Below are 288,358 nucleotides of genomic sequence, written 5' to 3' on the forward strand. Positions count from 1 at the left end.
TTTCACACACATAACAATTCAACAGCTTGTGCCCAATGCCTGTTTTGTCCTCTATTTTAGGAAGAGAGAAACCCCAGCTGGCTGGCTGTCACTGGGGCTAAATGACAAGCTCAGGGGACACACGTTGTCGCATCCGACCGGAGTCTGGCAGGGTTATCCAGACAGACACTTTTATCGCATATCTGTTTAATTAACTCCCCACGATTCTTAGAAATAAAAAAAAATAGACCAAGATAGAGAAAAAGAGTCTATCTCTGGGATTGCGCCTGTTGGACAAATTGAAAAAGAATCCCCATGCATACAGAAGCAGAGAAAGCAGCATTTGGGTGTACGCTGAATACGGAAAGCAAAATTGGCAGATAATACTTATTGACAATGAGAGCCTTGCGCACTAAGAGAAAATATGCATTATATTGATTTCCTGCCTTTCTACTGTGTGATAAGGAAAATTAACTTTTCGGTTTTTGCTTTTATTTTAATAGGATTCACAGTTGCCACAATTCTCTTCTCTGTAACAGATGTAAAGTCCCATTATCTGACCTGTGTTTCTTTTCTTCAGTTCCTATAGTCTTTGCTCAGTGAGCGAATCAAGCTGATTAAAGAACTGTCCTGTTCTCTCAGCCTAAGCCTGCTTTATGTCTCAGCCTCGCGTTATCACATTGTGAGCACAGCCTTCAGTTCTGTCCGCCTCACTGATAACGCGTGCATCCAACACGGACGACAACACAAGGCAGCGTGTGGCGCCTCAGTCAAAAATCCAAAGAGACATGCCAACAACAAAGACAGAAAGGAACAGGAGAGGAATCAAACATCTCACCCAACAGAAGCCAACGCCAAAGACGAGCGCTTCCCAAAGGGAAATCAAACTACAGAGCACAAGCTGGCCTGCTCATTTACATCAGAGCCGTGCTGGTGCATGAATGAACCGGAGATTCCTTTAATTTTCATGAGTTAAGGGCCTCCTTATGTAAGAATGTGCGTTTTTTTTACAAAGCATAATGTCGAAGAGTGTATGCCTCCATTCTCTTCTCTCCTTCAATTATGATCACCGCAGCATAGCCTAGAGTAGTGGATAATCTAATGGAACAGTACACATTTCCTTTCATTTATCTGGCGAAAACAATTCTAATTTCTTTGTGTGACTGGTGTAGTGGTGCTGCTGCCATAGTATGGCTGCTGTATTCCATCGGAGGATGAAGTGTATCCCTTCCTATATGAAAAACAGTTTGGGATCATTAGGGACAAAAAGTACTATATCAATTCAATTGATTATTCTGACAAATTACAATCTACAGGTATGTGTTAAGTGTGACTAGGCTCAGGTTTGACAGCTTGTATGATTGATCACAATCATATGAAGGGTGATACTGTTACCTAGGGAGTGTTGGGATGGTACAGTATTCTATTATAGGGTCTATTCTGGGGCATATTTTCCGTTAAACTTAAAAGTATGTCGTTCATTACCATGTTCCTTCTTTTATTTAATAAACCAGATGTACCCTTACATCCATCTGACAATATGTGATTTACAAGTGCATTATTTAAAAGGAAGACTAGTGGCACTTAACATATAAAATATAGTTAACATATCCTCATCCTTTTAACTCTTCAGTCTGCTAAGGTCAGCAACAACAGATGCAAGAACCAGTGGACTACGCCTTCAGCACGTGCTTCAGTCAGGGACAGCTTCAAAGCCTAGTCCCTGTAGAGCCTGCTCAGTAACACTGCTGCTGTTCACACACACAGGACCGTGACAGTTAACACACTCGTGCTCAAGGTGGAAAGAGCTCTCGAGAACTGAACAGGAGGGATTCCCACTACAGCATATAATAAATTTTTTTTGAAGAGTGGCTAGCTGACAAATACAAATGCTATAATAAGTATAAAGTACAGTACCTTCATCACTTAATTTTTAAGTGACTATTAACAGGCAGGAAATCTGTGTTCTACTGTAGATCAATAAATACAACCAAACATTGGTCAGTGAGAACTTTCAGTGATCTCCATTAATTCACAGATTTCCCAAAACACAAACCTGCAGTGGAAACTGCTTTGAACTTCTAAATGGTATTATCATCCAGAAATCCACTTTCCTTTAACTTATCTTTTCCCCACATCATTCCACAGCTTTAAAAAAAGTAAGAAATCTTATAGACATGTTGGAAGATATGGGGAAAACATCCACGATTCGGTGGTTTGAAAAAGAACTGTTGATGTTGTTTTCTGTAGTCTAAGAATGAGAAATGGCTCAGGTCTCAGCTAATCCCACCGACATATAGTCTGAGCTTTGAGCTTGATTGGTGTGTTTCTTCTGCTTTCCAAAGTACAGGGAAAACAAGAGGGAATAAATCACATCTCCCAGCCGTGTTATCGCCAAAAACAGAGAGCCCACATAGTGTTTTTTTGTCTTAATAAAAACATACAGATTAAAACCATTCTACGGCAGCACTACCATTTTCATCTAGGGATGGCAGGCGATAACCTTCAGCAATTGGTAAAAGGTGTTGTTAAATTCATAGGGAGCTCATACCTTTAATACACAGGTACTGCACCAGGTGTTTAAGAGAAGCCTGAAAGAGCTGTGCAAAGTCATGCTGCCGTGCTGATGAGCCTGTTGCTCCGTTCGAATTGCACGCCACCAACTTGCTTTTGTTTTCATTTAAATGGGAGAATCACATTTCAGCCACAGGCATGCTTTTGTGGAATCAGATTCTTCCTTATCTTACGGAACAGACAGGCACACTTGATCTGCAGTCAGAAGAGCAGTTCTGTTTGTCACCCCATGCGTGATGCGGAGGACACATTAGCGACATCATTACTGGATGTACAGTGATTTTGGATTCCTGCTCTGAGACAGCCTTCCTCCCCTCTGAGTGGCAGGGTTAAAAGATCATTTTAATTAAAAACCACATGTTTCTCTATTACAAGATTTTATCCTACATAAGCACTAAACTACATTCAAAATGCACTAAAGCAACTAAAACAGGCTTTAGATGTGAATGACTTTTGAAACATTTAGCCAATTCTCAACAATTTGCAACATTTTACTATAACATCGAAATTATCTTAAACACCTGGACACACATTATGACCTGACAGGTGCCTATGAATTGCCATTAACTGCTTTAGTTTTACCCCAGTACAAATTTACATATTATTTTGTGGTCCATTTCTTTCCTTGTCCTGATAGAGGAGGTAACTTTCTGAAGGGATAAGGTTCGTGTTTATTTTGTCTTTCAATTTTCCCCACATTTCATCATTCAGAACAATCTGGCACAGGTAATTCACCATGTTTTCAATGTTCACATTTATTTTGTGATCAGTTTTTCCTGCAAAAAAAGCCCCCTTAAGGTCAGTGGATCACTGAAAGTGTGTCATTTCAGAATTTCCCAGGATTATTTAAAAGGTTATGAATATATTCAATGTGCAGTCCTTTACCATACCATACTAAAAACACAATTCACGGTTTTTCAATGGATTCAGCAAGACCGAAAATGCTTGGGTCTTCCAGGCAGAGGGACCAGGGAATTCGCTATCTTCTTCTTGAACAGACTGGCTGATGAGCTCTCTGTCACATCCCACCTATTAGTTGATATCCCACTGGCCATTTATTGTACTCCTCCTTTGGAAACCTTAATTTTCTCTCTGCAGCTCTTTGAAGCGCAAGTTTTAAATTAAAGATCGGCAGATACAAACCTCCTCTCGCAGCAATAAGCCCGTTTTCATTATCCTTTCCCAGCACTCTCACTTTAGGGATCGCGGTGGCGTAGCTTGGGGTCCACAGGGAGGGAGCCAGGGAAGAAAGAGGCCGGAATGATGGGATGGGGGTTTGTGGAGAGCAGGAGGCGGACTGGAGGAGCCGCACGAAGCAGGAGCAGAGACGGCAGGGAGTGACAGAGTTGCTGGGGAATGAGAAAGCGGCATGGGAGGAAAAATAAGGAAGAGTAGAAAGTAGAAAGTTGTTGTTTTTTTCTGGTTCCTGTCTTTGTTTCATTTAAATGTCCCTCAATCACACAAAGGTTGCCGGTGTCAAAAGAAGTGAGGTAGCACCACACAATGATGGAGCCCCCTCGACAGGGAGATAGATGACCTTTTCCTTTAGAAGCAACACATCAGACCACGTTATGCTGTGAAAGGGCTTACTGTATCTGCCTTGTCTGTACACATTGTGGCACAGTGTACATACCTAACCTTGGACTATATACGTGATTGATAGCCTATTCTACTGTATCACATAAAACCGTCTGACTTGCTCTTTAAAGCAGATTAAGTATTTGGAAAAAATCTTCCCTCCCCCCCCCCCAAATATCCTGTGGAGGACCATCTCTGCATGTCTGCGAGACCGTAAATGTAGTAAAGTGGCAACACTGCCTATGAAAAACTTTCCAGTAAGATGAATAAATATATTAATTTGACTGGATAGTTTGTGATTTGAGGCCAAAGAAGTTATTCATATTGACTTTCATTTTTAATGGGGGAAGACCTGACTTTTTGAATATGTAAAGACTATGCTAATGAAAAAAGAGACCTGTAGTTTACCCATCGAGAGATAGATAAATTAGAAAGATGGTTAGATAGACAGATATATAGATAGATAATCTCTGTTCCTGTCATCAGAGGCAAATGAAGTTCAGATGGAGGCTGCTAAAAGCCCGAGATCTCTGTGCAACTCAAGTCACTGATAAGAGGTTTATTAACAGCTTCGCAAAACCAAGCATCAGTGCTGATAAGCTGTAGTCTGGCTTCATGTTGAATGGATAATAACCTGTGTCACTGAAGCTTAGAATCTCTGCCAGACACTATGAGAAGAAGAAATTGGAATCAAAACTCATTTTTCTTTTAATCGAAACATTTACAGAACTGAAAAAAAAACTCTTTCTCCCCTTCATGAGGACATGAGGCACTTAGTAATAATTAAGTCTGAGGGTTCAGTGCACATGAAAGGAAAGGTTAGAAAAAATAAATTCACAGGTGTCATATTAGTGCATATTTTTATTTTTTGTTATTTTTACTCAAGGACTTTGGTAACACATGTGGGCGGATTTAATGCTAAGATTACTGGTATAAGAATGTTTAACTCCTTCACTTCATTGGTACAATTGTTTTCTTGTATGTGTTTTATTTCATTCCTAACTGTGGAATGAATAATGTTTTAACATTATCACAAAGCGTTACAAGATCATAAGAGCAATATTACGAAACTGCAGTTTTAGTGCTCAAAACAAGTCTTTGAGGATCCCTTTTTGATTCAGAGACTGTTATTTTCAAACACAGATCTCATTCGTTTTAAACACTTCCGATAGTCTTGAATTCTGACAGTGTTCGGTTTCTACAGCTTGCTTCACAGCGCTGTTAACTCCCACCGCTGTGCTGTGACTTTCTGGAAAATTTTAAGATTAGGTCTAAAACGGGATGAAAACTTAAATTTGTAAGACAAGACAGTGGGAAACCTGAGGTAGAGTTTAAATGTACAGTCAGTAAGCTTCAGGCAGAAGGCAACAAATAAAGGAGTATTGTCTAACAAAGAAAAAAGACCTGAGATTAAACAGGCTGTGAGTTCTTTAAGTCGGGTACACAAGCAAAAAAAATTAAACAGACTACTTGTGGCCCATCCAGCTGTGGGTTTGAGAACTGAAGTCATTTAAGCCCATGCCTTTGCTCAGTGTCAAAGTTTTATCCAGAGCCTTTATGTCAGTAGACTGGGGTTTTGTTCAGAACAAAGCTATTCCAAAAGCAAAGGCAAGTAGCACAGCAAGTGTGGCACAGGAGGCTGTACGTTCACAGTCTCACATCTTATTGTGCCATGCTGCGTTGTTAGCTAAAAGAGAAAGGCTCCAATCCATCTAAGCAGATGCTACCAGCTTCCTGTATGGCAGCAGTCTACGTTTCCATGCGGCAAGCAACAGCAAGGGAGATGCAGTCCATGACAGCAGATTCAATTTAGAAATTTTGAATTGGCAATATACAGATAAAGAATTGGCCCTGGTGAGAGAGTGAGTGTTTCTGTCCGTGTCTGTCCTGTGATGGACTTCTGTCCTGTCTGTGTCTGCCCTGTGATGGACTGCCATCCTGTCCAGGGTGTATCCTACCCTGTGCCCTTTGCTTGCCGAGATAGGCTTCGCCCCCCCCACCATGAACTTGTATCAGATAATACGGTTAGAAAACGGATGGGGGGAGTATTTCTCATACCAGTTTTTGAATAATTAGCTTAATAAATGCAAGCCACTGATACTACCATTGTGCTCGTCCAGGTGAATTGACAGTCTCCTCATCAAGCCTTGCATTTCAGTCCAGACAGAGCAGCTATCATTGATTACACACAGATAACACATAGTTCCCTGCCAATCCACAGAGAAAATCCAAGGATGATTCAAGCTATCCAGCCCTGGTTGTATTCAAGCTATCCAACAAACTCTACTGACACCGGAGAGACACGAACGTGTATTGTCTGTCAAAAGATGGCCCAACCTTCGCTCTAAAAAAGCACCTTTAACTGGTTGAGTCACTTGAGGAGCATGTTTCTTGTGGTCTTTACCGAAGATATGGCAATTTAATCCATAATCCATTGTTGTATTTAGCTGCCTACTTGATGTGGCACCGTTACTTGAATTTGAAAAAATTCAATCCTTTGTGATCTTAAAAATATTAATCATATATTTGTGAACATTTGTGAACAGTGTGAGCAGAACTGGTTTAATAGTGATGTGAGATGAAAGGTTCTTGATAATTTGCACTTTTTACATCTAAGAATTTACACTTCTTTTTACATCTACCAGTTGTACTAGGTTCAACTGCAGTGTACACATAAATAACAGGAAAAAAAGCTTTAGTTTATTATGTTGTGCAAGAGGTATAAATTATTTAAAAATCATTTCAAGACACTGGTAACAAGACGTTTACTCTTGTGGTTGTATTTCTTTCTAAACACTTAAAGTAGAACTTGCATCTAAAACATTTCATTTATCTACAGCATATCAAATTGACTACCACTTTTCAGAAAGAAAAATATCTGAAAACTTGCTTCGAGGTGACCTTGTGATTTCTTGAGTTCGCTGTTGTTTTTTTGTTTCGTTTTATAGGACTTTCAGCTCCAGGGAACTGTTTTTGTGTTTAGGAAAAAAAAATTAAATCAACTAAAGGCTGTCAGATCTGTTGTGCTCTCTTTAGAAAAAAGGCAGAGGCAAAGGACAGGATTAGATTAATCATCTGGTTTATTTCTTGCTGTCTGCCTATCAGGAAAACATCCTTTTATTAGTAATCAGTACTGAAGGACATCATTTCCAATACCTTAACAGCAGTGAAACTTTTTTGTTTTAGACATGGAAAGTAATGAACAGTCTCTGCAAGGATACAAGACAAGGGATGTTATGTAGAAACTATTTAATGCTTTTGTTTTATCACATCCAAGTACTGTTTAATATTTGGTACATTCTTCATCAGTTTCCTTCACATTTTTCACTCTTGTCTGCAAGTTTTTACATTTACTTTAATTTTCATGCTCTTTCCAGTGATTACATCAGTGCTGATTTCTAAAATAAGGATAAGCTAAACAAAAGCAGCCTGTGACCAGTAAGAGGTTGACTGTGTGCTTCTTAACAACAATACGGTTTTGGTCATCATGTTGGATACAGAAGAATGTCAAGCAAGGAGAATGTGATACTGTAGGTGAGAGTCTGGAAAAAGCTACTCAAGCAGAAGTGTTATCATTGCTTCTTTCAAGAACGAATGAGCTCGATTAAATTCCCAGGATGAAAGAGATACTAATGCCTATAGATGACTAATTATGTTTCTATAAAGGGACCTTTGTATAGAAACCCATTTGTCTTCTATAGGGATGTTTCCCAGTCCTGGTCATGGGGTATCAGTGTTTTTCCTGATTACTGTGTGTGTCATTTCAAATAAATATTGTAAACAGAATTCGGTTTTTGACGTGGGTTAAACTGCTGCTCTCCTACAGCTTTCTAAACAACTATTAATGTTTATCCATTCAAGATACTGAGTAAGTGAAGAGCAGACTGTCAGCATCTGGCACAGTTTTCATGCTCATTTCTTACCTTGCCCTACTGCTTAAGAATTGAAAACAGTGTTAAGAATCCAAGCAAACAGTTCCATGTAAGAGCCAGATAAGCCACGCCAACCAAAGTCAGCTGGAATGAAAACCTGAAGACACGGGAGGAACTTCAGGACAACAATTTGGAAACAGGCGTTTCTTCCACAAGGCAAGACAAGATGGAAGCCGTTGTCTCTTCAGGCTCCTGACCTCCTGTTTTCTCTGTGGCGAATGAAATTGCTGTGAACGGCTGTGCTGTAGGAAAGTGAATTAAGGAGGACTGTGGCAGTGACTGTGTCCTATTAGTAACGCATTAGTCCCAAAATCAGAACATGACAGCCAGAAGGAAGAACAATTATACCATGGCATATAATCCCCTGCTGTACAAAAAAAATCACTTTTTTCTAACAAGCAAGTTCTGCACTTCAGAACGTCCTCGTTTTACTTCTCTCTCACGAGTTAAAGGGCAAGAACATCCAGCTCCTCTGTACGTCTGCCCTTGAGACACCGACACGCACAGCGCATGAACAGAAAAGAATCCAACCAGAACTCCGGATCACCGCAGCATTCATACAAAACCAACACACTGCAGCAGTATTTCCACCACAAGGTGAACAAAACACATCAGAACCTTAAACAGTTGCTGTAATGGGATTCCTCATGAAATTCCTGGTAAAGATAGGATATCCAACATCAGTCCATACAGTATTTCACTGACAATGCTGATCCAATTTTTAAGAGTGCAGCAGGAGTAATTGGTGCTATCTGGGAAATAAGGCCATTCAGGAAGAAAGGAAAAGAAATAAATGGAATCGGCACTGCATCATTAGTTAGGTATTATTAAATCAGATGAGACAATATATTTTTCTGAACATTCACCAAACACAAGGGGCACAATGCTGGCTTTGTGATGAGTTCAGCTTTAGCTACATATAAGTGGAAAAATATCAGCATTCTTGCGGTTTAGCTAACCAAAAATATCCTTTTAACTGTAACAATTCAAACAGTGCTTGTTTTTCTCCCGACAAACGAATTGCTTCAGTTGAGAATGGATGTTTGCAAGCATGATGCCTTTCTTAAATACAATAGATGATACACAGGTACCTGCATGCAGATGCTAGACTATACAGTACATTCTCATTCTTTATATTCATACCCATGAAAAACGCATAAAATTACCCCTTGTGTGTTAGCTTTAAAAAATTGAATGACTTTGAAGGAACAACATCATTTCAATCCTTTTTCATTCAAAAGACACCAAGTATGAGATGTCTTTTTAAAGGGATTTCTCTTCTTTTGGTCAGAGTGCTGAGCGAATGGACATGATTGAACCGTCTTCAACCTCACTACTTGGAGCACATGGTCCATCAGTGGTCAGAGGTTCAGATGTTGGCTATGACACCAGCAATGTGGGCAATGGTATTAGTGTACTGTGAATAAAAAGAGACCCCATAACACCATCTGAGGGGTCATCTGAATTTTCACTTTTGTATACAGTATGTCCATGTGCACCACTCCATGGAAATCACTCAGCGACGATATGTATTTAACTAGGAAAGAACCAAGCAGCAAAAAAATCCAGCAATGGTAACACAAATATGAAATAATTACTAACAGCAGGCATACTGTAGCAGTCCGAAAAAATAATATCCGGATTAATTAGACCAGCTTAAGCACACTTTTACTGTATGACTAACCCATGCAAAAAACCCATGCCAAAAGTAACCCATGCACGGCATCGACCGGGCGCATCTCTGACTCTGCTCATTTAAGCTTAAATGATTTCGCAGTTCGTTGGCTTTTGGAGCAGTGCACAAAAGGCAGAGCTCCTCCCCGCTCCATATCACAGCAACTCACATGTAGAAGAAAGCGCCCTGTGAGGCACAGTAAGATGTTCCAGTTTTGGCAAGCCGCTCTTGCAAAACAAGCAGAGAAACAAAAGAGATCGAGTGAGAAGCAAAAGGGAGGGGAGAGCTGTGAGTGTTTGTGGGTGCAGTTGCGAGTGAGGATGGATAACACAAGGCAGAGAACTAATTCCATCACCAGCAGGTGTAACATTGTATTCTGTTTGAAAGGTTCTTGTTATCAGAATCCAAATTCTGGGGGAGAGAAACCTGGCCTTTTGTGCACCTAGATCTCAGCACAAATTATTTAGTCTTTGTTTTTTGGATGTGCGTTTGCATGTTTTTCCAACAGCTCTACCAGGTCTAGCAGGTTTTAGTGCCTCACTAAAAAGCACAGAAATTAAAAACGAAGTAGTCGATGTACTTATTACCAGAGCTGCCGGTCTTGGGTAAAACTGGGCTCTCGATGCGTAACGTGTTGTGTTTTTCCATTAAAAAGAAAAAACAAACGAAGAACGATGTGCTGTTACAAGCCAGGAAAGATGTCCATTAGGTTGTTTGCACACAAAAATGCTGAAATAAAACTAAATGATTTGCTATACTCGGTAGCTATACCCTTCCACTTAAACATAATTTTCTGTATTTTTAGACTCCATTACCATGAAATGTCTATTAATTGTAAACTGTTGAACATCAGTGCAGTGTGCAGTAATGCAAATGTTTTTACTTTTCTCAATCCTTTCTATTGCTTCACATTCTACTGCCAGAGAAAGTACTTTGCTTTTGTAACACCAAAGGCATTTGTAACACACTTTGTCAAAAATGAAAATGACAAGTAAACCACAAGGATAGGGACTTTGAAGAAAAGCACCTTCATTGACCTATTACTGCGCAGAACACAGTTTAAAATGCATGAAAGGTCACAAATCCAGTGTTCATATAGGGAGGGACAGCATACAGTAATTGCACATTCTTTTTCTCCAGATGCTGGAAAAGATTTTCAGCAGTACAGGGAGATTAACTAAGCAGACAATAATCAGAACTACTGTATGATATTCTAAATAATCATAATTAGCAGATGCTCAACAAACATCCCATACTCAGTTGGTAATGAGTAAATTGATTAAGTGAAGATGCAACGACTGCTAATTGCATTTAAAGGGAGGTATGCCGTAGTAAAATACACATCAAAAACACATTATACAATGCAATGTATATTCAAATAATACAAATAATATAAAAGATAACAAATAATGTATGTAATTGTCGTACCCAGAATTTCGATTTGAAGAACATTTAAATCAAACCTAGCATTCCATAGCAAACATTTCTAGACTGTTTAGGATCAAGTTTAAAGAGACTTCGTTGTAGCCTAATTCCAGTGACAGCTCTTAATTGTATCCTTATTTAGGACATCAATTACTGAACTGTATTCCTGGGCTGCTTTGTCCTTGTGTCCCACACATGTCTAAAGAGCACTGCCTCCTCCCACCCCACCCCGATAGTCATCTTGAGGAGAATTTCCTCTCCCCAGAACAGCCGTACTGAGAGTCATCCTTCACAGTCACGCTCCCTGGGATCCAGATGTTCGGTTTAATGACAGGCCATGAGCATTGTCTTCCTCCTAGGTCTGAAAACTCAGTCATGAAAACGGTGTTTATAGCAGCGTTTTGCTCTTACAAGTTCTATCCTTCTAATGGGACTGATGATATAAAGTCTTTGCAATGATACAGATACGGAACTTTAGACATTTTCATCCACGATTGCCTAAAAATAAAAGCCTCATCAAATATATAGTGAATATAGTTTCATTTTGCATGCAAGCTACTTAAAAAGCTCCTCTCCTATGTTCCCCTAGAACGGAGGAACACCAGTTGGCTCTTTGATTGATGGACCTTCTCTCTGCACCAGATGAATGCTTCACTGGTTTAAGTTAATTTATAAAAGTTTAATTGGGACAGCACCTTCCCATCAGCATAATTTATTGCAGTTCTCTGAGTCATCTTACAACTTGAGATGTAGCAGTTTTATCAAATTGAACCTTCCAAGAGCAACTACCGTTTCGGATGCAGACCACTTCAGTTTGCCACTAATGACTGGAACAATTTGCACAGTAACTTGAACTATCCACCTTTGTGTCTGAAGGTGTCTTCAGTGGTACAGTAAAGTCATTTCAGACTGCTATATGCAGCCGTCACCATCCTGTCATACTTCAGCGAGTGGTTCTGTCTTTCATTGACTTGTTTACTGTGCTACAGTGGTACAGTATGGGCCTCTGGGTAAGGGTGTCACTGTAAATGAGCCTTCTGTGTGGGCTTTGTATTTCCTCCCCAAGCTCTCGTGGGTGCTGGGAGGTTAATTGGCTTCTGGGAAAATTGGCACTGGTGTGAGTGTGCAAGCTTGTGTCTGTGTGTGTGCCCTGTGATGGATTGTCTTGCACATGTTGCTTGCTGGGATAGGGTCTGGCTCCCTTCAAGATGCCGAATTGGAAGAAGTGGTGAGAAAACAGATGGATGGACATGTACACGCTAGGAAATGACAGAGTATAGCCAGGCCAATGTCTTCTGATTCACTAGAATTTGCTCCCCAGTTTTTGCAGTATCACGATGGAAGATTATACATACACACTGAAGGACAGGCAGACTGGAAAAACTAATGAAGGACCAGGATCCTTACATTTTTGTCAGCTATTAAAGGAGAGCAAAATGCTTCATGATGTTTTTCTTGCCAAGTCCATGTGCCCTTGGCATTTGAGATGGGTTGAGTGCTGAATGGGTTCTGCAGACTTCCCTGAAGCCACTAGATTTCATTCTAACCTATGTGCAGTGCTACTGCTCTTTAATTAAAGGAAATGTTAAGAAATAATTCTTAAACTTAAATTCTTTAAAAGCCAGGTTAATATTGAGAGGGGGGAAATGTATACTTCCAAACTGTTAGATACATAATACTGCATATCTACACCAGACTCATATACTGTGCCTTCACTGATATGATGTATATAGACACTGTTATAGTTCATACCGTTATAACAGACACACAGACAGATAAACCTATATACGGATAGACAGGCAGATAAAAAAATAGGGAGCTGGAATTAGATTGCTGCCATCCTGCTCCTTCCAAGAATAAGAAAAAAAAACAGGTTTAGTCAAAAGCAGATGAAAATGTAAATTAACATTATTTAAATTCAGAACAATTTGTCAAGCGTTCTGTCACAGCTAAAGTGACAAATAACTTTTACCCCCCAAAAAACAACTAGAGCTGTAATATTTTGGCACACAGTTCTATACCCAAGGCTCTCTGTTGTGTCATAGCATTAACTATGGAAGGATGAGAGCATTCCTTCTAAATTGCAAATGGGAGTCTGAAGAAAATGGATCAACATCTTTGGCATTGACAAACTAAAAAAAGTGAAACACAAAAAACAGGGGTTAGGATTGAGGATTTGAAACTACTGGTCAATGGGCGAAATGTGCCATTCAAAGGCCTAGCAGAGTGCTGTTAATCCGCAGATCCTTTGTTTGATTAGAAGACGTTGGGGAACTCGTGTTATCCTCCACGAGTCATCACGACGATGTTAGAATTCTTTTCAACATGATAACAAATCCCCACAGTTCCATCTGATTGATCTCTGGTGTGATCAAATCGCATAAGACCCCTCACGTGCCCCTTGGATTCTGATGGCCTCTATAACAGTTCAAGTATCTTTCAGCACCAGAGTTCATCTCTGTTAAGGATGGGCTTTTTACACATTTTACAGTGCTCTTCCACTTTAAAGACGTGCAGAAACAGTAATGGATCTGCAACAGAACTCCAAGCCCTGAATGGAGCAGGAACAAACACACTAGAAATGTGACGTTATAAAACGAGCAGTGTAAAGAGGAACACCTGTGCATTGCTGAAAGTCTGTTCAAGCTGCGAATCCTGCATGTGAGGGGAACATTAAAAAGGTTGGTGTTCTAGAGAAGGACAACTGTATTATCGCCAGTATTAAAGTCATCATTACTAGAAGTGCTAATAGCTTTGACATGAGTATTTATTGTGTCAGTGTTATTACTGTGTGTTCTGTGACTCCGGACTGTCTAAACCAACTGTTGGGACAACTCAGTCCATTCCGATAAAGCACCGTACTTAGTTTAGCAATCTTTAAAACAGGACACGCACTGGTAGTCCGCGCCTCCATAAACCTGAGTTTTTCCTCGAGGAAAGAGTGACGTCGAAGCTTCGGCGGTTTACGTGTTGAGTTGCAAGTCAGCACTGACGCATGCACATGCTCAGATGCAGAGTGACACAATCACATGCTATCCAACACCAACGCACAGATCTCACATCTTCCCCAAGCCAGTAACAGCAGCAGCAGCAGCTTCCTTCTGTGGTTCCAAGTACAATTCAGCACATGACTCCAGTTTATTTGTTATTCCATTATAAAGTGGGACGTCATTGTCAAGCAAGTTGGGAAGTTGCTGGCACTGTATTACCGCAGTGAGTGAGCTCTGGGTATTGTTGGGTAAAATTAGTCTGCTATTTTCGCAAATGCTGAAGCTCTGGGAATAAGACTGCTTGTCAAAAAACAGCTCACTTGTGCACATAAATAAACAGATTATATCAGTGTTTAACAGAAATGCAGAGACGGGTGTTATAAAGTATTCTGTCTCGATCACCTTAAATCATCACTATCAGAACAAGTGTAAGTTTAATTAAATATTTATCATCGCAGGTGCTCTTGGTCTTTTCAGTCCCTAGGAGGAATTTATAGGTATTGCTGATTTCCAAACCTGCGTACCTCACATTTGAGACTCGCAGTTCACCAATTCAGATCAATGCCCTGCAAATGTATTCAGACACTTCCCCTGGTGTCCCTTTTTATGAATTTACAAAATGATGCATCTACTGTACATTGTTTTTAAATAACTATTTTATTCAAAACCTGTAAGCTCAATCTGAAGACTGCTAAGGGTAAGTTAAGTTAGAGTAAATGTCAGAGAACACTAAACAGAAAGGGCTGAAATATGTTGATTGTTTAAGGTCTCAGACCCATGAACTCAATATTAGGTGAAGCAGCTTTGGCAGCAATTACAGCCACAAGTCTTTTTGACTTACCAATTTTGCATACTGACATGGGGTGTTACTTGTCCATTCTTCTCCACAGATTTGCTGAAGCTCTCTCCGGTTGATTGGGGGTTGCTTATGGACAGACAGGACTGGAGGGAGTCAGGGACAGATGTATTTATTCTTAGAAATGTGAACCACTAACATTCCACATACAGAGGCCAATTAACTAATTGTGTGGGTCATTAAAGTAATTTTCTTCTTCAACTTTGATTTGCCAGAAAAAGAGCTTAAAAATACTTCTGCAATCATGTTTTTTTCATTTGTTTTTATACTAATGACAGTATGTTTTTTACTTTTTTCATTTCTGCTTTGTGTGGAGGAAGTGGTGTAAATAACATATATTAGAGGCTACTTCAATCTGTTTTGCAATTTATACTTTATGTCATGACTGCAAGTTTTAAAGCAGTGGTTTCCAGTCCTGGTCTTGGTGATGACTCACCTGTTGGCTTTTGTTCCAGTGGAGCCCTCAGTTTTACAATCAAATCCTTCATTGACTTAACAAGAGTAAGATTAATTTGAACTGTTTGCTTCCAGCTCTTAAGCATGTTTGGGCCTTAAATATTGTATTTATAAGTGAAATAAAATTCCAAACGTGACTGGAAACAAAATGCAAACGTAGCAACTTCTTAAATCAAGTGAGGCTTCAATTTTCTAATTGGTGGGCTGGAATGAAAACTAGCAGCTGTGTGGGGCACCAGCACCAGGATCAGGATTCAGTGCTTCACAGTCATGGAAACTTGCAAGGAACGTACAAACCCCTTCCACAGCTTGCAGTTAGGGAAATGTTTTTCTTTTTTTACATTTCCATTGCTTTATAAAGCTCAATATTGGTCATTTATTCTGTTTCTTAAGAGTATTTATTGTCAAACTAAGAACAGTATTGTATGGTTAGGATGATTAATTAAAATTAATTAACCCAATTAAATTAATATAGTAGTTATTTAGAAGCCCTGAATGGAGCAGGAACAAACACACTAGAAATGTGACGTTATAAAACGAGCAATGTAAAGAGGAACACCTGTGCACTGCTGAAAGTCTGTTCAAGCTGCGAATACTGCATGTGAGGGGAACATTAAAAAGGTTGGTGTTCTAGAGAAGGACAACTGTATTATCGCCAGCATTAAAGTCATCATTACTAGAAGTGCTAATAGCTTTGACATGAGTATTTATTGTGTCAGTGTTATTACTGTGTGTTCTGTGACTCCGGACTGTCTAAACCAACTGTTGGGACAACTCAGTCCATTCCGATAAAGCACCGTACTTAGTTTAGCAATCTTTAAAACAGGACACGCACTGGTAGTCCGCACCTCCATAAACCTGAGTTTTTCCTCGAGGAAAGAGTGACGTCGAAGCTTCGGCGGTTTACGTGTTGAGTTGCAAGTCAGCACTGACGCATGCACATGCTCAGATGCAGAGTGACACAATCACATGCTATCCAACACCAACGCACAGATCTCACATCTTCCCCAAGCCAGTAACAGCAGCAGCAGCAGCTTCCTTCTGTGGTTCCAAGTACAATTCAGCACATGACTCCAGTTTATTTGTTATTCCATTATAAAGTGGGACGTCATTGTCAAGCAAGTTGGGAAGTTGCTGGCACTGTATTACCGCAGTGAGTGAGCTCTGGGTATTGTTGGGTAAAATTAGTCTGCTATTTTCGCAAATGCTGAAGCTCTGGGAATAAGACTGCTTGTCAAAAAACAGCTCGCATGTGCACATAAATAAACAGATTATATCAGTGTTTAACAGAAAAGCAGAGACGGGTGTTATAAAGTATTCTGTCTCGATCACCTTAAATCATCACTATCAGAACAAGTGTAAGTTTAATTAAATATTTATCATCGCAGGTGCTCTTGGTCTTTTCAGTCCCTAGGAGGAATTTATAGGTATTGCTGATTTCCAAACCTGCGTACCTCACATTTGAGACTCGCAGTTCACCAATTCATATCAATGCCCTGCAAATGTATTCAGACACTTCCCCTGGTGTCCCTTTTTATGAATTTACAAAATGATGCATCTACTGTACATTGTTTTTAAATAACTATTTTATTCAAAACCTGTAAGCTCAATCTGAAGACTGCTAAGGGTAAGTTAAGTTAGAGTAAATGTCAGAGAACACTAAACAGAAAGGGCTGAAATATGTTGATTGTTTAAGGTCTCAGACCCATGAACTCAATATTAGGTGAAGCAGCTTTGGCAGCAATTACAGCCACAAGTCTTTTTGACTTACCAATTTTGCATACTGACATGGGGTGTTACTTGTCCATTCTTCTCCACAGATTTGCTGAAGCTCTCTCCGGTTGATTGGGGGTTGCTTATGGACAGACAGGACTGGAGGGAGTCAGGGACAGATGTATTTATTCTTAGAAATGTGAACCACTAACATTCCACATACAGAGGCCAATTAACTAATTGTGTGGGTCATTAAAGTAATTTTCTTCTTCAACTTTGATTTGCCAGAAAAAGAGCTTAAAAATACTTCTGCAATCATGTTTTTTTCATTTGTTTTTATACTAATGACAGTATGTTTTTTACTTTTTTCATTTCTGCTTTGTGTGGAGGAAGTGGTGTAAATAACATATATTAGAGGCTACTTCAATCTGTTTTGCAATTTATACTTTATGTCATGACTGCAAGTTTTAAAGCAGTGGTTTCCAGTCCTGGTCTTGGTGATGACTCACCTGTTGGCTTTTGTTCCAGTGGAGCCCTCAGTTTTACAATCAAATCCTTCATTGACTTAACAAGAGTAAGATTAATTTGAACTGTTTGCTTCCAGCTCTTAAGCATGTTGGGGCCTTAAATATTGTATTTATAAGTGAAATAAAATTCCAAACGTGACTGGAAACAAAATGCAAACGTAGCAACTTCTTAAATCAAGTGAGGCTTCAATTTTCTAATTGGTGGGCTGGAATGAAAACTAGCAGCTGTGTGGGGCACCAGCACCAGGATCAGGATTCAGTGCTTCACAGTCATGGAAACTTGCAAGGAACGTACAAACCCCTTCCACAGCTTGCAGTTAGGGAAATGTTTTTCTTTTTTTACATTTCCATTACTTTATAAAGCTCAATATTGGTCATTTATTCTGTATCTTAAGAGTATTTATTGTCAAACTAAGAACAGTATTGCATGGTTAGGATGATTAATTAAAATTAATTAACCCAATTAAATTAATATAGTAGTTATTTAGAAAATATACTACATAAAAATGTAATCTGTTGAAAATAAGCCGAGCATAACTACATTTGTCATGCTTCAAACACTGCCAATGTGTTTTCCCAGAATGATGGTAAAAATAAAGAGAATATTCAATGATGATAAAATAAGCAAGACCACAAGGAAAACAGCTACAAAGTAATACTCTTTCCATTGTGAATGAAAATATGCTCCTCGCTGTACCTAAATTCTTCTATATCACGCTTTTGTATGGTGAGGGGTGGATGTATGTTGTTGTTCATTTATTGTCCCCAGCTTTTTGACAACATCGCCTGACAATGTGCAATAATCACAAGTGCTGTATTTTTGAATACTCACAGCTAATAATGGTAAAAACATCACATACTCAGGAAGCAATGAACTGTCATTTACTGTCATTGCTGCTAATTGCATTTCAAAGTGAGGAATTGTGTTGTAAAATAATACAAAAATCACAAAACAATACAACTAAATAATGCTATGCAATGGTTTTCATACTATTTTGATCATTTGTCTGAAGTACATTTGTATATCTGTCAATCTTTGTTTTATTGGTGTTAATAATTCCTATCAGGGACCAATAAAGGAAAAACTACAAAACCTGCTGGAATGTGACGCCTTCGTTAATAATATACTATACATCTGTCAAGGCAATTAATTCCATTATTGATTTAACATAATTCTACTTAAAAAACTGTTTTAGTCCTTCTTGAAACCCCTGAAATTCCTCAAAAGCAAATTAGGGTTCAGACCAACAAATTCAGTACTTCTTGAACACCTGAGAGATTCAGAGTCATTGAGCCTTTAGACTGAGCACTGTTAATGTTGCTCATTCATGGAGTGAATCTCCCCTTAAAGGTGGAAAAAGAAAATGAACACAGAACCTTTCGAAGAGCATTGCAAGGTTTCAATACCCTTTGGAGAATCGTATGACCAAGGCTGTAACGGATGCGTGAGGTGGTTTAAAGCTTTGTTCAAGCATTAACATTCTTTTGATCTCTAACTGTGGTAATTAACAAATAAAGACATGAATGAATGGTGTTAGTTTTTTTAAACACATGCTGTATGTGATCTATAAAGTGCAAAGAAAGAGTAGAACTTACTTTTTAACTATCTCAATTTCTGTGCGATTGGCTCTTCCGCTTGTCTGAGGTTTTAAAACAACCATGCCAATTGCTTTGGTCTTCTTAATTATTAAAAAAACGCTACTGCTGTTTCCTGGGCCTGGGTATCCAAATCTTTGCTGGGTACAGTGATGAGGCTGGCACTTTGGCAGAGGAATTTCATTTTGCGTGTTCACATGCTTTCCAGATTCCTTTTGACTTGCAGCACAATGTGATCATCTTGTGTAAGGAAGACATGAGCCCCCCGGAGAGCACAGATGGGTGTAGATTCAGCACACTTAACACAAACTGCCCTTGAAGAGATGTTTAATTGCAAATGTGCACTTTTGGATTTGCAAGAATCCACATTGCATGGACGACAGCCTCAGAATATGAATGCTGTACACACACTGAAGAGCTCCTTAATTGTGAGGATAATAGGTTTTCTTTCAGGTCAGGTGTAGCAAAGGCAGGAGCTGTGATTTCTGCATTCGTTCCTGACCTACTGTACGTGGGGCGTGCATCGCGCCCATAAGGACTGAAGCAGCTGAGCCTGCCATTACAAAGGTGAGAGACTGGACTAGCGAGCAAATGAGCTCACTGTGGCATTGAGGCATGAGGGCAATGCCTGTTTTAGACCACTGCGAGATGATGCCCGTCCTGCCAAACGCCTCCAGATGGCAGGGAAGTCTTCCTGTAATCCTCGGAGCTCCACAAGTCTTGTTTAAACACTTAACTGCCTGGCTTTGAACCAGCAAAGCCCATGAGCGAACACAAACAATTTGAGAGCATTAATTCGTTGGAGTGTGTTGGGGCAAGTTAATCTCCCCTTTACAATAAAAATGAAGGTTGTGTTTAATATCATTCTCCTCGTTACATCTGTCTTTCGTCAATGATAAGATCTTTTCTTTCTCCCAATAACGTAATTAATTTAAAATGATATTCCAATTCTGAGCAATCTGCACATTATTTTAAAATGGAGGCACATTCCTGTACAAGTCAATCTTCTATTCTCAGCACAGTAATGGCCTGTCTGATTGCTTTTAATTCCCTCCTTTAAATAATTTAGCAGGGGAAGTGATTTAAACCAGTGCTTTGAAAATTACCTTGCTCCGTTACCAGGAGATCAGGACTGAAATTCTAACAGAAATGAAATTTTAAATACTGGAATTAACCCTGAGGGCCAGACCAGGGTCATCCTACTATTTTCATCTCAGCCATTTCTGTCATTCTGTCATTGCTGAGTGATAGAATCTCCCTTCCTCAACTATCCATGTATATTCCTCTAGATATATGAAAAAAAAAATACTTTCCTGGGTTGATGATCTAGATCATTAAACAATTCTTACCTGCTTACTATAAACAAGGCGACAAGTTGATCTCAGAGTTGTTTTTTTTTTAAAAACAAGCCAATAATTTGTCCAAGCACTCCAGAAAGGGATCAGAGGTGATGAGAAATTTGCAAGGCTAAAACACGTCATGTTCTTAGACAGCGTGATGATAGCTGGGCGGTGCTGTGGAGGCTGACTAACTACTTGGCCTTTAACTGAGGAGAAGAATAATATCCCTAAACAAATCTGGGGTCAAATCATTCACTGTCCTTTTCCATAATTTCTTTCAGGCTCTCCTTTTTTTTATGTTTTCATGCTTTGCTGTAACCGTCATTTATCACATTTTGCCCTTTCTTGTGGTGAACAGTTTTTTGGGGGGACTAATTTCAAAGTTTCAAAACTTCACAGACCAAAAACAGAAAATTTTATTCCCATCTTGCTTATTTGACCACTAGTGATCCATAATTTGATGGTTCTATTGTATGGAACGCTGCCAGAAAAATGTGCTTTAATAATCATCATCGACTTATTGAGTAGCTTGTTTCTGACATCTGCTATCCTTTTGTAAAGATACATTTCAGTCCCAAACATGAGTTTTCTTTTTGTCCACCTCTGTCCATTGGTCTTTGCTTTCTAATCTGCCACGTGTTTCTGAAAGGGTTGAGTTCTCCAGACCTTTTTGGGACTTTTAAAGCTTGTATCACCTCTCCTTGCTGTCGCTTCTGTCCAAGGCAATAATATATCTCTGTGTGACGAGACTGCCGCGGTGTATCTGTCTTGAAGAATTTGTGTAGGTGGGGTAAAAGATATGATGGCAGCTGACAGGCCACAGCCACTATCTCAGATTGTGACATTCCTTTTGTTTAAATTCGTTTTTTTCCCCGATATAATTGCATAAGAGATTTTTAGAGCTTGTAATATTACAATACAACTGGCATCTTGCCCTCAGGACTGTTCTTGTTTTTTTTTCAGTCGTAAATCCATAACACGTCAGATATGCAGATATATCTCAATAACAAAGCAATCAGAAAATGGGATGCTATATTTCTCTACCTTTTTTTTCCTACTTAAATGCTTCTAGCAAAATTACAAATGGGAGCTCAGAGGAAGTGGTGCAAGCATTTTCCCTTTTCCTTCTAAAAGAAAGAAATAAATATTGAAGTCATGAAACACGAAATGAACATCTGAGGAATTTAATTCAATAGCTCTTAGGAAACAGGTATTTTTGCAATCCTGGGTTTGAAATATTATCAGATACTGCCCTGGATTTTGTTTTTAATTACACTAATTGAATTCTTTAAACCAAATGTTAGAATGTATCCTAATGGCATAAGCACCGATGTCCTATTACACATAAATACAAAGTCAATAGGGGCATAAAATACAAAATTGTACTATCTACATCTCACAGACTTTGATATTACGGTGTACTGTCATTCCTGCTGACATGTATACATGTTACAGAAAAACAAATTAAAAGTTAATCAAATGTCTATTCTACCTTAATTTAGGAAACACAAAGTAAAAGCCAAAGCCTGAACAACACTATGCTACTCAGTTCATCCTTGCAGTGAGAATAAAGCAATTAGCTTGGCTGCTTGCTTTGATTTGATACATTATATTGTCGTCCCATTCTGAGAATGTACACATTAATTTACTACGTGCTAATAAACTGAAGGGTGGCGTGGAGGTGCAGTCAGTGGAGGTGTCTATCAGCGCCTGGGGCCCTGGCTTCAGTTCTGCTCCTTGGATGCTATGTGTGGAGTTTGCATGTTCTCCCTGCCCCCATGTGGGTGTCCTCCGGGTGCTCCAGTTTCCTCCCACAGTCCACAGACATGCTGGCGGGTTAACTGACTTCTGGGAGGGGCTCCAGCCCCCCACCACTCTGTATTGGATAAAACGATTAGAAAACGGATACTAAATTAAACTGCAGAAAATGGCCTCAATTGAGAACAGATAAAAGTAACACATCATAACATAATAATAAACGACAAACAAAATTAAACGTACAGGACTCTTTTGCTCATAATGAATTTGTTGACTTGCAGGTGGCCTTTCACCTCTGCTGTCCAGGAATCTGGCAGAGCTCTGGTCATGCATCACAGTGGGGAGGAGAGCAGAGTGATGAGGCCAGTTCAGAGACGGGGGTTATTAAGAGGCCATGATGGGTAAAGGCCAGGGGGAAATTTGGCCAGGATGCCGATGTAATACCTCTACTCTTTTCAAGCAATACTTTGAGATTTTTAATGACAACAAAGAGTCAGGACCTTGGTTTTATGTCTGAAGAATGGGGCCTTTTTACAGTATAGTGTCCCCGTCACCAAACTGGGACATTAGGACCCACCGAGCACAGGGTGAGCGCCCACTGCTGGCCCCAATGACACCTCTTCCAGCAGCAACCTTTGCTCTCCCAGGAGTCTCCCATTCAGGTACTGACCAGGCTCACACTGCTGAGCTTCGGAGGAGGAAAGAAGTCTGTTAGAAAGTTTTAAAAAATTGTTTTTTGATAACTAATTATTCTGGCATTACTGTATGCACTATAATAAAACAACATTGATTTTGTACTTTGTCGGTTTTACCTAGATCTGCTAACGTGTGAGCTACTGAAGTATTTACATAAGTAAATATTTAACAAAACTCTCCAGTGTCTTCTTTAATACCTTTTTATCTTTAACAAAGAGAGGATTGATTAAAGGCACAGCATGCAAGTGTAGATACTTTCATTGACAACTCAACCTATTGATATAACACCTTTAGGTCGAAACAGCTTTACATTTCAATTGGAAGCTGGTTTAGATTATTACTCAAATCAATACCTTGTCTGTTAAGCTCTGCCCTTTAAAAAATCACACCTATCACATTGAAGTGAACAGAAAACTGTAATGTGACAATTGTTATAATTTAATTGATTAGGTAAGAGGGAACTGTGTTTTGGATTGAGTCTTCTATTTCTTCACCTACTGTAGTTCCACTCTAAAAAGTGTGCAGGTTGGCTCCTATCTGGTCTGAGGGCTTTGATCACTGAGACTCCTGTCATGTTGTAGTGTCCACTCCACGGTCTCAGATCTAGCTTAGGTATGGGTAATTAGAATCTGGAGATTGGCAGTAATTTTCTGTAATATTTTCACTGACATCAGGTCATTAAGGACACATTTTACGAACTGCACTGAAAAACGTGGAATTATACTTAATGTACAATTTCTGCCGATGTCAACCCCCACATGGTCCGTGAAATCCTGACGTTTTGCAGTCATTGTGTACATAACACATTGCTGAGTAGCTGGATAAAAGATGGCATCATGCCACTGAGGGGAAAACAGAAAATAAAACACTATTTGTTCAATTGAAGTCACCACAAACAGCTATTAGATAGGGTGACGGGGTCTTGCAAAACAGATCTGTTTTAAGTAGACTTGTAATTTTATTCCATTTCATTTCTAAAACCTTGCAGATTTTTTTCCTCGTTATTTCTTGCATTGTCAGTGTAGTACTCCGTAAATTAAACAATGGCTAAATGCTGGAGTCTGCAGATTGCCGTGACTGATCTCGTTTAAGCTACAGTATGAAGGCACAAACATGGATTGTCTCATCAGGATGACCTTCAGACTGAAGTCCTTCTTATCCCACTTTGACTTCAATCATTGAAATATATGGATTTCAGGAACTTCTTAACATCATAAATTCTAATAAGATTAATGCACTGTCTTTTCCACCCCAATATGAAAACACCACCAATATAGCCAGTAACATAACGAGCAAACAAATGCTAACTGAAAGGCAAGATGAATTTCATAAAGAAAACTATCACTTTAATTATGTATTTTCCCCACAATAGAGGAAATGTCTCATTTCATCGGGCAGCTTTCAGGTCATTTCAGGGCTACTCAGTCTTGTTAGATGTCTGAGCTCAAAAATAGTCACTCCAGGTTTTCATTATTAGTGGTCAAGCATCATCATGTCCCTTTGATAGCACTGCTCATCGCACTTATATTGGGATGGATTTTTTATTTTCTTTTAATCCTTTGCAAGTCAGCAAAGATCAAGAATGCATAACTAAGAAATACCCTAGCTTGTGCAAGCTTGTGCATGAAATATGCTTGGATATGCTTTATTCTAGCTTGAGGATGAAAAAGGTTGTCACAGACAGCCCATTCTTCAGCTGTTGTCATTTGAGTAGACTCACCAAAAGATTTTCCTCACTGATATGAGTGAAAAGCCTGAAAGTTTTTAAGTATTGATCAGTTTGATATATACTGTAAGTTGTCATCATTATGTTGCTATGGCGATACCTCAGTGTTTTTTTTCCAAGTCTGGGTCTCTGTAACCTACAGTGTGTAAGTACCACTGAATAAGGAAGGTACCGCTGAATTGAGCTGGCACTGGGCTGGCTTGTCACAGCATTTTACACTGATTTTCTCTTTGTAAATCAAAACACTCAAACCTAACCAACAAAGCTGCAAGCCATCTTTGACATGATATGGGTTTAAAGGAGTATTTTTTTGCATAAAGCAATGAGTGGCAGGTTCAGACAAGATGGCAGACTAATAGTAGGCAGATGACTGTTGGGATGACGTTAAACAGTAGGGAGGGAAGACTTTCAGTGACAATCTACCTCTGCTGTCATGAGAGAAAGCAGAGCCTCTGTTACTATATGTGCTGTAACAGAGGAAGAGGGGAGAAAGGAGCTACTGAATGACCCATCGGTACTTCGCGAGTTGTTTGGGTGGGAATCTTTTTGGTTAAGAGAGGTTTCATTTATACACAAGAGTTTGGCCAATAATCAGCTTAGCTGCCTATTTGTCTTCAGAGAGATTTAAAGAAAAACATTTAATTAATTGTTGTAGAATTCAGTTATAGTTCCTTTATGTCAAGAAAGGAGGCAGTACACCTGCTGTATGACTCTAGCAAGGACAAGTTCTTATTTGACTGACTGAAAGAGCATATGACATTCTCAAACAGCTGCAGTTGTTTACAAATATCAGCCCTTTTCTATGCTGTGTTTAAATATGTTGTGTACGTGTCCAAAACATGACATTTATGATAGCAGAAGATGTTGAAGTGAACTTTTCCTGTTCTGATCCTGAGCTGATCTCTAAGACAGCAAGGTGTCCGTCTGCTCACTGTCTGGAAGACTCTCTGTTAGCAAATAAACGTATTTCAACACTATTCTCAACTATGCATTGACGTCTCGCATAACTATAAGCTCAAAGAAGAACTAGGGTTTTACAGTATTTGTTTTGCTTTGGTGTTTAATCAAACTCTGTTAATAAGGGGTGATGTTTTGTTTTACCCAATGGTGAATGTGTGTCTGTTTCCCCTAAGGCTAGCCTATTGGAATGGGATTTGAGCTTCTGGGTGCTCTGTCATGTTTGGGTTGTATGGGGTGTAGCCTCTCTGCAACCTGTGAGGGCCCTCTTAGATAAGGATATGAGAAAAAATAAGGAGATGCTAGATGCGACCTCTGAAGGTACTGTATGTGGCAGGAGTCAACTTCAGAACCTGAATAAAAATGCCCTGCAACAGGAAGTCAGCTGGAAACAGCAGTGCTGCAACCAACCCATGACTTTACCTGAGGTTTCAAAATTCCCTCCAAATGATAAGACAGGAAGGAAGAAGAAAAGGCCACACCCAAGTTCGCTGAAGGTAGGCAGCAGAGGAAGAGAAATAAGATGCAGTGCTCTGATATGGTAAAACTAGAGGTGGAAGGTCCTAAAGATATTCCCAGGCCATTGTTCGGGCAACCACCCAGACGGACAGCAAGCAAAAAGACCAAGATGAACAAATTACTTCAAGGGTGTTACTGTAAGTGGGAAAAACACTGTTCTGCAGACTGACATGCAACAGAAGATAAGCCTGGAAACCAGGATGGCTGATCATGAGAGACTGATGAGCCAACTGCAAAGCAGCCAGGCTGAGAGCAAATGCAAAAGCACCTAAATGTAGTAAGTGAAGAGATGAGGAAGTCGCTGAGCAACCAAGCCAGCCTCCAGGCCAGGTGAAAGACAGGAGGGCACAGGCTCTAGTGCGGCTGAGGAGAGACAGCCACAGTCCATGTGGGAGGCCAGTCCAAAGAAACAACTGGGGAGATTGGTTGGGAAGGGACAAGCATTGTTGAAACAACCACAGCATCTTTCATTTTTCAACACACAAGCCCCACCGCATATTCAGCAGATCTAGTACTGGAACAGTGTGATGCAGCTCTCACTGACAGCACTGTAAGGTCATTATATGGTTGCCATGTATGTTCCGAATATTTACATCAGTCCTTTCCATATGTTTACAACACTTTACCTCAAAGCAAAAGGGTCTGTCCTCTTAAGTTAAGCCCTAATCCATGGTGATATATGGATGTGGGCCAGTTGTTTGATCTGAAGCTTGATATTTGTTCTCTTGTTTACTTATCTAGGTTTGTGACCATGAATATGCTTTTCTGCTCTCAAATTGTGTGATGGAAATTTAGAACATTCACAACTGTAGCCAGGGATGTTTTGCCATTTATGGAGACTAAACTCACAGGAATTGTTGTGCTATAAACAAGGTCAGTGCATTTGTGCACTCTTGGCTATCTAATTAAGTGGAACTATTTGCAATTCTAACTCATGAACTTGTTTACTGGAATTAAATGCCTGTTTATAGCTGGAAGCTATATAGAACTTATACTGTAACTATGGAAATAATTATAATTAGAAAACATTCTGCAGTATATTTGCCTACCATAATTTGAGTGGAACTTTCAAGAATCTGTATCATATTAAGAAATAATGAACATGTAAAAGCTTATTAATAACAATTAAACAAAAGACCATGGAGTAAATAACAATCACATACTTTATGGTATGTGATTGTTCACATATGGAGGCTGTATAGTGGGGAAATTTTAAAGTAATTTTTAAGTTAACTTCTCACACAAAAGATTCTCTGAAGTTCAGTAAAAGAACTAACAAATATCTAAAGAAAAAAAGACAACATTTGCATGTTGTTATGAGTGATTTTTCATATCAAATACATAACGTGCTCTTCCTGTGTTTAACAAATCCCCAAAACAAAACAGAAAAACAGGAGACACAGGATAAAAGACAACGTGTGCTTATCAGCAAATGGCTGGATTGGGATAGGCAAGTGATACATCTAGTTTAATAAAACTTTCTTTTCAAGGCTCTCTGCAGTCCCAACTGCAGCAGAAGCCTGTAACCAATAACATAACCATGAAGTAAGAGCTTGGAAACGGTCCTCGGTGTGTTCCCAGAGCACCGATGCTGCCACAGCTATGAGTCGACAGTTCCCTGCTCCACTTATCAGTCGGGCACTTGAGCCCTGTACCTCTTACCAACAAACTAACGCGGGTTTTATCTCTGCTTATTTCTTCTTCACTGTAAATGCATCATCATACTTTTTCTTCATCTTCATCAAACCTGGTAGGACTTGCAAATTGTTTGAAAATATTTTTCCATCTGTTCATCTGTTTCTTGTCTCCTTACTTTCTCCTAAGCTAGGAGTCTAATGTGTGAAGATCTGCATTTTGGAAACAAGTTATTATCAGTACTGTATATAATTATTATTCTCTAAATTCAGAATAGCCTGTTATTTCGGTGTGATTTTTGAAAGGGAGCTGTCATGTACTACACCTGAAGGACAATGCACACTTCTCTCTGAAGGCATCTTCTGTTTTAGAATAAGAAGTCCCACTGCATATTCAGCAGATTTAGTACCAAAATGGAGGAATGATGCAGCTCTCACTGACAGCACTATAAGCCCAACACCCTCCAGCACTCACCACAGGGCGGCGCTATAGTTCAGCTAGCTAGAGGTACCGGCCATTTAAGCACAACTGACCTTGGTGACACTTGGCTAGATTCTACACAGCCATCTGGGGAGCCACGGTCAATTGAACACATTATCCAGACAACAAGCGCTCTTTTTCAGTTTTTAGGAAAACCTGCACAGCTAGAGCACACATTCTCAATTTATTTTCGGATATATAAGGCGGAAGCTTTGAGCTGTAGAACTGTAGACATGGTCAAGCCTTAGCTGATGAAATTAATCTGTGCCATTCTTATCCATGAAAAGTTCGATTTCAAATGGATAAACTTATTACCATGTGTGTTTCATGACATAATAACACATGATTCTTTGTAATGTAGAAGTTGTAATGATTTAATGATTAATGTAGAAGTTAGATTACAATTACTATTTTTGTTGCAGGAACGAGAGTCCTCAGAACACTTCTTGTGGTAATACTTATAACACATACTGTAAGTTAACACATATATGCATTTCTGTTTCCATGAAAGAGAAGACAATCAATGAAAGTATAGGAGTATTGCTCAAATGGCCTGGACTCTACATTATGTACAAAAAAACTGTATGCAGCAGAAAGTTTCAAGAAAGACTCTTTGAAAGTTCACTGATGTTACCAGTTGCTAGGCTAGAAAGTGGATTGATTGCTCATATTAGCAATTTTTGCTTGCCTTGCTGTTTTTAAAGATCTCCAGCTCTCTAACTCTTCTCACTAAATGCCAGGAAGAGCTTTTGTAGATGTGACTTTTAGTTGAATTGTGCTGAATTGTGCTCTAAGTCTCCCTTTGACGTTCAATGCTCTACATGTGTAGTGAAGTAATTTTGAAGAAAACTAGGCATAAAAGATTTCAATAAGAGAGCCCTGGGGTCATGTATACAGTTCTCTGACTTATGTAGAGTTGGGTTAAAATAAAGAGTCCTGCACACAATAACATCAGTATAGTCCAGGTTCCAAACACTCATTGTCTTCAGAAAACAATGGGAATGATGGTCTATTACACTTAATTTCATTGCCACCCAGGCACTTGCTGTATTTGGGGAGACTCGTGCATGATCTATTCCTGGTTTCATGGATACCTACAGTATGCATTATTTTGAAACAGGTTACAGGAATGACAAGAGCTCCACTGCCTTCCATAACTATTAAACTGCCTAAAAGTAAAAAGAAAATGCATAAAAGGAAGGAATGAGAGGGAAAAGAATCGATTCTTTTTAGTTAAATTTACACTTGAAAACTGTGTATTATAATTGCGATAATTAGTTTAATTCATGCCAGCACTATCTTTTTATGTATTTTTAGTTTGCTATTTTCCAGTGCCCCATAAAAAAGAATGAATGCACTGACCTTTTCTCCTGCATGCGTAATATAAAAGCTCTTATTAACCACACAGTGCAAGATTGTGAAGGTGAATGTAAGCACTTATACAATTTTCAGCACACATACCCACAAAAAAGTAAAAATAACTTTTCTGGTGCTCCCAGCGAAAGATACAAAATAAACCTATTATGATATCAATGGAGGAGTGCTGAGAGAAAATAGATGCCGTAAATTGAGCTTATCACAATTGCGCTTATCAGTCAATCAAAGCTTTATTTCAAACTTTGAGGAAAACAGTCTTCAAAAACTAAATCAGCCATACAGGACATGAATGGTGAATTCATATAAAACAAAATCAAATAATAATAATAATCAGGTAAAGAAGTATAGTTAAGAGTAAAAGGCACAGGCAAGAATTTTAAGATTTTATCAGCGTCTTAAACATTAACAGTATGCTGTACTCATACAAATCTGCACTTACACAGAAACCTATAAATATATCTATATAACTACTAATAAACCTAGAGGCACAAGATCCGTATTGTATTAACAGTATAGAAATACATCTGGAGCATTAAATGATTTGGTATATTTGGGTCAATTCATATTGTCAAATGAAAATTTTAAAAGTGCACAATTCTTTATGTTTTGATCGATGGCCACAGTGCAGAAGGGGTTTGATGGACGACCAGAATCAAAGACAGTGAAAGAAACGAAGGCACTGGGGTGAAAGAAGAGTCTGTGACATCCTGACGGGTGCAGGCTGGGAGAGACTTGTGAAGAGTGGATGATGGCTGAGCTGCAGAAGGACTGGAGGGTCTTCTCAGAGACGAAAGCAGTAAAGGAGAAGGCCTTCTGCAAGACAAGTGACAAGACTGCCAGCAGCTGGATGGGGAAAACAAAGAGCGGAGTTTCATGAGAGGCTTTTCCATAGATGGGTAAAAACTGACGCTAACATCGATGGCACTCTGGCGACATTTAATATCTGTATTAATGAAAGAAGCAGCGATTGCTGGCGGCAGGGATAGCACAAAGTGCAATGTTCTTCTCTATTATATATACAATATGTCAACCCTTCGGCCACGGTATTAACAGGTGGGAGCTGTTCCTCCTGTTCTGCTGCAGAGCATCTAGAATCAGGGATGTCCACTTTCACCTCTATGGTTTGCCTTGTCTTTGGAACCACTGTCTCAAGGTGTCCAACAATCTGCCACTTCTACTCCTCTTTCTGTTGACAATAGTCAACATTACTATACCACACGGCACGTGAAGCTGATGACATACTGTCGCAGGTTGAGACTATTTCTCAGGCCTCAATTCATCTGCTAGCTCTTGTTGTGTTGATTTCAGTGCTCTATTAGGGAATAAAACGACCTTGCTCCACAGTAGCCTTGCCGCTTTTCAATTTGAGAAAACACATTTAACTCTGCCACTAGTCAAACACTTCGGACTCTTTGGCACATGCAATTCCAATGAACTCATTTTGACCTGAACATGTGGACACATTCTCCTAGGTCTCTTCAGAGTAAAAATGGACTTCCTGTCTTGAATACTTTAATTTCTATGATTCTTATTTCTGCTTCTCTAGGGAATTACAATATAATACATACTCACATTTATAAATTTAATCGGAAAGAGAGGTGACAATAAATTAAGTTCTCCACTCTTTCAGCACAGGAGATCTGCTGGAGGCCTAATTCTGCCAAACTTTAAATTGCGTTTCTCCTCCTTTGCTCCAGTGCGGACTATCTGTCAGGTTTAATTCTGATGTTCCTGCATCTTGGCGTCCACTTGATGTGTGTCTGGTCTTGCCATTTGGTTTCAAGATTTAATTTGTGTAAGCGTTCCCCTTAGACACTGTAAATTGCATTTTGGACCTCTAATTAAGTAATAAATTACAACTTAGCGCTTAGCTCCAAAGACATGGCTGCCTGTTCTCCTATTTTCCCTAATCATAAACTCCTTACAGTTAAGTTCCCTTTCTCTATCCCACTTTGGATTCACAGTCTAGCAGATATTTGTAAAGAGAATGAGTTTTGTTCATTCTGGGACTCGTAATAGAAGTATGGGTTCCAGCTCCTCTGCAGCCCACTGCTTAATCTGCTGGATGTCAAGAGCAAAACAAGGAAATTGGCATCCTCTAATTCTTCTAATTCCATGTGTCTGCTCCCTCCAATACTTTAGCATCTGACATTATTTGGAACAGGGACTTCAGTGTTTACACACAACTGAAAATTTCCAGAATAGTATATGGACAACATAACTGAAATGTTCAATTGCTTTTTTTTTGTCAGTTGTTTTGTGAAAACATAAAAAAATGGTCCTGAGAAAACATACAGTACTTCCTACCTGTAGGCTTACAGTAACACACAACCTCTCAACACAGTCTGGTAGTCTAAAACTCACTCCACAGTCCTTCTCATCTGAGCATTAGTGTACAGGGCAAAGGCTAATAGACCCACCAGAATTCTCCTGGAAGCTGACTGATTGGATACGACACATAATTGCTAATGAGAAAAGCTTTGTTGTCTTGGAAACAAATAAGCACAGGTCCTAATGAGAAGACCATTCTACAGGAGCCATTAGAGAAACATGTACTTAGTAAGAGCATGCCTCTGTAGACTATTCATCTTCTTTGTCATGTGTCACTTACATATACTCTGGGCTATTGACTGCCCTCTTCTATAAAAGTATAAAAACACAAAATGCCCGGAGGTTCAAATCCTGAAAAAGGTTTATTTTTTTCCATGGGATTCATGGACATTAATCATGGGAAATCAATGCAGCTGACAAGTAGAGAGTTGAAGCCTTTGCTGGATACGACACTTCAAACAACGAGGTTGAAAAAGTAATTTCTTTCCTCTTCTTACAATAGCATGAATTTGTCAATTTCTAGGTCCTGCGATGGTGGAGTCAATTTTCTCCCACGGAACCACGGTTTGTCGACCACGCACTTTATCCATCTCGACTAGCGCAACTCACTTTGCATGATTATGGCCCAGGAAAAAGGAAAAAAGGAAAAATAATAATGTACAACGCAAATTAAAGAGGTTCTCTCTGACAATAATCAATCAAAAACAATTTAAAAAGCAGGATGTAGACTCTCAAATCCATTTTAATTTATTTAAACCAGTTCACACACTGGTGGCTCAAGTAATTTTCTGAAAACATACCAAGGGAAAACGACATCCTGTTAAGATGTAATGAAGCAACCAAGTAGTGAATTTGTCAATTAGATTACAAATTTATTATATATCATAACCAAGAATAAAAACGTAAAGCAGCATAGGGTCATATCTTCCCAATACAAGTCCACACTTGTTCACACAGAGACATCAGAGCCTGGAAAGGATTACTAGGGAAGCTCCAGGCTGCTGTGACCTTTACCAGGAATAAGCAACTTTCTGATAATAGGCAGGTGGATGGATGGATTACTAGGGATCGCAGGGAACGCAGTGTGGCAGAGACCCAGGGAACGTTCAGATCTAGACCTGATGCTGTGCTAGAATCACTTAATGGGGAGAACAGTGATGAGCACTGATGGGCTGATAGCCTGGACTCGCTGTGGTCGGCTTTTCCTATGATCTTAGCTGCGATCTAAAAATACAAAACAATAAACCCAGCTATTAACTAGAATATTGTCCGCAGCCTTTTCACTTAAAAAACTATGTTACTGCTGTAAAAGTAAAAATATGTGACGAAATTATAAATACAGTATGTACAGACTGATTTTACACCAGATTGATTTTTTTTTCCTGTTTCTTTTTTTCTATTTGAAAGGATCATTATTCTGTCTATAGTTTAAGGATATTGCAGGAATGAGAACTGGATCTTGAAGAACTCTAAGGGCTACTTAAGATTATTTTTATTACCTTCTGAAATGGGAAAATTTGACTTTCCTATCACTAAAAATAAAAGTGTAAAAGAATGACAAATACACATCTATGGATTTATTTTCACTTAGAGACTCTGAAATTCCCTGAAACACCCTTGTTTATTTTAAGCTCCTGTGCTATAAATTCTAGGCATGCATCTCTTAAAAACCTTAGCTGCACTGGGGGTCCCAGACTTTCTTTAGTGATCCCAAAAGCTGTCTGTCTTCATCCGCATTACAAATCTACTTGTAAATAATAAATCTACGTGCTTACTGCAGTTACATGCATGCTGTCAAAATGCAAAGAACACCAGACATTTAAAAAGCAAAAAACGTTGTTAATTTTACAGTCTCTTGTTTCTACAAGCAGACACAGATGTACTGTACATTGTACATGAAAAGAACAGATATTAAACATCTTCCATTCTGGGTGATCTGCACTTCCATGTATATTTGGCTGTGTCAGAAAGGCTCAATGATTAACCCAGACATCATGGAGGCCACGTTTCAAAACCATGCTGAGTTTTGGACAGCCTGCACAAGATGGAGAGTTCACACACATGGCTGGGGTTCTTAAAGCTGCCTTCACAAGTTGGTTACATCAGCATCATGTGGATGACGCTAAAGCAAACAATCGCGGACATGGCTTATATCCAGGTACATCACCGGCTAGTAATGCTACAATATAGGCTGACAGCTCTGATTTGTTAGGTCAGGATAAGTCAAGAGTCGTATCACATTCTTCTTATAGATATCAGCACTGTACGTGTACATCTTTCCATTCCTAAATGGATTGTGATGGTTGCTACGTGATATTTACAGTATACTTATAAGGACTATTAGTGAGGTCAATCTGAAGGTTTAATTTTTTTTCACCAGTGAGTTATCATTGTTGATCTTCTTTTAAAATGCGACAGCTTTTCTTAAATGTTTATTTAACATTCTCAGCAACTGGAAAAGTAAAAGCAGATTTTGGCAAGCTGTTCAACATGTACATGTAGCAACCCCACAGGCCCTATATATACAGTAAATAAACTTAATTAAAGCTGATTTTTTTTTACAACACACTCAGAGTACAAAATTAATATTCCCTGGAGGCAATCCATCATTCAAGTTTTCTAACACTGGAAATGGGTTTTTATTATTTTATTCTTCATAGAATATATCATCATTGATACTGTACAGCAGAAAAAGCTGAATGCATACAGCCTTTCATATCTAACCTGTTGAATTGCCAAGGTTAAACTAGATTACTCTAACCTGATGAACCAGAATGGGAAAACAATGGAAACTGAAGAAAAAGCCACTCACGATATTTACAGCAGGCCTACTTCAGTTCAGAATACCTACATCTCCTTAATAAGTATATGAACACAGTATACAAATACGTTTTTCTCACAAAAAAAGAAACGGCATGAAATACTGGATCAGATGGTGGACAAGAACAAAAGATAGAAGATTATTTTTCTGTTGCAGCAGTCAGCAGCATCAAAGCTTTGACGCTGCTGAAAGAATTATGTTTCTTTCCAAGGCACTTTCTTGTTCTCCTGCTTTGATTCTGTTTCGTGTTACAACAACACAAGGTGTTCAAAAGAATGATATCCTTTCGGTTCTTTGTTTGATACACATCACAGAAATCTATTCAACTTCTTTCAATCAACTTGTATCCTAGCAACTTGGGTTGCATGGCTAATCTGCGAAAGATGTGTAATGTAACCCACCGAATTAGGAGGACCAAAAATAAAGTCCATGCCATTTCAAATATAATTTTTTCAATGAAAGGATAAAAAAAGGTACAGTAAACATAACGTCACTGTGGTTTCACTGTACTCTTTCCAATCAAACAGCTTTGGGGTGCTTCGACAGCTCCTCCGCCCGCGCTGGGTTGTGGTGCACGCTGAATCCAAACTCTTCATCTCAACGGCTGCAAAACTCGCAAGAGCAAGCCAGAACCGGGCAGGCAGAGCCACTCGAGCCCTTGCTTTCTCTGCAACTGGACACAGAAATGCACCGAATCCCCTTTGTGGTGCCATCACGCATAGCCTGAAAGGATCATTGGTCTGTCGACATTGCAGGAATGAGAACGGCCTGAGATGCATAAGGATTGCACTGCCCAGGGACCACTGTCCCATTTCTGGCAATAAAGCACAGTTCTTTAATCAGCACGGCAAACCAGCAATCGCCCCCTTAACCCTTCAATCTGTAAGATGAGCTGTGTTATATTACTGCTGACGCTTCTGCCAGGCCTGATTTTTATTTGGACTCCAGCAGCAGCCGAAATCCAGCTGTCCTGCTTGGTCTTCTAGGGTCAGGCCCAACGGAGGATTGTAGTGGACCTTCTGTTTCTCTGCATTAGCTCCCCCGGCCTTATATGGATAACACTGATAGTGTAACTGTGCTGGAGGAGGTCTGTTTCCCCGCTCGGCCAAGTACTGTACATTGCATTTTCTGAGACTCGTGGTTCATTTGCACCTGCAAAAAGTGTGAAACAGGGTAGAATTTCAAATTGTAAGTTTATGTAAACTCCATTAACATGAAAAAAACAGAAACCGCTAGGAAATCAGATCCTATTCTGTCTGCTTTACTATGGACGATTAACTTCTTTAGCTTCTTACTAATGTGTTAATGGAGTTTTCCCTGCCCTAGTCTTCGCTGTCACTGCCGGAATCCATGATTTTTCTGTGTCTCCTTAAGAAATTAACGGCTCTCTACCTGGGAGAAGTGTTGCATTTATCCCAAAAAGTCCTAAATTATCAATGTATCCCTCTTCCACAGCCTTAAGCTCTTGAAGACTTAAAGAGACGCATAGAGATCCTACTGGACCCGACTCTCAGGACCAGAATTGCAACTCCCTGTTCATTCTTGTAAGAGCTGACGATTCTGAAGTTTCTGTTCTTTCTTTGCAAGGTACATTAAATTACAGGAGCAGGGCATTAAATCAATGACCACTTCAGCCAGGCTCAATAACGAAGTCATTACTGTTAATCCTTTAAATCATTCAGAGACACCCTGGTATGGCCTAAGCACGGGCCAGGAACGCAGGAAGACAGGCAAGTCAAGGATGAACGGGAGGGCCGGGATTTGCTTTGGGTTTTAAGGTGAAATTTCTCTGGCTAGACTCTTTAAGGAACAGGATCACGAAAGCCTTAGTTTTTTTTTTTTGTGTGTAAAAACAATGGGTGAGGGAGTGAACCTGCTTTAGAAGGAGATTCGTTTGATCTGTCTTCCTCTCATCAGGTGTGATTCAGATGTAGCCATAAAATAATGCTACCAATGGGAGACATCAGGTTGCTGAAAGGAACTATGAAGATCAGTCTCAAGAACACTGTGCACAAGCTTCTGTTCCTCACATCTGCCCATCTGCCTGCCTGTGGGACCCGAGAAGAAAACATTGATAGTTATATCACTGTCAGCTCCTGAGGAACAGGTTTCTGGTGCCTTTCTGTTTGGAGGTTTAAAGGAATTTTTTATAGCTCTAAGGTACTGAGTTGGATACCGCATTGATTCTATACAGCAGTGCCAATTTATTGATTCTGCTAAGAAACTAGCCCTTTTTATTACTGTTCTTTTTAACCAAAAAGTCATGATGAACATTTTCTCTATTTTATGAGCTGACCTCATTTCCACAGGAGAGCAAAGAGCTTCTGCTTGGTGAACCATCAACATCTGGCATAAAGTTTCAGGATTACTCCATTACTGAATCACTGGCCATCTATGGTATGATAAACTGTGTTCTCTAAGATAGAAGTATATATAAGAAGAGGAAAATGGCAAATCAAAGCTTCAGAACCCCCGATAATTTTATTTTTATTATCATCATCAAATTATTGTCAAAACAGGAGTGAATTCCTTTTAACTTTGTCAATGTTTGTAAGACATACACAGTGCTATATATCTATTATGCTAGTCCTGGTCTCCACAATCAATTTTATCTGGCTATCAATTACTGTATGTTTCAGTTGATTTGTCGTTTAATGACCTATCGTAATGAAATCATTATCAGAAACCGACTTTTAACCTGAAATAAATGTCTGAGTCGGATGAGTTCTGCCAACAAGCAAACGTAACAGGAGACATGGCATATATTTCAGAATGGATAAATCTGAATTTCAGAAAACCAGATGGACGAAAAAGTTCAGACGCAAAAGATAGGGGTTTAAAAAGACTTTGTAGAAGTTTTCTACAAAGGCACAATTTGTTTTTTATCAAGATGTGATAGAAAGGTTTAGAAAGCATGAACAATTTTAACTGTCACATCACAGCTTCTAGCAGCATAATGAACATGCAGAACATGTGTGTGATGTAAAGTTTTGCCAAGATAAACGGTGCTTTTCAGCTCTCCATATGCATGAATATTCATGGGGATTCTGTTTCACTGGATGTAGAAGATGCCATAAATAACAGAGCACGACAAAGAGGAACACATTCTCTTCAACGGCAATATGAAAACCTTCATAAGCCTTCATAAGTGAAGCTTTACCATTTCTTACCATTCATGAAGGAAAAGGGGGACAGAAAAACCATTGTTAAAAACATTGAAAACATTTTCACACAAGCGCCCCCGAGAGTTTTCAAAAGCTGGTACCTATATATCTGTACTGTGCAAATTCCCCCTATTCAATTCCCTTAAGGGTGGTTTACACCTGTAAATATACTGAAGTAATTTAAAACATAGAACATAATAATTCGTTGGTTGGCTTCCCTTGGACTTTAATTATTAGTGCCAGGGGGCCAGTGCATGTTTTTATACTTTAGCTGAACAAAATAACAAAATAAATCTTTAGCATCTTTCATTGGGCAGAATTGGGAATTCAGTTGTTTTTCCACGGTATATCAAGATATCTGGCTGATCTCAGATGTATCAGTTATTCTCTGAAGTGTCCTTTAAGATTTGTGTCTGGGTTTTTTTTGCTGTTAAGATATACATTTCGGATCCTGGCTCTAAATGTAATTGAATTGGGGCTCTGGGCTTCTCACAAGGCCTCTTGTCTTGGTGTATATCCAGGTTATTGTGCTTTTCAAGAACCGGTAGCCACAAGAGGGAGATGTTTTCCTGTGCACTTTAACAAGAGGAAAATGTTCTGCTGCATTCCCAAGTATCCGCACGAGGTATCTGCATTGTGGAAAATAAATGTGTTATGTATCCTGTAGTAAATATTTACATCATAGGTTTCCCATCATTGTCAGCAATGACCAAAATATTTAAAGTATCAGGCAAGAGATGAGAAATTCTCCCTACCACTTTTTACAGTTGTGCATTGTAAAAGATATGTTAGATAACCATTGCAGTCATTATGTCTGAACATATTTACTTCATTTTTGAAGCAGTATTCTATCAGTTGTTTATTTACATCCGTCTCTCCACCTAGGTCGGTCTCTGTTTCACTTTTCCTATCTATATATGAAGAGACTGATGAATCTGTGTTTGTCTATGCGTCTCTAGCAATCTGCCTGTATGTGTGGGATGATTCATCTGATTCCAGATATCCACTTATCTTCATAACCGTAACTGTTCCAAAATCAGGAGCCAGGAGAGACAGAGCTTCGGAAAGAAGCTCATCAACACTCTCTGCACAGTTGTCATTCAGGCTGCATCTCTTCAGCACCATAAAGAGCTTCGGCTGTCTGAGTGGGGAAAGTAAACCAGGTTGTCCTCATTATGTGGATTACTGTAATTTAGAGTTGGCAGGAAATGCTATCGTTGTCTTACATCCAACTATTATAAACAGGGGTGTTGACGATTTACCCATTTCATATTTCTTGAAAAGGGGGATTGGAATTGTTATGCCTCATTTGTTGTAGTTTAAATTGATATTTCGCTAGATGTTCGGATATGATTCTGTCACAGCTTTCCCAATTTAACAAAGAACTGGCGTTCTTCAGCTGCATATATAGCAATTAAATGCAAAAGCCATCAAAAAAGTTTAGAACGCCTGGGTTTTGTTTGCAAACTTTTTAAATTTCTTTTTCTTTAGCTGTAGTACTTGAAGGGAGAGGCGGGGTTTGTTTCTAATGTGGCAGAGTGCCAGTAAAACGTAATATTGCACTAAACTGCTAATCTCTGGTGTCTGCTCACTTGCATTGCTCAATATAGTAAATCAGTGCTGCTTGAAATTGCTACAAGATTTAAGAGAGATCCATCACTTCATTCTACATCGTTTGCAGTTACCAGAGATGAAGCACCCAAAATGAAGATTTAACAACCAGCTGTTTTAAAGGAGGTTATTTTTCATAAATACGAGAATGCATTTGAGCCATCAGGTCCCTTTTATTTGGCAGACTCTAAAATGGGTTAAATAAGCAGTTTTGATTCCCAGGCTGTGATTTACTATGCCCAAATGGTCATCAAGGAATGAACATCAGGCCAGAGAAACACATTACTCTGCTAATGGTTCGACAGGTCTTGCCCATGATTACATAATTAACAGAGTCAAAAAGGCTAATGTACTGCCAAGCTCCTATCCCTTTGTTACATGCCAAAAGGTGAAAAATATTAAATAAACAGGCTTTCGTGAACATATCATATATGTAGGCCTCCTTCAAGGAATATACGCAAACATGTTTCCCAGGAATGTAATCCTAAATGCTCTTTCACATTGCCCTTTTCTGACAAATTCAATGTTAAAGTTCTTGGAGCAGGAATAAAAAACAGATCAAAAAGTGCTCTGCAGGTAATATACTGTTAAAACAGGAAGAAAAAAGGCTCGCACTGCAAAAAAGAGCTTTTTTGTGATGCATTTCAGGCCTATTTATTTTTTTTTATACAAGATGTCACTGCAGCTGCCTTACAAGGTAATTATACCGCAGTCTAAACGCTGTTTACATCACTTCACTGCAGCCTCGGACTGCATGAGGATGTGACACAGCCGCATTAATTTCCTTCGACTTCAAAACTCGCTCTCCGGCTGAAAGGCCCTGGGCTTTTGCCATTTAACCTGAGAAATTCCTCCATCCCCAGGCGCGAGCGCAATGCAGGGACACTGAACTGGGATTTATTTTCCCTCACTAAAAAGTACCACTGATGCCAGTGTTGAAAGAAGTTTATAAATACGTCAGCTGGGCCATTAACTCATTAAGTCCACCAACAGCAAGGAAAGCTGAGGCTTGTGGGTGCTGCTCCTACAGTATAAGACATTACAAATGAGACTTTGTACTCAATTAACCTGTAAATTACATAATAATGCCAGCAACTAAAATATAATTCAATAAAATGCACTGTAGATGGTAAAGCTGGCAGCTCCACCAGCTACTATTCAAATCTACTTGGCAAAAAAGAAGAGGAATACTCATGATAATTACACTGTGCACAGAACATGAATAGTTGACCTTTTCAAATTTTGTTTTCCTTATTTAATCCCTGCACATTAGTAATCATGTCTGGTAGCACAACCCCTTCCTAAACGTCAACAGTCAAAGGTAAGATAAGGCTATTTGACAACTTACCCAAATTGATGACAAGAAACAGCTAGCCCTCAGTCTTTCATTCTCACATGTCCCTTGAAGTACAGGCACAACAGGACCCATGCATTTCTTCCAAGAACCAGCTGTCTGTGTAACAGGCCTCTAAAAATGAGTATTTCAGAGTGAAAACATGCCCATTTATATGAAACATGCATGCAATGCAAACGTATCATCAAATTGCAAAATATATTCCAGCCTGGATAAAAATATATGTCCTTTTACATGATGTGCCTTTAGGAAGATTACCTTGTCATCCATACAGTTTACAAAGAGATGAATCGCTAAGGCTTGACACAGTTTTCTGCACCTCATTGGACAATACAAAGCCGCATGTGGGAAAAAGTTTGAAATGAAGCCTAATCATTAGTAATGGTACAGTATACGCATCACAGAAATTGGCTAGCTTAGAACCCTGCCATCATTTCATTGAGCCACTGCAGGACAGTAGGACTCGATGTAACTCCTATAGTTTTCAACCCTACTGTGTCATTGCTACCCACTAGGGCCTCAATTCTGTGCATTTTATACTTCCTCTCTACTGCTGGTCTTTCAGACTCCTTTCTGCTGGAGTGATGTATAAATAATCCTATACTCTTCAGTTCTTTCCAAAGATTGTTTCCAAAAAAGATGTCATTGAACAGAAATATTGACTCAGGACATTACTGGTTGATATTTTTGTATTATTGCTCTGTGGAAAAACATTCTGCCTTTAATGTTTTTCTCTTATTACTTCCTTAAGGGACAGAATCTGTCTTTTGTTTCTCCAGTAATCTAACTGCAACGCATATCATCTCAGGTCCATTTATAAATTTTATAACCGAATTTACCAGGAGGTGTATTGACTCTCAACCCATTTGTCTCCTTTTCTTGCAGAAGACGAGTTTGGAAAAAAGTACTCACTGTAAAAGGTCAGCCTTTCTTACTAAGAAACATTCTTTTGCATTATTTAAAGTGTCTTATAGGTCAGACTTTATGTATATGATGCCTACAGCTATAAATCCAAAATATACTGTATTTTTCCTACAGTGACAGTATACTAAAAGTGTGGTATACTACATGGCGAGCAGAATACATTTAAACCAGCAAGCCTTTTCACGGGACAGTTTAAAATAAACAGGAAAACAGGTTGCATAACTCAATATATTTCACAAAAAACTCTATTTCACCAATTTAAGCATGAGCACTGAGACCTGCACCAAGAGAAATCCAATTTACTGTAATGTCAAAACCTCCCCAGTTGAAAGCCGTTGTGAATTCACCTACTTTCAAATTGTATCTTATGCTGAAAAAAAACTTAAACCACGCACTTTGCATGAGATAACAACAGCACTGTCAATTCAGAAAAATCCTTCTTTGAATTGTAGATGGGTCTTTGTACATGTACTGCATCTCATGCACCCTCAATTAAATTTAAATCTTTTGGCACACAGCAGTAGGGAAATGAGTTTGATTAACTCAAACTTTTTTAAAACACCTCGTGTAGAGCATGGCTTTCTCTAAGTGTCTTTCTCTAAGTATGTCTTCTCCATTCCAGACATCAGGAATGGTCCTTTGCCTCACAAGTAGACAATTACTAATTTGTCCCAAAAGACCCATAATCGTTTTCTAATGGAGTGACTTCAGTGGAAAAGCTGTAATAATTAAAGCAAAATGGGTTAGCCAGAAGCCTCACAACTTCTGAGAGGATTTTAAAGCTGCCCCCACTTTGCTAATTCACAGCAGTCTCAATGCACTCCTTGATTTAAACCTTTTCAGGCCATAGAACCTTCTTAATTTCACTCCATTAAACTATCCACATAAACAACACAGTTTACTGTGGAAGAATAGCCTGAGGTTTTGTGAGATGCACAGTGAAAAGCAAGGTCAGAATCCACAGACCTGAACTAATTATGAATGATTTTTAATAGCAACTCTAAAATAGGTCCTTTTTGTAAAGAATTGATTAAACTTGATAACCTGTTTCCTGACACTTTTAGGATTTAAACACTGATAAAGTTATAGTCCTGAAGAAGAGTTCAATAAAGATTAAGTCAAATTTAATATCAAGAGTTGAACCTTTCTCCACATTTCATCTTAGGTAGTTATTCTTGTTTAACAGACACTTATTTCTGTTTAAAAGGTTGTACTAATTTAAAAAAGTAAAACATATTATTAGTAAACAATTGTCAGTTTTTTAGGCAATTTTAAAACAAAGACTATACATAACCTCTCTGAACACATTTAATAACACAGTAATAAAGTATCTCAGCACTAAATGTGTAGCACATTAATGGCTAATAATAATTACACATTTTCTCCTATACAGAGGTCTTTTTAAACAGTATTTACAGCACCAAAAGGCTTCCAAATAGTACTGGAGTTGTGCATCCTACCCTAAGACCGCTGTCTTATAATGTTAATGATATCTCCACCAATTGGGAAACAATAAAGTTGAATTCCCAGGCTGTGGCTAAAAATTATTCACCTATCTCCCCACGTCCCCCATTGCGGAGTCATTATCTCCCATGACGAATATTATCACATATGCAGAGCACTTTTGGGAAAGTTATCTAATGAGACTGCCACATCACTCACCTTCTCCCTCGCTCTGTGGAATAATGGGGTGTCTTGCCAGCATTTTCTATTTCACTACTTACTTCCTTATCAACCATAAGTGATCTTCCAGCTTCAGCATTGCCTTTCTTTGACTCAGCAGACCCATCCAACAGGACTTTCTTCTCCAAAGGTTTGCTGTCCTTGATAAGAGCCTTGGTAAGGATCAACACACTAGAGAAGCTGGAGGACTACATCCCAGCACTTAGCGATCAGCTGCAGTCTTGAGGAGACTCTAATCTTCGACAGCACTGTGCTTCACTTACAGACCAAGGAGTGCTCTGCAGGGTATACAAGCTGCCCGTGGGGACAGGTGATTCACACTGATTGGATCTGCATTACTGAGGAGAGATTTGGGTCCCTTCCTCCATGATGCCCTCTGACACCTGCTTGGCCAGTGCTAGAGTTCCTCTTGCTGGTCTTCCTTACACTACAAGAGCAGTTTGCTGTGATTGGGGTACCCCATATGGGGGTACAGGGGCTCCTGCAGGCTTGCTTTCTAATGATGGCCATCTGGAGGAACATGACTTTTGGGTAAATTGTTCCACTCTGCTAAGCTCTGACACTCAAAGGATCCATCACCCAAATGCAAAGTTGAGAAGCTAACCTGGCAAACTTCACAAGTATCTTGCCTGCGTATCAGCTGCACACTCTGATGAAAGCAGCAAGCCCTCTGCTAGAGACCCAGTACTCTGAATTGCAGCTCAACCCACCATTTCTCCATTTTTCTAAGATGAGCAGGCATGTCTTAGGCTGGGGCTTCAACTGTGCCCAAACCTCTAACACCGACCGATCCTAACTGCTCGATGTGCCAGTCACCCCGTTCACTCACTTGGTCTGACGGGGAGGATCTCTTGCAGCAACCTCTGAAGGTCAATGAGACCTGTCAGCAGGGCCCAGAGCTTACCCCTGAATAGAAACCTGCCACCTTATGTCCCTCCATTTCACTCATCCATCCATTTTCTAATGGCTTTATTCAGCACAGGGTCACAGAGGAGCAGCAGAGGAGGTCCCAGCAAGCAATGGGCACCAGGCAGGATACGCCCAGGATGGAACGCCAGTGCAGCCCAGGGAACCCACTCACACCAGGGCCGATTTTCCCAGAAGCCCATTAACCACCAGCATGTCTTTGGACAGTGGGAGGAAAACAGAACACCCAGAGTAAATACACACGAACACAGGGAGAACATACACACACCATGCAGACACCACCGAAGTAACTGAACCCCCGCGCTGCAACGATCAAATTGTGCCACCACGCCGCCCTCATTTAATATTTACAGTATTATCATTTGGTTGGGTAAGCTTCCCAAATATTTCAGTCAGACCTGTGTAGAATTAACTTAGTAAAGATATCAGAAATACAAACTTCAGTACTTCAGTAATCTCTGCCTTGGCACAGCTCCCAAGAGATGAATAAAAAATGATTTCCAGCAATTAAACTAGCAATAGACAATATTTTTCATCTTCGTGTTTTAAGTATGGCATGATAAAATAAAGCTTTACCTCTTCTGTTATATATTCATAGCTCTCCTGTAAATTGCTAATGAGGGTATTTGACCTGAATTCTAGTGTTGATCAAAAGCAGTTTGTTCATTTTTCTTAAATAAATTGTGGTTTAATATACATACATAATGAAGATGATTTTTGTTTCTTTCGTGTATCACTGACAAGTTTTAGGTTCATCCTTTTTGATCTTTGCCTTCGTGTTCTTCTCTGAACTGAAATTTACTAATCAAAGTCTTGGTTCTGTTACTCAAGTCAAACCTATCAAAGATGTTCAGATGATCAAATTTCCAGTCTTACCTGAGGAAAAGAAAATATTTGAAAAACATCTGCATGGTGTTCAGCACACCATCCTGTTTAATCAGACAGGACTGTGCTGTAATTAATTTATAATATTAATACAATAGAGATTACAGCTTGAATACAGAGATTAAACAGAGATTAAACTAGAATTAGATTAAACTGTAGAAAATAATGTGTAATTTCCTGCTAGTTCAATATACCTTGTAGCTCTTTAATCACATTCATATGTAATATGGATATTCTTCTTCATAAGAGTACTGATTTTGGGAGAAAGGGCAGACAAAAGATTAAAGACTAAAGATCAGATCAAGTTCAACAAATCAGTTCAAAGGTCAAGAGAAATCACGGTGACCTTCGCAAGCATTATTCAACACATACAGTGGCCTGACACTCATTCACTCCTCCTTTAGCCCACTCAACCCACAGACCACAAATGTGCCTTGATGAGCACAAGAGTCCAACATGTTCAGCTAGTGACATGGAGACCAGAGCTGACCCCTCAGAACTCCACCCTGGGTGCAGTGCCAGTCCATGGGTACACAGACACATGTCTCCGAAGCACAAAAGGATAATTCAGAGACACCAGATAATCTAGATAACGTGTCTTTGGGAGGTGAGACGAATTTGGAGCAGTCAACCCTGGCCAACAACCCAGGACTGATGACTTGTGAGACAACGATAACCACGACACTTCTGGTCCCCACTTATGCTCTCAAAGATTTGATATAATTTATGTATAAATGCTCTCAGTGGGGAGGAGAACACAGTAATGAAGGCAGTTCATAGATGGTGATTGTTAGGAAGCCATGATTGGTAAAGGCAAGGAGTAACTTTGGCCAGGACACTGGGGTAACACCCCTTCATCCAACAAGAACTGAATGGAATACCTTACTCTTTAATAGCATCTTATAATTTGAAGTCACAACGTGACTTTATGAAGACAATATGTGTTTATAGCGTTATTTCTCGGCTAATTAGCAGTATTTATATTTCTTTCTCGAAACTTTCTGTATGTATTGCTCCGTATTTAAGCACTTAATAAACATTAAGATGTAGACATAATAAAGTATTATAAAGTACTGATAAAAGCACACGGTACTTTCACTATTTTCGTTACATTCTGTACCATGAGAACTCACCAACGCAAACAACCTGTCCAAGCGCAAACGGGAAACGTGCGCCATGGCCACAGCCACGTGAGAAATCCCCGGGGTCGATTTCACACCACTCTTTTGTGGTGAAAGCTCTTTTAAATTACTTTAGAAAACACTCAAATCTTTTGACAAAGAAACCCCTAAATCGAAAATAAAACCTAATTCTACATTTACGTTTTCCCAATAAGTCATTACGCACAAGGCAAGCTGGAAAGGCAGACGCTTATTGTAGGACGGTACTTTGCATTGCGTTTAAAGGGTCTTTAACCATACTGTAGATTTAAAGCTCGTTGTGTGACCAAACCTTGTCTTCACTGCAGTAGGCCTACAGCTTTAAAAGTCCAAAGTTTCCTCGTTGGACGTTAGAGCCCTCCTACTCGCTTTGCATTGCGAGTCCAGGCGCCTCCCTCGGTAAGCGTCATCCAATTCAGATCTGCTCTCCGCGGCTGTCAGTTATACGGTAGCATTTTGGGTCCAGACGCCGCTGCAGAAAGGCAGTTTCTTCCAGTTTGGGAATTTCGGTAACGGCACAGAAATCGTGGTGTTGCTGCTGGAGGAAGAGACGCCAAGTACGCATCGCTCCCCTGCCGAAGCGAACGGAGGCAACTTTCCGTGCAGCCGCCAGCTCTGCGTAAAAAAACCAACATTCCAAGATTCTCCACCAGCGCGGGAGGAGGCGAGCTCCGGATCTGTGGAAGTTCAGGCAGCTGAGTGGCTACAGTTTGTCAAGAACAAAGTAAAAAAAAAACCAACAAAACCAACTCCATTAAATAATTACAAAAGCAGCTGGAGAAATCGCTTGGTCTTTTCATTTTGTTTTGGGGGAAAAATAAATAAAAGGGGGAGACGTACTCTGTTTTAGGAACTTCCAGATTCGAAGCATCAAATCTCCCCCTCCTCACCCCCTCTTCTTTCTCCCAAAAACGAAGGAGAAAGAGAGGCACCGAACTGCATCACCCTACGGAGCATTCGGATACAGGCTTAAAGCGGAATTTTTATCTTTGGGAAATCATGGATTGTTAAAACCTGTGTTGCGTTTATTTTATTTTTTTGTATCGTATTGCAATATTGTTTTTTTCCCGATTTGTTCTTATCTGGGGATTCCGTCTCCGAGCTGCACAGAAAGTACTATACCCAGTGTGTGCGTTTATAGGTTGGTGAACGGCAAGAGCTCTGCGCTGTAGCTCTCGGACTGGAAGGACGCACGCACGCCTTAAGGTCTCTCCTGTAACGAAGTGCAGATCGCGGGATCGTTTTGTCTAAGGGTCGTGGAATAACGTGACAAATTAGATCGTGACCCCGACAGACGCCCCATCCCCTCCCTCCCCCGTCTTGGCGCATTCCCAGTTTAAATCCCTCATATTTTTTGATGCTTGTGTTTAACTCCCGGTTAGCAGACTGGAATTTTGCCTGCATCTCCATCGCCAAGTTGCATGCTTACCTGAGCCCAGATAGCTCGAATATACTTCAGCATATTTAAAGGCTACAAAAGAACAACCCAGATATTTGGGAAACGGTGACATGATCATGATGACGCCGACGAGCTTTTGGATATTCCTAGTGGCTGTTAACGTACCAGGTAAGAAAATTTCAAGTCACTTTCGCTCATATTGCTAAATATTAGTGTAAAAAAAGGCTGGTGACTCACTGCTGCGTTATTTTGGATACATTTCAGCTCAGTCGTTACATTTTACATTTTAATCAAGTACAATCATCCACGCACACCAAAATCTCTCCTACATAACCGAGTTTAAACATTGTTGCGCACATGTTTGTAAAACTTGGGGTTTGAGCTGAAACTTAGTTGCAACACAGTGTTTTCAACGAAATAGAGAATCGGGCTACTGTAAGGTTTATCTTCTATAATGGCGTTTTGTCAATGCTGGATGTCCAGCCAAATATGTTTGCAAACTAGTTCGAATGATCTAATGTAGAATATGTGAGGTTACAGTAAACGCAGGCAGATGGCGATAGAAATGATGAAAAAGCGATATCATGTAGCCCATTGTGTTGGTGGGGGGTGGCAGAAATACACTTACAATACTTGATTTCCCACAGGTGAGGCAAATGCAAAGTTAATTTCAAATACACGTACTGTACACGGGTAGTTACAGAAAACTAACCAAAGCTCTCGCACAGCTGCTAACTGCGTCCAGAGCAGTTTTTTTTAGTAAATTTTCAGGCATTCTTGCAAGTACGGGGTTAGTTAATTCCTAAAAACGCCAACGGGACTTAAAGTCCTCTGTCGATGTGTGGACGTCACAGTTCAACAGGACTGTACTGCATTCAAGAGAATATACCAACCTTTCCACCTTGTTGCCTCAGAGACAATATCACAGCTACACGAATAAATGTGTCAATAACTTTCTTGTTGACCAACAATATTATAAAATATCAATTGACATTGTGAGACGGTGATGCATTTTTTACGTCTGAGGGGCGGTCACAAGCATGAACATCTGTCCCCGGAGAAGTGCTTTGAGGGCTGACCACCGGCATTTAATGAAGTCCACGTTACGTTGTTAAAAGCTCTAGACGAAGCTTCTAAATTACTTTTGAAAGCGACACTTACGAATAAACATAAACCTTTCAAATCCTCGTCTAAGTGCGTGTCGTTTTACGTTGCTACATAAATTAACTTGACTTTAGAAAGGGAGACTAAGTGCATTCAAGAAGAATTACATTTAAGTTTAATAGAAAAGCTTCTCTTTAATGCATTCTATAGCCTGTACAGCAGAATTGAAATTCATGCTCAGCGACTGATGTATTTCGCTAGGAGGTAATGAAATATTTAAAGAAGTTCATGTTTTGCAGGGAATGAAAAATATTTTTTTGTGTGTGAAAATGATGTTCTGAGGGTGCAACTAGTGTATACCAACACCTCGAATCTGGAACATGGGCAGTAAATCCACATTTAGTGTCTCCTGGTCTAAAATATTTGCGTTTCCAGATCATGCATTTTGTTAAAGCAATATCTTACCCTCCGTAGCTACCTTAGTAAGTTAAGTTACCTTATTTTCTTCTTTATGTGTACAAAAAAAGTGAATCGGATCCGCGTCGAACCGACACTGGTTTACGCAAGGAGGTATTTTACCAAGGGTGTGAATTTACAGACCAACCGTGTTTACGACATATTGTGAATGCGAATCGTTTCCCAGGGCTTGTGCGGTTCCCAAGCATCCAGACTGGAAGAAATGATCAAACATTAGCTGGTCGGTTAAATTAGTTTTATTAGTTGTCGATGCACATTTCCGAGATATTAAAAGAGCGAATCATTGTTTCGCAAAGCCATACAATTCAAGCGATGCCCAGAGTTGCTGATTAAACCAGAGATTCGCTACATGTCCCAGTTTTTTATTATTATTATTGTTGTTGTTAAAGCCCGTTATCTGCTGTAACGGTAAGCATCGAACTTTGCTTTGCAGGAATAAGCGGTGTTCACGCGGTGCAATGCGTACGCTTCAGTTGCGAAGTCCGTTCAGTCGCTTTCAATCCAAACGTGATTCGTGAACCTATGCACTTTTTCTTCCACACTGCTTGAATTTTGGAGGAAGGAGCTCTGTATGAGCGCAGAAAAGTTAATTTAGCTAAAAATAAAGCAAATGATTCAGTGCCAGTCGACACTGTGCAGGAGATATGCATTTCAGTGCCGGTGAGGAGCAAGTGCAATATGAAAGTCCCAGTGCTGGGGTTAATCCAAGTCTGTTTTTAAGAGGAACAAATTATGCAGGAGAACACAAGCACAGCTCGCTGCCAGTTCAGACAGGATTGGCAGTGGTACAATCTCGATTATAGGTTGAATAAGCTGCTGTTTGAATAAGAAGAACGTTACAAGTGTGTGAAAAATTAAAAGGACATTCCACTGGTGTGAGAATGGGTGACATTCGCATAAATTATATTGGTATAAATCTGAGGTTTGCTGTCAAAAATATTGACGATCTGTTCTTTGTATCTGGTGATGCAACATACAGTAGAATGGATTTCATATTCCTCTGTCCTGAGTCTGATCTCTATTGTCTGTTTCTGTCACATTCAATCAAAACACAATCTTCTGGCATTTTAAATGGAAAAAGTAATTATGAATGTCCTTAGTTGTCCATTCTTTGTGCTAGCCTCTGACAACAGCTTGTCAGAAATGATGGGAGCATTTAAAAACTGTAATGTCGTACCACAGAGATATTTGTCCTCCTATTTTTTGTTTCCAACATATTTTGTGGCTTAAGCAAGATTTATCTTCTATACATTTTTGGTAATTTCAAGAATCAATCAGAGTAACAGTGTGATGTTCCTATTACGCAACCTGTTCACATATATGTATTTCCAATATTGTAATGGCTACAAATGAAAAAGTAATTAATTATGTCCTTTTATCAGTTTTATTTTTCAGATCTTAAAATAAATTACTAGAATTATCTCCTTTCATTTCCAGTCTTTATGTTCTGAACTATGTTAACTATGCAAACCTTATTGGAACTGTTCTTGTTTAATTCAAAATGATCTTGAGGGCAGCATATTTTTGTGCAATGTTGACAGATTGAGTGTATAATGTAAACCGAGTTAAAAAATCTAACACAGATGTTTCCAGAGTGTATATTTACCATCAGGGTTTAAAAGCAGTATTTCATTTCCGACACTTGAAAGAGCTGTTGATGAAACTGCAGAGATCGAAATGGAGTATGTACTGTAACACGGTCTTTGTGCCTGAAAAGATAGCTGTTTTGCTGCAGGGTTTTAATAAGGCTTGTCTCCTATGTGGGCATCATTCTGTTTAATCCAGTCCCCTAGGTACAGAGAAAACACGTGCTTTTCTGCAAATCGCTTTTTCGCAATGGTATTACCTTGTGTGAAACAAGAGACAGAACATGGAAATTGATTCTTGGCATAAAAAATCCTGTAATTTCTTAAGCGATGCACTGCATCACTTTAAACCAATTTCGACAGCGTTCTAACAATTTTAACTGCTTCCTGACTTTTTTTTCCATTTTTTCATGATCTGCCGAGGCAGTGCCCGGGTATCATATCTTATAATCTAAAGTTGTTTTGTAATGCATGAAGTCAACATCTTCAGTCTGATGCAACAAGGGAAGACCAGTGACCTTCACTCCTGCCATTCTCCTCTTCAGCTCATTCCGGGTGTAACGGCTGGCTGGTCTCATTATCTTTAATGAAGGGAGGGGGGTGCTGTCTGATGGTCAGCTAAGTGAAGTGTTAATTGTGTCACTCTAATGGATTTATTTAAGATATCTTAAATATGCTCACATGTTGGTATTCAGTATTAATGAAAATTATTAAAAAGGGAGCTTAAGTAGGTTACATTAATGCAATAATTGCTTATGTTTACTTTCTTCCAGACACTTTCTGTGTCCATGAATGCACATCCTACTTCTTTTCCAAGCGAAAGGCTAGGTTTGGAAACATCTGGTTTCGGGGGGTGGTGCATCACGCATTTGAGTATTAAAAGGAGAATAAATGGGCAATGTAACCCCAGGAGCCACGATGTGCAAAGCAATGCATTGGTGCACTTTCAGCTTGAGCTTTGATGGACAGATTTATAATTTTCCAAATTATTTTCTAAAGATGTTCAGCTTTGCAGATCCTGTAATGCTTCCGAGCAGGAGATCAGAGTTTGCTATTTTATTAATGCCATGGAAATCCACTCATACATGTTCCTGTGCTCTCCCTTGTCCACCACGTTCCAGGAAAGGGGAGGATTTTACTTTCTTCAGGGATACATCTCCTTTAAACCCCCAGTTATTTGCTAGAAATAGTCAACTTTGTGTAATTCTGATCTATTTTCTTCTCTGAAAGCAAGAGATAAATATAATAAACCATGAAGCCCAGAGCACTTTAACGTGACAGGATACTGGCAAATCTCTTGAGTGCCAGGTTTGAAGTTTTCTTCCCAGAATAAAGTTGGGTTGGAGTTTATAGACATCCCTCCACCTGAGATCTGAGCATCTTGTTTTGTGTCCAGTAAACGTGTTCCCAATTCCGAGAGAAATATTACAGCTGTGTTCTGGTGAGGTATGGGTTCACTGGAGGACCTGGATGGTACGATATCATCAGTGAATCAGTGCATCAGTGGGCAATGAATTTGAAGGAGCAGCTTTGTCTCCCTCCCTTAGAAATAAAAAAAATCCTTAAGAGACGAGCAGTCAAGTGTCTTAACTTTAATAGAACCTTAACTCCCGTCACAAATTGAATCCCCTCTATGTCCAGGGACATTGTATTTTGGAATTGCATGAGAAGTTTTATCTTATTAGGTTAAGAAGATGCAGTTGGAAATACCTTTTCTGTCATTACAATATCCTTAAGTAGTTTTTATCATCTTATAGATTCCTGCCGAGAGCAATACAGTCTATTATCTCTCATTGGTTCGGCCGCATCTGCGTAGATGAACTTCCGCTGTGCAAGCATGTAATTGCCGTGCATGCGCACTAAGTCAACGTGAGCACGTGCCACCGTGTGATCGAGTTTCACTGCGTTCTTGGGTCTTTGCAGTTTCTCACAACAGGCTGATGGTGCATTGTTCAGGCTGTGTGAGTCGGGCAACCATTCATAGTGCAGTAGTCAGTTCATGGCGATTGTACATGATACAGAGAGTGAGCTGGACAGAGTGGGCAGCAGGAAGAACATCTGGGGCTGAACAAGCATCAGGAGTCATTGAGCTACAGTGGCTTTCAGGAGTGAGGAGGCCTCAGGGAGGTTCGTAACTCCAATGGCTGGGTAGAAGGTGCGAGAGCAGCCCAATTAATCAATAAGTTAAGCTAATGCATAAATGTCCTAAAAAATCCATTAGCCAAGCATCCCTTTTGCTCTTTTTTTTTGGAAAGAAGTGATTAGCCTTAATGTTTGCAGCTGCATATACAGTATGCATTGTTTGAAATGATTTATGTGGGGCACTACTTTTCCCTCCATTTGTGAGGTAGCAATTCTTTTTTTCTTTCACCCACACATTTCCAGATGACATGTTAATGTCAGAACGACCATGCTTTCTAAAAGCAGGCAAGATGTAGAAACTGAAAAGTCAACTCAGGGTATTCCAAATGCTTTGCATTTCATAGTCTCATTGGTTGCATTGGTGTAGTGCTATTTTCAAATAGGAAATTATGCTGAAAGCTTTTAGCTATTAGCAACTTGTTGTGTTATCTCAGTTCCTCTGCTGCACACAGCCTGTAATGTTTCTTTGTGGTGCTGATAAACTGAATCTGTAAATTAAAATATTTCCCTCAGAAAACAATTGCAAAACTAGGAAGCAATACAACATGTAAGTTGTGTTTCTGTAATGTTTTTGAATCCATACCACTGAGGGGAACACATTTTGGTGAAGGAGAAAAAAGAATTCGATCGCAGTCTGCCTCTGTACATCCAATAGTAGTCCTGAAACACATCCTGAAGAATGTTAGCCCTATTTTAATCATTATTAACTTGGTGGCTGTCTGCCCAAGAACCTGTTCCATTATGCAAAATGATCCCACTGACATCTAACTGATAAGAGAGGTTCAGCTACGAGACAGGTGATGAATGATGCATGAAACATTTAACAACAGATGTCCAGACCAGGCAAAGAAAGAAAAAAAGGATAAAGAAGAAAAGTGGTTTCTTAATATGTTGGAGACCTTGAAAATATTTAGTGTTTTTGTTATCCTATGGACTGTCTGATTTCCTCATGATCATTCATTAGAGCTGAGGAATTTTGTTCATGAAGCAAAACCATTCTGTTTCTTATGTCTGTCAGATGTGAAGGTCTCAAACTCTGGACAGTGAAAAAGCAGTATTGGGCGCTCCTACTCTTTAGGAATCAGAGTGACACAGTCTCCAAAGGCCTGTTCGTGGTACATGTAATTAAGACCAACATTCACTTATAAAGGGCAAATATTTTCGGGTTTTGATTGGCATGGAGTGTCAAGGTCTTGTCAGATGAACTGGCCCTTCAAGAGCCATAGATCAACACAAAGGCTTACGCATCAGGTGACTCAATTTAGTCATGCAGGCTGCCCACAGCACGTGAGATGGAAAGGGTTAGAGTAAGAATACTGCACGTCTTAAGGATTGTGAAAAAGAACTGTCTCCTAATGCAAACTAGGATTAAAGTTAATTGGCATAACTTTTATGAGCACGAATTCGTCTGATCAGATTTGTACAAATGACCCCAATGAAAAATTAAACGTGTGTCATTATATCTTTAATTAAAGCTCCAGAGAAAGATCAGTAGTTTCCCAAGGCTTACTATTTGCAGCTTAACTCTTTCTTTTCCTACTTGAAGGGCCAATTTGTTATTTTGTGGTTATTTGGTTATTTTTTCCTGTTCAATAGTAGCCGTGTTCTTAAATAGTAAACTAATTTCCTCGCTGATATTTTATATGCAGATAAAAGGTGAAAGAAGAAGAAGCGAAAGAGGAGAACATGCAGGGAGACACGGAGCTCTGAGAAATTGCCACAGAAATCAGGGACACAGAGAAACAGAAGTTAAAAACTGACGAGTATGAGAGGAGATCACTTGCCCAGCTGATTATCCAAGTAGCAATTGCAGTTCACACAGTCCCTAAAGATCTCTATAGTTCGTTCAGATACGTCTGAAACTTGGTCTGTGAAGTTTCACGAACTTCAGATCTCACGATCTGGAAGCCTCCCCCTGCTTGTTCAAAAAAGTACATACTGTAACATTTAACTTCTCAGCTCTTTACCATTCCACAGTTAAACTACGGTAAAATCTGATTCTTCTGGTTTCTGGATCCTGGAAACCCGTCGTGTTCCTGAATGGTTGACCTCACGAGAACCCTGGTTATTAGGCTTAGCCTGTGTGATCTGAGCGCTTTGGACTGGTGTGCTTCTTCGATCAAGTAAAACCTCCTCTCATCACCCTTTTCAATCATCCACTTGGTCATCCCCATGGCCAGAATCATACTAGTTCATGTTTTTCTTCCTAAAGTTGGCTAGTTATACCGCTGAACAGAATCCTACTGTTTCTGTCAGTCTAAAATGTCTCGGAGTGTAAAGAGTCTAAATGTCTCCAACTGAGCTGTAGCAGATCTAATAGAATTGAACAGTAGGGATGTTCTTTTTTTGGTTAAATTTAAAAATGCTATTTATTCGTTTTTGAAAAGTGTCATGAAAATTGTAAATTGGCACACTGTGCTTGACCATTAACCATTAGCTACATGATTTTGAAGGGCAATAAATTTATCCACCCCATTTGTTTCTTCATTTTCCTGTGTGGGTTGGTTCATGCATTTACTGTATTTGTGTGTGATTTTGTGATCAGATGGGCAAAAACAATTTCTTGATGCTTCTTGTCGCATTGTCAGATTTGTTTACAGCCCATTATTTTTTTTTCTTACACCAGGCAATAAAGGCACACAGAGAAATCATTTATTTTGAGTGTTCATTCATTATTGTATAATTATCCGTGAATTACTTAGCATTGAACTTAATGAGGCTAGGTACATGCAATGAACATTTTGAAACACATGTAATTACCCCAGTGAGTGTGTCTATAGTTGGTTTCCTTTAGAAAGCTGTTCGGTTTCCACAGAAGATGCCTTTTTATTGGGAGGTGGAGGAAGGAAAGTACGTTCTTGCAGGCGAAGATGAAAGAAGCCCTGTGTCGTCAGGGCTGACAATATCCTTATGATCATCAGTGCTAAATGGAAGCGGACAGAATTTCTTTTTGTGACTGTGCTTCTTCCCGTATCTATGTTGTAAAGGTAAAGACAGAAGGGAACGGTGACCAGTGTTTTAGCCTGGGGTTAAAGGGTGGACTTGCAAGGGTCTTTTCATCTCTTGATCTCTGATATTAATCAATTAGACAGCACTTTAGCCAGCAGAGAGCCTCTTGTCTAAACATTTCAGATAGCAAATGTCTTCAGGCAGTCATGAGAGAGATTAACCACAGTAAAGACACCCGGATGACTACCAGGTTGAGTTGGACGACACCAGTTGTTTAAATACAGCATTTCATTGTTAATTAGGCTTTATCAACAGTACATTAAATGAAGATCACATCGGAAAAAAAATGTTTAGCTTGTCCTTCCGGTTTGGAAATACCCCCCAAATCATCTACCTAAATGCACTCTAGGTCGCAGGCCCTCATATTTACTAATGACAAAAGGTGCTGGTGTTGATAGGTAACAAAGCAGAGCAGAAATGTAAATATTTATTCAACAAAACAGATAGTCAGAGTGGTGGTCCTGTTTTGGTGGCGAAGTTAGTTTCTCCTTGTCGTTCATCTACTGGTCGGGGAAGAATAGATGGTTTTGATAGTGTTAGATGAAAGTGCGGTGCTGTCAGGATCTTTGTAAAGGAGTTAGCACGAGGAAGGCTTTTGAACAGGGCAGCTATTTCCAGGATCTGTTATTAGATGCCCTGAGTAAATCCACCCATCCCGCCATTATCAGTAAGCAGCTTATCCTGGCGAGGGTCATGCAAGTCAGAACTATCCTGGAAACACCGGGCGCAACGAGGGACTAAAAGCACCTCACCGCACCTCACATCACACTAGTCCTTTTACGGGGAGAAATAACCAGTCCCATCAAGCCAGCACACGTCTCTGAGGCGAGCACCCATGCAAACGCAGGGAGACCGTGCAAGCTCCACACCGACAGGCGTCCAAGTCCTGAATCGAACCCAGAGCCCTGCAGCTGTGAGGCAGCAGTGCTAATCCCCACACTGCCTCGCAGCTCCCTGGAGTAAATTACTCATGTAAATATAAATCATACCTGACCAGATAAAAAAAACCCAGAGACGCAGAGAGATTTATCATCCCTGAGACCCGCACTCACATATTTCACTGAAATCTGCACAAACTGTGGTAGTTTATCTTTATTTCTCCAAGCAGTTGTGGCATTTTTTTTATTATAGCAATTCATAACATCCAAAGAGCCGGAGTTTCCGATGTTATTATAGTTTATAAGAGAGAAGAAACTGTGTTATTACATTTATGTCAGAAAATGGTAACTTTTATTAAGATCAGTTGTCTCTGAACCTATAGTGTATTTTAATGTAGTGATAAAAGAGTTAAAAACATGTAAAAAAAAAAACTTTCAAGCTTTTAAAAGCTTTAAGCTCCATTTTGTGAGAGAAGTGCAGTAGAGACACATTCCTGTCAAACGGTGCAGAATGCCAGGGAAATAAGGAAGGGGACTTGAGTCTCGTGCTTGCGGAAAGCCTGAGTTGGTAAGTGTCCCTTATGGACTGAAGCACATTTGCTGCAGTGCTGAGAAATTAGCATTTAAATGAGAAGTTTATTTACATGATATAACCATCCATTGTCCGTTTCTTCTGACTCAGGGGGTGGAAGCGGTTTGTCCCCCATGGACTGCTATTGACTGACTCATCTGTGCCCAAGGGTTTTGCCTCAGTGTGTGGCCCAGACACCTCCCCACCCTGCGCCCTTCGCTGGCGAGAACAATGGAGGCTTTCTGTTTGTTTTGCAGTGTTTTATGCAGCCGATTCCTCCAAAAGTACAGGAGAGAAGGTTAGTTCAAAGGCTGGTGCTGTGACATACACCAGTTTGCCACTGTTCACCTTTTATATGATTTATAATAATAATAATAATAATTGCTTACACTTATATAGCGCTTTTTCTGGACACTCCACTCAAAGAGCTTTACAGCTAATGGGGACTCCCCTCCACCACCACCAATGTGCAGCATCCACCTGGATGATGCGACGGCAGCCATAGTGCGCCAGAACGCTCACCACACATCAGCTATCAGTGGGGAGGAGAGCAGAGTAATGAAGCCAATTCACAGAGGGGGATTGTTAGGAGGCCATGATTGATAACAGCCGATGGGGAAATTTGGCCAGGATGCCGGGGTTACACCCCTACTCTTTTCGAGAAACACCCTGGGATTTTTAATGACCACAGAGAGTCAGGACCTCGGTTTTACGTCTCATCCGAAGGACGGCGCCTGTTTACAGTATAGTGTCCCCGTCACTACACTGGGGCATTAGGACCCACATGAGCCGCAGGGTGAGCGCCCCCTGCTGTCCCCACTAACGCCTCTTCCAGCAGCAACCTTAGTTTATGGCCTTAAGGTTTCACATGAACAGAACCCACACTTTCTATAGTTCCCAGAATCCTATAAGCTCGCTGTGAATCTCACTGGGTCCCCGTTGCAAATAAACAGATGAACAACAACATGTCACAAGCTCCATGTCACTTGTGTTAAATTGCTGTTTGTTTGTCAAACGAAGAGCAACAGCAGTTATGAACTTGATGAAAACCTTCCATCGCATCTCGTCTTGCAACTTGGTTTATGTCGCCTTCCGGAGAAAGCTGTTTACCACAGAAGAGTGGCTAGTTTATGCTAGTTTTCTGTTTCTAACATGATAGACTTTACCCTGCCAGATGCTGCCAGTGTGCTTTAACGCTTCCTGGTTGCTGTTGCCCATTTATCTGCTGTAGCGGGGGATTAATTTTCAAAAGAGAGCCACCGAAGGTGGGAGGTAACTCCTGTCAACTCGGCAAGCCTGTTTTCAGCGCCGGCGTTCAGGTAAAGCTAGTGGGAAAGAGTTTTCTCTTCGACTTGCTTTTCTCTTGATCTCGGGGGTATGCAGATGTTTTTACTGGAGGTTCATCGCCACGGTGCTGTTTACCAGCTACAGCACAGGCTTATTACCATCTGCTTGCTAATTGTTCTGTCTCCTTAATTAAAATTCATTAGGTTAATGTGAAAATTTAAAACTTAATAAATCAGCTTAGAAATCACCTGTTTCTTCTTCTTCTCCTCCCTTTGTAGACAGGTGGTAGCTGACAGGGTCATTGTCCAATTTGAGGAGACACAAGTTTTTTTTTTTTTCCCTCTGAGGCCCAATAAAACCAAACGCTTTAACTGGCCTGTGACACAGCCCTTCTTTCCATATTTTGGGGGCGAGAGAGAGGGAAGTTTGCAAAAGCGGAGTGAAACAAGGCAACCCTCCTCCGCGTGATCTGCATCTGATGAGGCAGGCGAGGCAGGCACTGGGGAGGCCAGCTATAAATACAAATGGTGGTTGTGAGAGGCGGCCCCGGAGCTCGCGGGAGCCGATGAGGGGCCGCAGGTGGCAGAGACGGTGAGCCAGGTGCTTCAGCGGAGCCGGGCCCCTGATCGATGACAGCTGGAGCGGCGGGGCCCGGCTTGCCATTCTGGAAATGAACGGCACAGAGAGGTATTAACGGGATATAATCAGCCCAAGTGCCGACTATCGAACTCTGCCCACTCCGAAGGCGGACTGGAATACCTAATATACTCCCAGCCAACAGGCTGCTCCGGAGAGCTGGATGTTCCTGCTTGCGACCCCACCCCTCCCATGCATTCTCCTTAAAATAAAGCCTGCCTGTACGTGCACGGTATAGATGGAATTAATCTACGATTGTTAAGGATGAGCAGTGTCTTTTTACCAGCCTTAGTGTTTTATCACTGTTTAAGAACAATACCACTGGTCTCCTTTGTAATTAAAAGGAGATTTTTTTTTTTAGTTTGCCCTAGAATTGTCAAGGGCCCTTCTGTTTTTCCAACCTCACCTTGTTAGCAGTATTTTTCGCTGGCAGTGGGCTGAGGCCCGGTGGCTTGTCTTGGTTCACAGCGTGCAAGGAGGAGTTAACTCCCCATTGTGTTTTACTTTGGTATTTATAATCTTGGAATTGTATACCCTTCCAGATGCTCGCTCACTCCTTTGTTCGGTCTGGGGGAGGTATTGCCTGCGCCAGCCCTGATATTAGTTTCTCTGGCAGGTTAAGGAGATTTTCCTGCCTGAACTAGTGCTTTACTCTAAATCCACATCTTAGTGGGATTAAACATTTGGGAAATTAACACCCCACATGATGGATGAGCATCACCGGTGAAAATGTAATTATTTCAAATGGGACTTTGTCTAACACAGAAATGTAATTGAAAAGGTATCTGGTTCAGTGCCACCACAGTGATTTGGCAGCAAAAAAACTCTTACCCAATTTTTTCTCTTCTTTAAAACCCATCTTGCTTTTGACTGGACTTTATAGTATATTTATATATTTATATAAATATATTTATAGTATATTTATATGATTTTATAGTAGCTCTCAGGTTTTTGAAACGGAGGCATTAAGCAGAGGTTCTCCTTGAATGAAAGGCGCTTTGCAGGTAGTTCTTGCCCTTGAAGACACTGACCTGGCATTGGGGAAATCACAGGCTGTAATGGACCATGGCAAATATTGCAATCCAAGGGGAGCACAAAGACATTGACAGTGCCATGAAGTTATTTTCAGCTGCTCAAGACTCCAGATTTGTTTTCTTTCACTTTATTATTACAGTAGATGTGGCAACACCAACAGAAAGCCCACAGAAACTTTCACATGCTGTCAGTGTTGCGTTTGTCCAGCTTGGCACCCCAATGTGTTTTTCTCTGTCCAAGGACAGCAGTCTGAGGCTAATAAAGATGACGTGTGCATGTCCACAAGGGCCAATTGGTTTTTCGGATTTGAAGGACAGAAGAAGTACATTCATGTTGTGGGGAAATATGTGCAGAAATCAGAATGTTGATGGAATGTGAAGAACTAAATTTGACACTTTTTTTGTGATCATCGTGCATGCATTCGGTTTTTGGAAAGCATATACTCTTGGCCACTTACTGTATGTGCAGTAAGAAACATTTTTTTAAAAAATAATTAACTGTCCCAGCATTTTAGTTAAATGGAATATAAAACATAAAATTGAAAAAAAAATATGCCTTTATGGTACAGCAATCATCCTTCCTAATGCTGATTTAGGTGAAGAATCATGCTGTGATACAATCAGAACTTAATTGTGTTCAGATTCTGAATCAGAGGTTGAACTCAAAAACCTCTTTTGTTGTGTTTTCGGATGTGTGTGCATCCTATTAAACTTCTTATCTATTATGCTGCATTTCCAAAGTTTATTGTTACAGTTGCTGTCTAATGTCAGCCCTCATCAAATATAACTGTTTGCTGTGGCCTTAAAACCCAGTTTTTCAGAGAATATCTACTGTTGTGTCAAACAGAGCGAAACTATTGGAAGACTGGATGGCAAATGGCTCATTAAGGATATTGATTATCTTACTTTATGCAGAGAATTGATCTTGGATTCTTTTTTAAGGCTTTTAACCACATCAAGAGGCCAAAGCTTTCTGACAAAAAAACAGTGAATTTTAATAAGTTGAATTTGTTTCTCGTTGTCCTTGAAAATTTTCCACTGTAGTAGTATTAGAGCATTTCTCATCCGACATTTAAATGTTGTTGTGGCTGAAGGAAAGTCTCTCTGTAAGCAGTTCAGTTGCTGGGCAGACAGATCACTTCTCTTAATAAATTGTGTGATGTCTGGTTCGCCTCACCAGTTCAAGTCTGGGATTACAAATGGAGGGTTTGTTATAAGAAAAATAACTTGATTCCATTAAAAATAACCTAGAAAACACATGATGAACTGTATGTACAGTATTTAATTGCTTTATTTGGAGGTAAACCTTTGTTAGGATGTTGAATTGGTGGGTCTTTAGAATTAAACATCCTGATGGACTAGGGGACCGTTGGTGTATAATTGCTCACAGAGAGGAGGAGGAGAGAGATGGCTTGGATCACATTCATGCCTGGTTGCATCCAAAGCCCTTTATTCACATCATATCCGACTGCTTCACTGTAATCTTCAAGGGGGGAAGCAAGTGAGAAGCATTGGTTCTTCGGCCAGATAAATCTGGGGGGGGGACGTGTTTCCTAGTTAGCTGCTCTTGGATCCAGGGATCTCATCCTGCTGTTTCTTGATGGAGGCCCAAGTGTAAGCCTCAGGCACAGGGCTGGGCAGCTTGTTCCAGACTGCCACAGCCCACTGGGAAAAGAGGTTCCTCCTGTTCTTGGTTTTAAATGCACTGCCACGCAGTATCCTCTAGTTTGAGTTTCTCTACGCAGGGTTGACTCTCTCAGGGCCTTCTCAGTGGGTTTTGGATACCTGAATCACATCGCGTAATCTTCAAGACTGAAAAGGTTCAGTTCTTCCTGCCTGTTCATGCTTTCCTGTAAGCCCCAGGATGCATCAGGTTGCTCTTCTCTGGGATGATTCCAGGGCACCAGGACATCTTCTGTAACATGGTGATCAAAATTGTACACAATACTCTAAATGAAGACTGACCTGTGCATTGTACCTTTCTAGCATGAGTTAATCTGAATTCTATGCTTTTAAATATATAGCCTTATTGCACCCTCCAGATGTAAGCAAAGTGTCAAAATGAACACAGGTTTTTTTTCCATGAGTAAGAGACTTAAAAAGTAAAGAATGGAGCAATTGACACTGTATGAAGTCCACCATGCTAGAATCTGGTCAATTCCATGCCAGAGTTCGCTTGTAAGAGGTCAAGAGGTGGAAGTGGTCATTAATGTGTACTGTACGGTATGTTTAAATAAAGGAATACCAATACACTTTGATGTAAATTACTATACTTGTTACTCTCTGAAAACAAATGCAATTTATTGCAGAACTGCGGCGTGTTTGAGCTCTAGAGACATGCCTGCACCTTAATCTCTCCACATTTTGTTTTTGAATTTATTTCGTGGTTGCTGTTTCGGCAGATGAGTCTGACAAGTTAATCTGTCAGAAAAGGCAGAGAAAATGCTTTTAAGTGGCTTCCCAGCCTCCCCATCTATCACAGAGATTCCAGTGGAGCAGTGACAGGTCAGGGTGATAGTGGAGCAGCTCTGCAGGATGTCCTGCTTGTATTTTGCTAAAGTGATCAAAGTGCGGGCAGACCTCTGACCTTCCTCATGTCCCTAAAAGGTAGAGTTAAACTGTTAACCATTTACAAGCCTCCAGTCCTTTGCCTGACCATCTTCTTTCTCATGATGTATCCTTTTAAAGTAGCTTTATGTATGAAAATTTGTGTGGTATTGCCGATTATCATTTTTCCAGAACTGTAAGGAAAAGTGTAAAGTTGCAAAGCAGTGTGAAAGGCTAGAGACTAGACTTCCTTCCTCTAGACTTCCTCGGACTAGAGAAGGCAAATTAAATGAGGAACTGATGGAATGAGGAGACATCTTGCTCTTGACTGCATCTGTTTCCTGATGCTGTGAGTGCTGTACCCTCGTGCTTCATTCTGGGAGAATTAACAGGATGTTGCGCTTGTCTTGAAAGGGTCCAGGACAAGAGGGGGAAGAAAAGTGTCATGGTTTGGCTGAAGTGACCAGGTGGAGGCAGGGAGAGATCTGCCAAGTGAATCAGGGGCGTTGGGAAGTGTGCCGCTGACCTCAGGAGTGTGAAGGAAGTGAGGCGCACCACTGCTGCATGTGGATTCCACTCTAATCCATTAAGCATGTGTCCGGGAATGTGCCTCCAAGCCTTTAGGGAGCACTTTATCGAATTTGGTTGACTTTGAATTTTGGAAAAAAAAAACCAACTGAGCATAGAAAGGTTTAGAAAGGCTAAAACAACAGTTTTTTTTTTTGAGGGGGGGGATCAAGAATTCTTCATCTTTGAACGTAAAACTACAATTTTCAAAGAGTGACAAAATGTTCTCAGTTTGTCTCTTGTGTTCTTGAACCAAGAAAGCGATTACGTGGCTGTTAAAGCTGATGGCTCCAGAGCGAATGCAAATGACCCCTTGATCCTTCTCTCCGTTCGTAAGGGAATGTTTATTCCCTGCCGGATGATAGATGGGACTGAATTCTCAGACTGGGAATGTTGCCTGTTTAGCGAGCTGGGGTTGTACATTGCTTTTGAGTGTCTGTAAAAGACAAATCTCGCTGAATTAGAGTAAGAATTATGCGGCCTTGTCCTGTTTAGATCTCCTTCGTTCTGAACCCATACCAGTGACTACAAAGAGAAGTTTTATAAAAATACAAGTTTATTTAGAGTACTTTTCAAGAACCCAAAGCATAGATTAGTATGTTCTCCTATGAGGAAAAAAAACACAAATAAACCCTATTGCTGATTTATTAATTTTGTTTTGACATTGTGTACTATGTTGACATTGCAGCAACGAGAGCACATTTGTGTACTCTATGAAATACGCAAGAACAGTTTTATATGTTGTTTTCAATAAAATTGTGAAAAGTTCACAATTTTCAGTTTTCAATTCTTTTCAATATGGAGTTAAAAAAAACTGTTAAGCTGAAGTGTTATACTTAGTAAGAAATGGTTTTCTGGCAGCACATCACGTTATTGTTGTGAACTCTGATCCTCAATAACAGGTTGTCCAGCACACATTTACTTTTTTTTCAGAATTGCCAGTTGTTCTTTCAGAGTAGAGTTTACCCCCTGCCTCCTTACTGTACCTTGTCACTGGCCCAGCCAGCCCACTCTCCCAGGGAGGAAAACGACCCTGTGGAGCTCTGCGCCACAGATGAATGGGCAGACAGTGGTAGCCAGAACTAAAAAAATATAACAAAAATAAGTCTGGCCCCCCAGCCACTTTCATCTCTAATCTCTTGCCCACCCCAACCGATGGGATTCTAATGGCAAAGGATTTCACTGAGTGGGAAAAACTTCGGATGACAGGGAGACACAGGTAAGGGGCCATGTAGACGTGGCCTTGAGACCCCAGGGTGCCGAGTTCCTTGCGGGGTCCCACGCTGCTTGCGTCCCCTCTCTCACCCAACATGGAGTCCTGCTGTCACGGCGACTCTTTCCTCCCCCAGCCTCACTCTCCTCTCCTGCCTTTTTCCTTCACTTTAGTAGCTCATCTCCCACAGCTTGATGTTCAAAAGAAAAGCATTGTCGCTCTTCGACGGCAGCGGGAACAAAGCCTCTTCCCACTGCTTCTTGTACTTTACTTCTTTGAACTTTGTTTTCTGAAACTCGGATTGCGGTTCTCAGGTACAGCACTTTGTGTGCATTCTTGACTTAAATCACGTAGTGTACATTATAAAAGCAGCAAAGAGAATTCGAATCCCTGTGTGTGTGCCTTATTCCAATTTGGATTACTGTTTTTAATTTTTTTATTTTGCAATTACAGTGTTAACCACCACCCTCCTTGTGCTTTAAGGAAACAATCTAATACATTCTCCTGTCTTTTTTTGTAATTCCCAAAGCTCCTTTGCTTTATAGAGAAACCTTGTGTAATTTTAAATGTCAATCATAAGACACAACTCCAAAACAATGTTTAAAGGATCCATAAGCCAAAGTAATGTAATGGGAATTATAGTAAATATAAGTATAGACTATACTGACAAGTGTGCAGGGAGACCTGCATTCATAAACAGAATGAAATATGGGGTTTAACCTTCATATGTTTTCATGAATGTATACCAAAACTAAAACTTGTCTTCTCTGTGTGGCTGAATGTCGTCCAGGTTCACAGCTGGGGTGGTTAGTCACTGGCGGATTGTAAAAAGGGATAATTCCTCAGCTTTGAGTTAAGCCCTCTTTGCCTCTGCAATAAAGCAGTTCTGATCACTCCTGTGTGTCCCCTCCTTGAACAAGCCCTTTTACTGCAGACATCTGGACTGATGACCAACTTCCCATAAAGGCAAGGAAAACTTGCAATCACTACTCTGTAAAGACTCACTCAATGGGCAAAATCTGGGTGATGGGCAATGTGGACAAAATCGCTGAGACTTCGAGTAGAAATATTGGTCTTTGATGGTTCCTCATTATCTGACCTGTGCAGAGTTTACGCTGACAGTCCTTTGACAACATGACAGAGTTGCTCGTTCCAGACCCACACTACCCTTCCAGTGCTGGCTTTAGTGGACCTATTGAGCATCTTAGTTAGGGCGTTTAGCTCTGATATTCAGACTTTGCTCTTGCTCTTGCCTTGACTGCACACACAGCAGTCAGTGGAGATGTGGCTCCAGAGTGTGACAGCATCAGAACGGCGGGCGTGAGGGAGAGACAACGGGGGCTTGGTTATGTGGAACATTTCTTTTTTTTAACGGGCGATAGCGTTTCCCATTTAATATTCCGAAGTGACTTGTCTTTGGGAGGAAAAGGCGCTTCAGAGCAGTGGCGTGCTCAAATTGAGAGCCTGCCTTGAAAGCCCAGACATGGACGTATTTATTCCCCCTCTCTCTGACAAATGGCTCGGCCCCCACTGCTGCTGCATGGCGGCATTTGTGGACAAATAGCCTGACATACCAGCTCCTGCACTGATGGCTTCTGCTGTCTCTGCCCTAGGCGCTCCACTCTTCTGTCTCAACGCAATGCCAATGTAACTGTCTGATTGAGTAACATTTTGAAATGACAAACTGCGTGTTTGTAAATAAGGTCAATGTATTAAAATAATATTTTTTATATTAACGGTTGAAAAAAAACGAAATGGCTCCTTTCTATAGTTATTAGCTAACCCAATGCTGTAAACCCTTACAGGAACAATTTAAAGATGCTCTGAGTCTTGAACTGAGATGATTTAAATTGTCTGATCTGTACAACTGTTGTACACGAAGAGGATGTACTTTGGAAATCTATAGGTATGATTACTTATTTTTTCCAAAACCATTCATGGCAAAATGCGAGTCTGAATTATAAGAAGCAATCAAACAATCAAATAAAACAAAAATACTCAAGCAGTCACTAATGTGCTCCGCAGATGTCCTTATTTAATCCAGTACAGTACTGAACATTTAGATCTCACATAGATCTTCCTTAGGACATTTATGTTTAAGTATGGAAGTAATTTATTTCTCCATATTGATTTCGTTATGTACTTTGCACTTTACAAAGGATTTTTGAGCATGTGCTTTCTCTTCTGTATGGAAGGAAAGTATTCTGTGAGAGAACAGCAGTCTTTCACACTTAAGCTGTGAGGTGCCTGGAAAAGCTGTTTTTAGTTGAAACCTCCAAACTTTTTTGCAGATTGACTAGCAAACAATAGATACAATATGTCTTCCCCACGACCTTCTGACCTCTCGGTAACCTCTCTGGAAGTCCTGAACCGCGGCTGTAGGTGTGTTGCTAGAGGGTGAGGAGGATGGAGAGACAGACTGATGGCTGACAGAGAGATAAGAGGACCAGCAGAAAGACAAGACCACAGTTTGGCATTCATCTTTCACCTTCTCCAGGAGAAGCCAGCGCTAAAGTAACTAATACAGGCAGCTATTGATTCACTAGTTTCAGGGTTGGCTGAACCGCACTGGGGTGTCAGTTGGTATATTCAGTGTAGAAACGTCAATCAAAACGCCCCAAAGCTTTTAGCTCACCTGTGATTTTGCCGTTTCTGTTTTTCTGCTGATGTACGTGTTTGTGGGGGTTATAAAGCTACGGTTCCCTCTTTCCCCCCAGTGCAAGAGAGGACTGAGGAGGCTGAATTCAGGCCATTGGGCTTCACAAGGAATGCCTGACTGAACCTGGAAACAGTTCAATATTCCATCAGGGGCCTCGTGCAGAGCTTATAAATGTCACTCAGCACTGACAAACTCTCAAGTACAGAGAGGTGAAGGCTATAGGAGAGTGTTGGGAGGAGTCAAAATGGATGTCCCTGCTTTAACTACCTTTCCCAGAATTGCACAGGGGATAATCTACCCCCCACCTTCACCTCCATTCATAACCCCCTGCCCTGCAGGACCACCAGGTCGTACTCACCTCAGCTGTTGGTTAAAGAACATTGATCAGGTGGCAGTATAAAAACCAGTAATAGGTTTATTCCATGTTGAAAAAGAAGAAAGAAAACACAACGTTTCAGCCGTAGAGCCTTTGTCAAAGTTCAAAAACGTTGTGTTTTCTTTCTTCTTTTTTCAGCATGGAATAAACCAGTTACTTGTTCCTTTGCAGCCTACGCATGCTGACGCAGCTACCCACCTGAACTAGTATAAAAAACAGGCAGCACAGCTTCCAGAGGCTGTTAGCATCTGCTGTCTAAACAGTGGTTAGATCTGCACAACGCCAGAGGAGAGAGACGCAAACGACGAGACGGGGAAGATGACCGTCTGACCAGTCTGCCTCGGGGTCAGCGTTTGCGTCAGCGTTTGCTTTTAGTTGATGTCAGGAAGAGGTGTAGGTGCTCGATTTCATCCAGAAAAGATCTGATGAAGAATTAAGCTCTGGAGGAGAGGAAGAACACTCTTTTGCCTTTCCGGAGTCAGCTAATGTGTGTGAGCATCTGTAATTGAAGACTCACCTGTTTAACATCCAGCTTCCATACCATCATCCCCAGTGGTGTTGCAATATCTATAGAAACAATGAACATGACAGCATATTCTGCACTGCTGATATACAGTCATAAGGTTTATCTACAGCCTTCTTTAAGGAAAGCAAATACATGTAGATCATGATTTATTCATCACTTCTTGAGGGCAAAGTTGGGTCTTATCAAGATACCTTCAACTAAAGGCAGTGCAATATAGCAAGAGTTAAATATTTAGATATTTATGTATACACATCATTCTCTCACCTTAAACTGCAGAGTGTTTTCTAAAGGGCCATATATCAAGTTCTTTTATCTTTCCCGTTGTTGTTTTTGAAGAAGGGAAAGTACGGCTCTTCCATTTTAAAAAGAATCTGATTTTCTCCTTTTAAGCAGCGGGAAATGGCAGAGAGGCGGCTTCTACCTGTCAATTTCAGTGTGAGAAGAGCACTCGCCAAGAATAACAATTTCACAAGTCCAGGGGATCAGCAGGTAGCACTTGTGAAGAAACAAAGTGCTTAATATCTGTGATGCAGAAGGTGTAGCATTTTACATACAGCAGGGCTGAAAAGCTTAGACTGTTCCTATCCGTAACAGCTTCATCTTTTTAAAAAGAAATAAGGATTTCTCTGGTAAGGATTAGCAAATAGGAAAAATATGAAAAGGATTAGATTTTTCTAGCAGCAAAGAAATTAGTAAACAATAACAATGTCAAGGTTTTTTTTTTTACAGTCTTATATTCACAATAGATCTGTGTACATTCTATGTCTTGTCATATTAAAAGCGGCATGCCCCAGAATAGGACAGTGTGCTCTCCAGCAAAAAATCCACACCCACAGATCACGTCTGTGAAAATAGCCTAACTGCTAAGCTGTGCATTTGGTCTTTCATAAAATGGCTTGAGCTTGACTTGTATTGCCAAATAAGAGTGCCTGTTTGTGTCTGCTCTGTTTTGTTCTTGGTGTTTTGTGTTATTTGCAGTTGTATTACAGGACCTCTGGTTTAAAAGTCCTCAATCTGAGGTCCTTCTTTGACATGCTTGCCCTTCATCTTGTTTCGATTGAAACCGTGTCCTGTTGAGGATCGACAAGTGTTCATCAGCAATGATCTCCCATGCTGCTATGCAATGCCCAGGTTTGTCCCAGGCACCCCTCTCGGTCAGCTCTACACGCTGGCAAAGCTTTCAGGAAGAGTTCTCTGCCACCCCCTGGAACCAGCCAGCCCTGCCCACTAGGGAAGCCAGCTGGCAGTCTTGTTTCAGGGATGGTGAACAGGTTGGCTGTGGAAGTCATCGGCGAGGGAGCTCAGAAAAGCACTTAAAAGCAAGAGAAAAAATCAATGGACCCACTGCGTGGGCTGGGCCAGCTCTCTGTTGGACTCCTCACTGCAGCAGAGAAATTAGACTGGGGGTGGGGGAAGTGACCCCTTCTCACCACAGGATCAAGCAAGAAAGCAGAAAGCGTCTCTCGACATGCAAGAGCGCTGATACACGCATGCACCCTCACCCACATTCGCGCACAGCACACACATGACCCCACACCCCCACATCTACTGCTGACAGAACCACTGCAGACACGGGAGGAAAGAAATCGATCGGTTATTCGTGAAGTTTACTTGGCACTGATGAAGCTCTGTTGTTGGAGTGAGAGTAACTTTCGGTTGTGCTTCAGTGTTCATGCCACTGTGTGCGGTACACTGTAACTGCTCATTTGTTTCTCTTAAGTGAGGGGCTTATCACATATTGTATAGATTGATTATAGCTATTAAAAGTAAATGGGAAAGAGACTACTTTGATAGCCTTATAACCACAGTTTATCATTTTCACTGGCGCTTTCCAAATCCCACTCTGCTTGTAAAACAAACTGGGACACACTTTCAGAGCTTCTGAAGAATGAATCTTCTCCCTGCGCGACTGTCCCTCAGACCAGAAAAGTTCTGGGTTGCCAGTTTTCACTGTGGACTTGTGCTATAAAAATACTTTTCTCACATCTCGCCTGCGAGTCCCAAGGTGTCGATTTGCAAACTGAGTTCCTCCTGGCAAGTTAGGGTGGACTTCTGTTTGCCCGCGATTTTGAAAAGAAACAATCGTGCGGATACACAGCGAAATTCAGAATGGTTGCAGGCGTGAACCCTTGAGGTGACAGAGTAGCCCAGTATGCGGGTGTGTTTTTCGGCTGGAGAACTGTTATAAAGCACCACATGATTTAAAGAACTACATACGTAAATGTTAATTCAGTTTTTTTTTTTTGCAGCTCATTAAGTTTTCTCAGTGGATGCACAGCAGACCTGATCTCCTTCTCAACAACAGCATTGCTTTGTGCCATCCATAAATAATGAATTAAAAAAAAGGTTTTTGAACCTTCTTTTCAACAGTCTTGAATTCATACTGCCTGCAAGCATTGGCGGTACCGATGGCTTTTCCCGCTGTCCGGCAGCATTCCCGATCCTCTGCAGATTGGGGGGAGTATAGAAAGAGAGAAGCCCATCTTTGCCAGAACACTGCTCTCATGGAACTAATCCAGGTGCCTGTGGGCTTCACCCTGCATGGGCGCATGAAGCATTTAATGGGTTAAGCCCAAGTGACAGACAGTCTTGATTTATTGTGTGGATCCAGAGAAATTCCCCTTGTTCCCTCACGGTTTATCCTGGTCTTGGATTTGCCCCAAGATCCCTGGACCTGTGCCCCAGATGGCTCTGCACTGGCGTGCGTGGCGTGTGTGATTGTGGTGCTGGACCGGGAGGCTGGCACTCCAGTGTTTGTGTGTGTCCGCGGGCCGGGAGCCCTGGCCCTGCTCCCCTGTTCCTGACCCACTTTCCTCCTCGCTCAGCACTCCTCTTTAATTGCCGCTCCGCGCGCTGAGGCCATCTGTTCTGCTCGGGCCTGTCGCCATGGAGATGGCAGGGAGGCTTTTCGGATTTACTGAGAGCTGACTGGCCGGGAGGAGGCTGGGGAGGTGGGCTGGCCTGGGGGGACTCAGAGGAGAGGGCGTGGCGGTGGTAGGATAGGAGACGGGCAGTGGGGTGCTCCATTTGTATCTCTCCCGTTTGCCATGGCGCCTACCTCGCCCTTACAGCCGCCTGCGCCACCCGGACCCCAGACGGCACAGCCCAATGCTCCCCCGGCCCCCTGGGACTTCTGGGCTCCCAGTCCAAGCCTGAGAAAGGATTTGACAAGGCCTTACTGACGAGGGCATGTTCGATTGCGCTGCTCTGAAATAAACACAATACAAACACTCAATGTTTTCTCACAGTCTTGCGTGTTTTCCTGTCTTTGACCTGAGCATCTGAAACCTGTTTGACACAGATGGAGTCAGAGGTCAGACTCCTCCTCGGCTGCCTTTCTCTAGGTGATTTGTTTTTCCGACCTGCTCAAGGTGATGTTACTGAGAACGAGTTAATGATCCCCGGCAAGGGCTCACTGCGAGTGTCTCGGCAAAGGATTGGGAGTGAGGGTGAAGTGGTGACCTGGAAGTAATGTCAAGCAAACAGCAGCAAGAGCAGCAACAGCAGTGAGGATGCAGTGTCTTTCTGAGTGAATTATACTAGTGAAGACGGTTAGGAACTTCTTGGACTAAAGCAAGTTAAAGGTCAGGCCTGCCTTTTGATCTGTGCAGAAGTTGCTCTGAAAGATTAATGGTAATGAGAGCTTAAGCACTTTGCTGATTGTCATCCCTCTATTATATTTCCCTCCGTAACAAATGTATTAGATGCAACACTGCAGGGTTAGAAAACTGGGTGGGTTTCTTGGCTTTGATTTCTGTTTGTGCTGCAGAGCAATCAAATCATGAATCAGGTCTCTCACAGAGAGCTGCTCTTGTTTGTCAGAAAAAGATCAGGGAGTAAGGAGGGCTTAATGGGTACCAAACATTTGGGTTTTGGAAAATGCAGAAGACTAGACTTATAAAGGTCTGAATTTTCTGTTCAAAAACCAAATGTCATTAAGTCTGTATTTCTCTTTGTCTTTTTCAGGCCATTATTTAAGTATATTCATATTATATTTTATATAGCTATTATAATATTATTCCTATAAAACTAATTAAAAGTTTTTGACTTGTTTTAAGTGGGGTAATATTTTAACTTGTTCTGGATGTTAAACTGATAAGGTTCCAAATTAAGTGCTCTGCGTTAAATACAATGAGCAAGCTGGTGCCCCCAAAAATCTTATCAAAGATAATTATCCCAATGGCAAACAATTTTGCTTCAGCACTGATTGATCAAGAGCCTTTCCAGGAAGAACATGGTTAAAGCCTCTTCCCAGCTAACACTCCTGCGAAAAGTCGGGAAACTCAGCTTCGCGCTGAGAGCCTGTCAGCTCCACTTGTGTCAGCTGCAGCTGTATGATGTTTAAATTTTAAAACACTCAGGGCTCGTGATGGGGACTCGTGCTGTCAGATCGCTCTGCCTCCCTCTTTATTTCGGGAGCATGCATTCAAAGCATTTTTTAAATTATTTAAAAGTTTGCTCATCCATCACTTGCCTTATTCTCCGATGCTTGTTTGCTCTCTCTGGGTGTTTTTTTTCCTCCTCTTGCTCTCAAAACCCTTTTTTTTTACTGGCACTATCCTGTGGGAAGTGTCTCACTTTCTGCACCCATCAGTGCATTCACCACTGGTGAGTGACAGTCGAACCGGCGTATCGCTGTTATGTACAGTATATTCCTGCTGCCGGCAACAGCAGGTTTATAGTGTATAATCAGTTCGGATTTGTATTGACCTCTGGGGAATTCTACTTTTTAAACAAGGCAAATCCACAATATGAATAACAGAAATCTAACAAAAATATTTATTAGAATGCTCCCCCATGATTTTATGCCCGAAAAATTACTTGAAATTCTCACCGAGGTAATCAGACACTCAATAGTCAGGCATATCCATATGTATTTCAAATACATATTCTAAACCGATGTTTTCCCTACATAAAGGTGCTAACGCTTTTTAAGAAGAATTTCAAAGAAGAAGCTTTTTCCTTTCTTTTTTTCCATATTCTCCACAGCCAATGGTGGCTCAGATGCTCAGATGAATTGTCTAGCTGTGTCTTGCCTGCATGCAGACAGGATTGCAAGTACAGCGTGTTTCGAAATGCATCTTGGAACTGTGTTCTCTTTTAGGTTATGAATTATCCCTCTAACGATGAGCTTGACTGCTCTTGATCCTCAGAATTGCACGTCTCTATCTTCCTTCATTCGCCATGCTCCTATCTTCCGAGCATTCGTTCCCAGCACAGCCTTCTTGCAGCCCCTATTAGCATGGATATGTGAATATCGGCTGTGTACGCCTGTGACTTCATGCACCCATACGTGAGCCTGACAGGATCTGATACTGCATCAATCTTCTGTATCCTTTGTGTTGTGTGGGCCTCTCAAGTCTATAATAGCAGGCACTCTATATTGAATTGTACTGAATTGTATAACATCACTCAAGCCTCCTACTGCACTTGTCACACTGCAGTATCTCGGTTGCCAGTTATGTCGGTATCAGTCCGTCTCAATCTAAAGCAGCCTCTCTCCTCTGCTTCCTTCACACATTCCTAAAAAAAAGGACAAAGAGAAGCTCGCCGATGATGTCGACTCGCGGTGTTTAATATTGTATATGAATTCTCTTAATTCCCAGATCCTCCCCAGCAACAGCTGAACTGCGTTTAACAGGGCCATCTGCTAGGCTGTGCTAATTGCTATGGGTTCAGACTTGTCCTGCATTAGGGAAGGGAACACAAGTGAGGCTCGTCCAGCCACACCCCGCTATTGCAACAGCCTCAGATTCACCCACAGCTGTTCCTTCACAGAGGTGCGTCACGCAGGCCTGCACAGGCTGGGGCTGGCGTGGGATTATGGCTCTGAACTCCTTGGGATTACACACACAATGAGAGCTTCTCTGTGGTCGGGGGAGGGGGAAAACAGCAGCCAGGTCTTTACCTATACAGTAGGTAAAGAAAATGAACACACCAGTGCATGCTTGGGCCTGTTGCTCTGAAAGTCTGAACCACTGTATAGTGTTCTGAGGTGTTCTGGTGCTGTTCGATCTCTGCCTTGCAGTGCTGAGGTCCAGGGTTCAATTCTAAAGGCCCTGGCGTAAGTGTGTGCGTGTCTGTGTCCCCTCCGGGGTGTATCCTGCCTAGTGTCCGTTGCTTGCAGGGATAGGCTCCGACTCCCACGCGCGACCTGGTATTGGATAAGCAGATTAGAAATTGGACAAATGGGTGGATTGACTTTCAAAAGTGCAAATCACAAGAAAGAGTGCAGTTTTGTGGTATCTAAGAAAGGTGGTATCATCAGTTCTGCAATTCTCGGAGTAATATGAAAGCAAAATACCTAATAGCTCGGTAAGATACTCTAACAGAATTTTATTCCCTGGAAAATGTCTGTGCTGAGAAGAAATTAGATCTCCAAAAAGTTTACAGTCCAACATACTGCACTTTAATTCCAGAAAAAAAAACTCTATTGCATTCCTCGTCATTTTATTCTTTCCATTTTTGGAGTAGAGGGCCCTTGGGGATCAGCAGTGTATTAAATTGCGTGCTGTATTTACTTGTGTTGAACTCATGCTGTTGAGCAGGGGACGGTAAGGTTGGGGGGGGGGGGGTGCGGGGCGGGACAGGGAAATTGATCATCCATGAACAAGAGGCAGGGGATCCTTCGTGTCTCTGGGGTGTCAGACAGGCCTTGCTCTTGACATCCAATCTGAAAGACGTCACTTCGCCAGCTCATTTCAGCAAAGGTCTGTCTCCTGCACAGCAGTTTACACATTCTGATCTGAAAATCCATCAAACAGGAACAGACGCAATTTTCTCACCGGCGCAGAACCCAAATCAGAGAGCCACTTACAACACAAATAAAGTTATTGTCACCCTGCAAGAAATAACAGATTGTGAAAGGCTAAGTTTTAGGAAAAAGCCTGAAATGTGAACTGAATAACTCTCATTATTGTCTTGTTTTTTTTTTTCTTCTTCTGCTGGCTATTTTCCTTAGTTTTTTTTAAAGACAATAATGTCAGTTTTTACGCGGCCTAGATATTTTCTGTGGTTGAAGTGTTGATTTTGGAAACCATTCTCATTCATCAATACTAAGACTGCAGCTGCTACCCCCAGTGTCATTGTCGTGACCACTGCTTCTGCTCGTGCTGCTTCTGATGACCCCGCTGCTGCCACCACCTCACCACTGCTACTGACAACCGGAAAACATAACGATACAAATAAAAAAGAGGGGAGACGTAGAGGCACAGTGGTCAGGTCCCTGGGGTGCTGTCTGCGTGACGTTTGTGTGTTCTCCCCGTGTTCACATAGGTTTCCTCCAGCTTCCTCCCACAGGCCAAAGACATACCGATAGTTGAATCGGTTTCGGATGCAACTGGCCCCGCGTGTGTCTGTGTGTCCTGTGGTGAAGCCTGTTGCTTGCTGGGATGGACTCCAGCCCCCCCGTATGGCAACGTGCTGTAACAGAAAAGGAGGAACTACAAAGATCATTTCATGTATGTTTGTCGTGAGGCAGGGGCAGTCGGTGGGTCAGCAGAAAGGAAAGAGCAGGTCGCTGGGAACGTGCCAGATGTTCGCAGAGCTGCAGCTGTGAGGAGGGGAGATGGGGAAGCAGGGGTTAGGAGAGGGGGGCTGACAATGGCACTGCCAGTGTCAAGGAAATTCCACGATCCAATTTCAAGAGCTCGGTTGTAAGAGGAAACCGAATCCCGTATAAACAAATGTGTCGGCAGTCCTCTTTGATTGCAGCTCAGAGTGGAGGGTTGTGGGGAGCCAGGCTGTCCAATCGAAGTCTTGCACAGTGGGCTCTATACTAAATATTAGCGAAAGAAAACTAGTAACCGCCTACTGTTACCACCTACACCATTAAAATACCCCCAACAAACTGTAATTTTTAATAGAATCGCACATCTATTTCTTGTCTGTCTCGTAGTAATATTTAAGAGTTTTGGCACTTAAGTGGACAATATGTGATGAGTGATTTAAGTCATCTGATCCTAACGTAACAGAAGTAAGAGAGAAACATTGCGCTGTTGCCAACAATATGTTATAAAGCACGTCAGCCTAACACTGCAATTCCACAGGACGTTTCTTCCCGTTCTTTTCTCAAGGTTTTACAGCGGAGAAAGTGGACGGGGAGAATGAGTGGGGGTGCAAGGATTTACTTTGTGAGGATGGGGCTCTGTTTCGATCCCAAGTTTCTACACCCCTTTTTCCTGCAGCATTGCTTTGTCTCACTAAGTGGCAGAAAGGAGTAGCGTCAGTCCCAGATAGAAGATTATCATCTGAAATGCTTGATGTTGGAATGTTGCCTTTGAAGAGATTAGGGAGTGCTGGATTATTGAAAGAGAAGGCTTTTCATCTTCTAACTTTATGTTACTGACTGTCTTCTATTAGCTATGCATGCCCTTTGTGAAGTATGCCTCCTTTTACACTGCACAGAATATAATTCTCTCATTCCTCTTTATGTATCTATTTATATAATGGTCTCACTTCTCTTTATATTGTACTCATCATGATCTGAATTGTTGCCCTGTAAATTCTTAGTCATCCAGTTTAGTTTCAAAATCCCAAAGAGACAAACTCAGTCTTACTGGATCTTTCTGGAGTGAACTGAATTTGCTCGATCTCCAGTGAGCAGTTCAGTGCCCAGCTCTCTGTATTGGGTTTTGGTGGCTGCCATGATAAGTGCACCTTTAAAACAAAGGCTGTGTGGCCTAAATTTCTGTATATCTATTTTGGGATTTTTGTTACTGCTGAAAAAAGTTTCTGCAACACATGGTGATAAGATGGCATTACCAGGAGTCAGCAAACCATATTGTGAATATTTTTTTTTTTAAAGACAAATAGTTTTGCAGCAGAGACAAAGCATCCCTCCTCTGTGCTTTCTCGCTTTTCCAGGGAGGTGCCTTTTCATGCATTCTCGTTGTGCTTCAGGCAAAAAACGCAATGCAAGAAGCTGAACTGACTTCAGCGGTGCTCTTTTTTTTTCTGCCAGCAACCCCCCTGCTTGCACAAAAAAAAATTCACTTCTCCTCCATCACCAACACTGCTAACGGCTGCTGTGGCCGAGCGTACCTGAGCACAGGCGTGTTGCTGAACCCTGACCCTTAGCTGGCTGTGGATCACATGGGACTAAATGGTGTGGTTACAGAGCCTTGGCACGTAGTCATGAAGATGTGCATCAGTGGAGGGATTTCAAAGCCACCACAAGAAATACGTTCTTAAAAAAAAACAGAGACAGGTGGAGTGTGAGGGCAGTTAGAAGGGTGTGGTTCATTTACAGTACAAACACGTTTCACCACTTAGTGCAGCTCATTATCTAAAAGAATATCTACATTTCAGTTTGAACAAGAATATTTGAATACATCTGTAAGGCGATCAGAGGGGAAAACCTTAGAAGAAATTTTAATGGCTTTCATAAAACAGGATTTGTGTCAGGTTTATAGCTGTTTGCATTTAAAAGTCGGCAAAGTGTGAAGGCTAACCTTCATGTTGTGCCTCAAATTCATTGCAGTTTATAAAAAAATTTGATTGGATTTCACGCCAGTAAAAACAAAGAAAAGACTAGTTTATCACATGGCCTCACAGATTATCGTTCCAATTGCTTACATGCAGGTTATATTTTCTTATCGTGCTTGAGTAAAATATATAAATAAAATGCAAACAAAGTGGAGACTCTTGTCTGGACTACAGAAAGCTTTGGAAAATGACCTACCATCCCCAGTCACCTGACTATTTGCTGTAAAACAATTGGTCATGTGACAATTTAAAAACAACAACAACCAAAAAACCTAAGCTAAGCTCTTCTTTGAGCTAATTACTGACTTCTTCGTCTCTCACTGTCCACAACTGGGCAGTCTGTTGAGACTATACCCAAAACTAAGTCTTTAAGAAGTCTCTCAGGCTTACTGCTCTTTTTCCCTCTGGAGAATTTGCACCACAGATGATCTGTCTTATGTCCCCAGATAGCCAATCAGACCGACCAGCTTCCTGGTTTTTGAAATTTTCACCCAACCCATTATATTACACCAATTGGTCAGGGGATTGAAGACGGCATGAACAGCTTTCTGGGGAATGTAGTTCCAAAATCTCCATCTTTTCTTGAACCCCACCTCCCTCTCCCATGGAAATTTTGGAATCAGCCTCATTTCTGCACCATTTTAGTTTTGATACAATTGATACAATAACTGATTCATTTCGTAAATCATGGAGCCCACAGGTCAAAGATCAGCTTTCAAAAATGGGCTCCTGCACAAGAGTTCGGAACTGTGCGTGAGCACAAGAAATTTTCAGAAAAGATTTTGGAAATTTGGGACTTGAAGAATGAAGGTCGTCTCCCGTCGTCTGGGGTTGTTTTTTCACAGATGGTGTGGAGGCATTGGAGTGTGCTGAGGGGGGCTCATAGATCTCTGTGTGGGAGTGATGCATTAGTTCTGAGTGAGATAGGGCACGTGCTGACCTCTTTGTGCACGCATGGAGAAGAGAGATTCTCCCTCAGGAATACTGCACATCTCAAACAGCCCGCAATGTTTGTATCTCAAAAGAAACCCAGCATTATGAGGAGGATAGTTATTTGAGCTTTGCCTTGATTGATTGGAAGTAAACTTGCATGTAAAAACTTCTGCCATCCTGGACTCTCTACCACATACGTGAGAGGTTTGCTAAAGAGGATAACAACCACCTTTTTCAGATGCAGGCATCAGACTAGGAAACTGATCTTAAAGTAGCTGCCTATGAAAAAGGCTTTTCTATTTCCATCATCTTCACAATGTGGAGAAACAATGAAAAAGGCAAAAAGAATCTGGGGAAGTATAGTTAAAATAAAAGATTCTAAATCCAGGGATGTTGTATTAAAATTGTGCAATACTCATTTAGAGTATTGTGTTCAGTTCTGGTCACTATGTTACAGTAATTTTGCTTCCTTAGAATCAGTCAAGAGAAAAGAGACCAATTACATTAATTGGGATAAAAAATGTCCTGTTCTGACAGGTTGGAATTAATGAATTGTTCTCAACCTGACAGAGAAGACTGTGAGGACACGAGTCAGGTATTCAAAATTCTCAAAGGCACTGGCAAAGTCAATCTAACAGACTCTTTCAGGATTAACAGTGAAACACAAACCAGAGGAGCAAAACCCTGGAAGGTGCATTTAAAACTGAGGACAGGGGGCACATTTTTACACAAAGGGTTGTGGGAGTCTGGAACAGCTCCCCAGCCATGTCAAAGTATATACCCTGGCTTTCATGAATGACTAGATGTGATCTTGGGATCAGTTATATAATAGCAGCAAGTTAAATGAACTGAGTTCTTGTATTCCTTTATATAATGGTTAGCGTGGCTTCAGGGAGGGATTTTCAAACATGAACCACTGCACACACTAACCTCCTATTGGTATTCCTTAATACCCTGACCTATTGGGTAGACCCTGGTTGGCGATGAACAAAGACAATTCTCTATAAACTCAAACATTGCCACTCCTGTAGTGTAGACCAATTGGCAGCAATACAATTAGAGACATGCAGTATGTGCAGGTGGAGCCAGACTGTCTTTGTACTCCACTACAGGGCCATCTGCTTTCCAACCTTCCTGTGTTCTTATGACCAGTACATGAGTTCCTCCCTTGACTTCTGTTCACCTTCACAGTAAGTACAGTAGAATAACCCGTGAAGCGAGTAAGCAATGAAGGTGTCTTAAATGCATAGAATACAGAAAACCATGGTGAAACCATTGCTAAAATGCAAGAATACTCTGATCAAATCAATATGGTACGTTTTCATAAGGGTGGGCATGAGTATTAGACACGATTTTGATTCCATTAGTAGGTATTCAAAAACACGGGTACGCTAATGCTAACAGAAACGCGCATTGTTCTACGTTAGCAAACACCATAATGAGTTTCTTCCCCACCTCCGTGCTGCTGATCCACTGTTTGAGTAATACCTATAAATGACTCTCCACCAACCCCTCTTCAGCAAATCTCACTGGGCTGGGCTCTGGCTCTGTGTTCCTTTTCAATCAGCCGCTAAATCACCTTGAGCTTGTGCAGCCTCTTCAAAGTGTGTTTTAAAGTCTTTAAGTGATCAGTGATCCTAAGAAGACAGGCCTGGCCACAGTAAGGTACACCCCAAGCTCTGCCTTCTTGTTCCACCTGACCAGCCCTCGAGCTCTTTGCCGCTGTGCCCACCCTAGAATTCCACCTGCTGCACAGTGAGACTGGCAGTGAAACGATCTTGATTCTGATTTGTTTTTATTGTCAGGGCTGTGTTTGTTTTGCAGTTCTGAACTGGTAGTGTTTCGTTTGGAAATCTGCTTTCCGAACCTCAGATTACAGCTGTGGATTACTTCTCTGCTGTCCTGATTGGCTATTACTGTGTGTAACAAATGTAAAGATTCAAGATTTAACCAATAAATGACCCCCGTAAACGTAAAGTCTGTTCCGTTTTCAGTCAGAGAAATTGCAATACAATAAACACCAGAAAGAAAATACTATTTTATCTACTCAGATTTCTGAGGGTTTTTTTTATTTTTATTTCATGGCAGCTTTACTATCATAAAGAATATTCTTTATCTCTTTCAGAAAATTGGAACAAACGCTGCCCGCATGGCTTGACACAGCCCACACACATTACATACCTCTGAAATACCTATTAAAAATGATTGAGTATCAAAGATATAATACAAGCGCTTTGTTACAGATAGATATATACTGAACTGGAATTGTGGTTTCTGCTGCTCAGCAATGATAAGACTTAATGTGTGGTATTTACCAAGGTCAAAACTGAACGTATTGGTTGCATTTGATACTGTACGTTTAGCACAGCAGAATATTGTGAACTTTCAGAAGCTCAAAAAAGAGGCTTTTTGAACCTCATCTTTTAAATGGAGGAGATAAAAAATCCTACCCAAATTCTCTCACATGTGCTGGACCACCACATGTAAGAAATCTTTGTTTCACATAATGTAATGTAAGCCAGGATTGGTCAAAGGTGACAATTTAAATTTAGATTACATTTAAATGAAGCCTCTTTAAATATTTTTGTTAAGGGCATTGACTGCTGTTAAATTGTATTTTGAAGAGTAAATCATTTTAAGATGCCACGCGCTGTAGTGTGTGAATGTGCTCTTGAGCAGAAGAGATTGACAGTACTGGCCCAGTGCAATCTGAGAGGCTGTAAGAAGGGTTGAAAGCCTGTACCCATCTCCCCTCTGCCTGCTAGCTGCTGTGTGTGAGTTGAAGTACATGTGTCCGTGTGCAACTGTGAACGTGCTCAGGGAGGGCAAGCGATCGGGCCACTGCTTAAAGACCGCGCGCCGCGCAGGCAGGCCCAGGGCAGAGGGAGACGCAGTGACATTTAGACTGTCGTTCCTGGGGCTGGGCTGCCATTTCCAGCACCCAGCCACTGACCCAGAAGTGAGCCCCCTTGGGTGTCGGCTCTAAGCAGGCAGGATGGAAGAGAACCGCAAGGTCGAGAGCGGAGCCCTGGAAAAATGTTTCAGTTACCGCGCGACCAAGGGGAGCACACACTGTAGCAATACGTGGAGCATTAGCATTTCCCTGCACTGTGTACATATACTGTAGGTGATGTGAAAAAGAAAGTACACCCCCTTACCATTGTATGGTGTTACATACAGTATGAAGACATAGCTGACCTTCACCTAGTCCTCACCAAGTCCTGACAGGAGATAAATCTAACCTCAAGTGACAAATAACACATACAAACTTTATTTTGTCATTATTTATTTTTAAAAAATCACCCAAGAGTCAGTAGCCTTGCTGCCACATCAGTTGAGAAGGTGATTAGAACAGGTGCTGCTGAACAAGTGAACATGATTGCTTGGTCCTCAGGAACTGTTCCCATCTATATATCAAATCAGAACCTTTGTCAGTTTGGTCTGGGCGTTCAGGTTTGTGGAAACTCGCCTGGGTCAAAACATATCTATGACGGTCTCAGAGAAAGTACGGTTGTTTCTCATTAGTCTGGGAATGGTAATAAAGCCATTTCTTCTTGAGTAGGTGTACTTTCTTTTTCACATTACTGTAGGTCTCTGCATATTACATATATACACGTTTGAATATTTAAATATATCAGTATATTTGAGTTATATGTAGAGATTTGGGCACATCCATGAACAATGGACATAAGTACTTATTTTCAGCTTTCCTCTAGTCGTTGCTGTAAAGATCTGTGCAGAAGCGCCCCCTCATCCCAAAGTTTTGAGCATCCTTTCCATTAAACCTAGTCCCCTCCACCACTGTCTCAGCCCTGACTCCTTGTGCCCTTCCATACAATCGCTATGCTATCGTGCTCATCCATCATACCAGGCGCCATTGTTCCGTAACTTGACCTGCAGCCAGCAACTGGAAGGTATTCACTGTGGCCATGATTCTTTGTGCGCCATGAAGTGACAGCTCAACAATGAGACGGCCAACCCAGTGGAGCCCTTTCAGTGTCTCTGCCCATTGAGTTCCTGTGAGACCTCGGCAGAGCTGTGTGACTTCTGAGGAAGGGAGGGGAAGTGGAGGCGTAGCTTTGTTCTGTGCCAGTCTGTTTGTGCACGGGATCAGAATCTGGACACTGACACTCTCTCTCTCTTTCTACACAGCACAATCACTCTCTTTAAACATCTTTTCTTTGTGCATGAACTCTGTACCACTCTGATATTGGAATACCTCTATATTCAGTTAAATTATGGCACCAAGGTGTGTGTCGTGATGCCTTCTTTCAATAAGCTTTGTAATCCTCCTCCAGATTGTAATATGAACCAATTTGATTTTGCAGCAGACACTGGCCTGACAGTAATTGGTTCGCAGCAATAACATGCCAACAGCTTGATCAACTGTTGTAGATCAAGTAGTTTGAAGTCAGGGGAGGCTAAAGCACTGGAGTGTGTCGCATGATTAAATGTAAGTTATAAAAAAAATGTAGTTGTAAATCTTAATGTCTTAAGAATTCGTATTTCTAAACCTTACATGGTTTTTGCATGTTTGTTTGTATGTTTCTTATTACTTGGCTTACTCGGCTATAGTAAATCATTCCAAAGAGTAAACAAAAAATGTTTCAGAAACCACATTCCTAGGGTTTGTTTCCATAGTTTACTCTGCTTCTTAAGTGGTCATGGAACGTTGATGGTCCCAGTAGTGCTATCCTTTACCCCCCCACCCGAGCTTAGTTTCTACCGATCAGTTGGTGGTCACAGGGTTTCAGCCTGTGACCGAGCAGTCTGGGATAAAGAACATTTCTTTGCTTTTTGTTTTTGGATGATCAACAACCCCACTTCAGACTTCCTGCACATTCGGATTCTTAGAAGTAACTCACTGTGATAGAACTTGGCCAAGATCATAGTCAACTTACTGTCCATCTCCACAGATTTTGTTTTTTTCTGTCATCTGGGTTCTATTGCACTGCTTGGATTCTGGGGGTCTTTTTAGCCCGTGAGTATTCTGCATTTTTCACCATTTACACACCTTCTGGGACCTTGTTTGCTGGCTGCCTTAGTAAAACAGGTCCCTTTTTTTAACAAGGCTTTGTTTGCATTAACTAACTTCTTGCAGATGAATTTCATTTGAATGCAGTTCACAGCTTTTGTGCACGGTTTTAACAATTCCATGCCACGCTAATACATTTCATTTAGTGTGAATCAGAATAAACTCAAGGGAGGAAGAAATAACTTATTAAATAAATGGGTAGCACTGTTGTTAAAAAGCAACCTGAAGTGCATAATAACATATTTAATAACCTTAGTTTTGGAAGGTCTTGCAGTGCTGTAGTCTATCCCTCATTTATAAGAAAACTCTCTCCTGCAATCAAATTTGTTTAAATGCCTCTGAGAGTTTTTCATTTAATAACGATGGGTGTATCCTTTTTCTTAGCTCAATACAGCATTAATATTATGCATTTCCATGTATGCATTCATCTTTAATTTCTTAAGAACTTTTAAGAAATTAAACCCTAATTTAATTTAAGGGAGTTTTGGCTGTTAGCAGCTTTCGCCCCCAAAAAGAAGGCTAAAAGCTTTTTATCAAAAGCTTCAGTGATGTTCAAGGCATCCCCATTAGTGGTTTAAACATGAGATTTGTGTCAGAACTTGCTGTGTACGCACAACATGGTGAAGCCTACATACTTCACATTACACAGCCTGTGGGTTATTGGTTTATATTCTGAATGTGCTACAGTTTCCTTCTTGTTGTCCTGCAAAGTTCTGCTGCAGTTTTCTGAAAAAGCTTCTACAGTGCTTGAATGCTTCTAAGTGTTATGTTTTCTGTTTTCAAAACCTATACTTATATAAAGCTGGATTCTGAAAATAAATCAGGATTATGTTCCACTGTGAAGCATTTAGTGGTTTTTAAAAGCTGTTGATTTTTTTCAACCCAGTAATTTATGGTAAGTACCTCTTGTTAGAATATGAAGAGCTTTCTGTTGCACCTGTTCGTGCTCGCAGAGCCTCAGTGAAGAATGAAATGTTAAAGCAGGGTCAGATTTTGGCATTACTGTACTAAACCAAAGTGCTGGCAGCTTTTCAGAAGGGGCATTGCAAGAGTTTGTTTTGGCAGGTTTGTGGGCCATTGATATTTAATATCAGCAATTGCCTTACTTGCATTTTGATTAATACAAGATTAATATTAAAATATAGTAATATATACAATTCATAAATTAATATTAATAAATTAATATGTTGTACCATTTAGTTTGCTTTCACTACTGAAATCATCACATTACTAAGCTCACGATTTGAAACTTTGGCACGAAGATTTTCCTGATGGATAATACAATAAAAATGTTACATTGGGATGGCAAATGGGATCTTTACACATCCCTTCTGTTTTCCGACCATGGCAGGGACACCACAAATCGTCAGAAATCGTCTTGTGTTGATGTCAGTCCCTCTTTCCCCGAGATGATTTAGAAACTTCTTAGCCATATCTTCCCCTGTAGTTGTGCCATGCATGGGTTTCTAGTGAAAAGTTTTATTAGAGACACAGATTGCGAGCTTTCCTGCGAAAACAATAGACTCACACCTGAAGAAGGCTCCACGGCCGAAACGTTGTGTTTTCTTTCTTCTTCTTTTCAGCATGGGATAAACCTATTACTTGTTTCTTTGCAAACAATAGGTTAGTCCGGTGAAAAATAATGCAGTACATAAGTTAATGTTTTTTTGTCTTTGCCAAGGAGCTTTCATTGAGTAGCATGGTATAGAGAATTACAGAAGATTCAAGCTTAGTTTTCATTGATTTTTTTAACTTAATTTCTTTGTGGCTTATTAGACTTTTATTGCACGTACCATTAAAAGTCACTTTGCAAGCCAGTAATGGCTAACAACCCTTAAGCTGCTGACCCCTGCACCGGGCAGTGATGTAGGTGCTCAAGGTACATTACCTCCCCAACCAGCCATTACCTTGAACAGAACAGCGACCACACAACGACAAACTACGTCTGTTTCCTATTCACCTGCAAAAGAGCAGTTTATCTCCTTTCTTTGTGTTGCTGGTGGATTGGTAGAAGGTACATAACTTAAAAAAGAACCTCCACTCATAAAACACACAGCAGGTCTGTGGACAGTTACTGAAATGCTTACCTACACAGTTCAATCCAAATGAGCTGATTTGGTTTCTTTAGCCTCGGTATTACTGTAATTCTAAGAAATTTGCCTTTACTTTGTGGTGTTCACAAACATAGGAGCTTAATACATGTTCCCAGAAATACAGAAAAGAAAACAGCCCAGCATCTAGGATAAGGGAATTTTAATCTAAAACAGTCCACAGATGGGGTGTGCCAGGGACTGAAACAGGACTCCAATTGCCTAATACCTTGATCCATCTTGTGCAAGTATGGTGCTGCTCTAATACTTAATTCATAAGAGAAATGCGGAACTGTATGTTTTTATAATAATACGTTATCTCTGTGTGTCTTCCTATGCAAATGTATTCCATATAAAGTAAAAACCATGGAGTAAGCACCACCTGTTGCTGGCTTAGTGTTTAACCCTGCAGCTTGCAAAACCTCGAAAGGCTCAAACTGCACTTTTCCCCCTTTTACCTGTGAACAGCTGGAATGAACTGTAGATGCCAGGTCATTAACTCTGTGGATCATGGGGCAAGTGGAGCAAACCGGCCCAGGCCTTTAACAGAGCCTTTCGGCCACCATGAGTCATGGATGGATGTGATAGGACTGCTTTCTTTAGTTTTTTATTTTCACAACACAAGGGCACTGTTGCAAAATCAAATCTCCACCAGGGTTAATTAGTGCTTCTGGCTTTATTTGTTAATTAAAATGAGAGAAAAGTGAAGAGGATGAGAGACTCTTTTAGATGTAGGACAATGTTAGGCTAATAAGAATGCTTCGACTGAAGATGGTGATTTTTTCCCCCTTAAACAAATCTAGTTAATTTATTAGATTTTCTAATGGGCAGAAATAAGAGCCTGTCAGTCTCTTGTGAATTGACAGGTACTTCATTTATCTCTGAAACTCCATAGCCAATTTACAGTAGGCCTCTTTAAAAAGGTTGCTTTAAAAAAATGAAAAAAAAAACATCTCATTTTGATCTTGAGATTATATGAATGCAATTTAAAAGAAGAACACACAGCTATGAACCTGTACATAAAAGTAGCATTGGTTAGCTCCTTTTTGTATTAAAATTATTTTTTAAACCCCTTTGTAAATGTGCCACATCTAGCTCTCAGTCTGTTCCCCTTCTGTTTTGTGATTGTACACTCACAATATTGATCTTCTTTACTTTTTCGACTTGGCCATTGCTTTCAAAACTGCTCCTTCACTTCTGAAACTCCTAACCTCAGTCACTTAATCTTTGCACCATCCCCACTTTCCTATCCCAGGAGGAAAGAAAAGCGTTTTGTTTTGTGTGTCTCAATTATCAAAAAGCTTTTTTATTTGCAGCCAGATTTCCTGTTATCCCCTGCTCTTGCAGGTTTTATCCACCAGTTTCTGGAGAGGTTGGTGCAGTGCTGCCACTCTACCAGCTCCAACAGGTACCTACAGTAGCTGTGGGCAAGGAGAGGTGGAGGAGAAGGGGTGAGGGAGATCAAGAGGAGTGAAAGAGGGGAGCAGGGACGAGGAAGAGAAAACAATAGCTCCATGAAAGAGAACCCAGACAAAAAGATGGGTCAGTGAGGGTAGTTGAAGAGATGATACCAAGTATTAAGGAGCAGAGAAGGTGTTAAGAGAGCCCCAAGGGAGCAAAGAAAAAGAGAAAAGGTAGCTCAGCAGTAAACAAGGCTAGAAAGATGCTGAGGCATGTTTTAGAATATTGTGTACTTTATTGGTCACCACATTATGCTAGAGATATTGCTGCTCTGGACGGAAGTGGGAACTCTATAGAAGTGCATTTCACACCAAGAACAGAGGGTACCCTGCAACTGGGGGATTGGGGTGGCAAGAGGGGTGAGATAGGGGACACGCTGAGAGCTGTGGGGGAAAGGGCACATGAGCGAGACAGAGAGGAGCGCTGCATTGTGTCTCTGCTGCATCCGTCATTTAAGATGGCACGAGGGAGGGCGGGTTGCGGGAAAGACGGGGGAATGAGATGAGGAAACGTGGGACAGATGGTCGTCGCTCTCTCTGCGAGCAGGCTGACTGGGAAAACAACAACAGCAACAAGAGGGCTGGTGTGTGGCGATCAAATTCTAATTAGTGTTGACAGCCGCAGAAAAAAAAGTGAAGTCTTTCAGAGTGGAAAGGGGTAGAGAATAACAAGTGCTTTCTTACCCAGCGATTATTGGGATTTAAACCCCAAATTACTTTTTTTACTAGAAGGTGTTATGTCTGTATGATAGTTTCTTCTGACGACACAGTGTTACAAAACTATTTCTTGCACTTGGAAACTACTTGCAAACAGTACATCACAAATAGATTCTTTGTTATTCTTTTCAGCTTAAATAAAAAGCCACTACCAAATAATGTACCTTTCTTTTTTTGTAAATTCCAGATTGCCTGTCTTAACGTTTTCAATCTATTCTTGAGCACGGCTCTATTTGGGCCCATTTCCATTTATTATAACCAAAAAACCTGTTTTGTGGAACTCTCTTGGGTAATTCCGTGCTTGTGTTGTATTGACCTGATGAAGTGATAAAAATTACTCCCAAGTCTAGTGCTGTCGACCGGATGTCACAGTATGAAAACATTATTTTTTAAGAAATCGACAGAAAAAAATGGCTAAGCGGCAGGGAAGAAATGTTGTTTTGCGAGAGCGCTTTGAAATAGGTGCGCAGTTATTACAATACCAAAATGTCAGATCCCAGCATGGTTTCATGTCTTTGTGTTTGCTGGATTTGTCAAAGTACTGTAGGGGACGTCGTAAGGATGGATCATTACAAAGCGCTTTGCAAATTATTGACTCTTAATAGAAGGAAAGGAATAAAGAACTGAACAGCAGGGATAAAGACGGACTGATCCCACCGCAGAGTAATGATCCGTGTGAGACATGGAACCCCATGCTCATAAAATGAGTGCCACTGGTTGTATGAAACTTTCATTATTGGCTCCATAAAAGTTAGGTTAGAGCAGCTAAAGAATAATCTTCATTTATTACAACTAATTCAATTTCCAAATATGTAATTAGAGGGGGAAAGTGGAAATGCTTTCAGGACTGATATTTACTTAACAGCTGTTTCAATTAATCCATTAGGAGTTGCCTCACTGACACTCCTCTGCAGTTTGAAGTTGTTCTGTCTTCACTAACAATTAGAGTGAACCAGCGAGGTCTGAAAAGAAGGCGTGACCTCTCATTCTTGCGCTTGGATACGAGTAAGGAACGAGACAGCATCCAGAAAGCTTGAACCATTTAGTGATTTTGTTAACTGGACACAAGGGGTGCTTATGATCTATCGTATCAATACGTGAATGATGTTAGTGTGTTTTTTTTCTTATACTATATGTGTGCTTTTCTTTTGTTGAGCGAGACCTACAGTGCTGAGAAAAAGTTTGTGAACCCCCCAATATGATTATGGAAATTACAATCTCTTACCAGGGTACCCTTGTTTAATCAAATCTGTCTTGTAAAAAAGGTTTACCAATTCAGTGTTTTTGAGATCTAATGGTATATCAACTAGAAACTATGTGAAATAATACATTACATTACAAAATAACCCCTATTTTACTGTGCACAATCAAGGGGATAATTGGAATGAAGGGATTGGATGAGGTACAAATATCACCCCCTGAGCCATCTTGTCCTATATGAGTTATCATAACAGGTTAGTGGAAACATATCATTTTCAGAGGTTCATTTTCAGTGATCATTTGGCCAAGAGCTCTTCAAGAACAACTGAGAAAATCATCCAAGAAGACTAAAACTCTAGGATCTGCAGGCCTCTCTCGTTGAAGAAGTATTTCTGCATATGAGAAATATGTTCTGTGGCAAAAACCAAACCCTGTGTACCAATGGAAGAGCCTCATCCCAGTTGCCAAGGGTGGTGGTGGATTATCATGGATTGGGACTGCTTTCCTGCCTGAAGAACTGGATGGTTTAACATCAAGTTGGTGAAATGTCACCGACTTGAAGCAGTTCTGCAAGGAGGAAAAGACCAAACCTCCCACAAGCCCATGTGAGAGACTCATAGACACTTACTGTACAGCACAGATCTAGTGAAGTCATTGCTGCTCAAGCAGGTTACTGCATCTATGATTTCATATACATGTTCACACAAGGAAAAAAACTGCAGCGTCATTTTGTTAAAAATCCAATTTAATATCGGGTCTTTGTGTTATACATTCAAACAGATTTCCTTCTTCTTTAATTAAGAGTTCTGTGAAGATCTAATTCTATTCTATTCTATAAGACTTGAAATACTGTAAAACAATATAGACAACGTAGAAAAACAAGGTTTTTCTCAGGGTTCTGTTTTATGGACCACAACCAGGTGTCTGTTTTTTAGATTTTTTGAAAATTTCAGTTACCCTCAGCAAGGATGACCCTCTCAGGATTAGGAAGGAACACCTGAATGTGGCGTAACAATTTGTTGTCACCTTCTTTCTCTATATCAAAGTTTGTTATCCCTCTACGTCGAGCAAACAAGGGTGTGTTGCACTACTGCTGAGAACTAGGAAAAGAAAAACCGTAGGGGTGATCTGCAAATGTGTTTTGCACATGTTGAGACAGGTAAAAAAGGAAAGCCTAATTCTCCAGTCCTCCCCAAACCTTTAGTAGAACCAGTAAGTGTATCAATGGTATGCGTCTGTTGTGCCAGACCTGAGTTGAATAAGTAAATGATGACAATCTGTCAAAACATTTTTTTTCTGTTAGCCGATCAATTGTTGAGTGGAGACAAGATGGATGTTGAGACGTTTCAGAACTTCAGTAGTTTTGCTACACAGCCCATTAACTGATTTTGAGTGTTAATGGCCTTTTATGAATATGGTATTGGTTTGCAATGGATTCATTGTCGATACAAAAAATACTGCACAGATTCAATACAGATTGTAGGCAAAGAAAAAAACAATACGTGGTGTGGGTTTCCATTCATAATATTTATTATATTGCTCTCTACATATCACAATTGAGAAGAAATCTGAAATTTTTTAACTTGCAATTCTAACAAATATTCTAAGAGTGGTGTTTTAAATGGACCGTAGACAAGATCAAAACTAAATAATGCCTCTTCAATTAAAGGTTTACTTTCATCAGGCTGGGACTTGTACAAGCTGCTGTGGAATATCGGATTTTGGCAGGAATTTGTAAGGAATCGAAGCTGTTCCAGTGAAAATGCTTGCCCAGAATTCACATCATATGCTGGATAAGAGTTTCTGCCAAGGAAAGAAAAAAAGGAAGATAGCTAATTAAATTCTTCCAGAATTAAGGTAAAAGTCCAAGAGGTATGTTTTCAAACTAAACTAAAAGTCTTGTATTTGCTATTTTGACAAGCAGGCTATTCCGTGATCTTTGATATCTGGCTGTCTGACTATGGATGACACTTTTGTGTCTTAGGCTTATTGCAAGCGGTTTTTATAATAATAATTCCTTAAACTTTTCTGGATACTCCGATCAAAGCACTTTACACCATCAGTGTGCAGGACACCCGCCTGGATGATGTGACGGCACCCAGAGTGTGTCAGTACGCTCCCCACTCACACCAGCTACCCGAGTGACGAAGCCAGTTCAGAGCTGGGGATTAATAGGGGACTATGACTGGTAAAGGCCAATGGGAAATTTAGCCAGGATGCTGGGGTAACATTCCTACTCTTTTCAAGAAACAACCTGGGGTTTATAATGATCACAGAGAGTCAGGACCTTGGTTTCACGTCTCATCCGAAGGACGGCGCCTTTTTACAGTCACTCTACTGGGGCATTAGGACCCACACAGACCATAGGGTGAGACTGGCCCCTCTAATACCTGTTACAGGCTGAGAGCTCCCAAAGAATAGGACAAGGGCTACAGATTATAGAAAAAACATCTGCAAAAATATTTTTTACCCTTGAATCCATGGATGAAACTTCCTGGGAGTCTTCCCAGGTTGAGCTATAATTTTTGTGGTTTGGCAGTAACACTGAGAAGCTGTCACATTTGTCTTGCTGTGGTGGTCAGAGGAGGATGTGTCACTTCGGCTTGCAATGTTGTTACAGCACTTTTAGCCTGCCTGCTATGTTTTGGTTAGGTTTGACACTGGTACTGCTTTTAATGTTTCTGTAGGATTTGAAAAAAAGCATTTTATGTAGAAGGGCAGGAAAGCCTGCACGCAAAATATTAAATGTTTATTTCTAAAGGTAATCCGTCACACAGATTCCATTTTTGCCCAAAGAAAATACAATACTTTTATAATCTATTTTATTATTTTCATTATATTTTATTTTTTTATTTAGTTGGCCTTGTTATATTCTTATATTTGCCTATCTGGAAAAGCGTGTGTGAATGAGACTTGCACGGGAATGTGCAAATACAGAGCTATACGAGGTAGAAAAGTGATTGTGTTTCTTTCAAGGTGTTCAGCATTCTTAAAAGCAAACTTCAAAAGCAAAGCAAACCAAAGAGAGGGAAAAAATACACGTTGTGTAGAATTGTTTAGGGTTAAATGTACCCTAGCATGGCAGAGGAACGTAAATCCTGTGTACAAGAGAGAGGGGAGCCGGGTCTTCAAGTGGTGAGATGGAGGCTCGGCGTCGTGCAGTAATTATCGAGAGGGCTCCGTCGGCTGTGACTCTGGAGAGACAGGCCACACCTTTCCAGCAGCAATCGAGCTTCACCCTCCAGTGGAGCGGAGATATAGATGACAATACAATTGAGCAGAGTGACTAAACTTGTCTGCCACATGGACCGCAGGCTATGTGGGTGTCACACTCACATTACAACACTGCTGCAACAGGAGCGTGTGGGAACACAGACTTGAAATTGCGGTTTTGGGGGTGTTTGATCAGGCAGGTTTTCCCAGGTTCGTGATCTTGAGCCGCCCTTGTTAGCCAATATTAGTTCTGAAATCAGTCCACTTCCTCTGAGCAACAGGCAAAAATCCTGTGTTTTTTTCTGGATGAGAATCCTCAGAAAAAAAGCTATCAGAGTCCATCACATTGCGCTTTACTGGCCCTCCGATCTCTATTGTGTATTGGGTCTTTGGTATTAAATGCGCTGCTTCTATGTTTAACCACACTGTACTAAGCTTTCCAAAATGTATTAAATCCAGCTCTGAAATCCACAGAGCTGTTCCAAGTTCCCCACACTGTTTAATTGATTTACCCTTGATGCTGAGCAGTAATGAATGCAGCAGGTCAGAGATCAGCCATTTTTCTTTAGATACAGTATCTATCATTGGCATTTCCCTTGCAAAAAAAGCAAAGGTGGCAGTATTGCTGAGAACATCATTTTCTAAATATTTCAGTCACAAGTCTTCAAAGATTTGTGAACATAAAAGTGATGCTAAACGAAGGGGTTAATTAACTCCCCTGGAAACTCCAGCTGCCCACCATCCAGTTTATTGCATCATGTAATTTTCAGACGCGAATAAATAATAGATGAGTCTGAGTGCATGGATCTGGAAGAACATTTATTTTGTTGGGTTTTTTTTTGCCTCTTGTCCAATTTAATTTATTTTCTGAAATAAACCTTAGGAGTGCTCTGTAGACAACAAATATATTCAATTTGTCTGGGCAAGCTCCTGTCCTGGCTGAAAATGGAAGCAACCAAGCCTTTTTGCTGTATCGCCTCAACAGTAGCTGGGTCCTGGGTCCTGGAGCCTGGGTCAGCTCTGCAGCACGGCTCAGTCGAAAAAAAGGAAAACTTTGCATCTGGTTCTCTTTTAGTTCTTTCCTCATAAGAAAAGAAAAGGTTTTACTTTATTTTGTCTTTCAATATATATAGATACTTATTATTATTATTATTATTTGGGTTAAATTTCTTCTTTCCTTCTTAATCTGTTGATAATTGATTACATCCTTTTTGCAATGATGGTTGAACTTGATGTTCAAAATAGTTTATTTTGTGGGTTGGTGCCATCCAGGCAATCGGCTTCTAGTAGTACTGGCAGTAGCAACAGTAGTAGTTTAGTAGTAGTGGTAGTCGGAGTCATTAAAGTTTGAGTTTTATAGCGGGCGTTGTAGTACTAGTAGGAGTTTTAGTAGGAGTAGCAGCAGTGGTAGATGCCATGATTGTGGTTAAAGAATGATTTTTCTTTTCAGCTTAAATGAGCAGCAGCAGTCTAGTGATATTTTTGTGTTGTCCTAAGAACAGACATCAATTAAAGGAAGTGCTAGCTGTTAAGGCATTGTGTGTGTGTTTTTTACAGGAAGCCAAAATGACCATTTTTCTGGCATTTTTTAGTCATTTCAATCACAATCAATTCCAAAGCAACCCCCCCCTCCAGGGGCTGACATCATTTTCTTGAGAAAGGAAACAAGTAGAGCTGATTTTTGTGACTGACAGCATGACAAAGAGATGATAAGATCGTTGTGAGATCAAGACAGGTGCGGTTTTGCGAGATCTATTCTGACCCAGAAGCGACAGGAACTCAGGATGAGAATGGCAGATGTGGTGCTCAGAGCCTGAAAGATGGACAGGAGAAAGTGATTATGGAGAATATTTAGTTTGCTTTTAAAATCTAGATTATATTTATACATACACGGTATAGGAAAAAAAATGTGTTTTTTTTTTCTGAAAAAAGTATACTCCAGTGAGGACAACAGCAGGGTTATGACAGTCTGACAGTCTTTATTTTTTATTAAATTAAATAAAAGGCAACTATCACTCTGATATCCTACAAAATAAACAAAACATTATAATTCATTTGTTCCTGGAGGATATTTATCTGCTGATTTTGTTCCATAAAACAGCTCTTAACTGTGCACTGATGCTTGTATGAAAATTTGATGCGCTATAGGGTTTGTTTTTCTTCCACTTCCTGACAAGCCAAGCACTCCTCTCGCTGTCCCCTGAGATCCGAACCCAGCTGTTGTCTGTATTTGTCAAATCCCTGGGCAGGGAGACACTGTGTGGCACATTAGGAGCTGAGACAAGGAAAATCACAGTGCAGCAGAGCCAGCAGGGGGAATTTTCCAGTGTCTTTTTTTTACTTTGCCCCCAATACATTTCCCTGTATATGAGCTGTATTAACTGAGAAGCTGCAACATTCTTCCTTTAATCTTTCATTGCTAGAAATTCTCAAGTACTGAATCTCAAAGATTAAGTCAGTGCGCATCACTGCATATTGTGGTTAATTAGAGTTACAGGATGACACTCTGACATAGCTAATTATTAATACAGAGGAATATAAGGTACCGGGCTTAGTAGATAGACTGTTACCTGATTTCCTCCTCTTGTTGAATGATAACTGGTTTACAAGTTGAAAAAAACCTTACACCTAGCAAAACGTGTTGCTACAGTAAGTCTTGCAATTCTGAGTTTGCTTTGTCCACATTCATTGTTTATTTGTTGGTGAACTTTTTGAATCTCTTGTGAAAGCCCTTTCTCTCACAACCAACTCCTATGCTCAAAGTTCCCCCATCGAGACCACAGAAAGCCTACAAATATTGTGCTTGCAGCCCTGAGGTGCAACATGTCACACAGAGACAGAACTCACACTCTTCTGATGATTATTGAACCCAAACGTTAATTGAAATTCCACTGGACAGTTTTGGACAAGCGCTCACTCATCAAATTATTAAGATAGTTAAAACATTTATTTTATTATCAGATATTCACCCCACCATAATGGGTACCGTTCTATACGAGTTCAGGGTAACAGGGCAGCAAGATAGGATACACCCTGGACGGGACGTCCATCACAGGGAAGACAAAAAGACACACACAGACATGCACACATCAAGGCTGATTTTCCAGAAACCAATTAACCTACCTGCACAGTCTTTGGACAGAGGGAGGAAACCAGAGCATCCTGCCAAAATGCACACAAATGCAGTGAGAACGTACAAACCCCACACAGACAGCACCCCAAAAACTGAACCCAGGGCAGCACTGCTAACCACTGTGCCACTGTGCTGCCTCTTAGATATTTACAATGCTTATTATTATAATGTACAGTACTTGTTTGATTTTTTACCAGGATGTAAAAGCTTTACAAGGTTTGTTGGATGACTTTTACTTTTGTATTTCTTACTTCAGCGAATCATCAGACTCTGTTAATGTCTGATTCAGTTTCTTGTCCTTGACATATCGTTTGTAGTCAACACTGCAGCCGCGATTGGATATAAAAATAGTTTCTGTCTGAGAAAAAACACACATTCCAGGTGTTGATAGTGTTATCCGGCAATGACAGCACCAGGCCTGTATGTTTGGTTATCAGGAAGAATGAAGGGAAAATATTTCTCGGGGAAATTTAAAGACTCCTGGCTACACATCGATGGCCTGTTCTCTTTATGCAGGGAGCGTGGTTTTGCTAGCTCATCTGTACATTTCGCTGATCAAAATAAACTTGAAAAGGTTTACTTCCAAAACCTTTAAAAGCAGTCAAAGCTATATAAAAGACAAAACAGTATTTTGTAGCAGCCCAAATGTCTTGTGATGGACTGGCCTCCCATCCAGGGTGTATCCTGCCTTGAGCCTGTTGCACGCTGGGATAGCCTGCGGTTGCCCCGCGACCCTGAATCAGAAGAAGCGGTTAGGAGATGGGCCGATGATTCTGCCTACTGTACCGATATTTTCATTACATTTACAACCTCTGGAATTTCTATTCCTCAGGGTGTCCAGCTATGTTTCTGAGAAGGTGTGGGCAGCTGGCAGCTGTTGTTCCAGCTTAGCTGCTCATCAAATGTAATTTAGCTGTTTGTTTTCTCTCAGCTGGACTTCTTTTTATCATCTGTCTGAGCTGACACTGTAAGAGGGGCTGGGTGAAGTTACAGTGGTAGTCAAACCTTTTCTTTTACTTCTTTTTAAAGGGGATACACTGTTCTGAGTTCTAGAAGTAACTGGGCCAGATCAGTAAGTACAGGTCGGATGGAAGACCTTGTGGTATTTAAGGACACTGACGTGACAGACCTCCTATAGACGTCTGGAATGTTCTGAAGTCTTCAAGGAGAGAAACGCCTGGCCGCTTATAGAGATATCTGTGGCAGCAGATAATAGTACAAGGTGTTGGAACTTGTGGAAAATAAATTCGTTTGAGCTACAGCTTGCCGCCCCCAGGATGCTGTTCTGGGATGCCCCTCACAACTACGGAACTGGCTTACAAAACACACAATGGGCTCATTGATTCACTATAGCGTCAGCCCTGGAGTGACCCTGGGAGAAGGCTATTGTAGTCCTGTTGGGTCCTGCTTGGCATGTGAGCTCACAGGGACAGGACGTGTGTGAGGAGCAGTCAAGTCTGGGCAAGCCGGGATCGTGGTGACGTGCAAGGCCCGGGTCACAGCCGAGCAGAGCTGCAGTCTGAAATTCTTGCCTGTAATTATACCATGGAGAGTTTCAGTTCAGTGCAGCTATCCCACACGCACAACCACCCACTACCTTTGCTGCCACCTCAGGGCAGACCTGACATTTCCTGTCTGATTTATAAACCTGAGATCCACAGCGGAGTTTACTCCACATCTGAGCCTCTGAAATCGGTGCATGGATCAGAAATTAAAACTAATGAGGAGAATTACAAAAATAAAATAAGCGTAGGTCCAATTTTCCAATTTTGTAGTGACAGCAGTTCAGATTTGTTGATATCAATATAAGTTTCTGTGCTTTTCACCGTTCATCATTGGCTTTGTAGGTCATAATTCTAACATCATCACATTTCAAGTACAAATTGGCAGTAATACGAAGAACACAAGATAGGCCACTGGAAACTCTGATTCTGGTGACTTAAGGTGCTGACAGATGCTTTTAAATAAGGGCCAGCTATGCCAAACTGGAGATCTTGGCTCATAATGAACAGTAGAGAGACAGTTCAGGTCGCATAAAAGAAGTAGAGTTCTCTTGCGCATCTGGCGCTGAGTCGTTTGTGAGACATGGCCCTCTGCGATCGGTGCCATCAGTGGTATCCTGTCAGAATAAGGCAGACATGGCTTAAACCTGTCCCTGCAGGTCGGTGCTGTTTAACCTAGAATGAAATGGTTTGTTTGCTCTGAAAACAGAAGCCTTTGAACTTTTTCTTCTGATACTGGAGGCAAGGGAGAGGGAGGCTGACAGCTCAACCTACCCGAAACCCAGCAGCAAGATTGACAATGTCAGCGGGGCACAGAGCCAACAGGTACTAACTACTGCTGTGATCAGCCACACACTGAACTCTGCCATAAAACCCCGCACAACGTCTGTCAGAGTGATCGCTGGCTCGTATCACTTTGAAGCCTGATCCCTTCCCCGTACAGCCTCCCAAACAAAGCCAGCCCTGCGCAGAGCTACGACGAAAGAGCTCTTGAATTTCCCAGCTCAGCTGCTAGGAAGCCGAGAAAGCTTGATCACTGTTTTCTGCGTGTGTGTTTCTGAAGGACACTCTGGCTGCCCAAGGTCCTGGCTGGCTCCTTGGGAAGATAATCTTTTTCAGTTTTAAAATATCTCAAGACATTCTGTTGCTGCTTTCATACACAAAGTTTCCAAACAGGCCTGATGCATCATAATATATAATATATGATGCCATAATATAATCTTAACCCAGTACGAAACCCTTCATCATCAAGCTCCTATTGTAAAACAAATGTCGCATCTGGTAAGATATAAGATACAGCAATGTCATTATCCTATTGTCTCTGCTGCGTTTCTTATGCAACAGCAAAAAAAAAAAGCAGACAGCTAGCCTAAATGGCAAGACATTAAACATCATCTTAACACACGGCTTATTTGCTGTTTTTGTTTTAAGAAGGCCGAGAATTACACCTCGTTCAGGAAGATGTAAAAATAACCGTGAAGTGAAGAAGAGGTTAACACCAACGTGATCACATCACTAGAAGAAAAAAACACTTCCTGAGATGTTCAAGGTTTCTTCAGCTAGAATAGAGCACTGCTAAGGGATTGATGTGATTGACAGCTCTAGGCCATTGTTTGTGCTTTTGGTCTACACTGGCTTCTACTAATTTGGCTTGTATATTAACTTAGGGCCCCCTGCTGATTCTGGCTAAGCAAATCTGGAACAACACAGCAGCTTGAATATATATATAAATATTTATTCACTTTTAAAACTCTCACGTAAATTGTAGGATTAGTGCATAAGTAGTTTGCATTTCTGATAAATAAAAATGAAAACAGGTTTGTTAATTAGTGAAGTCCAATTTGTTTTGGGGGGGGTTTGTTAGACTTCTAATTAGTTAAACAATGCTGGTTTGCCACTCCTGAGGAAGCACTTACCTTTGATCTTGTCATGTAAAATATTTTAAAGAAGCGCTAAATGTTAGGTACGTTGTTTGCTCAGGATGTACTCAATAATTATCACTGTAGGTTGGCTGCAATTATTCATTTGTTTACTGGTTCATTTGTGGGAAGTAAAGAGAGAAAATGTAACACTCGCATGCTGCATCAAAGAAGAATTTGATGACGAAGACGATCCAAGTTTTAAAGCCACATTATGCCAATTGATATCTGCTGCTCAATAAAAATGGTCATAATTTAAATGTGAGCACATCTTCCAACCCCTACATGTAGTGTTATTCTGAATAAAGCTCTAGACCATTCAAGGTCTTAAGTGAATTCAGTAACAAGAAGTATGCTGACTAGCCATGGGACTCTGATGAAGACTCAGTGTATATAGTACAGTATGTGTCTGTAAAGCAGTTGTATCCCTGCAGGATTGGATTGTGTTTTGCGGTGGTGACAATGATGGTCGATATTTCTGTGCTCATCCATGAATGAAGCATCTAGGAATCTAGATTCAAATAAGCAAATGCCCGTGAACATCCATGTTAATGCACTTAAGTACCTCTTTTCTCGAATGACCCTCCAGTGTCAGATGTCTGTGTTAATGAAAGACCCCCTGGCCCCTGTTACTTGGCACCCTGCTGGTGGCGGCCCATCTGAATGAGAGAATGGATGAATCACAGGATCCTTACACCTTGCTCCACTGCAGAGTAGCTGTGCTGTTCTCTACTCATCGGTTGTCTGTGTGAGTGGTGATGAAGAGTTCAAATCATCCGCCAGACAACACAGAAGACATGGGATTCTGCAGCACTGCCATGTTCAGCTGAAGGAGAATAGTGCAGAGAAGCGAGGTGGTGTCGGGTTTGAGAAAGACGCCCTGGATTATGTGGAGGAGCGTTTAGAGGTGGTGAGGTTGGGGGTGATTGTGGGTCCCCACTCTCTTGTGTTTGAAAGCACATATAGCCTCTGACCCCAGAGCTGCCAGAGGACCGTCCTGGGAGTGATCTATATGGCGTGTGTCCTGAGGAAAGAGCTACTTCACAGCGTTCTTCTGTTAGCATCAAAGAGCCCTGCAATGCGAGAATACTAACTGTTCCTTTTCATATAAGTGCTTGACAATAAAGGCAGGCATAGCCTAATGCGAGTGAACAATTAACCTTGTCATTCTTTTTTCACTACACGTTTATTGAAACACAAATGAAAAGAAAAGGGAAAAACACTCTTGTTCTCACATCCAGCGCTGTAAAGCCTTTATGAATGCTAAACTTAAGCAAATCTTTTCAGCCACTGCTTTAGCATTCAGAATTGCATTTGAGACTCTGAAGACACCAGAAATTTCTCTGCGTGTCTCTGCCATACCAACACCTAGAGAAATTAAATAAACTGCTTTTCAAGCCTCTACTGACAATGGAAGATTATAAAAAGAGTTTAGGAGTAGCTTGCATATTCCAAATAACTTATTAAGGAACGATGGAGTGCTGTAACACTTTTTAACACATGAAACACATTTCATATCGTATCTGTTACCCTGAGAAGCCTGTGGTCTAATGGCAATCATGAAGATATATTTATACTTGATGTGCATTTCCTGACAGTGTTCATAAAACGTAGCATATAAAAAAACTGTCAGGTACAGACAGTCCCTCTTCTTTTCTCAGCATCAAATCTCAGAATGCCAGCCACAGAGGAGGAATGGAAGACTGATGAGATCAATTTCTTTCAAATGATCTAACTAACATCTCACAGCCCGTACGCGCTGCTAATATTACACTTTGGTGATAGGTCGTTAACATATTGGTGTAGGCTGCTGTCACACACCAGTGGATTTCTAAAATTAAGGACTTGGGGTTACATTACACATTTCTTTCTCTTTTACCTCTGCTCCCAGTCGAGATTGCATAAAATTAATTACTTCCCTGCCAGGACGCTACTTTGACTAGTGGCACTTTCACATGGCTCTGCTGGAGAGCTGTGGGGAGAGCTGGCTTTTATTGACGCTTCTAAGTATGGAGGGCTAGCCCTGAAACACACGGAGAAAAAGGTGCCAGTCCAGAATCCATCACATCTGTGACGATATTTCCGAAAGAGCTGTGTGCTGTAAACAGTGTACCCTCTCTCAGAACAGAAGAAGATAAGAAAGACCTTATGGCACATCTAGCTTGTTTGCTTGGTAGTCGCTATCGGAAACTGATCCGAGGATATCTTCTAACCACTTCATGGAAGAAGCCGGGGTATCAGGTACAACAGTATGTCTAGGGAGCCTGTCCCGGACTCCCAGAACCCTCTGTGAAAAATGGCACCTCCTGCTCTCCATTCACACTTCCTTGTAGTTCCCCTGTAACCACAAGCCTCCGAAACCCAAAATGTTCTTTTGCAATTCCGGACTGGGAACCTCTTGCCCGGACACGCTCTGGCACTCCCCTGGTGTTTTAAACGAATTGCTTGGTGATTGATAGAAATCAAAAGAGAGAGAGAGAGAGAAATGCAGGCGGCAGGAAACAAAAGGCTGATTGTCTGAGGATGCAATAGAGAGAGTCCAATAAAAGGTACATTGTTGTCTGTGCATGTTGTCCGTTGTCTTACGAGGCTTGAATATACTGTTTGCGCAGTAATTCGCTTGCGGCTAGGCCTCTGCACTGAGAGTGACTTGTGAGTGAAGATTTCAGTTTCAGCCACAGTGGGCAATGAGTGTGGATGGTGTGACAAAGAATCAGAATCAGAATGAAAAAGTGAAAGAGAGCCTGTACCTCATACCTGCACACACACTGACCCCTGTACCTCATACCTGCACACACACTGACCCCTGTACCTTATACCTGCACACACACCGATCCCTGTACCTCGTACCTGTACACACACTAACCCCTGTACCTCGTACCTGTACACACACTAACCCCTGTACCTCATACCTGTGCACACACTGACCCCTGTACCTCATACCTGCACACACACTGACCCCTGTACCTCAGACCTGCACACACACCGATCCCTGTACTTCATACCTGCACACACACTGACCCCTGCCCTGTACCTCATACCTGCACACACACCGATCCCTGTATCTCATACCTGCGCACACACTGACCCCTGTACCTCATACCTGCACACACACTGACCCCTGTACCTTATACCTGCACACACACTGATCCCTGTATCTCATACCTGCACACACACTGACCCCTGTACCTCATACCTGCACACACACTGACCCCTGTACCTTATACCTGCACACACACTGACCCCTGCCCTGTAACTCATACCTGCACACACACTGACCCCTGTATTTCATACCTGCGCACACACTGACCCCTGTACCTCATACCTGCACACACACTGACCCCTGCCCTGTACCTCATACCTGCACAAACACTGACCCCTGTATTTCATACCTGCGCACACACTGACCCCTGTACCTTATACCTGTGCACACACCGACCCCTGTACCTCGTACCAGCACACACACTGACACACTGACAGAGCAGATTGCCAGCTGCTGTCTGGAGTCTCACCCTCTGCTCTCTGGGGATCACAGTTCACAGTTCACAGTCCTGGCCACTCACCTGGGCGGCTCTGTGATATTGAAAATGTTACTTTAAACTGCTTGCTGTCAGGTTACTGAGATACCAGCAGAGCTAGTTTTTTCATGCCATTGAACTGAATTAAATTAAATGTTTAATTTTTGTCAGGGGAAGAAGAAGAAAATGTTTAGCAAAAGCTAGAAATCAAACACCATTTGGGGCAGGACCTTTCAGCCTCCTCCAGTTGGGGAATCATTTTAAAGAAATGTCTTATTTATCTATTCATTCTAGAATTTTGAAAGCAGAGATGCAAGCAAACAGATTCTCTGGGTCAGAAATGTGGATTTGGCACATTGCTGAACTTTGGTGAAAAATATCTTTTGGTGTACAATATGAGGTGTACAATCCCAAACTCTGAAAAACACTTATTAATTTACTGTTCAGATTCACATGCTGATGAAAGTGCACTGAATCACATCCTGACATACAGGTCTGACAATCCTTTGTCTGTGGAAGATGATCTTAGAGTTATGTAAAATTAAATGATTTTTCTCTTCCTGGTTTTGGAGGTTGGCAGCTATCACAAACCAGACACTCAAAATCTATTCTGCTTCCTCCAAACTAAATATAATATAGGTCTTAACTCACTCATTTTTCTCACTTCGTTGATTTGAGTTGGTGTTACCTAAAGTGTAGACAATGGTGATACCAGAGAACAATCTTTGATTCTCCTACACAAACTCCTAAGATTGTGTTTTTGTTTTTCAACAGCAATGCACTGTTCCCAGCCACAACCAGATTGTAAACTCTGTGTTGTGGCTTCACTACTGAAATGTATCATCCACAGTTTGCATTTGAGTGTGTGGTTGTTGCGCATTGCTACAGTATGTAAAGCTGGGAAATAATCTGAGAAAATGTCCACAAAAAGATTGTACCACCTAACAAGCAGGGAGGTTAACAGAATGTAAATGACTTTATTTAATAAACCAGTTGGCATCTCTTTTAAATCTAAAAGCACTAAAAATAAAAATAGAATGAGAGTCAATGAGAAGGTCTACAAAATATAGTCATTCAAATATGTCTGTGTACCTGAAGATCTTTGACTGCATTGCGTTTTTTCTAGTACTCTTCAGGCTTGGCCTGACAGCAAAGTGTCCTGGAAACAAAGACATTCATTTACTTGGCAGAGCAGGAAAAAAACAATATTCCTTCTAACTCATAATACTATAACAGCAAATAAGTTAGGGGATATTTAACTGGTCTAAAATAAACTTCACAATCCATGCATCAAGTGACAAGTCAAACACCTTTGGCCCATCACCAGCAAGCCTTGAGCAGTGCTTTAAAAGTTCTGTTTCCCAGTATTTGTTTCACAGCAAAGCTTGATCCTGTTTTAGAAAACAAAATCTCACATTAGCAGCATTTATCTGTGTGCGTGTGTGTTTGGTGAAAAGAGGTGTCGACGTTTCAGAAAGATAATAATGATAAAAAGATGGAAGTAACAGCGCTCTGGTGTTGTGTCACCCTTTAAATATTGGCACAGGATTTCCAGATCGTCACCCATCACCAGAAAGCTGCTTATTCATAGTAGGGGTTCCCGGCACCCAGAAACAAGGGAGGAGGAGCTCGACTCTGTATGGGACACCGGTGACACCAAACACACAGGGACAGTTCAGAGGCCCATTCACTTAGACTGCAGTTAACGTAGTCTTTGGAAGGAAACAAGCACCCATCAAAGTCCCACACAGACACAGGGAGAATATGGAAAACAGTGAGGCAGCAGTGCCAACCACTACACTGCCATGACAGCCCGTTTCTTAACTTAATATTCTCACTCGTCAGGAAGTAACAGTAACAGCCAAAGAGTAATAGATACTACCTCCCACAATGCATGTCCTAGCATTTTGTTACTTTAAAGCCCATTTAAAGGGTTGACAGGTTTAGATAGTAGTAGATCCCGTTTCTATTAATGTTTTTAGTCGCTGGTAATAAAAGAAGACCGTCATTAAAATCAAAGGGGTGAAGAATAACAACACATAAGAGGGAAACCTACCTTTTGTCCCTTCTTTTCCATCTTCTTTTAATGCCTTATTTGTATTTTCACAGCTGTGTTTTGAAAGCATTGCAAGTGAATTGTGAGTCCTCTTACACTCTAATTTTACTTGTATAAATACATTCAGCTTTTTAATACCGCATTGTAATTACGCTTAAGGAAATTATTTGCTTGCTGTTGGTGGTCGTAGGAAAAAAAAGTAAATATAGTTTATTTTGCAACATAATCAGAGCATCCCCATGTTTGGAGTTTTGAAAACAAACAAGTGTCGGATGGGAGCTTGTTTTTTTTTCCTTCGGCAGAGGATAAAAGTTTTTTTTTTCCCTTGCGTTGCCGCTTAATAAAGCCATTGATCCGAGAATGACAGCCGACACACCCAGCAGACACTTGTATACACTGCAAAGACAGGTGCGAGTGGGATGGCTGGCCTAGTTATGTGACCCCAAAGCCCTTTAATCAGCTCAGCCGGAGAGTTTGTCAATCCTGCCGAATGAAGAGCAGCGAGACGGGAGACAGGGAGCACAGGGAGGGGGAAGGGCAGTGGGCAGGGAGGAAGAGAAAGTTCTTTACGGCCTTTGTGTATCCAGGGATACAAACACAGAGGCTGCCCCTGCTGCCAGTCTGCTGAGGGGAGTGATTACACAGCCCAGGCAGAAGGAGAAAGCGCTAGTGTCCTGATTCTCCTGCCTCTCAGAGCTCCGCGGGCCCTCTCGGACCGTTTGCTCCACGAGTGTCAATTAATTAGCCGCTGAGTAGTCGAGAAACGGCCCTTTTTGTCTTTTTTACGGTGTCGATCAGGGGAGCAGTTTGTTGAAGAAGGGGATGAATTTGGAGTCTGTCTTGGCAGCGGGAATCGTACAAGTTGCTTGAAGTGCGCGAGCTCCCGCAGGACGGATGCCTGGCCTGCCTGGAGCACGGCCTCGGAATTTCAATCGCCTGTTTTTTTTATTTGTAGAGGCCTTTCGGTAGCACAGTGCAGTGGAGTGAGTGAGTGACAGAAATTTCAATATGCACTAATTGAGTTGTTGCATTTCCTCTCAGCAAGAGTCCTTCTCCCCTGCCTATAGTGCCCATGATCAATACTAATACTGGATCACAATCAGTCAGCTGTGTGTATTTACGTGTTTTATTATTTTTCCTCAGCAGCACTCACTTCATCCATGAGCATCAGTTTCCCACAGATTCACAGGCTGTCCCAGAAGGACGTTTCGGCTTTAGTGCTGATCTACTTGCTGCTAGTATCTCTGGGATGCGCACTTAAGAGTTTAAATCCAGGACGCCTGTGAAGTGTGGGGGATAATTACCACTCAGTCTTGGTGGCCGTTAATGACAAGGCCAGTCTGCAAAGTGGCAGCACAGTGGGCCTGTTGTTGCAAAATTGCTTTGGCCTCTACAATTTTCTGCAGACACCAGAGCCATAACTGTCTAGGTCCCTCTCCCACCGATATTATCATTCGGACCCCCTGCGCTGAGAAAGCTGTGACAACACTCGTCAGCGCAGGCAGATATGTATCTGCTTATCTGCAGAGTCTCTATAGCATACATCTATTCTCCCAGCTTGTCTTATATTTCCAATTTGTCCGTCTTCCTAACTCACAGTAACAAAGTGCCAAGCACACACAGTATATAATATTGATCCCTCTCAGTGCAATGCAAGTATTTTAATCTTTTCTGTCCCTATGCATTTTTATCCATAAAAAACACTGTTATTCGTCTTTATGACCTAAGTCCAATCCTGTTAAGATGCTTTTAGAATGCAGAGGAATTGCACATTTCAATAACTATCTTTCAGCACATTCTTTATCCTTTCTGTGGTACAGCCAGTCCAAGCTGGATAGCGTATTAGTCTTCTCAATGTGTATTATGTGACAGTTCTTTGGAAGCTGTTCTCTGTGAGCCTGTGAAGATGTAGGCAGGCGCTGTTGTGTCATGACTTCCCCCATTTCTCCCAGTGAGCACAATCAAACACATGTTGTTTTTTTGTATGTTTCTTGAGCTAACAACCTCCAAAGGAGATTCTCTTCAAGAGAATCTGATAGCTTGTAATGCTCTAATCTAGCCAGAGGAGAATTTGAAGTGTCAAAAGCTGTTAGTTGAGAAAAAAAGAAAGGATTGGTAGAAAAGTAACCCTACAGATGGTTACCACAGTGTACCATACAGCGGTTATCACCCCTTGCATGTGGCTTGCAGTGTGTGACTTGTCTTCGTCATCTCTGGTGAATTTGAACTAGTGGCTGAGTATGTGAGGAAATCTGATCACAGGAATCATGTGCATGAAACTCATTCTCATTCAGTGCAATCACTATTTTTTTGCTACTGTTTTTAAAATAACCTCAATCCCCCTGTTTTGCAATGTTGCTGTTATTGCTGCCAGTCCTGACTTTCCACTTTAGCTGAAGTGGAGAAGGTGGGGGATTGTGCCCGGGATAAGTACGGCCATTAAATGGAGGCTGTCGTATCAATAACACTCTCGTTCTGTAAAGCACTGCGGCAGGTCGGCTTCTTTCTCAGGTGGGAACAGGGGTTGAGATTAAAGGACACCAGGCTTCTTCATTCCAGACCCTGTGTGAGTTTACACGAGAATGCAATGGGCAAGACTCAATACACTACAGAATGACGGCGATGTTTTCCATCCCCATATAAAACATGCATACATAACGTGATGAGATGGCAGTCAATCTAGTGGTGTTTAAAACTGAATTTCACTAAGTGAAGGATACCTGGTGTACATATTCATTTGCCTGATTCTAAGAAAAGATTTGCAATCCAATGTTCTTTTCAAAAGTCTCTTCATCTGTTTGTGCTGTTTGGTGGGAGGGTTGGGTGAACATGCCTACAGAGCGATGGGATGTTCTGGCTTGTGGGTAATGATTGCTTTCAAGCCCCTCTCCCCTGTTCCCTTGTCGTCGCCCAAGCGCTGCACTCACTGGGACTGGAAAAGCCTCACAGTGGGACTGGGGCACCCTGGGATTTTGTTGTATGTCGGTGCGAGTCAACAATCTCTTCGTTAGGGGACCAGCTTATTTTTTAATTGTTCTCCCTTTTTCCCAGTTCATGAAATCTTTACTGATTTTCATTTGTATACTCCTAATTCTTTAATCCCGGCTGTGTAGGTAGTGCAGAACACTCCAGCGAGTTGTGTTGCAGTCAAACTGCATTAGTGTGGATATCATTGTGTTGCTGTCGCTTCTGGGTTTTTCATGAAAAGGCCTATTTTTCTGACAAACATTTACTGCTTTGTGGATAATAAACCAGCAACAAAAGATGTACTTTCTAAAAGGTATAATTGAATTTCACTGTTCCGTGTATTTAAACAGCACAGCCTACTTTCTGAGTACAAGGCAAGAGCAATGTAAATATGTGCTTTAATCTCACGTTTTACTTGGTCATGTGATGAACAAGTAACATCGTTGTACTAACATTGTACCTCATACAACAAAGTTTGCAGATCAATCTGCAAAGACAGAGGCAGCATCCCGTGCTTCTGGTAATATCTAAAAAGGCTCTGGCAATATATTTTCAGATATGCCATTGAGCATTTCCCAGAGCCCTCCCATAATTTGAGATGATGTTCCTGAGACCAGTTTTGCACCATTTTTATGCCTGCTGTTTAAAGTACATGTTTTAAAACGTCGTCTTGGTGACTTTAACCACAACTGAACAGCTAACACAGATCGTGCAGAAGGCCAACACTTCCGACATGGGCTCAGGAGAACAGTGACGTACATGAAGTGAACATGTGCTCCTGTACTAATGCAGAGGGAGGGACAGTCACTGTAATGTTTTGAGGCTCCACGAATGTCGTGGATTACAAAAAGGTGTATTAGCTCAGGGGTAACCAGTCGTGACCCCCCAGAGCCAAGGGCAGGTCTTTGGCTTTTGGAAACTGCTCCTGAGAGGCAATTAGAATAAAGAATTGTCTCCGTCAGACTGTCAGTTCCAGGCACCTGGCGTGGAATCTTGGCAAGTTCTGTCCAAGGAACTCTGGAAAACCAAAATAAAAACATTGAGGAATTTTCTTTTATTCTCTGGGAACTGCCCGAATCAGGTTTTATTCTTCTGAAGCAAAAGAATAGAAATTTGCCTTTGTGTTTTGTGATAGATGCCACAGCTTAAAATAAACTTGATTAGAGAATAATTCATGGAATTAATTGGTCTCAATGCAGCTTTATTAATAGAAAATGTATAAAGACCCCTACAGAAATATTTAAATGTGTAAGAGATGTAATATTAGACCTGTTAGAGTCTAACACCTGTGATGAAACATGGACGTGATGAAACATGAAACATGTTTGCAGATAAAATGCAGACAGCAGGGATACTGTGAAAAATGGGCAAAATCTGATCTAATTTAGATTTTTAAAATTGGAAATTTCACCTTATTTAGATGGCATCTCTTCGAGCAATTATCACATTTTAATTCACATTTTAGTCTGTGTATGTCTTAAGTTGAACTAAAAAATAAGGTTTTGATACTGAAAAGTAGTTGTTAGACTCGTCCTGCAATGTGATAAGTTTGCATGCCGTCATTTCCAGACCAGATAAAATGTTTCCTGATTCCTGATCATCCCTGTGGTATTTAGTGGGTTTCATAGCATAGGCAGACAGTAGTGAATTTGAGTTTGTAAGTGTCACTGTCTCCCAGCACACTATAGCATGCTGCATAACTCTGTTAGCACTTAAAGTTTTACCAGCAATTTCTTAATCACTCAGAGTCAGGGGGTTTATTCTGCTGAAATTGCTGAAGTCTTGCATCTGTCTTTCAACACAGATTCTTATTCCCAAAGGGTTTTTTGTTGCTTTTCTTCTCAAAATACCCTCAGCCAGCCCACCCACAGAGGTATGTAAAGAACTGTAATGTTGTAGTTGAATTCACAGGAAACAAGTTCGAATACCCATGGAATAAAAACCTGTAGGAGGTGCTCATATATATTCATTTCAGTTCCACTTTCCTTCCAAATAAAGTTTTAATTTTAATTTAATTCACTTTAATTGTTATTTTTCTAGGTGTGGCCATGAATTTACACCTCAGTTAACTTTGCCACATTAACTGTACAGTTCACAGTCGGTGGAAAGGAGTTAATAGCATTTCTTTACAGATTCAACCTCTGATTCCATTTCCGGTACTGATATGTGGTCCTCTTTTCATTTTTAAAAAGCAGACACTAAGATGTATTTGAAATACCAGCCACATCATGTTCAAATTTCTCCATGCGCAACTGAATTTTTGCTTATCCTGTAGCAACACATTTCTGCTGAAGCAGTGCATTGTTTTCCACTTATGAGGGATTGTCTTTGGCCCTCTCAGCGCTTGCTGTGTCTCTGCTCTCAGGCGTTTTGCTTAGTCATCAGTGAACAGGAGATAATCGATGACAAGCAGAAAATCGCTTTTTGTAATAATGGTAATCATAATAGATATTCAGATATAGCCACGCTGTGTTCACTGAGGAGTTTTACGATTAAAGGAGCAATAAGTCTGGTGAGCTCATTACATCATAAAGTGATAGGTTCACATGTAACACAGATCATGCTCCTTGCAGAATAGGGCTTTTTGACCTTTAGCCCCTGTAAACTATTCCATTACAGATTTTGGCTGTCAGCTTCTTAATTATTTAAGTTTTAATTAGCAGGATAAACATATAAAAAGGAACGACCTGGTCATATCAAAGTAAGCAAATAGTAGATAGGAGAGGCTGCAGGTGGCTGGAGACAGTTGATTTCGGCCCAGTAGACCCTCTCCTCTCACGTACCAAGCCCAAGCCAACTAACGAGACAGCTGGGCGCAATCCGGTTCTGCCACTCCCCCCCTCCCCCCCATGCCTAATAATTGGAGAAAACCAAGATTTTCTTAAGTGGCCCTCATCAATTATCGATCTGTTCTCACCTCCATGTTTACAGTAAAGCTTCACACAGCAGCCAGACTGATTGGCCTGGACGCCTCAGCAGGGAATACTCAGTGAAAATGTTAGTCCAGCTTTTAGCACATCCCAGCATGACTTGAAGTGTTTGACTGTTTCACTGCAATCCCATTAGCAGAGGCAGTGGTGTTTTTAAACTCTATAGCTCTCCAGGCTTAACCTGTAATTACACGTAGTCCGCAGTGTTTTTCAGGAAGGCTTTACTGATTTTTCGGGAACACAGCAGTTTGTGCTTCAAGGGAGGAAGAGATTAGTCATAAATTTTAACAAGCTTATTTTTCACATCATTGTACTTTATAGTACTGAACAAAGTCAACGAAATAGAACTCGCCACATGCTCACTGTACCTTTACAGGCCACTCACAGATCAGGTCTTGCTGTCCTGTCAGCACATAGTTTACAAACATGTATGGCCAAACATCACTGATCTCTTCCTCAACCTTTAGCCTTTATCCCTTCCTAGGAATAAAATCAGACTTCAAGTCTACTGATACCATTGACCTTAGATTGTTTTCTTCAGGACATTTAGGATTATGTTTGAACTTGCACAGGGGAGGGGCATTCTGCTTGAGCTTTTGAATGCCTGTACGGGTTCTGTGATCATGGGTTCGAGATGGTACATCACTAGCTGGCTGTGATCTGGCTTCGCCAAGCATCGAAAGGCAGTACTCTCTCGCTGACACAGCCACTCCCAGGACCTCCTGCACACTGGCAGTCCTGCAGAGCTGCTGGTGAGAGACCTTAATTGGGAAGGTAATCATTCATCAATGAGCTGGTCACTGACCAGCAGGTATCTCATCTGCAGTTGGTCCTGGTTACAGCTTGAGAATCAGCTTGCTGGCCATCCAGCATGCCCTTCACACAGAGCATGCATTAGGAATTGGCCTTGGTCCTGCAATCACAGACGAATTATCACACGTTTGACAAGCTCCCTTATGAAATTTAGCCTTCGTACATGTTGGCAATTTAACCATGGCTTAATCACAGTTGTGTTGTGGCTTCAAGAAGCATCCACTGTGTCTGGCTTCACAGCTCAGCAGTGTTCAGCACTTGGGTAATTCTTGCCATGCACACTGCTCCGACTGTGGACTTGGTAAGCTGAGAAGAAGTCTGAGAAAAAGCATTCATTTAGTATTTGTGCTTCCCACTAACATTTTATTCTTTACGGAAGTTCTTTTAATGTGAGCTTGTCCCTGAGTTGCCCACCAGCTCTAAAAGCAGGTATGTATGAATTGGCCTCCATTATAACCAGAAAAGGAAATAGATGTGTAAAAAACGATTATTAGATATCTTTCTGTATTTGGTCTGTCTCTTCAAGACTTCAATATCTTGTGTGTTGGAATATTGGTCCCACTGGCTGTTAGATTGTACAGAACTTATTCATGACATTGTCATCCTCCCCCTCAGGATCAGCAAATCCTCTCAAGCCCCGAATTTGCTTTGGCCTGTAATCCATCATAACAGAGTGTTCATAAACGCTCGTCACTCAGTTTCTTTCTTTTTTGTCTGTGTAAGCTGTTTAACCACCAGCCTACAATGGGAGCTGAAGGAAGTTGTGTATTATTAAAAAGCCGTGCTCTCTTTTCCGTGCTTGTCTGTTGCATAGCTTTTACATTTAAACATCAGTGATTCTAAATAAACTTTTATCTGAAGCGTTGCAGTGACTAAAGAAAAGAAACTACTGCCGATGTGTGCTGAACGAAAGCAAACTGGAATAAGTCTGAAAGAGATACAGCCAAACTCATCACCATTCTGCCTGACTCAGCCAGCTCTGACATTGAGAAGACCTACAGCAAATGAAGCTGTGGGTTTATCACTCAGGTGTGATAGATCTAGTCCTAAAATGGAAAGCTGAATGCGAGAAAGTGGCCATAGATCTGTTTTCTGAAACATTGGTGTTTCATTTGCTTGTCCTCCCTGTGCCACCAATGTGTGGGAACTGTTCTGTACTGCACCAAAGGAGAAGAATCCACATAGAAAATCATTATAGAAATGCTGTGATGGCTCTTTCAAATTTTCCCTGTCCATCTGTCCTCCTGTGCTCTCTCCTGTTGTCTCCCCCTCATACTCCACTTTATTTTTTCTCTGTCCCTTTCTGCTTATGTTTCTCACCATTTCTACCTCTCGCTTCTCTCTGTAGAGCGCCCAATGTCTTCACCCCCTGTGCTGCATAGGAAAACATATTGATTTTCTGTTCTACCCAGAATTCAGCAGGAGCCTGTGTTAAAGGGATCAGAGCACAAATGCATTCTCTTTTTCCCCATGCTCACCTCCTCAGTTTTCTTTGCTTTCTTTCTTTCTGTTTGGTTAGCTGTGTCTTTCAGCTCCTGTCTGAAGAAGGGAGTATTAATGAGCTCTAGCAGGAAGCGTGGTACCTGAATAATCTCCATGCACAGACCCCTGCTGCCAGACGCATAATACACACAGCATTGCACTTCTGTTGTAGTCCCCCTCCACCCAAGTTTAAGTCTAGAGGATTGTGCGATTTGGATGAAGTGTGGGGCCCTTTCCTTTACACAAGTGGTAATAACATAAGACTTCACTTTGTCATATGATATATGCCTGTTACTCATGTGGGGATTGTTTTTATTTGCAAAACAGTGTGAATCAGGTACCGAAGCAGGCCTGAACATGTGCGGTGTGGTATAGGCCATCACTCAGGCACTGGTCCTATCCTCTTTAATTTGGGACATTAAAGCAGACAGCTCCCAGAAACGCAGCCCTTTATCCCTGTAATCATTGACAGGACTGAAACAGGCAGGCTTGTGTTAAAAGCTCATGTTCTCTGTTGGTGTTTCTTTGCTCCTTCTCATTTAGCCTTTCATGTAGCTGCGCCAGCGACAGGTGGCTTGCTATCTGGTATCGGGAGTGACATCATCCTGTCAGTTAGGTAGCGGTGAGCTCATTGTGTTTGTTTGGTCACAATGCGGATGAAAGCAGCACTTCCTTGTTTTGAGATGGGCCAGAGGTGAAGGGAAAGCTGGGGGTTCCTCTTTGCTTGACTGTCTTCTTTGTGTGCTGGGAATGTACAATAAAGCCACAATCCCTCACAGAACAGTGTCTTTTTACACACCAAGGCTTCATGCAATGCAATAATTGAACATTTCAGATGCACAGTAGTTGCTCTCCTTGTTTCCACTTGAGTCTTCAAAGATATCCTGTGCTGAAGTGGGGTAGAAGGAGGAATAAGAGATGAGTTATTTCTGTATTTTGATTAAAATAAAAACTATCCAGGAATAAGACTGTTTCTCTTTTGCTTACATCATTTCAGCTTTGATCTTTGGATTTATTTATGTAAATCTATATCTACGGTGGTTACTAAGACATTTTATACATGTGCAGACACGCCTCGAAACAGTGAAGGAACTACTCTGTCCCCACTCCTTGTGATTTAAGATTCTTCAGACAGTATAAAAGGTAGATGTGAACAGGAGAGCCGTGTTCATGCTGGGTCTTAGTTTGGTGTGGAGACCTTTAAAAGCATTTTGAGCAATAGTGCAACAGGTTTGTCTTCCAAGAGCTGTCCACTACTTGTAATGACCTGGAAATGAGAGCTAAGTATGAAGGATAAGGCCTAATATGCTGCTGCTCCAGCTGCTCTGCGGTGCCTGTCGATATTTACAGAGGGAGACAGGATCTGGGAGTGGAGCTGGTAGAACAGGACTAGGAGCTGCTGTCGCTGCAGCCGAGAGTAGGAGGCGGTGCTGTGCACCAGAGCTGACTCAGTGGCAAGCTCTCTGCACCCCCTGGGCCTTTGGCTGGGTAATTTGCACGGAGCAAAAGAGCACAACTTCCGCTACCAGCACTTTGCAGATGAATGACCAGCGGAAACAGCACGCAAAAGTGAACCTGTTTTCTTGTTCTCGCCCCAACGCCACTGGCATGCGCGGCTTTCCGTTATGACAGAGGAGGTACAGAGGAACTCTTGTGTTGATGCAGGCAGGGGAGGGGGGGGGGGTTGGTGGAAAAAGCTAGAGATGCAAATGGCTTTGAGAGACGTGCTAGAACAAGACACGTTAGGCAGCTCTTGTACCAGGTTCAATCAAAATCTCTGCTATTGTACACATACATAGTACAAACCTGCACGACAACAACAGGCTTTTGCTCAGGAGGGGATTCGTCTTTTTTTCAGGCAGCAGAATCCTTCAAGTCTGAGATCTATAGTGTGAGAATGACAGATGGTTGGACGTTTTGATTCTAATTCAGGTCGATGTCTTGCCTGGCCACCGTTGACTTCAAGAAACGGAGCTCGGGGGGATTGGGGGTGAAGGTGCTGGGGCCCAGTGTTTGTCAAGGGGCTCTGCCAGGTGCCTGGGGTGGGATCTGCAGTGGCAGAAACTCCCTTTTCCGTCGCGTGCGTCTCTGAATAGGATGGCAGACCGCGGGGCAGCCAGCCTCCCTGTGGGAAGTGGGGCTTTATTAAAGCTGGCCTGTAGGAAAAGAGCTCTTCACCGACACAGCACAATGCTGAGTGTCCCTGGAGCTCTGCAGGAGAGATGGAAAAACATTGACACCGGCGTGTCCTTCCCTCCCTCGCTGTTGTTTCTCGTTCAAATTTCTGTGTAAGAAACGATCCGATCCTTCCCTCTACCAATCTGCACATGAGAAATCACTCTTGTGGCTGTATTGCACTGCAGTGGATTGAAGTCAACCCCTGGCCGGCTTATTCAAAATCCTCTGACCGTAACAAAGAGCTGTAGCTTTACGTACATGAATAGAGAAGAAACGGTGTTTTGTTTTGGCTGTTGATTCTTCCTCGGGTGACACCCAAAGGCTCAACAGCCGAAATGTTGTGATTCTTCTTTTTACTTTTCAGGGTGGAATTATCTCTTACAGTCAATGCACACTGACTCTAACTTCATATATATAGTATATACTGTATGTGAGTGTATTCATATTTTGTTGAATAAATCAGTTTCCAATTAAAGTCATAGTGACTGCACCTGTGACATCTGTGGTAGTTTAATGCTGCTGAGGGAGAAAAAAAGAGAAACAGGAAAAAACGCAGATTAATCCTTGAGCTCATGGTCTGTGAAAAACAAGCATAAAGCACTTTTTCCTTGTACAGAATATCATGGGGCTTGGCAGAGAAGAGATTTTTAGATCTTGTGGTGGGAAGCAAGGCAAAGACCAATTATATTTAATGAATCACTGGAAATGGAGAAACAGGCGATAAGGTGGATTTTCTTGTGTTTTCTGAGGACATGGTAGCTGACATTTGGAAAACCATCTTCAAAACCTCAGTTAAATGAGTTAGCATAGGGCTTTAAAAAGGAGACTTTTAAAGAGTGGGAATGCAACACCATTATTGTGACTTGTTGATTTTTCACAAAGGCTACAGTCACTGAGTCATGTTCTATTAACATCTGGGCTCTTTCCAATGGTGGTCAGTGATTAGTGCAAGATGTATTATGTGATGCTTTTGTTAATTAATTTTAACAAAATACAAAAAAACTAAAAGTAATAATATTAGAAACGGGCACAGGCCTTGGCAGCATTTCATAATAATCGCATCTAGTGTTAATGTAGAAAAAGTTTCATGAAGTAACATGATTTTCTGTTGAGTTAACATTGTATACATATCTATTAAATGCACATTCATTCAAAATATCATCATCATTTCATAAGATTTTGTTGATTCCCAGGCCTGGAAGCAGTATCATGTCTGAAGACCGAAGGACATGCTGTCTGTAACATGCCCAGCAGGTCTGAAGGTCATCTGAGTTGAGCTCACAAAGTTGTTTCTGTGTGGCACGCTCTCTGCCTGACCCCAGCCCAGATGTGTGAATGGAAGATAGCACATCCTTAGTCACTGTCACTCCCAGGCAGAGAAGTGACTGCCTGCATGTAGTGATCCCGACAGCACCAAAGTGTATTTGTCATAATTTCCCCGCCTTGTGCCTGTTGCTTAAACCCCCTGTGACCCCGATTTGGAAGAAGAGGTTAGAAAATGGATGGATTAATATTTCAGGGGGGTGCCACACATGAACCTGAACAATGGTGTTTCTTACCCAGCAGTCTCAAACGGTGGTTGAAAGGGTGTGGGCGCGAAATGAAAGGTGTGTGTGGGAAGAGGGGGGAAGTCCAGGGTGTCGTCATGTGGTCGAGCCTGGGGGAGTCTCTCAGTCCCTTCCCCCCAGCTCGGCTCCTTCCTCATTAAGAGTATGACTGTCGCTCCTCTGATTACAGCTCCTCCCTCCCCCTGCATTCTTCCAAGAGCCCATCGATGGCCCAGGCAAGGGCAGCCCTGCGAGGTGTGCAGGCTTTCATAACAAGAAGATTTGGAACGTGAGATTTTGAGGGGCTATGTGATTAAGACCAATGCCCCTTGTCTCCTTGTGCCCCTTGATGGAGTTCTTCGGCAGCAGTTGAAACCTTCTTATTAGACATTTTGTGAATGCCTTTTCCCAAGCTAGAACATTTTTGGAATTGTAATAAGTTAACACTATACACAGCTAAGTAAGTTTGTAACATGCTGTTTAAGTGGATATTAAGACACCCTTCTGAAATGCAGTCAGCCTCTTCCTGCACATCCTTGTGTTTAACCTCTTCCAGTGTGCTTTATTTCATTGGTAAATGTCATTGTCTTAATATTATTATTCCCTCAAGAACCTTAAACGGTTCGTAAATCTTTTTAACCGTTAAGCTCAATTGCAACAGGACGAGGCGACAATTATTTTAGGAAATTGGCCGCAAAAAATGTGTGAGTGATGTATTTTAACTTGAAGATGATTCGGATAGCCCCAGTTTGGCAGGTTTCAGTCCCTTAACCAAAACGTGCACTTCTGGAAAACATCTGGAAGAGATACCTTCTGGAACTCCCTAGTATAAATTAAGCCCCATGTGGGAAAGGGGTCACATCTTGGCACCCCAGTGTCCATCCATCCTTGGGTTCTGTCAGAAAGGGAAGGCAGAGGGATAACCACAAAGACCAGCCTTAACGTGCTCCCAGCTGGTGCCAGACAGTTGGGAGTTGGTGGGACCAGGCAGCCCATAGTTCATCCTCAAGAGTGGATCTTCTCCAGCTGGGCCCCATTGAAAAGGGGAGGCAGAGATAGAGAGATAGACTATGGATGGAAAATTTAACAGAAAAGCATCCTAGCCCTCTTATAGAATTATCAGGTTGCAGTGAATCTTATTTCCCTTGAACGAGAGCTGGTGCACAGGAGGTATGAGGATCAGAAAAAAACAGAAATATGTAATTAAAAGGGTGTGAAGCCTGTGCCGGGAGCTGATGTTATTTGAGAGCGTTCTAGGTGTTTGTGTGAAAACCATCAGTCTCTTATGTCTAAAAAGAAGTATTACAAAATACTGTACCCACATACACCAACACAAATATCCCCACACACTCAGAAATAATTGATAATGCCAGATTACCTGCTGTTCTTGTCACAGACCTCTTTAACTTAGCAGTTGAAAGCTTGAGGAGAACCATTTTAAGGAGTTCCGAACTTTTCTTCGCTCTACTCACTGACATTGATGTAGTCAAGGTTAAGGCTGAGCACTGTCACGCCTGAGTTGCTTACCTAAGTACCTTTGGATACATTTCTGAATCCCCTCACATGTCCGCACACTGTACAAACAGACGCTGAAGCACACACAATGCAAACGCACACAGGCCCCCACACAGCTGTGTGCAGGTTACCATTATCCATGCCCTCAATCTGATCAGAGGTTTAGCTTGTTGTACTAAAAGATCAGTTCGATCAGCCTGTCACTGTCCCAGCAGATGGAGCGTCTTTGTAAGCGTCTATTTGTAGGCTTCTGTGTTTAAAACTAATCTCATTATGATCCAGGTAGATGTTTTAAGTCACCTGGAAGGCTGTAAAGGACCCCTTTGCCTGGATCGAAAATCTGTGGGATTGAAATCAAATTCAGCGCAAAACCTTTTTGTGTGTGACTCTGTATCTGTGGAGACTAAGCACTCTGATTGAGTGTTATCCCCTTATTTGCAACTTCTCCTTTTGTCTACATGTTTGTAGATTATCCAAGACACAACTCCCTGTAAGATTCACAGAAAACCAAAACATCTTGCTAATGTGGATATTGTGGCAATGGCTGTCGAAGATCTGTGTATTTAAGATGGAACACTGTAATTTACAGACTTGCCTGCTCCCCTCCTCCCAGATTCTAGCATGTGAACCAGGGGGCCTGAATAGACTATGTGGAGCAAATGACTGCAATTCTCTTACGGGGTTCACGGAAATGTTTTTTTTTTCCGTTGGTATAGATAAACTGAGGACAAAAAGAATAACGCAAAAAAACAACAATTGGCCTTTGATTCTTTCACCCCAGTCCCTGAGTGAAAGGGTGTGGGCCATTTCGTCTTCAATCTGGCCACATAATAGCACATCTCAAGGGAGTCTGTGCTACTCGAGATAGTTTGTAATTGCAGTCCTGGAATACTTCCAACCCAATTAAAAGCGAGACGGTAGAGTGAATAATGGCTCCTTAAATTTAACCGTATTAAGAACGTTGGACATTAGGAAGGGGTGAGGAATGGCATATAGCTGGATTTTCTAGAGTGATGGAGAGTTAGAGGACATCATGGAGGCTGGGGGTGGCAGGTGGAGAGAGTGATGGGAGTTTGAGATCTCTAGTACAGAACCTTAGAGCGAAGGTAGGGAGTTGTGACAATAGCCCTGTATTACAACAGAATCTGAGCTGTAGGGAGAGGGTAGTAGACTTATCATTAATCAGAGAACTGGAGAGTGAAGGAAGGGTTGGCAAGAGAAGCTGTGTGTTATACCCAAGAGCTTGACAGAGGACAGCTGTTGCATATTATATCAGAGAAGCCATAAAAGCTAGAGAGATATGGTTTTTGAAAGCAACCATTGCACTACAGTATAAGAGAGACAGAAATCAGATCAGAAGGATTCAGAGTAAGAGGGGATAGAGATGGTTAGCTCTTTTTCATCTGGGGTGCTGCCAGTCATGACAGATGGCATTTAAGCACAGTTGTCCCTGATGTAAAAAAGATTGAATTAAAAAAATGTTTTTTTATTGTTATTAATTGATTAAAATATTTATACCCGGGGCAACTTAACAGGAAAAAAAAAATCATTTTTTGCAAGACAGCTTCAGTGAAGTGAATAAACAATTAACAAAACAAAGCAAGTATACACTAGACAATTAAGCTGCTAAGTCCCCTCTTGCAATTTGATGAAGCGAAGGAGTGATCAGTGGTCACAGAAGCATTTTTGTCTGTTGTTCAGTGCTGTCAACGATCAACAATCAGAAATCTCTTTCACTGATGCAGTTTCCACAGTAGCCCTAATAAGCATTGATAATAATAAAAGAGCCAATACAATAGTATGCCACCACCCCAAGCATTTGCACACAAAGGTGATTTATTCCAAAAATGAATTAAAACTCACGTCACAGCTCAGCCCTTCTTGAAAGAGAGCGTCCTTTTGGAATGTGAAATGCTGCTCTGTGTCGGAGAAGAACGGGCGGAGGATGATACCTCTTTGCATTGATTTTTTTCCTCACAAGACCCGTTGACTCATCCCCGCTGGTGTCTTGTGCTCCGCAGGGCTCAGGGCTCAGGTGGTGCAGATGGACCCCACCAAGTCGGGCTTCGTGGGCCAGCAGGTGGAGCTGCGCTGCACCTTCGCCAACAGCAACCCCCCGGTGAAGATCTCCCAGGTCACCTGGCAGAAGTTCCTCAACGGCACCAAGCAGAACGTGGCCATCGCCAACCCCACCATGGGCGTGTCCGTGCTGCCGCCCTTCAAGGACCGCGTGAGCTTCAAGAACCCGGCGGTGAGGTACCGCACCCCCTCCCTGGAGGACACCACCATCACCTTCTCTGGCCTGCGGCTGTCCGACGAGGCCGCCTACATCTGCGAGTACGCCACCTTCCCGGCCGGCAACCGCGAGAACCAGGTCAACCTCACCGTGTTCGGTAAGTCCCCGGGCAACACGCCCTTCGGGAGATATGGAACTGCTCCTCCGAGAGGACAAGGAGGAGATGAGGAGCTCTGCAAGGCAGCCCGGTGACATGCTGCTGAGCTGAGAGCACCCTTAGCTGGATTACAGGTTGATTTTGAAATCTGTGGTGCTTAACGTCTTTACACACCGTAGAAATTAGTTGGGTTTTTTTTTGCCGATTACATTGTTCTTCCCAATCCAAGACAAATGGGCTCGAGTAAAATGTATGAGATTATCAATTTTCTCAAAGCTCATTTTCTTATCTGTGAAGCCACCATCCATAACACCTATAAAGCCTCATAGCTGCGCTTCATATGGCTGAACATTAATAAACACTGCACATCAAAACTTCTCTGTGCGCATTATGTCCATCCACCCAGTTTCTAAGCACTTAATCCAATGCAGGGTATTGGGGAGAGCCGGAGAGCATAGTTAAAGTAAACAGTAAGGTGTCAGTGAGGTTTAGTTATTGTTTGTTTTCAGTTAAACATTTAGTTAAGGATGATTTAGAAGATGAATGACTCCAAATCTACTGTTTAAGTGGAGAAGCACTAAGGTCTACTATCCCAGTAGTTCTTCCTAAATGTAATTCCAGTAATTAAATGTTATATTATATGACATAGTTATTGCTGTTTCACTGCATGGTTTTTACTCTCAATAAATGCACCACAAAAGTAAATCCATACATTTGCATAAACAACCCCGTTTTTTTAATTCTGAAACAGCCCAAAATTATTTAGTCATTTTAAGTGTTCCCCTATGGACGGGTAGAGCACAAATTGATTGCCTTTGCATTAGTGTAGAACAAACTAAAAAAAATCAATAATTCATTTTTTCATGATTTTTCAGAATCTTGCCTGAAGCAATGCAGTCCCTTTGTCCCAGGCAGGGAAACAGTTATACAGTTTAACTAACCAAGAGGAAGCTTTTTGAAAAGGTTAGGCGTTGAGTCTCATTAGAGATATCTAATTAGAAATCAAGTGCTGGTGTTTTTCCGTTAAGCTGGCAGGGGAAAGCGTTTGGCTTAAGTGGTCCCTATTGCCAGTACTTCTTGTCAACTCAAAGCAGGGTGTGTGTCAGAAAGCATCCTGCAGACTGGTCATAATACAGCAGTCGGAGCTCTGAATCGCTCTTCAGCATGTCTTTAACGCCTCAGCTAAATTCATTGTTTCTGGTCTGCAGTGACTGAGACTCAAGCATAGACATTGATCTGCAGTACAAAGTTGCATGTGCACAAAAATACATTCATAAATGACTCTATTTTTACTCATAGCTAGGGTGCAGCTGGTTTTTGGAACAGTTTACTTAATCACCTGTATTTGACCTCTGTCTTTTTTAAATGAAATCTTTTGTCACATAATTCTACAGTCCATGAGTTTCAGCAGGCTCTACTTCACTCTAATCTTTAATACTATCAAGGAGACAGATATCAAGAACCTGTTTCAATGTCCGATCAACATGTACAGTATTAGAAATATGAGGAGTTTATGGCTGTGTAGCCATAAACATGAAACAGGAACAAGTAAAGGTTAATTCCGTGTGAAATGTAGAAAGAACACTATGAAACACTATGTCTATAAAAATAGACAACCCAGAGGCTGCCTCACGCCTGAAGGAGGCTCAACAGCCAAAATGCCATGTTTCTTTTTTCTGCTTTTTCGTATTAACCTTGACGTCTTCCTCTGCAGCCAAAGCATGCTGATGCAGCTCCCCCTTGAGCATTAAGCAGATTATATGTTCAGTATAATTTAGGCATTACACCTCCCTTTGTTATAAAGAAGTAAAGAAACAAGCACAGTATGATGGCATTTTAGCCCTCAGGTTCTGTAGAGGTCATTAGTCCGTTTTTTTCTGACCCGTTTTGTCTTGTTGCGTTGTGTGTCCAGCTCGGCCCACCACTCGGATGACCCTGACCTCCCCCACCATCGTGGCTCGCTCGCGGCCCAGCAAGATGACGGTGGCCACCTGCCTCTCGGCCAACGGGAAGCCCCCCAGCATCATCACCTGGGACACCCGGCTGAAGGGCGAGCCCACCTTCCAGGAGACGCAGAACGCCAACGGGACTGTCACTGTGTACAGCGACTACGTGCTGGTGCCCAGCCGCGAGACCCACCGGCAGAAGCTCACCTGCATCGTCACCTACCGCAACGAGAAGATCTCTGACAGCGTCACACTCAACGTGCAGTGTAAGAGTCACCTCGCCTCCTCCCGATGTGGGAGACATTTGCGAGCCACTGTAGGAGTGGCTGGAAAGTTAAGTTCAGGACATCTCATCTCAGCAGCACAGCACTTCCAGTAACCCCTTATCGAACCCAGGACCACAGCGGCCCTGAGCCTGTCCTGGGAAACATTGGGCAAATGTAGGCTGCTCCCTGGACGAGCAGACTCACTGACACAAGCATACACACACTTGAACAAGGGCCAGTTTCCCCCGAAACCAATTAATCTACCTGTGTATCTCTGGACTGTGGGAGGTAACCGCAGCCCCTAGAGGAAACCCAGACGAACACGAGGAGAATGTGCAAACTCCATGCTGGTAGCTCCCTAGGAGTGGAACCCAGGGGCCAAGAGGCAATGATAATCACTATGCCACTGTGCCCACAAGTTCAGAACAGTATTATATCATACAGCATGTTACACCAGACTACAGTACTTCACAGCACAATACAAAGCAGTGAAATTGAGTATAGAACAGTACAGTGAGTTATAGTGACTGTATAGCACTATTCAGCATGGTACCTAGTGCCTTTCAGTTTTTGTGTGATATGGATTTGGCATACTGTTGCCATCTTTTTATCTTTTATGCACACCTGTATTGCGACATTTACAAACATCCACCTCACATTCAATCCAGTGAGCTAGGAAGTGTAGCTAACATTTGTGTGACTCTTTCATAAGGTTAAAGCACTTTTCTGCTTGACATGCTGGGCTACCGTTCCCATCATATTCAAGAAATTGCTCAAAGACGTGCATCCAGACTCATAAACCCGTGTTTTCTTTCATGCTGCTTCAGAGTGTTTGTTTTCAGGTGTTTTTTTATCATGATTGCACAAAGTTGGCCTCGATAAAACAGGAAGATGCCTTAGAAGATAAAAAAGAACACATTTGTAAGGAAAATATTTATGCATTAGTCTTTAATTCATACTGAACAGAAAGAATCAAGTACAAAGTGTAGGCTTGTTTAATCTTGTAGTTTTCTGGAGCAGTCAAGCTGGGCACTTTTAGCTGTTTAGCCTTCTGTTATTTTGAATGAAACTGGTGACAGTGTGAGCAGCTGTGTTGTCAGCTGTAATAACACAAGTGATCACAAGTGGTGCTATTAAAGGTTAACAGGGTTAGGTCCAGATGTCAGATGCCTGAGCCTGGGTCATGTCACTAGCCGACTGCAATTCCCCCAACAGCAGTGTCCAGTTGGCTGAGCACTGCCTGCACTGGTTTAGGATTAGCTGTTCAGGCACTCTTTGGCTTCCTTGAAAACAATTTCTCCCCTGACCTCCTCGATTCTTACTTGCCTGTCATGCACTGTGTGGGTTTTTGACATGTCAAACGAGGAGTGACGCTTTAAATGAGCTTGTCCAAGTGGGAACTGGATTCAGTTTTCTCATTGGTGGCATTTAGGCTTGGAAATAAATATGGGCATCTTAAAATTAAGTATAAAGATGATGGACTTAGCAGGGGCTGCACAGTGGCCCAGAGGTTAGCATTGGGCCCTGGGCCCAGAGTGCCGTCTGTGTGGAGTTGGTATGTTCTCCCTGTTTCCTCCTGGGATTCCTCTGGGTGATCCGCAGTCGAAAGACGAGCTGGTGGGTTAATTGGCTGCTGGGAAACTGATGTGTCATGATTGTGCCTGCCCTCGGACTGACGCAGACTGAGCCTGTTGCTTTCCGGGATCAGCTCTGGCTCCTGCGCTGCCCTGTACTGGGTAAAGCGGTTATTGACAGTGATGTGATGATATAATAATGATTTTCCAGGCAAGAGCGGGGATGTCTAGCCACTGACAAAGTGTCTTCCAGGGCCCGTCAGCAGCAGACTAACATAAACATCTCTCCACAGACGAGCCCGAAGTGGTGATCGAAGGGTTTGATGGCAACTGGTTTGTCAACCGGCAGGACGTGCAACTCAACTGCAAGGCTGACGCCAACCCACCCGTCACCGTGTACCAGTGGAAGCTGTGAGTGTCTCCAGGGTCTCTGCATCCTGTTTGCCATCTCCCAAGCATGGGCACTGCACTGGCCAGGCATGACAGCGCCCATGTGTGGTACTGCTAGAATTATTTCAACTTATACTATTCAAAGTTTAAAGTTAAAGGTTTTAGCACTGGTGTACTTATGCTAGTGATGATGCTGCCAGTACATTTATGCATTTTTTATAGAATCTTATGGTTGCTGTATGAATGCTGCAGCAGTTTCCTGGTTTAAGCTGTAAAGTCCAGTATTGAATCCAGCATTGTCCTAAAACAGGAAAGGTTCAGTGTTTACTTGCCCCTTTTTATGTAATCTTGAACTTTTAAAACATGCATGTTTTGACCATAGAATGATACATGAAGGTTTATCCTGCATGTTACATTACCAGCTCACACTATAGGTATTGATGCATTTCTAAGCCTTTACAAAAAAGCGATGGAATTCATCGTGATTCAACCCATTGTGGCTATTTGTTATTTTGTAAATGTATGTCTTTTATACCTAAAAATGTAATCGCTTTATTTGTTGTCTTTGGACATAAATTATCAGAATATATCAGAATTGTAACACAATTCTAACAGAATGCTAAAGAAATACAGATTCCAACAAAACCTAACAAGTATGTACTTATAAACACATGCTTTCTTGCAAGCAGAAACTAGTCCCAGAACTAGACTGGCACGACTTTCAGTTAAGTTTGCTGAACTGGCTCCAAGGTGACAGAAACTGAGATAATTTAGGCAGCTGTTGTGCATAGTTTCACTGTATAATCTAAAGTACAACTGATCACAGTAGAAACTATTATGTTTGCACCTCAATGATACTGAGAGCCTCACCAGCAGGCAGGCCATCAGTCCCGTATCAGGAGACAAAGTTCAAAGACATTTCTTGAACAACAAACAAATCGCATCATCCTGAGTCAACATCGTGAACTTACTTTGCTGTCAAAGTGCCTAGATTTCATCTCCTATGTTAATGAGCTTGCTATGTGCTTTAATATGGCAGGCTTATTGTTCACTTAGTGTTCATTTTGTACAAAAGTGTTTTCTTTTTTGGCATTACTCTTTATACTTTACGAACCCATTTTGAAAGTCTGGACCGGTGCCTTAGGAGCAACATTACAATATCGTATGATTTCCGATGTCCATCACGTGTATATGGGATTAGCCACAGGATCAGAAGCACCGCAGCTGTGATTCCTCATCGAGCTTGTGTTTAATGCGAACTTTTCGCCATGCAGTTTGAATGGATCCATGCCCACCAACGTGGAGATCCGCAACAACACTCTGTTCTTCAAGGGGCCCGTGACCTATGACCTGGCAGGAACATATGTGTGCGACGCCACCAACAGCATCGGGACCCGCTCGGGGCAGGTGGAGGTCAACGTCACCGGTAGGTCGCATGGCGGGCTGCTTTCCTCTTCTGCTAAACTGTTGGGATGAGCAACTGGATTCTGCAAAGACCTGGGCAAGGGCAAGGGCGTCTTACTGCTTACTGCTTACTGCAAGCTTTTTCCCGCGTTTGAAGTGCGGTCATTTCACCCCTTCTGGGATTCTTTACCTTCACTTTCCTCAGGGAGGTTCCCTCTTACACCTTGTCTATACATTAGTTAACCACTGATCAACATTAATTGGATCTCAACACTAACATGCGTGTGTCCCCATGTTTGCCCTGTGATGGACTGGCGTCACATCCTGCTTTGCACCTGTTGCTTGCTGGGATAGGCTCCAGCTCCCCCACGATCCTGAATTGGATGAAACTGTTAGAAAACGGAGGGATGGATCCTCCTGTTTCCTGTTTGTGTACCTCTATAAGTCCTGTCTGCTTGTTCTATCTATATGACAGGCAATCCTTCTCTTATTCTCCTTCTGCACCTGCCCTCTTGTTTGTCTGGTCTCCTGACCTCTGCACACCACGCCTTACACAAACCAAATGCTGCTGTCCAGGTGCCTATCAGTGAAGTGTATGAATAACACACACACACAGAGGCACAACAGGTCTGACTCCTCAGGGAGTGTGTGACAGAATCCAGAGATCAGGAACTGAACCTCCCTTTGTCTCTCCTGTTCATTTTCACATAACAGAGAAAGCCAAGCTACCATCTGTGTTGCTTCCCTGACTCTGAAAAACTGAGAAAATGTGAAGAAAAGAGCAATCCTCTATTCCAACCAAAAATAGATCAGCCGAGTAAATTGCAAATTGAAAATATTTTTTTTTTGGTTTTTAAAAGGTATAAGACCCAGCTTGCCATATTTTGTAATGAGCTGGCACTTCTCTACCTCTGCCTTTGTAGTTGAATCCCTTTGCTCGTTTTTTTTTCAGGCAAGCACAAAAGAAAAAAAAATCAGATCAAAACTGTTGCAGTTTTAGTCCCTCTGTGCGGTGGCACAATTTCATTTGACTGCAGTGAGAATCTGTGCTTCAGTGTTTCCATTTGAAAGGACAGATTTCCATCACAGAAGCGCAGTTTGGCTTTTTCCATGTTGATGTAAGCCCGGCCAAGGTGACTAGCTCACAATAAATACAGTTTGCTGGAGCCCATGCAAGGGTGGCGGTTTTGTTTTGGTTGGAGCTGGTGGCAGTGTCTTTCTGCTTGGTTTGGGGGAACCTAACGCTGTTTCTTGCGCAATGATACTTGTGACTTATTTGTGTCCTATTCTCTTTGTCAGGGCTGTCTCAGTCTGGTGTCCTCTCAGTTCTCTGCTATATTCTTGTGTTGCAGCTGCTGTTTTCCACCCTCTGTTATGAAAAGACATCACTTACTGTATACAGTGCTAGGCAGGACTGAGAAAGGAACTGGACTGAAATGTTTCTAGAACTTTGTCTTCCTCTGACATTCTCCATGACAAATATCTAGTGTGGGTTTTAGTGATGGAAACAGATTGTATCAGTATCTCAGTATCCACCTTAAAGGTCCTTTTCGTGACCGTTTGTTTATTCTTCAGTAGGAATCTTGGTTTATTTGAGAAAAAGTAATGAATGCATATGATTCTTTTTGTTTGCCTTTAGTGTAACAGTCACACACTGTGCAAACTGTTAGAGATCCAGCAGGATGTTGTGCGGTTTGTGTTCTGTGGACAGTGAAATATATGGAAAATGCTCTGGTATATGGAACACCATTGATTTTATGTGGATGATTAAATCACAATATTGTTTATGTTTGTTGGAATTGGTTTGGTTTATTGGAAACTGTTTATTGGAAATTGTGTTCTGTAATTTCACTGGTTTCAAGGAAAGAGATGAGTGGATTCTGATCTCTCTAAGGCTTTCTCCGGCTCTCCTTGTCCTGGCTGCTCCTCGGGGACTGCCCCTACATGTGCTCACAAGGGCGGTGCACACAGGAGAGAGTGACTCAGTGGCACCCCTTTGGCATCTCTCCCCCACAGACAGACTGGCACAACAGGAGTTCCTTACATTTACATTTAAATTTATGTGTTTAAAAAGCACCCTTAAAACCATCCATTTTCCATCTGCTTTTTTATGCTATTCAGAGTCGTGAGGGTACCGGGGCTTATCCTGGCTAGAATCAGTCACAAGGCAGGATACACCCTGGACAGCATGCCAGCATTCTGGCGTCTTAGAGCAACTTTCACAAATCACGAAATCTTAACAGTTTAATGGTTGCAACTCAAAAACTGTCAGTCCAGTTTTCTATGTGATCAAATATAATTTGGCATCTGTAGTGGGAGATTCTCTGCAGAGTTCTATCAAAATGTGTCTTAACCTCACTAATCAAACTCTTCTGGCTCAGTGCCTGTCTCAGAGTGCAGCAGATTTTAGTGATGTTAGTGTTAGTGATGTCGTTCCCATTAACCGCTACTGGAAAAAGAACCTACTCTAAGACTATCAACTTTTAATAAAACTGAAACCTGTCCTTTCAGTATGGAATGTGTTAACAATGTCAGGAAGAAATCTATCTGGAAAAAAAAATAGGATAATGTAATTAAATAGTGTAATTGTAGTGCAATCTTTAATATAACACTGTACCACCATTATAATCTCAAAATCACTGTAGTCATAACATAATAATCATAATAATCTTATGCCTAAACTTTTTATGTAACCTAGTGGTGATTCCAAGCACCCCTGACCTTGCATCTGCAAAAAGTTGTTTGTGTTTAAAACACTTCTTTTGTTAACAATATGTCCTTCTGACATTCTGACTCGTTAATGGTAAACCGAAGGCAGCTACAATTTATGAAAGAAAACAGTATTTTTCATTAGAAAGTGAAGAATGGAAGGTTATCCAGTCGCTGGGTGAGGAGGAACTCCTAGAATTGTAACTTCTGTTATCTGGCAGCAAAGAGAGCCTTGCCAGGGAAAACTGACAGAGACAGAAAAAGAGAAACGTTTTTTCTTCCTCTCATGTGATTGTGCTGAAACGAAGGCCTGGAGATTGCTTCACCACTGTAGCCTGGACTCGGATTTCTCTTCCTGGTCTCCTGAAGAGGGGAGCCCTCACCTACTCTCCTTCAGTGTGTAACTGTTTTATTTGCAGTGTTCGTGTTTTATGGCTTGATCTTTCTGTTGTGTAAAAATGCATGGTTGCATTTTTTTTTTTTTTAAAGCACGAGGATTCTTTGGAGAGCTCACAGGCTGAAGCTCGCTGTGACAAACGGTGCAATGTCATGATTTCAGTCAAGAGACAGCTAGCTGTCAAGTGGCTCTATCCGTGCTGCAAGAGACCTGCTTGTGACTTGTGCTTAGGCTACTAAAGGCAACAGATAAGGTAGCTTTACAGCAGTGACCCTTTCCTTTAAAGTTTGTTTCTGATTACTTCCTTTAACGCTGAGAGCCAAAGATTCTGGGCTTCTGTCCCAGACATGCCTCTGATTGTGCGCAGTTAACTTCCTCACTCCTGTCTTTCAATCATGGCCTTCACGGTTTCTGCAAAAGAAGAAGATCCCATTATGACTGGTCCTGAAGCATGCCCACAGCAGCCATTTACAGAGGGAACAACTGTTCTATAATGGCAGGAAACAGATACGTCTCAAGTGATAAAGTATTAAGGCCACAGTTGGCAACTTTGTTGCAGAAAACTTGGACAGAGATATGCACAATGCCTAGAAATCTGTTAATTGCTCTGGATGGACATCCAGATCTTATAAAGAAGCCAGAATTTTAGAAAAGAATTAAAAATGAAAAAAATGCTGTGAAGGAAACTGCTGTGGCTGATGCTATAGGTTTTTGATTGTTAAGAGAGGATGAGACTGACAGAGTTTCTTTACATAACCATACAGGATGTGTTACCAGTACAGAATGGTTGGAGGGTTTGATCAATTTAAAGAACAGGTTTTGAATTAAAAAACATCATTTTCCTCTAATTTTTACACATTTCCCAAGAAATTTCTAATTGGATTGAAAATCAAACATAGCCTTTTCTATGAAAACAGCTCATAAAAATGTCTTACATTTCTCACAGTTTGTTTTACAGGTATCCATAAATAGCAATGGGTAAATAAAAAGAAAAACTACTTAAGTCTATCAGTTATCATCCTCTGAGCAGAGGATAAAAAGATCTCTACTTCTTTGCTGCTAACACCTTCTAACATGTCTAATATAGTGTGTGGCGTTTCATACGCATGAGCCTAGCCAGGTAGATAATGAGAATAAAAGATTACACAAGCAGTATCTTACTACAAGCCAGCAACAGCTTAATCAGATATAAGCTTATTTTGCAATCTTCATCTGAAAATTTATGGGAAATGTTCCAATTGGAAAACATTCCGGTCAAGACCATTGCCTGAAAGTTTACAATTCATTGCTATCCTTGGATCCTTGGATATGCTCACCCAAACAAATATTTGCTGTTATTGTTTTGTTAGGTACAAAGGCCCCAGACTCTACAGTACATTACAATAATATTCATAGATGAATCAAGTTATTCATCAAAATACTCGAGCAACATCTGGAACATAACCTTGATTTTGAAAGTTGTTGGCATGTGGCCTTTAATAACTTTTGAGAAAAGTTGAAAAAAGATTCAAAGTTGATAAACTAAGCAAATGTGCAGTGTAAAATGAACATGGCTAAATGCTGTTTTTAATTAGAAACTGAAACCATTTTAATAAACCAAACATTCCCCATCAGCAACATGCAAATGACTGTTTAAACTCCACCAGAAGAACACAGGATGATTCTTGTTTTAATTAATTTCCTCACGCCTTCGCTCAGCGACTCAATTTGTATGTGATCAAGTTGAAAGAAAGGTGTTAGTTTAGCTATCTCCCAGCTGCGCTGGTTTAAACATTTGTTTTTTAGGCAAAAGCAAAATGTTTTTGCAAAGAAAAACTGAACTTGTCGGTCTTCTGATCAATCACTCTTGCTGTCAGGTTAGACAGGCTTGCACACAATTAAGCAGCTGCCTCACAGATACATGTTTACACTTTGGAGCATCCAATAATATTAAATTACCACCCCATTAAGAATTCCTTCACAGTCAATTAATGCTGGGTACTCCTGTGAACCCAAAGCAGGAGCACAGAACCTGCATTGCTGAACTGAACAGCTACATCTGCTAATTAATTAGGGTTCACAGAGGTTAAATTAAAGGAATAGGAGAGGAAAGGCAAATGATCATGGCAATTCTCACAATTCTCTTATCGATACGGTGTTTGAGATGTACAGTAGGTAATCAAATGTTGTATTTCATTCTACAGTGTGTTGCACATGCTAAGGGGATCCTGGAAACATTTTGTGGGCTCTGCAACCAAAACTGTCAGTTAAACGTAGCAGCATGGCAGGAGTTACTGTACTTTGCATGCTTCTGTGCTACAAAACGCATATATATTCAAAAATAGTTTCATGGTCCTATCCTTATTACATATTTGTATGGTGGCTTTTGGATAGGAGACACATCCCTTTGAGTGATAAACCGTGGTTTGCAAAGTGAAAGAGAGATCGAGCAGAGCAAGATATAAACATCTAGACAAAAAGAATTCACCCCTCACTGTGTCACGCCCAGTGAAGTGCATTAGTAGCTGATATAGATTGGCTAACATACTGTACCTTTCATTATCTCCTTGAAATAAACCCTTTTTAATCCTGCTTTTGTAGAACTCCCCCACTCTCATCCCCCTTCACTCTCTGCCTCTCAAGACTTTGGTAAGGATCATATACTGTATGTGTGAGTGGTCATAGATGAGGAAATTGTTCCTGGCCAGAGCAGTGTGGACATGGTTAAGGCCTTGAGACATTGTGTCTGTCTCACATGGTGATGGGAGATGGGTAGTTGATCTTTATTGCTTACATCACTTATGTACAATAAGCATAGACAAAGCATCAGCTGTCAGTACAGCTTGGGTTAAACTGACTGTAGCTCGAAAGAGCTCTTTAATTTTTAAAGAGGGTTGGGAATTACTGCCGTTATTAATGTGAAAGCAATCAACTTCAGTGTCCGTCTCTGCCTTCATTCTTCACCCAGGAAAATTGAAATCTTAGAAAGCAAATACTTCGACAAGTAGGATAACTTTTTAAACTTTTAACTTCAAGCAACCTCTAGCTAAATTTCCTTTAGGAAAAAGGTATTAAAAAATATTTTACTTCATGTATTATCTCTTAGAACCTCTAAAAGGTTACTAATCAGAAAATGAAGACTCAGTTTTCCCGTTGAAGGTTTTTGGCTGAAAATCTTGAAGTAGTTAATAAAAGAGAGGAAGAGTATTCTTTAATGGCTTCAATGCAGGAGTTTTGGAAACAGGAAGGAATAGGACAGACATTATAGAGGAGGAGGGTGGGGACAGAGACAGGTGTGAGACTAAAACAAAGAGTGGCTGGTGTGAGTTAGAAAGGGAGTGTTTATGTAGTTAGGAATTTATCTGCCACTGTTATGCCCAGGTGATATTGCCTGTGATCATACACTGTTGAGCCCATCAGGTGATCACTTTTACCAAGGTTAACATTTAACAGCTCAGTGCTGCTAGCAAGCCCAACTCTGTCTGTGAAATCCTTCACCCAGCCTTTAGATGACAAACCAGAATAACTTTCAATTTTTTTTTTAAGTGGGGAACAATAGCAACAGCAATGCTCAGATCTCTTAGCAGCTCTTCATAAGTTTTAATTTCCTTCTGAGCAATCCAAGCTGCGTTGAGCTATTCAATTATTGCAATCCTGAAGAAATCAATGATGATTGTAATGGCTTGCAGTGGGAGTAGTATTTCATTGGGTAATTTAATTGGCAAGTTTTCTTTAGGTGTGCCACTGCTTTGCTTTATCTCAGTAGTAATGTTATTATATGAATAATAATGTCAGTGGAGTGCTGTCGAAAATGTCACTGTTTTTTGATTATGGCGTATTTTGATTTTCATTTGGCAATACACTTGTTTCACTGCAAAAGAACCTGAGCTCAAAGCACCAGCTCATTTCTGAGTAAAGAATAAAAATCCACTTTTAAAATGTACTGGTCCTACTCTACCGTAAAAAAAAATGCACATGTTTGCCCCAGTCAGGGAAAGTACTCACTCTTTCACAAGCTGATAATACAGTATGTTGTCCTTTCAAGTCGTTCAACTTTGTCATCTTAAATCATCCAATTCAACTTGTGGGATCTAGAGGTTCAGTAGTTGAGGGAACCTGATGGGGGAAAAGCACATTTATTTATTGAATTTATAATTATATAAATATGCATTTATTCATTTCTGAGGGGTTGGTGCACCTTGCAGAGGTAAGCTTTGTGGACTCAAAGCATTTCAAATCTGCTTTCTCTTCCTCATGTAGTGTGAGCTCACTCTCACAGCTTGGATCTGGAATCTGATGCTCCATTATGCCAATTAGACATTACGCTTTATTTCTCTTGCTCTGTGGGTTGCTCCAAAATGCCTGTCGTGCCTCTGTGCAAGAAAGCTACAATGTGAGTTGTTTTTACATATGGTATATACTGCATACAGGATGCAGAATGAGGCGTTGCTTGCTCAGCAAAGATGGATTTCAGATATAAGTGGAGATAATATATATATGTAAAATATTCAAGTGGAGTTGTCTTTCTAGCAGTTACTAGAGCCATAGCCCATAATAGATTTCATAGGTTTTTTGTTGTTTTTTATATTGTCCTGTCATTCCTTTTGATTGAATAGATGTTCTGTCTGGCTTATGTGATGTGGAAAATGCAAAGCTCTTCAAATAAAAACCAAAAAAATTGGTGGGCCGTCATATATTGCTATTGCGTCTGAAAATATTTAATAAATGTCATTTAATTTAACTGAAACATCACTGTCACAATTTCATATTTTTTTTCCAGCATGCAAAAAACTGAAGGGAAGCCCTTCAAATTTCAACACCTGCAGATAATATCCTGGTTTTGACAGGGCAGGTTATTTGCTCGGCTTGAGTTGGCACTGTGTCAGCTGCAAATCAGTGCGTCTGGCTTTCTGGGCCTTAATGACAAGTAGTGAGACTTTCCCATCAAGATGAAAGTTGGGTACGTGACGCTTCACCGCTTGACTACGGCAGAGTGAATTTGACAAAGAAAACGGGAACAGGAGGCACTTCTCTTCGCAAAATGGTTGTGGGATTCAGAGACGAAGTCACCTAGCCATGTTGTTGAAGCCAACACCCGCACTTCTTTCAAGAAATGTCTGGATTACATTCTTAGATCTATTAGGTATTCACGGGCCTAATTTAAAGTGCTGGATTGGCCAATTGGCCGCCTTTTCATTGGTAAGCATCCCTTACATGTTTATGCTTGCAAGAAAGAAGAAGTAATCAGACAGCCTATAAACATTCCTTGATCCAGTTTTTTATCCCCTAATTGCAGCTAATTGGGTCCCCAGACTGCAGTACAGACAAACAAGCTGACTTGGCTTGTGCACTTGTAATACATAGCTCCCGCTGACAAATCCCCTGTTGTTCCGCTCTCAAAGAGAGGGATGGCTGGGGTTGTGAGTATGTTCCGGCGTTACTGCTGGGACCTGTCTCCACCGCCTCCACTTCCATTTCGCTTTTGCGCTGGACCATTTTATTTACGCATTCGCCACTCTTGAATAAGATTCTCTTTGCCTCCTGTCCTTCAGCGTACCAGCAGCAATGATGTTATACGGGCTGTCTTTCATCAATCTTCAACACAATGATAGGTAGAGGATCCAGCTGAAAAAAAAATGAAAACATCCAATAAAGAGAGGAAATATCAACCAGGGAGGAGGAATGGAAGGGTGTGAAATTGGGCTTTATTGGAGAATAGCAGGAGCAGCTGGAAATAGGAAATGACAGGGAGAGTGAGCAAAAGACAGAATCTGAAGGGGGACAATAAGATGTGGAGAGACAGGGAATACTAGTGACCATCAACACTTTCCTGTCCTGTATTGCCTTAGGTTGTGAAATCATGGAAATTTAATGCTGCCATAAAGAATAAGTCTTCATTGGCAGTGGAAGCTTTATATTAGTAGCCCAGAGTCAACATTTTAAGAGCGAGTGGTTTTATTCTGTATGATGGGAATTGATTTACTGTAAAAGCCCAGAAAATGGTGAGACTGCTTCCCCACTCCTCAGCCGCGCAGTGCTGCACTCACTTCATTAACAGCTGAATCCGACATGACAGGGCTGCATTAGAGAGGCGCTCTGCTGGGAGAGGACTCTGGGACTGCAGAGCCTTGCGGAGAAGGGGCACAGCGGCGACCCCCGAGCCCGCAAGTGCTGACTAGGTGTGCTGGGCGGAAACACACACCTTCTCACTCATCCCCAACTCTCACGGCTTCTCCCACTCCCTGCATGGGGTTAAATGGCTGGGGCTGTCCGACAGGGCCAAAGTGTCATGCTGAGAGGGGCGTGCCCTGCCTTGGGCCGTCTGGCTGAGGCCAAGTGTTCGGTGACACGAGCCGCTTCACCCCGATGTGAAGCAGAGGGCGACTAAAACAAATAAGGACACCCTTTCTTTAAAGACTGTAATTCAAGACGGCCTCAACTAAGCATGGACAAAGGCCTCGGAGATAGCTGCATCTGATGATCTTGAGCCTCTTGGTCACATCGTAATCGGCAAAGAAAAGCACAACATTACAACTGAGAGGGTTTAAGCTGGAATCTGTGGAATTTCCTTGGTTGTCAGAGCATGATTGAGATCTCTGTGGTGGCTATCCCTCTTGCTTCAAATGAGCAAACTGATATTATGCTTTGAACCATTTCAATTTTGGAGTGGTTCAGATATGCATTTTGCGCGGTAGCGTTTCAGAAAAATCCAGCTGCCCAAATGACACCCAGATGCTTGACAGAAAATTACCTAATTTGAATAAGGTTAATAAGGTTTGTGATTATTAACAAAACTAATTTCAATGTAAGACCGGTTTTATAATATTCCTCCAAGAAGTCCAAGAGTTTTGCAAAGTTAAAAGTGGGCTTTCATTCAGGGATTTATGACTTTTACTCAGCCAACACTGACCCCAAAAACAAGAGCCATCAGAGATCTTGCCTTTGCCGATACGGTTAAGTCAATGGGAATACAGCTTTTGTGATAGTTTAGGGTAGTTAACCCCTGTGCCCTTGCTTGTACAATGTGCTCGCCCTAAAGTCACCCTTTAATTCAATTGGTGAAGCAATATCTCCCTTCTGCTCCTGGGCTACTGATGCAGAATGCCTGTTGCTCCTCACCCAGGTGAGATCTGCTCCTCAGCAGTGGGTGAAGTGGGTTCCTTACTATGTGAACAGTGCTTTTGGATGAGAACACAAAAAATATTAGTTTTATATGTAAAGTTAAAAAAAGAAATAAAAGAAGGTTTCGAGGTAAAATGTTCAACACTAAAAAATCGCCACCTTAATAATAGTACGAATAAAACCTGACAGGGAATATTTACAGGCTGTAATTTCTTCTGCCAGACTTTATAGAGTTATCAGAGCTGCTGGATTGAATTATAACCTCTCACAACGCTGCTTGACATCTATTAATCTCAATAGAAATGTTTGGCTGTTTGTACTCAAGGTTACCTCGCTATCTGCATATTCCCAGAGGTTGGTTAATAAAAGCGTGCTATTGTTGCCCAGGATTGTATCAGGCTGCTGTCCCACTGTATTTTAGGTGCATTTTATCTGGTTCCTAGCAGGTGTTGAAATGAGCTAATGCCTGCATTCGAATGACTCCCCTGCCTCCTGTGCTGTTGTTTAGATTGGGTATATCTGTAACATTCCCTGTGCTATCTGTTTATGTAGTAAAGGAATAGCACATACAGTATCTGACACTTCATCTGTACCGTGAGTGCGCATCTGCACGCGTGTGTGACTTGCTCTCCCATGCAGCACTAAGTCAACACTTGCAATTGCAATTAGAGTGATCATTAATAAGATAACAAATGACTTGGCTCCCTTTTTTCTTGCACATTCACAGCTCGTGGAGTTTGTATGAAACTATTTGTGATTTCCATGCTGATTTTGCAGACTCCTGTGGCTTTGTCCCATATGAGTGGGCGCCGATCTGATAACGAAATGTAAAAGGAAGATGTGATGGCCTGGTGTTAAAAGTTGAAGCCCCGTAAACCTCCCTTTTGAAAGCTTTCAGAGGCAGATTGAGGGCTGTTAAAGTTAGCACCTATTGGTGCTGCAAAGCTATCAATAAAGTAATAACAGAGTTCCCTGTAATAAACCTGAGTTCCCTGTAACATGTCAGGCTTATCTGGAACATCCTGGTCTGTCAAAACCAGGGTGGCTTGAGGTTAGAAATCTTTTGTTTGTCTTCTTTTTTCTCTATTTTTTTTAGAATCCAACAAAACAGTACCAGGCCACAATGTCTTGAAACCACAGTTGTGCTGCAGTAGCTCAACCACTGAACCATGTGTGAAAATATTTCTGTCAGCTGAAGGGCTCTGCTTAGTTAAGAGCCTGGAATTACCATGTTAATAACCACGAAACTTATTAAGCCTTAGAAAACTTTCAAAGCTTTCGAAAATAGAAAAATATTTTCTTTTATATATCACTCCGAGAAAGGCTTTAATTCTTACTTGGGAACACACCATGCTAGTTGATGAGATTGAGGGTGAAGGGTACGAGAAAGGATTAAAGGCCTTTGCTCAAACTGCCTGATGTTTTGGACATGGTACAGAGATCAGTCCCCAGCCAGAGGTCACCTCCCCCTGCTCTCTCTTTCAACTCTTTAATGATACTCCACCAAACTCATAATCCCATTAACATCCTGAGACCTGAGAGAAGAGCCTGCAGAGCAGAGTCTAGGAAGGCACAGTAAAAATGTGAATGTATATATATATTATTTATTGCTCTAGGAATAAATCAGAGAATACACCAGAGAGTGTATCCAGCCACCCCTAGTGGGTATTTCTGCTGCAGCATGTTATGGAATCAGTTTGGCTGAGGGTTCACAGGTGTCCGTGGAGATATGGGACAGCCCAGGGAGGTACTGAGACTGTGTGGCGGTGGAGCGTGCACTGAGGTACCAGGAACAAAGACAGGGAGGCAGGGTGGCCTCGTGTTTTCAAAGAGATAAAAAGAAGGTTTCGAAAGGTGAGTGAGGCAGCGTGAGGCTTTGGCTTTGAACTGGGGGGAGCAAGGCTGAGGAGTGCCTTCATGAAGTGCCTTTGAGCAGGGGAAAGAGGAGCTGGAGGATGCATTGAGGTGTGGTGTGCGAACACCAAGGAGCCTGCCCAGTGGCCTGACCTTCAGGAAACAAGCAATTCAATCACATTGAGCTGCTCACGGTTATGGGAAGTGGTCTCACGCACCTTACTCATTAATGAGGATTCATTGATAATTAAACAAACGTCATTAGCTGTGTTCTCCATTCTGGTAACCATTAACAGACACGCCTGAAAAGAAGGTTTTGACTAAAAGCGGACGATGCCAGAACTTTCTAACTTTCCTTGTTCCTTTGTTTCATTCAAATATCCAATTGTAACAGAAGCCTTTAAAGTTAATGGATTCAGTGATTAAGGTTTTTTTTAGGACTCCCGGTGTATTACACTTCGAATTCTCCATTCTGCCTGTGCCTGCATTAAAACAGTGCCTGCACCCGATCTCTCCAGTTTCTAAGGCCACTTTTGCCCTTTTCTGTTTTTGCCGCATTTTAAGTTCCACTTTTTTGTGTTTTTAAGATGTGATGGATGACAGTGAAACCCATCTGTCCTGTGGTTGAAACGCTAAACCAACAACAGGCAATTGTTGATACTTTGTTCCCACACTAGTTGATGTGAATTGCTTTGGACAACAGCATATCCATAATTACTTTTTTGTTTTTTAATATCTGTCTAAATCTATCTGAGCTACATGAGCAGATTATTTCAGTTCTGGTCCAACCTAATGCAGTTTGCAGTCTCACTAGTGGTTACGATGGTGGATGTTCAAATCACACAGAAAATTCAACGAATATTTCAGAATTGTACAGCACATGATGTAGTCATAAGGTTCTTTCTGTGTTTGTAGCAGTATTTCTCTGCAGAAACAAGGCAAATGCAGGCCAGCAATGTTAAAAAAAAAGTTTAAAAAAAGCAGTCAGGTTTTTCAAGAAGCTGTTTACTGCTGCTTAATGAGATGCAAATCAAGAGTGTTAATCTCGGCTGAGGAATTGCTTTGAATCGTCCATTCCTTGGCTGAAGAGGGCTTTTCACTGCTAGTTGCATAAACAAGTCAGTATTTTTCATCTGTAGAGCCAGAGTTAAAAAGAACGATCATGCTGTGACAACCATAGAGAGGTTTCCTCCCTTCTTTAGCATTAGTGCCACATTCCCCTTGAATCTTTGCTGTTATCATTGTTGCTGCTCTTAAGCATTTCAAAAGCAACACGCCGTCATGCAGAACAGAGTTCGACCCTCTAATGATGCCATTTGTGACCAATTGCGCTCCTCATTTTGAGACATCAAGTTCTCTTTTCGGGGTTATTTTTATTCATTTTCTTTCAGTGGACACTAAAAGCTGCATGCCTCCGAGTCGAGCGAAGTGCGGGCCTTGATTTGAAAAGGCACTTTTAGGAATTCAACCCTCCTTTCCTTCTGTTCTCAGCAGTCGAACTCTCTTTTCTTTCCAGCCCCAGAAACAACTAAAGAGAGGGCACAGTCTGTGGCCATTAGGATATGAACCTGTTGCCAAAGTGACGTCCCCCCCCATCCAACAGCCACCCCCACATCAGGTCCTGCTGAAACAATGGTGCTTCAGTAGGAAATAAAGCGCCGAGAGAGGAGCAGTCAAGAATAAGGACCATTACCGTAGAGACCAGAACGTGTGGTAGCGGGAAAGTGATTGAGAGTGGGGAAAAAAGCCCTGGGACTGAATCAACACTGTTACTGGCTGTTAAAGAGTGTAAAAGCATATCACCCTGCAACTCACAGCTGGCAGCCCACTGAAGCTCAGCAGGTGTGAGCCTGGCCAGTACCTGGATGGGAGACCTCCTGGGAAAGCTAAGGTTGCTACTGGAAGAGGTGTAAGTGGGGCCAGCAGGGGGCGCTCACCCGGTGGTCCGTGTGGGTTCTAACGCTCCAGTATAGTGATGGGTACTTCATGAGATGTAAAACCAAGGTCCTGACTCTCTGTAGTCATTAAAAATCTCATGGGTGTTTCTCAAAAAGAATAGGGAGAGGAGCAGGTAATAGGGGTGTTACCCGGGTGTCCTGGTCAAATTTCCCATTGGCCCTTACCAATCATGGCCTCCTAATAATCTCCATCTATGAACTGGCTCCATCACTCCTCCCCACTGAGAGCTGATGTGTGGTGAGCGTTCTGGCGCACTATGGCTGCCGTCGCATCATCCAGGTGGGGCTGCACACTGGTGGTGGAGGGGATCCCCATTACCTGTAGTGCTTTGAGTGGAGTGTCCAGAAAAGAGCTATTTATGTGTAACCAATTATTATTAAAAGGCAGCCAGAATGTACCACACCAGAAGTATTATTTCAAGGTTATTTATAGTGTCATATACCACTGGAGGGAGCTCTCTCTTGATGTGCTGTGATTAGCTGTTAGGGCAAACAGGATCACAGACGGTCTTTTTTGAGGGTTAATTCTTTTTTGTGGCAGCACAGAGCTGCACGCCAGTTACAAAAGGAACAAGTTTGTCACCCAAGGAGCAGCATCATCCCTTAACACCAACCCCTTACACTTGATATAAGCTGTGTTTGCAGCTGCCACAAGGGCCGGTGTCGCTCACCCTAAACAAACTAAAACTGAGAGAAGAGAAATGTTCTGTTTTTTCTGGATGAAACTTGAAAGTGTCAATTCTTCTGAGCAAATGTACGCCCTCCTTTATTTCTGGTAGAAAAATACAGGAGCAGCACAAAAGAAAACTCATCATTGCAGCTTTAACTTTTGACATTGACAGAATGTTCCAAAAATGAAGAGAAATGGATTACTCTAATCTATTCCCGGTTCTCTTTTTATTATTGTGTAGATTCTGTTCGTGGTTTTCTTCAATGCCAACAAATCTTTTTTTTTTGCTAAAAGTAGCTGATTTTGAAAATATTTTCCAAAACAAAACTTGATGGCAGGCTTAAGATGTCAAACTTCAGTGAAGTTTCCCCCCTTTTGCAAGAATAAAAACTCTACTTTTCTTTTCTCGTTCACTGTACTCTTCAAGAAAAGTCCAAGGGCACAGAATTCTGGCAATGTTTGTTTTCCTTTTAGCAAAGCTGATTTTGTCAGAGTGGGAGAAACAACATTGAAATGATGTTAAAAAATGAACACACCGTGCATCTTAAAAACCCGTTGAGTGGACTCAACAGCAACAGAACGATTCAGGTAAAGAGATTGTGAAACACAGGGAAAGTAAGCTGCCCAAGGTTATCTTTTTATGCTGCCTTCCCGCTGTACCAATCATAAAGGGAAATAATTATAAAAATAAGAACATTCAAGGTCAGGAGTCGTGTGACATTTCTGGCCTTTAACTTATCTGTGAGTGTGACCAGTGCATCTTGGCAACACATTGCTTAAAATCTTACATCTTAGCAGTTCATCTCTTAATTCATTTGAAAGCTAAGTCCTTAATGTGTTATACTGTACATATAATATTTGGCAGAGTATTGTACCTCCTGTAATTCATAATGCTTTGGAAAAGTTAGTGCACTACATTCAGTAACAAACCTAAATATTATGCCTGTCGACTTTCCCAGGTTCTAGTTTTAAATTGAAGTGTTTTTTAATTAGGTTTAGCTGCATCTGTGTTACCTGTACTGTGCATCAGACAAATGGCAGTGATGTTATAGTGGGAGTAATCCAGATTTCAAAAACTGTATATTTCTGTGAGGATGTTTCTTTATGTGCCTGTGTGCTAAAATTATCTTATCTAAGCCTAGTAAATAATTGTATTCATGAGTTACAATTGCACAACAGATTAAAAGAATTTATACTTTTTTTTTAGTTGCTGAAAAGGAAGGAACAAGCACAGGGTAATGATAAGCTTGATCATTCTGGGGTAAAATACCTGTTTGGATGTGTGAATACTGTATGGACTCAATATATAATTTAGTTAGAAGCACTAATTAGTTATAATTAGAATTTACTTATCTTCAATTATAATTTAGTTTGAGGAATACTTTGTTGTTCAAAGCTCAATGTTGTTAAACATTTCAAAACGAATCCTATCTAAAGCTGGATGATACGAGAACAACCGCAGTTATAACACTGTGAATTCTCAGGCACATGCTTATTTTGAAAACCAGTTTCTTGCTGCTAAAGATGAACCTCATGACAAATGAATTCATCTTGCTTGGAAAAAAAAACTCCACTTATGCTAAATGTTGTGAGTCCCATGAATAAAAGGAGACCCAGTTTTTCCGCAAACTTTATAAAGTGTCTGTTTGGAAGGCAAGATCATCAAAACATTTGTCGATTTCATTAGGTTTCCCTCCAGCGCCGAGATAAGAGAACAATTTGTCGCCACTGCTGTTGCAGCAAAGCTGTGTCCCAGAAATAGCATCCTGAATGCTTGGAGGTTAATGCATGCTAATGCAAAGTTAATACAAAGTAATAAAAGCTTAAAATATTTAATACATCGAACAGAGACCCGGGTACGCGTCTCTTTATGAGAAAGCAGAGGAAGAAGAACGCTTCCGTTTCTCATTTCTGCTCAGCTGGTGTCTGAGAGCTGGTGGGAGGAGAAGGAACAGCAGATTCGATTTTTCTAGCTTTCCAGAGGGAATCCTGGCCGATCTTCCTGGAAAGCCGCTGCCTTGACCTCTTGTCGACTTTGTAGGCTTTCTTTTCAGACGAGCTCCAGTGCGACTCAAGGCCGAGAGAGTTGTAGCTCGAGCGGCCGGTGACTCGAGGCTGCTCTAGGACAGAACACGCAGGCGAGCTGTGCTGAGCGACGTGGTTCCAGGGGGTTCCTTCCTCTTACTGCCTTCCCTTTTGCTTTCCCTTCCCTGTCTCCCTTCCCTCATCTTTCCAAAAAAAAAACAAGCGCAAAAACACCTCCTCACACCGGGGCACTGACACACTGTCCCCTTCCATCTGTCTTTTCCTACCCAGAATTCCCTAACATCCCGCAACCCGGGGACCGTGTGAGCCCACCGGAGGAGCACAGTTCGGGGGCCGCCATCGGGGGCGCTGTGGGGGGAGTCGTCCTGCTGGGGGTGGCCGCCGCGCTGCTCTTCGTCTTCCTGCGCCGCCGCCCGCGCACCTTCAAAGGCGACTACAGCACCAAGAAGCACGTGTTTGGAAACGGCTACAGCAAAGCCGGGGGGCTGCCCCCTCACCCACCCTTGCCCAAGAACCTGCAGTACCCCGAGGACTCGGACGACGAGAAGAAACCGGCGCCCGTCGGGGGGCCCGGCGGCTTCGAGGGCAGCGATCGGGATTTCGACCCCGACGCGGAGGACCTGAAGAGGCCGTATTTCACGGTCGATGAAGGCGAGAGCCGCGAGTACGACGAACGGACTCTGGCTTTCCAGTACGACCCCGAACCCGAGATCGCCGATGACATGGTCTCCCAAACTGACGGCTCTGTCATTTCAAAGAAAGAGTGGTATGTGTAGCGGCATGCACCCCAGACGTCGCCCCCTCCCTCCCTACTCACCCCCCTCTACACCTCCCCGTCCCCCACCCCTCTGTCATTCGCCACCCCTCCTTCAGATCCATTCCTTGAGCTCCAGCCCGACAGCACCCCCATCAGAACCCATTGAATCAAGCTCACGACGAGAAAGTTCAAACACCGAGATCCGAGAACTTGCAACATCAGCTTGACAACACCTCATCACGTTAGGCTAAGATGCTATTAAAAATCATTCTGCTTAGAAAAACAAGAAAAAGGACTGACGCCAACCGTCATTGACTTTTTTTAGGCCGGAAGGCTGGTTGCTTGTTAATAACTGTATTTTATGTGTGATTTTTTTATATATTCATTTTTTTTTCTTGTTACAGTTTATGTATGAACTACGTAAAAACAGGAAACACGAAAATGAACGTACTCGATATTTTAAGGGTTGTTTTTTTTGCTTTTGAAGGGGGGTGTGTCTTGTGAAAGTTCTACACTGGATATATGATTTTTTATTGTTGTTTTATTGTTATCATTTTTTTAATGTAAATGTATTTGTTTGGGGGATGAGGGTCAATAGTAACATGACATTTCAGAAGCTGCATAAAAGTTATTTTATCGTACGTTTTGAGGGTTGGGAAGATTAAAAAAGAACTGGTCAGAATTTCTGTATTGCAAAGTGAGTCCGGTGGCTGCTGACTTGCTTACTAACAGTGTTGATTTGCTCTTATAAAGATCAGCATTGCATCATTTCTGCAGACATAGTCTTCTACAGCAGCCTCCTGCTCCTTCCCCTCTCCCTAAACAGTGATTGACATGCAGAATCTTCATCTGAGAATGTATTACATTGCTGTCTAGAGCATATGGGGGTCAGGCTTTTAGAAAACCAAGACTCTTTAATCTTAAGAACTCAATTTCCAAAGATATATGAAATGCATCTTTCAAGCTCTGAGTTCCTTCGACCTGGTTTAGCATCACTCTTCATCAGTGTTGTAAAAAGCATTTGCGTTGTGGACCTGTACAGTATCTTGTATTATCCTGCTTTGTATCAGTGGAATTTCATATTTAGCACTATAGTGAGGGAGAGGGATATAATATTTTATTAATCTTAACAGGGATGGGGGGGCAACCACATTGGCAAATCCTAAGACGAGGAAGGAGAGAGAAACTGAAGCTGCGAGCCAATATCTGTGAAACTGATTTGAATGGTGTCTTAATTGAACAGGGGTTTGTACTGTTCCGTTGCTCCGTTATCAGTGACATGAAAATGACAGTATTTTTCGATATTGTTTCAGCAATGATGGACAGTGATCTTCGAAACGGTTTCTTTCCGCAGAGCTTTGTACTTGCAAGAGGGAAAAGCGAATGACGGAAGGAAGGCGTTCGTTGTTTTTTGGCTTCTTCGGCTTTATAGCAGGAGTGGTCCAGGGGTAAAAACACATTGCTGGAAATGAAGGGACAGTTTCATTAAGACAATGCAAAGCTACTGTATAATTCTTGGATGTGTTTATTTCAAGAAGTCTGGCTTTTTGAGGGTGTGGAAAGAAAGAAAAGACACCTTACACGTGTAAATTATGTATCTGAATGGTGTCCGTTTAATAAAAATCCCACAAGAGAAAGCACAAAACCTGAGACCCCATTCTGTTCCTGAGAATCGTGTAGTCCAGGGTCAGATGTGAATACGTGTCATCAGTCACTGTGGAGCCTTTCTGGAGGATGATGAAGACAGAAAAAAGGCAGAACTCTTTTGGTGGCTAGGCTATCCCACGCAAAAAATATTTCATAAACGAACTGATGATGCCTGAATTATGTGGGGGAGCAGGGAAGATATCGTATTTTTTCTTTTTCCTGGCTTGCCCGCTGCAGTGGCTCGGAGAAGAAAGGGACAGGGCTGCCCTGTGGCTGTGTCCGTGGCAGGAGAAAGGACTGGCAGCTCTCCTGGGCCTGTGATGGCGGCTTTCCGCAGTGCCTTGCTCCACTCCCAGAGGACCTGAAGACAGGCAGCGGAGTTTCTCATTAAAAACGAACAAGAAGTGCAACAGGAAATCAAATGAGCAGAGAGAGAGAAAACAAAAACCTTAATGAAAGGCTGGTGAAATCTGCCTGACTGGAAAAAAAACAGCTTTTATCAGCTTTTTTTTTTAAAGAGCGGAGTGGTTGGTCTCCATTCGTGGCGCAGGCTGAACGGGGAGAGCACTTGTCAGTATTTGAGAGGGAGCTGGATTCTGCGTTGTGGGGTGTGCAGGCGCTGCTTGTGAAAGAGATAAGATTCAGTGACAAAGACTGGTGCTATCAGTCTAAGGCCTGGCAAGATTTCCCATCACAGCTGCCACTGCAAGGAGCAGAGCCACACTGCTCAAAACCATGATTCCACACACCGGAGTTAGTGCTATCAGCTTAAAAGAAAATAAGAACATGGAGAGTTCTGTGTTTTTGTATTTCTGTTGACCCTCTGTTGGTGAATACTGTACAGGAAAAATATATGCACGATCATTTCTTATAGAGAAAAGTCAGCTGTTGTCTCCAAATATCTATAGAAATAACTTTTTCTGTACATTGCATATTCTATACAAATATATGTGTACAAGTTACAGTTTCTGCATTAACTTCTAATCATGTACGATGTTAACAATAGAAACCCTTCATTTTTATAGGGCAACTAACTGATACACATTCACTGACAGAACAAGCAGGAGCTAAGCAGAGTTGGCAAAATAGGCACCTACAGTACATAGAATACATGTTCATTGCAAATTGTTATTATGACCGCTATCTGATGTTTCAGAGTTTTCAAAATTGCCCACGTTAAGGATGGGCTAGAAAGAAGTCTACTGTATATAGAATGTCTCATCCCGAGTGTCAGCCAATAGGAACTATGATGGTGAACATGAATGCATTCAATTTACTTACCATAGAGGTCGTGGCAACAATGTTTTAAAATCAAGACCATTGCAGCACCTTCAATGGAACAGAGGCTCTAACATTTTTTTAATTTCGAACTTAAATCCAAGATTTTGTTACCACTTGTCTAAATTCTCACGTGAAGGAACTGGCCTAACAACTGGTGCTGTGGCTGGTTATGTTATACCACAGACACGAAGCGAAACTGAAGTGAAGAACAGTGATTGAATCTGACTGGCAATTTAGCCTTGGAGGTGTAGCTCTAGAACAGTTTGTGGCTGATGTTCAGGGTTTTTCAGTTTCAACCCAGAAGCCCAGAAGTCTATCACAGGGCTAGTGAGAACTCAAATGGCCACATCATGTGAGCAGATTGAGCTCTGCAGTCCAGACTGTGAGCTTGAGCCAGGGTCACATTGCAAACCAATTCCCCCAAGCAGCAGTGCTCAGTCAGTTTAGTGCCCTCTAGTGTAGGCATGGGATTAGCCAGCCAGTGCTCTCTCATATCTCAGAACAACAGATTTTCTGAGCACCTACAGTACATGTTTCGTGCTCATGTAAGCAAGAGATGTGCCTCCTCACCAACAAGTCTCCAGGAGACATGTCAGCTCTTCCCCTGTTCTTCCTGTCCAGTCCAGGAGTCGTTTGCCATGAACAGTAACACAAAGAAACAATTAGCAGGTCCAAATTGGGCAGGTATGACCCGCAAAGTACCGAACATCGTGGAAAACAAGTGTGAGGTGGAAAGTTCCCTTGACAGCTCTGGATCTTGAATAAGCTGGAGTGGCTGTAGGAATGCCTGGGAAAGCAATACTGTACTTTCCTTTAGTTTTCTAAGTCCCTTTTTAAATATACAACAATGAACACAGTCATTTTCAGAGCTCCCCCCCACCCAGAGAACAATTTGCTCATGATTTTCAGACAGCCATTTCAAAAGCTGCAAAATGGAAATCTATCTTATATAATGGTCTTCATTTTTCCTGTGGGCAAACTGCTCACTTCATAATAAGCAAATTAGATGGGCAATTTGCCCACAGTTTCCCCACTTTACAGGGAAAATTGGGCTCAGCGAAGATATGGAAGGCAAAGTCAGATTTAATCAAACTCTCATTATGTCAAAAGGACCCAGAAGGGTGATTTTTAGAGAATATTTTCAGTTATAAATTGAAATGCTTTGTCTCTGTAGACCAAAGTCAGAAAGTTTACTCTTTAAGAAAAGTATGGCAAACGTTTGTGTTTTCAGTGGTAAGCAAAGCAGTGCCATCACTTCAGCGGGACATCGTTGCTTCGTGTGTAACGATAAGAGTGAAGAGAGTACAGTGCCTTGAAAAAGTATTCACTCCTACCATTTTGTTAAGTTCCAAATTAGCTATTCACATTTTCAAAGTGAATATTTTGGACTTTTTATTTCCGGAAACTTTTCACGGTACCCATGGTGAGACAGGGGAGATAGAGCCCATCTTGGCCAGGAGCAGGTGCAAGGCAGGGTACACTGTGAAAGGACACCAGTCCATCCCAGGGCGCACACACACAATTAACCAATTAACCAGTTAACCAATAAACCCTGCAGTCTGTCTTTGAAACTGTGGGAGGAAACTGGAGCACCCAGAGGAAGCCCACATGAAAACTGAGAGAACATGCAAACTCCACACAGACAGCACCCCTGGGCCCCAACACTGCAAGGCAGCAATGCTACTGTGATTATTGCTATTGCTAACTAACTGGATCCAGCAACTGTCTTAGTTAAATCCTTATTCTATTTTTTATATAAACATTTTTTATAGATTCGTTATCTCATTCATTGTTGCAGCCATAGGCTTTCTGGTTTAGTTTTTTAAAAATTATTTTCTGCTCTATAGGTGTGTGGGCTGCCGTTGTGAGTGGAAAAGAGAGGGAGGGGGTCAGGGGGTGGGGGTGGGTTCCTTTGTTCTGCATTTTGTTAACCGTGATTTTGAGTTTGTTGAGCATTGTTTACAAAAATAAATAAAAATATATGTATATAAAAACCTGAAAGCTCAAACTGGACACATTTATGTAAATATGTGTATGTGCATTTGTTCATATTAATTCAATATAAAAGTGCAGAGAACCATCCAGAAATAAAATATGTCGATTATGTCCTGTAAGTATTCACACCCCTGAGTCAGTACTTGCTGGAAGCACCTTTGACAGCAGTTGCACCTCGGAGTCCTTTTAGATAAGCCTCTGTGAACTGTAAACACTGAGGTGGGCCAGACTTCCCCAGGCTCTGCCGAGTCGGGTGGAGATTGTTAATGGACAGCAATTTTCAAGTCCTGCCGCGGATTTTCTGTCTGATTTTAGTCAGGGCCTTGACTGAGCCACTCTGGCCTTGTGCTTCCGATCGCTGTTCCGTGGAAAGGTTGGTTTCTGTCCCAGGTTTAGGTCTTCAGAAGACTGAAGCGAGTTTTCCTCTGGGATTTGCCAGTACTTTGCTCCGTCGAGTTGCCCCTCAACATTGGCAAGCTTCATAGTCCCTGCTGACGAGAAGCAGCCCCTTCATCATGCTGCCACCACTGTGCTCGAGAGCAGGAAGCTGCTGTCTGGGTGATGAGCTGTGTTGCTTTCACACCAGATGGTAACCAAAAAGTTCCAATTTTCTCATGTCTGACAATGCATTTTGCTGCATGTTTGCAGTATCGCTTAACTGCTTTGCTGCAAACTCCATGCAGGATCTGAGGGGTTTATTTTGTTACTCTGCCATACAGGCCAGTTTTGTGGAGTAACAGGGGTTTCATTTTCTCTCGTCTCAACCCACTGAGCTCTCAAAGTGACTGTCACCTTGTAGCCCCCCTGGCCTTCCTCCATGCCTGGCTGCTCAGTTAAGAGGGATAACTCGATCTAGGCCTCCTCCTTCTGAATTTGGTGGACGTCCATTCAGCGTCTTTGAATATTTCTTTCCGTTCCCTGATCTGAACTCGACTAACTTTATCCCTGAATTATTTTGAAAGCTTCCTAGTCACCAGGGTTTAGTCTTTGTTTGACAGAGGGAACGTACAGAAACCGTTGCATTTATTCTGAAACTTTGTGATTCATTATTAGTTGAGGCCATTCAACTAATTGTCGCTTCTGTCACTTTGTGCAATCTGTGCTAACGCAGGTCTGCCATGGGAAAACTGCTGCATACGTACTGTCTGCATCAACATATTTTAGTTTTTGAGTTTTCTTTTTCTGTTGGTATTTAACTTCTTTCACCCATAAAGGTTTTCAGTTTGAGCATTCTAGCTTGGATTAAAAATATTTACCTTAAAAACAGGACCACTTTGGAAAGCGGTGAATACTTTTTGCAACGGACTGTATGTTACCAGTTCAAAACCCCCTAAAAATCTATGTACTGTGACTGTGTACAAAAAGTTCATCTTGTAAGTTTTACTTCTGTTTTGTTTTTGAATAGCGGATTTGTCTTTTAAAATTCCTAACCACTATTCCGTAGCATCTGGCTTCATTAACTGCATTACCAAGTTCTGGCTTCAGAGCTTAACGTTCCAGTGTAAATAATGTATATGCTGAATAAAGTACCTGAGATATCCCTTTTTGTCTAGATTTACTGTGGCTGTATAGACTACCTGAATGCTGATAAATAATCAGAAACGCCAATGGGCTTTTAGATCATTCCCCTCTCCTGTGTGTAGAGTGTAGAGTATATCTGTTCTATATCTGAGTAGATATGGGCAATTCCTTTTATGAAATTGTATATAAAAATATATACGCAGGACACAGAAAGTAATATTTAGGTAAATCTCTGAATGTATAGGTGATGTGGGATGCCACATACTCAGTAATTCAGTATTGTAAATAGTGCCCAAAGATGGGAAAACAATTTATTGTTTTGTTTTTTTTTATTTCAACTCATTAAAGGTTTTCTTAAACCACCAACGTATTTTTGATGCCATTTACTGGATACTAAACTGATTTTGAGTGTCTGTGCTGACCTAGGTGCTAGGTAGTGTGTTCCTTCACACATAAGGAACTTTCTGATAACTAGTACTCTTGCTGTTAATAAACTGTTGTGGAGAAGCAACATAATGTCTGTCTCTAATATGAAAGCAACACAATTGAGTAAAATTAATTTCTAGTATTTATGGAAAAAGCTGGTTGCAGGTATTTTTAATTAATTAATTAAATGTTTTTAAGAAGATGGGAGTGTCTGAATTGATACCTAGAATTTATTAAACCAAAGTGTTTTTTTAACCTTTTGATGGATGAATATTAGTAGTTCTTATGTATACAGTTGAATGATTCCTCTCTTTAAGGGGTCTGGTTAAAATAAATGATACATTAAAGGTCTTGCAGCTTCTAGAATGCAATGAGCACAGTCAAACTAAAACTATTATTTAATTGGTCTTGCTGTATGTGCCGTTGGAATTGGAAATGGTTGAAAAATCAGTATTTTCTTCAAACAGAGGATGCAGTCCCATTTATCCTTCACTATCAGCCAGGATGGTCCAGTCCTCATCCCAGAGAGTTCTGATCAACAGGCTTTATATAGGTAACCATGAAATTATCAAGTTCTAAATACCTAGGACAGCTTAACTGCGATCAATTGAGCAGGTTATGTGTTACATTAAGTAATTTAGAGATCATTTGGAACAAAAATCAGTATAGCCTTCAAGCCTTCAAGGCTCTGAGTTCCTTTAATTAAACAAATTACTTGTGTAATTGATCAGTAACTTTCAAGTGTTCCTAATTTAAAAAAATAATAAACAGGTGATTTAGGTTGACTAAGTGAATTGAGACCCCTTAGGGACACTCCAAGGGTTGGAGAGCTTGCTGTAGGCCTATACCTGGTGAGATGGGTTAGTGTATTTTATTTTATTCTCTGCACTGTCCTTAAAAAGTTGGTAACAGTGATGTTTAATCCTATCTTAGTTGACCTGTGAAAGAATACAAAAGACAGGAATGATTGATATGTGCTGCATGAAACCAAGTTATTTCTTTCAGTTTCTCAGCAGCCTGGTGACAGAGTTATCAAAACAGATAGCACGATATCTTGTGGAAGAGGCCAAAACAGTTGAAATTTTTTTTTTTGACACAGCAAGATACAAATTGTGGCCTTGTGCATGGACATCTGTAACACTTTCATTACAACACAGACCAGAGCTCCAGAACAGCTGTTTCTATCAATCAAAGAAGGAGCACTTTGTTCTTGTATTTCCCTTTGTTCGGTCTTGAGCAAATGAAATGATAAAGGTTTGGGATTCAGAGGAAATGCTTTTCATAGGGGAGAACCTGAGTGTTTCATATTGTAAATAATTTGTTTCAAAGTATGGTGAGATATGCTCCACTGTAGGAGCGAGCAGTCTTTTTTATTCTATGAATGGTTACTGTAGTTGTTATTGGAAGGTTTGTGGAAGTGGTGTTTGTAGTCTTCTCTTAGGAAGACAAAGTCAGGCCTTTTGCTGTCATTTGGATTTATTTAATAAAGCTTCAATTTTCAGCTATAGTACATAATAGATCTGTCGTGTCAATTAAGACACGATATACCCAGTAGTTACTATGTTTTATACTACTGTACGTACTATTTTGAGTGCACATAAATAACAGTTTCATATTGGGTTGTGAGAAATGAACTAAACCATGTGCAAATGTATTCTCCTTTTTAGTTTAATTAACATGAAACTTTAACATGGGATGGAGGCTGTGATGGGAGGTTCCAGTAGCACAGACTTTAATTTTTGTAAATCAGATTCTCATCAACACTCAAGAAAAATGAAAAAGTGTTATTGTTGAATTTTGTAAACCGTTTTATAAATCTTATTCCCTGCATATAAAATAACCATTTATATGAAGGGGATGAGATTTACAAAAGGGTTTACCAGAGGGATTCCCAGAGGCATTGTAATCTACACTCACAAACCTCTGAAACGTTTTGCACAGGAAGTGTCTTCTGTCTTGTTATTGTACCTTGTTTTCAATGTCAAGCCAAAACTGTGCAAAGAGAGACATAGTCCAAGGACTTGGAGGCGATGTTGACTGAGTCACATTATATCATAATTTGAAAGAGTTTGTACAGTTTGTTCCTCAGAGAACAGACGTTCGACGTGCATACTGTATCTTGAAATGTTCAGCATTTGTACATTATGCTGTTTATTCTCACATAATATGAAATGCCTATGTATTCGTGTTAGATCCTTCATGTCAGAAAATAGTTATTAAATAACTGATTTTTTTTTTCTGTTGGTTCCTATGGCTAAAAAGAGTACAGTATATACACCATAAAAGACTTTCTCACTTTTTTCACTTTGAATTGACATTTTCAATCTGGACCTTGTTGAGTGAACAGCAAACTTTTTGAAAGGGAATATTAGAAGACATGTTGTTTTTTTTTCATTTTACATTGCTGTTTTTTTTTCTGAAATCCAGTACAGTTCCTACATTTATAGCGAAAGCAGTTTCTTTGAAAGACAAGATAAACGGAGCAGCCAAAGCACGCCAATGAAATAGGCAGATGTTGTCTAACGGTGCGGAAAACAAATTTGCTCTCGGCAGTTTTTTTTTTAAGCTTACAAAATGATCGTTGGTGAGAAACACGTCTGACAAATGCGGTTTGTAAACAGAAGTTCGGGAGGAGGTCAGATTAAGCGCTTTGAGAAGCCACCTTTAAAGGCACTATATAAAATAAAGTTTATTATTATTATTATTATTATTATTATTATTATTTTAATAATAAAGCGCCCACCGCGCGTCTTTCTTCCCACTCGCTGTTTGCTCTTGAGAGATAGACCCTGCCCTCCACATCTTCCTCTCTGATGTTTCGCCCTGTCGTTCCTGACAGTCCCTGCTCCATTCGGCGCCAGTGCTGGGCTCCGACCCATGTTCTTGCTCCCACCGGCTCCTGCCCAGCTGGGCCCAGTGATCCGACCCTCATTCAGGGGGAGTCCCCTCTCGCCCCACCTTCGAGACGCCGTTTGCTTTTCCCTGCTCTGCCGACTCACCTGCCTGGAGCTCCAGAGCTCCCTGCGGTCTTTTCCTTCTCAGCCATCCTCTCCTTCATCCGCCCCATTTCCTGCCCTGCTGCAAAGAAACGCTCAGCTGCTGATGATACAATCCTTGACTTAACGAGTACAGAGACTTGAGAGCAAACTCCCGTTGCTAATGACATCCTGGAGCAGCGGAACTGGAGAGGTGATTACTCTCTCCAGGGCGCGGCAGCAGCGTCATATCGGGTTCACAACGGTGTCCTGCCTGGGATGTGAACCTGCAAACCCTCCACTCCTCTGGCCCTAGCCTATCTCTTCCCCTGCCCCACTCCTCACTTCCTGCTGGCCCTGCAGGAGACCCCCCCCCCCCCGCAGACGACGCCCCCTCACCATGTTGGTGCCAGAGAGCTGCATCAGCCTGCTCTGCCTCGACCCTGGGCTCAGCCAGCCGGGTTTCTCCACCACCTAAATTATGCTCATCTCTATAAACTTTGTTGTCTTGTCATCTCAGTGAGAATTTGACCAAACTACTGTCCCTCCCCTGCACTAAGCTTAGTTTTGAGGGTGAAGCAGAATGTTTTGCCCCTTTTGGAACATTTTCCGTGCTCATCACGCATAGAAATGGAGTGTTTGGAAGGTGTTGGAGCTAGAGGGTATATACACCTCTTTACAAAACAGTACATTAAAGAGACTAGACTCATACCGTATATTAAATGTATATAAAATGGGATCTTCAGCTGGTCACTTCATGTTGCAATCGCTGAAATGCAGACAAGGTTCTGCCTTATTTCAACCAAAGAGAGATAAAGAGACAACAGGTATAAAAGCCAGTAAAAAAAGGGTCTCAAGGTGAAAGGTTAGAACATACAATGTGCAATCAGCGCTTAAAGGACAACAAAGTCATCATCAAACTATGCACAACTGATAAATGTGCTTTGCATCTGCATTTTAAGACAGCCTTGAGTGCGTTTGTACTGTTAACAGAGATAATATTACAGCAGCAGGAGAGGCCAACTGTTCAATCGGATTTCATGCAACTTCTCAGAAACTGGGCAAACACGATCCGAGCCATTCAGGTTTAATTCTTATCGCTTCACATTCGGCCCACCTCGGGTTTTATCTGCAAGAACAAATGAGCCATGAAACTTTTGTTCTTTCTGTTTTGACACAATGGATCTTAAAAAACAAATTGTTTATCTCAAGAATTTTCTTCCCATTTAGCAACAGTTTTGGAAGTTTTTTTTTTACTTCTTTGATATTTAGTGCTCTGAAACAAAACTCTCCAGTCATCAAAGAAGTCCGCAAAAGCAGGCTTTTTTTTTTGCATTAACAAATCTCACTGAAAACGAAAAGCCTGTTTGAGACCATGTTTAAATCCTCAAATAAATATGTGGGTTTGGAGCCAGCTTTTTATATTCCTTTGTGCTTTTTACAAGTTTTTATTCACTCAGGCATTTCTTCCAGTCTCTTTTATGTACCCATAATAATAGACAGCAGAACTGCCCGAGAAAAATATCAACAAGTAATTTTTTAAGACACACAAATATCATATCAGGTTCACAACTGTTACTGCTTTAATTTAATTTTGTCCAGGGCACAAAAGCACAATGGGATTTTAAGCATCTATCGTACAAAAGTATAGTTTTTTTGTGTATATGGAGGGATTTGGGTAGAAGGCTATTGAGCAACAAACGGATATTATCCTGAAGGTCAGAGCTATTGAATCTTAAAAACTCTTGTGAAGTGCATTTGACATTTTGGTGTCAAACAGAGATGGAAAACTGAGTGAACCTTTTAGATAATCTTCCACATGTGAAATTATCGTTGTGTTTTCACACTCGTGGTTTTGTCCTACTTGTGCTATAATTCTCACAAACGATCACTCTGTGCTTGACTTCTCTGGGCCACAGAGAACCTGCTAGTGAGCGAGCTGTTAGAAACATGCTGCATCGTGGTCAAGTGTAGTAAAGCACTCTGAACGTAAGAAAAGCATCGCCAAAATACCATGATCAATTCACTTTGGCAAAAATGAATTGCAGAAGTGTTTTATCTCTACTGTTACCAGCTTATGGTCAGCGCTGAGCAGTGGTTAGGGCTCTGAACTTGCAACCGGAAGGTTGTGTGTCTACAGTGGACACGGCATGTGTACCCTTGGGCAAGATACTGTAGCGCTTCCAGTCTGCCCACCTATCCAAGTCAGTACCAGCAGTCTGGGGGAGGACATAACTTTGTGATGGACTAGCATGCCATTCACATATACTCAACCTGCTTAACACTTCAGAAAACGAGATCAGCATCAGAATCATGGGCTTGAATATAGACTAGCATCCATTCTGAAACCAACCAGAATGAAAACAAAGGAAATTCAACTTTTGCCATTTTTTAAAGTCTCAGGTACTGACATTTCCCCCACCCAAAGATGTTCTTTAAGTTGTTTTTAAGTTGACATTTCTCTTTGATCCCTTTCGTATTTTTATCTGGTTTTTGTCCCCATGCAACAAAACAAAGTTCTCCACAGTTGCTGTCTCTTAAGACTCACATCTGGATGTGAAGGGAGTGCTTGACTGCAACTATTTGTTTGGCTGCTATTGAAAATTGTTCTCTTTATAGATTTTTTTTTTCCATTTGATTAGAGGCATAGTAGAAACCCATTTGAAAAATCCATCAAAAACAGAAGAAGATGGTCAAGGCTTGTGCAATTTTCCATATGGGTCTCAGACACAAAAGACTCACTACCGAGTATTGTTGCTTTTTTAAGCACCAGAGTGGCGTGTGATTATAGAGGGTTAGCAGTGTGTCATTATGAAGCCTAATTAAGGATATGCTGTACCAGCTCCAGTGATAAAGAGTGCCATAAGGCAACAGTGAAATGGAAAATGAGGTTGTTGCCAATAACTTTCGCCTGTTAGATTAACAGATTAGCTGTGCAAAATAAATTTTAGTAGCACACGCTTGCCTTTCTGAAGAAATGATGATAACATTGAAAATCGGTGTAATAATTGTGATTTTTTTTTAATGTGCCTGTGTGTATATACAGTATACATGTACTGTATGTATACGCATATAAATGCATTTTGTAACCTGTACTGTATTTTTGTTTAATTATTGTTTTTATATCTTATGATTTATTATGTTTTATTTCATTTTCAGTGTAAGTTGTTTCTTATTAAGATGTCCGATTGACTACATTTGTACTCATCCCCCCGTTTGTGTTTTTTTTTCCTCTGTGCTTGGTACGATGGGAAAAGAACCCGCTGTTACTGTAAAAAAACTAAATTACAATTGTGGTGAAGTCTGTGAAGACTAATGTGTATTAAATGCTCATTTTTTAAATAAATGCAAGAAATGGACTGCGCGGGCTGTTGGTCTCCTTTTGTCTGGGTCGTTCATCATACTACAACAAGAAGAGAAATACACACGAACATTCACGCAGGAACACAGGAAAAAGCAGCCGTTCATTTTCCGCCCCTTGTGTGTGTTTTCCCCCTTGTGGCTTTCGCATCTCTGGGCATTTCTTGCCACTTTTTTTTTTTTTGTTCTCTGAAGCTTTTGAATGGGCAATTTGTTAACTTGGCTCAGTGCTTGAATCGTCACAGGGGAGAACGAGGACCTTGCTTCCCTCTGAATCTCGTCTGTGGGGCCGAGCTCCATTGCGCCCTGAAGCAGAATCTGTGAAATGACTCTCATTGACAACTCTGAGAGCTCCCAGCGACGCAGGTACGCGGGACGGCGGTGAGTCACCTGTGCTCCACTGCTCCAGCGCATACAGCGCGTGAGCGAATGTGCATCACTGCCTCAGGAATCCTGCTCACAGCTGGCTATTGACAGGGCTGAGGGCCGAGGTACAGGGTCAAATCTGCTGCTGCAGACAAAAACATACGGGCAATAAAAATCTTTGTTTATCAGATTATTTTTTCCTTGTCTGAGTTTACCAGCTCTGTGCTTTTTTCTAACTCATTGTTCAGTAGGGTTGTGAGAGGCATTACTATTTCAACCTAATAGTAAAGCAACGGGAAAAAATAAGAATATGGTATGATTTCAGAAAAGTAAAATGATCCAGCGCTTTCTGAAATACATTTTGATTACAGCCTGCTGTGTTCCTCTAAAGGTGTATCTGTCTCCACATGTGTGTTTCCATCTCATGGACCAAAGGCGCCATTCTTGGTGCAGGTTGATGGGCCTCCCAGACGTGTCCAACAGTGAATGCTCATGTGTGTGTGCCCTGTACTAGACTGGCATCCCTTCCAGAGCGCAATCCCACCTTGTGGCCAGAGCCCAGAGCCTGGTTCACCATGACTCTCTCCATAAGGGATAGGGATGAGCCAAAACGCTCTTATTAAATGGAAAATCCAGAGATGAGGATGATAAAGGTTAAAAAGTGCTGACAGTCTGTGCACAAACCCACAGCCCAGCACTTAACCAGCCCTGGGGAAAAGAGTGTGGGCTAGGAGGGCACACTGTACTTCAGCAGTTTCCCCTCTTGCTCAGCAAGAGCTCCCTCCACGTTTGCTGCAGTGTGCTAAACATTTGGGGTGAATGGCAAGATAGTGTGAGAAAGCATCACTTGACGCATGCAAAGGTAACGCTGCCCATCTTGACATGACACAACTCTGCCAGCTTTGCTGGGTCAGGCCTCAGTCCAGAACCCAACCCAGGGCCCACTTGCCCAGTGTTTAAAATACCTAACAAACCAAATAAAAGTCCAGGCTGTCAAGAGTATGCATTGATTCTTTGTGAAATAAGGATGGTGCTTAGCAGCATGCATGCAAAACAGGAGTCAAGTGTAATATAGAAAGCTGCAGCTGCAGGGTGTACTGCAGCTGTTAACTTCTTGGTCCCATGACTCCAAAACCCTGAAGTGGGCAGGAATATTCACTGCATGTCCAATCCATCCTGTCGCCTTGCAGGTCAGGACAGCACAGCTGCCACATTGGAGAATGGCCATCACGCTCCAAGTGTAATAAAGAGGGCTACTTGATCTGATTCAATTTAATTCCCCTTCAGAAAGTAATTGGGAGCAGTATGAACCTTTCAAAGGTGTTACATGACATCATTGGACCATGTCACTGCCCTGTAGCTAGACGAGACAGGGAGAGAGGCAGGTCAACTGGGACAGCAATGAACTCACTCTGAGCTATTTAACACTGATTCTGCTCTAATCTAAGAGCTGCGCCGTGTGCTTCCCCTTCTGCTGATTTCCCAAGAGAGACAGCTCCCATATCAGAGTCAACACTGTAGTGATTTGGTTTTGCTCAACAACTGCCGTCTTCCAACATGCTTACATATACTGTATAAAAGAGTTTTGTTTAATTCCTGTCTAGTCCTGTCTAATTATGTTTTATTGGGTCATTACACCTCAGACCACCCCTTCATGTTATAAGCACAGAATTTCTTAGTCATTTAATCTGAGACCCTGTCTTATTGGCACAGCTAGGCTAGACCTAATTGCTGACAGAGATATTATTCCACAGCTCTCAAGATTAGGCATTTTACTGTTTTGCATTTTCCATTTGTACCCAACTGATGTGCAATGGCCAATAGTTTCTTTAGATTCTGGTCCGTAGCACTGACTTCTGTTCTTCACAGAGAGGATGAGGAAGGGCAGAATTGTTCATCAAGCTGTACGTGCTTTGGCACTGCATTATACCTGGCAGGCGAGTTGAGGCCTCTGGGAGGAAGGTACAGTACATCACAGTCTGACTTAGGAAGCCTGAGAAATCCCAGAAGCCACTAGTTTACCCACTGTTGACAGACCTCTGGTGAGGTAATAATAATAATAATTAATAATTGCTTACTCTTATATAGCACTTTTCTGGACACACCACTCAAAGCGCTTTACAGGTAATGGGGTCTCCCCTCCACCACCACCAATGTGCAGCCCCACCTGGATGATGGACTCAACCTGTGTACTGCCAGTCAGTAATCGCTCCTTAAGTGAAGGTCTTTATTGTTTGAGCCATTCTAAGTGACTAAGCTCTTTATAAAAAACAGAAAACTAATCACCCATAAATGTAATCAATCATCTCATCATCACCTGCTCTAAATATGTTACTTTTGCATTCTAAAGGACAAGATCCTTGGATCAATAAACTAATAGCAATGACATAGGGCAAAAGTCCTTTTTTGTTTTTAATGCCTTGTGTTCTGTTCTTACAGTTTGTGCTGGGCCATGTTGTGCTTGTGCTGCATGCTGGCTACAATATAGCCAACAAATAACTTGTTATATTAGTTTATTAAATTGGTGTCGACAGAAGTGAACTCAAAGAAGAGCTCATCCCACATGTTTCTGAGTCTAACTTTGAGTAAAATGTGAAAAACTGTTGATCCACTCCCCCCCCCCCACCCCCTGACATTCAGCTAAATTAGTTTGTTCTTAAGAGCAGGGCCATGATAAACATTCAAAGAGCAGAGACTGAACTAACTTAAATTATTTTCTTTTCTTTGAACATTCCCTTCAGATCAGGCAGGGCTAATAATCAGTGGGTAGCGCTAACCTGGAGAATACTGCCGGGGGGCAACTGGTACTGCTTATTTTGCATCTTGTTTTGCCTAATCATGGGAATCGGTAAACATTCTGTAATGCTTCTGAAGGCTGGTCGGCATAAGATTCAGTAATTAAGTAGGGAACCATCCAGGGTGCTCAGTGTTACCTGAAAGCTGAAGCTGAAATGTAACTAATCCATAAATAAAGCATAAGCATTCTGCATGATGCTCATTTCAAGGGTTTGATACTATCTTAATTGGAAAGAGAGAATTGTAGAAATAATACTTATCATTTGAGGATCATATGCCCCAAAAGGGTGTCTTAAAGAATAAAAGGGTGACATTCGAAGATCTATTTCCCTGTGTTCGTGCATTTCCATGTTCTCAATAGAAATATTTATGGAAGTTTCTAGAAGGTTTTAAGGTTTGGATATAATATTTCACAGAGGGTACATGCTGCAGTAATGAGCTGAAATAAAGGCACATGTTTGTGTTTTGCTCCTTGACACTGCTTCTCTTTGCTGCTCTTTCAAATGTGAAGGCTATTTATTTTCTATCAAGGTTCTTTATTATTTTTTTATTTACTTTTGGAGAAGGTTAGACTTCTGCTGAGTGTTTTACTGAGACAACAATTTCGAAAAACGTGTTGCATTTATGAACTGCAATTTTCAAGCAAAGTAACAGAGTCAAAGTTTACAGCACAAGTGCTTGTAGTGAATATTAGGGCATGAAGCCACTGGCTTGGAACTGGCTGTAGGAGTGTAATTGATTCTTGTTCAGGTGATTACTCAGGGCTCTCAATTCACTGAGCTGATCCTTAGGCAAATTTGATCTCCCCCTCCCCACCTCCCCGAGAAGGAAGGGGCTATGATTGGACGCTACTGGTACAGAAACACATGCAAGCCATTGCCAGCTTATTCATGGGTGAGTTAGCACAAAAGTGGTCTTTACTCCATAGAAAAGGGATTGCATTATCTCTGACTAAAAGCCCCAGAGAAACAATGGGTTTTCCTCAAGAATTCTAAAACCCGCTCTTGACTGACAGCATAGGTAAACAATGCACAGAGATTCAAGAATAAGATCTGGGGATTAAATTGCAGGATAGTTTCCGGCCAAAGGTTTGCTTCTTTCCAATCGAAGTGTTTTGAGTAAAGATGAACTTGGGCGTGTGTTTTGTGTATGTTTGTGCGTTTTATATTTGTTTTGCCTGGTTTTGTTACTGGATCAAAGTGCTTTTCTTTGTGTGTTTTGAGTACCCAGGCTCCAGGGTTTTGTTACAGCAAACAGAAGTTGGAAAACGCCCTGGTTTTCTCCAGTTCTATCTTGCCATGATGTGGCACTTATTCTTTGTCATGGAAATTCTTTTTGTGTTTTTTCTGGGTTTTGGTTCCTTTGTAACTTTACTGCTGCAATTTTCACCTAATCAGTTCTAATATCAGCCCGACACCTTAGCTGGTCAAATTCTTGACTTATTGTGAAGGGTAAACTGCAAAACCCGCTAGTTCGTCCCACTAACAGCATCACCAAGTTGTACTTACACGCTCACGGATGTGTGAAACTGTGTGAACCTGTGATGGTCCAGTGAGCCTGAGAGAGAGACCCTAGCTCTATTGTAGTCCATCCACCCATATCCTGATAGCTTCTTCCAAGTCAGGGTCTCAAGATAGTGCTATCAGGTATGGAATGAGGTGCCTTCTTGTACAGTTAGACCTATGGTTAAGCGGGTTTTCTCTGGGTGCTCCCTGTTTCCCCGTACTTTTTACAATCACACTAACTGGTGCTTCCTTATTGTCTTACTGATACTTGTGTGTACAGTGCGATGGATGCATCCCATGCAGGGCGATGCTTTTCCTTGCACTCTTCGTTTCCTGGATAGACTCTGGGTTGTCAGGGCCATTGCCAGCAAAAAACGCCTTCTGACAAAGAGGAATGCGTGGAAGATGTACCTGTGTCCTGCAGACTGGTAAACCAGTACTGCAGCAGGTAACTAAATTGGTTCTTTATAATTACGTTTTGAAAACATTATTTGCAAGTCACCTTGGATGAATGTGTCATTTACGTGAATAATAAAAGTAAAAATAATGTGGCAGGGTGGCAAGATATTAAAATTGTTCGAATAGTTTTTTTTTCTTATCTTTCTATACTTCTGGGTTGATTAACGTCGTGTAATTTCGAGCTATAATTCAAGAACAGCTAATCATAAAAAACGCATTTCAGTGTCTTAAATAGAGCTGTTACATTGATGAATGTTTTTCTGCTCTCAGCGGTTGGTAAAAGAAATCCAACGTGTCTCATTACAAATGCCAAATCAAGAGGAATAAATGTTTCCCAATTACACCTGCATTCAGACAGCAGGGATCATAACTGGCCAGCTCTCGTATGTTATGGATTCTGATTTTGTAATACACCCATTTTATGTTTATTCACTTAGCCAGGCAGGGAGTTAACCCCGCTAGTACCAAAGACTCATTTACAAAGGACTCCTCAGCCAAATGCTTGTTAAAATGTTTTTGCCACTCTTGTCATAACACTTGGTTTTTTTGTGCATTTAAAACAACGACAGATACCTTAGTCCCTGTTTCCACAGTGATATGATCTTGACTGGAACTCATGGTGTCAAAAGTGTTATCATCTCATAAGCTGCTCTCTTGAGAAAATATTTTAGAGTGTAAAACATACAGAGCTGCAGAAAGCAGAGAGAAGACAGAATATAAAAAGGCATCTGCTTCAGTCTGACCTGGAAACGTCAGCTTCTTGCTAAAAATGGCCAAACAATGTCTATGAAGGAAACAATAGGGTGACCAGATGGTCATTAACATTAACATTAAAACGTAGTTTGGCAGCCACTGTTTTAATGTACTCAGAAGATAGGAAAGTGTGCATTAGTGCATCAGTAATAGATGTGCAAGTCCAAAAGCAGTTTAGTGTTTAATCAGTAATGATAGAGGGCCATTTAGTAAGTCATTATCATGACATACAAAAAGTACTATAGAGACACTTAAAGAAAAATATGTTTTAATTAGGGTACTAGCTTAATGAAAGGTATGCAAGGTTAGAATACAATGAAAGGACAGACTCAAGTCTCAAGACTTATAATTTGATTCATTAGCCTTAAGTGTGCCAAGAAAAGCTTTGAGTGCAAATTGTTCAATGGCACCTTGAGGCCCGATTGATACACCTTAAGTTGTAATATTAAAGCTATTCAGTTTTAACCGGCTGTACCAAGAGCAGGGGGATTTTGTTGATGGGTCTGGTGTTTGTGAACAAGGGGACAGCTGGATGCTGAGATTCTGTTCAACACGCCACCAAAAATGTAATACTTTCACTCTGAGACAGAATTGAGGAGTGAGTACGGATTTCTTTTTCATATTTAGCAAAGTCTGGTGCTAACATGCAATTTGAAGTGATCCAGTTTGGTCCTACTCATATAGCGGTTCAAAATATTAAAAAGAAACACCTTTGGGATCACTGTGGCAAGAAGACGAGTAAGCATGGACTGCAGATGGCAGTGCACCAGGGGGCTGAGCTGGGTGGAGGGGAGTGGGCCCCGGCGCGGCTCTGTTGGTATTTCCCAGCAGAAAAGCAACGAAGGGCCGATTATTTCCAGTGCTATCAATCCTGTCCTCCCGCCGCACAAAGAAAAACCTTGATTCTGCCTTTAATTAGAGGTTTGCTAATTCGTTTTCCATTGACGGCGGAGCTTGGGCTGCGCTGAGAAATGTTGGAATGAATGGTTGAGCCGAATGCTTGGTGGAAAGTACATCCTCCTCTCCTAGCACAGGATGGAAACTGTAGTTTGGGGAGGGAGCGCCTGGGATTTTTGTTGAGGAGATAATGAATATGTGAGAGGCCTCCTTATGTTTTTTTTCTGGCTTGATTGATTTTGTACTTCCCTCTGGTCCTAGAGTGGCAACATTCCACGGTTTGAAATGGGCTGGTCGTACCAGCTTTGAGAACCAATTCAGCTAGAGTAATAAGAAATAATATCATTATTTTCAATATGTGAGCAGGTACATGAAGGCGAATCTCAATTGATTCTGTTCATGCTGTTAAACCAGGTGGATTGTATTACTGGAGTACAAAGAAGTCAAGCTGATTTGCAGCATATTGAGGAAGATTTTCTGGGTGTTGAACTCGCCAAAGAACAGAACTAAAATTAATTTTTATTCATGAATTTAACAGAGGACCAGAAAAAAAATCACTTCGGTTTAGTTCATCGAGGAATGTGGGCTTCGAAGATGGGTGCAATTTGTGATTGTTGTGAAGTCAACAAATTCGTTTTTTTAAATCTTTGATCAAATTTAGTCTGCATTGCCTGCGAGTTCCAGTATAAAACCCGGAACCTTTAGAAGATGTTCTGGGACAGTCCCCAGCCTGCCTGTCAATGGGTTGTTAATTTTCAGTTTTGCCTACATTGGTCAGGCCTGTTCCCGTTCTCCGCCTCAGTTCTCTGCATCTATCCATCTTCTAACCACTGTATCCAAATTCAGGGTTGCAGGGAAGCCCAAGCCTATCCCAGCAAGCAAAGCACACAGAGTGGGGTACACCCAGGGCGGGACACCAGTCCATTGTGGGGCGCACAGACACAGACACACGACCAACATCATCAATCTTCCCGCAGCCCATTAAACCAGTACAGTATATCTCTGGACAGTGGGTAAAAACTGAAGCACCATGCATCAAGCACCAAGCACAGGAAGGACATAAAGACTCCACACAGACAGCACCCCAGGAATTGAATCCAGCCTTCCTAACAAAGATTTATGAAAAGCTGAATTCTTCTCTAAAAGAAATTCATAATTAAAACGGTGCCTTCCAAAAAGTTTTTGTGTTGAGCAGCCCTTTCCTAGCAAACAGAAAAACTGTGCAAAGACTGTTAAGACTTCAGAATGAGAGCAGGAAGACTGTTTAGTTTTACAATGAACTAGAAAGGCGTGATTAATTATAACTTGAGTATGTTGTGTATGTTTAAAAAGCACAGTAGGAATCCACGTTAAAATTACAGCGTTTTCTTGTTAATGCCAAACAGAGCTCGGTCTTCAGCTGGGTGCAGTCATGTGTAGTAGCTATAAACAGTTGAAGCATCACCAAGGCGCTTTCATTGTACTGCACATTAACATGCAAAAGTGCAGTAAACTGTGCTCCTTACTATGCTCAGACTAGTTTATTAAAATCACCTTCTCCAGGTTAGGCACTGCTCGGTTTAATGTATTCCCTCTCCATACTCGTTGTCCCACAGGCCTATTGAGGAACTTTCACAAAAAAATATGGGCTTGTGCTGACTTGAGTACGAAGTGAGCTCGAGCTTTTGCTCATTTTTGCTCATTTTGCAATGCTTGTTTTTATTTTGCATTTCAAGGACACACTACCATCTGTCATATTTAGACATTTGCAAGTAATTTAGTGTATCTGAAATATACAGTATATCCAGCTAAAAAAAAATCCAAAGTAGAGCCAATTCTGGTTTCAATGGCATGAAGCAGACTAGACAGCACTGGACTCCCCCTCTGCATGGGACACTAGTCATGAGCCCAAAAAGACTCCCCCAGTTGCTACACTGCCCTCCATGGAGAGAGAGAGAGAATAAAAAGAAATGGATAACTCCATTTATACTTGTATGGTTTCAAAAAATCAAAGTATATAGATTTTGGGTATTGTGTTTGACATCATCTTAATTAATTGATTGTTTAAGACTGAGCATGATACACTTGAGTGCCTAGGACTATTCCAAAAGTACTACATGCCATTAATTAGAGAGTTGATTGGGCACAAGTACTGGGGTGATTTAACCCGTTGAATGTCAGGACCTTTGAAAATCAAGAAAGAAACACAGAAAGAAACCAATGTGTGCCATCTACAGTATGTGTCGGAGGCTGCATTTACTCAGCACAGTGTCAGTCTTCATCTGTCACATTCAAACCTGGCAAGACAGTAACCACCAGATACCGTCCACCATCAGCAGGCCAAAATCTGGGAGACCACAAGTCATGACATCTCGCTAATATCAATGAGGAGGACCGAGGGCGAAGGTCTGGGCCGTTGCTACAGAACTCCGCTTGCTCTACATCGATAAAGTCCTGGGAGATCACTGGCTGCCTCTCATGCAGTCCCATCTTAAGGGGAACAAAGTTCCCCCAGGAAAATGCACATTCTCATGCTGTTTGTGGAATAACAGCTTTCTTGTGAGATTATACTTAGATATTTATGTCCTCCTTGTATAGAAAGGGCAAAAGCCCGCATCACAGATGTACAGTTCCACTTGTATGGCTTCCAAAGGTGGCACCACACCTTGTTCTTTAAACACTTTTCATCACAAATGTTATTCAGCATAATGATTTTACCTCTCATGCCAGTGCACCTACTGCAAAAAATTAATCATGTTCCTAATAACTTGTGAATTTGTTAGTTATAATTATTAAGTTTCTTCCAAACTCAGTATATAATACTGTAGTGCTCTTAGGTATCATTATATTTAATTTGATATTGTTATATTACACTAGCTTGTTTTAATCACTTTGTGAAATGCCTAAAACGTTTCAAGCATTTTGTTAAATGATTGCTGTTACAAGTAGTCCATTACGTTTTTGACTGAATACAGATTAATTAAAACGTGATGAGAACATTGCCATTTTTTTATGTGCTAAGACTGATTATATGAATTTTTAAAATGTCGTCTTTTTAATGTTTTTGACATTTCATTTGGGTTGTTAAAGATTTTATTATTTATTTTTATTATTATTTAAAGATGAAGAGAGATAATAAGGTTTAGAATGTTGTTCTCTCATGATGTACAGTAAAACTCTCAGTACATAGAACTGCACTGTTCCACACAGCAGACCCGGACCTAATATCTGAATATTTTAAATACTTCAAATGCATACATGTTGAAAAAAAGTTTTCTGGGACTCAAGTTTGTTCCCAAACAGCACGTTTATACACAGCATTTATCTCTTGCAAACACTGTAAATGAAAATTGAGAAATGAGTTTACAGAAGTTATGCTTTGCAGTGATTGCTTTTAAAACCAATGCACAGTACAGTGTTTAACACGTTGATTAATGACTAACAACAGATCAAGGATTGAATTTATGCCAATGAGTTTGGTGCCAGTGTAACATGACAGGTTCTAACCCAGCATGTATCTGTCTGGTCATTTGTTTGTGGTAACGGTTTACTAATTGTGGCAGGCTGGCAGATGAGGGCACTGCAGTGCCTACTGACCTACTGTATACTCTAGACTGGACATCAAACTCTGTAAATAGACACAGTGGGGGATAAATATGTACAGTAATTGCTTAGCTAAGTGGTAAAGGGTGTTTTATGCTTATTCTCACATGGGTGTAATACGGGTTTTGTTTGATATGAAGGGGGAGCTGGGGTGGTAGGGATTTTGAGTGATTTAATTTGCTGTGTGAACCTGAAAAGGCATTCACTAAAAAAGACTGGGCCTCACGTCAGTGGTCACTGTATGCTTTTTTCTGCATGTGTCTAGATCATTGGGACCATGCTGTCTGAGCGTAGCATCTATCACACTCATGTCTTCTCAGTAATGTTAATTCCAGTGAAGAGCTTTTCCAGAGGTGCATTCCCCAGGGCTCAATGCTTTTAATGTTGGGAGAAAAGAGTGATCAGGAAGGTGCAGGTGTGGCAAGTGCACTCTTTTGTGATAGACTTCAGAAATGAGTCTGCCTTTTCTCCAACAGTAAGGTTCTCTCTCCTTAAGTGGGATGTGAATAAATAAGCTTGTGCCACCGTGAAGCTGCTATCCCATGTGCTGTTAGTGGACGGTGTTATATTCTTGGGCCATAGAAGTTCACAAAACAGATGCAAATGTCACAAAGCAAAGTCTAAGTATAACAGCTGATGCCATTACACAGACATTACACACAGCTCTGAAAATTCATTTGAATTCTGCCTGGTGCCGTACATGTTACTGAACAGAACATCAGGCAGATACAACTGCAGACAATGAGAATTTATATAAAAATGCCTCTAAAAAGTAAAATAATTGTAATAATTATGTGAGATTCATATCGCAGTGTGTTTTCACAGACATAAATGTTTGAGTTAATTATGAATGACATTGGATGAGCATGAAATAAAAGTAATTAGGTTGTGTATTTCACTTTAAAGACTATTACATCTGCAGCCACCATAAACTTTTACAAGAGCAGTTTCAGTGACCTTTTAAAAATGCAATTCATTCTTCAATTGCTTATTAGCTTCAGGGATATCTGCATAAGAAACTGCTTTTCATTACAAGGGTCAGCCTCATCAAAGCTTCAGCACCACTGTGTGATGGCAGCCTGTGTGCTCTGAGGCAGCATTTACTGATTTTGCTAGCTTAAAGACTGCAGAGCGTTTAGTTATTTTGTTAGTTTAAGCAGGCATGCATGTCTAGAAACTCATATCTGGTTCTTATGGGCAATCTTTTAAAAAGCATTTCATCTTCCCATGTGATGACAAGTTCTTTCTTCCCTTCAGAACAAAGGAAAAGCCCAGCACAGGACATTGCTCTGTCTGAATGTTTTTGTCTGCCTTTGTACTGTAAATGTCTTATGCTTTTTTTGAAAAAGAAAATCTGTTCTTGCTTCAGAAAATTGATGTGAAGTGAGTTTGATGACACCCAGGTCACATTGTGCTTTATCACTCAAAAGTTTGATAAACTAACTCTAAGAGCAAGAAAGTGCTATTAACATGGCAGTTTCGTTTTTTCTGTGCTGGGTTTTTCAAAAGCTGGGGCTGTGTGGCACCCTGCTTGTTGCAAAGGGAATTGGATTCTGCTGCAGTTACGGATTGGTATTGACCTAATGAGGAACTTTTGGTCTTGATGATTCACAACACATCGCAATATTCACAGGTGGAAGTGTTACTGACTTCACGGTCTCATAAGAAATTAACCCTGAAGGCAGACCCTTGGAAGATGTCCGTGATCAATCCATTTGTCAGAGTTAGCTGTGTCACAGTGATGCATTCTCTGACAGGGGCAAAACAGCTGTCTGTAGCTGCTGCCATTGATGTGAGGGACTCCAAATTGTAGAATTAGAAGATCGTTTTGCACGTTCTGTTTCCTTGCATTGTAAAATGGTGAGAGTGCTTAAAAGCAGATAGATCAGTCCCTCTTTTCACTTGTATCACTTATCAGCCAAAGACCTTATTTTCTCCTAAAATGCTTGTCTCTTACAGTGCTGATTTGTATGGCTGGAGTGTGTAGCAGAGTGTTACAGGCTAAGCCAAACTGTCACAGCAACAGTGACAGGCTTTCATCATGTATTACTGCCAATAAAATTGTCTAGATAATATGGATAACGTGTCTTGGCTTGGTGGTCTGCCTGAAATGCTGCTTCTGCGCTGCACAGCCATGAAGATCACTTTTCCTCTCTCTCCCCCTTGATGTCTCGTGGGCCCAAGTGCGCCTGGCAAAACCATTGTGATTAAATGTGATACACAAGCTGTCCTGCCAAAACAGAGAGCGAGAGAGAGAGAGCACAGTTTGGAATTTCTGTGCTGTTTGTCACACATACCAAGAAAAATAAAAACAGATGGAGAGGGGGAGAGCAGAGCAGAGCACGGAGAGGGAGGAGAGAAATGCCGTAAAGGGCAGAGACATGTTTCACTGCTCTCTTTGCTCCATTTGTCAAACAATTACCAGCCACGGTGCTTCTCACCCAGCACACGGAAATATCCTTAGCAGGAAGCTTTGAAGCTTATTTATCTGTGAGGATAGATAGGGAGGGAGAGCACTGTGCATTCTGGAGCTAAAAAAAAAAACAATTAAAATGTTTGGGTTTGATATGTAACCATTTTCCACATTTTATTTTTCCTTCCACCCGTAGCTTTGACTCCTGTGTTGTCACGTTTAACTGAACAGCTTGAGAGAAGTCTTACCCAAGGGTACAACTGTACTGTCCCACCCTAGTTTTTCTATATTTAGATCTCTGCATTGGTGTCACTATAATCATACCTATTCCATTACTTTTTGGAAAAGCCAGTGTTATTGTTTTTCCCCCATTCCAACAGCACCACCTGCCGTTTGTAAGGTGCACCGACACTGCTTGGTCACCTGGGTGAGCGGGGACTTATTAACGCAGGTGGTATTAATGCAGGTGGCGACAACATCAGCTCTCACTTGCAGCGAAGGTCATTGTTTTAGCAGGAGAGCGAGCGAGAGAGAGGCAGATGTGGTTTCTGCCAAAGCATCTAATTCAATTGGAGAATAAATGAGTTGTGGTGGTAATTTGGGAGATAACCTGGGCAGCGGCTGAGCTGGGAGAGAGATAAGAACCAGAGAAAGAAATAAAGTCAAGAAAACGAGACCATTCTTCACTCGACTTTGATGAAATGAAACTTTAGCGTCTTTCCGAAACTTTAATTAAAAAAAAAAACTTTCCCGTTTTCTGTCACTCTTTACCCTGTCTTCTCTCTCGTATCTTCTCTTTTTACTGTTAGAAAAGAGAGACGGGGATGTTTCGCCACCGACAATGCAGTGGGGGAATTGGCAACACCTGTTTCATCCGCTTGCTTCTCTTATATTAGTGATTCGTTTTCTGCGGTGGAAAAGACTCGGACCTCTGCTCTGCACGCGTTGGAATCATTAACTAAACTAAGAAAACCAAAAGTCAAATACTGAAAGCTTAATGCTGCACTTTATCGCAAACCTAATTTTCACCGTTTAATTTATGTCAATTATGAAGGATTAATGTAAAAGCAACAAATAATTTATAGTTAAATCGTGTTTTCTGCAGCCTTTGAAACCTCAAAAGGACACTTACAGTACATAACACAACGGGTTGTGCTGTAGTTCTTGCTAACTATTCTAAATGGTCGGGTGTCTTTAGGAGTTTCATAAGGGTTGAGCTTGTTTGCACACAATTTAACAATTCAAATACAAGAACAAAGTCAACCCGAATTTCGCAATTATTACAGTAGCTTGTTCTATAGTAATATGTGCATGTCACGAACATCCCAGAATATCTCCTTAACGTGTGCAACAAGTAACGTCATTGACTCTACAACACCAAACCATATTGTTACTCGACGCTCTGTCTTCAGCCTGTAAGACAGAGCTACTTTGTGTCGCGTTATATACGCAAACATTCGGTGGTTTACAAACGTTTAGTAGTGTACTGTCATATGTTTATTTTTAAACGTGTGCATATGCGGTACTTCAATGTAAAGAGCTGTTACCGGTGTACAGGTCATTTTTCAACACTGCCCGCGAACTACTTCAACGAAACGTTGCGCAGCGTTCCTGCACAGGTCGTGTTAACTCGTGCAAACGAAAAGAGAAAATGAATTAATAAAATACCCCCCCAGCATGTATTTCACCAAACCCCACCTTTGGATCCACACCACTACAACACAGGAAAGGTAAGGCTGAATTAAAACACGAACACTAGGCTGGGTTAGTTTGATAGATATTTACTTGCTGTTGTTTCTTGTTGTTTTGTTTATTTGAATAGACTTACAGTATCAAAGAAAGAGCAGACATACCAAGATACCAAGATTCTGTACTACAGTACTTTTACAAGTGTGTGTTGCAAAGTCCTGGAATCTACAGTAAACCCACTCCATTACACTAATCCTTAGGTGAATGAATGCTTGTCCATTGCAGTTTTCAAAAATATACAGGGTAGCACCAACAAATAACTGGTCTACTTACGGTATGTGACTCCCAGTAAAGTCACGTTGGTCTTCCTATCTGCGTATTTCTCTCTCCATAGTCACAGACTAGTTTTCACATTCACAAATGCAGGTGACAAGCTACTTTCCCTTGAATAAAACATCAAAGACTATCTGACATCTGCATCATGAAGGCCTTTTTAGCTTGGATTCTTCAGCTTTCTAGAGCTCAAATCTAACCTTAGAATATTTATCAGGTTTTGCTCTGGGTTTCATTCAGTGTCCAGTCATCAACATAAAACGATTCTTTGGTATTGCATATGTTTTGGGGATTAAATGTCCTTCACTGAAGAAATAAACACTTTTATTCTTAAAGACAGAGAAGACTGAAGGGATGTGAGTTTTCAAGTATTCAAAATCCTCAAAAGCTTGACTTTTTCTTAATGAACAGTTACACATGAACCAGAAGAGACAAGTGGAAATTATATGGAAGACCAAGAACAAGAGGCAATTTAAGCAAAGGGCTGTGGAAGAGCAGTATTGCTTGGTGACATGGTTCTTCAGTACAAAATGTACAGCTTCTAATAAGTCATCTGTCACATCCACATCCAATGTTAAGATGGTATGCAGTCCAGTATGTAGTCCAGAGATCTGCAGATTCAATGAGCTGCTGTTGGCTGTTATTGATGACCAGCCTGAGGCAGAACAATTCACTCAGTTCAGTAATAGAATTGAAATACAGTCCTTTTCTAAATGTGTGGAGTGTGCTTTCACACATCATTCTTACTAATAAGGGGCCACTTTAAAAGCATGAGGATAAATAAGACTTTCGTGTGCCTTTGATGTGTCGATCGTGTCCGAGGCGTCTTTGCACATAGTGCGCGCTTTGTCTTGGAATCAGGAGGTACCTTGTGGCGTTCTTTGAAGCTGGAGTGTGTGTCTGAGCTGCCAGTGTGTTTCGTGCTAGCTGAGGGTTGTGGTAGGGAAGAAGAGAGGGGCAGGCAGGGAGAGGAATGCGTGTGGAATTGCATTTGTCACCCCTGTAACTCACACTAGGCTGATCTGAAGGATAGCAGCTCTACAAGACCGCTCCGATTTTCCAGCCTCAGAAAGCAATGAGGGCCTGCATTCACGTTTCACTTTCAGCAGAGGTGGGAGTGGAGAATACAGGGCTGTAGGCTGATGTCTATCCCAGCTGGTGCCGGGAAGGCAGTCGGAATGCGAGGATTCCAAACTGGACGCACGTGGCCCGACACCTCCCTCCTCCCCAGCTCCCCCTGCGTCTTCCGGAGGGATACACTGGAGTCGAGCCCCAGCGCACTCGTATTCGCATTCCAAAGTTGGTGTCTCGGGACACCAGCCCAAGTGGCACGTCGCACGTTTCTCATTCAACAGGGGCCCCGATTAGATGGAAGAATTTAGGGAAAGGCAGTGGTAGAAAGGTCTGATTCAAATGCAATACGTCAAAAGAAAGGAGATGGCTTTAGCTGCGCTCTGAAGAGTTACGGTGCTGTTCTCAGCATCTTCCCACCCCACTGTGTGTAACTGCACACAGAACATAAGTGCGTGTCCAAGGACTCACTGGGAAAACGTTATGTGGTCTGTGTACACCTGCTTCAGATTACACAGGTCTGTTTCTTTCTGTATTAGGATTTACAGATTGAGTGTTGGGAATGGGGAGTGAAGTGTGTGTAATTCCTGTCAGTTACAAACCTTTCATGTTCTCCAGACCTTTTTGCTTGTTCAAGGACTACAGAAGCCTGTGTGTGTCTCTGTTTACAATTATAAATAAACTGGATCAAATACCCCCTCCCCTTTTGTTTTTAAGTGCTGTGGTTTAATGTTAGAAAAATGTGTTATGAAAAAAAGGAGTAAAAGAAACAAGAAATTGCCAAATGTGGTCATTTGGCGCAGAGATTCAGCTGTAAATTCAAGGCAGTGGAGAAAATAAAGCACTGCATTCTGCAATCCTTTAAACTCTTCCTTTTGTTGTCTAATTATGTCAGTAAAAAGGGAGAATAACAAGTTGACAAACTTACCTAGGGCACAGTCTGCTCTATATTTTTGAGTTAAATGCAAACTTTGCAAAAGTCTCCCACTCAAAGTGACTTTTTTGGCTATGGAAATTATTGGCATTTGAGCAGAAGTGTATTTGTCTGACAGTTTCTTGGTCCAGTTCCCCACTTGCTGAGGCACACAGAGCTCTAGCCTCTCAGGCATTCAGTGTGAAATACCCAACACTGCAATTCAATAAATAAAATGTTATTTGAACAAAGATGACCTCTTAATGTTTACTTTTCAGGGCAGGAAGTTTATCCAAAGAGAACCTGTGCATTCACCTGTGGCCACAGCAGCTGTGCCCCCAAACATGTATGATTCCATAACTTAATTTTAAAGAAAATCAACAGAAGTCGGGCAAGTCATTGCCAGCACTCTGAAGTGAACTGCATGCTCCCCAAGCACACCCAGCCTGCCGACTCGAACCATGTGCACTTGTAGTGTTAATAAGAGAGACATGCACTCGCTGTGGTTTGAGTAGTGATCTTTTTCTGGGAACCTGAATAACGCTAATGACTTCCAGATGCAGGCGACCCCCTGCCACAGACAATAAAGCAGCTCCCCTTTTTACAAGGAAGAATTACACTGCAATAAATGTAAGTGGGAAGGCCTGACTTGGGCTGGCATCAAATCCAAGTCCCCTCTGAACACTCCAGTCTGTCTCTGCTTTATCTGCTCAATGGTAAGGGCTTTTCAATTAGATTCTAAGCAGACTCTGGTAAACTGGCACTTGCATCAGATAGGATATACCTCCCTTGATTGTATTGAATGGTTCAGTTCTTGAATCACATGAGCCAAGTGTCTCTCAGATTGCCGATTACTTTTTTTTTGCTTGCCATCATTTTGATTTTGCTACATCTCAGATCCCCCCGGGTAGAACTGGCTTTTATTGCCTGCTTTAGACATCCTGAAAAGCAGTTCACTTACAAAGATCTAAACTACTAAACCATACAGTATGTAATGTGAATGGAATATGTATGTTTAAAGAATTAATTATTCATGCTGAACTAAACTGTCTACATCTGAAATACACCATACAATACTGAGGTCTCTACACTTCCTAGAATTCATTTGTTATCAGACCACTATCACAGTTTGTCTGTTGTGTGTTGAACCTCGTAGCATATGGCCGATGTGCTTTATGTGTAATGTGCAGCTGCTTTGAAGTTCAATATTAAGTTGTGTGAAATTTTTAGGGGGTTATTACTGAAATTATCTCACAATCCCAGCATTTTCATGCAAAAAAGACAGTGGCACTTGTAAAAAAACTTTTAATTGTTTCCAGGATTTCTGAGCATGGAAGTTAATTTCTAGTTCGCGTTCTTTCTTTTCATCTGTTATGTCTGTGTTTCTTATTAAATGTATGCATTTCTCGTTATTTTTTAATGAAGAATGCAAAAATATGGTTTAGATTTTCTGCTCTCTTTCTTGGTCAATAGTAATGAGAAAAGAGCTCCTTTTCAAGTTACATGTATTTTTTTTTCAACTGGCAGCTTGCAAATTGAAAAATAAATTAAAATAAACCCAAAGGAACATAGACAAAATTGAGTGCTTGCCTTTCCGGGCCAATTTGCTGTTGAATGTGCGATATATTTAGCTAAAAGCTTTAAAAGCTTGCTGATATTTAAATGCTGTACCATGGTACTGTAGGGCTGTGGTTAAAATTTTTAGAATCCTCCTCCCCCCTGGGCTACTGTTATGTTGCTGTAATAGTGCCTGAAGGCTGATTTCCTTCCTTGAAGGTAAAGTGTGGCTAACTGCTGTTTCTGCAGTGATAGCATGTAAACGAGAAAAACCAGTTTCCCCATTTATTGTACTGGGCCCTCTGCCACAATGCAGCCAAGCAGATAGGATACACACTGTCTGCAGTCAACCGCGATTTGCCATCGGGTGAGGGAATCTGCATTTAGCTGAGGAGATCTGCCTCAGTCACACACGCACACAGCCCTCATTTGTCTCCCCAAGTGTAGTTTAACTCAGAAGAGTAACATAGGGGTGTCTTCTCGCTGGCTCGCTGGTATTAGAATGAATGTGCTCATGAACAAGCGGGGCTTCAGAGAGGCTCTGTTCTCAAGAACAACAACACATCTTCTCTGACTGTCTCTGAACTGTCACCGGATTTTGTCATTGATTCTCTTCTTTAAATAACACTATATCTGTGGTTTTATATTTTTGTTTAACAGCATCACATCAAAGTGCGTTTTTATCTTGAAAACGTAGATCTAGAATGCAGATTGTAAATTGCAAATTACTTATTTGTATTTGTCATTAAACGTGATCCCAGGGAGAGCCTGTGCTTGATCATGAGGTCAACACGTCTGTGAAGCAGCCAAAGTAAACGGAATGCAAATCCAAACCGAATCAATACACTGTCGGGCAAGACTTTTCAACAAGTAGCTTCCTTTTAATTTAGATTCCACAACTTCAATTTCATGTTTGTTGTAGGAAACTGAACATTACACAGCAAAAAGTACTACACTCATGAAGAGAGAAGGAAACAGGGCATTCTTGTCTGGATTATTATGTAAATGAGAATAAAATGTTCCACCAAGCATTTTTGAACTGTATATTACCATACAAGCTTATCTCACAGCAGTAGCCAGAAGAAAATGTGTGTAATATGAGGATGGCTTGGTGGTGCAGGGGATTGCATTGCTGCCTTGCAGCAATTCAATTCTGGACCCAAGGTGCTGTCTGCATGGAGTCTGCATGCTCTCCCTGTGTTTCTGTGGGATTCCTCCAGGGTGTTTTGGTTTCCTCCCACAGTCCAAAGACACACTGTTATGTGAATTGGCTTGTGTGAAAATTGGCCCTGGACTGAGTGCGTGGTTGTTTGTGTCTGTGTGTGCCCTGCGCTGGGCTGGTATCCTATTGGGAGTATCTTGCCTTGCTCCTGCTGCTTGCTGGAATAGGATCTGGCCTCTCAGCTACTCTGAATTGGAAGAAGCGGTTAGAAAATGATTGGATGGATGGATTGAATTTTGGTGAGCTCCTTCTTATTTTTTAACCTATAGAAGTGGATAGATCCTAAGGAAGATTATGTACCTCTCAACTACATCAATACTATAAATACTGTAACATTCTGGTGAGGGTTTCAGGATCATTAATTTGAAATGTTCTTAAGTCTGAAGAGCACTGACAGCTTCCTTCCTTTCTAGTTGATCTATCCTTGTTCTGGGATAGATGTGCCAGTGAAAATGGTTTATTGTGGCTGTGTAGTAGATTCCCCCCCCCCCTCCCCCAGAGAACTTAAGTTAATTATTAATTCCAAGTAACTGAAGTTGGCAATTGAATTGTCCCCTCGACTTAGGGAGCAACACGAGAGGGACTCAGAATTTTCTCTGTGAATCCTTCGAGGCGATCCAGTCAACAAGCGGTGTTCTCTGTCTGGGCTTGGACTGAGCCTGGAGCATGTGATGTGACTGTTTGCCATGGTGACAGAATTTAATGCTTTTCCTTTGAGGCTGAAGTGTGTTGAAGCTGATGTGAATCCTGAGGGGAAACGCCACATCGTGACAAGAGGAAGGGAAAGGGAGATGTTATAGATGGAAGGAAAGAGGATTTTGTATTGGGAAATTCAGATACAGTATATGGGGAAAAATTTCGATGAGGCCCTGTTTGTGCCAGCAATGGTAGTAACAGAAAATGAGATGCTGTTATTTAAGCTGTTGACACCTGCTTAAAATAAGAGAAAATGTAAGAACCGGTTGGCTAATTTTCAGATACATTCCATTCTTCGAAGAGGCTTGATAATTTACTTTTTGCTCAAGTCAGATATGCGTAGTCCTGTTTTGTTTGAATGGTAGAAAATAACCACTTGCTAGGTGAAAGGTAAAATAAAAGGTATAATAACCACTTGCTAGGTCATTAGCAATAAATCCTGAAGTGGTGTAGGTCATTCTTTAAATATAATGAGCGCAGCCTGAGCTTGTTCTTGCAACTCTTGTCTGGATTCAGACACTGGGGATGGTAACAAACGAGCTAAAGCTTTTGAATGGCCTTGATTATTGATTGCAGGCTAGAATTTGAAAACAGTTTGGTATTCAGAAAATAAAATTCTCAAAAGCAGCTGGGAGCGCGCGGCAGGCAGGGAGACGCAGAGACGTAGCTGGAACGCGTTACTGCAGAGAGCGTGTCCTCTAACTCATTCGGCCAGGCTGGCGCTCCGCACAGCTGGCTGTGAGCCGGAGGAGATTACAGCACCGACCTCCTGATGCTTGTCAGGAGCCGTGCAGGCAAGGCGCAGTGGAGAAGTAATTCCTCTCACCGAGCAAGAGAGAGAGGAGGCAGTGGAAGGGGTCTGGATAAGGTGTAAACAGTGTGCATCCTGGGTACTGAGCAGAGAGCCTCCCGGTAACCACTCTCCTGCAGCAGAAAAGCGCTTCCTCTTCTCAGAGAAGCACTGATGATGGTGCCACATCTTGCATTTCACAGTGCGCAGGAAATCGCATTTTATGAAGCAACGGCTGTCTGTGAGATTAGAAATGCATCCCTGCAGCCTATTGCTTCCCAGCCTTGGAGGCTCCGGGGTCACAGCTTCTAATAATAGTCTTTTTAACAATGCTGATGAAGGGGCTTGTGTGAACTGGGCCCTGTGCCCTTTTTAAATTGTATGTACTGTAGGATTGTACAGTACATCTTTTACTGTGCAGCGTTATCAGGGATTTTTAAGCAATTGTCCACTTGCCAATGACTTTAATATGGGAAGACATATCTATTCAGTGTATCAGTACTTGTGTACATGAAGGTATATACTGTACCATTGTTTTTAATAGATATGTGACATTATTTATAAATCTATCAAATTATATTTTGGCCATAAGAAATAAATAAATCAGAAACAGAACTACTGTATCTGGGCTTTTCAAAAAGCCATGCAAGCTTAGTCAAGGCTCTGGTAATGTGAAGATTTCGTGTGGCATCAGTATTGCAAATGTGCTCAGATGTTTGCAAACCCCTATGCATCAAACCAGTATTATAACCACAGACATAGTTTTCATTCACACACTTTGTTGGCTCATTGTTCAGCTCATCTGTGTGTTGATGTCTGCATGCAGCAATGCATAAAATCTATTGAAGGTTTTTAGAAAATGTGTCGTCATTGGGAATATTTAAGCACTGATGTCAAAAATGAATTTTAACCTGGGAGGAAGGTGGAGTGGTGATGGTGGAAGAGCTGTGTGTGTGATCCTGGTGTGTCCTAAGAGGACTATACAGCTATAGTTCTGTAGATGGAGGAGGCTGGTGATGGTGTTGTTGCAGCTGTTACATCAAGACAGCAGCTCCCAGTCCACTCTGCTTAATAAATTAACACATTTCGCAATCCAAAAGGACCGTTCCCTCTGTTCCCATCAAGCTGCCGTTATTATACCCTTTCATTTCCAGTGCCTCTTGATTATAACTTTTTTTGTTACTCGGTACCTGTGAGCGTCATCATTAATTACTGAGCTGCCAACGCAAAGCCACCCAGTTTGACAGCGTCAATCTGACAGCTCCGAAATAATAAATCTACTGACTAACAGCCGCTTTGGTACTGGCTGCAGATTGCCTGCAGCCACAGCATCTAGTATTCTACTCTCGACAGCGTGTGGATGCTGAGAAAAGTTACAACTGCCTGGGACGCGAGTGCACAAGTCTTCTAATTATTATGTGTGCTCCTGGCATCAATCCTCACGTAATTTCTGCCCAAACGCAATGTTTTTGTTTTTAGCATACTAAAATCATAAGTACTGTATCTATCCAGTAGGACTGTTATTAAATACAGCCTAGTAGGGCCACAACACAAATAGGTAATCCTGTTTCTGTGTAGACTGGAGATAGATTTGTTTTATATTCCAGGCATGTTTTGTTTTAAGCTGAGCTGTAGAAGCTTCCAAGGAGCATAGTTTTCCCTGCAGGCAAATTGCACATCTAATTCATTTACAATGTAGTGGGCGAATTTCTCACAGTTTCAAGGAAAATAAGGACCAGTATTTCCTGATGAAACGGCTATTAGCTGGTCCGTATGAAGTGTCCAGCAATAAAGATAATTACAGCACATGGACAGCTGCTCCTGTTCTTGTGCTTTTCAGATGATCAGGGGCTGTGGTTGTCAGGTGAGCCGGGCTTTTTGTACATGGTGAATGGTTGATGCCGAGCTTGTGCCTTGTTTATATTCATCGTGGAGACCAACCGCTCGGATTTCTGATGCAGCCTCACTCTTTGAATTGTTTTTCTTTTCTTTTTCTCTTCCTAAGTTACCACCTGCCAGCAGCACACATGCCTGTCTCCCACCTGCTTTTTCGCACGGAGAAACAGATAAAAAATGTTGAAATGCCCGTTTTAAGTCCCAGTAATACCTGTGGATTTTCTCTGGAACAACGTCAGCTACTGGTGCGAACTGCAACTAACTCTAAATGGGATTCAAGGTCAAAGTTTGTACTCGGAGAGGCTCCAGTCTAGCAGTGGCACTTGTGTAATGTTGTGAAAAAAATGAACAACATCTCAACAACAGGTGGTTTAATGGCCTCCCTGAAGCTTTTGGCTTTCTTTTAGGCCACTAATGGCTTATTTCTGTCTTAACTACCTACTAGCCAGGTGTTAGCAATTTCCCTGTGATGAAGTGCAGCACTGCAGGGGGTGGGATAGCAAAGTGCCCGTGCTGTGGGATAGCAGAGCAGCGCAGGACAGGGTCTGAGCTGGTCGCGGTGACTGGTGTGCATTCCGGGAGATTTCAGAGCTCAGCTCACGGACAGCCTTCAGAGACAAAGCCAGACCAACAGGTGTCCAGTGGCATGCAGTGTCAGTAGTGGAAATGGCTTTGTTAATGAGATTCCTGTCTTTGCAGGGGATAAAAGAACCCAGCAGTGCTGTGAGCCTGGCACTGTATAACACAGATTTATGAACTTCATTAAACTGCATTTCTTTTTTATTGGGGTTCTGTGGTATTTGCCTTGCATTAATAAAAAGCAATCACATCAGGCTAAATTGCGAACAGATTTTCAGTGCTCTTCTTACTGTTCCCTAGACTCCAGGGAGTACATCAGTGTTGGTTGCCCTCCTAAGTCCTCTTACAGAAGCAGGTGTCCAGAGAACAAAATGTCCTCAGAACTGTGACTCAGTTTGCATGGTTTAGAAGAAGAGCTTTTTTGATTATACAGTATGTACAGTAGGGAGAGGTGTGGGTAGATGGTTCCTGTTAAGGTGAAGTTTGGGTCTAACAATTTCTAGAGGCCCCTGGTGTGCTCTTCATATATGGATTAAAAAGACCAATTAAAAGGTGGCTGTTAAAGAAGGAATTCCAATAAACATGCCCGTTCAAACAATACAAAGTTCCCTTTTTAATGTGCTTCTTCAGTGCCTGCAGCAGTGCAGTAATATTTATTAGTGCATTCATCCGAGACAAAGGCTGCAATTATCAGCTAATTTCTGCACAACACCCGCATGCTTCCTAAGTCTTCCCATGTCGTGACGCAGACGTGGAGTTCTGTGAACAGAACCTGTTGCGATTCACATCTGTCGCTGAACTGTTACCGCCTGTGACAGATTGTTCATTTTTTATAGGGCTAAGCAGAATCCCAAACTGAAACTTTCGGCTCATCATCTGAATACTGAAGGGATTCAAGAATACTATTTCTCCGTGTCTGACTAGCTTAGCATTAATGAAGTGTGAAATAAGGTTGATGCACTTTTTTATACACCTGAAGCCAGAAAATAAACAAAGCACATAATATGGATTGAAACTGACATTCTTGATAAAGCAGTAAAATTTAATCTCATTGATTGTTTTTCATTCATTTTCATGTCTGTCTTCTTGATGGAAATGTTCATATTCTTTGGGAAGAGTTGCTTTGCTTCAGTTCCATTAAGAGTATCACTTAGTCTGATGACCCTAAATCAGAATTAACATCCAATCCAGGATTTAATTTCACTCTTGGTACAAATCTCTACTTTCTGCTTTTCGTGAATCATAATGTTGTTTCATAAGGGTCTGCTTTTCAGTGCAGCACAAAGGATTAAAATGTGAAAACTCGTTACATCACTCCTGTTCAGCATTTGGATGCCAGTGCATTTGAATTCTTCCCCCCAATCAGTCAAGGTTAATGTAATTATTCCGGTTTCCTGAAATCATTTAACAGAAAGAAAGAACACCTTCTCTGACCCAGTGCGGAAGAGCCAGTGCAAATCACAGATGATTAACAGCGCTCTCTGGGTGGTGTATAAAGGTCATGACTTGTTCAGTAGAAAACTCAGTGTCTTTGTACTACATAATAATACTACTACATAATATTCTTCTTCAAAGCGTCTTCTCTTAAAATGTGACTCTCAAAATCTGAGTTCTGCTGCTTTTTATTTAACATTGAACAGTGGAAGTGGTTTCCTTCACTTAACACATTTTATTTTCTTACACGCAAAGTTTGACAAGTACATTTCTTCAAGAGTCGGTTCAAGTGGGTATTAACCTTGATTTCAAATTTGTGGAAGGATAAGTGCAGCACTTGCAATTAATTAAGCAAAGAGGTGGCTCAGACTGGAATGTTAGTTAGACCCATTGAGAGGGAATTTCAAGAAATTGCTTGGAATATAAACAGAGGAGGTTCTGGTATTCTCTTTACTTTGTGCAGAAAGACTCATGTCACGTGTGGCACAGTGGCACAGTGGTCTGAACAGCTGTCTCACAGAGCCGGAGACCTGCGTTCAGGTCCTGGGGTGCTGTCCGTGTGGAGTTTGAATGGTCTCATCGTGTTTGCATGGGTTTCCTCCAGGTGCTCCGGTTTCTTCTCACAGTCCAATTAGGTTTAGCTGAAAGTATGCAAAGCTTTGCAAAAATCCTATAGTCGTTATAGACGCAATTAGGAGTTATGAAGTGCATATAGAAAATCTAGGTATGAAACCCTTTCCAAAGTAACAACACGTTTTATGGCATAATTACCTGGAGTAAATAAATAATATGCCTTTGTTTGGGTGAGAAGAAATCAAACTTTTCAATTAGCAATTTATAATTGAATCAGAATCCTCCAAAACTTGATCAAAACCACTGAAGGTAAACTATACATGAGCACCAATATTACATTTTGTAGCAGCTAATCTATCACATTTACCAGCCCAGTCCAGGGGACTCGCTATCAGGTGCTCCTGGTCATTAACATTCTTTGTTCCTTTATATACGTTCATGAAGCTCAAGGCCTATTTTTCATACTACAGGATCAGATCTATGAGGATTGACTGACTGATAAAAACAGAATGGCTAAAGTGTTAATGGGAGTTTAAAGAAGGAAGAACCTGGTTTAGCTCTTCTACTGAATTGTCTAAAACTTTTACAGAGGATTTATAGGCAGATGTAGTTAGGGAGGAAGAAATGTGATTGCAGAATTGTGCACTGCAGTTCACTACCATGCTGCTTCCAGTTTCCCCATGCAGTACCTAGATCAGAGAGAAGCTCAGTGAAAATGAAAAGGAACGTTTATAGTGGAGGAGCTGATATTAGTCCCTGCAGTGGAGATCGCAGGCTTCAGGCTCCCAATAACCAAGGTCATGACCAGGCTGGGAGTTAAAATGCACAGTATGCTTGCTGCCATGTGTGATGTGTCATATCAGACTTCTGCTTGCAGGGAGAGTTCAGAGTGCTGTGCTATAGTTTCATTGAAAATCAATAGCAATTTTACTGCAGCAGAATTGCCAAATTCAGAGAAATTGAATTTGAAATGTAATGAAAAGAAACTGATTTTAAAAGCTAATGTTGACTTAGGCTTGTTTGCACGCGTGTGTGCATAAGTGAGCCGGGGAGCATGTGTGTATGTGGGGAGGTCCGGCGGAGTCTTCGGAGGCGATGTTTGTTTCAGGACAGTCCGTTCTCCCCGAGGAACAGCCCACCGTGACGAGGAATTGGGAAGCGTGACTGAAACATTAACAGGAATTATAGAAAGTGAGAGAAATTGTAGGACATGATCAATTCAAACATGAGTTAGTCAAAACACTAGTTAGTTGGGCTCTGTCATAAACAATAAAAAGGTACAGGGTTGTGGTAAAACTCTCCTTCGAGCTCCATCTTTGAAAAGCCAATGAGTTACAATTATAGGCAGAACACAATTTTTCTTCTTTTTCAGTATTGACCTTTTAATGTTGACATTAAATAGATAAGAAGAAGATGAAAAAGCTATGTAATTAATTCAACAGTTTCCCATGTGCCTTTTCATATTCACCTCCTGATTTTCTGAACTCTAAATTTACTCTTTGAGTAAACAGCTTTTTGTCATATATCAGAATTAGTTTACCTTAAGACCTACTGTAGATGCAGTCCTAACACATTACATAAAAATTGAGTGCAATTTACTGTACAGATTGTCATACACCATGATTAAAATCAAGCTAAACACAATTGCTGCATTGCAGCATTTATGAATTATGTGCAAATAAAAGATATGTGCCATTGTGCTTTCAGTTTCTCCAGCTGTGTCAGGACAGTAAGAGGGAAGAGAGTAAACCTACTGTGTCTGTGGCTGGCTTGGCTTGTGTCAAGCACACAGCTCTTGGGTGTTGTGTGATGAGCTCTGTGGGTGCAGCAGGAGTGAAGCCTGTTGACTGGGGTGCCCTGTCAAGCTGATGGATTTCTTCCCTGCTCCACACAGCCTCCTCAGAGCTCCCAGCTTTGCCAGGTCAATTGCAAACCTATTGATTGATCTGGGAGGAAGCCCTGCGCTGTTATTCTGCAATATTGCTTGTGGTGCTTAGTGCAATTGGAGAGATAGGCCATTACTTCAGCTGGATGATTTAACATGCGTTAATGCCCGGTCTTGCCTGAAAAGGAGCAAGGAGCCTACCTTTGGGAGTTAGCAGAAACTTACTGAGCAGTCTTTCCCACTTGCTCATTTTTTATTTTTTCTCCCTCGTCAAAGCTCCTCTTCAGCCAACCACAAGCAGACAAGAGTCCTTCTCCTGGGCACGGCCGACAGTGTTGGTTCCAGCCTGTTTCTCTCTTCCATCCCAGTTTTAGCTGCACAGTTCGTTATGGAGTGACTCCTGGGCAGGGTTAACACTGCCAAAGGATTTCTGTTGATTTTGCAGGTTTTTTTCTAGTTTCTCTTGATGTTTTGGGGGGTTTTAAGCGGTTCCCTGCAAAAGAGTTCTGACTTTGGGCATGGATACAGGTGGGGAACAGAAAGAGATGTCTATTAAGAAATGAATAAGACAGAATTCTGTTTTAATGGAAGTTGCCCACTCTGAGATCAATGGCCCTACACTCTCTAGAATTAATAGAATTCGCTCTCTCTCAGTTCCCCGACAATACATTCTCCAGATTTAATTTAATCTGCTGGCACTCAGATTCTCCCAGTAATATGTTCTCTAGAACTAATTGAATTTGCTAACGCTATGGTCCTGAGCACTACATTCTTAGGGCAGTATTGATTTCTCAGGGATCTGAGGTCACTAGAACTGAATTACCTTAAGCACACCATCTCTTGAGACAGCTGTGCGATTCTTAAAATATCTCTGTTACAGGACAGTGCTGTCTCCCAGAGCTCACCAGTTCGGAGTGATCATTTTAATTCTGCCATGCAGGCAACACAGACCCCTTGCCCCCGTCTCTCTGTTTCGAGAGTCGTTCAGCATGGCTTTTTATCACATTATAATTATGTGTGTAACTACAGAGGGCCAAATTAGCTGGCCTTTAACTTTAATTAGAGTATGAACATAGGGCACACTTAATACTGTGAAAGGTTTTCTTTAAACAATACGTCCTGGGGATATTTTGTTGAAACCCAACAATCTGTGTCACTTGTGTTTTCCCCCTCTTGAGCCGACTCTGTCTTTGTGTCGGACAGCAGGATATGATAGAGAGACAGTGGTGGGTGATAGCCATTCCTCAGTGCGGACGCAAAGCTTTTTATGCTGGACCGTTCCAAGTGTTATTTTCTCTACATGTTTGTTTCTGCGCACAAAGACGGATACTCTCAACGCCAGCTCCTTTAAAGGGGATCTGTCGTCGTTGATTTTTTTTTTAGGTTCACGGTGACGAGACTTTCAGCCTGACCTCAGCTCACATTCACCTGTCAGATAAAAGAGGATGTCAACCTGCCTCTTTTGAGACACACTTATAATTGACTAAAGTCATAAGCATATCAAAGAGACCGCATTAAAACAGTAAAGGTGATAAGACTGAATTGTAGTCACCCATCTTAAGTAATTAGTTGTTTACATCAGTTTAGTGATGTGGTCTATTTATAAGAGCTACAGTACAGTTATGCTTTAGGACTACAGTTTTTAGATTATATACAATTTACTGATGGCTTTGGTATTCCTGTTTTGACATTTTATCCTTTTTACAGTTTTATAATTTATAATTATAAATAATTTATAATTAATAATAATTTATCATTTTACAGTTGTTGAAATTTCTGTATTATAATGAAGTGTTTGATAGCAAAGGTCAGTGTGATCATTGCTATTTTAGAAATAGCAATTATTATTGCTTGTAATTAATTATATTTATTCTCATTGTCAAGTAATGGTTTACTGATAAACACGGCTTAAAAATAGTTTTAAAAATGATTAAGACATAATCATTATTTTCCTTTTAAAAGTTCATCTGGACAAAATGTAAACCACACTATTCCTTTAATATAGAATTTGAATATAAAGTGGATCGAAGATATTTCTACATTTATAGATTTCTTAAGGAATATAAACACCTCCTTGACCTTAGAAATGATTAAAATAGCCCCATTCTTCATTTATTTGGAAATGACAGCATTAAAAATGTTATGATCAGCTTTAATTAATGATCGACTTCTGAGCTGTGGCTTCAGCGTGCCGATCTTCGTATGTGCAGTGAATCTTGTGGGGAGTGGGGAGCTCACCCAGCCGCAGAGTGAGTTATTGAGAAGAGAAGTCAGTGCTCAGACTGTTGAGTGAACTGCTGGGAGGAAGACCGGAGATGGACAGTCAGGCTAGAATTGAGACAGCGGGGGGCCTTGTCAAGCAGTCAACAAGTCAGGCTTGTTAACACCTGCAAACATACCAGCACTCAGCTTTTGTAACCCATGCCGTGATAGCATTCAGTCTAAGTTGTTTCACGATTCCCGGGCCTGAAAGAGTTTTAAGCAACAACAGGACGATGGCTGTAAAAGGGGGGGGGACACTGGGCTAAAAAGGCAGGTATATAGTTGATGTTCTTTGTAAGCAAAATGCATTTCCGTCACAGTAAATCAGAAAAGCATTTCATTTAGAAAAATCTGGTGGAACAATACAGATACACATTGTAGTGGATATGCACAGGAGCACAATTCAGCATTTGTATATTCCTTCCTCGTCTTCAATTTAGAAATGCAAATATAAACACATCATTTATAGAGTACTTTTGATATAGACAGAGAACAGAACAATGAACATGAGTTCAACTGAGAGTGGGTGTCCATTTGGTCACAGAAGGCAGTGTGGGAATGTTTCTGTGGTGAAGCCCGTATTCTCAGATCGCACCCCACGCCCAGACATGCAACATTGCCCTCTTGCCAGAGCTCTGCTGCCAGTTCTCATTTCCCAAGACAATGGGAGACTTGTCAATGGTGAGCTGCTCAGCCACAAGAAGGGAAGAAGGGAAATTCAGCAACAGCTGCAGAAGTGTCCCTCCTAAAGTTAGGAATTCATGACATGCCAAGTTGTGGACCACAATGACTTCATCCACACACAGCTGCTTGTTTCTCTGTGATGAAGCCAGGAAGAGTTGTGGGATCGTCTGGGAGAAGCATGCGTCTGTGATTGGGTGTCTGTGTTAGTATACTGGATATCCTGTCTTTGTATGTGAGTTGCTGTATGTGTATCTGTGTTTTTACAGAGATTACTGGGTTTGCATTCAGAAGTGTGTCTGTACGCAGAGCTTTCTGCTGACAGTGTCTTGGTTTGTGTTTATGCATTGGTTTTTCTATCATTTTATCTGTGTTGCTGTTAGCCACAGATTATGACTAGGTTGAATACTGTAATTAAGAGGAAATGTATATCACCTTCAAAGGTTCCTTTTTGTAAGATTGAAATAATTACCACTTGAAAGAGCTGGTTAATAAAACGCAGATCGTTGATTATGGGGCATGTCTAGTTCCATTTCACAAAAGGCTCCCTTTTACATCAGGTAAGAGGTTTGTAGTGATAAGATAATAGAAACCAGAGGCAGATTTTTATCCATATCATTTTCAAAATGGAAAGAAGTGGAATGGGGATGGACAATACTGTAATCAGACAGAACAAAAACATACAGTAGCTGTCATTCCAGGAAATGGGAAAAAAGAGAAGAGACTAAATTTTAAGAGAAGCACAGCATTTTTGCCCAGGCAGAGAGACAGAATTGTGAGGTCCACTTTCAAGTTATTTATAAAGGGAGTATAGATTAGCTTTACTCACTAAGTCTACTAGGTCTGTATTATTTTTCAGCCTCTTTTCTCTTTCTCCCAGTGTCTAGACTCTCATTAGTTCCCTACCCATTCTTTTTATGAGAATCGCATCTCCCGATCTTTGTACCCAGTCAGCGTTTGATGTGTTTTTAAAAATCTTGTTTGTTTTGCTAGACTCCGTGGTGTGAATGTCTATGGATTTATCATTTTTGCATGTCTGTTGCTCTGAATCATTTATTATGTGTAGAGCTTGAGTGAATGAGATAATTCCTACTCATGCCCTGCTTTCCAACATGTAGTCCTTGATATAACAGTTGTGTATTCATGTACATTATATAACAGTTGTCTATTCTTCATTCCTGTTCTGATTAATTAAATATAAAAAGTCACTTAAGCCTGGAAACAATTATTTAAAAAATTAACCTTTGGAATTAAGAAGATTTCCCAAGGCATTTGCTCTGAATTCAGAAAGAGACAGCTACAGTATATAACCCTGTACCTGCCAGGAGTGAATGAGGATCTGTGCACATTTTCCACTAAAATCTGCATTGTCAAGCCATCTGTCACCTTGCATTCTGTTTCCTAACACAAGCACTGCGATGACGCGGCTCTTGCTGGGAAGAACACGAGCTGTCGGGTACCTGCCTGGGAAGCACCAGGAGATGTTGTCACACGTCATGCGAAGTAATGAATTGGCTTCTCAAACCTACCTGTGCTCTCAGGGGCACTCAACAACAGGAACTTCACTGGAGCCACTTTTATCTACAGTAGCACGGAAGGTTGAGCCATTTCAGCTTTCACAGACTGAAGGTTATGGTGGGCTCTTGTGTAAGCCAGCAGGATCTGGATATTTCAGACCTGTCAACTTATTATGAATAATGTTGCATAGATGGGCATCTGTTGACTATGTTGCTTTTGTGATTGGATAGTACAACATTAGGCATGTTGCTTTCATCTTTAGCTGGAAGACAATAAAGCTCTCAACACCTGAATTGAACCATACTACTATATAATGGGGCCCTTTTGTGTTGTCTTGTGTCATAAAATAACTACTGTAACTCATCTTATTGCTATCTTTTGGCAGCTCTGTTCCCGATAGTACAGGCACAGTCAGCAAGCTGTGCCGAGGGGAAAAAACAACAACATGCTATAACAATCACACACCACAGTCTTCAGGCAGAGAAGTGAGTTAATTCAAAAGGGAGAAAAAAGACAGTTACATCTGGTAGTTTGGTGGAAGTCCTTCACTTCAAATCGGTTTGTTGCATTGAATACTTGAAGGTTCAATCTCTTGGTTGAGGTTTGGTTCTGTGCAAACTGTGTGGCCAGTACACTGAAAGGGGCCCGTCACAGGCAAGATGTTTATATTCTGTTTCTGAGGTGGCAAACCAAGGGTTTTTTATACTGAAAGGACCTCAGGACGTCTGCGCAGGGTGTATGTTTTGCCACTTTTTTGTTAATAAAAGATTCCACTTATTATTGAAGCTTTTTTTCTCTTCAAAATTCTCAGATGATATTTTGTTGCTGCCAAGCTTCCAAGACATCCACAATAAATAGTTTGTTTTATTTAAAAGTTTTCTATACTTTCAACTAGGCAAGCTGGGATGTGAAAAATGTCCACATCACAGGTGCTAGAGAGCTACTGTACAGATCTTCAAAGCTCTGAATTGCTTCAATCCTAATTAGTTCAGCTTAACATGAAATTCAGTCACTAAATAAAGACCTGCAAAACCTATCCATTGTTGAATTAAGGTGGAGAGCACTGCTGAAGATGTTACTGGTTGCAAAAAATGGAAACATAAATGCTTTTAAGTAACTGTATAAAAATTCACAGTGTGCATTTTACAATTGAGCTACTGTTGTTGAGCTACTAAATGTTTAATTTGTAACTTTTGTGTGCACTGTGGCACATGAAGCTAAAGGAGAATATCTTCACATGATTTATAGATAACAGTCAGTGCACAGTGAATGTTACATTTTGCCTTTTTGGTGCAAGATTTCGCTTTTTTATAAAACCCCGAAGCACCGCCAAGTTAATAGACTGGTGAGACAAATGACAGCCCTGCAAGTAGGGGTCCTGTTCTCAAGGCAAATGTAATCCAAATGTAATAGCTTGCGAACAAACCGTTGAAATAGGGGCACAGTGGGGACACTAATTGTGTGTTTACACACCAGGGGTGAAGTAGAAAAAAGGCAGCTTTTGTGTGAGTGATATTTCTTCTAGCTGGAGGAACGCGGTGTTGCTCTGACACGTTAGGAGCGGTGAGCCTGTGTGTCGCTCACATCCTTTCTCTGTCTTTTTCCAGACAAGCCCCTGCCGCAGGGAGCCCCTGGGGGCATGATCGGGATTCTTGGAGGGGTGGTGGCCGCTGGCCTCATTATTGGCGTGGCAGTGACCGTCTTTGTGGTGTATCGGCGCCAGCAGAAGACCCGCACTGAGACCGACAATGATCTGTGAGTACCGCTGACCCAGGAGTACAGGCTTTGTTCTGCCTTTCCAGCACTCGCACAAAGAGAGATAAAAGTTCCCACATCCCACTGGTCTCGGAAATAAAATCGCTTCAGCGACTCACTCAGAGCGAGTAGACATATCTGATGCAGGAAGGAGCAGTGTCGGTGTTTAATGGCTAAAGTGACTTCTGGTTTTCATTTTATCTCTTTATCAAAATCATTTTTGAATAGGAAATTGCCTACTTCAATCTGAGTCAGTTTCTAATAGGCTAATTGCTGTCTTTATATTGGGTGTGTGCCCTGTGGCGGACTGGAGCTCCATCCATGGATGAGCTCTGATATTTCTATAAGGGTAGGCATGCTAACCACTGCCCCTGGACCAGCTGCAGGAGGGCAGAGGTCACAACCTGGATGTAATGTATTTCATTGTCCTGAAAAAGACATTTTGTGAAAATACTGTACATTCAAGAGCATCCTTTAAACAACTGTCAGTGAGACATTTAATACATTAAAGCCCCTATTCAAGAGGAGAGTGTGCACCTGATTTCTGTAAACAAACTTTCCTGCACTAGGGGCTCTCTATATCATATGTTGCTGGACATGATCCAGCAAGGCAGTGCATAACTTTTACTGCAACAGCCCACCTGAATACACCGATTTGTATTCTCATGGTACTATATAATGCATGTACAGTACATATAGTATATCCTCCAATAAATTGTCTTTAAAAAAGGCTTGCCTCAGGAGATTTCATTGACAGACACTCTACTTTACATACAGTACACATGCATGTATTTCATCTGCTAGAAAGTATCACCAGATTCCCAAAGGCCCTGCGAGCATTTTTGTATTTTTTTTTATAGAGTAACTCAGTTTTTGCCATGTATATTGTCCCCTTCCCTGGGGACGAATAAAGTATTTTGAATTGAATTCTCATAAGCTGGGAAATCACCCAGAAAGGAACTTCAAGATGTGCAGTAATTAAGGCAGAATTTACATGAGGTTTACACACTTCTTTGGATAGGTTTGACTGAGCTGCCCTCCCAGGCCATAACTGTACACTACACAGTGAAGAGAACAAGGCATGAGATGAGCCTTTCTGGGTCACCTTTTCACCTTTTTGCCAGCCATTTGGAATGGGCGAAAGTACTTAATGTACTATTGGAAAAGTGAGTTTAAGAAACCAGTCCATCCACTGTAAGTGCAGTAATAAAACCGCAGAGATTTCCAGACACCATTTTCGCAAATGCCTCATGTGCCATTTCCTTTGAAAATTGGAAATACAGTGATTATAGTTCTTGTGCAGCGTACCTGCAGTTATTCCTGACAAATGTGTTTTTTTCCCTTTTTTGTCCTTTGCTTTCAGCATGTGTAATCCAAGGTCACACATATTTATTGGCTTGGTTTTAGGATGCTCTTTCTTGTTCCTGGCAAAAAAGGAATGACTTACTTGTTGAACGTGCATTTTTATGTTACTCCCTGGGAATATTATAGGAAAATATTAAGGAGAGATGAACATTGCTGGGTCTCAAAGGCCAAGATTTCATGGTTTCAGTAAACCAAACTACCCGAACACTTAATTTACTTATTTGGACCACATTTTCCAAACCTAATGTGCATGAATTGATTAGATAAGAGCATTGTCCACTTTCTCCAGTCAGACGGAAACTGAAAGGTGTGTTGAAGTTTCATTTAGTCCAGGCTCAAACTGAATCTAAAACCTACCGCCCACTTTCATCAAACTCTGAAAAGCAATCCTGAATGGAATTTGCTACAGGAGTGTAAATTGAAGTTTTGATTTAGTTAAGACTTGGACAACCTGCTGTATAGTAGCCTTTTAGGAATGCAGCCATTTATCTCAAGATAGCTAGGCTGCTCTTTGTCAGAGAAAGGCTCCGTCAAAGCCTTGCTCCATAATTGAATTCCTTGAGGACCTTCTGGTTTCCTTTCAGACTAATTAACAAGTACTTAATTGCCATCATTATTTTGGAAAGTCAATACATTTAACAAACTTATCTTATATTTCAAAATATTTAGCAGGTCCTTGAATCAGGTAAATCTTTAAACCAATTGAAAAAGCGCTCAAAAATCCTAATAAAAAATTAACTGACAAGTCAAAAAAGAAAAGTTTAAAAACCAAAAGACAGGTGAATTCAATGCTTACAAGAGCTAGAATCTGTGTCCCCTGACTGACAACTTGGGAATCAATTTACATATCCCTGTGTTAAGGTCTAAAGATTTTGAAAAGCCTGAGAGGCCTGTGCTGATGATTCACTGAAGAAAAGTCTAGAGCAGAAAGTTCTAGAAAAGCGACAGTTCTTTCCTCAGATCAATTATTTTGTTTTCAACAAAACCGTGATTTAATTACAATCAGAAGCAATGGTTAATGGTGAGAATGGTTTAAAAGTCCACTGTTATTCTACATTACAATTTCTTTGTGGGTAGATACCTACCATTTTGTGGGCACAGTTAGAGCTCTCTCTTGACATGGGAAAACTAAAACACCAGCAAGGCCTGCCCTCTTTATTGTCGGTGTTTTACTTTCTTTTGCGTTCCTTGACAGTTTGCTTTTTCCATCCAGAGATAATGGTGCTACGAGTTACACTAGTGAAGTGAAAGCTGCAGAATAATAAACCTTAAACTCTTTTCCATTCCACTGAAAGTTTATGGACATCCATTTCCACCCTTTTCCGTTTCTCTGGTCAAAGACTATAATTACTACACTAGAAGTCTCAACCATAAGACCAGAATATACACCCATCATCATTCTAATGGCCATGCTTGCATGAGAAATGAAGAATTGCTTCTCTGTCTGATTCAGTCACACAGCCCTTCTTTCTTTGTACTCTTCTCAGTTTTTCTCTGCAGCTACTGTATCTCTCTCACTCTTCTGCAAAAATAACAGACTTCTGTCTCCTGCTTTCTCCCAGCATTGCTGATAGTTGTGTGCCCCAAGACAAACCAGGCTCTCCTACAAGGAAAGTACAAGAACCTCCCCTAAAACGTACCTCTACCCTTTCTGCTCCCCTCAGTGGTGTCTTTGTGTAGGCTGATTGCAGCATGCCTCCAACAGAAGCTCGTGCAAACTCAGTACATTCTCTTAAACAAAAAAGATCAAACACTGTGCAGCATGTTAAGTTATTTTACAGACAATGATGCTTAAAATCTCAAAAGGTTCTTATTTAGAGGTCGTTTGTTGGTTGTTGAAAATACTATTATACTGTGTATAAGAAAACTGTATTAAATAAAATGAAAAATAACCTTAAATCCTTGTTAGCATGCAAAGACTCAACAGCTCATTTTTGTTTTATCATGTTAAAAGACCACAAAAGGCTGTATGCTTAGTCCATTAAACAAATAATATTTTTTTTCCCAATTCAATGTATAATTTAAAAAAGGTTCAGAGTATTAGTTTCAATCTGGGTTAATCACAATTTAATTCAATACGGCCTTCCGTGAACCAACTAGCTTGAAAAATAACACACAGCAGAGCATCAGTAAAACTCAACATTTCTCTTTAATTTCTGTTTCAAGTTTGTAGTCAAAGTGCTATAAAACTGCTTCCCTGCACTCCCCCAGTCCCTGCCCTGCTTGCGGTGTGCATCTGCTTGTCCAGTGTGCATGCCCAAGGCTGTCTTATTCTTGTTGTTATTGTAGACTCTGTTGGTTGTGAACTGACAGCTGGAGAACATGTAACACTGTGGAAATTAACAATCCCTCTATCCATAGCATATGATGAACGTTAACATGTATAGCTGAGCTGGGCAGGGGTTTCCAACCAGTTATTCTTCAGAAGCCATACAGGTGGTATCCTTTCTCAGAAATAACAAAAAGAACATTTTTACCCAAAGTGTCATGGTGTGTAAAATCAAGTCAGTAACAATTTATTTGAATGCTGATGCATAATGGCTTCACAATTCCATCATAACTGGTGTACATAACGTGCATACTGTAAGATGTCATTTGTGCATATACAGTGCCTTGCGAAAGTATTCGGCCCCCTTGAACTTTTCAACCTTTTGCCACATTTCAGGCTTCAAACATAAAGATATAAATTTTTTATTTTATGTGAAGAATCACCAACAAGTGGGACACAATTGTGAAGTGGAACGAAATCTATTGGATTTTTGAAACTTTTTTAACTAATAAAAAAATGAAAAGTGGGGCGTGCAAAAGTATTCGGCCCCTTTACTTTCAGTGCAGCAAACTCACTCCAGAAGTTCAGCGAGGATCTCTGAATGATCCAATGTTGTCCTAAATGACTGATGGTGATAAATAGAATCCACCTGTGTGTAATCAAGTCTCTGTATAAATGCACCTGCTCTGTGATAGTCTCAAGGTTCTGTTGAAAGCGCAGAGAGCATCATGAAGACCAAGGAACACACCAGGCAGGTCCGTAATACTGTTGTGGAGAAGTTTAAAGCCGGATTTGGATACAAAAAGATTTCCCAAGCTTCAAACATCCCAAGGAGCACTGTGCAAGCGATCATCTTGAAATGGAAGGAGTATCAGACCACTGCAAATCTACCAAGACCTGGCCATCCCTCTAAACTTTCAGCTCAGACAAGGAGAAGACTGATCAGAGATGCAGCCAAGAGGCCCATGATCACTCTGGATGAACTGCAGAGAACTACAGCTGAGGTGGGAGAGTCTGTCCATAGGACAACAATCAGTCTTACTGCACAAATCTGGCCTTTATGGAAGAGTGGCAAGAAGAAAGCCATTTCTCAAAGATATCCATAAAAAGTCTCGTCTAAAGTTTGCCACAAGCCACCTGGGAGACACCCCAAACATGTGGAAGAAGGTGCTCTGGTCAGATGAAACCAAAATCGAACTTTTTGGCCACAATGCAAAACGATATGTTTGGCGTAAAAGCAACACAGCTCATCACCCTCAACACACCATCCCCACTGTCAAACATGGTGGTGGCAGCATCATGGTTTGGGCCTGCTTTTCTTCAGCAGGGACAGGGAAGATGGTTAAAATTGAGGGGAAGATGGATGCAGCCAAATACAGGACCATTCTGGATGAAAACCTGTTGGAGTCTGCAAAAGACCTGAAACTGGGACGGAGATTTATCTTCCAACAAGACAATGATCCCAAACATACAGCAAAATCTACAAAGGAATGGTTCACAAATAAACGTATCCAGGTGTTTGAATGGCCAAGTCAAAGTCCAGACCTGAATCCAATCGAGAATCTGTGGAAAGAGCTGAAAACTGCTGTTCACAAACGCTCTCCATCCAACCTCACTGAGCTCGAGCTGTTTTGCAAGGAAGAATGGGCAAGAATTTCAGTCTCTCGATGTGCAAAACTGATAGAGACATACCCCAAGCGACTTGCAGCTGTAATCGCAGCAAAAGGTGGCTCTACAAAGTATTAACGCAAGGGGGCCGAATAATTTTGCACGCCCCACTTTTCACTTTTTTATTAGTTAAAAAAGTTTCAAAAATCCAATAGATTTCGTTCCACTTCACAATTGTGTCCCACTTGTTGGTGATTCTTCACATAAAATAAAAAATTTATATCTTTATGTTTGAAGCCTGAAATGTGGCAAAAGGTTGAAAAGTTCAAGGGGGCCGAATACTTTCGCAAGGCACTGTACCTGTAAAGCCATATGCATCTTTTCTCACTTTTGTTTAGCAGTTATGAAGGGATATTGAAGCTGTAAAGCAGCAACATTCAAATTAGTGTTACTCTGCAGTCTTGTAAAGTGGACATCCCCTAACAGTGCTGACTAGACCACTTGACCTCCACTTCTGTCTCCAAACTGTTGTAATAAATAGTAACATTACGATAAGCGTCCGTTTTTATTTTCTGTTTACATTAAGGGATCTTTCAAAGAGCAAAGTGGAAATTGGTCCTTCAGTCACAAAAGACTCAAAACACCTGGCATGAGGTCTTCATTCCGAAAATGAATTATATCTTTTAGTTTTGGTGATTTGGATTTTAATTTTAAAAAACACTATGTCAAAAGACTGCACATTTAGTCAATGATTGTCCTTGTGAACTTTTTATACGCTGTACTGTCCTCTGCTGCCTATCCGTTATTGCATGCATATTTTTATTGTTGATTTATTTGATGGTAGTCTATCTGTAGAAAATATTCATTAAGCAGAAAGGATCAAAGCTGAGCACTCTAGTGGTAAAAAAAATATATCTAGGAGGCTCCTGTGATAGAAAACAGATTTAACAGATGTGACCCGAAATTTATATTGTACAGTGTGCAGCATTTTTTTCTTCAATTAGAAATGCTAAAGAGCTTAGAAGCCAGTGGCCTCTCCCAGAGTAAATGAAGTGACCTTATTGTAATGCGCATTGTAATGATATGTCCCAGGCGTATCAAGATAACAAACCATGCTTTGCGGATTGGAAAATCAAAGATTATTGACTATGAATCGTGCATTCAATTGAACTGTTTTCAAGGACTTAAGATCATAACAACAGTTACCAACAAGAGGAGGCTGCTGAACCCTTCTTGCATGTTTGATTGATAGTAGCTTAAAGATCTCAGACAGGGCTTAGATGCTGTAGTCCTTGCAACTTGCAGCCCTTTCAGTCTGGTCCATTGTAAAACGTTTATACAACCAGTTGCTTAATTGCCATATTTTTACTACTCATGATGAATTGCATTCGTAAGGAACTGGTTGCAGCAAAACTGTGACATGAACAGAAGTGAAGGGACCATGATTTGGGTGGGCCAGTTCTAAGAATTATATCCACCCATTTCTTAAAGGTTCCCCATCTCAAATTCCAACTTTCTTATCTGTGTCTTTGACAAAAGGTCTAAAACTCCCTAAAGCTTAAAAGAGGACATTCATTTCAAACAAAGGTCAGAAAGCTCCTAGAGACATTTAGGTTTGTAAAGGGCCTAGAGATTTTTAAAGGTTTTCTAAGGAATCTCCATAAAGAATGAAAATAAAAAGTTATTTTTTTAAATATTTCATTTCATTTAGGTCATTATTAGTAGCATACAGCATGCTGGTATCATGTTGCAGTCATTAGAGACAGTATAGTTACAGAGTGAGAACTTTCTCAGTCACACCAGATCAAGATAAACAGTGTTCCATGATCTGCAATTATTTGTTGTGAACAAATTATTTATTTTGTTGCCCTTTCAAAAATAAGACAAACTGGTGCAATGATTGCTGGTTCCATTTGAGTTTGTCTTGCTTTGGAGAGACTTCCACGTAAATAATTGAAAACAAACACATTCTGTAGCATTTGTCTTTCAGAAGTATGCAAGCATTTTATGGCCAACCGCTCAAGAAAGAAAGAAACTCACATTGTAGTGATCTAGGTTTTACTGGATATCCATCAGGCATTTGTGTGATTTAGTGACTAATCATACAGGTAAATGCTCATGTATCTATTTAAGCTTCTGCTTTGTTTTTCTGCTGCACAGTTTAATGAGGACCGTGCTATATGCAGTACTCCACAACAATACCTTGTCTGTTTTGTAAATGGTTAATCCCAGTGATAATATTGCTCTGAAAAGGATGATGAAATATCGACATGTTAGCTGGTCTCTAATGATAACATATTGGGCTTGTCCAAATGGTGTGTTCAGCCAGAATTCATCTAATGTGTTCATTGTTCAGCTGCTGACTGGGATTATTAAAGATTGTGCTGAATGCCAAACAGCTAGATAGATTAAGCAACTAAAACAGTAACCTGATATGATATTGTACATCAAGAAGCAATGGAGATATTCTTAAATAAATGTAATTGACAGTGTGACACCAGAGACATCAGATAAACCTTTCGCTGATCTCAGAGTTGTCCCTTGACCTAAATTAGCTGTGGGTGAAGCAGAACAAACTTTCAAATCCTGTCTGTATTCCAGTTTCTACTGAGTAAATCAGTGAGCACAGGTGGTCAAAACTAGGACAAATTGATTGAACTTCTCTTGTTTGCTCTAAACGAGGTGCCCCAAGTGTCTGGTGGGGTATCCCCTTTTGAATGACTGCATCTCTGAGTCTAATCTTCTCAGCGATTCAGGAGGAACAACACACCTGAACAGCAGTGGATCCCAGCTTTGAGCGTTCCCTCTGGGAGAGAAATGGTGTTACTCCTCATTTCTTCCTCCAAGCTCTTGAGGTCTGCAGATCATGTGATGCTTGAGGGACGTGGATTATGAGGTTTGAGGAACTGCCCAGCACAACAACAGCAACAAATCCATCATATTGTTGAAGGTGTGGTGAGAAGAGGATTGTGGGACAACTCCTGCCGCCCCCTGGTCAGGGACAGACTAGGCTCACTGGTGTCCCTTGTGACCATGTGAACTTTTCTCTTTGATCAATAATATTTACTCAGTAGAGTCCCCTGTCTAGGATGACACATCAGGAGAAGACAATCAGTGCACAGTGAAGTTTGAAGAACTTTGGAAATGTCTTTTCCAGGGTGCATAGACTATAGCAGCCACTATGTGCACATTGCTCCTGCTGATCCGGTTTGGGTCAAATGGCTTCCTCAGAAAGCAGCTCAGATGCTGACGGCTGCAAAGCAAAATGAAAACTGACCAGCCACAGTAAATAAAAAGGACACTTTTTTTTCTCCCTCTTTATTTTCCATCATAAATTAAATAGCAATCCTACACTCATTTTTGTTTAAAAGAATTTCACTTCTGTCATTCTCCAACCACTGACTTTAATGTTTTGATTTTGTTACATTTGCTTAGGTTATCTCCTAAACTGGTGGAAAAATGTCATTTTCCTTCACAGCTGTGTTTTTAGCTCACATAACAATAGCCTAAATAGTGAGTATTTTATTGCTTTCTCAGATTCTGAGACTTTCTTTCAATGAGCATTTACCTTGAGGGGGGCAGAAAAAAGATGCTTAAACTGTCTGGAGCAAATAAACAGGCTTGTTTCTGCAAGATATTGTAACTGATGATATAAAGTGCAATAAAAGTTATTGATAGGGCCAGATGCGGTGTTGAATTTCTGCTGAGGGAAAGCTGGTGCGAAGCCAGACTTATTTATACAGGTTCCGATAGTATTTGGAAAGAAGAGCTGTGATTTCAGGACACTCAAAATTCAATCCTAAGAAAGCCTGCAGCAGAGGTACAAACACTTCATAAAGGAAACAAGAGACTGTGCTCATGTTTTCTTCATTGTCATGTGTTGAAAAGGTGTAAAGGGATGCCATACAGAAGTGTCAGATGAATAACACATGAAAACTGTGGTAAATTGAGGATTCAATGTGGTATTTTGTTTTAATCTTTACCATCAGCATATGCACAGAAAGGAGAAACCAGATATGTTCCTTTAATGCCTCAGGGCATTTCATTAACACTTTTTATTTGTGTAGTTCTTTAATCGACTGTAAATACTCATGTAAGCGTTCCCTGAATGTCTATACATCCTAGGTGTTTTCATATTATGCCTAGTAATAAACCCACAGACCAACCACACTGACTGTTTCAGATTTTTCAGAAAATTCAAAATAGTTTGAGAAAAATCCAATATTTGAAAATGAATGGTTTATAGACTAATAATCACAGTGGCACCCCCAACTCCGGTTATATACCTCCTATACAGTTATTTCAGGTTTTAAATACATCCGTTTTCTAACCACATCATCCAATTCATCCAGTCCATTCATTCAGGGGTTGTAGTGGAGCTGGAACCTATTCTGGCAATCAATGGGCACAAGGCAGTGTTCAACCTGCACCAGACACTGACCCATCGCAGACACAACCCTTCACACTCTCACACCAGGGCCAGGTTTCCCATGAGCTAACTAAGCTCCATATGTCTTTGGACTGTGGGAAGAAACTGGAGCACCCAAAGAAAACCCACATAAACGCCACGCAGATAACACCCCAGGAACTGAATACCAGATTTGCGAGGCAGCTATGCTCACCATGTGCCACCATGTTGCCCAGTTTTTAAATTTGTGGTCTAAAACAATTAAAAGCCTCTATGACCATTACTAGTCAATAACAGCAAAACCTTCACTGAATGATTGTATGTGAAACAGGTGCCATTGCCCTTTGAGAATGGAGAGGTATACGAGACGCCAGCAGTTAATTTTCTTCTCACGATTAGACAGGGACTGATTATTAACCCCATACTGCAATTAAAAGTATAATTTACATTTTAATTAGCAATAAGATTGTGATCAACAGAAATCAATTGAAACACCAAGGAAACGTCTCTTCAGATCTCTTCCACTGGGAGGAATCTGTGCCAACAAGGACTTTAGAAAGAAAATAAGACGCCGTGAAAGAAGGAGATGATGTTAACATGCAGAGCAAGTGACTTGTCTCTGGAATGGGATATCAGTAATAAAATATCCATCACTTATATGACCAGACTGTGTTTAGATCACCTCTTTCAGCGTTAATACTAAAAAACCCACAATAACTGTCAATTAGTTTTTTCCTTTTTATTAATGCAGCATGTTAGCAGTCTGAAGATCGTCACAGACAGAATATTATTGCATACAGTTTCGTAGGAGGAGAAAGGAGCTTTATTTCCGTTTCTTGTAAAAAACCCAGAACATTTCCAGGCAGGCTCAACGCAGTGCTTATTTCCTCCTCGCAGGTATCTGAAATCATCAGCTCCAAATAGCTTGAATTCCTGAGCTGCTTTAAACGCCCAGCCTCTATTGTTACGAATTGAAGTCATCTGCTTCCAGCTCTTAAACTGTCCCTGTTGAGCTTCCATAAAGGCCTGAAGAACCACAGAATCCAGGCCCAGCGTATAATAACACGTTACGTTTTGCTTCATTTGTCCCTTTTCAGAGCTTGGAAACTTCAATCAGATACCCCTTGAACAAAGGCTTTCTTTTCTAAAGCTGCAGAGGGTCTTTTTTTTTTTTACCTGGTTTCTCAACTCAGCTCTTCTCCGTTCCCGGATTAGGCGTGTTGTTATTATTATTATTTTTTTTACTCCCCTGAACTCTCTCCGTCTTAATCTCACCCAAAAAGTCTTTTGTCGTCTGCAGTCCCACACGGACCAGGGCGAAGCCTTGTCAGAGCCCTGTGTAGCCTTATCACAGTGTACACGAGGTGTATTCACTGCCTCTCAATGGGGGCCCTGGCTTTTCCATTCACCTTCACTCATTGCAATCGCCCATCCCCTTCTGTCCCTGTGGCCTTGATCCAGTCTGGTTATAGCCGGCGGCTGAAGAGAAGCATCGATCGGCGGCGCCGCACTTGTCATTGTCATGGTGCATGGGTGTGAGTGCGCGGGGCATTGAACACGCCCTGAGACTGGATCGGTGGCTCAGCTAATTGTATTGGTAGATAAGATGGAGGTGAACACAAGAGACATTGCAATCCTTAAGCTCTTCTTTTTTCTCTTGTCGTTGTTGTTTAAGTTATTTGGCATTCCCTTGTGGGTATAGAGGTTTTTTTTTTTTCCACTGATCTGAACACAGACCACATGGAGACGAAACAAATTACACCTCCGGGCTAAATTTAATTAACTTTTTCTTTTTCTATTGAAATCTGGCGCTGCAAAAATAAAAGGAAGCAAATCGGCATTGTCGGATGAAATTAACACATCCAAGTGCAGAACGTTTGATTTTATTTCATTAGATTAGGGCTTGTCTATGGTTAGGCAGTAGATCGAGATGAAATAGAATAAGGAGCAATTTCCAAACTCCTTATTTTTCACAATGATATATATGCCTGAACTATTAAAATATATTGCTACAGTACATAAGTAGGACAGACGAGTTGTCTGATGATTGCTGCTCTTGATCATTTGTTTGCATGAAAATACAATATGCATGCCTAGATAACCGTTTTCATATTTTATCTAATAATTGATACAGTGACTTGCATATGGATTCAGACCTTTCCTGTCATGTCCCTATTTTGTGAAATTACAAAATGATGCATAAAACATTTGGTATAGGAAATATCTTGTTTAAAAACTGAATGCTCATACTGAAGACTTTTAAAAAGAAGATAAGTTACAGTAAATACCAACAAAAACTAAAGAGAAAAAAAATGAAATATGTTGATTATGTACAGTAATTATTCAGAATAAAGAATGCAGTACTTTGTGAAGTCTTAGGCAGCAGTTGCAGCTGCAGATATTTTGAGGTAGGTCTCTGTTTGATCATCACTTATGGACTCAAATATTTCCTCAGAGTTTCAATGGGGTTTAAGTCAGGATGTTGACTGGACTATTTAAGGACATTCACTGTCTTACTCTAAAGTAACTCCTATGCTGCTTTGGCCTTGTGCTTTGGATTATTGTCTTTCTGAGAGGTGAATATTCACCCCAATTTAGGATCTCCTCTGGTATTTGATTGTACCTTCCTTAAATCCTAATAAGCTTTCCAGTCCTTGCTGAGCAGCAGTATCTCCAGAGCATGATGCTGCCACCACAGAGCTTCAAATTAGGGTTAGTGCTAACTGGAAGATGTGCTGTGTTCGGTCTGCACCAAACATAAGACTTCACATTTAGACAAAAAAACTCCAATTAGGTCTCATCTGTTCACAACATGTTTTGACAGGTCTTTGCAAGGTCACTTACGTGCTTTGCTACGATCTCAATATGGGCTTTGAAATAGCTTATTTTCAGTAATGGCCTCCTTCTTGAAGTGTTCTGGATATTGTTGACTGATGCACATCTCAGCCCTTAAACTCTGAAGCTCTATGAAAGTTGTTGTTGGCAGCTTGCACAGTTTCATCCTTTTTTTACACTTTATCCTCCTTGTCCAGCAGCTCTGTTTGGAGGGATGGCCTAATCAAGGAAGTGTCTAAGTGGTACCCTCCATTTCGTAATAGCTGAGTATACTGTGCTCACAGGGATATTCAACAGCTTTGATATTTTTATACCCTACTCCTGATCTGAGCTTTTCAGTGACTTTATCCCTGACTTGCTTTGAAAGCTCGTTAGTCTTCATGGTTGAGTCTTTGCTTGAAATTTACTACCTGACAAAGGAATCTTACAGAGACAAGTATTTTTATTTGGCAATCATGTGCACCACTATTATTCCACACAGGTAGAGGCCACTGAAGTTATTGTGTGTCCTGATAAGGTAATTGTGTGCATCTTAATTAGTTGTTCTTCAGCAGGAAAGGTTTTGAATACTTAAGAATTAATTACTTTCATATTAATATTATGTTTACTTCTTTTTTGTTGTTTTTTTATGTTCTGCATGTGTGAAGTAGTTAGTGTGTGAAGGTTGTGTACGTAACAAAATTAATTCAACATGTGACTTCAATGTGGCATTACTCCACGTTAAAAAGCAACACAATGTGAACACTGTGCAAGCATCTGAATAATTTTGCAAGGCACTGTAACTATAGTGTTATTATGTTATTTTCGCACATTTTGCTCATTCTTATGTTCTCAGCATAATAGTATAAATCCATCCATCCATTTTCCAACTTTTATCCAATGCAGGATCACAGGGGAGCCGGAGCCTAAGCCGGCTAGCAGCAAGTACAAGGCAGGATACACTGTGGATGGGACGCCAGTCCATCGCAGGGTGCACACAGACACAAACACATGCACATTTACACCAGGGCCATTTTTCCCAGAAGCCAGTAAACCCACCAGTTTGTCTTTGGACCATGAAAGGAAACCAGAGCACCTGGAGGAAACCCCAAACCCGAGGAGAACAAGCAAAGCCCAAGCAGATAGCACGTCACGCAAGGACCTGAACCCAAGGCCAAAGCACTGCGGCAATGACTTGTGTTAATTGGTGGGCATTGTCAGTAAAACTTTCTTCTCCGTGGGCTTAACTGGTGAAATACAGCATTCCTCACATTTCCTGCACACTTCACGTTATTCCTGTCTTATTATCTATGGCTTCTGCTGCTCCAAACAGAGATAAATGCTTTTCTCTCAAATATATGTTTTTTAATTAATGCAACATTCTTTTCCTTTTTTGAGAATTTTTAAATCTTTATTATTACATAAATAACCTCACATGGTTACACTTGGTACTGTAGGTTGAGGGCTTTGTCAATGAAGCCCGAATGATAAATTCAACAATTACACGGCTGTATGCAGAAACAGATAAGAACCAGGCCTTGGTGTACTGTTTTTTTTTACTTATTCTTCATACTATCCTTTCTCCCTTTCATTTCAATCTCTTAAGTTTCTACGTCCTCTGGGTTCTGATCATGTACATCATTTTTACACAGCACTGTAACGAAGGCTTGTTTAATAGCTCTGCTTTTCCGTTCTTCTTCATCACTTCATCAAATCTGCCCTCATTCCTACGGCAAACACTTCTCTTCAATGTGACCCAGAGAGCCCCTTTCAGTCAACATTGTTAAACATATTAGCAATTGTTAGTCTTTTGCGTTAGCTGCCACCTTCAGTCATCTCAAGACTGTTGGAAACAACATTTAGGACGCAGCTCCAGGGACCCCTGTGTTCCCAGACCTCATAGTGTTTCGCTTTTCACCTCGTTCATTTGAAATTAAATAAATGTGATAATATCAACCAGGATCGTACCCTTCAGCTTCTGTGCAGTACCCTTTGAATGAAGATCCCTTCCACTGAACACTGGCCACCCCTAGACCTAACTGTAGACTAACTGTTTTAAATCTGTAAATGCAACAGGACTGTGCTTTGTCTTCAATTGTGTTAGGTGCTCTGCATGAAGAGCACTTAATAAAATTACACTTTTGACAAATAAGACCTGCCAATAAAATGCCTTTTTGACATCCTACAAAGTATTATGATAATATGAACATCTGATGAGATTCTGCATGTAATGACTTTAGAGAGGCGAATCATACTAGAGTCAAAGCAGGGGCCAAGGTCCAGGGCTGGAGTGGAGCGGGTTTAGAGGGGCCATGATCATTCTTGTCATGATCACAGTACAGCCGCTCTGGCTCGCTCTTCCTCTTCCTCTGCCCAGAGCATGTAGAAAGGAAAAGCGATTCAAGTGAAAGGGAGAAAGAAATGTTGTGGAGGATTAACCTTTTAACATTGGCTTAAAAAGGGACCTCACCTGGTGTGCCGCGCATGATTTTTGAAAACAGACACGATTGCAAAAGGTGCCAAAGATATTGCATGCAAATAAATCCGTAAAGCCCAGCCAAAGAGAATTGTAGCAGTGCAAAGTGCTCCTAATGCTAAAGGGAATTCAAGAAGGCCACAGCGATGAGGGTCAAGCATAAGAATAAACACATATTCACACATAATACACACACAATATACACATAAGAATAAATCTCATATTGGTCATATAGTCATATTGCTGGGATCTGGGGAAATTCCTGGTCAGTGAAAGCAATGGAAATCTGCTTCATCCCCCTTAGTTTAGTTACAGCATGTACTGCCTGCCTCTGTGAGAATCTGTTTACTCCTGTAAGGGTTCCTTACATTTTCACCAGTATATGAATGCAACACACAAAAAACGTACCTCAGTGCCTTTTTTCCTTTGAATGCAGAATAAAAAGAAGAAGAAATCATTAAAAAATATTTTTATGTTCTCATTCCTCTTGTGTTGAGTTGATTTATGGAATATATCTAGGTTAGAGCATGGGGCTGCATCATCATGCTGCTAAGGAACAAACAGAGATTAATTCCAAGGTGAAATAACCTTTGCTTGTTTTATATGTACTGAATGAACAAGATGGGATAAGTGGACATTGCTATGCTCTTTTGAATGGGCCACTCAAGGACAATCACATTTGTATTCTTAATCCACTCCACTGTAGCTTTTTTCTTTGGGTCATTATCCTGATGAAAGGTGAATTCGAAGCAGATTCCTCTAAGACTTGCCAGTACTTTGCTCTGTCTACATTCCCAGCAGTCTTGACAAGTTTCCCAGTCCCTCCATGCTTGTCAGTAGGGATGAGTGATGCACTATGTTGGGTTTGCATGACATGTAACACTTTGCTTTAAATTCCATTTTTGCAATAAAAAAATCCAAATTTCTCTTGTCTGACCAAGCTTTTTGCTATGTTTGCAGAATCACATGTTGTGTTGCAAATCCCATGGTGTTACAGGACTGTCTCAGATCCGTTTTTTTCAGTTCCTGTAACTGGAATTAAAGTTGCCATCAGTCTCACAGTGGAATTCCTAACCAGTTTCCTTCTTCCCTGCTGCACAGTTTGGACATATTTCCGGGCAGTGTCTCCATGCTTAACACTGATTTCCTTCACCATGATGAAAACTATGTGTATTAATGGCCTTTGAAATGTTTTTATACCCTTCTCCTGTTTTGAAAGCTCCTTGGTCTTAAGTGTTGAATTTTTGCTTCAACTTCACTAGCTGACTGAGGGACCTTAATAAGACATGTATTCTGAACCATTAATATTGCACACATAGGCCATTTAATAATTTTTTTGGCTTGATAAAGACATTTTGTGGATGTAAATTAATTTAAGTTTGCCAGAGCAAAAGATTGAACTGCTCATGTGATCATTTCTTTTCTATCTTCCATATTAATTATTTACTGCTTTATTTGGCATTGAGTGAGTGGAAAGTCATGGCTGCACGTTTTAAACCAACAAAGTGGGAAAACTGCACAAGAGCCTGGATGCTTTGCAAGGGACAGTAAATATCTAAAAAGAAACACATTTCACAGTTATAGCAAAAATGATGGATTTCACCTGAGGGTTTTAGGGGAGCTTAGTTTGATATGGCAGGACTATATAGTTTGCCGTGATCAATAGAGGAATGAAGAAATGCAGTTAAGAAGGAAGGAAATGTGACACTGATAATGTTTCTAGTGAAATTGAGTATGTGCGTATGTAATGGTGCAGTGGACTAAATATTTGTCTATGGGAGGGAGGCCATCACTTCTCATCCATAGATGAATGTCTTACCTGCAGCTGTTCAACTACATTAACATAACGTGACTTGTTGTTCATCATACTGTGCATAGTCTGTCTCTTCCTACCTGCCTGCTTGTCTGCAGAATTGCATTATGATTAGTTTCTGTGTATGTTTCTTTCCTGTTAATCTGGTTATTTTTTGTGTCTGCGGCATACATCTTGTCACTATTTAGTTATCCAGTTGATGGCTTTACTTTATTTAAAACTAAGCTAAGAAATCTGGAAAAAATTTCCAAATAAACATTGAAGCAAAAAGAGGAAAAGGGATATAAATAGTGAATATAAATAGTATAAACAGTCTTGTTTTACTCTTCTTGTACTTAGGTGTCTGAACAAGCATCCTTTGTACCCAACCCTTAGGTGTCTTTGAACAAGCATATCAAAAAGTGGACATACTCGTGACAGAAAGACAGATGGGTGGAAAGAGAAGAAGGCCCAAGGAGACACACTTACAAAAAATGCACTTGCTTTGTGTTGATTGCTGGCACAGTCAGTACCACAGCAGTCAGGACTCAGCAGAGTCGTAAATGTCAAGCAAATAATTCAAATGTGTGGGGTTGAATATCAATCTGCAGGCCTCACCTTCTTGCTCTGAACAAGGGGCAAGGCTGGCCTTCAGACACTCACTCTGATCTTACAGAAACACCCCTCTCTTGCTGATTTCCACATCTCGTCAGGAAGTTAGACAGTCATCTAATAATTAATTTAAGTTTCCATGGTGATGGAGTTGTGATTTATCAAGGGTTTGCAAGGCACTTGGATACAGTATATGTCAGCCAAACTATACTGCACTAGGCCTATATGAAAGAAAAACTATTTTTGAGTACTTGGATCAACTGGGGTAGAATATCCATCCATCCATTTTCTAACTGCTTCTTCCAATTCAGGGTAAAGGGCAGATGCTAACTAGTGTCGCATCAAGGGTGTATCCCACCTTGCGCCTGTTGCTTGCTTGCATAGGCTTCGGCATTTCTTCCCAAAGGATGCCAAACCACTTTATATACAAGAGGAAGGAGACCTACATCATCAATATGTAGACGGCGCCATGCAACTGGGTGACACATAGCAGCCAACAGTCCCATTACATAACTGTCTGGGTAGAGAAATGCAAACAATTGCTTCATGAGTTGAATTCCGGGGGAACTTTAGGGAGGATTGTGCAAGCCTGGAGTGCAGCACAGCCAGGAAGTCAGGACATGAGTTTGACACTCGGAGTATGGCATCTCCTTTGGCACAGTGTCTCTGGTCACCATACCAGAGCAGTGGTATCCAGAGGGAAAAGCACGACATGTTGATCCATGAACACTTACAGCAGCCACCTGGATTTCCTTAGATTTCCCTAGAGGTCTTTCATCCCAGGAATGACCAGGTTTGCCTGCCTTTGAGATCTGATTACGTCAGGCTAGAAAGTGGTAACGCTGTTGTCATACACGACTCATGAGGGCAGTCGACGGCTCTGTGATTGCTTTGCCTTTTCCTCTTCACAGGACGGACTTGCCTCCTGCCCACAAACCTGCCCCTCCTCCACCCAAGAAGAAGACGAGTGAGATGAAGAGCCACCTGACAGCAGATGATATCCAGGTTAGGGCTGCTCCACTCATTCCATGTGCAGGGGGCCTACATTTCGGAGACGTCTGGTGTCTTGGTTTCTTTCTGCTTCCTGAATATTTACCATTTGGGAAGGAGAGTCTCAGAACTGTTTAAGTTCATGAAAGGACTTCCTTTTCAGTTCCATTAAGCCTGGGTCTTTGGTACTGTATTGTGAGATTTTGCATGCATCTGTGTGCTTGCTGGCCTGCACATCATCTTTCATTACAAAAGATGTTTTCCAAGCTATAGAAGAAACTCTTGTGCATTTTCTCCTCATTGCTTGTGATTGTGAAACATGACCAGCCCTGCAGAATATATCTTGGTGAGGTTTCTGTTGTTGGCTGTCTTGGTGAGAGTTTTTCAGTGGAGCTCAAGTATTCTGGAGCCGTGCTGCACTCTCAGAGCATCTGCTTCCTTTTCATTTTCCTATTCATAAGCCTTGACTACCAACACATGACAATCGTGACAGCAGAGTGGCAACAAAGTCTTTGGAACTTGGTTGCATAAAGGAAGCATGTATTTAAAGAGCAGTTGTACGTACCGGAAAAGGTGTAAAAGGTTACATTTCCAGCTGATCGAAATTGAGGTGAAATAAAAAAGCTTGGAGACAAAGTCATAAAATAGGGAAATCAAAGATTAATCTTGAGAATTCCAAAAATGAGTGGAGTCCTATATTTTTTATAATGCACTCAGCCAGATTCCCGTTATGTCTAATGAGAAACTTGCCAAAAACAAGAAACTTAACACTGAAAGACATCAAGAAAATACCTCATTTGCCAAAACCAATGCAGCTGGGGGCATGTGAAAGAGCCGTGGAGGAGCTGGGGTACAAAGCAGAGCCAAGCTTAGTGCGAGTGTGCTGGAAGGGGAAAAACATCTAAATCATACAACAACTGCCAGTTTACGGTACCTCAAGAGATTATGGATACAGGCCAAGAGTGTTTTATACCAAAAAAACTGAAGCATCTATACGGAATTTAAAAAAATGAAATTACACTGTGTATGCCATTAACTGCAAAGAATGTAAGAGCCAGAACTGTGAAGGTGGCCACAGATGAACCCGTTTAGAAGCTTAGTGGTATTTTTTGCTCTTGCAATGGATCATGCAGCATGGATGAGTTCCCTTAGGATGCCCTTCCGAACATTTTTTCCAGTGAGCTTTTTCCACTCAGAGTAAAAACTAGGGGAGCATATATTCCTTTTGCTGTCTCAGAATGCTTACTTATAAGGAAATGACACGGACAGGGACATCCCGATTTCAACTAAAGGAGTCTGAGCTCAAAGTGAAGGGTGCACACTATGGTTTCGTTTCTGTGTTTCAAAAAAGTGTGAAGCACAGTATCATAACATTTTAGGCTACAGGGTTGTGAAGTGATGGTTTGTTTTGTACATATCAACGATAAAATAATGGCAAAGGGCATTAGTCTGAGCATCTGTAAAACATCTTTAACCAACAATATGATCTCATACATATCAACAGACTGGGTGTTGTGGCTCATCTCAAGAAAGTTAAAGCTTTTCTGCGAGAGAAGTGCTCTGAATATGCATAACGTATGGATCATCTACTGTATAGATACAGAAATTGTATTTCCTTGTACTGTAAATGTTGCTTCTCATTAAAACACCTCATATAAACTATACAGAAAAGGAACCATTGGTCCTTGTCTTTTAGATCTTTGAATAAGGAATTGATTTGGTAGGGAAACATTGCATTCCCATTACATAGAATGCATTGGTACTGTACATCTCCTAATACTGGAGTCAAGTAAACATACCAATGACTGTGGTCCTTGCAGAAGCAATGCTCAAGATTCAGGTTGCATTTAATGAACAATTTTTAAATTGACAGGAATAAAAGATAATTTTGTCATTTTTGTTAAAATGTACCTAGTACCTGACCACCTTTTCACACATTTTTCAACATTAACTGGAGTTGTTTGAGTACAGTTTGAGCTTGAATTTGCTTATTTTAATTCCAGAACTCAAGAGGACCGGGCATACAGTATAGCTGGGAGAATCTGGAAATTTAGAAATACACCCTGGTAATACAAGACAAATGGTCTGAAATGAATGAGTGTTTGAAAGTAAGGGAATTGTTTCACTGGCACTGACAGTCAGAATTTAGGTAATTTATGGGCCTTTGTCAATCTTTAGATCAACATACTTTTGTGAACAAGTGTTTCCAAACGTGAACATCATGAAAAGCAAACTGGGAATTCACTAAACAATAATGAGTTTTGCCTGAACGTGAAATCCACAAAATATTTACCGAAACACTGCAGAACTCTTGAAATAACGCCGCATTAACAGCATCGGTAAGTAGAAAATCTCAAATCTTGTTTACTGATATATTATTCATTTTGTCATCATTCTGAAAACATCATTACAGTATATTCACCAAATGTTTTGTTTATTTTAATATGATGTTCACATATCTACTACAGTTCCCACAATGCTTTGGTCTTTGATGAAAATACTGTATCACAAAAATCATTTTCATTGTAAGGTTGTTAACCCCTGACCTAGGGAGAGCGCAGACCTAAAAACCCAAAGGATTCAGCCAAGAAAACTGTGCAATTTATGCCAAGTCACAACAGGCACCACTACAGCGTGCTTTACTTGTAAAAATGTGTTGGTTGGTGTATTTATATGTAGGAAAAGTTATCCTGATGTAAAAGCAGCTACTGAGATCAGATTTTGATCATCATTTCAGTCCCATCTACTATAATGGGGGAGTTAACAGTGTTGGTGATGATGGGGAATGCTTGCTCTTTAATGCAGTGTCATTGTTCATGTGTGCATGCTTTTGTTGATGTGAAGAGTTTCACTGGCTTTCTCAGATGGAGCAGTAAAACAAAACCGTCACCTGACGTGTTTGATGAACTACAAGCTTGCCTGCTGGTTACTCAGTCCTGCATGAAAATCATTACATTGCATCTCCAGTTGTAACAATATAAATATGGATAAGCCATTCTTTGTCGCATCTGAGGTGTGGTTTTACCAAAGTTTGCAAGATCAGTACCATGTTGGCTGTGGAATGTTTGTATTTGCCTTGACATGGAACTATACTAATAAAACCCTATGTGTGCATGTTAGGAGCATGGATAATCTAAAAAAACTTTCACTGTTATTATTAGTCCTATCTTTGTTGGACCTGGGCTGAGGGAATATGCTAAAAAAATACTACTAATACTAAAAAATTCACAGAATGTGCTGCATGCGTTTAAATTATGGAGATGAATTGGAATGCTGTACTACAGTGGAACTGGATGTGGAATTTCTGTATTCAGTATTTTAATTTGCTTGTCACCCAGATAACTTACTTGTTGCCAGTTAGGATGTTGGCTGTAACTGGTATAAACAGTATGCCATTTGACTGGAAACAGGTTACTGTTTTAATTTGACTGCGTAAAACAACTATAAAGTAAGTCATGTGTTACAGTATGTATTGTCCTTGAGGTAAGTGGGGTCCCTAAAAAGATTCATTAGAGTGCATCCCAAAACCTTTTAGGCCATACGTTCATAAGAGTATTTTTGATAGTTCCCCAGTGCCTTGTTTGAACAATGAGGTTGACTCTTCGTGTAGAAATGGCATGCAGGGACAGTAAATACCAAACCCTGTTTATCCTGAATAAGAATGCTTTTGCCTCTCAGATTTTGACTCTGTTTGTGCCAGAATACGAATGCCAGTCTCTGTGGCCTAAGAAAATGAGCCACTTGTGTTTATTTTAGAAAGGTGCATGCTTATTTGCTTCTATTTGACTGTACTGTTTTTCAGCCTGTGAGGAGGAAAAAGAAAGTGATTGATTGTTTCCCAAGCTGTAAGGCATTGCTCGAAAGCTGAGGATGAATGGCTGGTTAAAGTGAAAATTATTGCTGCGAAGGGATGTAAAGTGAAGCATTATGTTGCTGATTAGGCTGGGGAGAAAGAGAGAGGCAGGCAGTTAAGTCTGAGATGTGCGTGGTGGGGCTTTACTGCTTAGTCTGATTTAGGAGAATGGAGTGCCTGTGTACAGGATATTGGAGCATCTTGCCATGGATCTGGTTTGGACTGCTTTGGAATGCAGCAGCGAGGAAAAGTGCTGGAATGGCAGTGATTTGAAATTCTGGAAAACGTGGAACCTTTTTCCATCTCCTCCCTTTCCCCCCTTTTTCCTCTGTACTGTACCTGCTTGTCAAGTGACCCAACTGATTACCTCTGCCTAGATGTCTACACTTGTGGCCTAAAACCACAAAGGATTGTCTGGAGCCAGATGATTCCCTTTCTAGTCATTCAAACTTTGAATCTTTTCTTACTTCCAGAGCCCCAAGAGTTGTGTTTTCTGTAACTGCAGCATGTTAAAAAGTGTTGGTTATTTTGTGGTAGTCAGTCAGACACATTGAAACTCATGTGGAATTACAGCACACACCCTACCTCCCCAGCAAGGGGTAATTTCACATGGGCCCTCGATGTAGGCCAAACAAAAGGAATGTCTTCTTGTCGGAGGCGAAAATATGGTAAGTTTGCATGTTCTCATCTCATTTCCATCAGACTGTGCCATTGTTTTACTTTCTTTTCATTCCCACCTCCTGGTTCTGTCTTAACGCACTGTGAGCCTTGTCTGAGTACGTTGTACAAGCATGTGGAAAGAGCTCTCCTAGGGACTTACTGAACAAAGATCAACAGCTGCTGGACAAAACCATGTTCAGACAAGTGGCTCGAGAAACCATCAAGGGTCTATGATGAATGCACAACAGCGACAGATCATGGAGAATAAAAAAAGAAAAACAGTCCTTAAGGATGCTTGACAGCTCATCTAACGAAAAGTCCCTTTAAAGTTTACAAACCATGCATTAATGTGAGGTATATGCAATGAACAGAAAGGACAAGTCAGGCTTGTTGGCAGCCTTTAGGGAGCCTTCTGTGAAGCTAATTTCATGGCCTATGAAATGTGTGGAGTTGGAGTATTAATGACTCTTGGTCCTCAGATCTGTAGCCTGTGGAATTGTAAACAGTTAAAAAAGATTGCAGACTGATGGTAACTTTTGGCCCCTGCATATACAGTAGGACAGTTCATTTAAAATAAAAACAAAATGAGAAAAGTTCCAGGAGACTTGCCCTGTCTCTTTAAAAATGTGCCCTGTAGACCGTTGTCAATTGAACAGATGTTTTTATGGGATCTAAAGGCATTTCTGGAAAAAAGAATTCTCTATAGTATGAAAAGTTATCCCTTTGAAATAAGATATGACCTGTCATGGATTCATATTTTTTTTTTAAAAATCTCTATTCGCCACACTGATGGATTAGCCCACATTTAAAAGTTTCAATTGAGTCACATCTAGCCATTTAAACATTCCTCCAGCCAAACTCTGCTGCCCTGCATTCAAGGGTGAAATAGCCTTTTTTTACTCACTTAAAAAAAATCTTCTCTGGTTTCATCATATTTCCTGGAATTAATCCGTAAAATGAAAAGCTTCTGCTTTATAGCAGCGGCACTTTAAAGTGTCTCAAGGCATCAATTTGCTGCATGCATCCTGCGTGTTATCAGCAATGCCCTGCACAGCCTTCAGTAAGATCCCTAACACAAATAGCATTCATTCATTGATTTTGGCTGGGCCAGGTAGCACAAGAGAATGAAATTGAAGGCCTTGTGGGAGGAGCAGACTTTGACTGGCGAGCTCCTGTGGATCAGATGAGATGGCCCATGGGTAAAAACATGCCTAAAAATCATAGAATAAAGAACAATATGAAAAAATAGTAAGCTGTTCTCCACTTGACCACAATTCACAACTGGATTTCAAGCAATCGGTCAATAATTTTATCTGGTACGGTGCTCTTCACATCAATACTACAAAGCTCTTTACACATTTCTGTAGCAGTTGACAGCTGCAGTTGACAATCGATATGCTTTGTGGAAGCATGATAGACTTTTGAAAAAATGGACAATTACCAATTATTTGAGTTTGCCCAGCCAGTTGTGTGATTTTCAAATCTCGGCTCACAGCTATGAACCCCGGGACCGCACACGGGGGAGAGTGAGAAAGTGCGGGCTCTTCCACTCCACCTACGTTCCACCCTCCCAGTCTTTTTACATGCCTCAGGCAGCACACAGCTGTCCTGGAGGTTCGGTGCTGGTCGGAGGAGAGGTGCACTGCCTTGCCACTGCCAACAGCACTGCCTTACTATAAAGGCGGAGGCTGCAGGGGGCCGACTAATCCCAGCCTGCCCTTGTGTGCGCCCACTCCAGGAATCCTGGTCACCGCTGGCCAGCAACATGGCCCAGCAGGCTCAGACCTGTGTTCACAGTGCTCAGACTAAGGTGAGCGCCTTTACCACCCAAGATATTTGGGATGCATCGCATGCAAGACCTTATCACAATACATCATGAGGCAAAAAACAGGAGGCTTTTTCCAGAGCAATGATCAATGTACTGTACGACTTCCTTCTATTCATGTCCACTCCATGGCTGTCGTAGCAGTTCAGTGCAGTCATGCTAACACTACTTGATTATTGCATGGAGTCCACAGGAATTATTATAAATTGTCCCTGCTAATCCACTCCACTGAAGGTGAGAGTAAAGTTTTCTACAATCAATCACGCAGATAAGCGGAGATAGGGAGTGATGGCTAAGGCTCTCAACTGGAGGGTTGTGGGTTCATATCCAGGGTGTTGATGCGGCCTGCACCCTTGAGCAAGGTGCTTTACTCAGATGGCTCTAGTAAATGCCCTGCTCTATAAATGGGTCTCCAGGTCAACATTGAAAAAGCAAGTTCATTCTCAACTGGCTTACCCGATGGAGTAAAAGGTGCACAATGCACCTTTTACCATTTAGATGACAAAGATACAGTACATTCTGGATGCTTTATATTTTGCATGCCATGCTTCTCAAAAAATAAACATAAAAATGCTTATTTTTCTCACTCTTTTTCTCACTGTTTTTGTCACCTAGCACTGCACTACTTTAGGTGGCAATTACCTTGCAAATCATTTCTAATCTGATGATCTGAAGCATTTCAGCAGTGAATCAGTGCACAAGGGACTCCTGTGAGGTCTCTCTTCGGAAAATTAGTTTCCCTGCATAATCTACCTGAAACTAATCAAGTCTGAGTCCTTATTGCAGTGTTGCAAGTTCCCCTCAGAAAGCAAGCCCACCTCTCCAAGGATCTCTGCAGCGGAAGAGCCTGGCCTGTCGGGGGAGGGCCAGCAGACTCTCGTACCGTCTCTGGGCAGTGGGCCCGGGGGAGAGAGTGAGAGGCTGGGAATCTCGTTGTCTCAGTGCCAAGCTCTAAAGCGCCCCTTCACCAATCGCGGGCTCTGGTGTCTCCATAGGTCGTTCATCTGGACAAACCTGAGGAGGAAATGCAGAAGCTTCCTCTCCAGCCTCCTTATTACGACATGGCGCCCTCTGAGTCCACCCTCTACTCAGACAAGTCGGTGAGTAGTACCGCCCACAGACAGGAGCTCCTCCCCACTTCTTCCCAGGCAGGCTGGCTCACAGGGAGCCAGCAGGCCTTCATTGACTCGTAAGAGCCATTCTGCAGTCTCCACTGAGAAATACAAAAGGAAGAAAAATCATTTTTATACGATATAACCAAATGCAAAGAGAAGGAACTGATGTCAGCATGCATTACTTATACCTTGAACTTTGCACTGCGAAAGCAAAGAAAACTCTTAGTTGACCTCTTTCTTTCACTGATAAATTTAAGAAAAATGCCCTAGGGTTTATGTGTGGGTGTGGAAAAGGTTCATTTTGCTTATCATAGCTAATAATTAGCTGTTTTATATAAGTACAGAAAGTGTGGTATTTCTAGATTTCTGAAATCTTCTTGCACAGAGGAGTACAAAGTTTTTCAGGGACTTTCTAAGTGATAGCTGGGATTCCAGCACTATGAGGTTAAGGGAAAGGGCATAGTAGAGAATTGCAAACCATTGTTCTAGTGAGGCTCTCTCTTACACCATTGACTGCATCACCACCTCTATCTCACCCCCATCTCATTTCAAAACTCGGTTGTGCATTTGTACTCACAATGCCCCCTGATCCTCCTGTCCTTGTGCCAACTTACTCTGTAATCCCAATGCAATCACATGTCGTTACACAACCCTTAACACATACCGATTGCACCGTCACCTGGCAAAACAAAATAAAAGTGTTACCAATGCCAACAAGTGCTTCAGTTTTTATCACATGAGCCTTAGAAATGCTTAATCAAACAGTAGTGTAATATGTAGTGCCTCTGATTTCCTGTTTAAATTGGGGTGTTATGTATATGAAGGCTTGTTAGATGATATACTGTATATGTATGCAGCATTTGTAAGCCACTGCTGTTGTATTAAAAACGTGCAATCCATAGATCTTTTGATGAAAGTTTGCATTTGACAACTGAAAGTGCTCGTCGACAGTGGTGGGGGTTAGTAAGAGTGTTAAAGAGGCAGCAGCACGAAGTTGTAGATACTGTAGGAAGATTGTGGGAACACTGCTCCTATATCCTTGAGCAAAGCTCTTCCCTTAGACGGCTCCAGGAAAAATGCTGACTTGTATAAATGGGTTGCCAGTTCATCACTGGAAATGAGAATGTGTTCTCCACTGACAGACCTAGTGAAATAAGATAAATAAAGGAAAGTTCTCAGCTGAAGCTTATTGCTGCTAGTCCATCACCTCTGGCATCTCTGCAAGGACACCGTGTGACAAGATTCTCTCAAGTCTTTATCGAAGGTATTCGTTATTCATGTAAGGAACAGACTAGCTTTATTAGTGTTTATTTTCAATATTATTAAAACCACTGCTGCAGTTTCTGCTCTACTGAATGCTATGGTAGCAGTTTAAAACATGCTTAATTTTGCAGGTAAAACTAAAAGACACGTCCCATGTTTATTACAGAGCTCATAAACATAAGGAATTGAACATTAAGCACATTATACTGTATGCACTACAGACATTCAGCTATGCAGTGAATGATTACATTTGAACCATGTGATATATAAAAGCTTTTTTAAGTACTGTGTTCCCTGGCACCAGTCTCTAACCACTTGGTCAGGGAATGAAATGTTGTATTAAAGAATTATCTCGTTTTATAATAATCTTTTGGAACCAAAATTACAAGGGCGTCCACTACTTCTCCACACTGATGTAGCAGCTAATTTCTCCGTCTTGACTGAGTTCGCTACCCTCTTCTGTAGCAAAGATCTGGTTAGATAGTAGAGTTCTAATATTGGGAGAAGCAAGCAATTCTGTGTTCTGTGTAATGCATGTACACTACGAATACATTTACAGATTGAACACACATCTGTTGAAGAGCCAATAGTACTTACTAAAACCTTAGCACCTCTCACAGCACATACAGATGCACATATAAGCAAAACTGAAAAATGTTATTTTATGCAAATGATTGTGTGCCACAACTCTTTTCAGTGAGATTCACATTCAGGAATAGGACTGTCTTTTTATAATGTGAACCCTGTTTGAGAATTAACCTTAATGAATTACTGTAAGAGGTCAGAGGGAAAGGTTTCACAGCTATAGGATGAAAAAATAGCCACCTAAAGTACGTTGAAATAGCAAGTCCACTTCTCTCGCCTGAATTTTTTTCAGGAGCTGCACGTGCATTGCAACAAATAACCAGAGCAAGCCTCTTTGCAGTAATTGCTTTGTTAAGATGTTGACTGGTTTTACTTCTGGATGATAATCCAACTGATTCCCTAGTTGTTTGACTTGCATTTCACAGTGCTAATTAGTGTGGAAGAAGACGCACAATGTGAGACACACACAACAGCAGCCTCCACAGCCACAAGCAGCAGGAACATTGAAATATCAGTCACATTGCCTCGTCTCCTTAGTCCTGAGGCTATAGTAGACCCTTATACCTGGGATGTTCTTCTTCATTTTCTGCAAGTACAGTAAAACATGTTGAGATTTTATTAGCTACGCCGTGGCAACTGACTACTTATCTATCTAAGAAGACCAACCCTTCCAGGTTAGGGTGTGTTAAGACCAACTGGTCACAACGCATCATGGGTACAGATATCAATTAACCATTCCAATCACGCTGCTACAGGAGATGGAATTGTTTTTGTGAACCCTTTTACGTGCTGTATACACTATATAGTTAATGTTAGCAGTTACCCAGCTGTCTAAAAAGGAACACCTTTCAGATTATTGGTATGTCTTTAGGAGCTTACGCTTGAGTAACGAGAATGGCTGTTAATTAATTCTTGCCATTTTGCAGCACTGGGAGGGGGGGTTCACATTAACTTTGAATAACACCGATGAACCTGATAAGGGCAAAATAAATGTCTGATGCCCGTGTTGAACTGACAGTAGCATATGGTGAATTCACTTTCTTATGGTACAGTAGGTGATAATGAAGTTCTGGTATTGCAGTTAGAGCATTGTAATTCTCCAGTGAAACATTGGTTGATGCTGGAAATTTCTTTTCAATTCGCACTGCAAAAAAATAACAAGAACGATATTTTATTCTCTGTGGCAAAGTTTAACATCTCCATTTATTTGAAACCGACAGAACTTCATACTGAAACATAAACAAGCAAAGATGAGAAAGAAAAGCTCTTGGGTGGTTCAGTCATCCAGGAAACTTCTCTGCTCGCATTTACATCACACATAACAACCGTCTGTAACTCCCATAGCTATTCAGAGGGTAGGAATGGTCTGTGAGGCCGGCAGTCAGTTTCAGCACTTTAGTGTTTTGTCATTTCTTGTCGGGATTTCTAGGCTTTAAAACTGAACAAACATCAGATCAGGTATCGAAGTCAGAGCATCACATTTTCTAGACACCTTGAACACATCCCTTGAATCAATGCAATAATTTTTGGTTTGAATGTATTACCTTTTAATAACAGTACTGGTTTTGGAAGCCATAACTGACTGTCATTGGTCACCTCTGAATCTAGAACAGTTGCACAGACTATTTCAGTTACTTTTCTGGATTGCGTGGATATGTTGCTCATCTCCATCGGTATCATGGCATTTCTTCGTGCTTCACTGTGCGGCATTCTGACATATACCATGTCATTCCAGAAATGTTTCGCTTTTTTGCTTTCACTTGTGCACCCTGCCACTGAACTGCTATTTTGGCAGCCAAAAAAAAAAATCATTTCTTTTTCACCACCCACTCCTTCCAATAAATGAATGTCTTGTAGAGACTGCCAAGCTCATCAAAGGAGCTTGTCCGTTTTTAAAAGTTGTCATTAAAGTGCAACTGGAATTGGTGCTCCTCAGCTCTGAGTGACTTGTTTGGAATGCGGCTTGAGACTAATTAAACAGATTCGTCAAGCCCCATGACCCAGTCTCTGGAGAGAACAGTCAATGCCTGAAAGGAAATTGTAGCTGTAATTAGCTATGAAGCTAAAATGACTTTGCCCGTTATTTTTTTCCCCACTGCTCCTATGAAGGAAAAGCCCACTGTTATTTGGGTGAAACCGAGTACTAGTGATGAAAATGAGCCAAAACACACATATAGTTTTACAGAAGAGATAAAGATGGAGGGAAAATGCAGAAATCCCAATCATCTTCTCAAATCGATCATTCCCTAAATACCAGAAGTGTTTCTAAACTAGAGCCAGTGATTTTCTTTCAGAAATATGAACCTTTTCTACCACACCTACTGTATCACTGCTTTGTCTTTTTATTTTAAGCATGCAAGCTGGCAGAGAGAGATCAGTATCGATTCTTTACTCTGTTCAGCTTTCAGTAAGACTCAGGCTGCAATAAAAACTAATGCTCTGAAAATGTGTTTGACATTGAGAGCTACTGTCTCAATAGTGTAACTGACACACAAGACTCTAGTTCTTCTGTGGAGGAGAGGAGCTCCTGTACCTGATGCAGTGTCTGAGTAGAGTGAGGGAGAAAACCACTTGGCATATCAGTGGGGGTTTCCTTAGCTTCCTCTAGGACACTGCGTAATGTGAATTTCGTGTCTTCTTCCTGAGGGGTTTGTACCATCTCTTGTTTGCTGTCTAAAGTGGGTTTCTCAGGATCATTCAAACCCCGATCCCTTCATTCGTCCTCTGCCTTCTAATTGGAAAATGAGATCAAGCACACTGCTGGGCACACTGAGCAAATTCATTTGTTATCTTAAGATTTCAGGATTTATTACTAGACCTACAAATGCTATCTATTCAGAAAAATAAAATACAAAACACGGGAAGATTGATTAGTATCTAATTAGTGATTCATTAATACTATCTAATTAAGATCTTCTATAAAGTAAATTATGTTACAGTTCATTCCACAAATGTAGCAGAAACATATCTAAAATGATACTTTCTAAAATTGGATACAATCTCTCCCCAGATTCAAAGCATAGGGTAGAATATTGTTAGTTTTAAAAGGAATTGGATGCATCTGTATTCCTGGAAATTAATCATCTTTGGTTCAAAAGAGTATGAAAGAAAATGTTCAATGTAGATATGTCGATATTATTTTTATTGGTCTAACTGGAGGAGTTCCAGATTGGAAGCTGATGAGTAGCTTTGGTTTTATCATCCTAAAATAAGATTTCAGTAGAAGCTAAGAATGTATTTTCTTCAGTGACGCATGTGTGTTTACTTTAGCTAAAGCTGTGCACAAAGCTGTGAACCCTAATGCAAATGGAAAATATGAGTGTTGCGCTGTCTGTGCAGTATCTTTAGAATATATTGGAACAGGAGATGATGACACATTGGTCAGCATAGCTGCCTGGCAGCGCTGGGGCCCTGGGTTCAGTTTCTGGGGTGCTGTCTGAGTGGAGTTTACATGTTCTCCCCATGTGAGCTTGAGTTCCCTCCCAAAGACATGCTGACAGGTTAACTGACTTCTGTGAAAATTGGCCCTGGTGCTGGCGTGTGTGTGTCTGTGCCCAGATTGGCATCCTGTCCAGGATGTATCCTGCCTTGCGCTCATTGCCTGCCGGGCCAGTACAGAGAAAACCTACAAGGCTTTACGGTTCCCAAATACTGTTCAGTAGCCCAGCAGTCAGTAAACACTACAATATCGAGCCTCTTGAAGACATGCAGAGGCAATGGGATCTGGGAGGAAGGACACCAAATTCCTTTTTTTGTTGTTTCGACTATTCTTGCTTTTTTCCCTTTTGGGTATCTTATTCCTGTTTTAATCTTTGGTCTACTTCCATTTCCCATTGTTTCTCTCCTTTTTTTCTTCTACAAATGTACATCCCTTCCATTTTACATTTATTCTGTTCTTCCACCTTAACAATTCTGTTTTCTGTTTCCATGTTCCATTTGGCCTCTCCCTCCCCTTATCCTTCCCTTTCGGCCTTGCCTTTCTGTCTTCCTTGGTTTTCTCCACAGACGTGTCTTCTTCCAGCTTCTTTTCTGTGTCTCCCCACCTCATTCTCCGCCTTTCTGAGTCAGGTCTGTTTCTCCGTCTCATTCTTCCTCTCTCTCTCTCCACTCACACCTCTTGCCTCTCTTGTCTCCAGAGCTCTGGCCACAAGGACTATGATGTCCAGTATGCTGAGCTGGACACCTCTGCTTTGGCCTCTTCGCCCAGCCCACGAAGCTCCATTCACACTGGAGGGGACCTTGTCGAGTATGCAACCATCCAGCCTAACTTACGCTAGCGCATGCCATTATAGGCCTTTCCCCTCAAACTCTGGCCTCAAGGTACACAGACTGGTGCACTCCCTTCTCTCCTCCTGCCTCCTCCCGGTTTTATCACCCTCACTGTCTCACTGCACTGATATCTCTGTGTGTTTTCTGGTTGTGGACCTGATTGTTATTTTTATTTCTTCCTTTTTTTGCATCCCTCCCTCCCTTGGGGGACCCTAAAGGCTTGGCTGCTCTCCATGTCAGCATTTGACATGCTGATTTGGGGGATCTAGGCTTTTAGACAGCGTGTGGAGCTGTGAATTATATACGCTTTTACTTCACTCATGCATGCACATGCTATAGCTTCTTTTAGTTGAAGTCAATACCTTAGTATAACTAAGAGAAAAAAAAGCATTTGAAAGCAAAACTTCAAAGTAATTATATGTGTAAATGGAATTTCCAGAAAAGCTTGGAGGCTCTGTTCCGCTTTATTTTCTGTTTTTATGCCCCAGTACTGTTTCTGTAGCATGAATGAAATTATCAAAGGGGCTTTCCTATTTTTTTAAAGTCACCACCCACTGAAGAGAAAGCAGTTTTTACAATTATTTTACAGAATTCCAAAATGTAGTAACCTATTCAAGGTTACCTCCATCTACAGTATTTCTAATTAGATTCGTTGTGCTGGGCAGGACCATGGTGACTGATTGATCTTTAACATCTCAATGAGATTTGAATCATTTGCACAAAAGCTTGAAACGTAATGTCCCCCCCACCGCTTGCCTTGATCTGCTCAAGTAGTTGACCAGTTTGTATAATTCTGCTAGAACATTTGCTATTATTCTCACAACTACATCCACAGCTACTAGTTCAATTAAATCAAATTCATTTTCCCCTTGTATTTATGCAAATGAGCCCTACCCGAGCAGGAGATTAAATCACCATGTGACCTCCTACAGAGTGTAGCCATGCCAGGCCCCTCCTCTCCCCTGGACCCCCATCCTCACCTCCTCCCCTCTCTCCCCGAGCTGTGCATGGCAATTCTGTGTTTGGCAAAGGATGTCAGTTTAGATTTTTATGAGAAATAGCCGAGTTATTGCTCTGTGGAGAGCTTAATTGTGTATTGATTCTTAGATAGTTGAGTGCATTCCTCGTGTGCAATTGCATGGCAGCCGTGTGCATGAATGTGTGTGTGAGCTGTGTGTGGCTTTCCTGCTGGACTGTAGGTGCAAAACCGCCAGTGGTGATCGAGGGCGATCTGCTGCAGATACCGACTCGTGCGTCTTTCTGTTATTTCAAAGAGTGGAGAGGTGTCCCAAAGGACTTTTAATGTGTTCAACAGCTCTGAGCAATATTGCAGGAACACAGGAATTTTCCTATAGCTGCCAGAGTGCACACATTATACATCATTGGTAAAACAAATCTGAGCATCATTTTCCCTGAACAGGCAATCATTTCTATTTACTGTAGAACAAAAGGTGGATGTAAAAATATGATGTGAAATATCTGACTAAAAAAGGTTTGTTTTCTTTCTTTGATCAGCATCTGTGTTATATGTTTTGTAAAAACTGTACAATAACAAGTGCTAATAAGTAGAATGTTACACACTGCACATTTTTACAGCATGCTGCAACTGAAAAAGAGTCAGGCTTCGTGGAAAATATGCGGTCTTATATCTTGCTCCTCGTTAAAGTTTCCAAAACATATTGTTTTGATAATGAGCAGTGAGTAACAAGGGTGTAATTAAATAGTTTCCAAGAAAAGAATCATACAGTTGTGTGAAGAAAAAAATGGGGAAATAACAGTCCACAGTAAACAGTTGATCCAACATTTTACCCAAAAGGAATATCTTGTCATGGTACAACTCTTTAAATAGTTCAGGCTCATTTGGCGTTAACAACTTGGTTAATGTTTTGGTTGGAACACAACATTGGTCTATAATTGGAAAATAATTGAGTTTGGCCAGGACCATGTTAGTGTTGGTCAGATTGCTTTCTTTGGCTCGGTTCCCTTGGTGCAAAAGCCTCAACAAAGGAAACAGCTTGCAAAAAGACTTGCTGTTGGTTTCAAGACAGGTACTAAGAGTCTAGTACTTAAAGAAATAAGGTTTATTTCTTGGTTAGAAAAAAAAACCTTGATTTGAGTTGCACTGACAATCTCAAATGCACAAGATGAGAGTCAGTCTGCAATGGGAGCTTTCAACAATTTTTCATGTGGGTTAAGCAATCTGGCTTTGAGCATTGAACCCGAGATATAGTAGCAGCATCAGTCTAAGACAAAACGCTGTATCTGTATTGCAATATTGTGTGTTCGGCCATGCCCTCTGCAAGCTCCGCTCCTTACTACATTCACAGGAATGTAATAATAATAATAATAATAATAATAATAATAATAATAATAATAATAATAATAATTGCTTACACTTATATAGCGCTTTTCTGGACACTCCACTCAAAGCGCTTTACAGGCAATGGGGACTCCCCTCCACCACCACCAATGTGCAGCCCCACCTGGATGATGCGACGGCAGTGCACCAGAACGCTCCCCACACACCAGCTCTCAGTGGGGAGGAGAGCAGAGTAATGAAGCCTATTCATAGATGGGGATTATTAGAAGGCCATGATGGGAAATTTGGCCAGGATGCCGGGGTTACACCCCTATGTAGGCTGGATCCATGGGCAGATGATGGCACATTGGTTAGTACTGCTGCCTCAGAGTGAGTGCTGGGGCTCTGGGTTTAGTTCTCTACCCAGAATTCTGGGTTTAACACTGCTTTGTGCTGTACTGTGAAGCACAGCACTACAGTCTGGTGTAACATGCTAAAGATGCTATGAATTGTATTATACTGTGCTGGACTTGTGAACACGGTGGCACAGTGGTTATCATTGCTGTCTGTGAAGACTGGAGCCATGGGTTCAATTCCTGGGGTGCTGTCTACATGGAGTTTGCATGTTCTCCCCTATGATCATGTGTTTTACAGGAGAAGCTTTGTTAGACCAGGTTCAAGCCAGTTAGTTTAGATTCGCGAACTGTGACCAGGTACGATTGGGTCAGCAGGGGGTCTCCCACTAATTCAAACAGGAACCCCTGGAGACTGTGAGCCTGCAGTGTCATCATGCCCCTGTGGCATGAAAATGAAAACTGACAGGAGGCTCTGACCACCACAGGGCTGGACAAAAACACACATTTGTCTTTTCCCGTGTGTCCGAGGGCACTGATTTACAATGTGCAATTCCGAATTTAGGGATATAAAAAATAGACAGCTTCAATTTAACCTTGTTTTTAATATGTATAGCATTGTAGGGGGCCATCTGGCAAAATGTAAATGTCACATTTAGGCAATTCAGATACAGTAATTCCGTTTTTTCATAGACACACTTTATATTGGATTGTGAAGAAACTAAAACTTTTAGAAACCAGGGCATCTAAACGTTCAGCTCATTGGAAGTAAACATTTTTTTGTCTGTACTGGCAAGACTTTTCATAATTATCACTTTGAATTAATGATGGGCTTAGAGTGGCTCATTAATTACTTTAATAATTGCTTAACTTTTGTTTGGCTTGTCAATAGCAAGTTGTAGGTGATAATTTTCTAAAGCTGTCAACATTGAAAGTAGTACTTTTTAATTTTATGCAATTATTACTCTTCTATAAATAGAAAAGTTATCTTTTGCTGTGATCTGTAAAAACAAGTGCCAGAGAAGTTTTGGGACACTGGAAAGTTTAAAATGTGCACTTCAAATTTGTACACTTTATAAAAGCGCATTCCTGAAATTATACTGTGTATACAGTATATGATGTTTTATGTTTGTACAGTATATGATGTTTTGGTGTGTATTAACTTCCTAAGAGTTTTGTTTAGGTAATGTTTAAGGCATGAAATGGTATTCAATTACTTATTTTTACATTAAACGTCTTGAATTGCCGTTGTCTGTATTTATGGCGAAAGTCAGCATTTGCTCAGTCAATGGTACTGTGTTATGAGGACCTGTAGTGGGGGTGCTGTTAGGTTGCTGTTTCATTTGTGACTCCCAGATTTTCTGAGCAGTTGTCTGTCCTCTTGACCTTTGACCCCTCTTCTTGTTTCAATGCTTCCTTGCCTGAGAGATTGTCAATCTGCGTGTGTAGAGAGCTGGCAACTGTATTAGCAAATAATGAAGGCATTTCTGTGCCCTGTATTTTTTTTGTTAATTGGTTCACAGTTAATTGGTTGCTGTTGATACTGTAGGTCACTCCTTTCTGGACACATCATAATAGAGAACAGCTTTCCTGAAAATCACATTTTCAAACAGTGGCCTCATATTTCTTTTCGAAAGATTGAACAATGGCCAAGCAGACACAGTTACCCATGTTTACATGAACATGGATCTGGTTAATATCGACATAGAAAAAGCTTTTTCATCCTATTACAGGTTTAAATAACCTTATGGTCATGTATAAACGGAAATAAAACAAAATACATCTATGACCATGGAGTTCAAGTTTAATGGAGTAGACCAGAAACACTAAAGAAAGTGAAACAAATGTTTTTAATGCTGTAGTAGTTACACTTTATAATACAGTTTTATTTTGACAATGCACTGAGTGGATCTGGCGATTATGCTTAAAGTTAGAAATATAATTTCCTATTTTAAAACATGTTCAGTATGTCTCTCCTTCAAATCATGCACCACATATATACAATGGATTCTGGAATACACTTTGAAAAATGTCAGTAGAAACAATCTGCCCGTAATACCAATTCTTAATTCTTAATTTTAAAAGTGTACAGGCTGTTATTTAGTTTTTATATTACCGTATTTTTTCTTTGCATTTAATACAGAAACTATATTTGACCTTTACTGTGCAACATTTTCTTTATTTTAATAAGTTAACGTGGGAGGATAAAATATTAGTTTTTGACTGCATTTTGTTGTGAAAGGAAACAATAGTATTCCTTGTCAAGCAAGGTCATTTCCTTAGTTAGATGAAAGACAGCTAACATCGGTTTCTTCAAGTCTTGGCTAACATAAAAGTTTATTGGATTACTGTACAGCAGTTCTCCAGTCATTTGTTAGCCTCGAATCATCCCTGGATGACTGTGCACCTCACTAATCCTTCATCTTTCCATATGGATTCTCCTGTATCCTGTTCCTTTGAAAATCAGCTCCTGTCACAAGTGGCTTTTCATAGCCTCCTTCCCCAAACAGGTTCAGATAGGGGGTACAGAACTGTTTTCTTGATTGAAGGGTATTCTATCAATTTGAACATGATAAAAAATTACATCAGCTTCATTTAGCAAAAAAATGAAATGACCAACTCCAAATAAGATGGCTTGTTCGCATGCTTTCATTCTTCAATACTGTAGAATGGATAGGGCTCTCAGAGCTCTGTTCTAAACACTGGGCAGTGGTAAGGTGGATATGCAAAGAAAAAGGAATTTTAATTCTGATTTTATCCAATGATAAAGTGATGTTGTGAGGCCTGTAATCAGGGTGAATATAAACGTGTTCTACTTCAGAAGAAATGGTTGTCACTCTTTCTCTGGCAATTGTTTTTCTCCAGTCGTTCTCTTTACCCTAGCTCGGAGTTCATATAAGCAGTGCTGTTCTGATGCTCTCTCAAAAAAGAAGATTAACCCCTTGCATATTGGTAGGTCAGTTCTCAGTGTGTGACAACAAATTTCAGAGCTTTAAATCCCTTTTTGTGTTTGTTTTTTTTGTCTTCACCTATCGCTTTCAGCCACAGGAGTTCTTGTTGGGTAACTGCAATGTTTCTTGAGGTCTGTCACTTCTGAATGCAAAGGTCACGGCAGTTAGCTCACTGCCTTCAATTAAAAGGTAACCAGAGGCTGGTTTATCAGTGCCAGCTCTCTCATGTGCATCCTGATGTGTTATTTCTGGCAGTTTCACACGAATGCCATTTCACACGACAAGATGTTAGAAGAGCAGGTTCCCACCTTTCCAGATAATTGTCCTGCAAAATACAAACTGCCCATTACTGCAATGAGGGAGTCCTCGGACCATCAGAGAGATGGAAAACGCCCATTCTAGCCCAGATTCCCTACAGGTAGGCTGCCATTTCCCACAGTACAACCCCATAGTTAGGGGTCTTGCAAAATGCTCCTCAGCTGGTGAGCGATTTCCATTTAGATTAGCCTCCAGCCTGCAACTCCATAGTCAGCCTCTCTCCCCTGGGTTTTGTTATGGTCTCAGAAAATGTATTATCGAAATAGCTGCCCACATTCTGCACCTGATAGATTTATTTTTTTCGAAAATAAATACATCTTACCAATTTTGCAGTTACAGCACACCTTTGCTTTGATGTGCTCTGCTGGAGGACAGAAAAAATGCTGTAAGACGTCATCTGGTCCAGCTTTTTCTTCAGACATGGCTTGTTCTCACGTCTGCTCTGGGCTAATGAGCTGAACATCCCTTGTGCGTGGCACAGCGCTTCCGCGGATCGCGCAACAAAAAAGTGGTCTAGAAACTGCTTCGTATGTATCATGTACAGTGTAACTGGCTGCTCCAGTTTCTGCTTCTCCTCGCCTTTGTTCAGACTCTTCTGGGTTCCACTGCTCCCAATTCTTCAATAAAGCTCAGCATTTTACCTCCACGCCATTCTATTTAAAACAGTCCAAATGGGGCAAAATAAGACAATGCACATTGTTCCTGTTAGCCCTGCTGTCAGTGTTACCCCCTTTCAAATTCCAATCAATGGAACAAAAGGCGAGTCCAGCAGCTCTGAAGGACCAAGGTTCCTCCTTCACTCACGCACTGTGGATCTGAGCAGTCGCAGGAGCCATGCTGTATATTTCCAGGAGGCAGGACAGGATCCAGTGATGCCTGGGTAGACAAGGCAGAGGCACACAACACTGTACTAAACTGACTTTAGCCCTGGTGGGACCTGGTGGGACCAACCGAACCCGTTTCAGGTCAAAATGAGAGGTACTGTACAGTAGCATTTAACAGGAACACGGGAGGAAAGCAAGGAATACCTGTAAGACATCTGGACATTCCCAAAACATATGTAAATGTAAATGTTCATACACAAGGGATTAAGCACTGTTAGGGACTAGCTTCATTTGATTTCAACAAGTGAGGGAAATATACAGTAAATCAGCATCCTTTTTAGGCCAAAGCAGGGTTAGGGCTTAGAACCATTGAGTGTTGACTTCAGTTATACTTCTAGTTGCACTTTAAATCACAAAAATAAGGGTTTTTACCCATTAAAACAGGTTTTCCTAAAACTTTTGGTGTGTTTTGGGATATAATGTCTCATTGGTACAGTTTTCAATACAAGCACCCATAAGTCTCCAAAAATAAAATTGCAGATATGAGCAAATTATCAATCGTCCTAAAGCTAACTCGGGCCCCAAAATCCAGCACTGATCTTAAAAATGGTCTATGTATTGTGGAAATTCTAACCCTAACCCTAGCTGGGGTTTCAACTGAGCATTTCTGCCATCTGACTCTGAAGCCCTTTTTTTGACATCAGATTTGAAATGTTCTTCAAGCCGAACAATATGTGTCTAAAGCAATCAATCTGTTCATAAATGCTCTTGTACATGTATCTTTTTCCATTAATTATCTTCCTTTGAACGTTGAATCGCGTGACAAATGCTGTATAAAAGGTATTTACTGTAAATTAATCAATGAATGAAAAGGATTTTTGGAAGCTGAATTGATATTGTCCCAGGAATTTCTTCAACATATCAATAGTGACTGCAGAGGTTGGAAGGTGTACTTACAGTATGATGGTAGTTGGGGTCTTTGGTCCACCTTTCATTGTCTGCAGTGGTGCTGTGACAAGGAACAATTAAGATGATAACAGAAACTGCAGTTGCAGAGATTAAAGGTACAGAGGCTGTTACCAAGGCTCAGAAATAGCTTAGCAGGTAGAAGGGCTTGCAGAGAATGCAGATTCAGCTCTCTGGCCAGACACTGCTGGTAAATGTTCGTGGAAAAATACAGAATTTCGGCAGTTATAGGAACTTAGAAGAAGATTGTTAAAGGTATGCAAATAACTGCCTTCTGACTCCTTCACAAATTAAGCATTATATGCAAGAGCAGAGTTCATCAAATCTGTGCAAGCAATTGCATCCTTCAAACAGGTGGGAAATTACCAGTTTTTAAAAGCAATCCTCAAACACCAGAGATTGCAAAACATACAGCACTCCTCTACAAAGATATAGCCCAGGGTCTTGTCTTTTCATGATTTTTTTGGCTTTGTTCAGATTTATTGATTCAACACAGAAAAACATGGAATATATCTCCCATTCAGTCGTTTGAAGATCTGGGATAAACACAGGGCTCTTTCTCTCAGCCTGAGTATATAGGTAGGCGTCTTGTGGTACGGAACGTTCCACTGCTGAAACTGACTGATGTCTTCAATTCGAGGACTGAGAAAGGCACTTGCTCTTTCCCATGGCAAGGTGGTTAATTATGGTTTTCAAAACATAAGTATCAAAGACGAATCTTGGAAGATGGTCCAGTAAACTGCTGTGTTTTTTTTTCTCCTATGTTCAGTCTTGAGCTTGACATATGTTTTGAAGATACTGTACAAAACCACCCACTGTAATTTGATCTTGCACTTCAATATATATTTACTTTTCCAATTGGCGTTTTCTTATCTCCTGTGAGGTAGGATTCCACTCTGCCAGTGCCTGATAGGAGGGCTGTGTAATTTCTGCTTGACTGAAACCCGCTGCATCTTGACATTCCTGGCCATGAAGGGATATTGTCCCCTTTGCATTCATCTATTCCAGTGTGCAATTGCTAATGAAGCAGAATATGATGGAAGAAGAACGAAGACAGAAGAAGTCTAAACTATTGGCGAGGTGCTCAAAGACCTTTCATATCAGCTTAAGTTTTCAGTTAGATTCTGCGATGAATTTGGAAAAGCTATTTTCTGCATACAGTACATGCACATACAGTATGTGTAAACATGCTATGTAATGTGGTAAGACCTGGGGCCTTTAAATTATGTGTGTAAGAGCTTACTGTCTTAAAATATTCCAGAAGACAGAATCATTTTCACTTCCAAAAAAGCTCCTTAATGAGAAAGTCTAATGACCTAGAGCTAAGTTGTTTTTATTATTTTATTTCATTCCAAAGTATATTTAATTATATTTGAATTGTAATGTGAGACAATATAAGATGTAGCCATGACCAAGCCAGACATTAACCAGAAAATGATTTCCCAGAGTGAAACTCATGGCATGGCATCTTTGCTCTCTCAGAGGCTCTGGGGGGATTTGTCAAGAGCTCTTTTTCACTACTGCATCCTTCAAGAATCTTCATGGCTGAAAAAGTGGCTGCAGGCTTTGCAATTTTTGTTTCCGGGGTCATGAAAGGGCATTGAAGCTGAATACCCGAACTCATAACAGGTCCCTCTTTTAAAGCTCAGATCCTAGGATTCACACAGAAAATGCACATTTGAAAATGCACATTCACATGCGTCAACTAGTCATCTTTCAGCAACTTATCCAAGAAATGTTAAAAAAAGGTAAATCCTGTTAGTGCACTGGACATTCGCTGTTATTGATTGGAGTCAGCTTTCTACATCACAACCAGGGGATATGCAGTCCACTCTCCTTGATTGTGATAATGCTTCTGGTATTTTTTTTAATCACATTACCACTTGGATGACGTAGGAGAACAGCTGGCTGGTTGGTGTCTCTGTTTAACTAGGTCTGAAAAGTTTAGGTGCTTCTGTTTACTGACATTGATTCAAATTACTTAAAAGTACGAAAGTACATACGAAAGTATGTTGTCACCCTGTTGATCTTTATCGTCTTGCTGAGCCTGCTTGGTCAATCAGTATATGCTCTAATTTTCCCAGTCGCAATACCTGTGTTAATGCAAATGTAGCCACTCCTGTCTTAGACCATGTTGTTGGGAATTTGAGATGAAAAATAAATGTGGGTTAATGTAGGATTAGTGCTTTCTGCCACATTAAGTAAGGCTTCACTTGAAACAACAATTTTTTTTTCAGTTGAGTATTTGCATGCAGTTGTAAATTTTGATATACTTCAGTGAAGCTCCTATTAACCACTTCAGATTTCAGCCTTGACTAATGAATACTTAATTATCTAAAGGAAACCTGTTTGACGAATGAATTAAAATTGCTTTCTTTATCTTCAAATTCATTTTGAAAGGCTTGCCATAGGAGAATGTAATAACAGTATTAATATATCTTCAATAATGTTCATTTCAGTGCCTACAGATTTAAAGTTTTTACAGTCGGAATTCTAAATGGACTGTTCTGCAAACCTTCTCACAGATGTAGTCAAATGAAATAGTGATCTAAATAACTAGAGAAATAGTACTGGCACATTCAAAGCCCATCACATTTGCATTTTTTTGCTGCTAAAACCTCTCTTCAATTCATACTCCTCTCTACCCACCATCCTAACAAAGTGGGCGTCTCTCCTGCTGTTCAACTGCAGCGTTTGTGCTTCAAAGTCATTTAATGCTAGATGCCCCTTAACTAAAGTGGCCCTTAAACAGAGATCTAAGCCAGTACTGCGTGCTGTAAAGCGTGTTCTTGTCTGAACATTCAGCATTTCGGCTCCTTTGCGCTTGGTTTTTGAGCTTTATTCCTGTTTTGTGGAGTAGTGGTTTTAGCGACAAGTTTCTAAGCCTCGTGTACTGTAGCTCCCCCAGGTCAGCCGCATGTTTGAAAACACCCCTCTGCTTGCCCTCAGCTCCCCAGAGCAATTCTCTGTCCCGAGTGGCCTGAGCAGAGGTCCAGTAGCTGTCTCGTGCCTGCGGGGAAAAGCCGTGTGTTTAAATGGTTGTGTTGCTCCTCCTGGTCTCCATGCTGCGTTCAGAGTGGGGATCGTCGTAATCGTAGATGTAAAGATGCTTGGGGACAGCCCGTAAGTTCTCATTTTCTCATTTTCATTTCCTTTTCTTCATATGTCCCTGTATTCTGTTTTTTTTGTACTTTCTTTTCCATTATTATTATTATTATTATTATTATTATTATTATTATTATTATTATTATCATTAACCTAGCTGTGCACATTCCATTTATTACATGCCATTGGAATGCCTCCTGCTTTACTCATTCAAACTGCACTTAGAATACTTTCAAGACAGCTGAGGGACAATTAAATACTGCCATCTTCAATCCCATGTTTCTGCAGGGGTTTGTGTTCTACAGTATACACTTTAATGCACTTGCAGGTGTAAGTACATTATGATAACGAATCCCTGAACTACTGTATATAAGGGCAGGTGTTCCTCACCCTCACACTGTGAAGTGTGAAATAAAACCCATTAAATTATAATTCTTTCCTGCTGTTTGTTTTTTTAAATAAACAAATACAGAAGCCAAGACCATTTTCATAAAGCTGGACTTAACAGCAAATACTTTCTGTGGATTTTATTTTCTTCCGTATTTCTTTCTTTGTTCCATTTAAATAATAAACTATTGGTTTAGTGAGAAAATAAAATGAAGCCACCCATGTGTTATCTGTAGGTTGCAGAGCAGGGGTCTCCATCCCCACTTCTGGGGACCCCCTTTCTGATATTAAATAATTTATTAAATACTACATTTCCAGAGACTTGGAACAAAAATTAAGTAATTTAGTGATCATTTTTTATCAGAAATCAAACACACATTTTCAGAGTGAACTGAAAGTCTTACGGTAAGTGGATTGGAGGCTCTTCAAGACTATAGAGATTCTAATATACAGTAGAGGGTTACAGCAAATAATAATAATAATAATAATAATAATAATAATAATAATAATATAATTTCTGACACTACAGCACTTTTCGGGGGATATGTTTTTCCTGTCAGAAGATGCTTATTCTTATGAAAAATATTAATGCCATGTCGCACAGATAATGATGTGACACATGTTCTGTGTGATACAGCGTTCCTCATGTGTGTCCTGGGTTAAACTGTGCCTCTTTTCGTAAGACAATTCTGTCCATTTTGCAAGTAGTGCAAAACGACAGATTGAACAACTAATTTTTGCGTTATGACCCTTAGGAAACATCACCTTGCATCGTTTACAGAGAACTTTTACAATCCATATAAAACATTCCTGATGTATACTGAGGTAAAAGCGAAGTAAAGTGCTATAAAGCACAGTGAAATCATGGTGAAAGCAGGCTAACTGAATGACAGGGCAATCATGGTATACCTGTTATGAAGGCATTTCTACCCAGCTTGTGAACAAGGTGCTTCAGTTTAGTGTTGTAGACTAATTGAGAGGGGAGAAGTAGAATATGCTTTGCATGGAAGCCAAAAACTCCCAACTGAATCCAGTTGGATTCTAGTGTGAAAGGTGTCTGTGCTCACATGGAGCGTAATTAAAATTAAAAACAGAAAGAAGTGAGCCACGTCACTTTGCGCTGCTTTGACAAACACGTTTTCAGTGCTCACTCACTCGGACGGCGGCAGGACTGTACAGGACAGAGCCCGCTGGTGGGTGGTGCTGAAATTTCAAGGGCCGCCAAGTTGGGGAAGAACATTTTCTCAGGGGTAATTACCTACAGTAGGTGGCCAGACTCAAGAGTTTGGAATAGAGCGCCTTTGACCGTAGCTGCAGGCTTTTGAGTGACAAAGCTAATTTCTTTTTATGCAAAAAAAAACTAAAAATGAAACCTTACACCACTGACACCTCTTACTGTTACTAATCTCTCTAGTAATACCCCTCCGAAGCCCGGGTCTTCGCCCCTCCTCTGTATTTCCCCGTTTTTGGCTCTTACTCTCGTGTCTTGCAGAACTCTGGGAAGCGTTACGAAGAGCTATCAAACCCGGCTGACTATGTGACCTACCGTCGCGCCTGCAGCACGGAAGACTGTGTGGAGCCCCAGCCTCCCCCAGCCTACCCCCCTCTCTCCTACTTGCCCCAACACCCCTACACCCAGCGTCCCCCCAGCAGCCCCGTGTACAGGTACCCTCCACCCGGCTCCCGCGTGCCCTACGTCTTCCCCAAGGAGCAGTACGTCTAGCATCTCCGGCCTGCACCGCTCCTGGGAGAAGCAGCACAGCAACACAACAAGGAAATCATAGATGTAGAAACACCGTGCACCTCCGTATTGGCCTGTGTGTATTTGTAGACACAACCGTCTGGAGAAAGGGAGAGAGCGAGAGAGAAAGACAGAGAAGGTCAGGGGATTCCTCCTCTCTCTTTTCTCTGGGTCCCACAGGAAACCCAGTGTGTGGGTCATCCCTTTGGCTGTGACTGTGTGTGAACCGAACCTTCTGTGCTGTGCACTGCATGTGTCACTAGACTCGCCATTAGGGCTGTTTCGTCACGTGCCGTACTGTACCGCGCTCCAGACACCACTGCCCAGCGCCCCAGCGCCCCAGCGCCCCACCACCCCAGCGCCCCAGCTCTCCACCCTCGCGCCGCTCTGCTCGACAGATGACAAGAGAACCTTTGCCTTTGCCTTTGCCTTTTTGTGTTCTTATTCTCCTCCTCCTCTTTTTTTAAAAACCACACACACACAGCCCGTGTCCAGTCATGTGTCACTCCCTCTCTTTCCCCCTCCGTGCCCCTTTGTGGTGGTGATTTATTCATATTCTTCTTATTTTTTTTATATTGTTAGGATTATTATATTCCTTTTTCTTTGCCATATTTTCGGTGGACAATCTTGTTTGCTTGCTTGTGAGTGCGTGGTTGAGTGCCTGCTTGTGAATGTACATGTTCTTTATTATTGTCATTGATATTATACTGTAATGATGATTCTGGATATTACTATGATGAAGATTATGAAGACTTATTAGTACTGTTTGTTAGTGTTCAAAGGGCAGGCAGTCCCTTTTCCACCACCACCTCAAGACCCAGCCTGGTTCTTCCTGAATATGCAGTCTGTGCTCATAGCACATTTATGAATCACCTCTTAATGGTGATCCACTTTGGATTCCCTGTTAGTGTTTGAAATTCATCTGGGCTTTAGCTTAACCTGTACTGACACCAGTTAATGTGGTTCTATCTAATCCTCAATTTCGTATCCTACTGAAATCCCACTTTTTTTTCCTCTAAAATTTCTAGACTAGTGCTTGGCAGTAGATAAATCGGGTACTTAATTTTACGTTCCAAAACATTGATTCAAGTGCTGTGGTACAATGGGAGGATTTTACAGTAAATGATAGTAACTCAATCAAATACTTGGACAATTTATGGAATCCTCAAGACTGGGCCCTGAGAAGCACAAGCTTAATGTGCAGGGTTAGTCCCAGTAACGTTTAGGGTTCTGCTTGTACTGTACTGTGAGTTCCTCTGTTGGAGACTTGACTTCAAAAATAGGTTTCAACTTACAAAGATTTGCACATTGAATTGGAATATATCTGCAGTACCCACACTCGTGTTTTTTAAAATGATCTGACAGAGCTGACTGACGATTTATTCACGTGTTCTTCGGTCATAGTCAAATGCACAAAGTCTGCAGTTACTAAATCTTTAACTTGGCTAATTACATACCCTGCTTAACAATTATATGCATAGCCACCTACAAAAACTAGATATGGCATAGATTTTAACTGCAACAAAGCACAAATTAGATTGTAGTTTGTTATCTAAAATTGTCACATTATAATTCATTCACAGATGGGTTTATAGTTACTGTACATCCTGTTATAGAACAATAACAAAGCATCAGGTGTCTCTCCTGTAAATGTATACCCAAATAATTATGTACCTTTGCTAACCAATAACCAAAGTCCTCTTTATAGTACTGTACTGTAGCTACTGTACAGCCAAATCCATTTCTTCTGATAGCACCTTCTGTACATATTCAAAGAACCGCACTGTGGGGTCACTGCCAATGAGTGTAGGAAAAATGTAGGCTTTTCTTCTTGTTAATACGGTAATTTGAAATAGATACATTAAATTAAGTAATTGAGATGTTCACAGTGTTTTTGCCGTGTGGAAATGGTATGTATTCACAGATAAAACAATGTTTGTTTCTTGTGCTAAATGTGAAAGAACAATAAGAGGATGTTTTTTAAAGGTGTAGGACACAAAATATGCTTTTGTGGTGTGAAAAACAGGGACCCAGGACAAAAAGCTCAAGGTCTGTGGAAGGGATGTGAGGATTGTATCCCTTGTGTCATGCTCAGTGTTATCCTTGCACTCAGTCTAGCTGGAATATTATATAATTGGATATATACCATTGGAATGTCTCTAGGGGTATCTGATCCATGCTGCAAAGTTAAAAGAGTATCTATTGCTGTACTCACAGGTATTTTTGTATTAATTCAGTGGCACACAAGCTTTGCAATGTCACAGGTTTACATCTTTTCATTTATTAAATGTGGTGTTGATGCCTCAGAACATGTTCTATATTTTGTTGCCTCTGGCTACATTCAGTTTTTTTTCTTGTTCATTTCAGTTGGGTTACAGGAGACAGTTATTTTTTTAAGAAGCGAAACCAGTACAAATGTGTTAAATGGCGTACTTAATTATGACAACTGCCATAATTTCATTATCTGTCTGTCCTTTTTATTTAAAAAAAGTGTTTGTGGAGGTGTAACTTTTATCCTAGTTGTATATTTTTTAAAACATATATGAAGTATATATATATATGCATATTTTTATGTATAGGAAAGAAAATGAGAAAAATACTTTGCTGTAAGAGCAGCATAAGCTGAGTGTCATCATGTTGTTTTCGTGTCAGCTGAAATAATTTCTGCAAGTGTTGCAACAGACCAATACAGGAGGTTTTCAGTATGTACTGTATGCTGCAAAACCCCTCAGCATCACAGTGATTTTTTTCTTAGCTTTATTGAAATTTTAACTTTAAGTTCAAGTAAAATGGTACAATAATAAAACTCTCTTTTTTTCTCCAAAGCCCAGAAACTTTTCCATTAATGTATGATCCAAGCTACAGTAATAATACTCCATAATTCAGGATAAATGCCTCACTCATTCAGGATATTTTCATTTCATTACCATTACAATGTCCCTTTCTTTCAGTTTTAACTAGAGTGCGAGCACCTTCCTCTGTGATAACTTTCATTCAAAATGATCCATCTTACTTTCCTTACATGTTTGGTGATTCTGTATGAAAAAGGCCATTACAGAAATTCCTGCAGCATGATTCATTAATGCATCTTTAGATACAAAGGAGAGAGATTTGCACCTTCAGTAGGAAGAGTGTGGTGCCGTTTTTTAACTGGTGTGTCAAGGAGTACTAGTCAACAATTGTAGTGCAGTCTTCTGTGTACCTTCTGACATCTAATCAACAACAAATCAATCAGTGAATCCTCCTTCTTTCAGCAAGGTGGTATCAAGGTTTAAAAAACACAAGATAGGAACTTAGTCTAGTTGAGTATCTCCATTTGAAAAAAGACGCCTCTTAACCATATGTTTCAGTAGTCTTTTTGGGGTTTAGCAGAAACCTATTTTTTGAGAGTGAAACTAAAGCCTACTTACCTTTTATTAAGCTCCCCAAATTAGCTTCAGACATCTGACAAGGCCTTTATCCTGAGTTGTTTCAGAAAATAAACAGAGACATAACATATTAAGCAACATAGTGAGAAACAAAAAAGTCGCTCCCACACTATGACACATTGTGGCATGATGATGAATCAGTTTGTGAGTGTATGTGTGCACATGTTTAGTTTGTATTTATTTCTGCTTTTATTTCCAAAAATCTCACTTCTATAATGTTTTTGTAGTAATTTTTGATTTACACAGAATAATCAACTGAGCCATTTTTATTGCAGTTATCCTAAAAAGGTGAGCAAAATAAATGTGAAATAAAAGGTGGAAGTAACAAATCTGCGTTCTCATTATTGCATGAACCATCTTGCCTATTGTAAATGGGCATATACAGTATATAGTTCAGGTGGGTAGCTGAAGAAGACGCCTGAAGAAGGCTCCATGGCCGAAACGTTGTTTTCTTTCTTCTTTTTTCAGCATGGGATAAACCTATTACTTGTTCCTTTGCATATACAGTATATAGCCTGGATTCTTCCAAGAATGTGTGGATTATCGATTTCCTCTTCATGCGGTCTCTTCTGTAATTAAGAAAGCATTTTTTTTCCTTAAACCTTTTAGAACATCACAGTATCTCATTGGGCTTGTTAATGAAACTTTTTTAATGGGCAGTTAAAAATCTCCCTGTTGCATGCAATGAATGTTAAGCTCCAGGCACTTGGATGTGCGCTACTCTTGTGCCCGGAAGCACGGTTTGCTCGATTTTCTTCGCAGTGATCCGTTGTTTTTTTCTTTCATCTGAAGCTGTTTAAACCCTTCCGTCTCTGTGATGATCTGGCGAGCTCGGTTTGTACGCGAGCGACGCGTGGCTGTTCTGCAGCAGCGTCGACGCGCATCTCCTGCGCCACCAGCGTGAGGCTGCAGTTTCTGTACGTGTACCTGCCCGGTGCTGTCCTGCTCCTGCTCGCTGACGCAGCACTCCTCCTCTCGCTCCCTTTCCTACAGTAGGTCGTCTCTTTGACGAGCACGCAGCACTCGACTTCCTCGGGAGACTGCAGTGCGCTCTTGCGCTTGAGACCTAAGAAAAAACAGGAGAAGTGAAGCTCGCGAATAATAATAAAAATAGACATGGTATTTGGTGGCTTGCCATCTGTGATGACATTTTTTGGAGGGTGGGGGGAATAGGAGATTATTTACAGAACGACGAAATAAGATAATTAACATACAGTACAGTACCTCTTCCATTGCATATACCGTAATTCAAAGAATGAAAACTTCAGACCCCCTCCCACACTCTGCCTTAAAATGAAAAAAATGTTTGGGTGCAATTTTCCAGGTTTTCTCCTCTGCACATCTTCCTGATAGCAGGGACAATGCTCTTGCCAGTTTATTAATCAGGAAGAACATGCAATTAATTGCTTTATTGACTAGAAAGATTTAAAGTCATGAAAACAAGCAATTCACTACAAACCCTGACATTCTCAAACTAATTGTATCTTCTGTTATTGATTTAGAGGATAAACTGAAGTGAAAGCTGCACAAAGTTGTGTTTCAATAGCTGAAGGTTGCAGACGTGCAGTACAATGACAGGCTCTTGGATGAAATTTACCTTCATTTTTTTCCACCAGGTATTTCAAAATGTACGGTACAGTATGTTTATACGACCTTCCCTTTTCAGGATTGTACATGAAGTAAGGCCAATCAAGAACACCCTTGTTCTAAAAGCAAAACTTCATGAGTTTTCACAGTTACAACCCTCAGTAACTGCGTCAATCGCAGCTGATGTTAGAAAAATCAAGTTCCTCACTAAATGGACCAGTAGGCTTAACACAAGTATTATGTGTTCACGAAACGGGGTTTATTTATGGATTTTGTGAACAATAGTTTCTTTTTCCACACGACTGTTTATAAAAGAAAACAAAATCTAATGTGGTTTACCAAGTACAGTAGGTCTTATTTTCCCCTTTCTCAGAGTAGTGCTAATTGTGTTTATACAATATGTAGTCGCTGTCTCATTCACAGCACATACAGTAATAGTATTTGTGTGATGAATATTCATGGGGTACATAATTAAGATTCATTTGAAGTGAGTATTAAGAGAAAATAAATTTATTTCTTCGTAATAGACTCCATATGATAGGAACTTTAATTTTAACCGCTAAGGGCATTTAATCAATAATTATTTCCTTTTTTAAGAAGAAAAGAAACTTCAGTGAATGAAATTATGCAGTATATACTGCCTATACTCCCATACCTTAACCTTAACAACAGCATGCCTTTTTTACTAGGTGAGTAACAGAATAAATTATGTAGGTAATCAGCTTTGAACAGGATCCTAAAATTGCCATTTTTAAATTACATATCATGTTATGCAATAAAAGGTCAGCTTACTTGTTCAGGGAAAATGTACTAAGTCGCCCCATTTAAATAGGTTTAACTGTTTCAATACTGTGTGCCTTGTCTAGCACATTATACATTCTTCTTGCATTAATGCTTTGGTTTTAGTCCTGTTGTGTACCATATGTTTATTTTGGGTGGGGGGCACAGTTGCGTATGCCACCTTAGACATTGCCTAGTTACAGTAGTTGTTCGCCATCGTTAATTCCACATTGTTCAACACACTTCAGCCCTGACCTGACCTGTAATAGGAGGTAAGCAGTCACAGCAAGTCCTCGAGGCATGTCATTTAATAAGGAGATACCACACCGCGCCCGCTAGACATCCCTTCCTTTTTCTTTTCACAAGTGTAACTTCGGTGTCTCTCAGAACAGGAATTTGGTGTCCGGCTTCCCCAGAGAGGAGCTGAACATGCAGGGTTTCTGGGGTTGAAAGGTTCTGTATGAAGATGTGCCCTGGCCAGCTACATTGTCATGCTGCCTGTGATCCTGGCTGCCCACCAACTTGACCTGCAGTGCAGGTACAGCAAATTGGCCCTTTCTTTCTCAGTTTTAAAGTCCTCTTCCTTTTCACCCGGTAGCAGGCAGAGATCAGAACTGGAGCTCAGGACTTGTAGTTCAATGACAAGGGCCCTCTCTCCTCACAGCTGTCGCAGTGATGTTCCAGGACAGAGCTGTAATTAATGCTGCTTCTTCCTTGTCCAGAAATTAAGTTGTGGGAAAGATGTTTTCCTGTAGATGATTACCTTGACATGTTTAATGCTTTTCACATCTCCCTGCAACACTGAAGCACATTTTGATGTACTTTATCACATACAGTACACTGTACAGTAGAGTGTTTTTCTGCTTTTCCACACCACTTTAGAGATCTCACTGCCAATCAGAGCTTGGAATGCTGTCGCAGTTCTGCACATGGATAAATAGATGCTGAGATTGCTTGCATGTGAACTATGACCACCGTTGGAGTCTGTTGGGATCACACGTGAAATACTGTGACTGTTTTGCTTCACTGCGCTGACTGTACCAATTCCAACCGGCTCACCCCAGAAGGCAGAACACGCAACCTGGCTGAAACACCCATCTGACGGCTGTGCGTCCACACGAGCTGGGCTGCTTAATTTAACATTTCATTCGGGTTTGGTTTACCAAATGAATGCTGTGGTCTGTCATTCACACAACCCCTGGAAATCGACCCTGTCTCCTTACAGGCTGAATGCCGCTGTGGCTTTGTTTTAAAAACAGAACGACATTCTCAAAGCCTCAGTAACGCACAAAAATGTTTTTCTGTCTTGTGTTGCTTTAGGAAAACATTGTGTTCTGTGCTGCGGTTTTGAAGTGACATCCAGAAGCGTTAGCTCATCACACGAAGGCAGCTCATCGCACCGATCTGGAAACGAGCATCACCGCTCCGCTGGCGCTGACAGTGAGCGAATGTCCAAGCCTGGAAATCACGATGACGATGTAACTCGGAGCCGGCGTGTCCGAGGGCATTCTATCGATGGTTTTCAGTTACAGTCCACTTGAGAGGAGTGCTGGAGAGAGACTACTTGTTATCTTTCAAAATTTCCACCAAGAACCCGTTGTTTCAGGAAAATGGCATAGTGTAGAAAGATACAAGTGGGAGACTTGATGCTCTTTACCATTTTGACCTCTCCAACAAAAACGCACAGAAAAACACAGTATGCAAACGTGACGCTTAGCTATACTGGAAAAATATCCATCCGTTCGTCCATTTTCTAATCCGCTTATCCAGTAATTGGGCTGGGAGCGGGGAGCTGGAGCCTAACCCAGCAAGCAATGAGGCAGGCTACGCCCTGGGCAGGATACCAGTCCATCCTAGGACAGATGGACACGGACACGAATACACACATTCACACCAGGGCCAGTTTTTTTTATGGAATCCAGTTTTTACAGAAGACTACCAGGATGTCTTTGGACTATGGGAGGAAACCAGGGCACCCAGAGGAAACCCACACAAACACAGGGAGAACATACAAACTCCACACATACTGTACAGTACCCCAGCATGGCAAGGGGGAAATACTAACTACTGCACCTTCACGCAGCCCACTTCTCAGGTCACTGTGTGATCTGCTCAGATCTCCAAACTTCCTCCTGTTAAATGATCAGTTGTAGTGGTTTTACACTCTGTGATTCCACTTAAAATCCCCAGTCAAGGGAACTCATGTTTCTCTAAGCTATCCGTGAAATTTCAATTTTCTTTATCTGTTGTTTTTTATTATCTATGTTGATTTTTTTTACCATGTTATTTTATCATGTATTTCTAGAAGCATCTCTTTAGAAATGTAAGCAAGAACAGATTGGAGAACAGGAAGCTTTTCATCTTGTTGTTCTTTTCCGGCAATCGTATCTCTGCATACAATCCTCAGAGGATGGAGGAGCTCGGCTCAAATTTTAAATAAAAGCATTTTCTGCGCGTTACCACACTAGACATGCTGAATTCAAGAGGGAATTGATTGATGAAAGTCATCCAGATGAGTAGGTCAAAATTAAGCCTCTGTATTTATTGTTATTTGTGTTGGGCGATCTGTACCAAAGCAGGGGAGGGATAGGAAAGAGATTTTGGAAGGTCAGATTCAATTTACTGAAACGATGAGTGGAGACACTGTGTTGTAAGATGACCACACACCTGTGAGGCAGAGAGAGTTTTAATAAGGACACCGCTCAGGGTATATTGATATATTGTCTTTATGTTTACCTGATTTAACAGAATTGCATCGAGTATTCTAGTTCCATACCAAAACAGCTCATACACACTTCATTTTGAAGATATATTGTGTTTTTTTTAATGTCTGTTTCTACTAGCTGCCACTGTACAAACTTGAAAAGGACAAAAGGACGATACAGATTCATATACATGTGGCAACAGTGAGAAAGGTGATGTGAAAGACTATATTGGCTTTAATTAGCTGAAGGAGATATATTTGCAGTCCAAGTAGAAAGAATACCTTAACATTTCTTAATGGTCAAATTTTTCAATAGATCAGTCTTATAATTAAAATCAAAGGAGATCTGTTATTAGCAATAACATTTTATGCTCAATGTGTAATTATTGGTAATTGCATTGACTGAGGTTTTCTATGTTAATAACTCCTTAGTCTCTTTGCTACAGGAACAATTGTGATTAATAGGCATTCTCAGCCTATATTAACTGATTTACATGCCCTTCGATAAATTCATTGTTCTGGGTGAACATCTTGATTCACTATGCTGTTCAATTTTTGTGATCGCTCTTTAATAATTCACCCATATCCACTCAGTCTCATCCTAAGAGAATTTTCTTTACCCGTTATGCAGGGCAGCATCATAATCATCAAGTCAGAACATAATCTAGTCCATCCAAACTATATACAGTATAGAGTGTAAGTTAAAAGTTGAAATAATATACTGTATATATTACATGCTATATATACTGTACACTTTGTTGTATTGTACCATTCAACTGTTTGGTTTAAAACATTTATTTTATTAATTATCACCGTCAATAACTGCTTATCCAATTCAGAGAAGCATTGGGCACAGTGCTTGGAAGGGCAAACACACACACTCACTTCAGGGCCAATTTTTCCAGAAGCCAATTACTTGGCATTTCCATTTGGGAAGATCCAAGCTTCAGGTTCAGCGACAATATTTTTCCTGAGCAATAACTTTCTGTTCAGAGGTGAACACATATGTACAGTATAATGAATCTGGCCTGCAAATGCCCACATCCAAACCAAGTATGGTTTTCAGGACCAGAATGTGAAGAAAACATGTCAACGCTTACTCGGTTCAACTCATTACTCTTCCTCCGATCAAATGTTCATCCAGAGCTGCACACACCATATACTGTAGATTCTAATATTTAGTTCTCAAGTGCCTGCATATCTTCAGAAAGAAGCTCTATATTATTGCTTCAGGAAATAAATTATTTTTGCTGAAGCACCTTTTGTCTGCATTAATACAGGTGGACATTTTAAAGGAGCAGTCTTAGTTGCACATCATGCTCAAGGGTACAACACTACATCCCACCAGGACTTGAACCTACAACCTTACAGGTCGGGGGCCAGAGTGGCACCTCCCACTTCTTACTGCTGACACCAACAGCAGGAGGTTCCAGGACTGACTGTGTTACATGTTGTTACGTGTTACATTCATTGACAGTCTTTTTATTAATAGCTTCAGGCTGAACACAGGCGGTTTTTCATTCTTCACTGGATCTTCCCTGTCCCCCCTCTGAAGATGTTTAGTATCCATTTCTCAGACCTATTTGTGTCTTTCTTTGTCAGTGCAACACCAACACCACACACTGCGACGTCCTGTCTAGACAACCTGGACAAAATCTTTCTGTCTGTTGAGCAGCTCCTCTCATACAGAGTGCTCGGGGAGAATGCCCAGCTCTGCAAATGAGTACTCTTCAGGTCACTGTTGTCAGAGTGAATTTGTTATAAATTGACTCATCTAGTTAAATAAAGCATATTCCAGTGGGTATGTCCTAGAATTTACACTAGACCCATCTGTCAGTCCCTGAATGATTGCTGAATATTTTTTACAGGCTCAATTAGAAGACTTTTAAGAAAAGACTTTGAGGAACATAAAAAGAATCAGCCATCTCTCAGTGTCTTGTGTATGAACCGTGAGATACATACAGGCATACAGGCAAAATACAGGCAAATACAGGAAAACATGCTTCAGTCTGCTAAACACCTTACAACTGGAGTGGAAATTCACTTTTCAGCAGGAGAATGACCCAAACTACAAGGCCAAAGTGATGTTGGTGTTGATTAAAAGTAGGGAAGAGAATGTCCTGGAGTTGCCCAGTCAAAGTTCTGACTTGAAAACTGCTGTCCATAAACAATCCCCAGGCATCTTGAGAGAACTTCAGCAAATCTTCCATGAAGAATGGTCAATTATGGTTAGAGACTTTCCCCCAGAGAATTGCAGTTGGATTTTGCTTCCACCATATATTGAGTTCACAGGTCTCAATAGTTATGCAATCAACACGTTTCAGTGTTTTTCTCTTTGTTGATGATATTTCTTGTCGCTTTTTTTCAGTGTCTTTCATTTGATCATTCTGGTTTTGATTAAAATGTTATGTTTAAAAATTGTATGTGAAACATTTTCAACTTTCACAAAACGGGAAAGGCTGGGTCCACTTTTTAAGGCACTGTAAATCTCAGTATCCTCATTTAGCCCCCCGTCACGTGATTCTTTTGCCACTGAAAGCACGGTCAACTACTGATATTACCATGATGGAAATTAGCTTTTCTTTGACTGTCCCTTAGAGAACATCTTGCAAATAATCTTTCATTTACCACATCCCTTCTACCCTGTCTTTCAATCTGAACAATGCTGACATCCTTGAAAGTTGTTGACTTTTTAAACTCATTCCATATAGGTTATTTCTCTTTCTAGCTTAGATATCCGAAGGCAAGGAGCTCTTATATATTGCTATACCATTGTGTCATTCTATGGTAAAAGAAAACAGTAAGAAAAAACAGCTGCGCATAAAAGGACAAGAAAACCAGTTTCTTGCTGCTGATGCCTCAAGGGCATAATGGAATTCATTCCATCTGTGCTCCACAAACTTTAATTGAGATAATTAATTACTTCTTGGTCAGTACAGAAGGCTTAATTCCATTGCGTAATAGATTCTAAATCCATGTTATCTTACTTACCCAACTACTTATTTTGTGTTTCAGTGGATGCACAATACAACTTAACCTTTGGATATGTCTTAACTCCAGTCTGATGAAGTTCTCAATGCTGTCTCTTCTCGCCTGTCTTACTGAATTATGTGAACATTTATTTTCAGTTCTCCATCAACTTATGTTTCAAAGTGTTGAAGAAAAAAGGTGTTCCATAACCTATAGAAAGAAATCATTTGCATTTTGTTGTTTTTTGTTCATGATATGTCAGAGCTTTCTTGTTAACTTTTATACTTGTACAGGCATCACAGATGTAACAGTGGCTAATCCAGAATCATTAGTTGCGTCTGAATTGATTTGATAGTGATCGAGTTTCAATTCACTTAGTTCTTTAGAAATTGAAATGATGAATTCAAAGTGTAATTTTATGGCTACCAGGAATCAATCAAACAGAACTACTAGCAAAGTACAAGGTACAGATTCACAGATCAAAAGATGCTGTTTTAATATTACAATAATAAACGATTGCGATTAAAACAAAGCAAGAGCAAATAAAGATCAAGCTGATGTTGAGATGTACCGTGGTTACTGATCAATCACTCATGGTTTACAAGAACTACAGTAACTAATATATAGTTAATTTTGTTGATGTAATACTTGGATGACTGTTAGTCCCCCTTGAATAACCTTAATCTAAACATCAATATTCATAAAGTCAGAGAGGACAAGTATTCAATTACTGCCATGAATTAATATATTATCAAGCATATACGAGTAAATGGCAAGTCCTTGGAGAGTTCCCCCCCACTCCTCACAATGAGCCAAGAACACTATTATTTTTTGTGAGTACTGTATCCTGTCTTTGTTTTCCTCTGCCCAAGGATGTCTTGGATACCAGAGGCCTTGGTACATTTTTGTTTAGGTATAAGCCAGGGACAGGTCAGCTCATCCTTTTTGTGTAGCTCCCAGTCAAGGGACAATTTGACCTACCCTATAACAAATTCCTGCTTTCAAGAAGCATTCAGCCCAATAATAATATCCTCTCCAGCCCTCTGAGGTCCATAATTGAATTAAGCTCAGTGAATTAAGAGGTATGGAGGAGCTGGATGATGTAAACTTTGCAGCAGAAAATGAGACTGTGTTGTTTCCTTGACAACAGAATTCCATATGCTTAAAGTTGAGGTGTGAGAGAAAGTGGCTGGTGTAGACAGACCCCCTCCCCTCTTGAAGAAGTGCTCAAGTTAGTTAAGAGGATAACATGGACAGAGTGATGAGACAGAAATTTGCAGATTTGTCATAGCCATGCATAAGTCTCAATTGAACTTCAGATGTGTCATACAGTACTTTGTGATATCTAGGCTTTTCCTTATTATGATTTCTTAGTTAGGGTGGAACACTAGGGCATTGCTTAGCATAGCTACTTCGCTGCTCTGGGGCCCAGTGTTCAGTTCCTGGGGTGCTGTTTGCGCGGAGTTTGCATGCTCCCCGTGTGAGCTTGGGTTTCTTCCGAGTGCTCCAGTTTCCTCCCAGAGCCCAAAGACATTCTGGGAGATTAATTGGCTTCTGGTTAAACCGGTCCTGCATGTGTGTGTGTGTGTGTGTGTGTGTGTGTGTGTGTGTGTGTGTGTGTGTGTGTGTGTGTGTGTGTGTGTGTGTGTGTGTGTGTGTGTGTGTGTGTGTGTGTGTGTGTCCTGCAACAAACTGGCATCCCATCCAGGATGTGTCCTGCTCCTGTTGCTTGTCTGGATAGCCTCTATCTCCCTCATTATCCTGTACTAGACAAAGCACTTAGAAAATGGATGGATGGATTTATTATTTTATCATATTTTCATTATTGCTATCATTATTGCTGTTGCCAGACAGCCAGACCATCATGGTATTAAATGGTGGTACAGTTAGGCCTTTCTTAGTATGGAAGAAAGAAAAGGAGCAGAACATCCATTTCCCTTAAACTAGGATAAGCGTCCTGCTCAGTCATGTTGTAAAAAGGATTATGCATGTAATAACTTTTAGATTAATACAATTTCGAGAAAGATTACAGATTATAAATGTAAGAAGACCAGTCTTGCTTATTCATTCATATGTAATATATAATAATATAATAGATGACTCACCGTGGTTCCATATACTAATTCTAATTAAAAATATCCAGAAAGAATCTACTTACAATAATATACTACAATGTTACAATATTTAAGGAATTGTGAAAGGGAACGTATATTGCATTAAATAAAAAATCCAGTATGGAAACAGTACAAGCACTACTTAAAAATAATAGTTTTTAAATGTTTTGATTTTTCAAAATTGCAGCATTTGATTGCATGCAAACCCCCAAAATATTTTCATTATTTAGTTGTAAATCAGCAGTGATCAAGTAATAAACAGTAGATTCTTAACAGGTTTTGCAGTCTTTCTCAAAGACTTATTTTTTATTTGGACTTGACATGCTTATTTATTATTTGAGTTTATTCTACTTTAACACAAATAGGGAGTATGCTCCTGTCTCTTAATTCAATTGGTTTTCAAGTTAGTATACAATCAATTACAGTGCAAAGAAAAGCAGAGGAGATCCACATTTAATTTTGGTCAGATTCTTCTAACCATGAAGAAGAGGTAAAAATGAAAGGTCTGCTTGGCGTCACTCTCCCGATGGGAGTTCAGCAGCTGACAGACCTCACCTCTGGGTTTCGTGAGGGGTGAACCAGAGAGCGAAAATGGGGAGGTGGCAGGGGTGCGAGAGAGACCTGCAAAGTTCCTCTCCTCGGGAGGCTCATGAGGTCTGAGCACGTGGGCCAGGCATGATGGGAGGAAGCATTGCAGCTGCCGCTCAGTCACCTGACCAGTTTGCAGGGAGGCAATTGGTCAGGAGCCTCTTTTAAGGAACAGGAAGCAGGTGCTTCTGAACCAGTTGGGGTGAGTGCATGGCTGCTGTTGGTGGGGCAGAAGGCTGAAACTCACCAGGGGGAGGACTGACCTGGACTGTTGGAACTCAGAGTTTTGGGATGTTTCTGTGAAATGTGAAGAGTCTCAGAGAGAGTGAGAGGATGTTTTGAGAAAAGTCTGGGGAAGACTTTGCTGTTTGTTGAGGACGGTAAGCAGTTTAGCTGCTCGGCTGTGATAGTTAGGAACTGCAGTAAGTTTAGGCAGTGCTCAGAGAAGAGCCTAGGCCTTTGTTTTGTTGGATTGGGTTTGTTGTTTTGAATTCACTGTGCTTTAAATTGCACTTTGGTGAGTTTTAAACTTGACAGCGGTGTGTCAGATTCTTGTAATGACACACACCTGAGTATGTCGCAACACCGTGAAATAAGGATTTATTTTATGTCATGTTTTTCAATATACAGGGAAAGAAATCACCTATTGGTGCAAACCAACACCAGTTCCCCTCCCCCAATTAAACAATTAACATTTTCACTAAATATAAATCTGTGTAGGAGTGTTTGAAGCCCAAATGCCCTCTAGTGACAGCTAGTTCAGCTGAAATTAATATAACACCGCTGACTGCTGACTTGCTGGTTCTCAAACTCCATTTCAATAGCTCTTCCAGATATGACATAGACATGAAAATGTATTTAAGGTTTGGTGTAACTTACCAGTCCAACCATAAGAGTAAGGCTGACTGAATTTCAAAAGCATTAATAGAACCTCCAGGACACCGATGCCGATGACAGAGCTTGTGGTGTGAATCTGTGCTGTATTGGTTCAAAAGCTCACCAACCCGGAGGTCCGATGGTGGCGATTTACGTCACACAGTGGGCTGTGGATGATGCTTTGCTGATCGTAAAGGAGTGGCTGAGAAAAGTGACACATTGGCACAAAAGCTAGCTCTAGCTCACGTCCGAGTGCTGTGGTGTAGACGGAATATCAGACACATTCGAGCACTTGCTGTGTTTTTGTTATGTGAAGATAAATGGGAAAAAATCATGAAAGTCACTGCTGCTCAAAGTGTTGCCACCTGTTGCTAAATATAAGGCTGCACATGCTTTTTAATGAGGATACAGTATCTGCTATTGAATTCATTTAAAGATTCAATATATATATATATGATGCCTGTGTGTTATATGTTTAAGTTTAGCACCAACTTTTATTGGGAATTGTTTGAAGATCTGATTGCTTTTTAGGTCTAAAATGTACAAGAACAGGGATCAACCAGGGAGATTCACAGGGTTTTTCTCAGGCTTATGTAATGAATAAAGAGCCTGTGTCTCTGATCCTTCCATCACAGGTATGTAGACACCCACTTTCAAACTGTGTATCTCTGGGGAATGCTCTGGCAGCAATTTCCATCTGGAAGAAAGAGTTGGGAATGAAATTCAGTCACTTTAAGTCCTGATTTTTTTTTCTCTATTTTTTATACAGTGGCTCTGAAAAACTCTTTCTCCTTGGCCGTCTTAAACCCCTCCGCCTGCAGAATTTCAATGGAGTTTGCTAATTGCCAAAAGGTCCCAGCAGTGAAATTAGTGTTCAGCTGCACTCCCTCCAAATCCCCTCACCTCTTCATGCGCTTTTCCCCCCCGAGTCGCTCTCAGAGTAATTAGGTCTGTGGTACAGTATCTCACTTTTCCCGCTGCAGACGGACAAAAGCAGACTTGTCTGCATTTGGGACTGGCTAAGGGACAATCATTCAATGCTAATTTTAACATTGATATGCAGCTGAGAGCTAAGAGTTTTTCATGGTAAATAACCGTGGTTATTTATTTGTTTATGTGAATGTGCAGGAGAGGAAGGTTGATTGTAGTAAATGAGAAGGGTGGTTCAAGTCACTTGCCGCTGTCCAAGTAAGTGTCAATCTCTGATAGCTACTTAAAGCTGTTTAACCTTCTCGGTCTCCTCCCTGTGGATGAGGCTTAAAACTGGAGTCCTGTTCTAAATGTCTGTACAGTAAAGGTTGCAGATGTGTAGTTTGCCCCAAACTTGGCTCAGATGATTTGGATAACAGTGTTCGCTAAACAGTGACTGTTAATAGAGTGAGCACATGTGAATACTGGAAGTACAGTGTCCCATTCATACAGTCATCCTGAGGACAGAACGGCAGACACACAACGTGGGAGTTCTGTCAGGCGGTCCTTGTCACCTGTGACGATGCTCCGGGAACTTGTTACAAAGTGCAAATGTTACTGTTTCGTGTCGTGACTTTTTATTGGTGGTTTTGCAGAGTTTCTAACCCTACATTCCTCTCAACTCCCTTCTGAGACTGGTAGGAACAAAAGCATACTCTGTGAAAAAGAACAGGTTTTGTTTACTGAAAAATATTGTATAGATGCATTTGATTGTGCACTTGTTTCCTGTTGTTTTTCCATCGTTGTGACGCATTTCTTCAATTATTTTGCCTTTTTATCCAAGGCAACTCACATACTGAAGCATAATTTCATGTGCTACTGTGACTTAAGAGACTTGCATAATGCAATAATTAGAGTGATCCCGTGAAGCTGGGGATACATTGCGGCTAATTGAAATATGAAATACTGCAGAATAAAAGGTGTAGAAGGAATAATCCAGCAACAAATACCAGGATAATATGACTCAACAAAAAAAAAAGAAATAAGTACATGTCTCAGGAATTGTTTGTTAAAACTGCACCAATATTTGAACTAATGTCTAGCAGTGTGTTATGCTGATGACAGGAGAGGTAGACAGCAGGCAGCATGGTGGCGCAGTCATGAGCGTCCATGCGTTGCAGCGCTGGGGCCCTGGCTACGATTCCCGGGGTGCTATCTGAGTGGACTTTGCATGCTCTCCCCACGTTTGTGTGGGTTTCCTCCAGCTGCTCCAGTTTGGTTTCCTCCCACAGCCAAAAGGCTTACAGGTAGGATAATGGTTTGCTTGGAATGTGCCCTGCGATGGACTGGAGTCCCGTCCAGGGTGCACCCTGCCTTGTGTGCCCAAGATCGGCTCCGGCTCCCCGCGCCGCTGAATTGGAAGAGCCAGTGAGCAGATGTATGCGGGCCTGTAGATAGCGTGAAGGAATCACAGGTGCCCCACAAAAAGGTGAATCTTCCACAGGTGCTGGAAGAGACGAAATGGCCAAGGGAGAGCCAGGCTGGCAGGGGACGAGCAGACAGAGCAAGAATCTTGTCTCTCCACCCGTCAGAGCAGCTGGAACACAGGAGTCCGTGGGAGAAGGGAGGCAAGGAGCAGCAGACTTGCACGAAGTGAGGCAGAGTGTTGCATCTATCCAATCAGAAGGTGACTGGGGTCTGAACTAGGAGTGGAGTAGAGTTAGCTGTTGGGAAAGAACATATCTGTAGGCTATGTTTCGACATTTCCAGGAGGTAGATGTATCCCAGTAGCATATTTCAACATTAATTATTGGTGTCCAATTTGTTCAGTTATCATGTGATTGTGCAGAAAGGAGAATGGTTTTTAAAATTCCCTATAAACTGGATAGAATGAGCATGTCAGTGAAGCGTCACACCTTTTCCAACATCAATTTTGTTTCTTAATCAGCCTGTAAAGCATGACAATAGTATTTTCAATGAAATACAGCAACCAAAAGGCATATTTGCTGTCAAGCCTTATTTTAAATTTGATATTTATCTTCTGTTGATTAATAATGCATCCACCTAATTTGCACTGACTCTTTGATCAAATCAGTAACACTGATTAGCTGTTTTCTCCTTCTGTTGAATTAAGTCACAGGAATAATGAGCTGCTGATCAGTTTTTCTTAAGTCTCGCCATGATTAAGCAACGTCAATTTAGCAAAAGTGAAATGTTGGATTTCTTTTGGTGTAAGGCCTTAAAACTCCTTAAAGCCTACATGTCAATTCCAAATGCTGTTGGCTAGTACTTTTTTGGGGGGGAGGGGGGGAATGTAGGTGTGTACGGTGTGTATTGTGATACCCCTTTGAGTTTTCGTGCCTTTGATCTTTTACATAGGCAGGTCGAGGTAAAATGCAGAAATACAGCAATAAGGTTGAAAAGCAGTGGTCTTTGTTTTACATTGTGGGAAAAATAATTAAAATCCCCAAAGTACAAAAGCCTACCCTCTTCTTTAAGCTACTGTACTAAGTAGACTTCAACAGTGTGCCTTTAAAAGTATCCAAGGCAATATAGCAGCTTAACAGCTTCCAAACTCAGCTCTCTTCCGCAAAACCAAGTTTCTCACTGAAGACTTGAGATGTTTCTCTCCGAAAACCTCTTCTCCAAAACAAATTCAGAAAGTCAGCCTCTGTCTAAGACTCTAACCGCTCCACAGGGTCCTGTCACCACTCGGTTGTGGTTTGGGTTGGTGGATTTTTAAATTCCGTAGTCTCCTGACTAATTGTCTTCATCTAAATGGTCAAGCGGCTGAGGGTGCTAGGACATGCCACCACAGCCTCCTGGGAAATGTAGTTCAGGCTAGAGTTTCCATCCTGTCAAGACATCCCCTCACAGCATGCAGTAACAGATGAGAGCCTTCCATATAACATAAAGGGGTTCTCCTGGTCCCCCCACATAAAACCCTGCTGTATTATAATAATTTCAGCCAAAAAGTTAGCACCCCAATTATTATTCAAATGTGACAGGGCTCTGAACATAGCAAAAAGTACAGTAAAAACCTTTTGTTTTTATTACATAATGATTGCATGTGTTAATGAACCTCAGCTGTCTGCATCATAGCTGTGCCGGATTCTTGTCACTGTGTTTAAAAACACATCTTGGTTATCTGAAAAATAACTCTTCCCCCACGCCTGTCTCTATCCTAGTGCAGTGTTTAGTTCTTCTCTCTGGTTCAATGGACACTTATCCTAGACAGGCATTTACAGTAATTCTGACAGCATGCAAACAAAAAACACTCAAGACTGATTAGGACTCTAAGGATAAGGGTAAGGATACCTGTACTATTCTGAAATATTTTTGTCTTTCATTGCTCCTGCTCAAATACTACAATTTCCAGTTTCCAGTAGTATTGCAAAGGATGAGTGGCAGATTTTGCTATTGTAATTAATGATTCTTGGGCTTGACATATGGGCAGCTAGGAGGCTAATATGAGTCAAATATAATATTGTAAACTGAAACTGCTTGTAATTAAAGTGGAGTTTGGTTGCAACAAAACATCAGTTAATAGTAACCCTTCTTTGACATGATAATATTTTGGGGAAAAAAGTTAGAGGATTGTGGTTTCCTTACAAGCAATCCACCCTTTGTAAAATTACAGGCATAATATTTCCCTTGTATTCTGATTATGCAAGAATCTTCATTATATTACTCTTGTGTGGATGTGTTATTTCATGTTAATAGAGTATTTGGTCCAGTTAGGGAAAGGTGAATGTTAGGACTACATTTAATCACTGTGAGATGCAAATATTAAATGTCTGACTTTTGGTGCCTGTTATCCCCCAAGACTCAATATTGACTGAATATTTGCAACAGGAAACCAATAAGTCAATTGGTGTGTCTTGGCGATGCTCACATTGATTCAATGCAGTAAAACATCAGAACACTTCATGGCTAATAAATTAATGAATCTGCTAACGGATCAAAGTCTCTGCACCACCCTGTGCTCCTTGTGAGTTAGCCTACTTTAAACACATAGGAGTCATAAAATTGTTTGCAAGTACTTTTTAGAAACTATCTAGTGTGCAAAATTTCAGTTTATGTCTTTATTGTTCTGCTCTGCGTGAAGCATGCACCCTCATGAAACATGAAACAGCTATGAAACAGGATGTTGCTAGTGGTACTGACACTCATAATTACTACTTTCTACAGTTTCCAGCGTTTCTCTGCCCTCGCAGTGATATGATCTCCGTGTCACCAAATTAGCAAGGTTCTAAATCTCTAATCCTCTTCTGCCCCAAAACACGGGCAGTCTATTTATGAACACAACAATAAAGTAAAAGGAAAGAAAGACTCTTGATTGAAGCCCTGTAACCTAATTAGAGATGCAAGAGCTATTTGCAATAATGAAAGGGCGAAGTCTTAACAGTTAATTAATCTTTAATCAGAGGAGGCTACAACATGTTCAGATCCTGCGCTGAAACACACAAACCAACCTCCTCTAGGGAGGTTTAGAGCTAGGAAATTAACTTTGCTTGGCATGTAGGGCATTGGGATAAAAATGTTCTACATGCTTTCAAAAGTCAGCATTAATTGATTTATTTTCTTTACCTCCACCTTAGGTTTAATTTGTATGCAAATGGAATATTTTGTGAAAGCAAGCTGTACTTCCTCAGAGTGCCTTTTGCTTCACTGAACTTGGTGCACAATGGCTTTAAACCTGACAGAACCCCGACGCGCAGACACAAGAAAAGGAAAGGATGTTGTTTCACAGGCAAAGTGAGAACGAAAGGGAAGAGGCAGGAGCTTGTCTCACAAAGCTGCACAGCAGCAGAAATTCAGTGAATGCACAGCCCTGCACACAATGGTGTCCCCAAATAGAAACAGAAGGAAAACAGAAAGAAACCTTTCTCGGCAGAACGGGGGGTTCTGTTAAAAATTAATGCTTTGTGGATGAAGTCACAAAACTATTGCAAGTCCTGCTGTGTTTTGCCTGTCAACAATAAACTTTAAAAATAAAGGGCGATTATTCAATTAAATTTTCTTTATCTTTATATAGCGCCTTTCACAACACGACTTCAGAGAACAGCTCGGAGCCCTGAAAGTGCTCTTTCCGACTGGTGTATTCATTCTTCAGGCAAATACATTCATCCATTTTCTAACCACTTTATCCAAAACAGAAAAAAATACAAAGCATAGAATTATTTTATTTTAACATTGTAACCTATTAGAATTTCAGAAACATTTAAAATAAAAGAATGCCATTCGGCCCATCTGACTTGTTTGGTTACTTGTGGTTGATTTGAAAATCTATTCCAGAAACCCAGGGTATCGGCTTCAGCAACGTGGCTGGGTAGCTCTTTCCAGAACTTTTCCAGAACCATTAGTCTTGGGAATTGTCTCCTTTTCTCAAACCAACCGGTGCTTTTATAGTCATCATAAATCATTGTTTTAATCAAATGACATGCTTTAATTAACAAAGGCAAAATCATTCAGAACATGTTTTGTGAATCCCTGGAGTGATATGCCACATGTAAAAGTTACCACAAGCAATGACATCTTTTATTTATAAAGTATTTTATTGTTATCCTAGCATGACTGTCATTTATGCCCTGATAATATATTATATATTATAGAGGACCTCTATCTTGTGTAATGTGATTCCTTCAGCAAGGAATGATAAAGATGCCTTTTTTTCATTGAAATCAGGGTCTCGCTTCTTGTATAAAAAACAAAACAACCTTTGTATATTAGAATTTACAAATACATTCTAGTAAATGTAAATGTATCTAGTAAAATGCAATTTTTCAGTTGCTGTACATCACATTTGTGCCAGGCATTCAACTTTACCCAGCACATCCTTTTAGCTCTATGCTGGAGATGAGGAGAGAGAGCAATGCAATTTGGTATCCACGCAGTCCTATGTTTTTTTTAATAGGATCTGACAAAGTTTCAGCATGGAGAAGGAGCCTGTCATTAATTTATGTATTTCATCACCCTGACATAATTCTGTGATTGTAGTTCTGTGAAATTGTGAAAGTGTCATGAAAAGCTACAGTGTCTTTGGCTTGTGCTGTGTTTTGAGAAATATTTGTGATTTATTTCCCCATGAACGTCAACTCGCTGGGTTGCATCAAATTGAGTTGGACAGAGTGCCAGTTTGGAGACGAAAATAACTGAACTGTAGTATATTTTCATTTAAAGTACACACAACTTATTAGTGTTGAAGCCAAAGTGAAATAATTATTTTAGGAAAAGAGTCACTTTGGAAACTCATTCACACCTGAATGGTAAAAATGCACGTAGTGTTTCATCACAACCTTCTGCCTTTAGGTTGATTCCAGTGGAACATCTGGTTGAAAAATCACAGTTGACTTGGAAGTAGGCAAGGTTAGAAGAAAAGCCAAATGCAAGCTATGATAATTTTTTTATTGATGATTGAGAAAAAATGCATTTCCAGAGGAGGGACATTGACAGACGATACCTCTTAATGAACAGCTGTGTCCTTTTAAGAGCTCACATGGCATCTAATTAAGAGTCAACTGCTGAACATTGAAGTTTTCATCTGGGACAGTGCAGGGTTTTAGCAAATATGTTAATTGACAAATCTCTTCGGACCTAACCAGACATAAACATCTAGACCATCTATCAGCAGCAGATTTCTGAGAAAAATGTTTGTCTGGTTTCTAGACATATAAAGCTGGTTAAAAGGTTATTGGCAGCTTGGTGCACTGTGGTTGTTACAATTTGATGTGGGAGCCATATGCACATGAGGTCCCTTCCAATCAGTGTAATTATTATATTTCAGTAATTAAATTCAATTGTCACTGGATGTGAATCTGGACACTCACATTTTAAATGTACTGTAATTATGCCATGCAATTTCTGTACAACTGATGCCTGTTTTAGAATTTCCAGGTCCCACAAATGCACTATAAATAGCTCAGTCAAACCCAAAGGACTACAGTATGTGCAGAGACTGATTTTGAGTAGCAGGGAATATGAGTAGTACCTACTAAGGATCTTTTACAAGTAGAAGGAAGGTGAGACTTTTGGGAAGTTAATACAGAGAGATTGAGTTAATAAGTGCCTTTATTTAGAATGTGAACAATGGAGGTATGAGTGGGTGGATGAGGACAGATTTTAAGTGGGGGCCCTAGGAACACTGACATTGACGAAAATAGGGGGATGTACTGTAGCTGTTTTGCCTATGGACAATGTGACGCCAAGCTGGAGGCCTTTCAGGAGACAAAAGTTAATATAGCAAACTGATGCAGTTTAATTGCTCCAGAGGCAGGATCCACAGCCCAGATTCTGCTAGTGGTTGGTGTCCGGGTCACGGACACTGAGGTGCAGAGTTCTGACTCAGGAGGATGAAAAACAGAGGACCGTGAGGGAAGATGCGCAGGGGAGATTGCATGGCTTAAGAGGCTGAGGATATTTAGGAGCTTGTCTTGAATAAGAAGGAAAGGAAGTGGCGAGAATCGTCTTAATGCAGCCGGTCTTCGCTTGCGGCAAGGAGTTGTGAATTTTCACATCGAGGATCATGTCTTGAGGGAGGAAAATCGTTTTTTCCATTCTGGAGGGAACTTGGACATCCTTAAAATCCCTGTCAAGGTTGAAGGAGCTCTAGCGGGGAGTAGCATGAATGAAAGAACGTCATCTGAGAATAGAGGGGATGTTGTATACGAAGAAAGACCCAGCAGAGGACTGCTGAAAGTTCCTAATGGTTTTGAGCCGTTGCAGCAGTCAAACAGAAGAGAGGCTGAGAAATCGGTTTTATTTCGCCCTGTGAGGTGCCCAAGGTTTAGAACTAAAGGGGTAAATTTAAAGCAGGTAAGTGATGACTGCTGAAGTGAGCTGTGCATTTTGGTCCTGCTGCTTTGATCAAATATAGCCAAGTATAACTAGGGAGGAGAATTGCTAAGCAAGAATCAGGAGCTTTTAGCCAGAATACATGCCAGTGGCCATACATGGCTATTCTTGAAGTGAACAAAGGGAAAAATGGGGAAAAAAGAGAGGCAGGGAATGCAGGCGTCCGCAGCCAGAGGAAAAGGTGTGCAATGATTCCTTCCATTCATTGGTACTGCTAATACATTTAAAGACGGGCACCCCTGATAATTTCACAGTTTGGTTCCAATAAAAGACACGGCCATAAGATTTCCATTCAATGTGCCAGGATGCAAAGCACATTCATTCTTGAGCCAGTAATTCTGCCTGTCCCAAAGGTGATGTTGAATTGGACTTAAAGCTTTTACCTTATTCATTTTACCATTGATTCTGTTCCCATTTCTTTGCTATTCATGCAAATGAAGGATTATGTAATTGATATATCATTATATGGGCAGCATGGTGGTATGGTGGTTATCACAGCTACCTCACAGCTCTCTCTGACCTGGGGTTCACAATGGCTTTCTCCTGCAGTCCAGAGACATCCTGGCAGGTTAGTCTTCTCTGGAAACTGTCCCAGGTGTGATCGTCTGTGTTCGTGTCTGTGTGTCTGCCTGCAAGTATACCCTGCCATGTACTCATTGCTGGGGGTGACAGGCTCCACTTTGCACTTCCAACTTGGCTGCCACGAACAAGTAGGAAAGTGAAGACTTTGTGACAGTGCATTTACAAAGTGAGAAAAGGAGGCACATCTTTGCCCAAAGGGTTGTGGGAGAGTGGAGCAAGCTGCCAAGTCATCATATTTTTTAAGGCCGATACCCTGACCTCTTTCATGGAACAGCTGAATGAGATCTGTCACAGTTAAGTACTAACTACCAAATAGCCAGATTTCATTTGTAATTCGTATACTCCCCTTCCACCAAATGAACCCCAGGTTTAGTGTCCTCTTGGAATGGATGTACCCTTCAATACCTTTAATTATATCGGAAGGAATACGCAGTACCAGCTAGTTAGGGTCTTGAATTCAAGGGAACCCCTTGGACACCCAGTCTGAACCTTCAGAGTTTTATACAGTACATATAACCCAGTACACACGTTAGAAAGAAATAGCCAGAACAAAAACAGGAAAAAAAACACACGTGCATCTTATTGTCTTTCTTCAAAGGTCAGCTTCTCAAGTTGTGGCACACCTAGGATTTTCTCTGCCTTCCACAAAATGTTAACTAAATAATAAAATATAAAATGCATTGTTGATTTCTATTGCATTGAGTTTTTTTGTTTTTTTCTTGCATTTGTTTGCACACTTCTGGTGTGTATTTATGACAGACTGACAAGAAGTTATGTAATATTGTTTCACTGGCAAATGAATAGACAGCTAAGAAACTCCCCTATGTCCCTAAATGGTCAGAATTTGTTGAATGACCACTAATTCTACCTATTAGATCAACCTTTTTTCCCACAGCTGAATAATATTGAAAAATTAGGGGTCCTTCAGCAGCCATTGTGAGCTGTTTGGAACTCTGCACGTGTTCTTCCAAGGTAGGGCTCAACAGGTTTTATGCATTTGGCGAAATGTTGCTTTTGTGATTGTATTTTGCTGAATAATTGATAAATTACTGATGTACTTTGGTGCAACTCTAAAATTAAACAGTGGTTAAATTATTAATTTGCATTATCTTGTTGTATATTGTTAAGAAACACACTTGAAAACTTCAGGGTGGTTTGTGTCTCCTGTGTGATACAGTATCTAGTCTATGGTGTTGTGGTTTGATTTTGCTGGTAAAAACATATAATTCACCCCTTATGTACAGTACAGCAGTTTCTGTCTAAAGTGCTGTGTCATTATGTTTGTTTATTACAAAACTGTTTCACTGCTGAAAAAACAAACTTGGAGACCACTTGTGATACTTTGAGAAATGATTAAAAATGTTGTTTTTGGTCATGAAAATTCTAGTGTTAAAAGCAAATATAAATATATGTTCAGGTATAGACAGGTGGGCCCGATGGTCTCCTCTTGTTTCTTACTGTTATAACCTCTCAATGAAACACTCTCACAATTTGTACACAGTGAGTTATACAAAGTCTGGTACCAATGATTCTTGCAACTTAAATTAAACATTCCCTGGGATTTCTTGAGGTCAGATTTGAAGCTTCACCTTGCAGCACTTCAGTGGAACACAATCTGGAAGCTTCTAAAGCAAGCTTTACTTGTGCGCTTTGTGGCCATTTTATTAACCTCGCAGGCGCACTTTTCTGCTTTTGCTTTCCCTTCTTTTCTGAAAAAACAAAACAACTGTACGTTTCCAGACAGAAGCAAAGTGGTTTGAGAAAACTGATCCTTTTAATTGCATTTGCATTGTGGATCTTTGGTGGATTTGCGATTTCACAGCCTGCGCTTAGCACTGCTTCAAGGTAATGAAAATGATTGAAAATCTATTCTAGTTCAGCTTTGCAAAATTTAACACTCACAGTATATTGTCTAGAGAAAAATAGCAGAAGACATCAACTGACAGCAATTAGGAGGGCATGGTAATGAGGAAAGCATTGTGGGTACTGTAATATCAACATTTATTTTTTATGTTTAATATTTAACGACAATTTTAATTATTCCTTTGGAGAGCAGATATCAGACTTTTGCCCATAATGTTATGTTAAGATGAGCCTGTGGAAGAGCTTAACTAAAATCTGCTGTTCAAGCATGTGTTATGTTTCATAAAAGTTTCTCTTTCTATTATATAACTACCCTATCCATGAATGCAGATTCCACAAACAAAATCTCAAGATATGTGGAATGTGGAATAAAATAATTCTGCAGCAATAAAGAACTCAAAAGAAGCAGCCCCTTAAGTAAAAAAAAAAATCCCTTTTGATTAGCGTGACATTTATAAAGAAGATAATTCGGCTGAGTCATCTAGGTCACACAGCTTTGCTGCTGAAGGGCTGGAGATTTTCCAAAGGAAACCTGGATATCAGGAAAGAAAGCACTCTTTCAAAAATTAATTGATAAGATGAAACGAGAACATAGCTTGTGCAGCATCGGGAATCAGATTCAGAGTGGTGAAATTTTCTCTTGAAGAGGAGATAAACTTGTGAAGGGCAAGGTGGTATTGTGAGCAGGTGTGCTGTGATTCCCTGACGTACAGTACCTGCCTACAAGCATCAGCCTGGTGCTAAGTACTGAAAGAGAACACAATTAATAGTTGAAAATGAGAGTCCATCTAGCCTGTTTGATAGTTACTAGGTCATTGATCTAATAATCTCATCCAACTGTTTCTTGAAAGAAGTAGCACCCATGGCTAGACAGCTTGTTCTGTTCTGCCACAACCATATTTCTGGCTTGATGTTTCCCATCTTGGTGTACATTTTTCCCCATGTTGGTGTATATACATGTATTGTTCAATTTTTTAAATTCCATTTGCTGCTTCTGCAGTGTTTGTCAGGCCTGCTAATCTGGAAAATCATACAGTTCAGTAACGGTTCTCTCAGCCATCTGTGCAGGGGAAGTTGAAGTCTTCCATTAAAATGATTTCTTACTTTGCACATTACTTCTTAATGTTGAACAATGTTGAATTATTAAAGTACAATCAACATATATATTTGGTGATATACTGTATAGTATATTCCTAATACTATACCTTAGACATATTTTTTGTGAAATGGACATGTATAGAATCAGAAAGTATTGATGTGAGTGAGTTCCTGAGCCTAAATACACTTTCTGATATGTACTGCTATCCTCCCCCCTTCTGCCTTCCCAGTCTCTCTGGAACAGTGTGCTACATTCATCTCCATTGTTTTCAGTTAGCCATGTTTCAGTGATTCCAGTAACATTGTAATTGCTTGCTAATGTGGTAGCTACTAGCTCATGTAATTTGTTTCTAATGCTCCTAGCATTTAGGAATAGGCACGCAAGAGGATAATTTTAAGAGAAGGTCCCTACAGTATCATATTGGAAAAAGAGATGGGACAACTACTCAGAAAATACCTTTTGTTTTCCTTGGAGAATGTATAGATGATACAACGGGTACAGTGCTACAGTACAAGCTTCAGCTGATCAGCTACTGTCAGTGATGGTGTAAGCACCCTCACAGTGTCTGTACTTGTTTTTTCACCACTCACAAGGACACACTTGAGCAAATATACAGTTCATATACAGTATATATCTTTGTTTTCACAGATACCAAAATTGTTACAAGAACTTTGCTTGCAATGATGTTCAGATATGAAGGGAATAGAATAAGACCAGAGTAAAAGATGACAGATTTACAAATAATCCTCTCTCTGTGGAAGAATTATGTTATTATCCCCAAAACTGCTAAACCAAGTGAGCTTAACAATTAGAGGCCAGTGGCTCTCTCATTTCTACCTTTGAAAATGATGGAGAGTATACTAAAGCACTATACTATGAAGGACAAGAACCTTATTGATTCCTTGCAGTTTGTATATAGAGAGAGTAGGGATAGAGTCAGTGCCTAACTCTTTCTGTTTGGTCAAAATATTTATAAACCATAAACCTGTAATTTTCTTCATGTTCACCTTGTTTTTGATATCCTGTAATTCATCCACTTTTATTGAGTTTCAAAATAAATGGTAACTTGAATATTTTTTATTGAATGGATTACTGTAGGGGTAAAAGTGGGATGTTACAAACTGAGTTTAATTTGAGGTTTAATTTAACATGAGTTCTTTATTCTCTGGCACAGCTCTGGTGCAATAATAATTAATTAGAGGTAAACATGAATAAATCAATATTCATTAATAATTATTAAAAAAACTCGATTATGGGTAATATTGCACCTTTGTGTTTTCCTGAACTGTTCTTGACGTCTATATAGGATTTAACAAGTGCTGTGACATACTTTCTCATCATTACTTATGGAATTACTTGAGAATTGAGAATCTGTTCAACACACAAAAATGGGATATCTAGGAGATTCTGAGCTTGTAGAGAGACATAGTTTAAAATGGGTTCTGAACAACTTCCATTTTTTTATTTTTGGCTGGCTGTTTCTGTTGCAGTGGAATTGAGAACAAAGCTCTGAAAAACATAATCTACCCTAAAAAGATTTCATTCTCCTTTCAGATATCACCCTTTTACTGAATGTGTTCTCCAGCAGAGCATTTCCATTAGTATACATTTCTACAACTTGAGATTCTGAAACGCAGGCATTACATGAAGTCTACAGTCAAGGGACCTGTCTTCAGTTACACTGTGTTGACTGCATTTGAGAAACGTAGTGTAGCATCTTTATTTGATTAGAACACTGTGACTTTATTTTCTCATATATACAGTAGTCATTTTTTTTTTCATTTTTTATAAGCATGCACCATTAAGCTTTTATGCTGGATTTGACATCAATCCTAAACCACTTAAATATAGGAAATGTATTAAATAATAATAACATTCATTATTACAGAACAGATCATGAATAAAATAGGTAACTAATGCATGAAAGAAGCACTGACTATCAAAGACTGTGTCGCAGTCACTTGCTGGACAGCAGGAGGGGAAAATGAAAGATTGTGCTCTGCAGCAGAAAAGTGCTAATAAAAACATTTGAAGGGAGAAGGTGGATGAATTCTCTTAAGCAGAGATTCATGGAGACTAGATGAGCTTATTAATTCATAGAACTCCAGTAATGTGAAGGTAAGATAGGGGATTGAAGACTATTATAATTCCTCATACTGTGTAAAAGTAAAGATTAAGAGTAACCGCTGAATTAAAAGTTAGGATTTATTAAATCATTCATAACCAGATTCTGAATAATAAATGGACTTTTTTTTCTTCAGTACAATTTACATGGGTCACATGGTGCCACCAACACACTTCGCTTAACTGAAATTATATAGAAAAAAGTGACTCTGATTTCCAAACATTTATGAGAATGTACACATGTACATTTAGGATTTTAATTCATACTACATTTTTCCCCCACATTTGTACTAATAAGGTTGGTATAATCAACGAAGTGATGGTTTTTAGAAGATGATCTGGACCTTGTCACAGTTTCTGAGAAGATGGGCTGTGAGGCAGCTCATTTGACAGGCCCAATGGGGGACAAGGTTGCCGAGCAACAGGGCTGGCCTGCTGAACTGGGGGTAATTTTATATTGGCTTAATTATAATCAATAAGTTCCTCTATATATTAGTTGTTCTGTATCTGTCTTAGCTGTTGTGGATCCACAGTCTTCTCCTTATCTGTTTGTTCCACCATGTCATGTCAGGGTTACAGAGCCTGGATCGCCCCTGGTTTGAATGGAGGCTTTCCTGCACATCAGAGGATCTGGAAGTGGGGCTTAGAGAATTTGAACTGGCACTGGGGTTGCAGGAGGTTCATCTCTATTTCAGCGTGGCTTGTGTAATATATAAGGTTTGTGTAACTAACAATCCTGGTGGTGTTAATTGTTTTGTAACTCCTAGTCAGAACTTTTCTTGAAAGACTACAGTTATGTGTGTCTGGTTGACTCATGGGGAGAACATCCAAACCCCATGCAGATAGCACCCCATTCAACCCAGTGTTTGAACCCAGGGCCTCAGCACTGCACTAACTGCTGTGCCATTTTTTCTTTAATTGGGCATCATTTGGAGAAGAGTTTTGCTTGGTTGAAATGCTCTGAAGCGAAGAAACAAAATCATTAGGCTCTACTACATCCTACTACTGTACAACCTTACACTACCACTGAATGCTGTGTCCATGGCCGGTTCCTTTAGCATTCATACTGTACTTGCTTTCTGCCAAGAGATTTTAAGACAGCACCTGTCTGCTTAGGTGATGTTCTTCTCAAGACAGACTCAGAGACACTGGCTTACAGAACAGCTTCGTTGAGCAGTTCCTGCATCTTTCAGGAGCTGCATACTTGTTTCCATCTGAGAACAGATGCAGGAGGCAACAGACTGATTCCCAGCCGACAGTGTTGCTTTAATTAACCCTGCCATATTGTCCTATATAGTGTAAAGTCTTCAGGAATCACATTGAATATGCAGATGGAGTGTGGCAGTGCTTCTGCAGGTGAAATTGGCATGCTCATTAAAGCAACAATATGTTTGGTTCTGAGGGTTGTACCAGTAATTAAATCATAACACATAAAACAATCTTACGATCATTAAGTGGGATGTACACACATATAATAAATAAATAGACTGCAAAACGTAAAAAAAATGATTCAGGAAAGACGGTAATGATTTTTTTTTGCTGTGGTTTGGAAAAAAGGCTTGGAGTATTGATTAACAAATCAGAACATCTGCAAATAAGATTCAAATTTTAAGTTTGCCAATATAATGCAGCAGTATTAGAAAATCGAGACCATTCAGAAAAGCTGTTTTGCTACTGTACCTTTTGGCACACTGTTAAGGGACTGTCCTTTGGTTTGCAAACCAGCCGTTATTTAATTGAGGGTAAGAGGGAAAATCGTTGAACCTGCTTCTTTTGAAAGAAGAGAGGAGAAATTAAAACGTTTCCCGAAGTCAAGTAAATCACTTACTAATCACTTTGCCGTAGTGTTGTGCTGTATTATTCTCGTGAAGAACAGCCAGAATCTGTTTCCACCCCAGCCCTTCGAAATCCCAGGGTGAGACCTGTAGTGTTTTATTTTTGTGTGATTCAGTGGTGATCTGTCTATAATCACTTTCCACTGTTGAAATGTATGTTTTCTCCCATTTGTCAGAGAGTGCTTTTTCAGAAGCACATTAACCTGTCAGTTTGTTGTGACTGTAACATGATATCTTTCTTCCACATTCACGAAGCTTTCTGGTGGGGAGCAGTCTTTTCATTCTTTCCTTTGGGTGTTTTTTCCACATGCTGCTCCACTGGAATAAATCAGAAATTCTTGCAAACGTTCCCCTCTGCTCTCTCTACCACTGTGGGGTTTTCTTTCAGCCTCTGGGCGAGTGCTTGGGCAGATTTCCAGGGAGAAAGGCTACTGCTTTTGATTTACGGGGGAAATTAGTGCAGAGCCCCTTGGGACAGCGTTAGTGATGAAGAGTGCTGTGTAAATGCAAAGTGTTTTTGTTGTTTTTTGTTATTTGTTTTCAACGCCAAGGGAGGATGTTATGGAGAAGGAATATATCCTTCATGGTTTCCAGCACTGCCCTGGGGAGGTGTCTGAAAGACCTACCAGGGAAAAAACAGCAAAACAACAGCATGGAGCTGAAGTGGCCACTTTCACCGGTGTGCCTCTTTACATGCCCTTCATGGGTTTGAGTCCAAGATGTTCAACAGAAGTCTACCTACAGTATGTCCCTGTGTTTGCAGGAGGGACCAACTGTTTCTGTCTGAGTTTACTAAATGCTGAGTTTTTCACGTTAGCATTATACGTAGCAGTTGGGCCTTTTTAAAGATCCATTTTAAACCATGCTTTTACCCTTATTTGCTGTCTAATTACAATTACACAGCTCCATCATAACTTCTTTTAGAAATGTGCACATTGAGCAAAACATTGTCTAGATGGTGCTTCATTACTCATCATGACTATGTGCAAATGGATTTATTTAGTAACTATTAAGCATATAATTGGTATCTAATGAGCACATTACTAAGCTGACACCTTATTGTAAAGATTCATGAAAATCTTATAATTTCATATTTAATTAGCCACTAATTCAAATTTTGAAGCATAACTAATAATGTATTTTATCCAAGCTGTTACATTTTGGTTGCAAACTGGTTTGTGTCGTTCTGTGCAACAGTTTTCTTTACTATTTAGGTGCTATGTGGTAAACAAAATTCTTAGTAGGAAATTCCATTTTTGGAGCTATTTTTGAAGGAAAAAGGTCAGTACGTCTCAGACCTTTCTGTCCTTACCAGGACAACATTTCCTGTAGCGCTTGCCACTGCCCGACTATCAATAACTGAACAACGTGAAGAAGGAAAAGAGAAGAACAGAATGATAAATGACACTCACACAAACAACAGAAACCCTTCCTGGATCCAGGGCGTTCTGCTTCTTCCATGCTCACTTGTCTTCCTGACACCTTTTAATACCCACTAATTGTGGTAATTAGTAATCCAGACTGTATTCGTCATTAAATCAGATTTTGAAAACCATTACAATTTAGCAGAACATTAGGCAGCCTCCGAATCGCCTCAGTGAGGGGACCAGGTGACTGGGCAGGGTGGCGATGCGAACGCGCTTGTGGTCGCACCCACTGGAGAGACCCCACAGAGCAATCAATGGGTGTCTTCACCCCTATCTTATTTTAACCTAATGCATTGCGCTGTAAAAGCTATTATAGTTAATGAGGAGTCATAGGGAAACTTCATTAAGACTCCTATTTTATAGCAGTTTGATCCACTTTAGGTGGTAGAACCTGCAGGCTGTTGAACATGCAAAGACCAGGTGTTTCATGTTGTCTTCTTATTTTCAGTGAAACTTCAAAAACATAAAGAGAAAATGCCTTTAATTTGCTTTCCTTCTTTGTCGGTAGACCTGTATAACCTTAAAGAATTAAAATATTGCAGCATCAGAGGCATTTTGCTGTGAGACCCATTAAGAAAACTTTTTTTTCCCCATTTAGTCGGCTCGGTGCAGCTATCAGGATCAGGAAGTAGAGTGATGTATTTTTTTCATGATAATTTGTAGAAGTAGAAATTTACACAGATGATGAAAGATTTGTTCAAGGAAAAACATTCCTGGTGTGAGAATAAGTGTGGTCATACACTGTGCACAATGCAGGAGTTAAACTGCGGGATCCAATGTAAATAAAATACAAACCAAGAAAACCTGTAGGCAAGGGATGGACGGTGTTATTTATAAGGGGTGCTTCCTCTTGGCTCCGCCAGTGACTGGCTACCCTGGCTGTGTTGTGCCAGGGAAGTTACTGCTTTCTTCTTTGTGTTCTAGTGTTTTCAGGAGGAATAAAACCAAGTGAAAATGGAAAAATGCAGATTTCACACTTAAATCTGTGTTCAATAGCTTTTGATGCACCTCAGTGTTGCATAACATGGTGAGCTTGTGGCCTGATGGTGAATTCCATTGGCTTGTTTAACAGAATGGCCCCTCTGTGGGAAAATATTGAGCTTTTGAAAACATGCAAGGGCAGTGACAGAGAGTAATGGGGAGTGCTTATCATCTGTTATTCTGTGTAGCTGTCAGAGAAGGCCTTTGAGTCACTTTGCATATAAGTGCCCACTAAATACCTCATCATGCAATATTATTAAATAAATTGGACAAATGTCCATACAATACGCATGTGGTATCACCTCACTTCTACACTGAACATTTCCAGTTTTCCCACTATCTTCCAGTTGTACCAGCAGAGGATGAATTGCTTTTGGGTACAATGCACGAAAAAGCAATTATCTTGATACTTTTATACCAGCATGCTAATGAGTCTATATAGGCAGTTTCAATATCTGTGATTTGATTTTGCAATACTTTCACAAAAGATGTGTGCCAGAAACGATTAATGAACACTGTCCACTGTCTCCAAGGAATCTGCATCAGAAAGTTGTTTATAATGTTTTCTCTTGGGATTATTGATGCCAAAGACAAGTATTTAATCTACTGTAATTGTGCATTATATCCTATAGGTAATCAGATCAAACCGTCTGCACAGCTTGCTAATGGTTAATTAATGTTAATACTGGATATCTTTTATGCCATAACATTTTTTGAGTTTCCTAATTCCCTGCAGTTCTCTTCTTTTCTCGTCAGTCACTCTGTGTGACAGGCTAAGCCACCCTTTGTCCTTCAGAAGCTCTATGCTTTAATATTAATTCTGAATGATTCACACTCACCCCTCCCACCCACTGTGGCACTGTCCCACTGTTGCAGAGGTCCGATTAAAATGCAAGAGGGAAAACACCAACAATAACAATATGAGTAAATGCACTTATCCACTGGGAGTGAGCTAATAGTCTTCGCATAAAGCCTCTTCCTAAAGATAAGACAGGCTTTTATGTTAAATCAAACAACGGCTGCATTCCAAATTGGTCTTTAAGTAATTCTAATGAATTGCCTCCATTGTGTAACTGCCAGGGCCTTGTTAAACACAAATTTAATAGAATGATTCCGCATTTGGAGAGCGGAGAAAAGGTGAAATGGAGGTAAAATGTATCGAGGCTGGTGAGTGTCACTTCTACAGAAATTAAATTGATAGCAACAAAGTCTCTCCCATTGTTCCTTCTCTTAAAGGGCAGAATAATTATAGAACAGTGGGGCTTTGCAGCTCAGAGCTTGGAGAAGGAGAGAGAGAGAGAGAAAAACTATTAGTTGCAATTTTATTGGTATTATTTAAAAATTAGTTTCAAACAGATAGAAACACTGTGAGTTCCTGTCTATTATTAGTGTATTAATGTTTGACTAGGGCTGGTTAAAGTGAATCTATTGTGTCTGCCAGGCAATTTCAAATGTCTCTATGGAACTCAGCTCTCAACACTGTGCCCCATTAAGACCTATTGAGGTTCATTGATTGGGTGCTGGCAGGGAAAATAAAAGTAAAATATTGATTCTTTCATCCATCTATCTGAATCCAGTTCAATCATTTTCTTCCGTATGTAGCTTTGTATCTTTTGGAAAGACTGTAACCTGAGAGCACTGTTAAAAATATTGATTTTTTTTTTGCAATAACAAAACCTTATGCTAACCTTATAAACTCATTTGAATGGTTTTTGGCATCTCTTTCAGGGTTTTGCTACTGTATATCTGTAAGGGGTGTTCCAGGTCAGCTAAAACAGTAGAGTTTCTATTTGTTTCGGGTTTTTCAACCTTGCGCAGTAAGCAGCCTTCATTTCTTATGAATGGTCACCTTCCCACAGAAGAAATCTTTCAGATTTAAGTGAAACCTGTGGATAGGAGTTAAGCTTGAGTCAATAAGAGAATAAGAGATCTTAAATGCATGAAAATAAATTAACGTTCACATCGGTGGTGGCTGATGATATCAACCAGAAAGGTTTGATATAAATAAGGTTTATAAATTTGCTTTAATGCCTTTTATTCCCTTTACCCGCACTCAGGAACGATCACCTTTCAGCATATCCGCTCTGGTATCAGCACAAGACAGCAATCCATTGTACTGTAAGAGAAGGCCACGCTCAATGTCAGCTTGACAGCAGTACAGTAGTTACCAATGAATGTGTGTACAATACATCACCGCCGAAGAAGGGGAAATGATCATAAATCCCTCTGCCCCTCATTTCATCTGATTTGCTTTGTGATATTTTGCGGCGGTGCCCGGCTCCGAGCTGCGAATGTGTTCACTAAATATCAGGGGAAATGAAAAGGAACGCGAGTGTCGTGTCACAGATATTGACGTGATGAAGCCCTCCCTGGCTGTCAGAGGAGGGAGAGGAGTGTGACAGGGGAACAGGAGGGAGCAGACCAGGCTGGGGAGCCACAGAATGCCCACACCAGACCTGGCTTGCTGCCAGTTACCACAGCTGGATGCCTATTGTTTGCTTTGCTGCTGTTTGTTTAGCTGGCATGGAAGACAGATGGGACTGGAACACATGCAGGTCACTTTTCTGTGTTACTGCTTCCGAGGCCTGACACAACATAAACACACTCCAGAATTTGGAAGAATTTAGATTTATGGCTGAAACACATACCTGTACACAGCAGCACTGTGAACATAAGAGTGATGTTAGTGGGTTGAGACGCGGCTCTTTGCTAAAACACTCATGGTGTGGATGAGATAACAAAGATTGCGCCCCATTCATGGCCCAAACTCCTTACATGGGGGAATTATACTGTAGGAATCTTGCTGGATATGTTTGGTGGAAATTTGATCAAAGACAGCCAGCACATGCTCAGTGAATGCACAACTTTCTCTGAGAGCCTCTGGGTTCAGACAGCAGCCCTCAGGCCCTCCAGTAATTTTCTGATGTTTGCTTGCACCTTCCAAGGCAACTGGAAGCACAGTGGATACACATTCTTGTCTGATTCCGTGTTACTTACTTGCAATGCTTTCCAGTGCCATGCACTACTGTAATTTGTTTAATTTGTGTAATTTGTTTCAGCTCACTGTAGTTCTTCCATTGTCAAGCGACATTTGCAAGTTACCTGTAGCAGCTACTGTACATCCCCAAAAATAATTTTCCAGTGTCATGGGGTCCTGAAATGACCAGATGGGTTGGCCTTCGCGCAGGTTCAATTTGGAGATGCAGATTTCATGTGTGTTCTCTGCGTCACCATATTCTGCAAGGAGCCCGTAGTGTGCTCAGTTTTACTGGTGGTACTGGAGGTTTGGGATGAGCCAGTCAGGTGTTTCTCTTCAGCTCTCAGGCAAAATAGAAACCCCAGCAACTGCCCCTAGCCTGCAGTAACATCAGGGAGGGAAGGTCTAGTCCTCTGACTGGAGCTGAATTGTCTGGCCTGAATTGAGGAAGATCTCGTGAATAGTGGGCATGTCAGAGGAGCCTGACTGTACTTTCTGACTCTTCCCCTTCTGGGTTCAGTGATCAACGCTGGGAACCAAGATCTAAAGACTCAAGTATTCGGTAGTTTGGTAGGTACAGTATGTAGTAAAAAATAATTATAAATAAACTGTAAAATAACATGTCAGTGATATGTTAATGCTAAAATTTAAGAATAAGGAGAGTGCTTGAATATATTGTACAAGTGAAAAAGCATGAAAAGTGGGCCATTTTAGCAAAAAATTAACGTGAAGCTAAGTTTTTTTTGTATTTTCTCAATGTCTAAAAATGTGACTTTCTCGAGGTGTATCGTCTCCAACCTAATTTGCCAACCTGATTCTGCAGAAGACAGATGGATAGTGAGCTCCAATTAGCGCTTTATTTTGACCAAAAAATGGAATAAAAGGGGAACTCAAACACTATACTCAGCAGTAAATGCTAATCACATTCTGTCGGTTTTTTGAAGTTGGTTATCTGTGCCAGAGGAGGGGACCTTATTACTGGGCAATTTATAAGTCAAGGCTGATGTCAAAATTTGCATTAAAAAAAAAAAACGTTCAAGAGCACCATTGCAAGTACATTCTGGCAAGATTCACAGTGCCTTTTACAATTTGAGTCCACGCTGAGATGTAAAGCTCAATCTCAGATTCATTTTGAAGGCTTTCTTACCCTTCTTCACAGATTAACTGGATTCTGTTCCATGTGAGAATCCTGGACGACTTTGAAGGGATCAGGCTGCTCAGAGTTATACAGATGGTACTGTAATTCAAACTGGAGACCAGATGCAGATTTAGTGCAAACGTTTCCTTACTTCATCAACTCAACAGTCTTCATCCATTTCCCTTTTCTGAAGTATTTTAAGCACATAAACGGCACCATACTAAACCACATTGACTTTCAATGTAATATAGTTTCTTCAACAAAATTGAAGTGGTATATGCATTATTTTAAACAGCCGTTTAATAATTGTTGTGGTTAAGTGACGAGCTTGGATTTGCTTCTTACGGATCCCATTCAAGCACAGTTTTCCTTTATGAAGACTCTATGGGATTTACCATGCCTGTTATCACAGGTTTTGCGCTGATATTTAAAGTTATTTTTTTAATGTGCATTTCCATGGTAACCACGTACTGTACCTAGAAAGTTAGTCTTGTGTTTTTCAAGAGAATCTAGTTTTATTATTCTGCTGAATGAAACATTTTTTGTTTTAGGTTTCTAGAGATACCATGAACATTTACAGTATCTCTAGTAATAATTCCAATAGCATTAAGTTTCAAAACCTTATATTGTCACGATCGTTACTCCTCCTCTTAAGGGCGCTCCACCCCTTCCTCGTTCTGTCCCATTCCCCACACCTGTTCCTTATTCCAGCCCCTCTTTAGTTCCACCTTTAAAGCCAGATGCAGGCGTTTGCCCGGCGCTTCTCATTGAATCCCATTTCGTGAGAGCCCGGGGTCCTGCCGCGTCTGGCTACGTTATGGTTTTAGTTTCCTGTTCCTGATTCCCTGTCCCGCCGGTCCCGACCCGGTTCTGGTTTTTAATTACTTTGGATGGATCCCCTGGTCTTGGACTCTGCCTCCCATTTTGGATTTCCCTGTTGGATTTATGCTTGGACTGTTTGCCCCGGACTCACTTCCCCTGGACACCTGCTCACCTCGGACACGCCCCCCTGTCTCCTGACCCATTCCTGCATGATATTTTTCCCTATTGTTTCTTCACCTTCCGGATCGTGTCGTCCGCATAGGGTCCAGAAAGAACTGTTCCTGACATATATAACCTGAGATTTTTTGTAAAATTATTTCCTAAAATGTGTATATATATCAAGAGACTGTTCTATACCATGTGAACACATGTAAAGAATGAAAGGGGGGCAGGGAAAATTATTGATTCATAATGTATTTTTAATGACAGTCACAGTACTGAGATCCTGGATTCAAGACTTAATATGTTGTAACCTTGTTTAAGGTTATTTTTCTCACGCTTTAAAATATTTCCATTTAGATGTGGTGATTGCAACTCTGCCAGTGCTGGAATTTGATAATGGCTGCTCATCAGCAACTCCAGCTTTGGAGAAACTCAGCAGTTCTCTTGAGACAGTGGTGAATTCTGCTACAGAATTGTACCAGGTCTTCTGCCACAAGAGAATTCAGAGCCATCACGGATTCAAAAGGATGCAATATCACCTTCTTTAATAGGCTCAGTGCAAATGAGCCCAGCTAGATTTAGATTTGACTGACCCTACCCATAAACAAGGTGGATCCTGATTTGAGCGAATAAAAAACCCTATTAAATTGGCAATGCTGGACTGAACAGGAGGTTTTATTTCAGAGATCCTCCAAGATTTCGCACCAGTCTTCAAATCAGCCTCTCTAAACTGTTAACTATCTCCAACCAATCCTGAGATATTCCTTTATATTCCCACATTCCACTAATTAAACCTGTGCAAGAATGTAAAATGAACCACCATCACCATCACTATACTTAACTAATTATCACCCAGTGTGCTTATTTACAAATGATAGAGTAGATCCACCTTTGACATGGCTATTCTTAATGTTTTGGTTTCTAAGCTAACAAATCTAGTTCCTTATAGGGTAATGCAAAAGAGTAATAATTGTAATCTGGACAGAATGTAGTCATCCCGACAAGAAGAGGTACAGCTGACTTTTTATACACTTACTTGATAAGGAAGACGAACAGTTTAAGTTCAAGGAAAACTTCAGTTATATTTGATTTCTACTGCTTAATGAAACTTCCATGGTGATTGATCACAAAAGTATATGTGACTGAACTAGTACAACGCATCTAAAAACGGGTACAGTTTTGGTTAAGCTTCTGCGCTAGAATAGGCATATTTCCTGTATGCAGGCTTCTAGTCTCACCAGCATTGGCTGCACTTAATGGCTCAGTTTGTGCTTCGCTGAACATGGTGTCCAGAGAAAGAATTAAACCCTTCAATTTTGCTGATCTTCTGATCTTGGTTTAGCCTTGAGTTAAGATTTCAAACGTATACTGATAATAGATTCATATACAGTCTTTAAGTGTTGAAAGAAATAGTAAAATGGTGTAATCACTGCTTTTTAAATTATACAGTACAGTGAAAACGGTAAGGCTTAGGACAGTGAAATAAAAATAATTTTTGCTGTGTACAATTGAAATATTTGATCTGTTTTTATTTCTGGATTTGTGCGCATGTTAAACCATGTTAGGACAAAAATTACAGGTCATCATAAGTATTGCAAATTAATTTAAATTAAACTATTGTAACGCTAGTATTTGGTCATATACCCCTTACAAGAAATGACTGCTTCAGGTGCGTGACCCATTTACATGACCAGACTCTTGACACATTGATTTGAGATGCTTTGTCAAGCCTTTACCACTTTCTTCTTCAACAACTAAGATTACCGCCTTCATCCGATTCAAATGAGGAGATTGACTTGGCCAGTTCAAACGTTTCCACTTCTTCTTCCTGGTGAACTCCTTGGTGAAGTGTACTGTATGCTGTGGGTCAGTGTCTTGCTACAGAAGGAGTTGGTGCCCAATGGGTTTGGAGGATTATTTTCATATGGGGAGCCGAGATGTTTCTGCTACTTCAGAGTTCATTCTGCTACCCTCGACATCCGTTACTCCATCAATAAAGATCAGTGAGCCAGTTACAGAGTCAGTCGTGTGTGCTCAAGCCATGACACTGCCTCCACCGTGCTTCACAGATCTTCACAGGTCTTTGACTTGTCTGTCTATAAAAAAAACTTTTGTTCCAGATCTGTAACTATTCATCTTTGTACTTTTTTTTTGGCAGATTCTCATCTGGTGTTTCTGTTTTTAGTGCTAATGAGAGGTCGGCGTCATGCAGTGCAACTTTTGTAATTCTCCTGTCAAATTCCTTTATGCACAGTGAATTGAGATACTTTCACATCTGCACTCTGGAGGTTGTCTGCAATCCCTTTGGCTGTTATTTCAGGGTGTTTGTTCACAGATCTAAAGATTTTTCTGTCATCAACTGCTGTTGTCTTCCTCGGATGACCTGGCCTTTGCTGATTGCTCCCTCCTCTAGTTTTTCTTTTTTAAAGGCATATTGTTGATTATCGTTGCATATCTCTGCAAAGGGTCTAATTGGAATTTCCTTTGCTGTCATCTTCATGCTTGCGTTTCCATCATAGACAGCTCTCTCTTCTTCATGTTGGTTTACTGCCTCTAACTCAAGAGGCGGACCCAGAAATTAAGCTCCTAAACAGGAACCAATATACACACGCACAGCTCTTTTGCGCTTTCACAATTAAGCCAACGTGGAACACCTGAACAATTTGAAACACCTGTACGCATTTGTCCCACTATTTATGCTCGCGTGAAATGGGGGGATTGAACACAACAAATGACATTGTTTGGACATGGCTTAACATCTATACAAAATAATCCCCAGAAACAAATTCCATACTTTTGAATAGTACTCATAGTACACGACTTCACTGTCCCAGCACATAGTGTCAATCACAATTCATGGATATACAGTAGGAATGGATACCTTGTGTAAAAATAATAAGTGGTTATAGCTCCTGAGTACAAAATAACAAAACAAACTAAAATGATCACAATAACAAGCTCCCAGAAATCCCTCAGTGGGGGAATTCCAGATTTGCAGTTTTCTCCGGTTCTTTGCTTCTCTAAGATGTCTTTCAGTGCTTGTAGCTCTGGCACCAGCTGCTCCTCCACCTCCCTATTAGGACCAGAACAGACACTTCTGGAATTCCCAGTGGAGCCCCGGCTAGCCCGGATTACACAAATAGGCTCGTCTGGCCCACCTTCTCACCTCCCCTGCCTGGCTCCTGCCCCCCCGTCAGATTCAATATAACTCATTTAGGTTCATGTGAAATAATTTAACTTGCTGCTGCCGATAATTCTGGGAGGTACTGTGCTGTGGTGTTAATGCTGCTGCCTCACGGTTAAAGGAGCCTTGGTTTATGGGCAAGTATAATTGGTGTTTCTGTGCACAAATGAAGGAGTGTTGTGCAATTCCAGGGTTTAGGGTAATTGTGGGGAAGTGAACATACAGATTGTGGTAAACTGTGGATTCCAAAACCGGTAAATTTACTTAGGTGTGGTGTGTAATAACTATGTATGGATTGATGTGGGTTTTTTTTACATTTATTTTTAATGTTATGTTTACACAGTATTACTTTTTGCAAGTTTTTTTTTTCCTGCAGTTCTCTGTGAGTGGAAAGCATAGGTGCATGGCCAGCATGGATCCATCTGAGTGGTAGCTGTGGCATCACAGATTCCAGTCAATAAAAGTGTGACTTCTGACTTGAGTGTTAGGGTTTGTCTTTGATTCACCACCTACAGGCCCCAGACACACCACGTACAGTGTTTTTCTTTCAAGTTCTCCCATCCCAGTACTGCTTGGCTTCTGACATCTGATAAGGTCAGGGTGAACAGTGTTAACTCCTGCAATCAAATGACGAGCTGCTGAATTTATTGTACTGTAAGTGCTGTTTTTTGCAGTTTGTGTATTGTCTTTCCTTTTGGTTTAGCCTTTTCTCCTATCTGCCAAGGGACTGCCAATGTAAATTCCGCATATATACATAATTCTGGGTGCAATACATCACATAGCTGGTCACGAGTGTTATAATTGGTGCCTTGTTCCAGTCAAATAAATGAAAAAAATAATGATCATGTTTTCTTACCAAATGCCCTAAGCTATGGCGACTTATTTTTATTTTATTATGCGAGTATTTTTATTTTATTATGCGAGGTTTAGATATACAGTAAGAGGCATTGCAGGCAAAAGGGGGGCATTCAGCCCTTCTAGCTGGTCCCTTTGCTATTATTATTCATCTATTTGCTTGATGCCTGCATCCGAAGTGACTTGCACTTGTACCCGTTTATACAACTAGGCATTTTGCTGAAGCAATATGAGCAAAGAACCTTGCTCAAGGGTACCACAGTGATGCCTTACCCAGCTTTAAACCAAGGCAGGGTGTTGCAGGGTTTTGAAGTACAGAGCCCTAGCTCTGATGTGTCTTCTAGGTACTGTGAAGCAGTCCATCAGGTTAGCTTTGCTAATACCTTTGACAATTCTGAATATTTAAATTGGGGTCCCTCACAGTCTTCTCTGTTCAAGACTAAAAAGATGCAATTTTTTTTTAGCCTGTCAGCTCAGGACATTCCTTTAAGCCCAGGGAATCATCCAGTTGCTCCTCCAGAGCAGCAATATATTTTTTCATAACATGCTTAAGTTGATTATATGTACAACAGTGGGGTTAATGGAGAGACAGGAGTGGGGAGAGAGTGGGGTTAATGGAGAGACAGTGGATGCAAAGGAAACTTTGTTTAGGCCTATAAACCAACAGTTAAAAATTCCCCTTGTATTCACCTAAACCTTTCAGAAGACAATGTTCGCTTTGTTTGTTTCTTGGTAACTAATGCCCTTCATTGTATTTTCAGACTGTTGCTTGGATTCTGACAGCTGGCCAATCTAAATAGCAGGGAACCAATCCAGAAGAAAGGGGAAAATGTCAGTTTACTGATTTAATTATTAAGTGTTTACACCATACCTATAATCACTTGTACAGATTGCATTTGTGGATCACAAAAAGCTTACTTCTTGGTTACATTCAGAAACAGTAAAAACAGTTCTATTTTCTGCTGCCTTCTCCTATAGCCTGTTTTACTAAGTAACTTTCTCTGCTTTTTCGTATACTGTAGTTTAGCTTTCCTTCTTGCCATTGTATATATACTGTATGCTTTACTGACTGTGCCTTGGTTAAGGGTGTAATCCAAAGGACATATATTTTATGCCTCATGACTCTATTTAAGGGGTGGCAGGGTGGCGCAGTGGTTAACACTGTAGTGCTTTGGTCCGTGCTTCAGTTCTGGACCTGGGGTGCTGTCTGTCTGTCTGCTGCTTGTGTGGGTTTCCTCCAGGAGCTCTGATCTCCTCCTACCGTCCAAAGACATTCTCGTAAGTTGATTGGCTTCTGGAGAAATTGCCCCTGGTATGAGTGTGTGTGTTTCTGTCTTTCTGCCCTGTATGGACCGGCATCCCGTCCAGGGAGTATCTGTCTTGTGCCCGTTGCTTGCTGGGGCAGGCTCTGCTTCCCCCACCATCCTGTACAGGATAAGGCAGGTAGAAAATGGATGGATGAAGCCATTTATCAGGTCACCTTGCAAGCGGCAGTAAAAGAATCTCTTGTATTGCTTTGCTCTTGATGGTTAGTGTTAGCTGTTGCAGGGTCTGCAGCCGATGAAAGGTCTGTAGGTTCCCTTCCCCCTCACACGCACGGGGACAGCGCAGCGACCTTCCCGCTGGACGTACTGCCATCTCGGCTGACATCTGAAAGTGTTTCCGCCTCCGTGCGCCCGATCTTTGCCTTGCGAAGCCATCATGCCTGTTAGACACGCTTCAGGGACTCCCTGAGCCTCTGGCCCCGGCCCCAGTGTGTCTGACACATGGCTGCCGAGCTCCACTTTTCCCCCTTATTCACGCTTTCGCTGGGGATCTGAGAGGGCGGGAGCGTCTTTGGGAATAGTCCAGAAATGAATGTTCAGCTATCAGTATCTACTGTACTTATCTCTGTCTCTCTATCTTTGCCATAGCTGACCTTTCTCGTCTTGTTCAGCTGCACCATTTTTTCATGCATACAAATGTGTATTTACAGTAAGTAACTGCAAATCTCATGCTTATTACCCCCTAAGGTACATTCTTTTGTACTAAAAAAGTATTTTTGAAATGTTTGCGATGTACAACCATGTTACAATATATTGTGGTCCAATCTATAAGCTCTTTGGAAAATGGGAGCATTTTTATGTGGATTATTATTGATATTTTATTTGTACTGATGGCACAACAGCAAGTTTTCCCTCATATTTTTACAAATCCTTCTTAACCCCAATTCCAATGACACTCTGCACTGGGCTCTCTTTGACCCTTATGGCAACATTAATTCTGCTACTATTGTCCATATCTAATATGCTGACTACTGAGCAGGGACTGATCGTACAGGTAGGTCTCTTTTTTAGCAGAGGGGCACTGAATGCCAGCCAAATAATCTGCTCTACTGCCAGACCCCAATCTCTGTATTGCAGGCAAGCATGTTAATTTTTAACATACAGTAGCCAGTCCTGAGAAGGGTTTTGAATCAGCTCAGATTCCCCGTCTTTCCCTCTGGAGAAAATCCAGCACGTGCTGTTACCTGGCTCCTGTCCTCCTGGTAAACAAGTGAAGACCCCATTTGAAAAGCAAGTTGTGGGCCAGGCTGACAGTGAGGTTTAACCAGCACAGCCGAGGAAGACGAGGAGGAGCGGGAGGGAGGAGGGACGAACTGGGGGGGAAACATTGATTGTGCATCCTTTTCCTTAGTCCATCTCCATTTTTAACTTGCTTCGTTTGTCCTTGAGTTGGCATTCAGTCACAAACGGGGATCTTTGGTTCCAATAGAGCATGAAAAGGATGCAGCCGATTTCTAAATAGCAGCTGAAACGTGTCCTGGAGTCAGCCTTAAAAAAAACAGGATAATTACCGGCTAAAAAAAAGCCATTCAAATGTAAGTTGACACTTACTGTGACTTACTTCCAAAACGTTGCCATGGACTTTTATTTTAATTTTAATAGTCTTTTCTTATTTCTCACTACAATACAGTTGCACTATAGTTTACCACGGGGAAGATAAGTGCTATGAGTTAGTCTCTCAATACAAGTCCATTAAGGTCGACCGTGGCTTTATGTGACTCTGGTTCACAGACACGCGTGAGAACGTGGTTAGGCATGGCAATGTCAAATGGCAGAAAAAGCAGAGGATAGGTATGGTCAAAGTGTGAAAATGACAATTCATGTTCACCACTGGTAGGTGAACTGTCTAACATGTACAGATCTCAAGCAGCACTACTAACATCAAGGGGGCAGTCTGGTTTGCATGTTCTAACACATCGCATTCTGCTATTGCAGTACTTCTGCCTCTGCTGCCTCCCGACTCAGAAAGCCATTGCTTGTGCTGCCTGTAACGCCACTTCCACAGGCACTTTCCCTTTGGAATATTTATGTAAAAGCAGAAACTGACCCCGGAGAATGCAGGGTTAAACCAATGATGTAGAACAACCATTGCCTCTGTTTCATCCTCGCTGCTTTCTATAGTACATGACCCAAAACATATTGCACTGGCAAAGAATTAATATTTAATGCTGTTTTTTTTCTTTCATTTATGGAATGGCAACACACATTTTATTAATTCAGTGACCTGATTTTAAACATAAATATGCATGCCCTTGTACTTTTCTGCCTGTTGAGCATCTTAGGAATGTCATCTGAGGGGGACTCGGTACGGTGTATCACCACTTCATACAGCTGAAACTTCAGTGCCCTCCAAAAGCGTTGAGATAGCAAAATCGAAAGTACCGTTTTTGCTTTACAGTCAAGCAATTTGCATTTGTGATCATGAGATTAATATGAAAAACAAGTGCAGTGGAAAATATGCTTCTATTTTGGTTAATTCCATGCAAATATTGTATCATATTAGAGCAAATGCATGTTCTGTGTTCAACACAGTGATTTAGAAAAGTATTGAGATATTCACTTTCAGTAAAGTTTAGAGAGTAAAGAATACAGATTATAAAATATTTGGTTGCATATTTCTTTGAGGCAATAACAGCATGCTGTCTGTGACCTGTAGATCTCATCGTGCTTTTCATTAAATACATGCTCTTCCACAGCCACTTTGAAATCCTGCCTATTCCTGGGGTGTTCTGACTTTATTTTGTTCTTCAGTGTATAGAACGCACACTCAACTGGGTTTACATCTGGAGACTGACTTGACCAGTCTAAGATTTTCCACTTTTTTTCTCCTGATGAATTCCTTAGTTGCATATTCAGTATGCTTTGAATCCTTGTCAAGCTGTATGGTGAACCACTACCCAATAAGTATGGAAGCATTTTCTTATTCATACAGAAAGCAGACAAAATGTGTCTGTGAATGTGAGAATTCCTTCTGCTGCCATCATTAGTTCCATCACAAAGATGAGTGAAGAAGTTCCAGAGGAGGCTAGAGAGTGGCTTTTTTCTCTGTAGTTTAGTGTCCTAATTTCGACCACACCGTAATACCTAATCGTTTTTGACATGCCCTGAGTCCCAATCTGCAGGCCATCCCAGGACACTCTCACAGAATGACCGGCTCTTCTAGTGCATTCTACACAGTGTTTTTTTCATTTTGTTTAGAATACATTTTCAGACCTTTTCTTTCTTAAGTCTTTTACATGCAGATATAGTACGAACTCTGGATATGGCATTCCGTGTGAGGGGCCTGCACTTTTGTAAAGAATGGGTAGACTCCAACAGCTGCAACATTGCTGTTAGTAATTAATTCTCTCTCAATTAATGAGTTGTATATACTGTAGTTCCTGGCAACCTGTACTCTAAATTTGTAACAGGTAAAATGTATCCAAGGCAATTTATCTTTTTAAAAATGATTGGATTTGTGCACGTGTTTTCTTCTGCGGTGCCAGTTTCCTCTTATTTCCCTAACACCTGCTGGTTCATTTTGATTGGCTATTGTCAACTGTCTCTTCCTCTGTGCCCCTCTGGTGGGCTGGCACCCTGGCATCCTGCTCTTAGTCTCAGCAAGAACCCCATCCTTCATTCAAGTCTACCACAGCGCTTGCTTCCTGGTTCAGGATACTGGAGTTTGTGAGAGAGTCTCTCTATTCCTCTCGGAACAAACTCCCGGGCTCATTTGTGATTAACAGATGATGCAGCCAAAATCAATTTTTTCCGTAAAAGCTGACAGTTAAGATTGAAAAGTTAGAACATTTAAAGTGATTGTTTAACTTGACACAAAATTAACACTTGGTGTGAACTGCAAGCTATTACTCTGTATATAAAATGAGAATATTCTTCTGATATGCTTATGTGGCTCTTCCATTGTTTTTATGATTATTTCTTATTTTTCAGACAATTGCTTTTTAGAAAAAAAAACTATTATGTTGATGTAAAAATATACAAAGCCTCTACATTTTGTATTTAATCCCTCTTTTAAGTAGATCTTATTATGGATGTATTGATGACTGTGGCAGCTAAACTGCAGTGATAACGTTAGCCCTGGGAGGTCCTGATAATCAAAAATGATAAACGAGGATGAAGAAATGTTATCTTCTACAGATGAGCAAATCATTAAGCTTCATTGGCTCAGTTCCTCCTCTTCTTGTTTTTGTTGTGAATGTTGGTGAGCCTGTGTTCTCTATGCTCTCTTTTTAAAGCCTTAGCCACTGGGAGGGCATTCTAACATTTAGCTAGTCCAGGGCAGGCTGTAGCAGAAGTGCTTTAATGGGTGTTTAGAGAGATTCCCATGGGGTATACTTTTCTGTGTGCAGACGTTTAATGGAATTTTTCATGTTTGGATGTAAACTGAAACAAGAGCTTGCACTTTTTTTTAACAAAACAGGCAATTGTATTAACAGCACTATGTGTGTAGGCGAAACTCTGCTTTAAAGGTGATGCCGGGGGTATTGCAGGCTTAGCACCATTTCTTGAAGGGAAGAAAGCAAAACGCTCTGCTCAGCGCAGGGGTTTTCCACGGCAGGAGCAGAAGGAGAGCCTCACAGTCGTCTGCCAGCTCCAGAATTACAGATGGGCGTCAAAGAGATTTGAAAAGTGTTTAGTAAACTTTGGAGTTAAGACCTGGATGAGATCAAGGATAATTTCTCTTCATTTTTTTTTTTGCAGTAGCGAGATCAACACGTCAAAGCCCCAAGCAAGGGCTTTTGTTCTTATCCGCAACAGTTTTGTCACGAGGGGCTTCAGCTTCAGCATTCACTTGTCCCAACGCGTACTTTACATGCAGAAATACAGAAGCAGAGTCAAAAACGCAGCATTCTCACATTGCATGCGTCATCGATCCATCCATTTTCTGACCACGTGATTCAATTAGTTGGATAAAGGGTTGCAGGGCATCTGAAGCCACAGACACGCACACACTCACATCAGGGCCAGTTTTCTCAGAGGCCGATCGCCAAGCCTACCAGCGTGTCTTTGGACTGTGGGAGGAAGCCAGAACCCCCCCCAGGAGATAAACCCCGGGCCTCAGCACTGCCATGCAGCAATGACAACCACTGCACCTCCATGCACATTGCATGGGACTTTGTGTTTATTTTTCGCATAGCGTAGTATAAGCTTGCATTAAGAAAACCGTGTGGCCTGTTGCGCCATAAGAAGGCCCGGTCTCCCTTTGGGCCTGTGTGAAGATCAAGCTCACGACTCCTCTGATTGGCAAATCAGACCTGCCGTCTCGGAGTGAGGAGCCGATCCGCTCAGTGCTGGCCGGCCTGCCCCTCTGCTGCTCCCACGGCCTCGCCAGCGGCTAACGAGTGACGGGGGCCCCTGAGAGCCGAGACGAGAGATCAAAGCGCTTCGCGGCTGGTTTTGGCAGGGGCGCTGAGCACCGCGTTGTTTTTTTTCCGTGGCAGATGGTATGTTCAGAATGTGTTCAGGGACAATGGCACAGATTCGTTAACCTCTTTCTGTTGTCCGTTTGCACGATGGATTGTCACATTTGGTCTGTGGACAAGTCAGATGTTGAGTCACAGCTGTTAGGACCCCCTTTAACGATGAGCTGTTATAGGCTGCCTTATGCCTCCAGATTCCCAACCCTTGGATTTCTGCACATTTTTGTTTTGTTGAAAACCCCAATAGAAACACATTGACAGCATTTGGAGTTTTCGGCACTGGTCTCCACCAATCACTCTAAAACATCAAAGTCAAACACAAGTTTTGGACAATTGTTACATGAAAATTAAAAGAAATTACTGTAATGTCTTGGTTTGCTAAGTCTTTTGCCCCTCTTTGCAATGACACATCAGGTTGAGCCCTGATGCATTTCCTTGTGAGCTCTAAAATGTGCATGGAGTCCACATGTTCTCATTTGATTGGTAAATTCATTTATTGGTTGATATGATTTCAGAAGAAAGACACCTGTCTCTATAACGACCTTCAGTTGACTGAATGGTTCCAAACTTTTGTAACCATTGTTCATTGAGGTATTGCTTGGAGAAATAACCATGTAACCAAAGATACAGAGGAAATGCAATTGATGCCCGTGGGACCTGAATTGTTTAGCATACAATAGGTAAAGGTTAAAAGCACCGCCAATTTAAAAGAGTCATTCATGGGTGATCTGGCCTTAAGCATGTTTAAAAGTCATAGGCATTACTGGACAGGCTAACCGAGAGAACATTTCTTCCTGGGAGACATCGAGTGACTTGCTCGACAGCTCATCCGGAAAAGGCTTCCATGATTGGATTATGTGAATTCATCTGGAACATAACCTTGCTGTCATTCTTATATAACAGCCTCTACCTCCCTGTGTTGATTTTTGTTTTTCTGTTTTAAATCAGGGTGGTACAGTGGCGCAGTGCTTAGAATTGTTGCCTTGCAGGGCTGGAAACCTGAGTTCCATTCCTGAGGCGCTACAGATGTGCGTGGAGATTGTATGTTCTCCCTGTGTTTGCAGGGGTTTTCTCCCACAGTCCAAAGATTAACTTGGAAAATTGACCCTGGTGTGAATGCGCGTGCGTCTGTGTTAATGTGCTCTGTGATCGACCAGCACATACTCACACTAGGGCCAATTTCAAGCACGTGGCTAAGAGATCAGTTGGAATAGAAAACCGGAGGTAATTGAAGGTCCCATGGAGACCATCTTGAAAAGGACATTACTCCTTTACTGTTAATACAGGCCTGTGTTATGTAGGGATTACTTAACCTGCCTTAGTATTTTGCATAAATAGGATCATTTTGAGACACACTATGGAAATAGAAGGCAATGGTCATTTATACAAGTATGTCCCGTCGGTGACCGTTCAATTGATGAAATGTAATTTGCATTTCAACTCATAAAACAGTTCTAAAGGTAGTCAGCAGCAGCGGAGTAAACAGGAAATTCTTAACTAAACTTTGTTAAATGCAGTGCCTTTTAAACGTATTTTCCCCTTTCAATGTGTCTCATTCTGTAAAATCACAATGTACTGTATACACATTGTTTTTTAAGTTTTTAAGTGCTACTGCTTACATGTGGTCAGATGAGACAAAATTGGAACATTATGTGAGGAAAAGACCCAACACAGCACATCACCCAGTCAACACCAACCCTACTGTTGCTCCAGCAGTGAGGGGGACAAAGTACATCTTAGAGGAAAATATTCTTAAATACTGAGATAAAAATTAAGCGGGACAGTGACCTAAACCCAAGGCAATGGTGGAGTGGCTTAACAAAAAGAGAGTTCATGAAGATGATTGTCATTGAGTGGCCCACTTCATGTCCTGGCGTAAACCCAATAAAAAACTGTTGCAAAAATTGCTGTCTGTCAACAATCCCCAACCAACATGACAGAGTTTGAGCAGGTTCGCAAAGAAGAATGGGTACAAATTGCTCCTTGCCAGTGCTCACAGCTGTTGGAGACCTATTCAAAAAGACTTGTAGCTGAAGGTTCTTCCATCCAATATTGACTTAGTTGAGTGAACACTTCTGCAAACCACATACTGTATATTAGTTTTTGCTGTTATTTAACCTCTTTCACCCATAAGTGTTCAGTTTGAGCATTCAGGTAGCATCATTTCTATTTCAACAAAGTGGGCATCATCAGATGGATAGTGACAATTTTTGCAAGGCACTTGTGTAAAAAAAAAAGAGGTACTATGCATTTATTGTGTAATCTTGGTGCAGACAGAAATATACATTTCATTTAATTTTCCCATCTTAAACTGAAATCCTGCCTCTGCTTAATACAGAGCCTGCTCAACATAACAAAAAAAAAATAGAAAAATGTATCAAAAGCAAATTGCTTCTGGAGTAACATAAACAATGCCTCTTCTGAAATATCTGAATAATTCAGGGAAAACAATTTCCCTGCAGGACTCGGCAGTTCAGGTTGTGAGATCGGAACCCTGCGAGTGCAGATGTGCGTGCGTCGGTCAGCGTGGGTGTTGACTCTCGCTGGCTTCTGCTGTTACAACTGTGGACGACGATGGTGGAGTCCCTAATGAGAAATAGGCTGAGGAACCCAGGCGCAGCAGAAGTGGTTATGCCGCTCATTTTTCCTCATAACCTCGCTGCCGAACTGTTAATATTGAGCCTGGCTCATTGAGATGCATAGAGGAGAGGAGATGGAGATGCAATTGACTGATTCGCTGCTTCACCCTAACAGAAATGGTTTCGGGGCTGCACTGGGAATTTTAATGGCCGTGATTCCCAGCGTCTCCCGGTGGTCGATGTGGTCAACTGCTGCCTGCCCTCTGATTGGACACTCGGGTTTGGTCTGCGGGCCGAGCTGCTCTCTTGGTGAGCTCATCCCACCAGCACTGACCACAGTGCCGGGGAAGCATGCTGGGACAGTCCTTTCACAATTCCAGGGGATCATTTAATTCAGAGGATTTGGAAAAATCAGGGCAGGAAGGGGACTCCCTGCATTTGGTGCTGCTGTATTTTGGTGCAGCATGAAACAGTTGCTCAATTATACAAAATCACACCAGCGGTTAAAACCTGATTGGCTGGGGAGAGGTGATGCATTACTTCAGATGGGTTATTCTGCTCTGAAAATGATCAGTTTAAATGAAAATCAGTTTTGCATATGAGTGCATAGGGCCAATAAATTAAACGGAAGACGTGGTTGCAGGGCATCTTTCATTTGTTCCAACAGAAGGGTGATGA

General features: G+C 41.0%; 1 protein-coding gene and 2 long non-coding RNA genes across 10 annotated transcripts; 1 reads left to right on the top strand and 2 right to left on the bottom strand.

The window, feature by feature from the left end:
- Positions 1-30,006: 30,006 nt before the first annotated feature.
- LOC148640984 (uncharacterized) lies at positions 30,007-47,059 on the bottom strand. 2 transcript variants are annotated; one of them, XR_015930202.1, is made up of 3 exons: positions 43,719-47,059; positions 41,065-41,184; positions 30,007-30,632 (listed from the first exon to the last, which is right to left on the bottom strand). It is a non-coding gene; the product is annotated as an uncharacterized LOC148640984 (long non-coding RNA). The 2 variants fall into 2 exon arrangements; XR_015930201.1 differs by having other exon boundaries at positions 43,657-47,059.
- Positions 47,060-47,088: 29 nt separating this feature from the next.
- LOC148640985 (nectin 1b-like) lies at positions 47,089-239,254 on the top strand. Of its 7 annotated transcripts, none has more exons than XM_088619473.1 (11): positions 47,090-48,216; positions 120,376-120,747; positions 122,660-122,959; positions 124,827-124,944; positions 126,198-126,349; positions 190,502-190,649; positions 193,577-193,622; positions 208,903-208,998; positions 216,317-216,421; positions 222,421-222,530; positions 235,249-235,426. In XM_088619473.1, the coding sequence occupies exons 1-11, from the start codon at positions 48,159-48,161 to the stop codon at positions 235,295-235,297; spliced, it is 1,554 nt and encodes a 517-aa protein (XP_088475599.1). In that variant the 5' UTR covers positions 47,090-48,158; the 3' UTR covers positions 235,298-235,426. The 7 variants fall into 7 exon arrangements, with proteins under 7 accessions (XP_088475597.1, XP_088475599.1, XP_088475600.1 ...); XM_088619474.1 differs by having other exon boundaries at positions 222,421-222,604; positions 235,249-235,387; XM_088619471.1 differs by lacking the exon at positions 222,421-222,530 and having other exon boundaries at positions 47,089-48,216; positions 235,249-239,254.
- Positions 91,096-105,396, bottom strand: LOC148640986 (uncharacterized). Its single transcript, XR_015930332.1, has 3 exons — positions 104,923-105,396; positions 103,959-104,025; positions 91,096-91,384 (listed from the first exon to the last, which is right to left on the bottom strand). It is a non-coding gene; the product is annotated as an uncharacterized LOC148640986 (long non-coding RNA).
- Positions 239,255-288,358: the final 49,104 nt, after the last annotated feature.

This window comes from Lepisosteus platostomus, chromosome 25 (assembly GCF_059453375.1).
Source record: "Lepisosteus platostomus isolate fLepPlt1 chromosome 25, fLepPlt1.hap1, whole genome shotgun sequence".
Lineage (NCBI taxonomy): Eukaryota > Metazoa > Chordata > Actinopteri > Semionotiformes > Lepisosteidae > Lepisosteus > Lepisosteus platostomus.

Coding starts and splice junctions, on each gene's coding strand:
- LOC148640985 (XM_088619471.1), top strand. CDS start 48,159: ATGATCATGATGACGCCGACGAGCTTTTGGATATTCCTAGTGGCTGTT. Junction 193,623..208,902: donor ACAAACCAGGCTCTCCTACA/AGGAAAGTACAA, acceptor TTTCCTCTTCAC/AGGACGGACTTGCCTCCTGC. Junction 216,422..235,248: donor CCCTCTACTCAGACAAGTCG/GTGAGTAGTACC, acceptor CGTGTCTTGCAG/AACTCTGGGAAGCGTTACGA.